The sequence below is a fragment of the Panthera tigris genome, chromosome B1 (genome assembly GCF_018350195.1).
Source record: "Panthera tigris isolate Pti1 chromosome B1, P.tigris_Pti1_mat1.1, whole genome shotgun sequence".
NCBI lineage: Eukaryota > Metazoa > Chordata > Mammalia > Carnivora > Felidae > Panthera > Panthera tigris.
In genome coordinates, this window is record NC_056663.1 from 98,528,708 (window position 1) to 98,817,065 (window position 288,358).

The following is a 288,358-nucleotide window of genomic DNA, read 5'->3' on the forward strand; positions in this document are numbered from 1 at the left end:
TTGCAAATATCTTTCTCCGTTCAGTAGGTTGTCTTTTGGTTTTGTTGACTCCTTCCCTCACTCTGCAGAAAGTTTTTATTTTGATGTAGTCTCAATAGTTTATTTTTGCCTTTATTTCCATTGTCTCAGGAATATATCTAGAAAAATGTTGCTACCTCTGATGTCACAGAGATTCCTGCCTATGTTTTTTTTTCCAATGATTTTTATGGTTTCAGGTCTCATATTTAGGTCTTTAATCTATTTTGAGTTCATTTTTGTGTGTGGTGAAGAAAGTTTCGTTCTTCTGCATGTTGCTGTCCCATTTTCTCAACGCCATTAGTTGAAGAGATTGTCTTTTTCCCACTGAATCGTCATTCTTCCTTTGTTAAAGATTAACTAACTATATAATTGTGGGCTTATTTCTAGGTTTTTTGTTCCATTCTATTGATCTACATGTCTATTTTTATGCAAGTGCCATCCTGTTTTAATTACTACACTTTGTCTATAGTCTAACTTGAAATTTGGAATTGTGATACCTCCAGTTTTGCTTTTCTTTTTCAAGGTTTCTTTGGCTATTCAAGGTGTTTTGTGGTTCCATACAAATTTTAAGAGTATTTGTTTCAATTATGTGAAAAATGCTGTTGATATTTTGATAGGGACTGCATTAAATGTGTAGATTTCTTTGGGTAGTGCAGACATTTAAACAATGTTCTATCATCCATGAGCATGTAATATCTTTCCATTTCTTTGTGTCATCTTGTATTCCTTTCATCAGTGTTTTATAGTTTTCAGAGTACAGGTCTCTTACTTTCTGAGTAACTTTATTCCTGGATATTTTATTGTTTTGGGTCAGTTGTGAATTGTATTGTTTTCTTAATTTCTCTTTATGCTGCTTCATCATTAGTGTATAGAAATGCAGCAGATTTCTTTACACTGATTTTGTGTCCTGCAACTTTATTGAATTCATTTATCTATTCCAGTAGTATTTTGGTGGAGTCTTTGGGGCTTCCTGTATATAGTATTATGTTATTTGCAAAGAGTGAGAGTTTTACTTCTTCCTTGCCAACTTAAATGCCTTTTATTTTTTTATGTTTTCTAATTGCTGTGGCTAGGACTTCCAGTACTATGTTGAATGAGACTGGTGGAAGTGGACATCTTTGTCTTGTTCTTGACCTTGACAGAAAAGCTCTCATTTTTTCCCCATGAGTATGGTATTGGCTGTGGGTTTTTTAATTTAAGGTCCTTATTATGTTGAAATATGCTCCCTCTAGACCTACTTCACAGAGGTTTTGTTTGTTTGTTTGTTTTTTATCATGAATGGATGTTGTACTTTGTCAACATGTATTAAAATGATCGTATGGTTTTTATGCTTTCTCTTGTTGATGTGATGTATCACATTGATTGTTTTGCAAATATTAAAGCACTCTCACATCCCAGGAATAAATCCCACTTGATTGTGGTGTATTACTTTTTAAATGCACTATTGGATTTGGTTTACTAATATTCTATTGGGGATTTTTGCATCCATATTCATGAGAGACATTGGTCCTGTTTTTGTGGTGTCTTTATCTGGCTTTGGTATCAGGATGATACTTACTTTGTAGAATGAATTTGGAAGTTTTACTTCCTCTCGTATTTTTGGAGTAGTTTAAAAATGGGTATTAACTCTTCTTTAGATGTGTAGTAGAACTCACCTGTGAGCTGTCTGGTCCTGGACTTGTTTTTTGAAATATCTCTGACTTTTGGACCAGATATCAATCAAAACTGAATGGGCCTAGAGGAGATTCTTAATAAAATCTGGAAGGGTCTCAGTGAGATTATTGGTGAATTCTGGGAGGACAGAGAGGAATTTGTAGTTGGTGGTTAGAGAAAATGATATCCTTATTATCTAGTGGAAAAACATTGGCAATAATGTGGAAAATAGAAAGGTTATCTACTTAACTTATGGATCTGGCTCTGGAGATTTCCAAGCAAAAGGTAGAAGGTGCCAACTCCTTTATCTTAGATGCCTATGAGGAAATATGAAAGACAGACATAAACTAAAGAAGGATTTTCTCAGCTTTCAAACATAATATACAGAAATATAAAGAAGTAAGAACTTCCTGGGTTGGAATTAGTCTGTTTCTTATCTATATTCTCTTTCAGAAAAAAAAAAAATTCTGAAAGTAAGAAATGGCTTCAGGATAAACATCAAATCCAGCATGAAGATTAAAGATGCTTTGCTAAGGCCACAGAAAAATTTGTGGTGGTGCAACACATACCATTTCAGGTAGTCAAAAATCAAAAAGATTACCTTATTGATCTTGTCTTCTAAGAAATGCTTCTGGGTCTTAAAGACATTGTTTCATAGAACCCTCACACAGTGTCTTTCACAAGATGGAGAAGGGTCTATCTAATCAAGTGGCCTAAGGAAATTTGTTGAAAACCTGTAACATTTTAAAGAGGATTATATCATCAGAAGCAACAATACCTTGGACCGATGGAGACAGAGATAGTACAAAATGAAAAGAGACCTTATGGTCCCCTAGTATTCCAAATGGGAAAAGAGATATATGTGGTTGTAAACATGAACCAAGAAGGATAATTCAGAAGACAAAGAGCTCATGGGATAGAGCTAAGAGCCAGAAAAATTTTTCTTAGGAAGCAGGACTCAATCCTAATCAAGGAACTGATGACACCTTCCAGGCTGATTCAGAGTTTCTATGAAACAGTGACTACTACCTGCCCAAGAATATCCTCTTTTTTTAATGTCATATTAAAAAAAATGCTTATTTATTTATTTTGAGAAAGAGAGAGAGAGAGCAGAGAGGAGGGGCAGATAGAGAGGGAGAGAGAGAATTGCAAGCAGGCTCTGTGCTGTCAGTACATAGCCTAAGGTGAGACTCCATCCCACAAACTGCGAGATCATGACCTGAGCTGAAATCAAGTGTAGGAAGATGCTGGACTGACTGAGCCACCTAAGTACCCCTAATGTCCTCCTTTTTGAGTAGGAATATCTATTGTGGTTATCCTGTCTCAGTCTTACCATTACGTAGTGAGCTTTTTTTGAAAGGAGAGGAGAAGGAGTGTGGATATGTAACAGTGTAGTTCACATAATTTTAGAGAGGGCTCATACTCAAGAGATACCTACGGAGCAGCCTAACACCTGAATCTAACTTAGGTGGTAAGATCCAAAACTTAGAGCTAAAGGGATGAAATTTAATGGTGTTGGAATGGAGAGAATGTGTTATTTAGGGGAAGGCAGCCAGAATATGAATAATATATGACAAAAGGGAGAATGATAGTGGACTAGAAATGGCCAAGCGTTCTCTGAAATTTCCCCCACTAATAGGTGGGGCCTGTTTTCCCTTCCCTTAAGTGAGAGCTCTCTCGCTGCTTTGGCCAACAGAATAAGACAGAAGTGAGGACTGTGCTAAATTTTTGTCTCAGTCCTTAAAACATTGACAGTGTATACTTCCTAACCTTTGAAAGACTTGCTTTTAGATTCTAGTTGCCATGCCAGGATCAGCCAAAGCCACATGGCAATGCTACATGCGGGCACCACAGCAGATATCCCTGAGTTCCCAAATAGCAATCAGAATTAACTGCCAGCTCTGAGTGATACATCTTGGATATCTGAGGGCAGTTTAGCCCTCAGATAATTCCATCCCCTGTCACTAACTGACTATAACTGTGAAAGAGTCCAAGTAAGAGCCAACCATCCGCCCTGAGTCAAAACTCAGTGCCATGAGAAATTATTATAAATTCTAGTTTACGCCACTATGATTTGGGGAGGTATATTACACAGTAATAGACAAATGGAAACATGAATTATTTTATTTTGTTGTTGTCCAACAATTTCTATAATCTCACCAAAACTGTTTGTCATTTTTGCTATAAATAGTTGCAGAGCCACGGGGTATATTTTGCAGAACTTCTTGGATTCAGAAATGTCCATGAGATAATTTTAACAAGTTAAGTGTGAGCAGAAATGAATTACCCTACCTAATCCACAATATTTCTGCTCCAAATTTAATTACTTTTTGGAATAGCTCATTATGATTTTATTTTATTTATTTTTTGCTAAGAAAAACATTCTTTTCTTAGGATAAATTGAAATCTCACCTCCTTCTAGCAGAATCTTTCTCCCACACATGCAGATTCTTATTACCTTTTCTGCCACCTTGGAATCAGTACTTTTTCCTCTGTGCTCCAATCACATTTTAATAGCATTATTTTTTCTTTCCTTATGGTAAGTAGGAGAATAAATCTCCTCACTCATTATTATTCTAGACCACTTGGGCTGCTGTAACAAAATACCACAGACTGGCTGGCTTATAAACAATTGAAATTTATTTTTCGCAGTTGTGAAAGTTGGAAATCCAAGATCAGTATGGTCAGGTGAGGGCCCCAGCCTGTATCCTCACATTGCAGATGAGGTTAAGAAACTCTTTGGAGTCTTTTTTATAAGAGCACTTATCCCATTCACAAGGGTAAGCCTCCCAAAGTCCCCACCTCCTAAAGCATTGCCTTTAGGGGTTAGGATTTCAACATAAAATTTGGGGGAACACAAGCATTCAGATAATAACAAATGTATTAACATTTTGGTATCAAGGAACTAAATTACTAGCACTCAACCCAATGTTAGATGCATAGAAAATATTTTAAACTTGTTGAATAGAAGATAAATGCACTAATTAGCTACAGTGTTTATTTAAATTCCTTAGGATCTAGTAAGTTAAATTTTGAAAGCCAACTTTAAGATACTATATTTTATATCTTTTTTTTTCCAAAATAAGTAAAAACCTTTTAAGGAATATCATGGTAGTTTTTTTTTTTCTATAAAATGAGTTTTAAAATAAATGTGTACATTAATGTTTTGGGTAGAAACAAGTGAAAGAGATTTAAAAAAACATACTGAGACATTTACTTGAAAATAAATTCTTTTCAATGGTCTCCCTCTAAAAAAAAATTCACCAAAGCTGCCAAACATTAAAAATTATACCAAGCCAGTTAATAGATCATTGTATTTGAAGTTATACTGTTATTTCAGTTTTACTGCTATCAGTTTTAGGATTTATTTAATTAAGATTTTAACACTTAACTGTTACCAAAGAGTATTTCCATCTTATTATCACAACTTCTGGCTGAATAAACTTCACTTACTCAGAGCTAGATCTTTCTTTTTATATACTTGGAGAAGGTTAGTGTAGTTTTAGATTAAAAAAAAAAAAGACAGAAAGAAACCTGAAGCTTGAAGTAAATTATTTATTTTATATTTATCACCAAATAATATTCATCCATGGATGTGTAGTAAAGCTTTTATAAAACTTTATAAAAGCATGTGCACTTAAAGTTTTTATAAGACCAAACATACACTAATTCAAAATGTTGTTTCTACCTTAAATTCATGCATAAATAGCCACACATAAATGTTTGGAGAAAACCGGGAGTGTGAAGATAATAAGTTCAAATGAGAGACATAATTTGTTTAGTTTCTTTAGTACTTTATGATACTTTACTATTTCACTATCTCTTGGAATGTGGACATAGATTGTCTTTATTTTGCGGGGAAGCAGACTGCTAGAGTCTCAGACCTTTCCATTTGAACAGGAACCTTGTATCATTTCAAGTCAACACTTGGGACCAACTCAAGGAAGGATGTTGTCAGCACTGTGAACTTGATGTTGGATGAGGGAAAAGTCTCAAAAAACTCTTTTCAATTATTTTTTTCAAAGTTTTAAAACTTTCTTTACATTTCAACATATTTATATTTAGAGAAAACAATGTGACACTCTGACCTGTAAAGGATAAAAAGTCCTCTTTTGACCACCAACAAAGCAATATGTTTTATGTTTGTTTGTTTGTTTGTTTATTTGTTTGCTTTTTAAACAGATACTATTAAAAGAATTATGTGGCATTCTCAAAGATGAAGTGTATGTGAACATATACCTAATATTTTTTCACTGTGATGTGTAAAACGCTTAGGCTCATGAAGTGATTAAATAGTAATATGCTGAGAAGTAGAGTTGACAATTTTATACTTTGGACACTGTCTCTGTCTCTCTCTCTCTCTCTCAAAAATAAACATTAAACTAACAAAAAAAATCCAAATTAACCTCATATATGCTGAGATTTGAAAACTATTAGATTATGCTTCCTCGTCCCCACTATACTTGAGCAGGATGAGTTTGGGCAAATAAGAAGAAAGGAGCTTTAAAAGGAAGCATACTTTATTCTTTGTAAATAAGACTAACAGACAGACATTGAACAGTTGCTTGGTAAAAAAAAAAAAAAAAAAAAAAAAAAAAAAAAAAGTTGATGCTTTATTTATATGCTTAAGTTTGTAGAGCAAATCTATGCAGTTCATATCCATTTATTATCAAGCATGTCTTCTCACTGCTTCACAGAGTTGCCATTTAAAGCACTATTTAATCTTGTTTGCAGTGAGAGGTTATATATCTATATATCTATATATCTATATGTTTATAGACATATAACTTCTTATGAAAGCCTAGATCAGCACTTTACTTGTGTACAGGGCTGAAGAATGTAAACTCACTTCCCTAAACACACTTCCCACAGAACATATTTTCCTTTCTTTTCTTTTTCCTCATGAAGTTTTAATATGTCCTTAATGTGTAATTTTACTCTTCATATTTTTATACATTATTTGTACACATATACATTTATTTCTTTGGGAGTAAAGCAGTAACATTTCTCCTATTGGTTGTAAGATACAATACAATATACAATATATAAAATTATACATATACAATATATAAAAATAAATAAATTATATAAGTAGATAAATATATCTCCAAATGCAATAGATTCAGTCCAATACTTTTCCAAGTGGTTCTACAGTTTACAACCCCACTGGTAATAATGACAAAATTTGGTTACAACAGTCTTTTTAATTGTAGCTACTCTTCTAGGTATGTAATAGTATCCCCTTTGATTCTAAGTGGCATTTCCCTAATTATTAACGAAGTCAAACATCTTATTTCTATATTAATTGTTCAGGTGGACAAATGTGGTGAAAGTCTATTCAAATCCCATGCCCATTTTGTAGTGAAATTTTTCACTTTTTTTTACATTGCTTTGCAGATTATATGAGATTTTTTTGGTAATATATTGTTATATGTGTTGCAATTTTACATTTATATTCTCTTACTGCTTTTGATATACAGGATTCTTTTTATCTTTACTGTTGTCCGTTTTTTCAATCTTTTATTTAACGTTAGTGCATTTTGTATATAGTTTAAGAAATCTTTCCTTACTCAGAGTTGATAAAAATATTCTCCTTTATTAATTATTAGAGGCAATTGTTATGCCATCTGTATTTATATGTATAGTCTAACACAAATGATTTTGAATACAGTATGAAGGATGTTATCAAATATTATTTTTCTTGTCTATATCCATTATTCTGGGAATTAATGAAAAGACTCTTTCCTATAGGGTTTTCAATACCACTTTTGTGGTATATAAATATGAATCGTTCTATTTCTAGACTCTTTATTCTGACCCATTAGTCTATTAATCTCTCATCATGCCAATGCTTCAATATCATAATTCATGTAGCTTATAAAAAGGTGTGACACTCACTAATGTTTTTTTTTTGCATTTTGCAGGTCTTAAAAATAGTCTTCTCTAATTTTAACTCTAAATTTTTGCATGCAATTTAGAATTAGTTTGTGAATTCATTCATGAACTTGTAGAGATTTTAAGGAGATTGCATAGATTCCACACAAAAATTTCTGAAATGCTGATAATTTTATAAGAGTAAGTCTTCTTGTTCTATGAATATGATATATTTCCCTTTATTTTGTTGTTTTAAAGTATTTTCAATAATGTTTACTTAATTTTTGTGTAGATATCTTGTACAAATTTCATTATATTTATTTCTAGTTATTTTGTTTACCATATTCCTATATAGAGTGGCATTTTTAAAATTTCACTTTCAACTACTTGTTAGGATATGAAAATATATATTTTTATATATTTGTCTTCTATTCAGAAATAGTGTTAAGCACATTTATTTATATTATTTGTAGACTGTTTAGTTTCTAATGTTCCCAATCATATCTATAAGTAATGACAATTTTATTTCTTCTTTAACTAGACCCTAAACTTTCATTTCTTAGTTGTACATTTTGCACTAACTAGCAATCTGGCATGCTGTTGAATAACAGAGATATAGAGTGTATTCTTGCCTCATTCCCATTCTTCATTCAGACAGATTTCAGTATGTTATCACTAAATATTATTTTTATGTACATTTTCTTTATAATATTAGGAAAGCTCCTTCTTATTTCTATTTTATCAAAAGCTTTCTTTCTCTATTTAGTTAATAATGAAGGAATGTTGAATTGGATCAATGCTTTCTCAGCAGCTACTGAAAAAGCCCCATGATTTTTTCTCTTTTGTTAATGCAGTGATATACCCAAACTTCTGTATGTATTTCACTTAGGTATGTTTGCATGATATGACAGATTTTCTAGTCATATTTGGTGGAAAACTTAGTATGGAAAACTTAGTCTGGTCCATAAGTGTCAGAAGTAGAATTTCTACATTATACAAATATATAAAATTTTTATATTATTGTTTTGTGCCTATATCTGAAAATGCCCCATCAAGAAATTTACTATAGATGAAAAGCACTGACTAAATTTTAATGTTATCCCCCTAACAAATGAAAGAATGAATTAATAGTTGAAAATAATTATAAAAACAAGAATTAAGTGTTCCATAATTTTAAGATAAAATTACATGCTGTTGATCTGTTGATGTCTGGCTTATTTTTAGAACTTAGTAGTCATCTAATTTTTTTTTTTTTTTTTGATAACAGACTGACTCATTTTCAGAACCAATGTTTGTTTGTTTCAATTCCCTCCTCTTCAGAGTTACAAATTTCTAAGTAGGCATTTAAATTCATGTTTTTAAGTAATAATTTCACAAATATGCACATTCCCTTTACTGATATGCACTGGTAAGATGGCCATATGGCTAATATGCACCATTTATGTATGTATGGTGGCAAGACAAAAAATAAAAATGAGTGAAATCTGACACATACTGGGTATTCAGTAGGTTCAGTATAATCTATTGTGAGAAACGTGCATTTCCTCATACAATTTTAAATAATGCTAAGAATATTTCCATTCAGTTGCAGATAGATAAGAAGAAACAGTCCTCAGAGAATGCAAACTTATGCTGGACCTAATAATACCTAATTTCAGGTGAAAATCTTTCAATGAGTATTATTATGACTGTCTTTTCTGACTACATGAGTTTGATTACCATTGCTATTTCACATTCCAGTCATGTATTTATGTTAGCAATAATGAAAAAATATTCTAAATTATGCCTTTATAAGGGAAACAGAAGGAGAGTGAAAAAGTACCCTTTCTGGAATTATAATTCAATCTAATTTTCTACAAATATTTAAATACTTTTGTTATATACCAGCTTTAAAGGAATTGATAAATTCCCAAGACATTCCAGGATATAAGCATTTTTCCTGTCCACATTTACTCCTAATTCACTTTTTTTTCTTGGTTATATTATATTGTGTTGAAACTATATGAGACAAGAAAAAGGTAGTCTTGTCTCATATAGATCAAAAATAGTTATGTCTTGTGTAGTATCTTAATGCTAATTGCATTCCACTACAACTCTGTACTCAAATGCTGGGTGTATTTTGGTTATTATCTAGAAATACTATTCCTTATTACTCTTGGTGGTGCCATTTCTTCTGTCTTTCTCTGTTTTCTCAATCCATCAGAGTGTTGCATACAGACTCAATATCTTCTTACTGGAAGGACAGTTTCCTGCTCAAACCAGACCTTAAAAGGAAGAATCATTGCTCCTTCAATGATACTCATAAATTTCTTTTCTGCTGATGAAAATAATGAAGCTTGTGGACAACGACTTGAATAACAATTTAGGAGGCAAGAGGACCATGCAATGAACTCAAGGCTGGAATTATATATCATGTACTTGATCTCAACTGATACAAAAAAAAAAAAAAAAAAGGGATATTGCCATGACATTCTATAATTATTTTTTTAATGTGGCTTGAGTAGAAAGATAATACATTCATATGTAGATCACTTCTATCATCTGGTCAGAGCAAAACAATAATATGCATACAGTTGTTGCTTTGGAAACATCTCAATTTTAACATCTTGCTAGAACTGTATAGAACTGTGGAATAATGCCCAGAACCTCAAGAAAACAAAACAAAACAAAACAAAACAAAACAAAACAACACGGACGCGTGCACACACGCACACACACATACATACACACACAACAAGCAACAAGCAACAAAAAACTAACTTCACTTTGAAGATAATTGTTAAATATTGACATTATAATAGTAGTTTGATCAATGATCTAAATTTTTTTTTTGAAAAAAAATCAAGGTGCTTAAAATTTTTAAATATAAAATGAACACAAGGTGTTTATTTGTCTCCTAAGCAAATTGTTAGGGTTTAGTATTTTTAATCATAAGTTGATAAAACTTTACCTAGTTAGAAGCTTCAGTTGAAAAATTGTCAAGTTTTGTTCAACTTTAAAATACACGTGTTCTTTATTGTATACTGAGAGATAATACAGTATGAAACAGTTATTCCCCACAGTATAATGTTGAATCAGCAGGCCTTGATTACTTACTCAGTAGGATGCCTTTGAATTGGTTAAATCAAATAACTGTCATGTTGGACAATTCATAGAGGACTAATGAAGTGGATAGAAATTGGAAAAAAGCCAAAATAGACTTTTGAAAAGGAAAAATGATGACCATGAAAATTATATATCATTCAGTTTAGGTGTAAACATCCATCTGTTTCCATTATGTTATAATAGTTTATTATTCAAATGCAGACTTTAAAGGAAGACTCTCAACTGATAAGCAATTGGTTTAGAATCTAATAAACACCAAAGAAAAGAAGATAAACATTTAGTCTTGCACAAACCATCTGTGTTTGACTAAACTGAAAAATTGGAGTGAAGAGACTTCTAAGAATAAGCTTCTGTTAAAATTTTCCATTTGTAATAAACAGTCACCCGTATCCCAAACAAAAGAGTATTTTACATTTAATTATTTGATACTAGCAATAAACATTAATTAAATGTAAAATTTAAAAATATTTTGGACATTATGAAACTTTTACATGCATGTAATATTGAGGGATGCAAATTTATAGGAAATATTTGTGCTAGTCAAAAAGGAGAATAATTTATTTATGACCAGAAAATCCATTTCTGGATGAAATTAGTGAACTCAATAATTCAATTTAGTTTCAAAATCAAATTAATGGCTTCAATTCAGCTACTATTTCATTTAATATTAATATTAATTATGCTATTTTTATGATTTTATTTTAGTTTTTACTTTTAAAGTTTACATTGAAGTTTAGTGAAATTTTCTGAATGTTCAATGGAGTTTTTGTTGTTAGGCTTTTGATTGTATGCTTTTAATTAAAAAGACATTAATCGTTCTAAGCACTTTTAGTTAAAAAGGACTCAAATTTCAGTAAAGAGGAAAAGTTAACGATGCTTAATGTTTTAAGCTCAGTTACTGAAATTTAAGAAATAAAATAACTTAGATCTTGAATTATTGTCAATTCTTCTTTTAAAATAATTTTCAATTTTTCACTTTTAAACATATTCATTATCACTAGCTCGATGTCATTTCACTAAGTACTTGGGCAGTTGTTATAAATTCTTAATAGGCTCTCTGTTCCTTCAGTGTCCTTCTTTTCCAATACAAATTATTAAATCCTAGGAGGATAAACCTTTAAAAATTTTTGATAGCTATTACCTAGCAGATCAGGGCCAAAGCTTTTAGTCTCATGTTAAAACTATTTCTCAGATTAGTCTCCATCTACATTACTAAATTTATTTTGAATTTGTTTTCTGAACAAACTCTCCATTAGACTTTCTTCAACACCCATATGTAAGTTTCACAGCGTTAAGCTTCTTGTTATCTGTGGCCAATTTTTTCCTGAAGTATTGTAGCAAGTAACATTCCCACCAGCAGTGGAGATGTTTCCGTACATCATTGCCAAAACTACATAATTTTGTGTGTTTTCAGTAATACCATCTTTTAATTATATATTTGCATTATAGTTGTCCTCAGAAACTGCTTAGTTTGCAAGACTGCTAATAGTAGTAAAGTTAAATAATTAAGAATAGATGTAAGATAATATTTGTATAATTTAATGATGCAAGTTCATATTACACAAACGCTATACTAGTTTCTGTATAGTAATGCATTGAATATGCTCAACAATTCTGTTTTATTACTCAAATAAGATAACTAAACTTTAAGAATGTAAGTAATATGTCCAAATTCACCAAACTAGAGGGAGATGTAGGTGCACCTCAACCTTATGCTTTACATAGCATATGACATTGTTGAGAATATAAAATGGTATGATGTAAGTACTGAAATAACCTCATTCATAGTATGCATGAAATGTTCACAAAATAATATCTTATAAATACAAATTCTGAACTGCTTGTGTGCAGAAGCATAACTAATTCATTTTCATACCTGTCACCTCCAAGCAAAAAACTTGGAACATGTAAGTATTCAATAAATATTGCCTTGTTGTAGAACATATATTCTTAAATTTCTCACTTCTCTTTCCCAAACTGAAAGACAGGACATTTATTTTAATAAGAGATATGATTATGTCAACAGTTGTTAAGATCTATTCTATGAAGTTGGACCCATTATCGTTAACATGTGATTTAATAAATATTTGTTGAACGTCTATCATATGCCAGACATTGTTCTAGATGCTGGAGACAGTAGTTAATAAAACAAACAAAAAAAAATCTTAGCCTGATGGAGTTTAGATTCTAATAGAAGACAGACAATAAATGACACGAATAAGCAAAATACATACTGAATAAAGTACTGATAGTGATAAATGCTAACAAGAAAAGCAAAATGTGTGTGTGTGTGTGTGTGTATGTGTATGTAGGTATGGAGGTGTAGGAATATGGAGTTTTAGATTGGGTTGCCAAGGAAGACTTCATGGATATTCTTCTGAGTAAGGATCTGAAGGGTATGAAAGATCCAGTCATGTGGATTTCTTTGGACAGAATATTTCAAGCAAAGGAAAATAAATATGGAGGACTAAGGTGGTGTTTATCTAGAACATTCAAGAAACTTTACAGAGAGGCCTGAACAGTGAAAGTGAGGGAAAGAGGAGTCCAGGTACAAGAGATGAGCAGCTCATGTGGACTCTGGAGTCCATCAGCAGGGCTTTGGCTTGCATTTCCAGTGAGGTGGAAGCTGATGTAAGATTTTGAGGAAAGGACTGAAAACATCGGATGTCTCTACACAGGTTCTCCCTCAATTTTCCCATTCATTGAGAAAATATTTAAGGGGGAAGAATGGTAGATGGGAGACTCATTAATATTTTATTTATAATACTAATGTAGGCAAAAACAGAATGCAGATTAGACTCAGAAAGTAGCATAAGAATTGCATGGAAGGGAATGTTTTCAAGGTAGATTATGTGAGTCACCAGTGTGATACAAGGTATAGGAGAAAAAGGGCAGTTAAGGATGATTTCAAGATATTTGAACTAAACAATTGGAAGAATGGAGTCCTCATTTCCTGAGATGGGAAAGATCAATAAAGGCATACTTAGGAGGGAGGGGTCAGTGGGAGACATATGAGGAGTTAGGTTTGGGCCTTTAGGTTTATAGCAGAAAATCTATTGGAAAACAACTACTTCCCATGCCCTTCTCCAGTAATATGTTAGCTCAGGCCAACATCACCTCTCCATGGATTATTGAAATAATTCCTGATTAATGTTTTCTTTTCTTTCTTTCTTTTTTTTTTTTTCCATTCTTGCCTCCTACAATGAAGTCTCTCAGCTCTCAGTGGCAGTTAGTGTGAAAATTGTATGAAGTGAGTCAGATCATGTCAGTCCTACTGCTCAAGACCCTCTCATGGCTTCTAAACTCATTCACCATGAAAGGTTTTACCCTGGTCTCTTTTGTTTGGCCAACAAAAAACTCTCTGATTTCTCTCCACCCTCTCCACTCATCCCATTCCCCACTCTAAACCCTTCCTGTTCTTCCAACCCTTCAACCACATGTCCAAGGCCTTTGTGTTTGCTATTTCCATTGCTCGCTATGTTCTTCACCAAGCGCCTCAAGGCTTGCTTCCTTAATTTTTTGTCAGGTCTTTGCTCACATGTAACCTTAACAGAGTCAGCTTCCCTGATAGTTTTTTTCATAAAATATCAAGTTTCTCCATCCTTAATTAACCGAATAGTTAATTACTTTAATCTTGCTTATTTTAAAGCATTTAGTAATTTTTTAAAAATTTTATTTAACATACAATTTTACATGGTTATTTGGCACCAGGCACAGTTCTAAGATTTTTATAAATATTCATTCCTTCAATTTTCATAACCCGTCAGTGAGTAGGTTAGTCTCTCCTTTTATAGAGAAGGTAATAGAAGTATAAAGAGCTTATGTAATTTCTCCAAGATGAGATATCTAGAAAATGGTGGAATCAAGGCTGTCTTTATCTCTGTTTATTTATTTACCATATTCCCACCATGCTATTATAATATTTGTTTACTTATTTGTCATATCTCTACCATACTGTCTATTATATCTGTTTACTTATTTATCATCTCTGTTCCCCTATTAAAATGCAAGCTCCTTGAGAGGAGAAATTTTGTTTTTGTCACTGCTGTATCAACAGGGCCTAGAAGAGAGATCCATACATAAAAATATTTATGGAATGAGTAGAAACAGAGACACTTTATCACAAGAGAATGTATGAGTAATAATGATGGTACTTAGACACATGAAAATTGTTCAGAGATATTCACTGCTTCCATTGAGGTTTCCAAGCCTCCACGACTTTGAGTTAGGAACCACTGAACTACACAAATATAAACTGTTTTATTTGCTATGAATATAGTTAGCATAATGTTCAACAGATCAGACTTTGAAGCATTTAGAACAAGTCTGCCTTTGATCTAACCCCAGCTCTGATACCTACTAGCTTTGTGACCTTGGGCAAGTTACCTAATCTCCCTGTACTACCTACAAATTTTAATTGAAGAAAATTGTAATAACTTACCTTACAAGTCACTGAGAGAAACAGTGGGTTTATGCACATAAAGAACTTGGCAAATAATGCCAAGTACCTGGCAAATAAAAAGCATTCAGGAAATGTTGCTGATGAGATTATTTCTACTGTTTGGTTGTTGTTTAAAGAATATAAATTCATTTGCTCAGTAGAGGCTTATCTTACTGAGAAAATAATGGAGATTTCCCTCTTTCTAAATTTGTATATCATAATTAACATTCTTTGACTGAACTATTTCTCATTGCCCACCTCACACAGGCTATTTGTCATTACATAATGTAAATAAAATGGGTGTGCACAAATATTTTCTTTTTTATATATTTAGTTAGCTACAAATCTAAAAATATCTATTGAAATTGATCTTTTGTTCTGTGTGTTCTTTTGAAAAATTTCTCTTATGTGTGAGGAAAGACCAAATTTTTAGGATTGGTGTAAAATCCCTTAACTTTCTTTGTAGTTACATGCTTACATACATAACTATACACATGTGTGTACGTTAAATATGCCTGAAGGACCAGTGGTGTAATCTTATTGTATTTATTCAGTTTGGTACCTGGCCTTCAATATCCTTTATAGATGTCCATATTGGTATATGGGGCGCCTGGGTGGCTCAGTCGGTTAAGCGGACAACTTCGGCTCAGGTCATGATCTCGCAGTTCCTGAGTTTGAGCTCCATGTGAGGTTCTGTGCTGACAGCTTGGAGCCTGGAACCTGCTTCAGATTCTGTGTCTCCCTTTCTCTCTCTGTCCCTCCCCTGCTCACGCTCTGTCTTTCTGTCTCTCAAAAATAACAAATAAACATTAAAATTTTTGTTTAAATTAAAAAAATAAATAAGAAGATGTCAATATTGGTATAAATTTATAGAGTTCTATTTTATATTGACATTTTATGTTGTAAAAAACTTCAGTCTATTACTGATCTCAAATAGTGTAGAACAATATGAACTCATATAACTGCATGTTATTGACATAGAATTAAGAAACAGGAATATACATACGCACATATCCAACTAGAAGATATAATTGGAATTTGGAATCATGTGGTTGGTAAACTGAGATATGTGTATCAGTGGGGGAAAAGAGAGGGAAAATAAGATCAGAGGTAAATGACAGGATTGGTTCATAAAGGTACGTTTCAACTAGAAGTTGAACTCATACTGAAGGCCCTTATAGGTAACTTTGATTTCACAAAGTGGGCAACTTGATCTTAGTTTAGTCAATTATCTCATACAAATAACAGAAATGCTGCCATTTAGGAAAAGATGGCTGGGTTGGTTAAAATACAAAACCCAACTATGTTAAGTGTTTTTAATGTCACATATATATAAAATAACATACATATAAAGGCTAAAAAATAAAGAATGGAAAAAGACATACTGTGAAACACTAAAAAAGGCAACATGTGTAGATATATTAATATAGCTCATGTAATAGACTTATAGGTAAAGCTCATTATTAGAAATACGAGAGATGCTTCATATTGAAAAATAATTCAACAGAAACATAAAACATCCAAATTCGTACACACCTAAAAATATGACTTCAAGCCATGTCGAGTAAAATCTGACAAAATTAGAAGAAAAACAGAAATTTTTACACTTGCAGGAAATTTTGCAATACTTTCAGCAGTAACGGAACAAGTAGAAAAATACAAGTATTAACAGCACACAGTATTGATCAACATGATTGCAAATTTGAACTAATGGATATGTAAAGAATCCTAATCTTCTAAACTGCACTATGCACATTTTTCAAGCTTAATACATAAAACATAAACAAAACAATGACCGTATGCCAGGTGTAAAGCTTGTTTCAATAAATTTCAAAATTGTAGTTCTACAGAAGACTTAATCTGAGAACAATAAAATAAAGCATGAAATCATTAGCTAAAGGTAATTATAAAATTCCATATTTCCTTAAATAAAACAGTAAATTTCTAAGTAATTTAGAATCAAAGAAGAAATTATAATTAACATTGAAAATTATTTATGAACAAATAATAATAGCACACAAAATGCTACGTATCAACACTCCTGCATATTAAGAGAATTGTTGTTTTAAATGCATATATTAGTAGAGAAGAAAACCTAAAAATCAATTCGAAATTTAGAGGGGTGCTTGGGTGGCTCAGTTGGTTAAGGGTCTGACTTGAATTCAGCTCAGGTCATACTGGGTGTGAAGCCTACTTAAAAAAGAAAAAAGAAAAAGAAACAAATAGCTATTTAAATCTTAAAAAGTAGAAGAAAAAAGATAATGAAAGAACAGAAGTTAGTAAAGAGAAAAAAACATATACTAAAATAATCAGCAAAGGCAAAATTGCTTTTTGTGAAAACACTTCAAACTTCTTAACTCTTACGAAACTATTAAAAGAATAAAAGAGAGGCGCCTGGGTGGCTCAGTGGGTTGAGCGTCCGACTTCCGCTCAGGTCATGATCTCCCAGTCCATGAGTTCAAGCCCCATGTTGGGCCCTGTGCTGACAGCTCAGAGCCTGGAGCCTGCTTCGGATTCTGTGTCTCCCTCTCTATCTCTGTCCCTACCATCCTCGTGCTCTGTCTCTCTCTGTCTCAAAGATAAATAAACATTTAAAATATTAAAAAAAAAAAAAAAAAGAAGAAGAAGAAGAAAAGGGAGGGGTGCCCTGGTGGCTCAGTCGGTTAAGCATCAGACTTTTGATCTCAGCTCAGGTCATGATCTCAAGATTCATGAGTTCTAACCCATGCTCTGCTCTGACAGTGGGGAGTCTGCTTGGAATTCTGTCTCTCCCCCTCTCTGCCCATCCTTTATAAGCACGCACATGGTCTCTCTATCTCTCAAAATAAATAAACTTAAAAACAGATAAAAAATAAAAAATAAAAGAATAAAAGAGAAAGGCACAAATAACGGTATCAGTAATGAATGGGAGGGATGACTTCTAAGTCATCCAGACAATAATATTTTATCATGGTAAGTATTATATTATGTATATATGCATTATATGTAATATGTAATAATAACATTAAGGTTAAATTCATGCAAATTAACTTGCAAATTTAAGTGAAATCGAATAATTCTAAAGACAAAAGTAACCAATATTGACAAAATATGAAATGAAAATAGGAGTATTTCTATTGAAATGCAAGTATTTGTAGGCATTATTAAATTTTTTTTTATTAAAAACTTTTCACAAAGGAGACCTGTGCTTAGATTACTTCCCCAGAAATTTCTACTAAAATCTTAAAAAAAATAGATAATGCCATTTTTCCACAAATTTTTCCAGAACATAGAAAAGAACACTCACTATTTTTATGAAGCCAGGCTTTGGAACCCAAACTTGAAATATAATATTTTTTTAAAAATAATCTTTACACAGCAATCTATTCATTAATTAGATGCAAACATTTTAGACTAATATATTAAGTCAAATCTAGTAAATATGTTTAAAGGATGCTATTGTTTTACTATCTTGTGTCTATTTTAGAAATGCAAGTTTACTTTAAGATTTGATAAAAACAATTGATGAAATTCATCACATTTACATAACAGAAGAGAAAGAAAATCGTGCAATCAACAGAAGATATGGCAAAAGAATTTGATAAAATCAACAACTGTTCATGATAAATTACAAAACAACTTATGGACCAGAACTTTCTTATCATGATAAAGGATGTCACAGCATTTTACAAACATCATACTTGATAAGTTAATTTAAAATGGTATGTAGGAAAACACTAAGAATAATGAAGAAGACAATTTTTAGAAAATTGGAAGAACTCACTCTAATTGATTTTTAGACATATAATAAAGTTATGGTAATTATGACATTGCACCATAAAATAAGAATAGACAAATAATTCAACAATATATAAACAGAGAGCCCAGTCACTAATGCACACATACAGGGACAGGATGTAAAATAAATTTGACACTGTACGACAGCTGGGAAAGGGTGGTCTTTTCAATAAATGGTGCTGGGACACTTGGAAATCTGTGTAGAAGAGACGTGACCATTACTTCAGACCATACACAAAAGCAACTTGAGATAAATTATAGATCTAATTGTAATCTTAAAATAAAATATAGTTTTGGGATGCCTGGGTGGCTCAGTCAGTTAAGCATCCAACTTCAGCTCAGGTCATGATCTCGCAGTTGGTGGGTTCGAGCCCACAGCTCTGTGCTGACAGTGTCAGATTCTGTACTTCCCTCTCTCTCTGTCCCTTCCTGTTCACACTCTGTCTCTCTCTCTCAATAAATAAATAAATATTCAAAAGAATAAAAAATCTATAGTTGCCAAATGTACTGTACAAAACTGTCTTCATGTTATTAGAGTAGGTTATTTATTATTTTATTTTATATTTTCATTTAAAGTGTTTTAAATGCAAGAATATTTAGGTCCCACTGAGAAAAGATGTGTTGAGGAGTATCTTCAAAAATGAGGAGGGAGCCAGCAATCGAGAACAAATTTCAATGATGCCCCCAGAGGAAGAATGAGAGTGAAAGTTGACAAAGGAAATAAACCATTGTGGAGAATTTAGGAGGTAGTTTGAAACAAGTTTGATAACTGATTGAAGATGAGAAGGTGAGGCAGAGGTAGGAAGTCGTTAAGAATGATTCCTAGGTCCTGAGTGTATGTCTGGACAGTATTAATTGCTAGAAATATTAATAAATAGATTACTGTTATGTGCTGGCCTGAATGCAGAGAACGAGACACACAAATTCAGTAATCCTATGTTATTTGCAAACTGTTGAAAGTGAGCTTCAGGCTGAAATCATGAGAATAGAATTCCTAAACCAGAAATACCATATAGACTGGACTCCAGTAAACTAAAGGAATGGTATGGTACCATTATTGTAGAAAGACATTCCAATTCAGCTTGCAACGTGGATCTTATCAATAATCAAGTTTCTTTACAGTATAAATAAAAAGAGAACACAAAAAGAGTAAAAATGATTCTTCTGGGAAGCAGTCGTGTTTAATTAGCTCTTTATAAGTGGTGTAATAATTGGCAGCATTCAAATTGCTGACAGCTTCTCTTTCTCACTTCTTTCTTTTACTCCCTTCTTCTTTTCTCTTGCTCCTTTTAAAGGAAGATCAAAGCCTTTATAGCCTTTATAGCTGAGTGAATGCTAATGGTGCATACATTTATTTGAAAAGCTTTAAGCCCTTGAAAATCTGCACATAACATTTTTTATTCCCAAATGTCTGTCTGTAAGTGTATTCGATACTATTAGAGGAATTATCTCTACTTTTTTTTCTCCCCTGTCCTTTTAAAAAGAAAACAAGCCTACTTTAACATCTTGGAAATGTTGATTAAAATGAGAGTTACATAACCTTTTTTGACCCTCCACAAAATAGATACTTTGAACTACAGACTTGCCATAGAGTTAATGAGTCTCTTCCTCATGCATATGTACTTCCTTCCACATTGTACGTGGGATGGGGAGGGGCCTGAGCCTACCACACAAGCTTGGGAAAATGATTCAACCCTCTTGTTGGTGTATATATAACTCTGACAGGTGGGAGGTGTTGCTGCTGCAGTTTGTGAAGCAAGAATGGAATATTTTCAGTTGAACAAAAACATTTCCCGGATTCTTACAAGAACAAAATGCGTTTCCACTTTTCTTGACATAGTAAGAATTATTCATGGCAACTTTGCAAGACTGGCTCAGAGTTCCTTCAGAAAATGGAAGCTGATAAATACTAGTGCTGATAGTATGGTTTTAGAGGAATCAGTTTTCTGAAATATTTATAATGTTTAATTTGGGGTTTATGGATATGGATGTTCCTTATAATGGGATACTCAGTTTTGTTGACTCTTATGCTTAGTCAAATTTCAACGGACACTATGTGTACTTGTATACTTTGTCTGAGACACGCATAGTCTTAAGTTACTAGCTGCTATTGCTGTTATTGTAGTTAATGAAGGAGAAAGGGTGGAGGTGGAGAAAATTGAGAATTTAAAATACCTATAGCACTCTGTGACTTAAGGAAGCTGTACTACCGTTCCTGGTAACATTTCACATTTTTGGTAACCTCACAGAGTGAAGAGTGGCCACATCGCATTAAATGGCACTTCATTAATTACAAACACACAAGCAAATGTTTAGTATGGCTAACCTAAATCTTCCACTTGTTCAAAACCTGGAGAAGCCTTAAAATACCTTGTCCTTGGGGTGCCTGGGTGGCTCAGTTGGTTAAGCATCTGCCTCTTGATTTCAGCTCAAGTCTTGATCTCAGGGTTCTTGAGTTTGAGTCCCGCATGGGGCTCTGCACTGACAGTGAGGAGATTGCTTGGGATGCTCTTTTTCCCTCTCTCTCTGCCTCTCCCCCACTCAATGCACGTGTGTGTGTTAGTTCTCCCTCCCTCCCTCTACCCCCCCCCCCAAAAAAATAAGTAAAACTTAAAACAAACAAGCCTGGTCTTTCTCCTATCTAAGAATATACTGCACAACATACCAGTTTACACAACAGAGTATTAAAAAGGAAAAAGTCTTTCACCTGAGTCCCCACAGTATTGAAAACCAACTTCTCCCAAAATCTAATATGAGACAGATTCAAGAACACCTGTGCAGGGCAAGCAAAGGAAGGGGGCAAACTCCTTTATGGCTCTTGGCTCTTAATGCCTTCACTTTTTAAAACTATAATAGGGGATAAAATAGAAAGGGTGGGACCAATGAAAATTTGGAGGATTTCTTTAGAATAAGATTACCATCATACATCTTAGATTCCCGCCCCCCTCCCCCCCCCCCCCCCCCCCCCCCCCCGCCAAACGCACACACCACAAACACACACGCAAAGCTAGCAGAGACCAGGAGATTTTCCTTTGAAAGGAGTGCAGAATTTTGACAGTTTTACAGTACTGAATATGTTACCATAAAAAAAAAGTATACTATGATTTGAGACCGGTAGGGGGATTAAAGTCACAAAAGGCGTTTTATTATCTGAGAATATCCAGAAAAATCTCTCAATTGTATTCAAAAATAATTAATTCAGAAATTTAAGCAGGAGAGTCTCATCTTCCGTTCTATTCTTGTTGAGCAATGTTTGTTATTTAATATATGAATATTTCTAGGGGTCTCTATGGTAACAAAGAAATGTTTTGGCAGTGATTGGAGTGGTTCAGATGATTGAAAGGGTGATAAGAATTATTATTTTTAAAAATTCCAGGCCCCCTGCCAATATTTTAAAAACCTGTCCCTCTCCAAGCTTAGGATTTTATTTAACCACAAATTTTTAAAAAGGAAGAACTCCCTCGGTGGAGAAGCCTACTTTATAATGAGGACACTTCTGAAGCATTTTGCAATATGTTGGCAAAGAATTAAAGTGTTTATTCTTTGTTAAGTTTAAACTGATAACTGATTAATAAACAGTATAATAATTAATTCTCACTAAGTACTTAAAATGTGTCAAAGCTCAGAACTCAGCTCTTTATATGGGTTGTCTCATAAACTCACAACAACAATGCCCAGTGACTTCCCTTACCGTTATCACCCTCTTCACTTAACTGAGGAAACTCGGGAATAAGAAGTTAGTTAGGTGAATTCCTTAAGGTCATACAGAATTAAAATTTTATTTAATCTAACAGAAGACCCTATGTTTTTTATTATTTTGCTGTCACTCTGTCTCATGTTTCAATGTTCCAAACATAGCCTGGTTGGAGTATCCAGGAATTCTAATAAAATAAATGTGTGCTTGTTCTGTAAATTTGTGCACATGTGGTGTGTATTTGGGTGGAGTGTGTGTATGTGTGTGTGTGTTTCCATAAATCCTACAGTTTTCTACCCATCTGAATTAATCCTTCCTGTCAAGACCCTGTAGGATCACTTTTCTTCTATATGAGTTTATCCAGAGCAAAAGCAGACATCTCAAACACCTATCTCTTAAAGGTGAAATTTGTTACTCATATATAAAAGGATAATTATTACAGAGCACCCCATAGAGCAAGATCAAGTCCCAGTCCGTGCTGTCTCAGAAACCTGTTGGTTTTGTTTGTTTGTTTGTTTGTTTGTTTAGCTCCTTTCTTTTCTTGCCATTGTTGCACGGCTCTTGTCCATTCTCCTGGCCTTTGGAGTCTGCTCGAGTATGCTGCTGAATGGGTCTAATGTCTGTGTGTGGCTGGCCAAGGCCAGGCTGGGTGTGCTATTTGTTTTGAGGCTCCACCTCTCACAGCACATAGGAGGGAGCAGGGGCACCTTCTAATGGCAAATCCAATAATCTAATCTAAAACATGAGTCTTCTGCTCCTTCCAGGTCTACCAGCATCCTGTGAAACACCTATTTACCAGTTAGGAAAAGGTCATCCTTCCTCTGGTAAGCAAAGCCCTGCATCCTGGTATAGCCAGAAGTAGGGAACACAGGTCAGATGCCATCATCGGGGGTGTGTACTTGTGTAGTGAAGACCTCGCTTGAATATATGCAGCAGCTACATATGCAGACTAAAGCAGCTAAAAAAGATGAGAACCTCATGTCTCAGAAGCTTTATATTTCTGGTTACCAACACAATCATCGGTAATACCTCATAGTTAGCGCTAGGTGGAAAATATGAAACCAGGCTGGTTGATGGAAATACTTGGGGAAAAAAATACAATATGCTTCCTTCGATTCCTCCTGCCCATTTCTAGAAAGGGCATTCCATTTTTAGATCTTTTATTCTTCTTCCAGCTTACAGGTTCTCAACTCTGGCTGGGTATCAGAATCACCTGGAGAACTTGGAAAACAACTGATCTTCAGGTTCAACTCCAGAGCAGTTAGATCAGAAACTCGAAGGGTGGGACCTAGGCATGTATAGTTTTGTAAGCGCTTCAGGTGAATCCAAAGAGGAAAGTTGAGAATCACTGTTGATATGAATAAATAATTGAGCCGTGAAGTAGTGTAAGGATAAAACCATGCAATCTGCTCCTTTCCTTCAACCCATACCTCACTGTAATGAGTTTGCATGACTTACATTATTGAAAACATAAAAGGTTCACTTTATTATTTCAAAAATTTTAACTATGGTATTTAACTCAAGTCAATTATTATCTTCCTTCAACAAGATTATCAAAATTGTTAAGTCTAGGATATTGCTAATCAATTGAATAATGTATTTTAGCTAGTATGATTTCTTTTTCTAGAAAGTTCTAGCAAAGTAGCAGCAAATGAGCATTATCTGGGTAACAAGAGCAGCTTTTCACTACATTAAGGTTCCTGACGAAATTATTAGGCCTAGAACAGCCTCTTTTTTTAAGTTTTAATTATAATAATTACTATAAAGAAAAACAAAGGAAGTTTAGCATCAAATCAATAAATAGTTCCCTTTGAGAAATAACTTTTTAATAATTCACAAGTGATGCATCTGCAGAAGATATAATGGTACAAATAACAATGCCATCACTAGGCCTCAGTAGTATCATAGTATATCAGCAAACCACAGTTAACAGAGCAAATATTTTTGGCTATAGAGAGGTAGGCTCTCCAAACACAAATTAATCTCCTTAATGGATTTTCCTTACCTTCATGAAAAATGCATTATGGGCTCTTAAGTCACACTCAACACATTGTTAGGGTTTTATATGATGTGGGGTTGGCACAAAGATGATTTTTCTTTCACACTGTGGGTAAAAAAAACAATGAGCTGGGTGGTTTGGAGCCAGACTATTTAATCACTAGCAAAGGCTGGTTACTAAGAGAAGCTGTATTATTCTTAAGCTCCCTCTTTCTGCAAAAGCCCCTCAAAGTTTGTTGAGAGGTTAAAAGAAAGTGTATTAATGGGCTTAACATTTGTGAAATTTTAAAAGTATCCCAAAACTTGTCCCAGTTGACCTCTTTATTAATTGTTCTAATTTTTTAAAAAGCTGAATAAAGAAAAGTTATCCCAACACAACTGCTTCTGTTCATGCCCAGCCTCTCTTTGAAAATTTTTGTTATTTCTGGGTGCCATTTCCTATGCATGCCTTTACTGGCAGAGATGTGATACGTAGATTCACATTTATTCAGGACTGAATGGCCACATTAACCAGGTCACATGCATTAAGTAACTAAGTTTATCCTGCTTCAGATACATAAAGATGGGCAAGGAAACCTCACTGCCATGCTCCTTAGGGTGTTAATTGGACGCACAGCCACGAGAGTTTGGTAAGAACATTGAAAGGGTAGACGTGCGGCACTCAAAAGCCTAGGGCCACATTTGAGTTTTATGGCGCAATCTGCCTTGTCTTTAGTTTTCTGTTTCAGTGTGTAAAACTGTTTCCAAACTACTGACTTTTATTTTCTTTTAAGAAGAGGTCAACAATCAGCCTTCACATGGTTCAGATTAGTCAACATAGATCAGAGCTGAACTCACGCCCTGGAAGTGAACATAACTTTTCCTGGGAGAAATCACCTGGTGGGCAGAACCTTGAGGTAAGAGCATTGTTACAGCTGTGCAGAACATTCCTCTTTGAAATGGTGTTCAGGAGCACACCGAGAGTGCAGCTCGAGATCTTTCAATAATCATTGCTACTGCCTGATAGTACTGTTTCTAAGGATCTGGATTTAAAAATCATTGACGGCCATGTCAAGGATTCATAGGATCCATGAATTTTAAGCAGTGTGCTTTCCAAATGTATCATACAAAGAAATGACATTACTCAGTTATTTGGGGTTGTCAACCTGTAATATGACCATTTCATCACAAAACAAAGTGAAGAAGAGTTAAGAGGGTCTTTCAATTTTTTTTAATGTTTATTCATTTTTGAGAGACAGAAAGAGAACGTGAGTGAGGGAGGGGGAGAGAGAAGGAGACACAGACTTGGAAGAAGGGGTCAGGCTCTGAGCTGTCAGCACAGAGACTGATGTGGGGCTCGAATCCATGAACCGTGAGATCATGACCTGAGCTGAAGTCAGACACTCTACCAACTGAGCCACCCAGGTACCCCTAGAAGGCCTTTTAAGATTTTATGAGCATCAACTAACAGAATGAGAACAATCATGTTTGGATTAAAAAGGGAATTTTAATGATGGTGAACTGCTAGGACCAGGGTTCTGAGAGTCACTGTTTTAGTGTCATCATGCCGGAACTCATTTTTTCAGTTCACCGTGTGCAGCCACCCACACATTTTCTGAGAGTTTATTGCTGAACTCTTGACTCAAGCAAAGTCTAATGTGCGGTAGGGCCTTAATTTCCCAAATTTCACAGTTAATAACTTTTCCAGTTCAGAGGCTAAACATCTCTGCTCCTTTTTACAGTGAACTAAGTTGGTAAAGTAAAGCATTTTATCTCACAAACACCTGCCTAGTTGTTACTTATTTCATTTTCCAGATGAATATCTGAAAATATAGAAACGAAGTAAGTCTTTATTTTTACTCCTGCTCTGTTCCAATCCGTTGTTCCCCAGAAGAGGTGACATAAATTAGACCATGCAAATTTCTTGCTTGCAAAGAAACAAAAATTCAAGAACTCCTCACGGTGTTAATAATAAACCCAAACTTTATACAGAAGCCTGAACAACTTAGAAGAACTGATCTCTGTCTCACTGTCACCCTCTGCATGTGCCAATGTTCACTCCTCAATCTCAGATCATTGGCTGAATAATGGTCCCCCCAAATGTCATCCACACCCTAATCCCAGGAATTTGTGAGTATATCAGCTGACATGTAAAAGGAAGTTTGAATATGTGATAAAATTAAGGATCTTGAGATAGATGGTTATCCTGGATTATCCAGTGGGGCCCAACATAATCACATATATTTCTAGAAGAGGGAGGCAAGACAACAGAATTGCAGAGAGATGTAAGGACGGAAGCAGATTTCAGCAAGGAGAGAAGATGATGTGATGCTGGCTTTGAAGGCAGAGGACGAGGCCAAAAGCCAAGGATTACAAGATGCCTCCAAAAGCTGTGAAAGGCAAGGAAATGAGTTTTCCCTTAAACACTCTAGAGGGAATTCAGGCCAGCTGACACTTTTTTTTTTTTAATTTTTATTTTTTTAACGTTTATTTATTTTTGAGAGAGATACAGAGACAAAGAGCGAGCAGGGGAGGGGCAGAGAGAGAGGGAGACACAGGATCTGAAGCAGGCTCCAGGCTCTGAGCTATCAGCACAGAGCTTGAGGCAGGGCTCAAACTCACAGACCACAACATCATGACCTAAGCCAAAGTCAGGCGCTTAACTGACTGAGCCACCCAGGTGCCTCAGGCCAGCTGACACCTTGATGCTAGCCCAGAGAAACTGATTTTGGATTTCTGACTTCCAAAAATGGATGCCAATATGCTGAGGGTGTGTTAAGACCCTGCTCGTGTAGTAACTTGTTACAGCAGTAATAGGAAATGAATGCAGCCGTGTTGCCTTCTTTCCTTTGAAACAAACACAAAACCTCCCTGACTCAGAGGTTTGCAGTTTCTCTAGACTCTAAAATATATGGAGGAGAGTTTCTATCTCTTTTTTTACCTTGTCTCCCGAATAAACAAGGCACTGAAGAAATATTTGTTAAATAAATGAGTGATTGGACGAGAATGTCAGAAGGTAAGCGTACGGACTTGGAACTGGTTCTAGTGTGGTTTTTCTTGCTCCACACAGGATTGATTAGAAAAGTGTAAGCAAGCAACTACCAAGTACCCAGAGTATAGGATTCACTAGATGCCTTCTAAGCTCTTATCCTCACTTTGTTTCTGTACAGAATATTCCTTACTCAAGACATATTGAGAGGAAAATGGAAACAATGGGATACGAACCATGCATCTCTCTCCAAAAGTGCTAATTCGGTTCCTGATTACTACAAACACAAGCAACCCACCCACACTACTAACCATGATATCACCAACTGCTGAGTTTCCAGAGGATGCGAGTGGTCAGGTATATCTTTGACAAGGGAAAATGTTACAAGGAGGGATTACTTCATGTTTCTCAGAAACACTGCGAATAGATCCTGATTGGTTTTATGACCCACTGACCAACTTGTGCCAAGGGTCTTCTCTTTTATCTACTCCTACAATTGTATTATATTCGTTAAATAACTTCCTATTGCTCAATTAGTCCCATCAGAAACATATTGGCCTTTCTATTAATTTTTCACACAAAATTCTTTGTACAAAATTTGCTAGCATATACTATCACTATCAGAAGGTGATGAATTTGACCTTGTGTCAGTCTACAAATGATATTTTAACATATCAAGTATGAAAGCCTATATGAAAATGCATATGCTATTCCTTTCTATATATTAGGAAGAGCCAAGCTTTTGGATCTTGAAGATTTCTTTTTTTTTTTTTAAGTTTATTTATTTTGAGAGCAAGAGAGAGGGCGAGAGACCATGGGAGGGGCAGAGACAGAGGGGTTCATGCTGTCAGTGCAGGGCCTAACATGGGGCTGGATCCCATGAACTATGAGATCATAACCTGAGTCAAAATCAAGAGTTGAATGCTCAACTGACTAAGCTACCCAGGCATCCCGTATCTTGAATATTTCTTATTAAATGTCTTGAAATACAACTTTCATTTGCTATTGCTTTTTGAACTACAATGTTAAGATTCATTTATTTTTAAAAAGTGACTTATACTTTATTTGTGCAAAGAAACAGTTTTAATATTTAAATATATTTTTGAAAAATATATGACTCGTGAAGCCACATAATTTTATTTGATGAGTAGTACTTACTCCATACTTAAAAGTGTAGAATTTTGGGGGTGCCTGTGTGGCTCAGTCTGTTGGGCATCCAACTCTTGGTTTTGGCTCAGATCATGATCTCACAGTTTGTGGGATGGAGCCCTGCATCGGACTCTGCACTGACAGTGCAGAGCCTGCTTTGGATTCTCTCACTCTCTCCCCTCTCTGTACTCCTCTTGTGCTCTCTCTCTCTCTCTCTCTCTGTCTCAAAATAAGTAAACTTAAAAAAAAAATTTTAGTGTAGAATTTTTTTCTTTGACAATTACATCATATTTTTTTGAAAACCATGTTTATATCAACTTAAATTTTTATGGAAAAATACTGTTTTTATCTAGCTTGAAATCCTTTTATATTCATATTTATTAAATATATTTATTTTATATGTTTATATTAACTAAAAGTTATACTTTATATTTATTAAAGTTACACTATACTATTTCTTACTAATGAACTAAAAGTTAGGACTCATTTTCTTCAGGATTATTTACGAACACTGTCATAAAATTATTATAAGACTCCAGAACCTCTTTTTGATCTAGTCTTACGAAAATAATATCTTTATAGAGATTCCCCATTTAAAAATAAGATGCTATAGGAATGCCTGGGTGGCTCAGTGGGTTAAACGTCTGACTTTAGCTTAGGTCATGATCTCCAGGTCTGTGAGTTCAAGCCGCACATTGGGCTCTGTGCTGACAGCTCAGAGCCTGGAGCCTGCTTTGGATTCTGTGTCTCCCTCTCTCTCTGCCCCTCCCCCACTCATGCTCTCTCTCTCTCTCTCTCTCTCTCTCTCTCTCTCTCTCTGTCTCACACACACACACACACTCTCTCTCTCTGTGTCTCTCAAAAATAAAATAAAATGTTAAAAAATAAAAAAAATAAAAATAAGATATTGTAATCTTTTTAGATATATTCTATTAAGAGATCGTGGTTATTTCATATTGATTTTTTGGTAAGAGAAAATAAGTATAAAACCACAACACAAAAATAAACAAACAACAAAAAACTGAAATCTAGACTTTTCTACCTAAGGAGGGTAATGATAAAGGACAGTGAACTAGTGTTTTCTTCGAGTAGCTTAATGAGAGTCATAGGAGCACAGAGAACTATTTTACTATTAAAGAAAAAGGTACTCATTCCCCCTAAAATTGTAATGGAAAAACTTGCTGAGCCTTCAAGATTAGCAATGGTTATCCCTGGAATACAAAACATTTAATAGATTTTCATTTCTGTTCTAAATTTTATTTTAAAATTTTTAAATTTTTTAACTTAAAAAAAAAATTTTTAATGTTTATTTTTGAAAGACAGAGAGAGAGAGGGACACAGAGCGCAAGCAGGGGAGGGGAGGTGGGGAGGAAGGGACACAGAATCCAAAGCAGGCTCCAGGCTCTGAGCTGTCAGCACAGAGCCCCACACTGGGCTTGAACTCAGGGACTGTGAGATCATTAACTGAGTGGAAGTCAGATGCTTGACTGACTGAACCTCCCAGGCTCCCCTAGCGACCAACTCTTGATTTGGGCTCAGGTCATGATCCCAGGGTCATGGGCTTGAGCCCTTTGTCAGGCTTCATGCCCAGCATGCTTAAGATTGATTCTTTCTCTCCCCTTCTCTTCTCCTTCTCTCATTCTCTCTAAAATAAAATAAAATAAAATAAAATAAAATAAAATAAAAATTAAAGAAAAAATAGATCAGCAAGTTGTGGATATAACAGATTATATTTGCATTCTGTTCTGCAACACGCTTTTTTTCTTTTTTTTATTGTAGTAAAATACAACATAAAACTTATCATCTTAACCAAAGAGCCTGACGCGGGGCTCAAACTCATGAACTGCGAGATCAACACCTGAGCCAAAGTTAGATGAAGTCAGACACTCAACTGACTGAGGGCCCAGTGCCCGCTAAGTTTTTCTCTATGCTACACCAGTGTTGGGAAAAATGTTATGTTTACTTCACCTTTATTTTCTTTTTCCTTAGAAATTATTGGTACTTTGTAAATTGTTCAGAAGAAGATATTACATCTCTCTACAAGAAGTCCAGTTTTGTTGAAGATACTTGAATCCAAACCTGCAAAGAATGTACTAAATGCACAACCATCCATTAAAAAATTATCCAGTTAAACTATACAACTTCAACTGACTCAAATTCTATCCGTGCCTTGGAAATAAAATAGGAGATTCATTTGCTTCTAAATGAAGGGGGAAGAAAGATTAACTGGCACCAGTATTAAATTGTATCTTTTCTTCCAAGTTTTTAAAAAGTAGGCAGAGAGCAGTTAATCAAAATATTTTGAGGTCACTATTTTTTTTTAATATTTATTTATTTTTGACAGAGAAAGAGACTGCATGAGCTGGGTGGGATGGCAGAGCAGAGAGAGAGCAAGACAGAGGATCCGATCCGAAGCAGGCTCTCAGTGCACAGCTCTGCGCTGAGAGCAGAGACGCAGACATAAGCCTGGAACTCAGGGTGAGATGGTGACCTGAGCTGAAGTCAGACACTTAACTGACTGAGCCACTCAGGCGCCAGGAAGTCACTCTTTTGGAGAAATTTTGTTTTGAGGCTTTTTTTGGTACCTGAATGTCCCTGATCTTTTACATAACAAAATTAATTAGCAAATTTAAATTCTATTTGATTGAAACCACTATTATCTACTATCAGATTTTCTGGAACATTGCTGATTGTTCCACCCTTCAGTGAGAGCCACTGGGGAAATTTATAGCTCAGGACAAGAAAATTATGTAATTTTGATTCTGTTATTGATTAGAAAACTGAGCAATATGAGAATTAGGAGAACACAGAACTGTCTACGGGGAATCGTAAGTCACTTGGTTTGTCTGAATTAACTGTTAACTTCAGAGAGGCATGTTGTTTTGCTTCAGCCTGAGTTTACTTACTAAATTTAGTAGTTTCAAGCATTATTACTGCATATACAACGTAGACAGCTAATTAGCCTCTGTTGAATATTTTAATATGTTCCTCTGTAATACAATTTTTAATGATAGAGAATAAATTAAACTTGTATTGCAGGAAGAAGGAGAATCCACAAACTGGTGCTTCTTAATTGTTACCAAAGGAAAAGTAACAACAACGCATGAATTCAGAGGGAGTATTAATAATTCAATCAACAGATGGTTAAGTGTACCTCTGAAAAACACAGACAAATTAATTCTTACTTGCTCTCATCTATTGGGAGATAGAAGCAGAATTATGACTTTCTATCTTAAAATATTTACATTACTCTATGCCAAAACATTTTAGTGAAATAATCTGATATAAGCAATAAGAGAGTATAAAGGATTTTCTGCAATTTCTGCAACAATTAATATCTTTATTGCCATTTGCTTCCAAGAACATTTGACACTATTAAACTTGAAGTTCAAGGTTACTCAAGTCTTTGTTTCATGAGCTTCTCTGTATTAGTCAGGTTTCAACAGACTCTGCTACGGTAACAAATCACCCCATATTTCAACGGCTTACAACAATAAAGGTTTATTTTTCACTCACATTAGTTAATGTCTGTTGCAGCACTGCTGCACATGCTCACCGTTCCAATACCCACATGGAAGCGGCAGCCTCTATCTCTTATCAGCCGCTTTTTTAAAAAATATGAAATGTATTGTCAAATTGGTTTCCATACAACAGCCAGTGATCATCCCAACAGGTGCCCTCTCCTATGAGCCACTTTTAAAACATTTGCTCAGAGGGGTTCCTGGTGGCTCAGTCAGTTGAGCGTCTGACTTCAGGTCAGGTCATGATCTCATGGTCTGTGGGTTCCAGTCCTGCTCTGAGCTGTCAGCACAGAGCATGGAGCCTGTTTCGAAATCTGTCTCCCTCTCTCTCTGCGCCTCCCCTGCTCACACTCTGTCTCTCTGTCTCTCAAAAATAAATAAACAGGGGCGCCTGGGTGGCGCAGTCGGTTAAGCGTCCGACTTCAGCCAGGTCACGATCTCGCGGTCCGTGAGTTCGAGCCCCGCGTCAGGCTCTGGGCTGATGGCTCGGAGCCTGGAGCCTGTTTCCGATTCTGTGTCTCCCTCTCTCTCTGCCCCTCCCCCGTTCATGCTCTGTCTCTCTCTGTCCCAAAAATAAATAAAAAACGTTGAAAAATAAAATAAAATAAAATCATTATACCACTTTATGGTCCTACAAGCAGTATATAGGGATTTCCATTGACTCTACATCTTTGCCAATATTTAAAAAAAATAAATAAATAAATAAATAAATAAACATAAAAAAAAATTTTTAAAAAGCAAAAAACGCTTGCTCAGAGGGATCACGTATTACACATTCACCTTTAATCGGCAAAAGGATTTACATGGCAAAGCCTGATGCCAGTGAGATTAAAAAATAAAATCTTCCTACCGGGGTAGTCCCTGCAAGAAGACGCAGCAAGAATTTTGTTGCTAATCCTATCAATCCCATAATTATTTTTCTAAAATCAACTTATAAAACTGATTTGTAAATTTATAAAACAGTCCCGAAACCAAGTTCTTAAGACTTGCTGAAAGACTCTGAGTCCACATGACAGGAAAATGAGAAACTCTTACAACTAATTATAAAATATGCTGCAACATATTTACATATTCTTTAATCTGGTTAAAAGTCAGAACATCCTGACATTATCACTCAAATATCTTCATGAAAGGATACGTATTTTTATTAGACTATTCTTCTGCTTATAGGTCTGATCTAAGACTCACATGGCTGGATCAAAAGATTATAAAGAGAATCAGTTCACATTCTATTCTGAAATTTTAATCAGTAACATGGATAAATGCTTTGATAAATACATAAATAAATTTATGTATCATGTATCAATGGGATGGAAAGTCTTGGAAGTAAGGTCAATAATATGGCTGGCCATTATTGCGCAAAAAGAGATAGTGATAAGAAATCTTTACATTAAACCCATATTTTAACCCTGAGAGTGGGCTCCTTTAGAATTACAGGCAATAGTTTCAGAACAGCTCACAGTTTACTAAATACCAAAGCAATGTTAGAGCCTAAAGATAGCACTCCAACTATGAAGTCATCCGTAGTGCTTACCTATTCATCACCCAAAGCAATCAAGCCAAAGAGCTGGGGTTGGACTGATTGTTTCTTAAGTCAGAATATGACCCCAGAAGCTAACTCCCAATGCCTGAGAGAAATGTTTTCTGACTCTGTAAACTCACAAGAAGAAGAATAAAATTTATTAGTGTTTTAACTGATATCACATCATATACAGCAAAATCATTTTAACATCCCAGTAAGTCTTGTTTGCCATATTCTATCCTATCTCCACCTACTTTGTTTCTTGTCTCAGGATCCTAGACCTCAATCATCTCTATTCTCTAGTCAAAAGCAGAAAGGAAGGAAAATACAGTAACTACACCTCAGAATATCTTCTCCTTTCAGGACCACATGTTATGCAAATTGAAAGGTAGAATTTACTAAGAATTGTATGGTACATTTTTGTATTAGTCTCTATTCTTTAAAAAAAAATCAAAACAAAAAGTGTCATTCATTACTTTAAAACATATTCCAATTAGATTTCTTACATTATTCTCTCTTCCATTAAGAAATTATTTATTTAGTCTTCAGAGAGATTTAGAAGAAAGAATGCACACATGAAAGGGTGGAGTGCTAGAAAAAAAGTACCACTGAGGCAGTCCTGAACATATTTGCATTTTACTTTATACTCTACATATGTAGTTTCCTATATTGCATTTAATGAAACTTTTCAATCACTGGTGGGGGGGATTGAAGACACTGTCATTCAGAAAACTTGAACAATAGTGGAAATGTAATTTTTTTAAGTTTATTTATTTGGGAGAGAGGGTGGGGGAGGAGAGAGAGAGGGAAAGAGAGAGAATCCCAAGCAGGCTCTGCACATGAGCATGGAGTCTGATGCAGGGCTCGAACTCACGGAACCGTGAGGTCATGACTTGAGCCAAAACCACGAGTCAGATGCTTAACCGACTGAGCCACCCAGGCACCCTGGAAATGTAATTTTTAAAAGAAGATGTGACATGAGAGCCAAGTTCAAGTTGAAGGTTTTCCCCAAACCCCATCACTTAAGAAGCTGTGTTGGGTACAGTAGGGATTCAGTAGGTGGGGTCCAAAGAGCACACCTCCAGCCTCCCTACACCTCCTGTACTGTTAGGCTCACCCAAGACAGAGCTTCACCAGGAGGAGCTCTGGCATTTTTTGTTAACGTGTTTTGAATGTTGTGCTTCAAATATCACTTGAATCAAGTGTTTTCCTTCTTCTCCATTGGTGGGCTTCTTAGGTGTCGTTGGAACTGACAGTGAAACACCAATGGACTAAACTGTATGCAGGAGGAAATGAGAACAAAATAAATCAACACAAGTTTACACATAATCAAATAAGGGAGAGAGGAATGAGAACTCTGGCACATTTTAATAGCATTATAGACATTATAGAAGATAAATGCTGCTTTGTATTTAGAACCCAACTTCTACTGATGTTAGTCTACGGTGACTTTTTAAATTAGCAGACATTGAGCATAAGTGCACCCAGGATTTCAGAGCAACCCAGTTCCCTAAATAAGTATGCTCTATAATAAATAAAGTTTTGTTTGTTTGTTTGTTTGTTTGTTTCTAGGCCTCAGTATTTTCACTGGAATATCCTTTGTTCTTTGAGAGGAAGGAGACTATATAATGTAATTCATGTAACCCCTAGAAACAGGAAGAAAATTTTATAAACAATAGTAGGGAGCTAATGCTATTTTAGTATTTGATCTCAGCAACCTTGTATAATGTGTCTAATGAAGAAGAGTTACTAATGTGGGCTTCATTCTGTAATTTAACATTACTTAAGTGGGAACTAAGTCAAAACAAGTACTTTTAAACAAAGTATGAAAAATATTTAACTCTTACTGATTTTCTTTTTGTGACTTGCCTGAAAATGCTCCTTATCTTTCTTCAGCACATTTCTATTCCTTAGAACTTATTTGTAAAATCTGGAATGTTGTAAGAAGAAAATCATGTCAGAAAATGAAAATTAACTTTTCTAAGGCATTGTTATTTACCAAATTATTGTAAAGAACTTCAGAAAGACATTTCTGTCTTTCAGCATGCCACTACCTTGTTTTTACATTGTATTCTTACAGCAACATTTATGCAAAATCAGCATTCTTAAGTTTTAAAGGTAAAATTAAAAGCTAAATTTTAAAGTGATGAGCATGTTCACATAAAATACCTCAAGAGAAAGATGAAGCACTATAAATTTATGAGTGATTCATTATTTTATATTTTTTACTGTTTAGAAAAAGCCTTATAAATCATTTGGGACTTCGCATTTCAGAGAAGATTCATTTGTAGGTTTTTGTTTGTTGTACATAGGTATTCTATTATTTCTTTTCCACCCCAATTTTTATCAGATATAATGGACATATAAAACTGTATGAGTTTCAGTTGTACAACATAATGGTTTGATACATGTATATATTGTGAAATGATTATCACAATAAGTTTAGTTAACATCCATCACTTCACATATTTACAAATTTGTTTCCTTGAGTTGAGAACTTTTAAGATCTACTTTCTTAGCAACTTTCAAATATACACAGTATCTATAACCATAGTCTCCATACTGTAAATTATATCCCCAGGACCTATTTACCTTATAACTGGAAGTTTGTGAATTTTGACCCCCTTCGCTCATTTCTCCAACCCCCTGGCCCCTGCCTCTGGCAAATACCACTCTTCTCTGTGTCTCTGAGTTTATTTTTTTTTCAATCCCACATGTAAATGAGGTCATGCAATATTTGTCTTTCTTTTTCTGAGTTATTTCACTTGATGCTTTAAAAGTATGCTGTTATTTTACAGTAATAATTGATGAGCAATAATCTTATATATCCACAGTTCCCTTTCATGAGAGCAATGATTCACCCAGAGACCATATGATGATTTATAACTCCGATATTTGAGAAAGATACTAAATTGGCTGCTCTAGAAATCATTACGTTAACTGAACTGGCGTCTCATTTATGCCTCGACTGCAACTTTCCTGGCTGCAAACTGCAAGGAAAAACCAACTCATTTCATTGTAAAAGAAATTTTTGATTTAGAAAGGTAAAACAATGTACCCACAAGGGCTTTCTGATGAGAATATGCTTTTGACAAGAAATATTTAAAACTTTGAACTAGGGGCACCTAGGTGGCTCAGTCTGTTGAGGTCAGGCTCTTGATTTTGGCTCAGGTCATGATCTCAGGGTCATGGAATCCACCCCCACTTCGGGCTCCATGCTGAGCGTGGAGCTTGCTTAAGATTCTCTCTCTCCCTCCCTCTACCCCTGTCCCCCGCTGGCACGCGCTCTCTCTCTCACTCTAAAAATAAATAAATAAATAAATAAATAAATAAATAAATAAATAAATTTGAATTCATTACCTCAAGTCTAATGAAGAGTACTGACAGTGATATACCATAGTCGCCAATTTTGTATTCTAGATTACAAACCCCTAAGGTTGTCTACAGAGAATCCTGTCCTTGGAGGCTCATAATGATATTAGAAAGGTGTTTCAAATTTGTTTGCCTCTTCTGTGGAGTAAAGACCTTATACTTTCATACCAAGAATATTAAACGATTAGTTTGGTATTTTTTCTATTCACTTGACTAGAGGCCAGATCAGATTCTACTAGTATGACAACGAAAACACCAGCCTCAGGATTAAAATCATTATGGCTGCTTACTCAAAGTTTGAAGAAAAATGATCTGCTTCATCCCCTTTATTGATGGACTTCTGATTATGTGTAGACACTTAATGTTCTAAGCACTTTGTGTAAATGAATCCATTTACTCTTCACATCGTTTCAGGATCAGCATCACAAGCAAAAAGACACAAGGGAAAAGAGACAGATGTATAAGCCATGTTGTAGGAAAACATGGCAAGGACACACCATGTTAAGAACCGTAGGCAAAAGTTAAGGTTTACTGACTAGGGGTGAGCTTTGACTAATGTGCAATTTTTTGGCATATTTAGTAGTCAAGCTGACTTGTAACTCAGAGGAGCCTGGGCTTAAATTCCAGTTTTACTCTCCATCAGTTATATGACTTTGTACAACACCTAGCCCTCAATTTCTGCATGTACAAGTCAGGTAATAAAATTATGGTAGTTGTGAGACAAATGAAATCAACTAATTAAATGAAATAATGTACATTAAGTTGCTTAGCACATTTCAATGAACTTCTATATACATTACTCTTTATTTTTAGCTTGTTGATGTCATATTTTCTTTATTGCTTTTTTAATATTGGTTCCTAATTTCCAGTAACATTAACTACTGCCAGATGCAAATTTCATCATTATTTTTAACATGACAATTCTTGGCTCAATGCTTCTCAGATGACTATAGTTTAATGCCAAAGATGATACTCTGGCATTTCACCCTTTCTGCATCATAATAAACTGGAAGAAAACATTCCAAATGGGGCTAATCAGTCTATTTAGAAAGAAACACTAACTCCACCAGTTATTAACTGTGACTTTGTCTCTTTGTCTCTTTGTCTCCATTTTCCTCTCGGTAAAATGCAACAATCATTCTTAGTCAACCCCACAGGTGTAATATAACATTCAAATTAGCTAACTCATTTGAAGACTCTTTGAAAGCTGGAAAGGCTTATACACATATTAGGGAGTAGGAGGAAAAGAGTGAGCTTTGAAATCCAGTTCAAGTTCAGTTCAAGTCCTAGGACCTTATCTACCTGTGGCGATTAGGGCTTATTTACCCTATTTGATCCTCAGTATTTTTAACTAAATTTGGGAAGAATAATAGCTAATTTCAAAGGACTAAATCTTACTGCCAAATATTTTTTTTTTTGACAGAAGTGTATCTTATCTATAAATCAAATTGTCCCTAGGACTAGGACACTGTTTTGTGACTTCCTCATATGCTCCAGGCTCTGCTACGACCAGCACAAGCCAACACATAGTAAACAAAAAACAGAAACAAACAAAACAAAATAAACATAGGTAGAATTGTGATCACTATTCTCCAACCTTTTTGTCAATATCTACCTTGAGTCTAATAAGTTCCTAATGTTGAAGGAAGGAAGTTCATTGGAGTCTGAAAATCAAAATGAAAGGAAAATTCTTTTGTAGTCCATGACGATTTAATTATGTAGCACAATTATGAAAAATGAAAATGTGTTTACCATGGCACAATTTCACTGCATTGAAGTTGTGTAGAGAATGGATGACAGCAAGGCCTAGTTAGCTGTCATGAGCCCTGATGAAACGGGTGGACTGCCAGCACGGAGGGCTTCAAACGCCGGCTTGGCCATGGGCTTCCGAGAAATAAAAAGAGCTGACAAGCCAGCCTGGTTTGAAGCAGGAAGACATTAGTTCACCACTTTAAACCAAAGGATTCAAAATGATGCTGAATATAAAAGGCAGGGTCACAAATGACGGTAGTAATGACTGTAGTATGACAGATTGAAGAGTAATGGCTTACAATTGCATAGTAGAGAAACATCGAAGGGTAAATTGTGTGAGAGTGTTACTTACATAACTATCACATTGGTGCATCTATTGCAATTATCTGGGAAGAGATTAATCTCAACTGTTAAACAAACTAAGTTACAAAGCAAATTGATATTAAATACAGTTTCTTAGGTATGCTTTAATTTCATGTCTATTAGAAATTTTGCAATGGGAATCGAGTGTTGGATAGTAAGTTCTCATTAAGGCTGTGCGGTTTGATAGTGCTGTCACTTATGTGAATAAAGCACTCAATGAATATTCAGTGAGTCTGTGGAAGAAACATGCTTTCAGTGAGGGTTCCCAGTGCTCATTCCTCAAAACAGATATATGTCAATAGCTGATTCATGAATTGCCTGCTTGTCACGTTTCTTGTAAGCCTAATACCATAAATCTGTATTATCAAAACCTTCCCTGTATCTTCCAATGTTAAAAAAAAAATGTTACTTTGAGCAACTAAAGTTAAAGCTGGGATTAAATGGTCTGTTTTGCCAACATTTAACATAGCTTAGAGAGGGGGTACCTGGGTGGCTCAGTCGGTTAAGTGTCAGACTTCGGCTCAGGTCTCACAGTTTCTGAGTTTGAAGGCTGCATTGGGCTCTGTGCTGACAGCTGGGAGCCTGGAGCCTACTTTGGATTCTGTGTCTCCCTCTATTTCTGCCCCTCCCCTGCTCATTCTCTGTCTCTGTCTCTGTCTCTGTCTCTGTCTGTCTCTCTCTCTCTCTTTCTCTCTCTCTTCCTCTCTGAAAAATAAGTAATAAAAACATTAAAAATTATAAAATAGCTTAGAGAGGAGACCCATGAGCATCACCACAAGCCTTTGTGGTATTGAATGTGGCTTTTCTTCTTTCCTTCTTTGGAGCCCCTCTTGGTCCCTTGCCACAATGCACACACCCTGGCCCTTTTCAGCTCCCAGACATGGGACTTGGCTGATGGCGAGGGCTTTGTTCCTATGCCTGCCTCAGTGAGAGGTAAGTCACTGCTTCAATGGTCACTCTAGAAAGGCCTTCTTCAACCAACCCATCAGTAACTTCCTAGTCACATCATAGCCTTTTGGAACTAAAAGGACATTCAGCATGCTAACTGCAAAGTCATTCTCTTTAAATCTGGATTTATTAGAATATTTCCTCAAGTCTCAGTGATATCAAATTGTCAAAAATACTCAAAAAGACTCAATTTTGAAAAAGGTCACAATTTGCTTCATTTAAGTATGTATAAATTTGTGTTTGTATGTGCTATCAAAGAGTTGTAGTCATCAAAGAGTTGTATCATATTTAGATTGTTAGGTTTACTACTTTTACTTCCTTTTTAAACTAATCTTGTTCATAAACTGATTTTTGTAAAAATTTTTATATTAGGGGAATTATTAAAGTGGTAATCTTAGGTTAATGAACACTGAAGTTAGTATTTTTGTAATTGTCTTTGAATTTGCCTCAAAATTCTCAATTCTCCCAAAAGTTTTACTAGGAAACATTGTAAGAGACAACATTTTAAACACTTTGACTTTTCTTTTTTAGTGTTTGATAAGAGGCAAAATGTTTCTTACTTCAGGTTGCTCTGGGACACCCCATTCATTATTCTGTGTGTTGTCTTTGTTACAGAGTATTATTAATAAGACTATTATTAATTTTATTAATTGATTATTAATCTTGTTAATTATTAATAAGACTATTATTAAGAATAAGAAGACTTTGTTATTGGCCTTTGTTCCTCATTAACAAAATATAGCTAAGATTTCTAGGGCCATAAAACGAAACCAAATTCTCTAATGAATACTTTCAAACTGTAGCAATCAGTTATTACTCTAAAATGTATTTGTGGTAGAATTCAATATTTAAGATTTATTTCATTTGTTTTGTAACATTAATGATAATGGCAACATTTATGCTCTGACAAAATTAAATGCTATTTTTTTGATTATCTCATATGATAATTGAGTCTACGAAAATTTTTGTTAGTTATTAAATGCCACACCTTTTAGGGGATATGAAATTTGCTTCAATGAAAACCTTGAACTATATCATATGAAATAATGAATGCTCTAGAGAAAATTTACAGAAAAAGCAGGGCACATAGAGTTATTTTATGCAGTTTTTTCAGATTACTTAGAAAAAATAATATGGTTTAAAAAACAAAAATGTCAAGAAAAACATGAATCATTTGATTACTCTTTTTTCCTCACAGTTTTGACTGCCTTCTTTCTACAAACATAGCCATAAATGAATCCTATGACAATTTGAAAGGGGCCAGAAAAATTAAAATGGAAAATTGAAAGGATCGGAATTGGAAAGCAAAGGAACTTTGAGATAGCTTGACAAGTTGTCAGAGGTAATTTATTCAGGAATTTTACCTAAATTATACTTCAGTCCTATTTACCACAAACAGAAAAACATGCTACATGTGGATAGCCTCACATATTTTTTACTGGGGATGACACCAAATTTTGTGAAAAAGTACAGTTCTAAAAACAAATGAACTAGCTTAAAAATACATAGATGAAAGAACAAAGTTGATATTAGTTCAGGGCAATAGCTTTCAAATACCAAGTATATCAACTAAGTCTAACCTAAATAGGCAATGTAGGAATTGCTGAAAAATATCGGTAACTTGCCTAAAATTTTCTTTAAAAGTCACTAACCGTATTATTTTGTTACTTTTGAAGATGCAATAGATTGTCAAAGTTCAAGAAGTTATTGATTATACTGGATATCCAGGAGACTGCATGTGGAACATACATGAGTACAAATAGAAATTTCTTTGAAAATACTGACATTATTCTCTGAAAGCAGAGCTATGCAGATTTTTAAGTATTTTGGAAAAAGGACAGTCTAGTCACCAGATACAAGTTTCTTGAAGACAAAAATCACCTTGTTTGCTTAGTTCTTGCCAGTGCTGGATGCACAGAGCTGAGCAAATTAAAAACTGCATGCATCACCAAGACTCACAGGCTAATTTCTAGGGAGTAGTTATGCTTTCAATTTGATGTTCCACAAATATCTATTTATAAGAGCATTAAATGCAGAATGGCCAGGGATTGGGCCTTAATTTGTACAGAAAGCTGCCTATAAATTATAGATAATTGATTTTGCCACTTTAAAATCTGTTGAGCATTTCTTGGACTCATTCCGTTCTTGATCTGAAGCTGTATAAATTAAGAAGATTTCAAATGCAAATGTACTTTTTTTCTATGCCATAATACTGACAGCCCAAACCACCCTCTATCAGAGGGCATTATTACGTACTCACTGTCTAAAAACTTAAAAGAATAACAACTTCTGGTTTTGATTCACACTCCAGATCCAGGTATCCCTGTATGCAGCATCTGCTATCGTAAGCTTTTTGCATGGGTTAGAAGAAATATTTTAAAGACATTAATGGTTTCCTGTTATATAGCACATGACTGACAGCCAAAGTTTCTTGATGGCAGTTTTCCAAAGCAAAAGAGGGCAGGTGAGTTTTTGTTTTGTTTTGTCGTTTTGTTGTTTTTTGTTGTTGTTTTGTTTTCTTTTGTTTTTGTTTTTGTTTTTGTTTTCCATTTTCTATTTATCCAAATTTATTTCCCAAATGTACCAGGTTCCCATGAAGAGTCCATTCCATCATGTGACTTTCCAGCTAGAATTACCCCAGTTTCAGTACATGACAGCTTTGTTTCCTTTAGCCTTACAGCTGTAGAAGAATTAACCCATTTCTGGAGTAGGTTATGCTGCACTCATTGCCTTATTCATATTGCATTTCTAAAGAGATATTTCCCTAGATGTATCACTTTAGACTTCAAAGTCAGGTATATCGATAAAACTCTGTTTTTGGCGGCGCTCTGACCCAAGACCGTGTGAATAATGGAAGAGAAGGGTGACCCGAGTGAACAGATCGCTTGAGCAAATGGAATCTTATTTTGAGCAACGTCTGCACCATACACAATATGGTTTCAATTTGGAATCTGGAACTCAGCGACATTGCCAGAGAACTTAGTGCATTGTTGGTTATTTTATTTGGGCTAAAATGGCACACAGATTAAGATCCTAACTTTCTGCCAGAATACCAGGATGACTGTACTTTATACTTTGCAACCTGATTTGAGGGTTTGGTACATTGATTCATAAACTAATAAAACCACAAGTATCCAAAATGGGCCACCTGGAAATTACCGGCTTTTATGCGTGAATTTTTTTTTTAACTGTGCTTTTTAAATATTCCGGCGGTTTTGTTTTTTTAATTATAGTTCTTCAGATATGGAGATTCTTTCACAAATGATTTCAGTGTATCTATCTTGAACACATCACACACTGCATGAGGGTATGAAGAGTCTGTCATTACTCAACATATTCCATTATTATAGGCAAAGAGTCCTTAGCTTACCTATATGATGTTAGTTACACATTGGTCAGAATCGCCTACATGAATCCTAATGTAATTATGAGTCTGCATATGCACACTGCACAGTACATGAAAAGACTTCATCCAAGAGTTTTTATGGTAAATGGCAAAAGTATGACTTTAAGTCTTAATCCTAGTGCATCACACTTCACTTGAATTTGAAAAAAGTTGTATTAGTGTTGCAAAGATGAAGGCTAACTTCACTTACAACAAAGACTCAGTATGAGACATTTGGACAAGCCTTAGTTAACTTGAATTCAGACACAGATTTATCATTGTGTCTTAGAGATATTTTTTTTGCCATCACACTCCCCACCAATATAAGTCTTGTTTTATTTGAAAAATTTTTCTTGCAAATGAGCCACTTCACAAAAATAGAAGTCAGTTTTTAAAATTAAATTTTCTGTAATTCTAATCAGTAGATATCTCATACTTTGGATATGTTTAAAGTCTCAGCAATAAGGAAGCAGACTGCCTTATTTTCAGACATCTTAACACACTTCCTGTGGATATGCCTACACATTTGGCTTCATCCCTGAGAAGAGCATGAATCAATCAATGTTAGCATAGACATTTATCTCAGTTATACATGTCTCTCCTTTTGTCTTCTGGATCTTAGGCACCAGTGCAGAATGAGGTCATACACACTTTCTCAGGATCTACTTTGCATTTAGAGAGGCTCTTATTTTGCAAGATAATGCACATATACGAAGATTTGGTTCAATGGTAACCTCTCTGGGTAAACTTTCTGGGACTGTTCTCAATTATTATTCTTATTTTTGACCATTCATCCCTAAGATTTTTGTGGTGTAGCCTTTGCTGATGTGTAGACAAACATCTGGCCCTTGACTCTCTGGCTGCTCCTCTAACATGGAATGTTCTCCTATTCTGGGCTTCCCCATGCCATTGCCCCTACCTGCAGCAGCAATATCCATGAGAGTCCATGACTTGCTCTTCTGCCTCATTCAGCTTTCTGCTCAAACGTCATCTTTCCAGAAAGGTTTTCCTTGATCAACCCGACTAAAACAGCCTACACATTCCCAAGTCAGTATCTAGCCCTTTGCCTGCTTCAGTTGACCTTCTAGCACTTGTTTTCACTAGATACCACACTCTATAATTATTGCTGTATTTATGTATTGTCTCTCTCCTTTCCTAGAATGTAAGTTCCGTAGAGGAAGATGCTTTGTCTGTTGTCTTCACTATTTTATCCCATGATTTAGAGGAAGGCCTGGCATGCAAAGGGCACTAATTACTACTTGTGATTAAATAGATTTTCCCAGGGCCCTGACCTTCTGTATCTCAATTAATTTCTCTGTTGAGGGAGAATATTGTACTTCATGGTCTTTAGGCCAGAATATATTTATTTGCAATGATTATCATAGATGCATAGATTATGTTAGGAGAGAATTACTGGTATTTATTCGTACACACCAAAATTTATTGGAACCTAATGCCTTTTCCCTCATTAACAACGAATGAAAATTTTAGGGGTGCCTGGGTGGCTCACTCTGTTAAGCGTCTGCCTCTTTTTTTTTTATTTCTTTTTTAATGTGTAGTTATTTTTTAGAGAGACAGAATGCCAGAGGGGGAGGGTCAGAGAGAGAGGAAGATATAGAATCTGAAGCAGGCTCCAGTTTCTGAGCTCAGCACAGAGCCTGATACAGGGCTCGAACCCACAGACAATGAGATCATGACCTGAGCTGAAGTCGGACACTGAACCGATTGAGCTGCCCAGGAGCCCCAAAGGTGTCTGACTCTTGATTTGGGCTCGGGTCATAAGCTCATGGTTTGTGAGTTTGAGCCCTGCATCAGTCTCTTCACTGACAGCTGCAGAGCCTGCTTAGGAGTCTCTGTCTCTCTCTCTGCCCCCCGTACTCTCTCTCTCTTTCTCAAAATAAATAAATAAACTTAAAAATTTTTAATTAAAAAATAAATGAAAATATTGAACTCATGTATAACACTGGTGTATAACTTTTGGACTGATAACCTGTTAAAACTACTGGCTTGGCTCAGTAGTAGTTACCACATATATTATTAATGATGTGACATTTCACACAAAGTATCTTTAAGGAGTATTTACTAAATTAATTTAGACTTTTTATTTCACACTGAAAGCTCTAATAAATATATGCTAAAATATATTTAGTCTTGTTTTTCCTAGGGGAACGTAAATTCAGTCATCTTGAAATGTTAGTCCTTTTAAAATTAAATCTATAACAGGGGCACCTGGGTGGCTCAGTCGGTTAAGCATCTGACTTTGGCTCAGGTCATGATCTCACGGTTCGTGGGTTCCAGCCCCGCGTTAGGCTCTGTGCTGACAGCTCAGAGCCTGGAGCCTGCTTCAGATTCTGTGTCTCCCTCTCTCTCTGCCCCTTCCCCACACAGGTTCTATCTCTCTCCGTCTCTCAAAACTAAATAAACATTAAAAAAATTTTTTTTAATTAAATCTATAACATAAAATAGGGAAAAAGTGGATTGCTGTGTTGCCGATTCAAAATTTTGAAGTCATTTTCACTTATTGCAGATTAATTTTACTATAATGTTGAATTCAAAAAAAATAATAAAAGCATTTTAGTGAAAATAGTGCTTTATTCTTAGATGGAATGTTAAAATCACATGATGATATATTTTATTTTCCATTGTAAACAAAATATTTAAAAGGGGCATAACTTTCAGTGGTTTAGGCCAGTTATATTTCTCATCAGCCTTGATGTTGGTAAACATTGTGACAATGACATGTAAGATAGAAGTTGTGCTCCAGGCCCTTTTGATCTTTCATTTCCTTAAAATGATTTTAATTGATCTGATAAACTATTGATGATATTAGTCAATTTAGAAATTTCCAGAAACAGCCTTGAAAACAACAGCAACAGCAAGAGCTAAGTGATCAGAGACCTGGGCCGTGTTGCCACTCTTAAACCTATGGGTCTTGCGTGGTCATGTGCTTTTCCTGACATGGTGCTCATGGAGGCATTTTCAGTGTGCATTTCAGCACTGAAAGAAAGTGCTCTTCTCCACAACACAGTTGCAGGAAGAGACCCAAAAACAAAGACTGTATTCCAGGCCATTTAATAAACTATTGCAGGAGCTGAATAAAATTCTGAGGTCATGATTTTTACACGTGAACGTGCAGCTCACTACTCACCGTTAATTTTGGAGGGTGTTTACCTTGTCAGTTTGCCTATAATCCCTCCCCACATTCATCACAGTGCATGTTCTGTCACTTCTGTAGTTCAGTAAAGTAAGTATTAAACTCTATTTCAAGTGAGACTTTCATTCCATTCATTTCTGATTTGTTTTGCTCCAAGTATTGTTCTTGCTTCAATGGAAAAGATTTTTAAGCGGAACCAAAGACTAGAAGTTTTCCTATAAAAATCCTATCTTATTCCAAAATTGGGATTGATTAATCAAAGGGATAATAATTCTCTATCTCACAAAGAACTCTTAGAGAATTAGAATACAGGATCTTGGCATCGTGTTCGGAGGCCTTAACCCTTAGCTATAATGATGGTTATCATTTTTGCTTTTAGCTCTGTTCTCAATTATAGCATTTATATCCTTGAGGACATCTTAAGCTGCTTCAGAGTTTCTTGAGAAAAGAAAAGTATTCTGTTTTGAGTTACTCAAAGCAATCAGCATATTCCCATATTTGGCACATAGTTGGTTCATAATTCTAAAATTCATAAAAAAATACTAAAACATGTTGGCTCATCACAGGTGACAAAAAAAAAGAAAGAAAATTAGATTAGTGCCTTACACTCAGTCTCTAAACTACACTGTAGGAATGTTATAATTTAGATTAAACCCACATTTTATTTCCTATGCTGAAACAAAAAAATAATCTCATCATTATTAAATGACAAAATAATTCTGGCATGTATCTCAATCTGTTGGTATTAATTTAAAAATACTGTACTTACTAAATCGTTTACGTATTTCATGCACTAAAAACTTTTACATATTGTTAAAATTTTCAATACAGCACAGCCAACGTTAGAGGATAATATTCTGAACAAATATTCGCTATGGTGCAGATATTTAATAGCAAAAGTTCTGAGATTGTGAGGCAATTTGCAGAAATCCAATTATTTCAGATGCAACTCTTTGTACACAAATGAATCTTGTTCTGGACTAGTCCCTTCTGAATTGTTTCACTCTTGGTGACTATTTAAAAGTAGAGGTTTGTCTTGGCCAGGATAACATGTAAAAATGTGTTTAGAATTTATGCAGCAGAGTGATCAATAAATTAAACACAGGTATGTGTAGCAGAGATATCAGTGTCATTTTTCCGACCCACCATCCGACCTAGAAAATTTGGGGCTGGGTCCTTGGAGAAAATGAGAGCCAGACATTTTTCCATAATTAGCTTTAATTCATTGCTGTTCCTAAAACTCTAAGCCTGGTCTAAAGCTAGCCTTCAGTGAGCATACTCTGCTGGGGATGTCCAAACATTTATTGCCTGAAGGCTTAAACCAGGTTCATAACAAACTTAATCCCCAAAGACCCAACCTCGTCTAGACTCATTAGGCTCTAGGGAATTTCAAGAACTCTGACAGGTAGGAATGTACTAACATGACCTTAAAATATCTGCTCTGGCAATTATCCATACTCAGGTTTTTTAAAAGAAAATGATGCTTCTCGTTTGTAGTTCAACTTGCAATATCCCTGTTGACAAGTAGAGATTATTCAGGTTGGGGGTAAAGGGGTAAAGAAAGATGAAAATACACTGTGAATGCAAAGTATTTTAAATAAATATTTTAATTCTATTGTTGGCATTTACAAGTAGAAAGCATACAGTATGTTACAAATATCAAAATGTGAAAAATATGAACGTTACATAAGTAACAAATGTAAAAAAAGTATTTTCTTACCTTCCCTGAAAGTAAGAAAACTTTTCAGCATAGGAAAATATCAGTATCAAAAACACAGCTTAGGTGTAAAAAAAAGTTTTTACACTGTATTAAAAAATGATCTACAAAATGACAGAAAGAAAGAAGAGTTGAAATTTGACTTTATATAAATTATAAAAACTGGGTACTTGGGGTAAACTTCAAATGGCTGAAAAGTCCAATCATAGGCTTTCTTTAGGTCGATTCTTTAAAATTTTAAAAGCATAGAACATTTTCAATAAATAACTTCTAAAAGTGTCTCTGAGAAGCGCTGCTGAGAACATCATTCCACGGTAGGAAGGGAGCAGTGTTCTAAGGATAATAAGCAGTCATTTTGTTCCTATTGGAAGCCTGATGAAAGTCAGATGACCATAATTGTTCACAAAAAGAGAGAGAGAGAGAGCGAGAGAGAGAGAGAGATTCGGAAGTTTTAACACAATTTTGTAAGAAACTTCTAAAGTGCTGAACAAAATGACTTAATTTTAGTACCCACTGTCATGTAAAACCTACTCAAATATCAGACATTTCTGAGCAACATCAAATATGGAATCTATAGCTCTGGAAAGTGTTAATACCTAGTCTTTCATTCAAGAAGAGGAAGGCTCTTTCTACACTTTACAAGGATTGGTTAAACCCCAAGGATCTTGCAATGCAAAACATAAGGATGATAACACAATGGAAACAATACACATACCCCACTGTGAAAGCACAAATTCATTTCTGCAATGGCAACGGTATTCATTTCAAAAATCACAAATCAAACATTGGTAAATAAGAAAAAAAACTTTCCGAACGCTGCATGCCACATGACTAGTTACAAAATACGATGCATGCAGGAAAAGAAATTCAACCAAGCATATTTAAATTAAAGACTTGTTTGGAGTCTGTTTCAGCAGCATTGTGGTTATTATTTTTTAAAGTTTCCCTCCAACACCAGTCCATACTGGCCTCTTTCGCAAATGGAATACCCCTTCGTCGGCAACCTTACAACGGTTTGAGTGTTCCTTGTTTTTCTGTTTTTCCAATGCCAGTACATAAAGTTCACACATACTGCTCTGCTTCCCCATCTTTGGGGACGGGCTTAGCTGTCCCATTCTTGCCTTCTTCATTTGCTGCTGCTTTTTCTGGGAGAGATGCCAAATCTTTAAAAACATCTACATAATGGCCAAAGCCGGGGCCCCAGTTCAAAAGGTTGTCCCAGTTGAAATTCCCTGCTTGCTGCCCAAGTTTCAAGGGCAGTGTGTTGTCAGCAACCCCTGGTGCTGCTGCCTGTGTACCCCCAGGTCCTCCCTCAGCCCTTCGGCCATGGTATCTTCTAGGCTTCAATCTGGCTCCATAATTATCTTCGTCATCTGCATCAGATTCATTGACTTGAGATAATTTGGGCATCCTGGAAGTATATACCATTGGCTTTTCCCTGTCATACTCCATCTCTGAGCAAGTGAAAGACTCATGTGAGTCACTATCAGAAGAAGATTCTGGAGCTGGAATGCCATCTGCTGGGTTCCTTGTTCTGGACAATGGCCTTCTGCAATCCTCTTCTGAAGAAGACCTTCCGTGATCTGCACTGCAGATACTTGGGTTTCTAGGGCGAGGGGTGTTTAGCCTCTCCACCTCTTCAATCGAGAGTCCTACCGGAGGGGAAGATTCCAAAGGAATCTGCCCAATTGGCTGCTTTAAGCGACTCCCTGGTCTAGAACCGTGAGAGGTCATGGCCTGAGGACTCTTACTTCTCCTTCCCAGCCTTGTGGCATAGTTGAAAATGCCAGGTTGGCAGGTATCAGCATGCATTTCCAAAGTATTTCCATCTCTTATAGGAAGATGCAATTCCCTGGCGGGGCTGTTCCTATAGAAAGTAGAGGACTTTGAGAAAGGGGCTGGGCTGTGACGAGACAGGGGGTTGGGGGTTGGGCAAGCTGAATGGCTCAGGGAGCTGGTTCTCAAACCCTGACCGTATGAAGGTTGGTAAGTCAAACTGCTTGCTCCTAAGGGCATGGGGGATTGCCTCGCAAAGCCTAGGGGACTATGCCTCTGGATAGAAAATTTAGGTGTGTGGCTGCGGAACTGCTTGTAGTGTTGGATGATGTCCGCGTCTGAAGGGGCGATGCTGCTGGCGTTGTCGATGTCGTAATGCTCTATCTCTTGCTCCGGCGAAGCCAAAGGGGCGCTGGGGATGGTTTCTGAGCTGTGGGGAATATCAGTCTCATCGTAGATGAGGTAGGGGTTTTCCCGCTCAATGATATCTGGCTTAGGGTTCCCCTCGGGCTGCTTCCTCACAGTCATATCGTCCCCGTAGGGGGGGATATTGTCTGGGTCATCAAAAGCAACGTTCTCGCTTCCCTTCTTCTTCTTCTCCTTCGGTTTCTTCTCCTCTTTGGGGTCTTTTGTCTTCTTCCCCCTGCACTGGTTACACAGAATCAGGCTCAGGACCAGGAGGGCCAGGACTGTCGCACAGCTGCCCACGATGGCAGGCACAGCCCACAGAGGCAGGGAGATCTCTTCGGGACCCTGACTCAGAACACAGACATGCCCTCCAGGGCTTCCAGCTTTGCACACTCTCCCCTGAGGACAGAGGACCCCAAGACAAGCCACCACCGTCTCACAGGTCCTCCCTGTGTGGGACTCTGGGCAGCTACATGTGAAGCCAGAGTGCAGGCCCGGCTCGCAGCTGCCCCCATTCTGGCATGGGTGGGAGGCACAGTCTCCAGGGGGAACGCACTTGTAGGCATACCACTGATTAATGCACAGTAAGTCGCCCCAGCAGGGGTTGCTGGCACAGATGTTCGGGCCGCGACAGCCAATCTTCACTGAGGGGTCCGTCTTAGAGATGGAGGCCAAGCTATGCTTCCCACTGAAAGGAAGACTTTCTCCACCATACAGCATAGAGGCAATGCAGCCATCAAAACCTGTAGGGGGGAGAAGGAGCAGTAAGGCATTTTAGAGAAAATGCTGCATTTAAAACACTGCACCATTGAACTATGGTAAAAAGAAGCCTCCCAATCACATCACAAGAGCTAAGAAACCACAGTCTCAGGGCCGTCAGCCAGTCCAAAGTCAATAACTCTGTGTGTCTTACGACATAACTTAGTAAGATATATAAGATTTCCATGACAAAAGTATGAAGAGAATTGCTCAGATACTGCTCTTTCTGAAAATTTATAAATGACTCAGACAGGCTAGATTTTCTTTTACTCCCTCTTTTATTAATTTGATGATCTATTTGTCTTATTTTTATAGTATATATATATCAAATATATATATCAAGAATTGCATACATAGAAATAAAATGTATTTAAAAAAACTTATAAAGAACAAAAAAATAAGTTAATAGCTTTTTTCTCAATTTTTTAAAATTAAAAAATATTTTTAAAGGGAAAGAAAGACAGTGCAAGCAGAGGAGGGGCAGAGGCAGAGAAAGAGAGAGAGAGAGAGAGAGAGAGAGAGAGAATCCTAAATAGGCTCCATGCCCAATGCAGAGCCTGACATGGAGCTCGATCCCATGACCCTGAGATCATGACCTGAGCCAAAATTAAGAGTCAGTTGTTTAACCCACTGAGCCGCCCAGGTGCCCCTAGGCTAATAGTTGTAATCATTAGATCATGCATTCTCAATGGAGGTGATACTGCTCCCAAGGAGTTGAACATAAGTTCTTGAAGAGCAAAGGGAAAATCTTAGGTATTACAATGGTTTGCAGTCATCTAGAGGGCAGCTATAGAGTATAACTGTGGCATGAACGCTTCATGAGGTGGGACAGGCAGAGTTAGAAAAACATATCTTAAATGGCTCTTTAGAGGGTAGTAATTATTATTATTTCTTAAGGTTGAGAAACTCTTTGTTGAACTTGAGTGTGTTAATATTGCTAATGCCCCTGTCCCAGAGCCCAAGAATTGATTTTGACACTAACAAAAGAGTATGATCTACTTCGGCTTGTTTCTTAAAACATCCAAATGAATTATCATCCATATTCTAAAATAAGCTAAGTATATAAGAACAACTTGTGACCTGAACTTATACTTTTGTGCCTTAAGTCCATTACCCTCCCCTGCATTTTCCAATTTTCTTCGTATTTGATATATCCTTCCACCTCAGTGACATTTCCATCCCTGATACACTTTTTCCATAAAGTTCTGTAACATCTGCTTTTGTTCCTACTCTACAGATTGTTTTTCTATGACTTAGTCTCTTTCATGTTTCATTTTCCTCTCATCAACCACTGACTCCTAGAGTTGCTCAAGCTAAGGCTCCAGGCTTTCTTTTTAATCTACCCCTTCATGTTAGGTTATCACATCCATGACCAGTACATCAGTTACTTGCTTGACTCTGCTAACTCTTAATATGTATTTCCAGCTGGTGTCCATTCCTGATTATAGCCCATCTTTCCAAAAGTCTTTCTCAAAGGTGGTGCAAACCCCAGGTGTCCGAAACCACCATTTTGATATTTCCCATAGACAGGCTTCTCTCTCCACTGCTCTGCAGTTTCCTCTTTCAATGGTGCTGCCCTTTTTCTAGGTGACAGGTCAGAAACCGTCTTGAATTTCACCACGATCATCAACAGTTTGATTTACTCTAATTCCTAAAAAAAATTTCTTCCCCATTTACTTCTCTCTAAACTCCTCTGCCACCACACTAGTAAGAACTCACATAATATCTTGCCTAGATCACTGCAGTATCATCCCAGCTAATTTATGCAAGCCCACTCTTGTCTCCACCAATGCATTCTCCATGTTGTAACCTGGAAGATCTTTAATATTGCTACCTGTCTAGTCTTGACACTCCTAACATAAATTTTTTATTGACTTCCCACTGTCCTGAGAGTAAACCCAAAAATGCAACATGGTCTAGGAGGCCCTGCTTCATTCTTCAACTTCCTTCATTACCTGATGACATCAGTCTCCAATGTGCTAATAGGTCAGGTTCTATGATTTTTATCTACTTTTTGTTAAGTTCCTATCAATGTAAATTAATCTTTCATACTCTCCCATCTTCATCTTCACAGTTCATTTTAAGTACCAATAGTCAATTTCCCATGGAAATTTCCCTTTCTCATTTTTTGGAAATCTCTAAGAATTCTATATTCCTTCTTCACATCCTTTTTCATATTTTAAAATAATACATCTAGTTGTATAATGGTTTGATCAATGTTGCCTTCCTTACTTGGCCATGTTTTGTATGAGGAGAGTAGCTATTTATTTAGCCCACCATTGTACTCCCGATGCCAAGTACAGGGCTCAGTAACAGCTGCCATGTGAATGGACACATGAATGAATGGATAAATAAATGTTTGGTGGACAAGGGAAGCATCATGGGATGAATTATGAACTTGGTAGAACAAATGTAAATGACTAAAATAAAGTAAGTGATGACCAATAGTTTATTATAGACTTTTTTTTGTTTATTTATTTTTGAGAGAAAGAGAGAGAGAAGGAGAGAGTGAGCATGGGAGGGACAGAGAGAGAGAGGGAGACACAGAATCTGAATACAGGCTCCAGGCTGTGAGCTGTCAGCATAGAGCCTGACATGGGGCTTGAACTCACAAACTGCGAGATCATGACCTGAGCCAAAGTCAGACACTTAACCGACTGAGCCACCCAGGTGCCCCTATCATAGACTTCTTAAAGATAGTTATGAGAGACTTAGAATAGTCATAATGGAAATTATCAGAATTCCAACTACTTTTATAGGAATAATTTTACCTTTCCTTTGCTCAACGCAAGCATTTTTTACCTGTGTGGGAATCTCGATGAGCTTGATTGGGTGGAATTCCTCCAAGAGATATAGTGAGTACATCGAGGCCACCAAAATCCTGTGTAGGGTGGATGATATCTCTGTTATATATTCTGTCGATGGACAGTACTGTGGCTGTTCCATTTTTTCCAATTAGAAAAGTATGCCAGTGGCCATCTGCAACATAAACTTCAGGAATATTTCTCTCCACTTTCCCAGCAATTCCTGCATCTGATGTAAAATGTACTTTGCCATTTTTAATCTGTAAAATGTATTAAAATAATGTACAATTAAGCTATGATGTGCTTGAGTAAAAATAGAATAGAAATGAAATGAAACTTACAATATTGATCAACTTAAAGCTAACAGGCTAGCTGAAGAGTCTGGCTATATCAGAGTATACTTACCCATACTGCCTCTACAAATTTAGGTGACATATACCTTCATATTTAATAGTTTTAATAGTTTTCAAGTTGTTATTATATTTATACCTAATTTTTTAAGATGCCTAAAATTATTTTCTGGAACACAGCTGAGATAATAATGGAGTGAAAACCCATTTCAAGATAAGTAAAATATACCCTTTTGTAATTACTTATAATTTAATCACAACGGCAAGTATAGAGAATCAATCAGTTTAGTAAATGGTCCACAGTGATCGAAAAATGTTAAAACTACTTGCAAAAAAAGAAGCATCAATGCTTAGGCAAAAATGAAACATAGTTGGAAAAATAGACAAAAAGAAATTCTTTTATATGTTATCTATTATGCACTGGAATTTTAGAAGAAAAAATGCCTGTTGTTTATATCATTTATTCAGATGAAAATTATGAGTGAATTCTTAATAATGAGGTGTCTGGGAAAGTCTTCACTTTGACTGCCTTTTACAATTTATCTAAGGGATATTTGGTTTCTTTGACTTTGCCCAGTAGAACATTGGGTAACAGGATGCTCCTACTCCAGTTTCCAGCTACCAAGTTTCCAGTATTCTGAGGAGACACTTTAGAAAATGAAATAATTTATGAGGCAACATGAACATTTGGTTCAGAGAGCATAATCCCATCATGCTGCCAGACAGAGCTGGTGCCTGGGCTGGGGGATGAAGTGGCACTGTGTATCAAATGACAGCAATGAATGGATGGATCAGTGATTTTGTCACTCGGATCAGATGCTATTTCTACATGCAACAAACACATCTGGTAGAACTAAAAGTCAGTTCATTTTTACTCTGTGGAAAATATGCCTAACACATTTACATACGTTACTCATACTGTAAGATTTTATTTAAAGAGTCTCTCTAGATGGTAATATAATTCAGTACCAAATTCAGATGGGAAAAGAAAAGAGAGTTGTGGTTAAGTGACAATAACATTTCATCAAGTGAGCAATGTCTCATGAAACACACGTTGAAAATAGCAGCCCGTCATTGGTGATACCTAGAGTCCTTTTGGAAAGAAGCCGTGAGAAGAGCCTTCTCCCAGCACTGTGTTTCCCTCCTATCTGATCAAACCCTGGCATCCTTCTATGTGACCAAATCTGATGAGAGTCTTTAGAATACACCATAGAGTAGGGTGAACAAGAACCTAAGTGCCCATTGTACCATTCCTGATGTTCTGCTTCTCCCCACTAATACTCTACTCAGCTCTTGCATCCTTCCTAACTTCAAAACATCACTCACTTTTTATGTTCATTTTTGCTTGGTTTTATTTATCCATAGATTTATTTATTTATTTATTTATTTATTTATTTATTTTTGATCTAGACCTCCGAATCCCTCATCCCAACTCTGTACAATACATCTAGCCCCACTTAAAAATAAACACAAACAACAACAACAAAAAAACCCTACACATCAAGAAAATAGGATTGATTTGGAACAGAAATAGAGTCCATAATCTTACATTATTACAGAACTCTAAATATGGAGATACACAAAATGCCATAAAAGAAGGGAGGTTGGCAGAACACTAAATATACCATCAGCACAGTTAGACATAAGTATGCTTCCTTCTGTTTTTCTATCTAATATTCTCTCCACCTAATGTCTTTTTTATCTGAACAGACTCTATCTATTCTACATATTCTCCTCTCTCTTCACATTGCTATTGCTACTCACTCTTGACACTCCCCCCAAACCATTGGAAATCTCATTTCCCCAACTCTCTTTTCTGTGTTCAAAACGATCATCTTGATTCCTTTGTTTGTGTGTGTGAGAGAGAGAAGAAAGATGGATTGATGCAGAGAATGAAGAACAAAAGAAAGAAAGGAAGAAATAAAGAAAGGAAGGAAGGAAGGAAGGAAGGAACTGTCAGAAAGAAACTGTCAGAAAGTGAGCCAAAAGAAAGAAGGAAAAAAACCAGGGGCCTTACTCACCGATAAACTAAATGAAAAGTAACAGTTCCTTCTGACTAGCTTCCTAGCCTGTGCAAGTAGATCGTATTCCTGTCATCTGAATAATTTGCCTGCTTACTTACAATAGCCATTCTCTTTCCGTCTATTTTGTTCTCTTTATTCACTGTTTTTTTAATCTACTTACTTTACCTGCCAGGCCCCTTAATCTCTGAAAAGCTGCTTTTCAAAATATTCATAGAAAAGAAATGTGCATTTTGGTCTGCATTAGTCATTATTTTTATTCATTAGCATTTACTTTTCCTTCAGGAAAAAAATCTCTTTCTAAGTGCTTGCTACCAATGTAAGAATATCTGGAGAAGTTGAATGCTGCCGTCCTGTTGGAAATCCAAGATTTTATGGTGACAAAAATGGATCCTGACATTCAGCTTCTTCCTTAAGGAAAAAAAAAATATTCTCTCTCTGATTTCTTCAACCACATTGTATTTTGTATCTCTTGGCTTAAAGAGATAATGTACAGAAATATTTCATATGTCATTTAAATGGCACGAGGACTTGGAAGCAGCTTAACAGATAATGCACAGACCTCAATGTCAAAGCCTCTCAACGCATACAAAAAGTGTTTCTTGTAGACTGTGAAGCTTTACTTCTTTCTGTACTTCCACTTTCTTTGGTTCTGATACACTTTCCAATACAAATTATAAACACCAAATAAAATCATAATATAATGACATAGATGCTTTGTTTTGCAGTACCTTTATTAATTTTGAACTGGGCTCCTTGGTTGAATATGGAGGTAAACTTATAATGGGAAGATGTTCTTTTGTACTAGATTAGAGCGGAGTTGTTCAACTTCGGCACTATTGACATTTTGGACTAGATTCCTTCTTTGTTTTGGGGTGCTGCGTTGTGCAATGTAGGATATTTAGTGACATATCTGATCTCTACTTACTAGATGCTGGTAGCACCCCCTCCCCATTGTGACAATAAAAAATGCCTCCAGACATTGTCAAATGTCTCCTGGGGGGAAGAGAGGGTAAAATCATCCACAGTTGGGAATGACTGGACTGTGAGGACTAAGATTTTTAAAAATATTTTTTGTACTACTTCCTAAAGATATGTGCATGCAGCATAACAACCAGAGTTGACTTGGATGGAGAGAAATTTTAAGAATAAAAAGGCTGAAGTTCAGAGGTGAATGTCTGTTTTATTTTTAAATATTATATGTGAATTAAACGGAGTAATTCTCTATGCATATTGCTTTTTTTCTTCATGAACTAAGCTTTTAGTAATTTTCAAAATATTAATTTATAGGTGAAGATAATACAGGATGTCTGAGTTTATTTTCTTCAGAATTTACCAAAATTCATGTAAAAATTATGAGTGGAATTATAATATCAAAATGATATTAATCAAAATCAGTCAAAAGAAACTGATGATTTAAAAGGTGAAGTCTCATTTGTGGGAAAGAAAGCAGACTAATATAATAGTCTTAGAATTAAGAAGCTAAAAGCTGAAGGAAAATGCATATCCTGGGAAATTATTCACTGGGTTAGCATCTCATTTATAGTTTAAAATATTATGTAAAAGCCTAATGATAAATCAATACATTGTTCTCATAAAACAGAATGTTTAAAAACAATGTTTTTAGAAATTATTTGGGGAAGTCAGGGGGAATTTAACTTACAATAATTCTAAAGATACTTAATTTCACAGGGTTTACCTAGATAGTTAATTGACTGTATGCTCCAGAATAAAGCCAGATAACTTAAAAATGTTTTTTTCTTATTCTTGTCCCACCAATTAATGTAAACATATCAGTGTTTGGAATAATTTTTGGAGCTTTTTTTTTTTTTCACTTCAAAAGCACATTATCTTTTTGTTTTACTTTGTTTAAAAGTAGAGAAAGAAAAGCAATATAAATTTTTATTTGACAAAATAGATTGCAACAAATTCTTTCTATGCTGGCCTACCTAGCAGTGGTCTTTACTCTAAACCAAGACAAAAGTGTTTAGAAAGCAAACCATTCAGATCTTTGTTACTCTGGCCAATGCCTGGGGAATAGTTAAGATAGATGATATTGGAATAGTGCCCAGTATTAGTCGGAACTCTAATGGGTTGTAAAGAAAAGGACAGAAATTATGGGCGAAGTGATTTAAATCATGACACAGCAGGCGGTCTAATCAAATGAAGTCACCATTAGCTTTTATCTTACCTTCACAGTAGTGTAATTGCTGCTTTCTTGGATATGGATTAAAATGCCATTCTCGCTTCTTGTTCTGAATTTTATTTCCAGACTGTTCACACCAAAAGGCTCCAACATGGCACCTCGTATGCTCTGTCTTAACAAATATTCCCGCTTCTCATTCTGACTCATGTGGTAATCCAAGCGCCCTTTGCCTTCTAATGATAACGCGGTGTCAGGAGTAATAGCTGAAAGGCAACGAAGAAAGGGAAAAATGAATGCATCCATTTGGCTTCTGAAGAAGTTTTTATAAGTGACAAAAATTATAAAAAAGGACAATAAAATATCAGGTTTTTGGAATCCATATTCCCCAATCCTCCTCTTGGGAAAAGAAAAATTCCATTTGTGAATTACTGTATAAGGTAGTTTCAAATGCTTAAATCAAAATCAGAATCAATCATTTGGGTAATATTCAATAAAATATTTGGTACAGCAGGGGTGCCTGAGTGGCTCAGTTGGTTAAGGGTCCGACTTTGGCTCAGGTCATGATCTCATAGTTCGTGAGTATGAGCCCCGCGACTGGCTCTGGGCAGACAGCTCAGAGCCTAGAGCCCACTTCAGATTCTGTGTCTCCCTTTGCCCCTCTGCTGCTTTCACTCTGTCTCTCTCATTGTCTCAAAAATAAATAAACATTAAAAAAATTAAAAAAAATATTTGGTATAACATATAAGTCATGAATACTTATAGAGATACCACCTGTTAAAAACATGGAGTTGCAAATGTGTTTATAATAAGTGTTACTTTATTTCCAAAATTTATAAATGTGTTCAGAGTTGAGTGATTTGTAATCCTAAGTCTCTAGCATGTTAGAAATTTGGACAAAGAAGTGAACAAATATTTAATTCGTATTAATTTTATTATTAGCAATCATCATATAATCATGTTGAATTTAATTTATCATTATGTGTAACTCTAATGTATATTATAATTTACCATAATTTGGTAAAATGTTCACACTACTGAACTTTAGAAGTTCGTTATCATAACAGTTAATATAGCTAAAGAAAAGACATAAAGCAAATGAGCTCAAAAGGGTTTCAGCATTGAATAGTATACTTTATATAGCTAAAGTTTATAGTATGTGAATTATATCTCAATTAAAAAAAAAAAGAACCTCAGACATCTCTCAAGCCGATGACTCATTTCATGTTCCAGGCATAACTGGATTCCCACTTATAAATACTCATTACTTAATGAAAAAACTATCTGACAACATACTTTTTTGTTGTTTTGATGTTATCCTAATTCAATATGATTATATCTTCTGCTAGTAAGATCTTTTTGACTACAGTATATCCTTAATGTGATCATGAATTTATATTCATTCTTATAATATAATTAGGACTCCTTGGGAAGTGGTCAAATAATTGCAATGATTTGAGTATTAACCATATACTTGAAAACAAGGCAAATTTTCTAGAAGAAACTCCATTAGGGTTAGTTAGTGGGATGTACAGCTTGAAATTAGAGAATGCCATGTTCTAATGATGGCTTGAGTGCCTCTAACGTCTTATTAAAAAACAGTAGTAGGGTTTAAAAAACAAATAATTATACAAAGATTTAAAAAGTAAGACTCAAAACCGATTCTAATAAATGTAAATTAAAATGCAAGTATCACCCTTAATTGTAATAGATTATACTGCCATTGTATGATGGTTTGAACTCAGTGTTTAGTCATTTATTATTTACATTTTTCTACCACATACAAAATATTTACTGGAGAAATATTCCTTAAAGGCAGATAATATTAGACCCAAACCTGAATATAGTCCTTGGCCTTGTATTTGTATAGCAATCTTATAAATTAGCTTTCCTAAATTCATAAATTCATAAAATGGAAATTAACAACTTAGTAAATAATTCTGAAAGAATATCACTCTTCCTCAGGTTAAAAAAAATAAATGTAAAATGTCACTATAGTTTCTAATTGTTACCCATTTATTATTTTCAACATTTAGAATGAAAAAATTTCTTTGAATATAATTACATATTTAAGTGCATATATTTATACTTTTCATGATTACTATAATTTCCAGTGGAAAACAGCTTGCATACATTTTTCACAGTATTTCCCAGTTAGTCCTTCTTTGCAATGACACTGCTGCCATGACCAGTAATCCGTACATGTGCCACCATGTTGGCAGGGGCTGTGAGTACAAGCACCTTCTAGTCTGGGACATCTAAAATGAAATAATAATAAAGACTCATAAGGCACAAAATAAAGTGTGGGGGATTTGTTAAAACTAGATATAAGCTTTTATTAACTTGCTTAGTTTCATGCACTCACTTCTTGGAAACTCAAGTTACAACTATATTTGGGGCATCTAGTCAAACTAGGAGCTGTAACACAGGGCCTGCCTCATTCAAAAAGGAGAAAATTAAACCAAATAACATCTTACATAATACAGAAAAAGAGGTGATAATTTCTTTTTTAAATTAATTCTTATTTGAGTAGGACATCTTTGGTTAATGTAATCTAAGGCCCCCATATTTATTTGCTTATACATTTCCTCCAGACAACTCATCAACTGATGTCTATTAAATGTCTACCATATGCCAATTACAAGCATACTATTCTAAGCATGGCGGTAAAGTGTTGAAAAATCCACATGTCGTGGAGTATTTATTTTTCCTCGTGTAGGAGGCAGTCAAAAAAAACAAAACAAAAATTAGGTAAATATGTAATATGTTAGAACAAAGAAAGTTCTTTGGAAAATTAAGATAGACAAAGGGTATCGAGAGTTTTTTTTTTAGGATGGAGGGTAGATTCATCAGCGAAGGAAGGACATATTTTTGTAAAGACCTAAACAAATTGACAGAATGAAGAATATTTGGTAGAAGATCACTCCAGACAGAGGAAACAGCAAGTAAGAAAGTTAAATTGTACCTAATATGTTTGAGGAACACCGAGGGGCCCAGTATGGTTGGAGCAGAGTGAACAAGAAAAAGAAGCATATGTAAATACAGTGAGAAAATGGAGAAAGAGGCTAGATCATGAAGGCCTTGTAAGTCAGGGTTAGGACGAACATCTGTTTTTAAATGTCATTCTGGTTGTTGGTAGACTGGATGTGAAGTATGTCAGAAAGAGAAGAACCAAAGGAAAGTCTAAAAGTTTTGGCTGAACAATTTTGGCTGATCGACTTATCATTATTTAAGACAGAGAGAACTGTGGAGGAAATAGATTTAGAAGGAATCGGGAAAGAAGGCCACGAATTCAGTTTTAAACTTAAGTGTGAGATATTTGTTAGAAAGACACATAGGATATTGGGTAGTCCGTTGGATAGAAGGGTCTAAAGTGCAGAAGAAAGGCCAAGTTGAAGATAACCATTTAAGAGTCACCAGTTTTAAAGTTAGTACTTAAAACCAAGGGCTATAAAACATGATTTAAAGAATGAATATATATACAAAAGAGAAGGGGTCAACCAGATGAGAAAAAGAATCAGAGTAGAAAACCAGGATTGTACCATATGCTGATAGAGGTATTTTTAGGGAGAGGAAGTAATGAACATTGGAATTCAAAGAAGATGAGAACTGACCATTGATTTTAGCAACACAAAGGTTATTGATCACTTTGACAAAGAACAATTTTTCAAAAAGAGAGAGGATGGTAATTAGAGAGTAAAATGGGATTAATAAAGTTTTTACAAAAATAAAATGGGAGAAATAGCAGCATGGATTTAAATGAGGAAAGACATGCCAAGGAGACAGCTGGACTATTGTTTTTAGAACATTGCAGGGGACTGAGCCTTTTACATAAAAAGGGGTTGGTCTTTATGGGAATAGGAGCAGTTCGTTCATAGTAATAGGATGCAATGTAGACCATGGGATGCACACGTGCATGGGCAAATGTGGAGGAATAAGCTTTTGGAAGTTTTCTTTTGATTGCTTCCATTTTCGAGCAAGGTAGAAAGCAAACTCATTAGCTGGGAAAGATGGTACAGGAGTGATATTTGGGGTCTGTGAAAAGGGGAGGCTGGAAAGTAATTGAGAAAAGTGAGCAAATGATTAAACTGGGGAATAGAATATGTTGCCACGCAAAATCATGGCCGCATTAGAGATTAGTAATCACGAATTTGAAGACAATGAACTCCTCCAGAGCAAGAATCTGCCTTGTTCATTTATTTGTAACTAACCTCAGTCCAAGTGCCTAGTTCAAGACTTAGCTTTGCTACTCACCAGCTTGTTGACTTTGAGAAAGTTTTTAAAACACTGAGTAGCTCAGAAATTAATATTATCTATCTCATAAAATGGTTGTAAAAGTTAAAATAGACTAAAAATATTAAGAATAGTATTAACCACAGGGCTTTTAATATATTAATAAAATTAGAAACAAGTAAAGTGTATAATAATAGTTAAAATAGGGCACATTCATATGATGGAACAGCAGGCAGTCATGAACCTCACAATGAGGTTAAGAGTGTTTGTCTCTGGGTGGTGCATAGGATACTTTATATTTTTCTGAATTTTCCAATTTTCATTATGAATAAGATTAATTTTTAAAATAAAGTGTGTTATTTTCACAATTCCAAAATCATTGCAGGGAACCTTAACCAATAAGCACATAGGAAAATAAAATGTTTTACAATTAATCAAATTATTGCTTGTTAAAGGTGTACTAAGGTATATTTTGAAATATATGTTTGTATGTAAAGCTATTTAATATCAAATGTTTTTTTTGTATACATTATTACTAACATTTATACATCATTATGTGGCAGATACTTTTCTATGTGATTCATCTACTTGTCATTATAATCTTCACAACTGTTTTGAAGCGCATATAGGCGTAAAAGCATAGGTATATTTTTCTTACACTCCAGAAAATAAGAGTTAATTTTCTAAGTAAATATCACATTTTATGCCAAACAGTAAATATTTAAATTTAATAAGTTAATTAATTCAAATAATTTCTGTGTTAACTGTAAAAGTTAGCTGGTGGTAATTAAATTAAATAAGTAATTAAATGAAATGAACATTTAAAATTCAAAACAATGTAAAACATTTGATACTTTTAGAACTGTGGTCACAATAATTTCAGCTTTGGATGCTCAATTATCATGCATTTTGTTCATTTTTATTTAAAATAATAAGAAATAAAATTGTCATACTGATCTAGGATGCCTTGTGCTGCCAGAGCTTGGCTGGGTTCCAGAGGCCTTCCATTGACTGCAAACTCCATTATGCACCCAACAAAATCATGGCTTTCCACGTGTCCTCTCCTCTGAAGGATCGGATCTAGGGATCTGATACCTCCAACTGTGACTCGATTTGGCTGAACGTCAAGAGTCCTACATGAGAAAGCAAAGATAAGTATATTAGCTCCAACATGATAGATTTCAGTAGAATGTTTACCTTTAAAAAGAGTGAATATAACTTTCTGGCATGTGTTATAGCGTGGTAAATTTGAATGGAAAATATTACCTATTGATGCATATTCCCTTACAGATTTCTACAGGATTATTAGGTTTTCAAGGCATGAAAAATAATAAAACTTATGGAAGTGACATTTTCAGTTAGCCAAATGGATGTATAAAACAATGCTGAATTAGCAAGAAGCAGCATAACATCAGAGACAAGATAAAGTGCAGCAGAAATAGTGATTATATTAATGTTAGATTAATTAGTGTTAGATAATATTAATGTTAGATTATACATTTTTCTTCCCCACAAGATGATAATAATGCCAATATGTTAATTAATGTCCTAGATGATATGTCAATATTTATTTTTCTCTGTTGTTATTTCTGTTAACATCACTTAGGTTTTAGATGGCATAATTCTGTGTCTCTTCCTGAGGTGCCATTGAAAAGTATCTGTGGATAATTGTGGTATACAACTTCCAAAGGAGGTAAAGACTGGGATCTTTAGTCTAGCCTTGCAGGACCCAGGTCATAGGCAACAATTTCATGATCTACTCAAAGAGCACAGGCCATGTTAGTCTTTCCTTCCTCTATTTGTCCTCATCTCTCCCATCTCGTGTCACACCCTTTTTACATATTTTTTATACTCATTATTAACTTTTTATTTACAGAGTAAAAATTCCTTTGGAGAGCATAAAATATTGTAAACTCTCATAACACTTAGCATAATAAAATTATTTTTAAATGTAGAATTTCCTTTTTAAGGTCAAGTAATAATAAGATCAAACGAATAATTTTACTTACCAGTCATCAGAAACTGCCACATTACTGACAGTGCAATACCCTGGTTCTTGGTTCTCAGAACAAGAGTCCACAGTTAAGGAAGCTGCCTATAAAGTAGGAGAAGGAAACATTCATCCTGGGTTCTGCTGTCCCTATTGTCCTTTTCGGCCAACACTGCCCAGTACTTGTTTCTACGTGGACATGATTTTGAAGTTGTGATAACATTTTGGCTTAGTATGTTATGACGTAATACACCTATAATATCAAATTTTGAGCACATATTTCTTTTACATGTCTAAAACTGTGACATTATTACATATAAGAAGTGGGAAGTACTTTGAAAAATCTTCACCAGGCCCCTTGTGTATAAGTGAAAAACCGATAGGGCACCTGGGTGGCTCAGTGAATTGACAGTCCAGCGCTTGATTCTGGTCAGGTCACGATCTCACAGTTTGTGAGTTTGAGCCCCGTATCGGACTCCATGCTGACGGTGCAGACCTGCTTGGGATTCTCTCTCATCTAGTTGATATTTTCAACTAGAGAATATCACATAGATATTTATGAATGACTCAACTAGGAAAAAAAACACTTTAGATAGTGGCATAATATTTTGATAAATCTTAACATAATTTTCTGATTTTCTAAAAGCTTCATGATACAGAACGTCTGAGGGGAAGTTTTATTTGAATAACACCCTATGCAATTTAATCGTCAGAGTTAAATGTGCTTTCTTGTACTGTTGAATTTTTCTACCAGTACTGCTGTAAATTGACATGTTTGTATCCTGTCTATTCAGTGATTCAAAGCTGAGAAGTTAATGATTTTGCCAGTTTCTAACAAAATCCCTTTGAACTGTAGAAAATGACAGATTCAAAATCCAGTAGGGGCCTTCTTTTGGGTATTTTCTAAAATAGGAACATACTTTTTTCCTCTGACTGAAGTACTAATGACAAAGGTATTTTTTTCCACATTTGGTATTATTTAAAACTTGATAGCCACATACTACAAATGAACTGAAAGAATTTTTTTTCTATCACTTTTGGCATACACATAGTACCTCTTTTTTTTTTTTTTTTTTGCTTTCCCTCTTGCTCCCAAGTCCTAAATTTAGGTAGAATTAAATGGTCATAAAATTTAAAGGGGCCTTGGAAGTCATCAGATAAAATCACCTATTCTACATAAATGGCTGTTGACAATATCTTAGCAATATAGTTATCTCCCACCTGCTATGCCCCATTAGGATGCTGTCATTATTAGGAAATCATTGTGGCTAATGTAAGCCCCAATATACAATATCGATACCAGACTCCATATGCTTGTTCTAATTCTGTCTGTTTCAATAATGCCAGAGTAAATGGATAATCAGGAATATTGGACTTTTCTAAATTTGTATTCTCCTAAAGGTCTTCCTCTGAGAATACTAGTTTGGTATTAGGCTGGTTTAAAAAAGCTCAGGCAGGAAGGTGCATACTAACTTATTACTAACCTAAAAAATTATTATTGCCAAGATTTGCTTGTTATACCCCTATTAGAATTCACTGAAGTCGGTATGATTTTTTAGGCACTACTCATAATTAAAATTTATTGAGATTAAAACATTTTTTCTAACCTCAAAAGGATGTATGGAGCCATGTTTTTGAAAACTCAGGATGACTAACATTCAACAAGCACTTATTTAATATCAAATATTTAAAAATATATAAATATATAAATTTTTATAAAGAAAACTATACGTAAAATATACAACAATATATAAAATTTTAGATATAATTTATATTAATCCTTGCAATAATACCAAAATGTGGAGATATTATTCCCATTTATAGACCACTTTGATTTTCTGCCCAGCCCCTTTTCAAAACACAACCCATCTTGAATTATTATCAAATACAGTCTCCAAATGAGTATTTTTCAAGTAGATTTTTTTTTTAAATTATTTTTAGAATATCAATGTTTTAAATTACTGTTACTAGGGGCACCTGGGTGGCTCAGTCGGTTAAGCTTTGGACTTCGGCTCAGGACATGATCTGGTGGTTTGTGGGTTCAAGGCCCAGGCTGGACTCCTCACTGACAACTCAGAGCCTGGAGCCTGCTTCAGATTCTCTGCTTCAGATTCTCTGCTTCAGATTCTGTGTCTCCCTCTCTGTCTGCCCCTCCCCCCTTATGCTCTCTCTCAAAAATAAATAAATAAACATTAAAAAAAAAATAAGTTACTGTTACTAAATTTTATCCTCGTTTTGGTCTCATTTTCGGAATATCAGGGGTAATTTTTTAAGTAAACATTTTATAAATTAATATATGTTAGAATAAAGTTATAGTTACAGAATGCTAATACCAAATTCATAAGAAAATGGAAGACAATATATAAAGTAATATAATATATAATTTAAATGATTCATAAATTTTCACTAATACTTTTATTGTTTCCTCACTTATATTTTAATAAATTACAACTACTAGCCTTGTAAGACCCTGAATGTAACACAATGGATATGGAGATATCAGTGGATGAGTATCTGAACATCTAACCTTGATGATGTTGATAAAATCATCTGGTCATCTTTATATCCATCATCATTCCTTTTTTTTTTGTCCTTTGTGTTTCTGTATTTAAAAATTGTTTAAAATCTTCTTTTCTAAGTTATATTAGAGTGGAGGAGAGAAAAGCCATTGTATCTGATGCCATTAAACACACACACACACACACACACACACACACACAAAACAAACAAAACAAAACCCCAAAAAATCCCACATGGATTTAAAGTACTGCTAAAAACAAATGGGGAATTTGATACTTTGATAAAGATTGTTTGTTATTTATGTTTGTCAGAAAAAAAATCAATATAATAAGATTCCTCCTGTCTTATGCCTTTATGAAATTTGTAATTAGGAAGGGCACAAAAGTTTTTCCTTTAAAACTGTGGATCACAGAAAAAATAGCAGAAATAGTTTCTATGTTCTTTCTATAAATTGCTTATATGTAGTCCAACAATATAAAGTGGTCCCAAAATTTAGTGCCCAAAAATTTCTATTGTCAGACAAATATATGATTCATTTGATCAGTTTCAAAACTATATAACTCACTGTATTTTTTATATTTTTCTGGATTGTCACAGAGCTGAGACATAAAACTATAATCATTTAGATCACATTTCTTCATTTAAAAAATGATTTCAGAGCATTTATTTTGTTCTTTTGGCTAATTTTTATTTCAAATATTTATTTATTTTTGAGAGAGAGTGCCTAAGCAGGGAAGGGGCAGAGAGAGAGAGGGAATACAGGATCCAAAGTGGGCTCCCCACTGACAGCAGAGGGGCTCCAACTTATGAACTACGAGATCATGACCTGAGATGAAGTTGGATGCTTAATCTACTGAGTCACCCAGGTTCCCCAAATGTTTATTTTAATACATGACTTCAACCTTTAACTCTATTTCTATGTAGGGTAGAATGTAAATTTTAAAGAGTAGTTATCATTTTAGAAGTTTGATGATAAAATCCAAAAATATTTTAAAATAGTTTTTGTTAGCATTTACTTTTTCAAAAACCCTTGATAGTTGTTGAAAATGGGGGTGGGGGAACCATGAAGAGATAGTTGGTAAGTAAGTAAATATATGCGTGTGTGTGTGTGTGTGTGTGTGTGTGTGCGTGCGTGCGTCTTTCCATTCTAGATGTATTGCTCTGTATCAAATGGTTTCAAACACTTACAGGTAAAATACATCATGCATTTTCCTTTTTAAAGAAAAAAATACTTGTTTAATGAACACAAGTACTAAATAAATACATACCGTCTTACTGTAACATGAGAGCCATATAATTAAGTGGAATATAATATGGAAATCTTGAATATTACTGAGTTTAAAATTCTAAAAATACTTTAGCTAGTCAGCAAACAGAACTTCATTTTATTGCAGTCTCATGTGATAGACCTCACAGATGACAGCGTATTGAGGAGCTAAGTGCAGTAAGGACTACTCACGACTGTTTTGGAATATGTGTTAGCATCATCTTTTATCAGTAATTCATTTACAGAAAAGTTTTTTTCATTTGTTTTTAAATTGTTTCTTCAGTTAGGACAAGGATACTTACAAAAGTGGCCATTTTAAGTACAGTTCTGACATGGCCTTAAACATATATAGGAAATGTATAAAATGGAATATTTATGCACTAGGATGTTTTATTTACTTTGCTTCCTTTTATTATTTTTGAGACAAGTTGTTTTTTGTGACAGGCATAGCTGTCATGAGCAAAAGAAAGATTATTACCTACTTGTGGCTATAGTTCATACCAAAACTGGTTAAATTTGAACCTTAATTCATGCTTTAACTTGAAGGCCTGATTGACTGGATGTACAACAATAAAACAAGTTTTAACGTAAAATGAAATGTCTTACCATTCCTGCTCTCCGGGCAATTACAGTGTGAAAATGTCCATCTGACACTTTCTTCATAGTGGTGAGTTTATATGTACCACTGCCTAAATTATAAGAGAATCTTAATCTTTCTTCAGCAATTTCAAGGGCCAAAAACTCAGCCCGGTCCCCTGTCTGGTTGTCATAGTTGTAAAGCAGTAAAGCATGACTTTTAATAGTTGCAAATTTGACATAAATATAGTTGTTATTGGGGTCCAAGCTGGGAAATTCCATGTATGACAGCTCCTCAAATCCATAACTGTTCAACTCACAGTGCTTTCCAAAGACACCTGTAGATGAAAAAATTGACAAATTGACACATCAAATTCCAGTGAAGTTTTAGTAAATGATTTTGGTTAAAATATTTTTATGTTGCAATAATTAATCAGGTTTTACCAGCCTTATTTTGTATTATTCTCCAAAGAATATTGTCTAAATTAAATTGAAATAGAGCAAATCAATGATCTTTAAGGCATATGAGAGATGATGAACTACTGTACTTGCTTCTCTTTGGCCAACTAAAAACCATACCTAAGTAGGTCCCATTTCTAAAAATTAGAATTAGTGGAATGGAGTATGTCTGAAGTTATTTCTTCCCTGGAAAACTTTCAAAATTAGTTTGTCACCATTTTAAAAGTTCTAATATGCTGTAATTTTCAACTGAGATACTTCCCTTACAATACTTAATTCTTAAAAACAATTTTAATTCAATTGATGGTAAATTTTGTTTTGACCTTCAAAAAGAATTAATCACTACACTCATGATATTTTCGAGAGCCACTAGATTAGGGAACCACTGCTTTTAGGAAAGGAAATAACTGTCTTAAGTTTTTTATCTCTGTCTTGCTTTATACCTTCTTTGGGTATGATTTACAACAGACTACTTTAAAATAGCTTTCTGCTTTTTTTTTTTTTTTTTTGAAATCCAGTATCCCCACTTGTTTGTGCTGGTTCTTTTTCAAACTTGAAAAATGAGTTTTATTGATGTTACAGTGCTACGCCAAAATTCTTTTCCCACAAATATTAGTAGACTGTAGCAAATGATTGGAAAATTAACCCATGCCAATACATCATGATTCTTATTAACTGGCAAAGGTTCCACTCCTTAATTTTGGCTGTATATCTCTTGTAAATGCGTTAAATTTAGTCAGGGAATTGTTAAGCTAGAAGAAACTAATGCCATCATTTTACAGAATATTTAAAACTTGCCTGAGGTCACAAAACCATGGGAGACAGAGCCACAATTTGAGGCCAGATCTACTGATTGTCTAGTTGTTTTGACTACATCACATTTTATATCCAAATGTTCTTTAAATTAAAATGGCCTAGAAGTTGCTGTAAAAGCTTGTGTTGTTTATCTTTTCCTTCTCTGTCAAGGCTGAGATAATAATCATAAATATGTAGGAAATATGCATATGAGTTATTTCTAAACATTAGCTGCATTAAGGAAAAAGCAAACATATAATAGAAATTATATCTATTGTCAATATTTCATACATTTATTTATATATCATAAATATATGATATATATCATATATTATTATATAATTAATAATGTGTATATATATAACATATATACCAAATTTTTAAATTTTATTTATATTAAATGTTCATTTACTATATTACATATATCTTGCTTATATATACAGGAAGAGTAATGAAAGTTAAAAGAACAAGCAAAGATGGAGCATAGAAATGAAATAGACTATTGAGTAAAAAATTGTACTGTGTGTTCTCTTAGGCCCCTTCTAATTAAAAATATGAACACGTGCTTAAAAATTGATTTATGCAAAATGAATATACATACTGGACAGATGTCCTACATTTTTATTCAAATAGGCACTAGATACAAATTGATTCATGAAAATATTTGTTTATGGAATATTTTTCTTAGAGAAAGGTACATTCTTGTTTTTAAAATAAAATAAAATTTAATGAAGATTTTAACACAGCCCTCCAAATGAAATGCTGTGAAATAAATCTACATAAAGATCAGGTGAAATTATTAAAATTACTCTAATAAGGAATATTTTGTGTGTGGATAGTTATACATATATATACATACATAGGAAGTTATAGTTGCACAGGCTTCCTTTATAAAATCGTAAGCACTTTATGCTTTTCTAAAACAAAATCCAAAAAAATAAAAATCTGAAAAAATTTTAAAAATCCAAACAACAAATCTTTCACTGATGAGAAAGTAAACAGTGCAAAATTTTTTCCCAATTTCAAAATTACAGTTAGGATGTTGTTTTATAGGATGCATGTGTAACTACCTCCAGCTATTTGTTTGAGGCATTCCATCTGTCATTTGTATTTGTATGGTTCACCCACATTCAATTTGAAAAGGAAAATACTTTATCCTTTAATTCTCTCTGGTCTCCAGTCATGTATTCTTGTTTTAAGGTTTTCTGTTTTCTTTTCTTTTATAAATCTTCTTTTGCCAACTGACAATGTCAAAGTTTACATAATGTTTGTTTGTTTGTTTGTTTGCCACTGGAAGAAACAGTGGGAGAAATCTGCTGCCAGCTGTATGTGATCTGCCTCTAATTTACATTGTTGTGCTAGTCCGATTTCCCTGGGGAACTCAGGTAGGGTGAAGGCAAGGTCCATTTGGACCCCAAACACTTTTGCCCAATAGACAATGATTGTTGTATCAGCTACCCTGCAGCAAAGACTTGTTTCTATTTGGTATCAATTATCTTAAGTCTTCATATTTGCAACTGAAATGCAATGCAATCTCTAAAAATGTAAAAACCTTTCTTCAGTCACTTGAAAATTCATTTTTTCCACTTTGCATTCCAATCCCCTTATCTTTCATTCCAAATACAAGTTAAACCATGAAACCTGCTTGTGGTTATCTATAGAAAGCAGCACCCTTTAGGATTATAAGAGATTACTGAAAGAAGTTTTTAGAAGATCTAAAGTTGTGGTTATTTTGACCTTAATCTACTTTTCACTGCTTCAGAAGCATTGTTGGTGAGAATCTCAAAAAAAATTTTTAAAAAGCAGGGATCCTGTGTCACTGAACTGAAAATAATATTGTGTTCTAGTTACTATGTCATCTTGGGGTAGTTTTGTTTCATTTTTATTTTTTTGACTTTAGAGAAAGTCCTCAATTTCTGGACCTCAGAACCACTGCTAAATGCATGGCTCACAATTAGATACTTATATTCTGTTTTCCTTTATCATTCTACTGATGTTGTGCTTTGCGAAGATAAAACTAGATAGAGTCATGGAGTCATTTGAAAATGAATTAACACTACATTTTACTTTTACTAGAAATCTCAGATTCTGTTTTAAATTCTATTCTCCAATATATGTTGAGATTCACTTTTCAGAGTCCATACAGCACAATGATATGCTCAAAAGACTACAAAATATCTTTCTCTTCTCTTGTTTATGGAGAGAGATTAGGGTCTTTAATTACTGTAGGACATCTGGGGATGAATACTATATTGTGGGGTAAGGTATCCCTTAAATAAATGGAATAATCACAAAGCGCTGAAACAACCCAGGTTAAAATAAAAGCTTGCTCCAAAGCTGTTTTCATAGTCCTTGGTGGTCTCAGTGCTGGATAACATTTGAGTGAGATCTGAAAGAAATCTTTTAGTTCATTCCAGTATGGTCAATAGATACTAATGTGTTAAAAAAAAATTGTAACAACTTTCTTTTTCAAAAAAGACATTATTAGTCTGAATTTTGATTAGTTATTTGGTAGTATCTACAAAAAGCCTGTCATGAAAATTGCATGTCTAGTTATTAAATCCTTCTATTAGAAGTGAATGAATTAATGTAAAAAAAAGCAAAACAAACAAAAACCAATTCGATTAATTATCCTTAAAGATTTTAAGTAGAGAGTGATGTCATAGAGTGCTTTAAAAGATTTTTTCTTTGATATGTTCCAGGCTAAAAAGAAGTCATCCATAAATATTGAAGGGAAATGTCCTGAGGAGACAACATCAAATTCAATTATCTTGCATCAATTACTTTTCTAGTAATAATCAAAACAATATATTCAAGGGCATTCCATAATTAACTTTTTAAAAATGTATTAAGCCTTTGTACCTTCATTTTGCTAAAACCTCCTGTGTAAAGCAACTAATATTTTCTTAATCACTCATGGCCACAATAAAATAAAATTGCTAAACTGTATGCCAAAATAGATTGATATTTTATATCAATAAGTAAGCTGAACTCACCAAATGGACAATGGCAATAGTATGACTCCACACCACTTTGGCAGGAACCTCCATTAAAACAGGGGTTACATTCACAGTAATTGACTGAAGATTCACACAGTTTCCCTGAAAAGTATCAAATTCATTTTTAAAAATCTTATCCAAACATATTGATACCATTACTGCATCACCATATGTAAAAATCTGTTCTGAGAGATCATATCTTGGAGAAAAGAAATATAAGAACATTTTACTTGCCATGAGAAAATTGGAATACCTCAGAGCTCAAAATCCTATTTACTTGTCTCAGTGTAAAGATGTGCATTAAAATAGTTGGTAAATAATTTATATAATCATCTTGGAAGGAACTACTGTTTTCAGGAAAATCACAAATGTGAACATATTTAAATGTTTTCACTGAACTTATTTTCTCTTGTCAGTGTTGCTTCTTTTTTCAATTTTATAATGAGATTTGAAAGTTCTATAGTATAATTCTCACTGTAGAGATTTCCTTGACTCAGATTTTTGTAAAGGTAAGAATCAATTTTGTTTAGCTTATTTGTCAAACTAAAATATTTTCCCTCTCCGAAATATCCCTTCACTTAAAAATTTCTGTTGTAAAAAAGAATAAGAAATCCAGAAACACATCATATATTTCAAATACTTAAGATTTACTCTTGACTACAAGTTATGGATACCTTGTCTTTTTTCTAAAACATTCACACACAACCAGCACATCATTCAGTATCCAAGAACTCCTCATAGATCTTAAATCCATTAATATTAACTATTACTGGCCATCTTCTAAGATGGGGATATGGCAGTCAAAAAAAAAAAAGCAGATAAGTGTCAGAACATGGCATTTCCATTTTAATGGGGGAGATTAATCCAAACAATAGGAAACTTTTACATTTCACAGATGAAAAAGAAGAGGCTCTTGAAGTCTAATATTTTGCCTAAGAAATTGCAAAACTATGGCACAAGACCAATGTAGGTCTGCTCCCATATCTAGGTTTTGCAAAGCTGTGGGTGAATACTTAGCCACTTGGTAGGCCAAATTTAGAGTTTATGGTCAGTCCTATCTGTTTTTGGTTGTTCCAATGTCACTTTTCTATAATTTTAGAATACTGTAATGACTTATTTGTTAGAATAGCTTCTAGTTTTCCAATTCCCAGAAACAATAAGATGGTATAGAGTTCTTTGTTAATTTCCACTTATTGATATGAGGGTTTAGTTATTTAATTAAATAGAGTTTTTTTCCAGAAAGTTATTTTCTACTTCTTAGTATAAGAACTAGAAATGTTTCTATGAGCATAGATAATCCATTTTATCATGATTACTATGCTTAAAACATAGTCAAAATTTTGTTTAATTTAGTTCTGTTTTTGTGGCTTGATTATGTAGCCACAATTGTTCCAGTTAAAATTATAAGCATGAGTCAGAATGCATGACATTGCTAACTAAACATGTTTCTCTACATCATAGGGTCATAAACAACATTTTTTCTTTATAAATAAAATTGGGAACCTCCTTAAAAGGTAAAACAATAACAATTTTAGAATACCTTTCCATTCTAAAGGGAAATAATGAAAATAAATAAGTTACCAATCTAGAGGCACAGAAATTGGGTTTTAAGCATTATAACAATTAGTTACATTTGAGAAACAGGCAGAAGAACTTTATTATAAGCCTGTACAATATCATAAGAGAGATGCTATGTCATAGAACTCTTTCCTGTGGCGTTTTCCAATTGGATTTCTGACAGATCATTCTAGAGAAGTGAATTTTTTCTTTAATAAAATATTAGTATTGCCCAATAAATAAGGCCTATGGGCTGTACTTTTAATTATTTATTTGCTATCAGGAATGTCATATCCACTACTTGTATTTTTCTCCACTATAAGAACATACATAATTTTCACATGTGCTATGGGACTAAATAAGGTTTCATTTTCTTTTTTTTTTTCTTTTGAAAATTTCTTTTAGAATTATGTTAAAAGTAGCATGTATTGAGTACAGTTGTTCTTGAACAATACAGGGTTTTTAAGGAAGCCAACCCCCCTCAGTTGAAAATCCACATATAACTTTTGACTCCCCCAAGAGTTAATTACTAACAGCCTGCTGTCGATCAGAAGCCTTGCCAATAACATAGTCAATTAACACGTTTTATATATGTATTAATATACTGTATTTTTATAATAAAGTAACCTTGAGAAAATAAAATGTTATTAAGAAAATGAAAAGGAAGGAGAAAATACGTTTATAATACTGTACTATATTTATCAAAATATATATATACATATATATATATATGTAAATATATACATATACATGGACCCTGCACAGTTCAAAAGTGTATTGTTTAAGGGTCATGTGTACATAGATTAACATACTGGACAAATGCAGTCAGTAGAACACTTATATTGTGAAAACAAGTTAGTGGGTTCCAAAATTACAGCTTTACTTTTTGATGACTGGAAACGGGGAGGAAAGAGTAACCAATTTAGGGAGCATGGGCATGAACAATACTCACATATTTGGACTTAAATTTCCTCCAAGAAAAATATCTGTGTATAAAAGCCCAAGTCATTGATACTATAAATCTCAAATACAACCTCTTTAGAATCCTGTTGGGAAAGACTACCTTTTAAACTGGTGGTGTAAACAACAACAACAAAAGAAAATCAGGTGTTTTTTTTTTTTTTTTGTAATTTATATAAATTAGCTATCTTATTTACCTCTCACAAAATTAGAATTTAATATAGACATCTGAATTTAATTTAAATAGACACTATAGGCTATTTCAGTCCAAAATTCAGAATGGAAAAAAAAACCCAAATTAGGTAGACTTACTCATGTATTAAAACATATAGCAACTATGGAAATTGCAGAAGAAACTACAAACTAAGAAAATATTAGTTTGAGAATGAATTTCTTTTAAAAGTTAAAATAAATTCTCAATGGAATCTGATTCTTTGAATATACAACAATTTAAATAGACAGTTGTAAGAGAAAAATTCAGTCTTTCATTTTATGTTTTAATTGAAACCAGAGCTTTATTTTCTTACTTTTCCCTAGTAGATAAATATTTTTAAAAATGTGAAAAGTGACTTTGGTAGGGGTTAAATAAATGGATTTATTGTTGAGTTTGAGAAAAATAAATGTTGGTATTACAGTATGTAAATTATTTACCATTCAAAAATTTAGTTTGAGTACTCCATTTAATGAGGTTTTTTTAATAATTAGTGAATTTCAAAGAAGTTACCATACTAGATTCAAAGACATAATTTAAAAAACTGAATGTTGAAATTTAAATTATTATTAAAAAGACTTGTGTAATGAAGGAAAGATGTCATACTTTTACGTAGAATCAAAAGAAAGCCTTCAGTTGCAAATTTCTTAGGTTTGGAAAGTTCATGCTCTATTATCCAGTTAGAAGTCAGCAGCAAGTTCTGCAAACATCTATCTACTTAAATACTCGTGTTAATGGCATAATGTTTATTAGAGAACGCAGCAGTTTGAATTACTCTAACATAGAAAATAATCTGATGTGTTGGAGAATCCATAGAAAGCTAAATCTTGGGTCATTAACTTAATTAAAGCTGCAAGTCTATTAACAATATTTGCCATAGCCTTGAGGCTTTGAAGTATACTGATAGGGCTTGCACAAAGAAAAGGATCTCAAACTCAAGGATCTGGAACTCAAAAGGCCTTGTTCTATTAAGATATGTTAGTTGTGACAGCAGTTGTTTACAAGCTTAAACTGGTCTAAGTCCTTTGACATCCATCGATTAATTGTGCTGATATAAATTATTTATCATAGATAGAAGGATGTATGCTTCAAGAAGTATAAGCTCTTAGCACCTGGAGAATAGGAATGCTGAAGATAATGCATAATTGGAGGCCAGTGTATCTACAGACTTTCCAAGATTATAGTTTAAACTTACAAAATAGATTTAGCATGTATCTTCACGTTTGGGGCAGAAGTTATGATGAATTCATAAACTGACCGTTCTGTGATCACCTGTGGTCTTTTCAACAAGGATGCATATTCAAGTTTCATTCATTCCAATGGAACATTTCAGTGTTGATTATGTGGAGCGGCACACTTATTCTCATCTGCTAATTTGTCCAGCTATGAGAATATGATTTCTGATATCTGACAGTCCATGTAGGCTTCACTTTAATATCTTAGACTGTACGTAATATATTATATCACAACGAATATTATTTTTGCACCTCTTGTATTTGTACATAGGTAGAAAGGAGACTATGTGAAACTATTAAAGTCCATTTTATATCTAAATTGATTATACTATTAATAAATATAATTCTACAGGAATGCAAGCTGGTGCAGCCACTCTGGAAAACAGTATGGAGGTTCCTCAAAAAACTAAAAATAGAACTACCCTATGACCCAGCAATTGCACTACTAGGCATTTATCCAAGGGATACAGGGGTGCTGTTTCAAAGGGACACATGCACCCCTGTGTTTATAACAGCACTATCAACAATAGCCAAAGTATGGAAAGAGCCCAAATGTCCATCAATGGATGAATGGATGAAGAAGAGGTGGTATATATATACAATGGAGCATTACTCGGCAATCAAAAAGAATGAAATCTTGCCATTTGCAACTACGTGGATGGAACTGGAGGGTATTATGCTAAGTGAAATTAGTCAGTCAGAGAAAGACAAAAATCATATGACTTCACTGATATGAAGAGACAAAACAAAAACACTGATATTTAAGAGACAAAACAGATGAACATAAGGGAAGGAAAACAAAAATAATATGAAAACAGGGAGGGGGACAAAACAGAAGAGACTCGTAAATATGGAGAACAAACTGAGGGTTGCTGGAGGGGATGTGGGAGGGGGAATGGGCTAAATGGGTAAGGGGCACTAAGGAATCTACTCCTGAAATCATTGTTGCATTATATGCTAACTTATTTAGATGTAAATTTAAAAAATAAAGTAAATTAAAAATTAAAAAAATAAATAAATCTAATTCTATGATATATATCTTATTTATTCTGAATATTTATGCTTATAAGCTTTTTTACTATTTTTGCAGAAAGTAGCTTTTATTCACACTATTAAATGTTTCCTATTATTGTGAAAAAAACTATGAAGATAGCTCATCTAAATATCCTAATCAAATAGTATTTTGTTTTATTACATCAAAAGAAAGCAAAAATATCATGTTTAAGAGCTGCTAGAAAGAAAGGCAAAGGGGAAAATATTTTATTTTTGTATTTTAAAACATGTACAAATACAATTTCAATGAGGCTACAGATGATGATGTATAATCACATTCATAACATCCATGACAAGTTTACAAATACATGTTTGTTTTCTGCAGAAATAAGAAGCATTTAAGCTTCTGGAAACCTCTTATTAATGCTTTTGTAAGTTGCAAATCATATTTTAAAGTAAAGTAATCAAAACAAGAAATGAGCCACTCTTCCATATCTCCCAGAAATTTTCATTTCCTATCTATTCGCTACATTTTGTTTATGTTCTATGGTTTTCTTGTCACATGATCATTGACAACATCCATGTATTACTGTTGTGATTTTGAAAGAATGACTCAGTTACAACTCCCATCTTCATGAAAGCAAATATTTGCCAAGTTTTTCAGTAAAATTACTATGCACAACCTGTTTATAACTTTATATATGTCTGGAAAAAAATTCCTATTTATACTGTCAAATGTCATAAAAGTGATGAATGGACATATCTCATCCTCTGAAATATCAGGACTTACTTGAGAGCATAGGAAAACTTCTCCATATGGTAATACACCCTGGCACGACTCCAAATACCACACCTAAAATGCATCCAGATGTGTGAAAGTGGATGGGAAAGGTTAAAGGGGCTATGAACTAATTCTGTTAAGACACCCAGATTTGGGAATAAGCTCCATCTACCTGCTGCATTTTATAACACCATCCATTCCTATGTGAATGACTTAATGCAACATTGTGCTACAAACAACGGAAGCCTAGAGCAGGAAGACAAATGATAAGTGGTTACTGACTCTAATTGTGCTTTCTAATTAGTCTTCTATTAAATGTGAGAAATTTTCTTTTGTATAGGAAAAGAAATACTGGATTTGTAGTTGTTAATTTCCTCTGGAGGAGGAACTGAGGCATGTTATGAACTTCTGAGGTATGAATATATGAAAGATATTCTCTTTTGATTTACTGAGGTATATATCGACAATGATGTAATTTCTGGTATTGTTAAACCTTGCGAAAATCTAGAAATTAATTTTTCACATGTCCTATACTATACTAAATTGATTCATTCTTTCGAATAACCTGTATTATAGTGAATCAAAGTTTCACTTAGTGCTATAAAAAATAAATTATAGAACAGTTTTTTAATAATGAAACATGAAGTGATTGTTACTGAATGTGAAGTCTCACTATTTTTTTTTCAATTTCCTTTTGGTCATTTTTCTAGTAATTAGGAAAAAAAGATCAGAAAGACAAGTTATACAAACAAATTCATTCCCTCTAAATCACTCATTCATTTAAAAAAATCCTTATTTCGTATGTATTATGTGATGCTATGATAACCAACTGGAAATTAAAATTTAAAATATATATATGGTATATACATATATATCAGTACTATACTGGTGGCAATGTGGTAATCACTATATCCCTTCATATCTTTTTATTGTGTTTGTTCCATAATTTTCATTTTTATACTTATACCTCTAGAGGACGTTCACACAAAATCCTTGTTCAGCTAACACTTAATCACCCCCTGTAGGATTCTTAGGATAAAGTCTCTTGGTTTGTGTCAGTGCATAAGCCACTCACTCTTTCAATCTTCAGCACAGTTTCTAACTTCATATGAAATATGCAGTGGTTGTGTGTGTGTGTGTGTGTGTGTGTGTGTGTGTGAGAGACAGAGAGAGAGAGAGAGAGAGAGAGAGAGAGAGATAGAGATGAGGAAATATCTGAGGATTATTTTAAACATAAAGTTTAAGAAAATCTCACAGTTTCAATTTGTAATGCCACAGACTTTAAAAACCGTTAAAGGGGGGGTGCCTGGGTGGCTCAGTTGGTTAAGCATCCTACTTTGGCTCAGGTCATGATCTCACGGTTCGCGAGTTCAAGCCCCACGTTGGGCTCTGTGCAGACAGCTGGGGGCCTGGAGCCTGCTTCAGATTTTGTGTCTCCCTATCTCTCTGCTCCTCCCCTGCTCACACTCTGTCTCTCTCTCAAAAATAAATAAATATTAAAAAAAGTTAAAACCATTAAAGAAATACAGATTAAATTACAAAAACAGTAAACAGAGTAAAAAATATGGGTGATTGGAAATAGTTCTCATGATCTGATATTGAATGTACACAGGCTTTGGAGAAAGCTTTACTAAAGCATTAGTACTTAATTAATATTAACAAAACTAAAGCTGACTGCAATAAATATTTTTAAAAATTCATTCTATGAGGTACACATATGCTTAAGTATCAATCTTGTCTTATGGCTGATTAGCTCTTTAAGATGTTTTGATGCATTTACTCCATCTTCCTTAAGTCAGGTTAGCTGGTAAAGACTACCTGGAAGGAATAACTGAAAATGATCTTTCAGGCATTACCTTTACAAAGAATTAAACAGATGCAGACATTTGAACAATACATTCTTCATTTAGTGTATGGAATAACAATTTGTCACTATGTTTCCTATAAAACAAAACAAAACTAAAACTATCAGACTTGAATGATCTGCTAGTTTTACTGGATGGACTGTGCATGTAGAATTTAAAACAATGAATTACATGAATTCAAAAAATAAAAGATCCATATTAATCATTCGACTTTGTTTTTTTACATCATTCTTGATCAGTTGGATTATCTCCAAGTATGCAAATGAAGACTAAAATGAGCTATGAAGAGGGACAGTATGTAAAATTACATAGTAATTGCAAACTATTTTTGTAACTTCAAATAACTGTCCTTACAGACAGAGGTTATGATCTAATCTTTGGAAGCTTTGGCTCTAGAGTCACCTGAGTGTAGGCTAAGTTTTCTACAACATAAAATAGAAGTAATAATCTTTCTATGCCAGATATTATCTCTTGACACTCAGCATCATTCCTATCCTTCTGAAGTACAGGGCCTGGGAGTCACAAAACTCTCTTTTTTAGACTCCTGTCCAGCAGGGCTCAGGTTTAGATTCTGCCAGGGGGTGAGTTGAATGATATCTGAAGAGTGAAAGCAAAGCAGGGGATGTTTTGGGACTCTTTGCAGACTGCAGGTAGACACGATGATCAGTTGTGGTTTCCTGCAGTACCTGCAATGTTCTTATTGCTGAAGTTAGTGGTGAATTTTCCTGACCTTCATTCTTAGGCAGTTTAACGATATTGTAAGCCATTTCCAAGTACTAAGTACCTTCCTACCTAGAAGTCTGGAAGTAATTTCAGTTCTTGACCAATCTCATTCCAATACACTATCTCATATGCTTTTTGTGAGGATCCAGTAGAAAAACGTACAAAAAGTTCTCAAAAGATATCATGGACTTGCCATAATACTCTATAGCAAATACAAACAAATGTGTGATGAAGAATCACATATAGAAATCACATATAAGAAAAAAATATAAAAATTGTATACATATAAAAAAGTATGTGATGAAGAATCACATACATAAAAAAAATAGAAAGGAGTCAAGTTTATAGTCAAGACTCATTTAGACCATCTTCTGTGCCATGCAAGAGGCAAGTTATTTAATCTCTTTTAACCTATCTGAGACCCAATATCCCAATATTTTTTGCCCTTAAAATAAGAATAATAATAGTGATAATACAGTTTCATTGAATTTTGAGAACTAAATGAATAACTAAGTGAATAATAATGTCTATGATGCAAAGACTTTAAGAAGTGCTTTTTTTTTTTAAGTTTATTTATCTATATTGAGAGAGTAAGAGAGAGCACAAGCTGGGAAGGGACAGAGAGGGAGAGACAGAATCCCAACCAGGCTCTGTGCTATCAGCGGAGAGCCCAATGCAGGGCTTGAACTCATGAACTGAGAGATCATGACCTGAGCCAAGATCAAGAGTGGGATGGTTAATCAACTGAACCACCCAAGCTCCCCTAAAGCAGTGCTTTAAATAGCCACCTAATAAATGATATGCATATTTAATAATGAAAAGAAAGGCATTCCTAAAAGTTTCAACTACTACATTTAGAAAAGTAGGCAATGTACGTTTAAATCTAATGTAATGAATAAAGAAAGAATTAATGTTAAAGAATTAGTTCTATGCCCAATCATGAAGCAACATTTATGCTGCAATCAGCATATGGTGCTTTTGCTCATACCCACGGTACTTTCCCTGTTTCCTATCTACTACCAAATGCCTTCACACATTTTTCATTTTAGGACTAAGTATAAACTCATTTTAAATCTAAATGTGAATGAGCATATTATACTAAAATGGACAAAAATAATCCTTATTGTTGAATTTTCAACAGAGGAAGTAATTTTGGGGGTTGGAGTAGGAAAGATTGAGGAAGATTTTCTAGAAATTCTGAACTGATAACTTAGATGGAGCCAAATTACTCACAATGCTAAGAATACAACTGTAGTAGGATTCACAACTTGTGCATTGAGGCTTCTGTCTTTTTAGAAATTCTGTGCTGCCCCTCTATAACACCACTACTAATACAACTAATTTACATTACTAGTTATTGAATGCTGGACACTCTGGTGGACGTTTTACAAGCATTATCTTTATTCATTACCACAAGCCTGAAAGATAAGTAAATATGATTAATCTCATTTTGCAGATGGAGAAATTGAAGGTCAGCAAGGTTAAATGACTTTCCAAAAGCTATAGTTAAATCAAATACTATCAAATTCCTGATTCTTTTCATTATACATTATTGTTGCACCTTTTCTTCATCTATACTTCAAGGATATTATTTTGTTAATAGGCAAAGCTTGTATGTTAAACCTTGACTCATTCACACTTGCTTTATGTCACTATCAAGCAATTCAATTCTTCAAATATAAAACCATTAGTATATACATGATGGGCACCTATTTGAAAATACAATATGTAAATGTATTTTCTTATAAAAACTTCTTTTGAAATATTATTCTGCAAGATATTTACCAAATTAAAAAAAAAAAAACAAAACTATGTCCTGGTTTTATCTATTTTGCTGGTACTTTAAATTGTGTTTATAAACCCTGCAAAGCAACCCAATGTAATATATATGGACTAACAATGTATAGTGTGCAAATGACAGCAGAGAATTTTTCTCTCCTCAGACTTATTAAAAGCATAATATTTACACACATTGAAGGTGCACCAACCACTGATCAGTTAGTAGATAGATGATAGATGATAGCTAGCTAGCTAGCTAGATAATTAGAGACAGAAACTTATAGAGATATATGTATATTTGTACATCATACCCTGTTAAAATGCCAAAGACTAGTGAAACATATTTGCTGCTGTATGTTTTATTATGCTTCTAAAATGTCAAGGTAAGTTGTGGTTCAGTTCTGTTGTGATTTTCCAGAGAAGTCAGGTATTATGCCTTCTACCTGACTAGTAGAAATACATGGCATTTTAATTTCAGTCTTAACACATTGCTCTTGCTGCCCTCAAATATGGATCAAATTTCAGTAATAATGACAATGATTTTAAAAGATCATAAAAATGATGAAGATACACCAAAAAAAAAAAAGATGACAATAAAATAAAAGAATCAACAACCATTGTTGACATATTTAGGACATCAAATGGTCCAGGCCTTATGCCTTAGACTTGAGAACACTCTTATTTGAAGACATTATATGGTTTTTGCTCTTGTACAAGACATTTAGCAGATTGAGAGCTTAAACTCTGGAAATAACTGTGTAGGCTTACCACCTGACTCTATGACAAATCTGGGTCATCTCAGAAAACTGACTTACCTTCTCTCTCCTTCAGCTTCGCTATCTGTATAAACTGGAAAATATTTATCCCAACCTCATGGGTCTCTTGTGAAAAGTAAGTAAAATAAATACAGGTAAAGTCCTTAGAACAGTGTAGGCCAATAGTAAGTACTTAAAGCATTTGCTATGATTATGGAAAACCATTTAAAAGTGACAAAACACACTGCTTTCTACTATACTTGACATGACTAAAGCCTTAGTGAAAAAGCCAAACATTGTCATACCTGTGTATCCAGTTTTGCAAACACAGTTGAAGCTTCCTGGAACATTTTGGCAGACAGCACCGTTCTTGCAGGGACCAGGCAGGCACTCATTGACATCTCTCTCACAGGCCCTGCCAGTGAAGCCATCTGGGCAGCTGCAGGAAAATCCTCCCACTAAATTGTGACAGGTCCCACCATTGTGGCAAGGGGATGGAAGGCATTCATCTATATCTATTTCACACCAGCTACCAGCATAACCTGGCAGACACTTGCATAAGAAAGGCTGCAGAGGTTCATTTGCCACAATGATGACTGGGAGACTCTCGTGGCTCTTTAATACAGAGCTCACAGCCAGTCTTCTTATACAGCTCCCTCCATTCTGACATGGGCCGTGAACACATGAGTCATGATCCACAGATTCTACCTTTACTCCACTCTGCCGGAGAAGGATCTCTTTGATGCTTTCAAAGAAGGTGGCTACACCACTGGGATTCACATACTGATTATTGTTTCGTTTCACAGCTGCTAAAAGAAACGTTCTATTGTTCTCCTCGTATGCACCATAAAGCTGCACAGCAGTCCCTAAGCCTGTCAGTTGGGAACTGGCAATGCGTAGAAAATGAAGGTAGTGGTTAGTCAAGAAGTCCTTTACTGTTGGAATGCTGAGACGCAGTAGGATGCTGTTATCCACAGTAGCATTAGAAAATCCAGCAAAGAAAACTCGGATATTGCTCGTGACTGTGCTGTGAACTCCATCATTGCTAAGGACAGTGAGATCAAACGTGCCGTCTGTTGACCTTGGCTGTGAATTCAGATCACAAGTACCCCTCGGAATACTGAACAGGCTTGTAACTCCTGAAGTAAGGGAGCAGTGGAAGGTATCTAACACATCCGGATCCTGCGGCTTCACAGAGCCTAATATCCCACCAGGAAATAAATTGCCATAATAATTAACAAATATCTCCACAGTCCGAGACTGTGAAGGATTGTCATTTTGGTCTATAACTGTGATATGCACGGTTCCTGTGGAAGACATTTGAGGAACACCAGAATCCCTAGTGATCACAGACAGGTAGAAGTCTGCAATCTGTTCTCTGTCAATCTCTCTGGTTGTGCTCAGAACTCCAGCAGTGTTCAGACTAAAATAATTGGTGGCAGGACCTGTGCTCAGCAAGTAATAGGTAAAAGGGCCTTGATTTGGAGGGAGATCAGGATCAGTGGACTGAAGGGTCATCACCAGAGTTCCTGGGCGTTTGTTTTCCATAACTTCACCTTCACTGATGGTCAACATAGGTCCATTATCATTTATATCTTCTAGGGTCACTAACAGGGAGGCACTTCCTGTAGCGGAGGGGGTCCCTGAATCAATAGCCAACACCGTGAGATTATAGACAGGTAGGGTTTCTCTGTCTAATTCTGCTGTGACAGTGATCTGTCCCGTCTGTGGATTAATGGAAAAGGCACCATTTTCGTTCCCTGATCCAATGAAGTAAGAAAACCTGCTCCAGCTGGGGACAGAGTCTGAGTCAAAGGCACTGACAAATGTCACATGGGTTCCAGTTGGGACCCCTTCACTGATCTGAACACTGTAGATGTTTAAACTAAAAATGGGTGGGTCATTGGCATCAAGTACAGTGACGTTTACAGTGACCTCGTCTATATCGGCACCTCTAATGCTGCCAGAATTCTTGGCCAGTACCTTCAAAGATACCCTCTCTTCTTTTTCCCTATCGAGAAGGCCAGAAACATAAATCTGCCCAGTCTTCTTATTGATCTGGAAACCCTTCTTCCTACTGTTACCAAAAATCAAATAGTGTACCTCCCCATCGGTGCCCAAATCACGGTCACTGGCAAACACTTCTCCAACAATTGTGCCTTTGGGAGCTGCTTCTGAGATTTCAAAATAGTAAAGTTTGGAAACAAAGCGAGGCACGTACTCATTTGTGCCTTTTAATTGTATATTAACAGTGGCAAAACTGCACCTTTCTTCATCAGGGACATTGAAGGCTTTCACAGTAAGATGGTAGCTCTGCTTGGTTTCAAAATCCAGGAAGCCCTGAGTGGTGATGACTCCTGTGTTAGGATCAATGACAAAGAGGTCGCTGTCAGATGACTGGACGGTGTATGCAATCACAGCATTGGTTCCCGAATCAGCGTCTGTAGCATTTAGGTGGATGACTGTTGTTCCACTTGGGGCATTTTCCAAAACAGTAGGGAAATATTCATCAGGGAAGAATACTGGAGAATTGTCATTCACATCGATCACATTTACAGTCACGCTGCAGTAACCAGTTCTTGCAACCCATCCTCCATCTGTTGCAGTAATAGTCATCTCATGTTTCTGGCATAGCTCATAATCAAGAGCTTTGGCTAGTGTTAATATACCTGTGGAGGAATTGATTGCAAAAATGCCTTCTTCGTTCCCTGAAGAAATACTGTACCTAATTAAGCCATTCATCGCTGCATCTCTGTCTCTTGCAGAAACGGTTCTGACAATGGCCCCGATACTATGGCTTTCAGGGATGGTTGCACTCATGTGACTTTGAGAGAATTCGGGCGTATGGTAGTTTTCCTCAGTGACAATTATTTGAACAGTTGCTTGGGATGAAAGCGGAGGGTTTCCTTTATCTCTTGCGGTGACAGTAATCACAAAGTTTTGATTTAAGTCAGAGATCAGGGAAGATGCTACTGAAATCCACCCTGTACTGTTGTCCAACTTGAATTTTCCGAAATGATTTTCATTAGAAATCAGATACTCCACTTCAGAATTCAGTCCAAAATCTCTATCATCTACTGCTGTAACTTTGATTAACTTCGTACCGACTTTAACATTTTTGGTGACCGGAGTAAAATATTTATCTTTAAGAAACTGTGGTGCATTGTCATTACTGTCCACTGTGTTGATGGTAACTGTTGTCTCACTGAGTAATGAAGGATTACCTCGATCTGAAGATGTCACTATAAAACTGTGTCTGTTGATGTTCACATTACTGGTGCCACTGACATTTTGGTATTTTAAGACCTGTTTATTGAAAATCTCTCCTGTGGTGGCGTTAATCCTGAAATACTCTGACTGAGATTTTATAAAATAAAAAACTTGCCCATTTGATCCCTCATCAGGATCTGTTGCAGATACCTGAGTCACTTTGGAGCCAATTTCAGTAAGTTCAGGACAATCTAAATAGTAAGAGGGTCTGCTAAATCTTGGAGCATTGTCATTGACATCTGTCACAAATATCGTGACATCTGTACTCACAGTCCACCCAGAATCATGTGCGGAAACTCGGATTCTGTAACGGTCCGTATCTTCTCTATTTAAAGGTCTGCTAATTACAATATCCCCTGTGCTGGGATTAATTGTAAATGGAAGACTTGTGTCCGTTATAGAATATCTACTGATTGCATTTACACCAATGTCTTCATCAGAAGTTGTGACACGTGTAACTGTGTATCCTAAAGGGGAATTTTCAGGAACATAGGCACTAAATATTTGAGAGAACCTTGGGGCATTGTCATTTTCATCTAAAATGTTAATGATGACTTTTACTGAGGTACTCTGAGAAGGGGAGCCTTTGTCCGAGGACTTTATGGTGAGCACATACTGCGATATTTTTTCCCTGTCTAACGACCGAATGCTTCTAATTTCGCCAGTGGCGTGATTAATAGTGAAACTATGTTCTTTGTTGCCATTAACAATTTCATAATCTAACTGTCCATTGGGTCCACTATCCTTATCCATTGCTGAAACAGTAAGAATTTTTCGAGGGGAGAGGTTTTCCAATATTTCAGATACAAATGGATCTTCCTTAAAAACTGGGGAGTTATCATTGACATCTAATACTGTTAAGTCAAGTTTCTCATAAGAGGATAGAGGAGGGAAGCCTCCATCTCTGGCCTCTATCCATATAACATATTTTTGTATCTTTTCAAAATCTAGAGGTTGACTAATGGACACTTGCCCTGTTAACTGATCGATTTGGAATGTACTGCCGAGATTCCCACTTGCAATATAATAGGACAAAGGTTCTCCTCTCAAGGAGGACCCAGTAATGGTGGTGACAAGAGTGCCGACTGGCTGGTTTTCAGGGAACATGAAAGTCTGTTCCTTGGCTCTGACTTTAGGGAAATCTGCCTTGTTCACAAACCTAACAGTCACTGTGGTAGAATCTGTCTTTGGAAATGAGCCACCGTCTTTTACATGTACAGAAAATGTCACTTCTGAAGCCCCATTTAGTGGTCCAGCTGCCATAATAGCTCCCCTCAGTGGGTCAATGTGAAATTTTTCAGAGTTTCTGCCCGAAAGAGAATAATGCAGCTCAGAATTGGGTCCAATATCAGCATCTGTGACTGTAACCGCAAAGACGAAGGAACCTATAAAAGATGGAGCGTACAGTTATAATCACATGGAACCCAAACAAAACATTTGATAGTGGATTAATGTATACAAAGTATTATATTGCTCCCTAGTATAACTTAATTTTCTCATGATTACTGGGAAGAACAGTAACTCCTATATTATCTCTGAAGTTCCCAAGTCAAATCTACTTAATGGTAGTCTTTAGGGGCTGACCTGCCATTTTCTAACTAAAACCCATATGGTCTACTAGATTTAATACTTTTCAGTATGCCTTTGAGAAAAGCACAGTGAAGAGCAATGGCTAATCATTCAGAATTATAGTTCCTAGGAGAAAAATTGTACATAAGACAACTTTCAACAAACATGATACTATGTGAGTTCTGCTAAGAGCTACGTTTCTGCCCAATGAAAAAAGATAATTGCTCTCTTAGGTCTTAAAGTATCTTTGAATTACCATACATGTAATCAAGTCAACAATATTTTTAATACATTTTTTAAAATTACTGTGATTCTTTAATTCACCATTTTTTGGCAAAATTCTTTTATCTGTGATCTATTATCACATGGAGACAAAATATATATACATATAAGAATACATATATTCACAAATCAATTAGAACAATTATAAAGTAGTATGAAATAAGGACTGAGGAAGAATGGAGTCAATTTGGATTCCAAAAGTTAGTGCTTGGGATGAATGCCAATGAAACAGATTGTAGCAGAAATACACAGGAAAACTGCCATAAGGACATGTTTTTGATGTACTCATTCAAAAAACCTTTTCCAAACCTGTATTCATACCCTACAGTAAAGTTTGTGACAAAAGCGAAAAGTCTTTTATTAAGGCCAGTGATTCTTATTAATTATAATAAGTCTAATGAGGAAAAGATGCTTAAGCATTACATACTCCCTTTTTATAGGGGATGCTATATTGCATCACCACACATTGGATGTAATTAGAATCATGCCTGCCGGCATCATTTCAGCTACAGGCCTTCATCAGGGATATATGACTTTGATATTGACATTTCCTTTTGATAAAAGATTGGCACAGAAATTTATGCATTTTATACTTTGAATTGGTATCAATCTGACATTCTCAAGTGAATATGAGATCAAACATCACTGAGAGAAGAGATCCTGGATCCATTTGCTTTTCCTTCTAATTAAAAGTATTTTAAAGCAAAGCAGATCAAATTAATTTGGGCCTATATTTGTATATTTTCCTGTTTGGAAACACATCTCAAAGATTACAAATGGCAGATTATTTGTGCGGTTCTTTAGAGAGCTTGCCATTTTTTACAAACAAGCAAATGAAACCAAAGTAAATTTAAATGAAGGAAGATAAATGCATATAGTGTCATATGAAAGTGGTCACTAATGTCTTCATAAACTTACTAACAGAAAATCTTCATCCGTCAAAACTGGAATAAAATATTAATAATAATAATTCATTAGAATTATTCACTCATTAAATATTTTTGAAAACCTACCTATGAAGGATTAAAATAAAATCTTTATTTTCTACCCACAAATATAGTTGAATGCTTTCTGCCTCTCAGATGTTTCAGGAAATTGCATATGGCAAAAAGAAAGGAAGAAAGAAAGAAAGAGAGAAAGAAAGAAAAAGAAACAACGTCTCTCCTCTCAGGGAATTTACAAACAAATTACATCTCTGGGCAGAACCCTTCTTGACTATGAAGTGACTATTTTAATCATTTGAAAATATTCAAATTATATTAAGAAACAGTACCAGGAAAGATGTAGCAACTATAAAATCTTAAACACAATCGGTCTAAAATAAAAAAAAAAAAAAATCATTTATGAAGATTCAACATTCCTTCAGTTTCGTTAGTCAAAACAAGTTGAATTTAGAGGATCTATGAAGCTAAGCTGTATCAGAAATATTCATATAAAAGTAACAAAAATATATTTATAGAAAACGTCCAATGTATAGATTGCATTTATCCATGACACCTCAGAGTTGGCTTGATTACCTGGAGGAGTAGGAGACGGGATGTGTGTGACATATGGGTGATGTTGAAATCTTGGTGGGTTGTCATTGACATCAGTCACAGTGACAAGCACACTGGCAGAACTGGAAAGAGGCTCCGGGGATCCAGCATCACTGGAGACCACAACTAAAGTGTAATTCTCTTTTGTTTCCCTGTCTAGCAATGCACTTGTGATGATTTGTCCTGTGGATGGGTTGATGGTGAACTGAGAGTTTCCACCAATGATTCTATAACTAAAGAGAACAGAGATGGGCATATTTTTTCTGGTGTTCATATTGTAGCATCTATTCACTACGATTTAGAAACTGAGGCAGAAATGTAAAAACAAATCATTAGAAGTACAATCACACAACAATTAAAGAATATGGCTAGAAGATAAATATTTCAAATTTTATGTATCACATTGACAATCTTTACTGTGAGATGTCCAGTGAGCTCAAGCAGGTCCTCACAAGATCTCTGGAATTTTTGGATCATGCAAGTCCCCAAAATATACCCAGAAGACTATTGTGTTATAAATAAGTGAACCTGAAGGCATAAATCAGGGCCTCGCTCTAATATTGCGGTTAGTGGCCAGGATCACAAATGGACATCTGTTAAAAGAATCTAAAAATTACTTTTCTGCTGGGTACCATAATAAACCAGGGAAGATAAGTTGAAGATCTTATTTTTTAAAGACAAAACACTGTATTTGACATCCACCGCCTACCCAGAACAGCTAAAGAACTGATTATTTATACAGAGACATTCCTGCTTACTAATTCTCTCATTTGTCATTCCTCATATGGCTATGTTTTTCTTTCTTGTTGTCAGGAGAGGTATGACATTTTCATGGATATTCTGATGCTAACCAGATTGGTTAGTAGGCAGGAGTTTCCTCTGAGAACACCTTCTCTCTTCTTTATGAAGAGAAAGCTATCTGTATATTCCTCAGAGATCAACTAGAAAAGAAGTAGCTAAGCTTGAAGGTTCAGAAACTGGCTATGGTCCATTGTTTTTAGAGTTGGAGGGTGGCAAGGAAATGGATGTCTTTAAAAGTCTTCTCCTTTAGACTAACAAAGAAATGGCCTTGTTAGAATTAACTGCATGTTTCTATAGTTTGGTTTGTGCCCATGAAAACAAAGCAACAGCAAGTATATCTAACAGTAGAAAAAGGTCTACATTGCAGTAAGTGGAATGGGCATTCCTCCTATTAAGCTCACAGTTTAAAACTAACATTCAGAAATTTTATCCTTTTTAGAGAAATAATGAACTACTCAGGAGCTGATATTTTTAAAAAGTAGAAGTCCTATCAAATGAGAACAAAATAGAAAAAAAAAAGGTACAGGGGGCGTTTGGCTGAGAAATGACTTCAGTATTTACAAAGTACTTGATATCACTCAGACTTTCAATACATTTTGGCATACTCACATGCCAGGATCAGCAGTAAATGAGAATAGCATTTCCTGGACCAGAAGTGACTCTTTATAAAGTATAATTACTGACTTTATACAGTAGATATCTATTCCCTTTATCAAAATAAAAATATCACAGGTTTGTAAATGAATTCTTAAAGTTATAAAATCAGGACTTATGAAATAATCAAATTATTTTACCCTTTCAATAAATTCTGTAAGAACCTGAGTTATGAGAATTGTGTCATCTTATTCTGAGAAACCTTGTGTCTATCAGTAGATGTAGAAACTATCAAACAGGGAAAAAGAGCAATTCGTAACTCATAGCACCACAAACTTTTTTACACCTTTATGACAGCAAAGTTCAGGGATTGATTAAATATTACCTCAATTATTCACAAATACAAATAAAGTTAAAATGATGAAAAATGCATGCAAATTTAGATTTGGATATTTGTCTATGACAAGACTGTGATGTATTAGGAAGAGCAACATGTTGAAAAGCAAATGATGTGAGTTCTGAAGTAGGCTCTAGGCTCTGAGCTATTTGTTAGCACAGAGCATGACGCGGGACTCGAACTCACAAACCACGATTCCATGACCTGAGCTGAAGTCCAATGCTCAACCGACTGAGCCACCCAGGAGCCTCTCTATTTAAAAGTAATTAATATCTTTACTATTTTTAAACATTAAAAAATAAACTGTCACACTAGTATGTGATTTTTTTTCTAGACTTTACCTAATTCTGAAGTGTATCAAAAGTCTATTTAAATTTTTTAATGTTTATTTATTTTTGAGAGAGAGAGAAAGAGACAGAGATTAGGAGGGGCAGAGAAGAGAGGGGACACAGAATCCAAAGCAGGCTCCAGGCTCTGATCTGTCAGCACAGGGCTCGATGCGTGACCTGTGAGATCATGACCCGAGTTGAAGTTGGATGTTTAACTTACTGAGCCACCCAGGAGCCCTCCAAAAAGTCTATTTTACATATGAAATATTCTGAAAATGCCTCATAATATCTACAGTATCAGTTTTATCTGATATATACTTGTAAGTTAAAAAACACACACATATAGAAGGGACACAAGTGGCTCTATAAGTGGATAGACGTTCAAGATAACATGCCCAGGTTTGCCTTTCCTCTATCACTTGAATCCTGGTTTAGTTCTCATCCCTTCATGAAGATCTTTCCTCCTTCTCTGGTCCAAAATTTCTTTTATGGATATTAACTTTATCACATTGGGTTTTGTGCTGTCCTTTCACACCTGAACATCTATGCTGGGGTTTAAAGTTCTGCAGCATCTTACCGTGTCCTTATACTGAGCACAGGCTACAAGGCACTTTATATATGCTCTCGTTTAGGTTCAAAACAATCCTGACATTTTGGTTTTGTTTTGGATTTTTTATAGATAATGAATCTGAATCTAAGAGAGACTAATACACTTGCACAACAATGCACACTATCTGCAACAGGTCAATCTAGACTTTGAATTTGAAAATCTAGTCTTTAGGACTCAACACCCACTTGTTCTATCATACTATAGTATAAAGAAGGTAAAACTCAGCTGGAGTGAAGGCAAGAAATGCTGTACCTGCTTGCTAAGACTAAAAGGAACTAGTGCTCAAGGTGTGTGTCAATGTAGAATTGATTTCCATTGATTTGGTTTGGTGCAAATCAACAAATATTTATTTGCAGAATCAAGAATAAGAAATTACTGTTTCAAATTATGGGCATAGACTGACATCATTGTTACCTAAAATCTAAATCACTTTTGCACTTTTAAAGCTAAAATATCACAATTTGATTTTTTAATCTTTTTTTTTTTTTTTTTTTTGCCTCTTCCTGACATCTACTAGGAGCATAAAGCACTGTGCTGTATGTTGCAAGAATACAATAATTCAGTTTCTGTATTAAATTGTGTGCACTTTGAAACACAATTCACTTGGACATGAATTTTTACCTCACTTCTAACACTTAAATTCATAAAATTCCTTCTTTCTAAGTCTTTTCTCTCCATTTATAAAGTGTCGATCACATATACGTTCCTTTCACTTAGTACTTTGGAGCATTAAATGTAATTTCATATGAAATGCACTTGGTATTGTAATTGGTACATGATGAGAATTAAAAGTCTAGTTTTACACACATAACGGAGTATATACACATATTCAATTATAATATAATACTCTATCATATATAATCTATTATAATCCATCTACATATTTAGTCAAATGTCTAGGTGGACTAATTGATAGACACTTGGAGAAGTAGGTGAAAATCCTGTCCTCAAGCTTACATCCTGAATGGAAGAAAGAGAGAAATACAAAACAAGGCAGTATATTCAAGTAGAAGCATTGCTCTAGTTATCCGAAAGACAAAGAGACCACTTTTGACTGGAATGATTAAAGGAAAGCTTTCTGTGAAGAAGGCTAAAGTTAAGCTGAGCTTTAAAGGAGCTACCCATCTTGCAATAGTGGTGAAAAAGGAGAAAGGTGGTCTAGGTCAGGAGTCAGCAAATTTTTTTCCTTAAAAGGCCAGTGCTAGTCAATATGCCTCTGCAGGCCATAAGAGCTCTGTTGCAATACTCAGCTTGATGTTGCAGGACAAAAGCAGCCGCAGACAATACATACATGAACGGGCATGGCTATATCCCAATACAACTTTACTTACAAATGCAGGTTTAGCCTATAGATTGCCATTTGCAGAACCTGGATCTAGGATACAGAAGAACTCGAACAAAGCCATAAAGCTTGGGAAAGCACAGATCCTTTTCCCAGGGGCAGAAAGTGATCCAGTGAGGCTGAAAGTTTGGCTATATGTTGAGGGTTTGTGCAGAATAAGCTCGGGAAGACGCTGGGGCCATTTATGGAGTGACTGGAATATGGAGCCTGGGCATTATGCCACAGGCAAACTGGAAGTTGAAGGATTTTGAGGAAGGGAGTATCACTGTTAAAGCTGAGCCACTGAATGCCCAAGCTGGTTCATATTACTGCCGTTGCTCTTTCATTCACTGACTCGGGCTTTGCTTCATCCAGACTACTTCCTACAGTACTGAGAGATCAATCATCATAAAACGTAAACTAGTCGTGTGATTGCCCAGCTCGAACAATTCAGTTGTTTCTCCCATTAGACACAGAAAGGTGTGTGACTTTTTTCATATGATATACAAGGCCCATTCCTAATCCACACTGACCATACGGAACCGCTTTGCTTCTCTGATACCATGTTTCTGCAGAGCCCTTTGCCTTTGTGCCTGTTGTTGTCTTTGCCTAGAAGGTCTGTCATCCCTTATTTTGTGATAAGCTACTTCTCAGTCTTTCCAGAAATCATCAAGTACTTGAAGCTTCTACTGATTTCTTCGAACAGCATCGAGTATGCTATTCTTTCCACCCATTCTGTGCGTAAACTATACTTGTTGCAAAGTACTATAATTTCAAGATTACAAAATTATCTCCTATACTGAACTGTTCTCCTTGTGGTGGCTGGAGGTCCTAACTCGTTGGAACTTAAAGTGCCCAGGACATAGTGAGGGCTTCAAAATTATACAGTACAGGGTAGTATAGAGATTAGAAACCAGAGTCAGGGAAGAAAGTTAATTTTTATTATAATAGTCCAGGCATGATGTAATTGTGGATTGAACTAGAATCTTGGCAGGAAAAATGCACAGAAGAGAATGGGTGCCAGAGGCCTTAGTAAAGAAGAAACATGAGAACTTGTCCACTGACTGAGTATAGGGGGAGAGGGTGACCCCTGGCTATCCAACATCGATGAAAAAAGCAAGACAACACCATTAAGAGAAAGCAGAATGCCAAGATGAGAAACAGGAAAGTTAGGAGCTGTGCTCCTGCTGCCAGCAGATCCTCCAGGTAGAGATGTCTCCTATAGAGTTAGAAATACAGGAAGGGGATCTCTGGGATGGAGTCGGAATCGATACCACAGATTTAGAGGCTTCTGCATAGTTTTCTGGGTGGTTGCAGCTGTGAAAATTGAAATATTCTCCCTCTCCTTCTCTCTCTAGCTCACGCTCTCTCACTTTTCTTGCTCTCTCACTCTTTTGCTCTCACACACACACCAAAAAAAGAAAAAAAAAAGGACTGAGAAAAATATTATGGGGAATATCTAAATTACTTTGCAAAGAGAGAAAGAGGAGATTAGAAGGTAAATTAGAAAGTGTGGTCAGAAATGCAGAGTGAGAAATAAGAGTTAACATTTCCATAGACACTGACGAGAAAAAAAAGGTCAAAAAGAAAGGATGATCCGTGGTGCAAATATTGCAAAAGGTAAAGGAAAATAAAGACTCAGAAAAAGTCACTGAACTTGGTAAATTTCAGCAGAATCTTTGGATAGATTATTTTTTTTATAGATCAATGGAGGAGAAAAACCAGTTGGAAGATTTTTGGGAAAAAATGGCTGGAGAAAACTGTGAGATAATGACCCAGTCTCTCAAAAGTGTGATATAAAAAAAAAAAAAGTCAGTGCAAACAGCAGTTCTAAGAATATTGGAATCATTCATTCAATGCATTTATTTAGGTGTCAGTCACGACTAGGGTGCAGATGTTGTGAAAGGAAGACTATATTAGGAATAAAATAGATATAAGAAGATTAACAAGAAAAAAAAAACATTAATTTAATGAGTTTTGGGTCCTGATAATTGTATTAGAGACATTTATGCATATTAACTGATTACATATATACTACTTGGCACATAGTAGGTGATCAATATATATTTAACTCTCACAAATTATAAAATAACAATTCTTATCTCCACTTTTACTGATGAATACACTGAGCCTTAGAGACACAAACATGACTTTTCTAAGTCATGGCAGGTAAATAAAAAAAACAGCATTCAATACCAGATATTCTGAGCATTTCCATAGGGATAAATACATGATTCAGGGAAGAGGGATGATTTGAAGATTCAAGAGAGAAATGCAAAAACTGTTAAATTAAAGATGTGGAGGAAGTTAAATGGGATGGCATTAAGAGCACAGAGTAAGGGACTCACCTTTGAATGTTGACCCTGTCAATACAATTTTGTAAGTTTCCCCACTGCTATGACATAAAATTAGAAATAAGGTTTAAATGGAGATTTGGTCCAGTTGGGATAAAAAGGGATACATTTCCTTAAAAGCTAACTTTGGAATGAGTGTCTGTCTGGGAAGCAAATATGTAAACCAGACAAAGACTAGGAATTAATGCAGTCTAGTTTACTAGAGGGGAAATATTAAAAGTGAAATAAAGGGTATAACTCACCATCCATACAAATCTATAGTTTTATCAAATGGGTAGAAAGAAAAATATAAATAAGTATTAGTTGGGTGATTGCTGTGTGTAAGATTATGGTAGACTATAAGGGAAAAGTAACAATATATGACACATAACAGGTTGTGCTATTAGAGAGCCCACAAGTAGTTGGGTAAATGACTTACACTGTAATATTTAAATAAGCAACATAAAATTAATATAAAATAGCTCTGTTAGCCAGGAGAATGGTTTTGCCCCAGATTCTATGCATAGCAAGGAGCAATTAACACCTAATATAAAAGTGTATTATATTCCATTAAAAAGATATGAAGCCAGAGTAAATAAGGTTTAGGTTGGCATCACTACTTATTTTACCTATGAAAGTATTTTAAATTTAAGCTGTAATAATTGTCTGTCCTAAGTTAATTTAAAAGTGAATTTAGGGGGAGGGAAGGAAGATCGCAGCTTAGGAGGACGCTGGGCTCACCTTGCATCCTGCTGATCACTTAGATTCCACCTACACCTGCCTAAATAACCCAGAAAACCACCAGAAGACTAGCAGAACGGAGTCTCCAGAGCCAAGCGCAGATGAGAGCCCACGGAAGAAGGTAGGAAGGGCAGAGAGGCAGTGCTCGCTGCATGGACTGGTGGGAGGGAGCCAAGGCGGAGGGGCGGCCCGCCGGCCAAGCAGAGCCCCGAGTCTGGCTGGCAAAAGTGGAGGGGCCGGACGGAGTGTGTTACAACAGCAAGCCCGACTTAGCAACTGGGAGGTCATAAGTTAACAGCTCTGCTCAGAAAGCGGGAAGGCTGGAGGACAAAGGGAGGGAGAGTTGCTGAGCCCCCGGACGACAGAGCTCAGTTTGTTGGGGAACAAAGGTGCTCGCCAGCGCCATCTCCCTCACCCATCCCGCAGCCAAAATCCCAAAGGGAACCAGTTCCTGCCAGGGAACTTGCTTGCTCCGCGCAAACACCCAACGCTGTGCTTCTGCGGAGCCAACCCTCCGGCAGCGGGCCTGACTCCCTCCCCCTGCCGCAGGGCCCCTCCTGAAGTGGATCACCTAAGGAGAAGCGAGCTAAGCCTGCCCCTCCTGCCCCCGTGCACCTTGCCTACCCACCCCGGCTAATACGACAGATCCCCAGCACCACAAGCCTGGCAGTATGCAAGTAACCCAGATGGGCCAGGCCACCCCACAGTGAATCCCGCCCCTAGAAGAGGGGAAGAGAAGGCACACACCAGTCTGACTGTGGCCCCAGCGGTGGGCTGGGGGCAGACATCAGGTCGGACTGAGGCTCTGCCCACCAACTCCAGTTATACACCACAGCACAGGGGAAGTGCCCTGCAGGTCCCCACCACTCCAGGGACTATCCAAAATGACCAAATGGAAGAATTCCCCTCAGAAGAATCTCCAGGAAATAACAACAGCCAATGAACTGATCAAAAAGGATTTAAATAATATAACAGAAAGTGAATTTAGAATAATAGTCATAAAATTAATCGCTGGGCTTGAAAACAGTATACAGGACAGCAGAGAATCTCTTGCTACAGAGATCAAGGGACTAAGGAACAGTCAGGAGGAGCTGAAAAACACTTTAAATGAAATGCAAACCAAAATGGAAATGACAGCAGCTTGGATTGAAGAGGCAGAGGAGAGAATAGGTGAACTAGAAGATAAAGTTATGGAAAAAGAGGAAGCTGAGAAAAAGAGAGATAAAAAAATCCAGGAGTATGAAGGGAAAATTAGAGAACTAAGTGATACACTAAAAAGAAATAATATACGCATAATTGGTATCCCAGAGGAGGAAGAGAGAGGGAAAGGTGCTGAAGGGGTACTTGAAGAAATTATAGCTGAGAACTTCCCTGAACTGGGGAAGGAAAAAGGCATTGAAATCCAAGAGGCACAGAGAACTGCCTTCAGACGTAACTTGAATCGATCTTCTGCATGACATATCATAGTCAAACTGGCAAAATACAAGGATAAAGAGAAAATTCTGAAAGCAGCAAGGGATAAACGTGCCCTAACTTATAAAGGGACACCTATAAGACTCCTGACTGATCTCTCTTTTGAAACTTGGCAGGCCAGAAAGGATTGGCACGAGATCTTCAATGTGATGAACAGAAAAAATATGCAGCCGAGAATCCTTTATCCAGCAAGTCTGTCATTTAGAATAGAAGGAGAGATAAAGGTCTTCCCAAACAAACAAAAACTGAAGGAATTTGTCACCACTAAACCAGCCCTACAAGAGATCCTAAGGGGGATCCTGTGAGACAAAGTATCAGAGACATCACTGCAAGCATAAAACATACAGACATCACAATGACTCTAAACCCATATCTTTCTATAATAACACTGAATGTAAATGGATTAAATGCGCCAACCAAAAGACATAGGGTATCAGAATGGATAAAAAAACAGACCCATCTATTTGTTGTCTACAAGAGACTCATTTTAGATCTGAGGACACCTTTAGATTGAGAGTGAGGGGATGGAGAACTATTTATCATGCTCCTGGAAGCCAAAAGAAAGCTGGAGTAGCCATACTTATATCAGACAAACTAGACTTTAAATTAAAGGCTGTAACAAGAGATGAAGAAGGACATTATATAATAATTACAGGGTCTATCCATCAGGAAGAGCTAACAACTATAAATGTCTATGCGCCGAATACCAGAGCCCCCAAATATATAAAACAATTACTCATAAACATAAGCAACCTTATTGATAAGAATGTGGTCATTGCAGGGGACTTTAACACTCCACTTCCAGAAATGGATAGATCATCTAGACACACGGTCAATAAAGAAACAAGGGCCCTGAATGACACATTGGATCAGATGGACTTGACAGATATATTTAGAACTCTGCATCCCAAAGCAACAGAATATACTTTCTTCTCGAGTGCACATGGAACATTTTCCCAGATAGATCATATACTGGGTCACAAAACAGCCCTTCATAAGTTTACAAGAATTGAAATTATACCATGCATACTTTCAGACCACAATGCTATGAAGCTTGAAATCAACCACACGAAAAAGTCTGGAAAACCTCCAAAAGCATGGATTGAAGAACACTGTAGTAAAAAATGAATGGGTCAACCAGGCAATTAGAGAAGAAATTAAAAAATATATGGAAACAAACGAAAATGAAAATACAACAATCCAAACGCTTTGGGACGCAGCGAAGGCAGTCCTGAGAGGAAAATACATTGCAATCCAAGCCTATCTCAAGAAACAAGAAAAATCCCAAATACAAAATCTAACAGCACACCTAAAGGAAATAGAAGCAAAACAGCAAAGGCAGCCTAAACCCAGCAGAAGAAGAGAAATAATAAAGACCAGAGCAGAAATAAACAATATAGAATCTAAAAAAACTGTAGAGCAGATCAACAAAACCAAGAGTTGGTTTTTTGAAAAAATAAACAAAATTGACAAACCTCTAGCCAGGCTTCTCAAAAAGAAAAGGGAGATGACCCAAATAGATAAAATCATGAATGAAAATGGAATTATTGCAACCAATCCCTCAGAGATACAAACAATTATCAGGGAATACTATGAAAAATTATATGCCAACAAATTGGACAACCTGGAAGAAATGGACAAATTCCTAAACACCCACACTCTTCCAAAACTCAATCAGGAGGAAATAGAAAGCTTGAACAGACCCATAACCAGCGAAGAAATTGAATCGGTTATCAAAAATCTCCCAACAAATAAGAGTCCAGGACCAGACGGCTTCCCAGGGGAGTTCTACCAGACGTTTAAAGCAGAGATAATACCTATCCTTCTCAAGCTATTCCAAGAAATAGAAAGGGAAGGAAAACTTCCAGACTCATTCTATGAAGCCAGTATTACTTTGATTCCTAAACCAGACAGAGACCCAGTAAAAAAAGAGAACTACAGGCCAATATCCCTGATGAATATGGATGCAAAAATTCTCAATAAGATACTAGCAAATCGAATTCAACAGCATATAAAAAGAATTATTCACCATGATCAAGTGGGATTCATTCCTGGGATGCAGGGCTGGTTCAACATTCGCAAATCAATCAATGTGATACATCATATTAATAAAAAAAAAAGAGAAGAACCATATGATCCTGTCAATCGATGCAGAAAAGGCCTTTGACAAAATCCAGCACCCTTTCTTAATAAAAACCCTTGAGAAAGTCGGGATAGAAGGAACATACTTAAAGATCATAAAAGCCATTTATGAAAAGCCCACAGCTAACATCATCCTCAATGGGGAAAAACTGAGAGCTTTATCCCTGAGATCAGGAACACGACAGGGATGTCCACTCTCACCGCTGTTGTTTAACATAGTGTTGGAAGTTCTACCATCAGCAATCAGACAACAAAAGGAAATCAAAGGCATCCAAATTGGCAAAGATGAAGTCAAGCTTTCGCTTTTTGCAGATGACATGATATTATACATGGAAAATCTGACAGACTCCACCAAAAGTCTGCTAGAACTGATACATGAATTCAGCAAAGTTGCAGGATACAAAATCAATGTACAGAAATCCGTTGCATTCTTATACACTAACAATGAAGCAACAGAAAGACAAATAAAGAAACTGATCCCATTCACAATTGCACCAAGAAGCATAAAATACCTAGGAATAAATCTAACCAAAGATGTAAAAGATTGTATGCTGAAAATTATAGAAAGCTTATGAAGGTTATTGAAGAAGATATAAAGAAATGGAAAGACATTCCCTACTCATGGATTGGAAGAATAAATATTGTCAAAATGTCAATACTACTCAAAGCTATCTACACATTCAATGCAATCCCAATCAAAATTGCACCAGCATTCTTCTCGAAACTAGAACAAGCAATCCGAAAATTCATATGGAACCACAAAAGGCCCCGAATAGCCAAAGTAATTTTGAAGAAGACCAAAGCAGGAGGCATCACAATCCCAGACTTTAGCCTCTACTACAAAGCTGTCATCATCAAGACAGCATGGTATTGGCACAAAAACAGACACATAGACCAATGGAATAGAATAGAAACCCCAGAACTAGACCCATAAACGCATGGCCAACTAATCTTTTTGACAAAGCAGGAAAGAACATCCAATGGAAAAAAGACAGTCTCTTTAACAAATGGTGCTGGGAGAACTGGACAGCAACATGCAGAAGGTTGAAACTAGACCACTTTCTCACACCATTCACAAAAATAAACTCAAAATGGATAAAGGACCTGAATGTGAGACAGGAAACCATCAAAACCCTAGAGGAGAAAGCAGGAAAAGACCTCTCTGATCTCAGCTGTAGCAATCTCTTACTCGACACATCCCCAAAGGCAAGGGAATTAAAAGCAAAAATGAATTACTGGGACCTTATGAAGATAAAAAGCTTCTGCACAGCAAAGGAAACCACCAACAAAACTAAAAGGCAACCAACGGAATGGGAAAAGATATTTGCAAATGACATATTGGACAAAGGGCTAGTATCCAAAATCTATAAAGAGCTCACCAAACTCCACACCCGAAAAACAAATAACCCAATGAAGAAATGGGCAGAAAACATGAATAGACACTTCTCTAAGGAAGACATCAGGATGGCCAACAGGCACATGAAAAGATGCTCAACGTCGCTGCTTATCAGGGAAATACAAATCAAAACCACACTCAGATATCACCTCATGCCAGTCAGAGTGGCCAAAATGAACAAATCAGGAGACTATAGATGCTGGAGAGGATGTGGAGAAACGGGAACCCTCTTGCACTGTTGGTGGGAATGCAAACTGGTGCAGCCACTCTGAAAAACAGTGTGGAGGTTCCCCAAAAAATTAAAAATAGACCTACCCTATGACCCAGGAATAGCACTGCTAGGAATTTACCCAAGGGATACAGGAGTACTGATGCATAGGGGCACTTGTACCCCAATGTTTATAGCAGCACTCTCAACAATAGCCAAATTATGGAAAGAGCCTAAATGTCCATCAACTGATGAATGGATAAAGAAATTGTGGTTTATATACACAATGGAGTACTACATGGCAATGAGAAAGAACGAAATATGGCCCTTTGTAGCAACATGGATGGAACTGGAGAGTGTGATGCTAAGTGAAATAAGCCATACAGAGAAAGACAGATACCATATGTTTTCACTCTTATGTGGATCCTGAGAAACTTAACAGAAACCCATGGGGGAGGGGAAGGGAAAAAAAAGAAGAGGTTAGAGTGGGAGAGAGCCAAAGCATAAGAGACTGTTAAAAACTGAGAACAAACTGAGGGTTGATGGGGGCTGGGAGGGTGGGGAGGGTGGGTGATGGGTATTGAGGAGGGCACCTTTTGGGATGAGCACTGGGTGTTGTATGGAAACCAATTTGACAATAAATTTCATATATTGAAAAAAAAGTGAATTTAATAATTTTACAAAATAAAAATAGCTTCAATTTTTATATTATCTGACTTATGGCAGTCAATGTAGTCATTTAAAGATTTTTGCATATGCATTTTATAGATTTCAGGGCATGTAAAAGTATAAAGTTAATTCTCTCATATTAAAGGAGGAAAAAAATTCAACCAGTCAACCAAACAACCAAAATCAAAACAATCATTTCAAAGCTACCAATACAACTGTGTAAAACACTCTGGAAATATTGACAGGATTTCCTAGACCAACTTTCCATTGATCACCATTGCCCACAAACGTAAGATCACATGTAGCAGTGAAACTTTGACATACGCTAGAAGAAAACAGCATACCATCATAGCATTTTATTCTAGCACTCATTGATTTTGTAAACACACAGCTTCACAATTGTTGTAGCAATTGAAGCATGTCAGATGGGAATAGTTATGCTACTGATTTGTCATACTCAATATTTTATCTTTAGAGAAGGACTCCTTGGCATGGCAGATAAATATTTATTAGACTATAACACTACAATGGATAGGACATCTCTTCCAAAATTGTCACAAACTTACTGAGCACTAACAGATGGCAAGAAAAGGGAAAAGTGCTTTGCATATATTGGGACAGTATGGGTTGATGGATATTGAGTAATTTTTGTTCTAACATTATTCTAAGCAGTTCAGTTAGAACTGTTAAAGTATTTTATTTGTCCTCACAACAATTCCATAAAGTCACTTTTATTATGTAGTATACCTATTACATTGATAAAAAAAAAAAAAACTGATGCCCAGAAATGTTCAATAAACTGCCCCACAATTAATAGGAGAGTCAGGATTCCATTCTACACAGCTTCATTCTCAAGGCTGTGCTCTTACCACAAAGCTAAAGACTTAGTTCTTAGGGTACAGATTCCATTATTCCTATGCTTTGGTGTAGGACAAATGAAGGAGGTTGTATTTACTGCCTTTTTGAGGTTCATGCCAGGAAGTAGTTAGGTTGTACCTGCCTTTCTCCAAGTGGTACTAAGCACAGTGAGCCAAACATGCATATAACTATGACCTTGGGCAGAAGTTTTCTCCATCTTTAATGATTTGACTTTATAAGCCTCTTAGAATTCAGCTCTTTGCCTGGAATTAGGTCCCAGCTTCTGAAAGAAGTTCATGCATAGCCTTTCCTCTTATAGTGCATGTCAGTGTCCATTCTCTTCTGGATTTCCTTCTGTATATCTCTGGTCAGAACTGCTTAGCTCCCTAGGTGACTCTTCCTTCTAAACGTGCTTTTCAACTGTTAGGAGAATTCCAGAAGACTCATTCCTGCCCCCCTTTTATTTCTCTATTCTCTCTCCTAAAGTGTTCTTATTCAGTGCCTTGGTTTTACATGTGCTGTGAGCACTGATGACTCTCAAATCTGTATCTACAGCCCTGACGCAAACCTAAGCTTCACACTCATAGTTTTAATGTCCCAACTGATATCTCCACGTGAATGACTAGTAGTCACTTCAAATTGGATTCAAGTAAGAACTCCTGGTTTCCCCCATGCCTGTTTCTCCTCCAATGCTACCTATAATGGTACCACCATCTGCCCAGGTGTTCAAGCCAAAAACTTAGTAGATGGCCATTCTGGTTTCTCTCTTTCTTTTAGTTCCACTTACAATCTCAAATGTTTTTCCAAATACATTCAATTTTCATTTTTCCACCTTAGTACAAGGACACTCCATCTTTTGTTTGAATCAGTATATTAATTAACACCTGAAGGGTCTCACTGGTTTCTCTTCTAATAGCTTCTTTCTACAGTCCTGCCTCTAACCCAATCCAAACAGATCAGTTTATTTTGGCCCCTGTTTGAAATACTCCAATAGTTTATCACATAAATGATTTTAAGAATTTCAATAAATAAATAAATTAATTAATTAATATCTCAACTTCTTACCATGACCTAGGAGCCCTTGTATGGGCTACATGATTTGGCCCCTGCCTACCTCTCTGAGCCTGTTCTCACTCTGGTCCACACTCATAAAACTTCCTAGTTAAATTCACCATGCTTACTTACATTCCACAGCCCAGTTCTTCAGCCTAAAGATCACTTCCATAAAGAAGTCACCCATATTAACCATACCTAATAGTCCCTTGTCACTCTCTTGTTATATAAGCCTATTTTATTTTCAAGGCTGCATTCACCATATTAAGTAATCTTCTTTATTTCATATTAAATTGCCTATCTACCTCACAAAGCATGCCAGCTCGAAGAAAGTGGAAACTTTGTCTTGTTACCCATACTAAAAACTCAATGCATGTTTATTAAATGAAAAATAGCTTGAGGTCTTCTATATACCTCAGTTACCTCTGCCAGCAGGAAGAGACTACTTAATAGCAGTTTCCCAAAGTGATTTTATAAATAGGAAATTAGTAACAAACAAAATAAATCACTAACCAAATCATCACAGGATCAACATTCACAGGCCACCTTTTACTGATAACTCCTCAGAACACTCAGATTCTCTTTTCTGACCCATTACACAGCCATCCGACCTACTCTAATTTACCTAATATAAGCCTATAGAGGGTAGGGATGTTGTGTGGGTAAGAAATATTTATGTCTTTGAGACTCTTCTCTGGAAAACTTAGAAATCTTCATTTCTTACTGTTGATAATAGGAAGAAGTGAAGAAGGTGACACACAACTCAATCCACCAAGTGTTACAACACAACCATTTTCACATCTTCTCTGAAAAAGGTACCATATCGTTTTCTCCATTTTAAATGGGTTTCAGTAGATTAACAGAAAGTTTTTAAACTTTGAAAACACAAATATTCTTATTGAGGCTAGTGGCTGGGTTAAAAATGGCCAAAATTCTTTGATATTCCTCTTCAAGTGGTGAGGTGCATTTCTCCTCCCAGTGAATCTAGGCAGGTCATGGTTGCTTTGACAAAGTATTATGGAAGCGATGCTACACCACTTCTAGGACTTTTCCTTAAGAGCACTGGCAGATTTTGCCTGAGGTTCTTGGACCCCAGAGCTACCATGTAGCCCATTTCAGCTACCTGCCAAAGAACCATATTGTGAAGCCCTGAGACCACAAGATCAGAGACAGGGGGCCAGCAGAGCCCAACCTTCCAATCATCCTTGCCGAAGTACCAGACGTTGAGTGAAGACATCTTGAACCTTCAAGACTGCCCAGTTACCAGGTAAATACCATTAAGTGATACCAGTCAATCACATGAAGCAGAAGAATCTCCCGTGAACCCAGCCCTGTAAATGAACTACATGAACTACAAATTCATGAGATAGATAAAAATATAAATAAAATTAAGTAATTAAAATTTTAGAATGACAAGTAAAATCATTGTTTAAATCCTCATTTTAGCCATAGTTAGTTATTCAACAATACATGGACACAATAAGGCTATGGGTTAATATCACAGAATTTCTAGCAAAATTAAGCATTATATTCAGTTAGTCCAAAGACTAATGTTTAATGAAAAAATAATCAAAGTTTACAAAGGAAAATGTACTGACCTGATAACTGCATTTGTTGAGGCATCAGCATCTGAGGCATTTACCAATAAAACATCTGTTCCAGTGGGTGCATCTTCAGGAATTGTTGTGAAATACATTTTACTGGCAAAAGTAGGGACATTGTCATTGACGTCATCTACGATGACATTGATTGTTCCAGTTCCAGTCAGGGCAGGGGATCCTAGAAGGAGAAGAAAATCAAGTTTTTAATGTTTATAAGTAACAAAGATAACAGCAAATTTAACATTAATTAGTTACAGATAACACTACCGGAGACAATTTAGAAAACATCTCAAAGTGAAATTTCTAAATGCTACAAGTGATTGAGTGTTTTTTGATTTTGTTACAAGACTAGTATTTTCATTTATAAACTGGTATTTCAAATCTTTTCTGATGATATTGAACAAAAAGAGTATGTCAACGTCTTATTCTATTTGAAAGGTGCTGATTCGGCAATGAAAAAAAACACAACAATATCATTTAAACACCACAAAAGAGGCACTGCTGGTTTCTCTGAAATTGCATTAAAATAGCTCACTCCAAATTTGGAGAATACCCATGGGCATTGAATATCTGGCCAACTGACAAAGCACGAAAACTAAATTCCTAGCTGTGACTATCAATGTTAATATCAAAAATTTGGGTTTCTGGGTCTTTAAATTCCCTATTCTCAACTAATACTTGTTTGTAAAGGAAAAAAAAAAAAATAAAGCTTCAAGTTACATCTCAAAACCACGATCTTCCACTTGGTGGAAATAACATTATGTGGATGAGCTGACTTGGAATTATTTTTGTTACATTTATTTAATATTTAATATAAATGTGAAACGATTAATTTTTTATTTCCTATTCCAGCTCTGTTATCAGCATATAATGAAAAGCCAACATTGAACAAAACCTTGGCATACACTGTCCGTACTACACAAAGTTAACAGACTCTTTGTGGTGAAGGTCAGAAGCCATATTTGGTTAGATTCTGTGGGGTGTCCCAAAACTAAAAGTCAAATCAACTGTCTTTAGATGCATGTTCAAAATCAGTTTTCAAACTTTAATCTCTCTAAATAGAAACAATAGAGATCTGTTTAACTGTGTTTATCTAAAATAAAATAAAGCCCTGAATACTCTCTTTTTCTGTTTAAGGTATTAAAACTTTCCATAAAATTATTCCCCCTTATATGAAATTTAAATTCTACTTATTTCTAGCACTCAACACTTTTTAATAAAAACCATCCATTCATTCACTCATTCATTTCTCTGTAAAATGTCTATGGTGTTCCCTTTTACTCCTCACAGAATGGTGTTGAGATTCACAACCTTCCAGTATTTTTTTTTCTAGTAATCCTGTGATTTGCTGATATTCCCTTTACTACTATTTAAACCTGTTCTATGTTCTTAGATTGTAACTACTGATGGTCTATAACCAATGAGCTTTTATGCTCAAATATATAGGAACCAAAATCAGACTAGAACAAACAGACTAGAAAATTATGGAATGCAATGGATTTAGTGATGTTATATCTGTGCTCTATACAAGGAAGCTTGAATTCTCCATGAGATGAAAATGCATATGACCAGTTGAGCTAGGCACTGTGATGAAGCATGACTGCTCCCATAAATCTATGCAATTAAATTTAGGCTACATGGTGATAATTATTGCCAAATATATCTTTCTCAGTAAAGTATTTTATATTAAACATTCCATTTCCATTAACATATTTTTAAATTCATGACTCCCAAAGTCTTACCTTTTATTTTTTTTAATTTTTATTTATTTTTGACAGAGAGACAGAGCATGAGTCGGGGAGGGGCAGAGAGAGAGGGAGACACAGAATCCAAAGCAGGCTCCAGGCTCTGAGCTGTCAGCAGAGTCCGACGCAGGGCTCAAACCCACAAATCGCAAGTTCATGACCTGAGCTGAAGTTGGACACTTAACTGACTGAGCCACCCAGGCACCCCAGAGTCTTACCTTTTAGATGTTTGATTTTGTATTAAAGGAAACAAGAATTAGTCTTTACTATTGCTTATATGTATAATTAACTATAAATTACTAAAAGAGTATAATTGCCTTTTCACTAGTCACTTGATGTTAATAATGGTAAAATGATGTCACAAATATTTCATACACAAAATAGATTTGGAAGTATTATAAACACTGGAGAAGCACATCAAAATAAGACTTTAAAGATCTCACTCAACATATTAATAATGATCATATCCTTAGGTAGGCAAGTACTGGTTTAAGAAGTTTACATAGACTACATTGTGTAATCCTCATCAGTTAGTACCCCTGCTATCCCCAATATATGTTTAAATAAGCTGATAATTGGATTAAATGATTTTTCAAGGGCATAGACATAGTGAGAGAGCTGGAATTTAATCCATGGGACTTGGATGTGAAGCTGTTTGCCACTGGCAAAAAGCTGAAAGGTGTTGCTAGCAGCTGAACGGGTGCCACTCAGCGAGATGTGCTGGGACTCTGGACAAGCTGGGCCCAGAGAACAACATAAGGCACAAGTTGGAGAAAATCCCCAAGTCCATAGGTGATAGACCCTAGTTATCTGCCAGTTGAAGTTTGTGGGGCATTTGGAGACAGCACTCCTGTCAGAGACTTTCAATTTCTCATAAGGGTCCTGTTAAAGCTAACTAAATACCTTCACGGGTATCATTGATGATCAATGTTTGGACTAAATCTCTTATATATGTTTAATTATGTACAATTTGGTGAAATGGAAGTTAATTATCTGCAGCATGTTGGTATTTCTTCCACTAGTTACATTTTTAAGAAAAAGGGGTAACTAGAGGATAACTGTGTTTTCATGTGGGCAAAAGAGGATGCCATGGGAAGGACAGTGTGCACACTAGGATGTATTGAGAGAGGGAATAACTAAATCAAGTCCCTAGACGCAAAGGATAGGAGGATATGGAGGGCTCTTTTATATAGTTTACTGACATTGAACTCTACTCACTAAATCTCAGTTTCCTTTTCTGTAAAATGGGAATAATAAGCATAGAACGTACCTCAAAGAGGTACTGAGGGAAATGTAACATGCTAAGGATAGTGACTGGTATATAGTTAAAATGTATTCCTTGTTCTTGTACTTGCTTTAGACACAAGAAAAATGAAAACTTTACATTAGGAAGGTCCATTTTCTTAATATTAAAGATTTCAATTTTATAGTTCTCAGGATTTTTATTCTCCAATGAAACTTTTGACTCAGCTCTATGATAATATTATTCAGGAAGATATTTTGAGTCATCCTTTCTTAATGATTCCCTTGTAGTGTAACAAAATGAGACACTTAGCTCTCAAACCTTTCATAGCTTTTTGGAGGCCATGTTGATTGGAAATTTAAAGATAAAAAATTTGGTACTTTACAGTGAGAGTTTAAAGAAGACCTAAATATTTCTGGTATGCCCATTGCTCTCTAATCAACAATACTTAAACTTGTTAAGAAATATCCCAGTAACTGCCAAGCAAAGGTTTTATCCTTGGTATTCTAAAGTGTCTGATGACACATATATGGAAAACCACATAAAATGATGACTAACTCATTTGGTCAGGAACATGTGATTTCTTTCTTTGTCTCTAAACTACATAAATATGGTTGCTGATGTGTTTTCTGAATTAGTAAGCAAAAAGAGAAAAACATTGTTTACCCAGGAAAATATTCAGCAAGTTCAATCTCAGTGTCTTCATACCAGAGAATACCTAATTTTCCAAAAGATTTTAAAAGCACACCAGTGACAACAAGATGGTCCCAGCTTGAGAAGTAGCCTCATAGGTGATCCCATATCCACATGGGAGCAAAGGGTCCCCTTTGCTTCTCTTAGTAGCTGCCACAGCCCAGTTTATAAGCACTTAGGGTTCTTTTCCTATTTTCTTCAAGAATTGTCAGAATGAACCACAATTCTCCAGTGGCCTCCCCTTCTTGTTGCCCCAAAGGCTGTGCATGCAGGTCTTATCTACTTTTTTCAATTTTATAAGGAAACCTTACAAACACATTGTTCTAAATTTCTAAGTCTTTTACTGAGATTTAATTAACCCTAAATTTGAATTCTGCTTCCAATATGTTTTAACTTTTATTCTTGGGAATGGGACCTAACCGCCAAACAACCAGATCCCATCTCATCCTTGTCCACTAATAGCGTGAGCTCTGGAAGTCACTGCCTCTGAACTTTAGTCAGGAAAGTGAAATCAAAGGAGAAAAATGGAACGCCCCTGATTTCACATAAATCTTATTTCTACATCACTGGTCTCAGATGAAAGACACAAGTTCCCTAGTTGATGGCCCACATAAATTTTAGCACTTCCTCTCATCTGCTAATTGAATGATGAAGCCATGTTTTCATCGTTGCTTTTCTGTGTTTGGTTGTCTTTAAACTCTCTCCCTCTTAACTATGTGAGGAAGTGGTCTAGGATCCTTATGTTCCTGTTTCCTAACAGTTTTTGTTATTTCCCTTGTGAAGTGCAGCACAATGCCTACTGTTACTTTATCTTTAGTCCACACCTCTCTGTTGGCTCTAGGCTGACACATGAGACTATCTGTTGTCTCTGCTTGCAAGTTACCAAAAAGCCTCAATATTAGTATGTGAAAAACTGAAATATTAATTATTCTGTGTAAAGGTAGCCCATATTTTTATCTATAAATTGAAATATAAATGTATATATATACATATATATTTGTATATACATATTGTTGAACACTTACTTGAGATCATGTATATATATATATTTTTATATATGTATTACTCATTTAATATACAGATTCCATAAAATAGGTATTAATTTTTTTTGATAAAGAATTTGAGACTCAAAGAATTTAAGCAATTTATTTATATTCAGCCATAGTGGAAAGAGAGAGCCAATTTTGAACTCAATGCCATTCTTACTATAGATGTTTTACTCTGTATTATTATTACTATCAATGTACTCTGTCATATCCTCTATTAAGTTATAAGCTAATAGAAAGCAGGAGTAATTTTATTTAATTCATCTTTATGTCAACCCATAATGCATACCATTAGACTTTGTTCTCATTCTGCAGTCTTTTCCTTTGATTCTTTATATGGAAATCTGGTCTAGTGACTGGCTGAAAGTTCAAAGAACAGAATACTTCTAGAAATATACATCTGGGAATACAGGCCTTAGCCTAAGGCTGGGGTCAGAGAAGAAAACTGCAGACAAAGGTCAAAGTTTTGGAGGTAGTCTACTACTTATAAACAGAGGGTCCCAATTAATACTGAATCCCGGGAGAAGAATCAGAATACTAGGGACCAATGTTTAGTTTGAATAGGTCTGCTAATGATGAATTATATAGGCAGTGGCGTAATAGAGCAAGATTGTTCAATTTCATCTTGGATTGATTTATGAAAAACAGACACAATCAGAAAGAAGAGGCAGGATGTAGTGACACAGACTCCTGACAGATGACAGTGAGCCAATGATAAAGGTTGAAGGTACAAATAAAATAAAACGTCAAGGCCTCAGAAATTTATAATTATAGAGGCCAGGAGGTGCAGTGGACATTTGAAATATACTTATAAGTTGGAAGATAAGAAGAACTTCAAATTTCATTTTGTATAATTTTATGTATTGTATACATTCATCTGTATACATGTATATATATATACATATATATATATAAGTGCAAAAATAAACATGAGTAAATTGGTAGAAACCTTCTGAAATTTTTAGAGCAAATATCAAACAATGCATATGATTCTGAAAAGCATTTTTAAAAGGTGTGAAAATAAATCACACACACAGAGACTGTTTACAACTTAATCTTCTGATCTTCTGATAATCCATTATACTATGGTAGTTTCATGCTCTGTGTGGGTCATATTTTATATTTTTGAATTTGGAAAATGATTAAGTGGATATTGGCTTTTAACACTGGTGGCTTAATATGCTCAAATATATCAACATAAAGTTCAAGTTAATTTAAAATGAGATTTAAAAAGAAAAAAGTTTTAAGCAACTGCTCTATCAGAAAATATATTTTTAGTAAGTGTAATAAATGAGTCTAAATGAGTAATTAAAGTTCAAACTGTAGGCAGATTACATTTTTTATGTTAACCCTTATAAATTAAACATACTTTCATGAAACATAAAAAACTATTCTGCAGAAATAAAATTTTTGCTTAACTAAAATCTGTTGCTTTGCAACAAAGCCGATTTCATTCTTGACATCAAACATTTGGTGAATAGGTCCTCTGGATGTGTGTTTGTTGTAGTAAAGTATTAGCTTCTTTTTTTTCTTTCCCAAGAAGTAAACACATTTTTCTCACAGTAAACCGTCCGCTGAAAATCTGAAATTTCAGCCGTTCTATATTAACATTAGACCTTGTGTGGTTAGATTTAAATTTGAATTCAGCAAATGTATAAAGCAAATAAGTACGGAACCTTTCGAATATGAACAGAAACTGTGTATTTTAAAAATAACATTTATAATGTAATTTATTACTGCTAATTAGTTTTACAAATATATTTATATAAGTTAGGTATATATACTCTTAGATAACACTTGATTTTTAAATTATCGCTGTAGGAATCTTCACCAAAAACACCATATTTCCTTGATAAATTCTTTTACTAAATAGAAGTGATAAGTAAAAAAGGGAAACTATTTAATAATGTTATGAAAATGACACTGAAAAGTCACACAACTATATGAATGTACTTAATGCTACTGAATTGTGCACTTAAAATAATTAAAATGGTAATTATGTTATATATATATATATATATATAGCCACAATTTAAAATTTTTATAAAGTAATATATAATGTTAACAAAATATTTTATCCCGCACAAAAAGCAGGTCTTGAGGAATTACTTTTTAGAGGACTTTAAAAGAAAATCCTCAATACATGTTGAAACTCTGAAACATTAAAGGCTACCTCAAATGCTAAACACAACTTGCCTCCTGCCTACTTAGTGAAAATATCTAATTATATATTTATGAAATAATGATCAAAACACACTACAAAATGATTATGCTTTATCAGGATAAAATGAAAAGACTTTTTGAAAAGGTAAAAAAAAATTCTCACAGTGAGGTCAGTTTTTACGACATTTAATGTTTATCTTTTAAATCATATAAATATTTTCCTTAATATTGCAAATAGTTTGTATCCATTTCAAAGTTGGGTCCTTTGTCCACTCGTATTTATAGCTTACATGAATAAATAGAATCTACACTGAAATTATTTTATTAAATTTTAATTCTATGCAACATAATGACAATCCTAGCTTTTACTTAACAATTTTAGAAGCTAAATCATTTGTTTTTGTATTTGTATCTAGTGAATATACAAATGAAATTTTATGTAGGAAGAATTTTTCCTACTAAAGAGTACCTGGTTTTAAAAAAAAGTATTTAAATAAATAATTTATAATAATATAATGTCACTAACATATGTGGTACAAAGTCTTACTAGAAATAAGAGGAAGCAAAACAATTGTTATCAACTTTGGAAATAAAATTCTCATCCTAGGACAAGTATTTTGTTAAAGTAAGCATATTTGGCCCAAGATGGACTCATTCATGTTAAGTGTCACATCAGCAAACCAGAACTTAACTAAGTGTCTGTGCTCAGTTCTCCAGAAACAGAGGTCAACCAACCAGTACTTGCCTCTTCAGCACAAATTACCTTAGCTCACTCCAAGTCTTCCTTATGCCTATAAGGAAAGTAACCTCGCTTTAACCAATCAGCAAATGCCCTGTATAATGTCTTCGCTCTTCCCGTTGAAGTACTAACCAGGCCAGACCCTGCTTAGCTTCTGAGATAAGACAAGATCAAGTGTGTTCAGGGCTGTAGAGGGCTTATCTGGTCTACACAAATCTCTTGCCTTGTACAGCTCTGTGAAGGTTCTTTCTGTCTACTAGCTTGGATACTGTTTGATTCATGAATTGCTGAACAAAAGCCTATGAGATCAGTAACTTGTGGAAAAAATGTCTTTCAGCAACTCTGATGGAAATAACCAAGACTGCCTTAGATGCAAATATACAACAAGTTAAATACAATTAATTTTTTTGTAATTGAAGATAATCCTGGCTCTATCTGACTTACGGAACCACTGGTGCCTTGTGGAAAGCTCTCAAGCAATTTTCATTATTAAAAATGTTCATCATAACACACAAGGCAAGCTCTTCTTCAACATTTTCCCACAAATAATGCTGACAAAATGCCATCTTTCTGGAACATTTAAAAAACAACTATCTTCCGATGTAAAATGTCATATTCCACATTTCTGACCTCTCTTTTGATTATAGAGCCATTTGTAATGCAATGACTGTCTCAGCTTAAACAATATGACAGATAGCATTCATTCAAATGTCATCATATCTTCACCAAGAAAATAAAGCATAGTTATTAGCCCTTTTAGCTTTTAGAATCAAATTTTGCAAAAGCATCATGTTTCCCCTCCATTAAAAAGTAATTTTCTATCCCTGCATAAGAATGAAGTTTAGGCCTTCTTTCAGTCATATGATAAATGTCCTTAATTAGAAATGCTAATAACTGAACTTTTCCCCTCAGACCTATTAGTTATGCTAACACATAGATGCTTCATAACTAAACTTTTTGGTCTAATCTATACACAGAATATCTCTATATCCCTTTGTATATTAGACCAAGAACAGATAAAGAATAATGTATTTAATTTGTGAACTGATTAATTTCCCACCTCCAAATTCAATGCCAACATACACACATAGCACAACTGATTCATTGTATGTGTACATATGTGTGTATCACACATATTGTATATTAGAAAAATATCTAACACTCGTTTTACACTTTCTAAAACCCTTGGACATGCATTTCCTGATTTAAGGAGAATATCAATCCTTTGATTTCAAATTTATGAATATTCTTATTTTGCAAGCTGTTTTAATGGCTAAAAACCACTTGGTTTTTAAGGTTTTTTTTTTTAAATATAAAAATAACATTTAATCCAAAGAAAGGAAATTCTTATAAATGTGGTCTATGCAAAACATATCACAGTAGACAAGCTAATATGTGGAAGCAGTGAGTAATGGTTTAGAAATGTTCTCCCTGACAGGGTTACCAGTTTTAAATCCCATTTTCACTGAAAAACAGCTGCATGCTAAGCCAAGTTGCTTATCTTCTCGAATGCTTAGCTTTATTTTTTTTTCTTTTAATTCATAAAATTGGAATAATAGTGTCTAATTTACAGTGCCATTATGAGATTAAATGAGATGATATAGTACAAATTCTGGCACATACAAGCCCTCAGAATTCACGGAATGGAAAGTTTATGACTTTCCACGTTGTATCTACCCCAATGTCTTCTCTAAGAACTAAACTTTCATGTATATCTCCCTGACATCTCCACTGGATATCTCATATCTAAAATGTACCATATCCAAAAATTAGTTCTTGATAATTTATCTTAAAATTCTTCTATCTCCCTGTCTCCAAATTTCTAAGGCAAATATTCTAGGACTCCTGTTCGATTCATCTGTTTTCCTAACTTCCCACGCCTCCTATTCGATCATCGAGTCCCACTAGCTCTATCTTCAAAATGGATAAGATATTTAGCTCGTTACCTCCACACCGTCACCTTATGCCAAATACTATTATCTCCTTCAGGGATTGCTGTCATGGTCTTTTAACCAGCATCTCTATTTCTGCTCTTGCTCTTTACCACCACTACAAAGCCAGATCTCTTCATGAAACCAGATCTTTCCAAAATCTCTCGGCACTCTCTGTCCAAAACCCTAACAGGGCTTCACCTCTTTGTTTGAACAAAATTAAAATTCTTTACCCGCCCTAAAACATTTGTGTGATCTAGCTTCTGCTTCCTCCATCCTCCAAGAGTGTCTTTTTTTCACCCTTGTCCAGCCATCCAGCACCTCTTGCAGTTCTCTGGGCGTGGTCAACTCCATCCTTGCCTCAGGGCTGTTTCATCTGCCAGCAGCACTGTTTCCCTAGATTTCCGCATTTCACTTTCTTGACTATACTATCCTCCAGTTCCTCACTCTGTGCCACTTAACCTGCTTTATTTAACTTCATAACAACACAATATCAAGATGCTTGTTACACATTAATATAGCCTATAGAAGCAGAAGAATCTCATTGACTGTAATCAGAATTCACTTATAAGGTCTATTAAATTAGCTTCATGGGGGCGCTTGGGTGGCTCAGTCAGTTAAGCATCCAACCTTGGCTCAGGTCATGATCTCGTGGTTTGTGAGTTTGAGCCTTGTGCCGGGCTCTGTGCTGACAGTTCAGAGCCTGGAGCCTGCTTCACATTCTGTGTCTCCCTCTCTCTCTCTGCCCCTTCCCCATTCATGCTCTCTCTCTCTCTCTCTCTCTCTCTCTCTCTCTCTCACACACACACACACACACACACAAATAAATACCTTAAAAAATTAGCTTCATGGTTTGATTTTAATAAATGCAAAATGACAGCTGGCGGGGATCATTGATAATATTCTCATCTTCTACCTGGAAATTCTAATGAATTTTTTTGTATCTTCTCCTACCTAGCAATTTAACTTGAACAATGGCTAAATTTAAGCCTATTTTCAAAAGATCAATATTGAAATTACTGATTCTAATTAATTTGGCTTCACGTAAAAATATTTTGAACACTGATTCAATGTATTTGGAAAAATAAAAATAACAGTTAAATGTCTTATTCATTAGAGTACAATGAACAACATATAAGAAGAAGAGCTTTATTAAAATTGCATTTTTGGAAATCTGTGTTATTCAGAGAGTCAGCAGATCCTAATTCATAAATACAGTATACATGAGCAAGAACTCAGTTAACAGGCAGAAATCCTTGATATTGTTCTTGACTCTGTCAGTCTCATTCTTCAAGCTCTGGCAAACTGCCTAATTATTCCAGGCCTCACTTTTCTTATCTCAAATATAAAGAAAATGGTCTGGTTCATCTCCAAGAAGTCCTCTGGCTATAAAATTATTATTTTAAGTCAAATTTTTCTAATTTGAAAGTGTTTCATATGTAGTTCTCTTTCAAAATCCTTCCATATTACACACTGAAATACAACAAACATCCCTCTATTGTCATATCACCTTGTTTTAATGTTTTTTCACACACTAATTCAGTTCCCTGAAAGAGTAGTGGCAGACAGTAATGACTCACAGATTCTAAAATTTCTGGTGAGGGCAGAAAATAATCTTGCATTAAAAGAATGTATGTATATACATATATATATATATCAAACCTGAAAAAATTACTTGTATAAATGTATATCTATTGGAACGGTTTATCTAAACACCAAAATTCCCATGACAAAAGTCAAAACAAGTGAAAGTTTTCATATTACATTTATATGAAGAGTCATAGGCCCTTATTATTAAGCCATGTGAAGCTAAATACCATACGTGTGACATATTTCTATAGCTAAAAAGGTGCTGGGTATTTGAGTGATATGGAAGGCTCACACTTTTTTTTTGTTTTGTTTTGGGAAGCCCATGTATTAAAGAATTGCTAAATGGTAACACTTCAAATGCACATAATTTCTTCTTATGCAGATTTTGAATTAGTGAATTAAATTAAGAAAAGGTAGGGGGCACAGCAGAGAGTAGAACAAGACCTACCTAGAAACATCTAATGGATAACAGAATTGAATGAGATCCAGAAGGTTCAAGGGAAAGTCATGAGAACATAGCTCAACCAATATTTTAAGTATCTGAAACTGAATTAAAGCCATAAAATGCTTCACTGGGTCCTTACATATGACTGCAATTTATCACATCACACTAAACACTCCAGAGCCTTAAACACTTGTGCTGTTTTTTCAAAGCAGAGGTCAATTTGAATGACCACAACCAATGTAGAAAAACTTCTGGAATTTCAGCCATGAGTTTACAAAGATTGGTGCTTTTCCTTTTGGTAGGACCTTTGAAAAATCTGCAAGTGATAAATATACAACAATAAACTAAAAGCCTGGTAAATAAAATATGAAATAACAGTTGCATATTAAAATAACAAAATGGTGATGATTGATTATCATGACTTTTTACCCATTAAATCATTTTATCATTTAACAAATGTTTAGTAAGCACCTGTTATGTCACAGGTTCTGTTCTGGGTGTTTCTGGCAATTAATTTTTTTTTAAGTTTATTCATTTATTTTGAGAAAGGCAGAGACAGCACGAGTGGGAGAGGAGCAGAGAGAGAATCCCAAGCAGGCTTCGCGCTGTCGGTCCAGAGCCTGACATGGGGCTCAAACTCACAAAACTATGAGATCATGACCTGAGCCAAAACCAAGAGTGAGATGCTTAACCTACTGAGCCACACAGGTGCCCCTCTGGCAATTCATTTTTGCACAAGACTTAGGAAGTTACATTCTATTGGAAGGATATCTATTGATAGAGTTTGATTACTCCACACACTCATGTATGATATTAGATTTTCAGATAATAATTGGTTTTAAGACAAAATCACAACAAGGCAAAGTGATAGTAAAACTGGAGAGAGGGGATTACATTAGATTGGTGGTCAGATAAGTCCTTTCTGAGGGGTGCCTGGGTGGCTCAGTCAGTTAGGTGTCCGACTTTGGCTCATATTAAAATCTCACGGTTTGTGAGTTCGAGCCCCACGTTGGGCTTTGTGCTGACAGTTCAGAGCCTGGAACCTGCTTCAGATTCCGTGTCTCCCTCTCTCTCTCTCCCCTTCTCCTGCATGCACTTTGTCTCTCTCTCTCTTTCTTTCTCTCAAAAATAAGTAAACATTAAAAAAAAAAGAAAAAAAAGATAAGTCTTTTATGAGAAGTTGACATCTCACCTAGATATAATGGCAGAATGACTAAAACATGAATGTGTCTGGCCTTAAAAAAGAAAAGAAAAAAGAAAAAGCCAGCTACAGGGTAGAACACTTTAGACAGAGTGAAGTACCTGAACATGGGGGCAAAGGCAGGAGAAGGTTGTCAATTTTTAAAGGCCAGATTATCTGACATTGGCAATTTGCAATAAAAGTGATGGCAACTACTCTCCAGAAGCAAGTCACCTGATTGGTGACATTTACTGGTTTCTGTGTGTCAAATGTTTCCACACTGGCTGATGTCAACCCATCAACACGATGACACTGAATGCAGAGCTGGAGGTGACAGTGGCTGAGCCTGCCCAGTTCGGGAAGGCAGGTGCCTGATAAAGGTGGCAGTGGGTGGGGAAAGACCAAGTCAGAGAGGTGGACAGAGGCCAGGTCACTGAATGCTATGTGTCATGGTGAGAAGTTCAGGCTTTATTCTCAGAAACACTGGAGTGTTTTTAAGCAAGCGATAGGGCATGATGATCTAATTTATAGTTTCAAAGTTCATGAGATGCTTGAAGAATGTACTTTGGGGAGAAAAGTTAGGCAGTTAGGGAGCTATTATATTAGTCCTGGCTTAGACCAAGGTGTTGGTAGTGGAAATGAAGAAAGTGGAAAAATTCAGGATATTTTTCAATATCTTTTTAAGGAAGAAATCTACTTGCCAATGCAGTTGTTGAATGTGGGGATATGGAGAAAAGGGAACGAAGAAGGATAACAGCAATTGGGAAATTGTGGACAAAGAGAAATTTATGGAGGGTAGGGAGTCAAAAAATTTTATCTGGGCTTACTGAGCTTGAGATGTTCAGCAAACAAGCTGACTAATATTAAACCTAAAAGTAAATCATTCTCATATTTATTTCTGCCAGTAAGCTTTTCATGTAGAAATTGGTATATTCATTTTATCAATATGAACATGAGGGTAACTTAACCAAGGTTATGTGGCTAAGAAATGGCAGAGGTGAGATTTGAACTTCAGTTTAGCTACAAAACTATGTATTTACCTCAGGCTATACTTCCATTTTGTAACTTAATTCTCTGAATTAATTTTTTAAGTTATTGCTTTGGGCTCCCTGATAATTCACTGCAACTTACTACATTAAAGTCATATTATTTTATTTATTGCATATATAAGACAATGGTAAGGAAGACTCTTATAAGGAAGGCTACTTGGGAAGAGAATGCTAAATCATGTGAAGGGCATTAACTGCTTTATAGCCAACGCCCCTCTTAAAAGCAACCACATAGTGATAGGTTCTCTGTAGTACCTGTATTACTGTGCCAAGCTGAAGCTTTAGCCTCCTAGGAATTGGTACTTGGTACAAACTATTTCTATTTCTAGAAAAAATAACAGGAATACAGAATTAAGGGGAATATTTATATTTTTAATTATACACAAAATATTATTCTGAGTTATACTTTCAACCCATTACATTACCATTTAATAATTTAAGCCTATAGGAAAAAAATGAGGTCGAATTATCTTACTCTGTTCTGGTTTTGCTATTTAGCAATGTAACATTCAGCACCCCCACACGTGATAGTGTGGTTGTAGCTCATTTTAAGCAGTAGACAGGAGTAGTTAGAGAGTTTCCAGATGTGCTGCTTTATACTCATGCAGTCAGTAAATAAAAATAAAATGAGAGTGCAATGCTAATATTTTCTCTCCCAAAAATATTAAAAGATTTAAAGGTTTGCTGATAAAAACAAAAACAAAAACAAAAACAAAAACAAAACAAAACAAAAACAGCTGATTCAAGTATTGCCATATTGCCAGAGTTGACCTATCTCTGGGCTGCCACAGGTAAGAATTTTTAAAAAGCAATGGGAAAGTAATTTGTGGGCTAGAATAAAACTGTCAAACTTTTTTCTTGTTTAGAATGCTTTGATATTTCCTGGTCCTTAGAACATGGCAAATTTGAGAATAACATGGCATCTGGGATCTAAAGCTGCCATATTTTTCCGAGTTTTCTCATGTCACCTACCAATTTGACTTTTAAATCAAAGAAGTGAATCTGTATTTTAAATCTTGTGTCAGAAACTTCATGGTTGGAATACAAGATTAAACGGCAGATTCTTAAGCCTGATACCTCAAACTCATGTTCTCTCACGAAAATGGTTTATTTGTGATACCCAAAGTATGCAAATGAATGGCATATAAAATCATTGTCACATAGGAGTTTTAATGACTTTAAAATAATTCAGTACAACTTCCCACACAACTTCTGATTGTTTTCTACATGATCCATATTAAGTGATCTTCAGATACCTAACTAAGTACTTTTTGTCTAGGAGCCTCAGACACATGAGCTCATATCAGGGCAACTCAAAAAAAAAAAAAAAAAAAAACCACTCTCATCAAAATCTGTACTTTCGGACAAAGTTTAAGAAATTCTCAGGGTGCCTGGGTAGCTCAGTTGGTTAGGTGCTCAACTTCAGCTCAGGTCATGATCTCAGTTCTGTGAGCTCAAGTACCGCATCGGGCTCTGTGTTGCTAGCTCAGAGCTTGGAGCCTGCCTTGGATTCTGTGTCTCCCTCTCTCTCTGCCCCTTCCCTGCTCACGCTCCTCCGTCTCTCTCATTCTTAAAAATAAATAAACATTGGGGCGCCTGGGTGGCTCAGTCGGTTGAGCGTCAGACTTCAGCTCAGGTCACGATCTCACGGTTCGTGAGTTCGAGCCCCGCGTCGGGCTCTGGGCTGATGGCTCAGAGCCTGGAGCCTGCTTCCGATTCTGTGTCTCCCTCTCTCTCTGCCCCTCCCCCATTCATGCTCTGTCTCTCTCTGTCTCAAAAATAAATAAACATTAAAAAATAAATAAATAAATAAATAAACAAACATAAAAAATTTTTTTTTAAGAAATTCTCTAATTTCCAGGCTGCCAAAATGCTGAATCTCATTTACATCTCCCACCATGCTCTCTAACACCATATTTAAGGCACTAAATGACAAACTTCCAAATACCTTAATTTTACTGATAATCTGAATTTCCATAACTTATTAGTACTCTTATCTCAGTATTTGGCAGGATCAATATATACATGGTCTTTCCATTTCTCATGTAGTGCCAATAATCCTTTCTAGAAATTAGAGTTATACTTCTATTATTTGTCCTGATATTAAGAATTTTAGATCCCCAATTTTCCTCAGACTCAAGGCTGATGGCATCAGTTTGACTCGCTGGAACCAGGGCTTGGTTCTTGCATAGTCTGCACATGTAGATCAATGTTTTATTGAATCTCCTCCTCGTGAAAGTTACTCCTAACAGGCTCATTCACCCACGTCTATTAGAAGAAAACACTTTTAGCTCTATCATTTCAAGGTTTTTGTTTTTTTGTTTTTTATTTTTTGTCTTTGTTTTTGTTTTTGTTTTTTTTCCCCAAATGAAATGTCCCTTCCATATTGTCATTTTGATGGAGAAATAGCACTACAAGTGATGGTTAACTTTGCTGGTCAGTCCACAAAATCCTCTTTAACTGTATTTTGGTTGAACTATAGTTTTAAAAATCTGTGGTCTTCTTGAGTAGTGAAACATTTACTATAAAATACATTCTTTGGAAGTTGAAAAGAAATATCTGCTACAAATTAAAAATTTCTAAAGTAGTAAAGTATAAAATGAAACTTAATGTGAACTACAATTTTTAAAAAATGTTTATGAAACCAATACATCTATACATCTTTTAATAATAATACTTATGTAGTAAGGGACAGGGCAAATATTTCTAAGAATTTTACAGTATTTAAAGTGTATGAAGTACAATTCTTATTAAAATCATTATATACACTATGTTATAGGCATATTTAGCAATTTAACATAGGTTGTATCAATTAAACCTTATAATAAACTACTTTCTAGTTATTATTATCCCAATTGTAATGAAGAAGATACTGAAATTGAGAGAGATAGTACATCTTACCTGAATCACAAAGAAAATTATGACAGAACCAGAATTCAAACTGAGATAGATTCAAAGTAAAAGTTTTTATCATTTTATTATACAGATTAATACTAAGTTTTGGTTTGCAAATAAAATGATTTTGGCAATCAATATTATTTTTTTCAAATTTGACTTTGCCTACACACTAAAAATTCAGTATACTCTGAACTTGCAAGTAAGCAAGTAAGCTATGCTAAGGTCTGAATCATACTCTGCCACACAGCTGTGTGATCCTGAGCAAATTATTTAACCACACTGAGTTTGGGTTTACTGTAAGTAAAATCAAAGTAACATGCAAGGTTTTGAGATGATAAAGAAAAGTGATGTAAAAAAATGGGTTAATGTCTGTAAAACCTGTTATACTGCATGACACAGATGGATATAGATATAGATATAGATATATAGATATAGATATAGATATGGATATATATATATGTAAATTTCCTTCTTCTTCACAATATCCACCACCCCTCGACTACATAGACATACAAAAATAATTTAAATTCTCAGAATCCCCTGGTTGAAAACAAGCACTCTTGTCTACATGGTTACATTCTTTCTCTACCATGATTTTTGACTTAGAATATTCCAAAGTACAAATCCTATGATGGAGAACTTGTGGGCTGTGCCTGCTCATCCCAGATCACCCTGCGCTGCAACCTAACTCTTGCAATCACATCCTGCTTCCCACCCAGGGATGACTTCTCTGTGACACACATTCTGTGCACAGGTTTTATAGTGACTGATGCCTTAGCCAACTAGATTTCTGGTCCTGGTTTCTCCTTCCCCACTTCACTTTTACAAAGGCTATGTTTTCACGCATGCATAGAACTGACCACACATTTCCAGTACTAACTGGAGAAGGAAGCTAAGACTGGGGTGTTTTAGTAATAAAACCTTGGTTGTAAATATCTGACTACCAGTGTCTACTCATTTTTTTTCTCTCTTCTATCCAAGTGACTATTGAAATACTGGATTGATATGAGCAATGTAGTAGTGACTGTATTTCTTACATAAGAATGCTTACCCTTTGTGCCTACTGACCATGAAGCACATTACTGACTATGCACATAATAAAACATGTTTCAGATAAACTTGGTTTAAACTTTACATGGTTACCACACCATATTCTGTTCATTATTCCTCAGGATTTTATAGTTTGCAAAAATATAACATGGTCATTCACACATATTTTCAAAAAGGCAGAGACTGTGGTTTTCTCTGTAGGCAATAGTCTCAGATAATGACAATCCCAAGAGTAAATGGCAAATAATATATAAGAGCCACCTGAATTAATAATCATTGGCACTATCATCTGAATACCGAATATAAATCGATCATGACTTGTAATCTCAAAATCCCCTGCTCTTTTATGAGAAGTGGTGACCTGAAATAATATATTGTATACTCCAAAATTGGTCATATATAACAAAAAGTTAATGCCATGTTCATCAAAAACCTTTCAACAACAGTAAAACGAGGACAGTTGTAAACTCAAAATTGTTCTTCTGTATCAGTATCCACAAATCTACATGAATATATACTGTATTCATGAATACAAAATTATATACGTAGATATAGATATAATTTTAGTCCTTTGAGGTTCCAACAAATCTCTTTGGCTTAAAGCGATTTCAACAAAATTTTAGAAACTATGTCAACATTATCAAATTCTTTAATCCTTAAATAATAAGTCGTGTGGCTATTTTTATAAATGAATGTCACATAAGGCAATGTTTCATGATTCATTAATGCCTCTGGAATTCAATGATCAATTCATTCATTCAATCATTTATTCAACAAATATTTAAGCAATACATACTTTCTTCAAGGCATAACAGTCCTTTGACAAATTTTTAATTATTTCAATTTTGAATTAGAAGTTTCAGTATTTAGAGACTCAATATATGCAAAACAAAATGGTGGTAAATAGTAATATTATTTTTAATAGATTGTATTTTGTACTACCTGCTATACAACTTTACATAACTACTGCTTACAGACATTAAATGCTAGCATATGCTGTTTTTCATTATTTCTATGGTAGTCCACTATGCTGCTAACTCAGTGAGGATGCCAGGTTCTCACTGATACTCCTTTTGGAGCTCTGTGGGCTTCATCAAATGCCTATTATGGCTACTTACAAAACCTAGACGACTAATGAAGAACTCTGGACCCACTTTATTACCCACTATGGCCAGTTAGAACCATTGAATGTTTTAAAGCTGAAAGTGCTTGAAATGCCTCATGGCTCAATTGGTAGAGTATCAAATTACCCTCAAAAGTGATGGCTAAGTGGGCAGGGAAACATTTGGTCTTACAGGAATAGAGCCCTGTTTGTATTGTACTCAAGCCTTTATCGCTTAGATATTTATACACAAATTTCACAAAGTGATATATCTGCTATAAATTATATAGATACAATTGGAGTGCCAAGAATTCATAAATTCTTCAATAAATGTTTAATTTCATGGTAGACAAATATACTTTTATTTATTTATATTGTGAAGAAATTCTTCATAACCAGACAAGGCGTACCTGAATCTGTAGCTGTGATCATCAAGACAAAGTGTTCCTTTGTCTCGCGGTCCAAACTCTGTGTTACTCGAAGTTCTCCGCTAGCTGAGAGAGTAAAAGCATTGTCTTCATTACCACCAAATAGAACATATGAGAGTTTGCTATTAGGACCTTGATCATCATCTCTTGCCACCACCTGTAGAAGAGAATAATACATGCCAGGAATGTGAATAAATCTAACACAATGTCCACCACAAAATAAAATGTATCATTAAAAATAATGGGGTAGAGGCATCTGGGTAGTCAGTTAATCGTCTGACTCTTGATTTTGGCTCAGGTCATGATCTCACAGTAGTGGGATCCGGCCCTTCATCAGGCTCCCCGCTGACAGCTTGGAGCCTGCTTGGGATTCTCCCATTTCCTCTGTCTCTGCCCCTCCCCTGCTCACACACTCCCTCTCTCAAAATAAATAAATAAACTTAAATAAAATGAGATAAAGTCATATGTAGCAATATTAAAAGGTTCCTGAGACACATCTTTAAGTTTCGAGTAAAAAGTAAAAATGGTACAGAGTAGTATGTATTATTTGTGTAAAACTATATATAAAATCAATATAGTATTTTTGGAAAGCTTCACAAAAATTTTTAACAAAATTCCATCTAGGTAAGGAGGCAAGTGAGTAGAATTTTTGTAACCAAGTTTTCAAACATTTACATCATTTTATCTCCTCACTATGTTTAGATATTACTGTTATAGTGAAACAATTCAAAATACACAAATACAAAAAAGTGTGCAACATGAGTATCCACAAAAGAACATAATTGTAATGCGATATTTTAATCTATGAGGAGGAAATCAGTAAGTTCTTGGGTATAGTTTTCATAAACCTTTCCTTTTCGAGATTTCCTGTATCTGCAGGTAAGCATTTATGGAGACAATGAGGAAGAGAGTGGGTGAAGCATGAACACTGTAGGAGAGGGTTGATATTTATTTATTTTTGAAAAAGTTTTCATGTTTATTTATTTTTGAGAGAGAGACAGGGCACCAGCAGGGGAGGAGCAGAGAGAGAGGGAGACACAGAACCCAAAACAGCTGTGCTGTACAGTACAGAGCACTACGTGGGGCTCAAACCCATGAACCAAGAGATCACAACCTGAGCTCAAGCCAGACACTCACCTGACTGAGCCACCCAGGCGCCCCGAGTGTTGACTTTTAAATTAGATGTCTTATAGTGAACATAGTATTTATTTTATTTAAATACACTGACCTGAAGAATTGTTCTGGGCAGTGTCCCTAAATTCTCAGGGACATTTACAGAATATGGAGATAGCTCAAACATGGGAACAAAATCATTAATATCCAGTAGAACAATGCTGACAGTGCAGGTGTCAGTTCTGGGGTTACTTCCCCGATCTGTTGCCTGAACAGTTAGTGAGTAAGTAGGAGTTTTTTCTCTATCCAAAGGCTTAGCCACAGTGATGGCACCTGTGACAGAGTCGATGCGAAATTCCTGATTGGCATTACCATCAACAATGCCATAGCGAACCTGTCCATTTGTACCTTCATCTCCATCTGCTGCGTATACTTGTATTATATCTGTTCCAGTAAGTGTGTTCTCATTAATCTCCACTTTATACAAGGCCTGCACAAAAACAGGGTTGTTGTCATTGATATCAAGCACCATAACTACAACTTCTGTAGATGAAGAGAGAGCTGGTTGACCTTTGTCTGTAGCCACCACTGTTAGAGTGTAATTAGAAACCTCTTCTCTATCCAGTTCTCCAGTGAGCCTTACTTCACCATCAATGGTCCCAATACTGAACTTGTTTCCCAAAGGGTTCAGCAGGGTGTATTCAATATAGCTGTTTGGGCCACTGTCTGGGTCAGTTGCTTGAGCTTTGAAAACAATAGTATCAATAGGTGTGTTTTCTGGAATGTATGTCAATTTAGGGGAAAGAAATGTTGGTGGATTATCGTTTACATCCAACAAAATAATGGAGACATGGGCAGTGCTTGTGAATCTGGAGGCTGGAAGTTGTGGCAGGTCATGTGCTTGAACAACCAGGTTGTAGAAGGACTGACTTTCCCGATCCAAACTTTTAAGAACTTTCAGTACACCATTCTTGTCCACTGTAAACTGACCGAGGCTATCACCTGAAGCAATGCTATAAGCCAATTGGGAGTTGATGCCTGAAATGGAAGGGAAAACATTAAATTTTCTTGAATGTGTGCTGATTACAGACCAAGTTGTACCAAACATTCTGGCATAAAACTTTGCATATTTGATATATGATGCCCCAAACACAACTTTGGATGATTTAGCCACAGTTAATTGTTTTGTAAGTAATGCATACACATAATTCCTTGTCTGTTAACTTTTGTTCTGAAAAGATGTTTACAATCTGGTGAACAAATGATCTATATAATGCCTACAATTTACTACGATGTTGAAATGTTAAATTACAAAATTAGAAAGGAGAAAAATATTCCAGAGAGTGAATATTTTTCTATATACTTTCTTATTTCTATCAAATGGTTCCTGAGGATTCAACATTAACAGTGCCACAGTCTATACTATTAGCCAAACATTTAGAACTTCAGTAATTTATTGAGGTTGACACCAATTTTCAGAGAAGGGTAATAAAATTTTCTGATGTATGGCATTAGTCATGTTTTAAGCCTACTTTTACATTTCTTGTCAGAACCAATAAATACTTTTTAATTCTTATTAAGCATCTGGCTCATGACCTTTGTGAAAATAATTCTCTCTCAGATTTTATTATGTACACTTAATGTGTTTTAAAAGTATTCTTTGAAGGAAATGTTAGCAGTAAAGTTACACATAAAAGGCTGCAAATATAAATGCTCACCCTATATTATTGGGCTATATTTAGATACTATTTTATATATTTTTCTTACAACATGTGTCACTTCTTAATTATAAAAAATAATATATAATTTCCTATTTCAGAAAATGACTGCAGAGAATATTCTCACAAAAATGATGTGGGGAATGGATTGGTCAATTGTTTTTAGTAAATAATTTGAAAGTAAATAACAGAGAAGCAGTGAAAACAAAAAGAAATCAGATTTCTTGCCCCAGATTTATGTTTTCTTCACTTGTGCATAATGCTACACACATTTTTATATCTCTTCCTAAAGATGTTGGGACACTGTTGGATATTCTAAGTATTGTTAAGAAACATTTCATGTATCTAGATAATTCATTCTCAACAAGGATTTTATACTCTCGGATTTTATGCTAGGGAAAATCTGTTGAGTTATGTTAATTGCTGACAAATAGTTCCTATTTTTCTGAAGTTAATTTAAACTGTTTAGGCATCAGGGGTGCTTGGCTGGCTCAGTCACTAGAGCATGTGACTCTTAATCTCAGGGTTGGTTCAAGCCCCATGTTGGGTTTAGAGATTACTTAAAAAAAAAACAAAAAACAAAAAACAAACTATTCAGGTGTCAGAAATGATATCTAGTCTGTCCCAAGAGTCTTCTAAAGCAATTTGATCACTCTTTTTCTCTTTTTTTTTTCTTGAAAAATACTTTCTTAGAAGCCTATTACTACTTGAGTTAGCGCTTTTTTTTTTTAATTTTTTTCAATGTTTATTTATTTTTGAGAGACAGAGACAGAGTCTGAGCAGGGGAGGGGCAGAAAGAGAAAGAGACACAGAATCTGAAGCAGGATCCAGGCTCTGAGCTGTCAGCACAGAGCCCGATGTGGGACTTGAACTCGCAAACCATGAGATCGTGACCTGAGCCAAGGTCAGACCCTTAACCGACTGAGCCACCCAGACGCCCCTACTTAAGTTAGCGTTTACCGTTTTTTGAAACTTGTCATGTTCCTTGTGAAGGCAAGTTTTAGTTGAGTAATGGTATTTTCTTTTCTACCAGCTAAGGATTGCCTGCTCTTTAAAAAAAAAAAAACATGTTAGAATTATTCTTTCCCTGTGATTTTATGGTCTCTATCTAATGTCCTTTGTCTATATGTTGATATAGAGAAGAAATTTTTATGAAAATAACTTTCAGACACTGACTTATTCATAAAAATCTCCAGGATTGAATAGATATTTGAAAAGGTAGATTATCCTCCTCATTGTGAGTTGTGGCTTTTAATATTTATAGTTTATTTAAAACTATTCAGAAGTGAACAACCAGTGTAAAGTTCAGAATAATTAGGACTCTGAAGATCCGGAAAAATATGAATAAATAAAGCTAATGGGAGTCAAAGGTCAATTTACCAGGAGGAGATAAAGAGAATTTTAAGATCTGGATTGAACAAGGTCAACAGTCTACTTCAACCTTTGACTTTAAATTCAAAGGATGGGGGAAGAAAAAGTTCCATCAACTGGTGCAAAAAAATTTCCATCAATTGGTTCAATATATAGAGATTTTATATATATAATATTTTATATATTTCTTATTTCAGAAAATATATACACCTATATATCCCTAAAAAGACATTTAATTTAAAAGATGTATATTATATATTTTTAATATACTTGTAAGTCGTTTTTTACTAAGGAAATTTTCTGCATTTTTTATGGCTAAACCCATCAGTAAATATTGAATTCCTATTCTTTGAGGCACAAATTCAGACACAATTATTACTGAGAAAAAGCTATGAAAACATCTGGATAAAATAATACCAACAAGCAGAGATATAAAATTTAGCTCTGTGAAAGCATATAAAATCTTTCATGCCCAAGATCAAAAGAAATTAGAAAAACTGACAAAATCACACATGGCTACAAAGTGATGGCCTAGCATTTCTACATAAATCAATTGGAATTCAAGCAATTAAATCAAGGATCTGAACACTCTGGTCCACCATGTTTGCCACTTCCTTGAGTAAACAACTACATTTCAGAGGCAAAAAGAGAATGTGATACCAAGACGTTATAGCCTCCTTGTAAACAGCAGAACAGCCTCTTTTTTTTAAGGAAAAAAAGTATGGTGAGGCAGTTGGGTGGGGTAAGTAGTAAGTATTAAACTTTAACAAGAATTACAAAAAAAGAAAAATTTGATTTTATATTCAGGTTCATAATGACAAATATTGATATTAGATAATAACATTAAGAGGAACTCATGATAACAATCATCTCTGAGAAAATAAACATAAAAATACAACAACCTTTGCACAAAATACTGCACCACCATCTGAAAAACAGCTCTCATCTCAGGAACTTCATGAATCCTTCCTGTTGCAATTACAGGCCTCAAGAGCCACCCATATATTACCTTACTATAAAGAAAAGGACTTTTCCTTTCTGACAATTCTAAATGACTTTGGGCATGTGCTCTACAGCTAGAAAATAGATGTGGATAGAGAGAAGCTCAAAATTCTCCCTAACGATTTGTAGTTTCCTAAAAAAAATACAGAGCTCATATCATTTGTCTCTCTCTGTCCTTTGCATCAAATACTCGAATCACGAAACAGTACATACATTATTTTAAAATTCTGTAATTTACCCATAAGCAATGGGACTTGAGTTTAGTGGGATTTTATAGCCCACCAGGTCTTTAAACTTAAAACTGTTCATATTTCTAGCCATTTGTGTTCAATGTTCTGAAAGTGGTTTAGGCTCATGGTTCTTTCTGGCAGTTTTATTGTGCATGTGTGGTTGCAATGAGTCTTTGTTTCTGTTTTTGTTTTTTTCAGTCTCGAGAATTATTTAGTTCCAGAAAATATAGCACGTAACATAGGTATATAGTTCTGTTATGAAATGTGTGTATTTATTCACAATCCCTAAACATGATTTAATTAGGCTACAATGAACTAGCATTTGTCAACTTGTCATACAGCTGTAAGGCACAGAACTGTTTCAGATAGCATTCAGCTTTATGAAGCGATTTCAAAAAAGGTCATCAAGTCAATGGAATATGAAACTTCTTTAATTTGAATGCCTGCAATTGTACCAAGCATATACAGGTGAACTTATTCAGCAATAATTACCATTGCTCTATTCTCAAAATAGTCTATGACTCCCAATATTTTGAAAAGCATATGCATTTATTTCTAGAATAACATAATAACTACCAAAGCCAGTTTATTTGCATTAAGTTCGGTTTATAACATTTTGCCTCAATACAATACTTTTTAAACTATACACAGGGAAGCCTTGAGATTAATACATATACTATTTGTATTGTAAAAATAGTAAAATATTTGACCTATTTTTACTAAATAATTCTGTAACCTAAAATTTTAGGTGAAACTCTGGAGAATCAGAAAATATTAACTTTATTTTTATATAAAATTTCCTCAAATGACAATACTCTCCCATCAGGAACATTTTGATCACAGATTTAGATGAATTTGTTTTGTATTTTATTTTATTTTATTTTATTTTATTTTATTTTATTTTATTTGTTTTATTTTATTTTATTTTATTTTATTTTATTTTATTTTATTTTATTTTAAAGTTTATTTATTTTGGGAAGAGAGAGAGAACAAGTGGAGGAGAGGCAAGGAGAGAGACAGAGGGAGAGAGAGAATCCCAAGAAGGCTCCACGCTCAGCATGGAGCCTCAGGTGGGCTTGAACTCACAAACAGCAAGACCATCACCTGAGCTAAATTCAGATGCTTAACTGAGTCACCAAGGTACCCCGAATTTGTTATTTTTTTAAAAAATGTCTAAATAATACTGCCTGTGAAATACTTTGAGAACTATTTAGTGTGATTGAGTTGGTAATTTTAAACAAAGAAGGTTACCCTGGTTCAGTCTTATCATTATCCTTGAAATTCAGAAAGAATAGGAACCATGTCCTATATTTTAGGCCAAAGTACAGGAAATTACAGTGATAAAAACATTCAAAACTAAAACAATGGAAAAATGTAGCTTGAAACTTTTACTCAACACAATTAAAGGAAAAGAAATGCATGAAGAGTAAGTTGAAGTCAATGGTTAATATATGGCTGTGAATAATATATTGCTTTAGGAATATTCCAACAGGCTTTCACAAAGAAAGTTTCTTATTTGCTATTGTTCAGTTCTCTGTATTTGAAGGTATGAGGAAAAATAAAATTTAATCCAGAGGAACACACAGTCCTGTGAAGCAACGGTCACTCTCTAGTGCATAATAAATACATCACAAAGAAACATAGCAAAAAAATTCTTCACTACAGAAAAGTCAGGACCAGTCGTAAGGACAAATAAGATATTGATATGCAGAGAGCAGGTAAACTAATGAAAGTTATAATACCGACATCAACTTCCAAAATTGGGATTAAGCTCAATTGTATATAAATGCCAGTTGGAGCCAATCACAGAGCTGGGCTGGTGTAAATGAAATAGAGTGAGCAATGTTCTTAGGCCAAGACTAGTTACATGCTAAATATGCCATGAATATTGGTTATTATTAGCTATAGTAGTAGTACTAGAATTACAGATACTTCTTTTTTAGATATACACCTGCGACCAATATTAACTGTGCTTGTATATAAAAGGGGAAAACTTCAAAATGCACTTAATGAAATCTAAAGAAAGTATTTCCAATTTTGTGAATTGAAACAGATATAAAATAATGTGCTTTTTGCCTGTCATATCTTTCTCAGTGACACTTCTAGACAATTCTGAAAGGAAACTAAGTATAGAGGAGAATGTTGAGATACAATGGTATTCCGAAATTACATTAATCATCCAAGTCAGTAAGAACCAGGAAATTCTAAATTAAGGTTGATATGCCTATGTTGTTAGGCATATCCTCAGGCTCGAGACCTATTTCCTCTTGAAAATTCTGTCCCTTGTTTTCTCAAGAGATAGGACATCTAACTCATCCAATAAAAGGGGAAACAAGGTATTAACTTTCCAAACATATCAGTTAAAGACTGATAATATGCACAATGTTGTCTCTAGTGCTATATTATATAATATGTGTATTTACAAAACAGGTTTTAGAATAAAGGCCAGGAGAGTTATATTTTAAAAGAAAGTTTGCCAAATGATTTTGCAATAAATAAAATCAAACACATGTAAAGTCTAGAGTTAAGGTGAAATCTCAACTTGATTATATAGCATAAGTTAAAGAGATCTGGAATCATCTTTTCAGTCAAAGCATGAAAGCTTGCTAAAATATTATTAGAAGCTTTCTGTTGGAAATATACAACTAATTATGCATTCTTAAGTATTTTTTTAAATGTTGGTTTTCCTTTTGCTTCCAAATTTTATCCTTTATATGTTAAAGTTATAAATGTAGACAAATATTTTTACTAATTTGACAGAAGCCTAGTAAAAAACTGTTTTAGGACTTCTACATTATTAAACTGCAATACTGTAAAAAAGGAAGATAAAGAGTTTTTTTTTCATGTTTATTTATTTTTGAGAGTGAGAGAGAGAGAGACAGAGCGTGAGCAAGGGAGGGGCAGAGAGGGAAGGAAACACAGAATCCGAAGCAGGCTCCAAGCTCCGAGCTGTCAGCACAGAGCCCAATGTGGAGTTCGAACTCACAAACTGCCAGATCATGACCTGAGCCTAAGTCGGATGCTTAACCAACCAAGCCACCCAGGTGCCCCAGAAGACAAAGTTTTTGAAATGATAACAATGCATGCTGTGTAACTGTTACAAGAATTTAACTTATAAAGTACTCAGATTTTTAATCCTCTATAATTAAATCATAAATCTATTCCTTTTTGGACCTATATTAAAAAAATTGTGACAGCTGAACACAGTAAATAAATATAATATAAATCTGAGGTCATATTTAGTAAAATTTTAAGTGTATAAAATAAAGTACATACCATCATCTGCGTCGGTAACATTAAACACAAGAACAGTAGATCCTAGAGGTAGATTCTCCATTAAAGATGTGCTATATGAATTTAAGCTGAAAATAGGTGGGTTATCATTTACGTCTAGTACATTAAAATACACCCTAATGGTAGTAAATTGTCCCCCACCATCTTCAGCTCGAACAGTGAGGATATAATATTGCTGTGCTTCATAATCTAATGCTCGAGTCAAATTAAAGACTCCAGTAACTGGATTCAGGAAAAATATGCCATCTTCATCATCTTCATTCACAATATACGTAATTTCTCCATTCACACCAGAGTCATCATCTGTAGCTAAAATAGCTGCTACCAATGAACCTATCAAAAAATAAATTAATGGTCTAAAATTAATGAGATAAGGTATTACTCAGAGACTATATGCAGACACCAACAAATTTTATGATTACAGTAACACATTTTAACCAGAGAATCACTATGAAAATAGAGTGACCTCAACATTCTGCAGATTTCTACATTAATACTGATACCAACCTTCCCGAATATTAATGAAATATATAGCATATTAAATACTCAGGAAATTCTATGTTGCAGTGTAAATGTTCTGGAGAAATAATACTACTTCTGGCATTATTTTTCTGCTTGGCACTAACAATTCATGAACATATCGGTGACTGCAATGACTTCTATTGGGGCCCATTGCTAGTATCAGGAAGGTGTGGGTCCCAAGCAATAATTCAGACTTATGCTCAGGGGATATCACTTGATAGCTCATGTGGTCATTGCTGTAATTAAGGCAGAAATAAACGTGATGGTAATTTCATGAAGGACGTGCACAACTCATGTTGGGGAGGGAAGAGAAAACTGTAGTGAGAAGTAGTCTATAAATATTTAATTTCTTTGTCAAATGAGTTTCTGTAACATAGGCCTTATTACGCAAAATCATTCCAAATGTAATTCAGAACAAAATTTCAATTTTAGATAAGAATTTCCAATAATTGAAATGAAGTGTACACACACTGAAAATATGGATATTTAGTACTCAAACTCAACAATCACAACATAATATGTTCAAAGAGGCAAGGCGACAATTCAGGATTGAGATTCCACTAACACTGATTGAGTACCTGCGATTTCCCAAGCCCCGTGTTAGCACACTATGATATATTCTCCAAATTAACCTTTACTCTAATTCCAACAGGAATTATTATTTCCATTTTATGGAACTTGAAATTAAGGCTAAGAGATATGAATTAACTTTCCCTGGGTCACACAGGTTTTAAGTGTTAGAGGCAGTAGTCACAGGTTTTCATGTGTTTTTCTTTGTGCTTTGTACACATAGCACTATAAGTATATTAGGCACTTTTACAGTATCCATTTATTTTAATTTTTGTAATCAATTTAAAATATGTTAAAAATAATGATGCAGTCCTGTCCTGCAAATGCATTTCTAAAGTACATTAATTCAGAATGGATGCAGGGGTAGCAAAATACAACATATTAAATGACCAGTTTCTTAGAGGTCAGCGTTTAGAAACAATATTAACACATAAAATGTTTAAGTGGGATGTAAAATATCACAGAGTATAAAGTGGAAAAATAGTACCAAAACGGTCATTGACAGAAAATTAACAACTCATCACAAATACTTTCAGAAACAGAAATATTTGTAATTAGTAATTAGGTGAATTGCTAACTTCATTTGTTCTCCAAAGTCTAGGAATTCACTTGGGAACTATATCAAAGAAGGTTAATTAAAAGACTAAAATATCTAGCACATATATTTTTATACCTAGTAGTATACAATAAAAACTAGTTACTTAAGAGCAGTCATTACATATCCCATAATTTTAGTCAAAAGTGACGTTGGCAAAAACGTGTGCCGCTTACCTGGGGTTGTGTCTTCTGGGATGTCAAAAGAGTACACAGGTCTGGAGAACTTAGGTGTGTGGTCATTCACATCACTGACAGTGATGTTAATTCTCATATCTGAGGACTGAAGGCCATCATCTGCCCGAACCAGCAAGGAATATTTGGAACGGCGTTCCCTGTCCAACCGCTTGGTTGCTATCAGATCTCCAGATTCGGGGTCAATGCGGAAACTGTCATCAGCTCCACTAATGATAGTGTACGTGACCAGAGCATTCGCACCCTAAGGAAAAGACCCATATCTGAACGTGTTAGAAGTAGAAAAGTAAGAGCACCATTCTTTATGTTGAATATGTCTTTGACAAAGTGAGGCTTTGGGCTTTCCTTTATAAGACATTAAAAGATTTCAAAAGATAACCACCCAAAGTAGTATATTACATAGTCTTTCAACACCTATCCATTAAATAACAGAAAATATCAGCCATCAGTATAAGATATATATCTTTTAACTCATAAAATATACACATAGAAAAAAGTCAAGTTGTCGCTACAGAAAATACAAATGACACTACTACTAATCGCATGACCAGAGGATTTGCTAAAGGCTTGCTCTGTGCCAGGCACTGTGACAGCATTATGTACGCATTATCTCACTTCAGTTCACGACTCCATGAGGTGCCATTTCACAAATGAAGACAGTGGGTTCTGAGATGCTAGGTAACTTACAGAGTCACACTGCATCAGTTAGCATGGATTTCAAATCCAACTCTGCCTGACTCTGAGCTCATGATCATTCTGATTCAGTATGAGAAGGTAATTAAATGAGGCAAGTACTAAATGGGGGAGGCTTTAAATAACCACTGTAAGAACAAGTTGATTTCTTTAAGGAAGATAATAATGGAGAATGTATATGGACTGAACTGGGGTTTGTAGAACGGCTTCCTTTTTTTTTTTTTTTTTTTTTTTTTTGTAAAGCAAAGACTAAGGGAATATTTGAGTTTAAGCAAAAGTGCAGAAGAAAGGAAAATGATGTGTTTGGCTTACTCATTGTTAAACAGTTTGTCAGAAGAAAGAGTTTAAATGAAGAATAGAAGAAGGTCAGACCAAACTCTTGGTTTGGTTATGGGTATATTTTGGAGAATCTCAACTGCAACACAAATTGGTTTGAATTTTATGGCCAAGAAAACACTAATCTTGGCTTAATTGGAAGCAATCTTTCAAGGCTGTTGATAATGTAAGAGGGACTAGAGTGCGAAGAGGCCAGAGAAGGGAAAGAGTGAGGAGAGTTTGGGCCCAAAGGACTGGGACTTCATTTCCTCAAGGTGAAACCTTCTACAATCTATATGGTTTGAAGTTCCAAGTCCATGTTCTGTAAAATGAGAGCGGGTGATTTCTTGTGTTCTCTTAGACCTTTGAGCTGTGACCCTCAAAACATGAAATCTAAACTAGAAAGTTAGTAGGGGACATGAAAAGGTTGAGAAAAACGGTACATTCATTCAGTGTTCACTAAGTGCTAAACACTGCCCTAAGCACATCACTTGATGGGCACTCACTGAGTTTAAAGGGCAGGTTTCAAGAAAGATTAGATATTAGCAAAGTCAAAAATAAAGAAGTTTAGAAGAATTAAAATTAAAGAACCCATGTGGACTTGATGATGGGGAATGCCGACCTCCTAGTATTTTAAAATATATTCTACATATATTATTTCAAAACATATTTGGTAATATAGTATTTTCAAACATATATTAAATATAAACTTGACAGTACAATGTTGAAATTATAAGCAGTTTGATTTAGATATTTCTTAATTATATTATAATTAAAATACTACATTGAATATTATATACTGCACTGGATGAGATTTGATGTTTTTGGTGTTGAATCTCTGCTCCACCTTGGTCCTTATACTTAACCCCAATGAGCCGATGTTTCTTTACTTGGACAATCAGAATAATAACATTACCTGCCCCATAGGGCTACTGTGAAGATTAAATGAGTTAATACATGTAAAACACCTAGAATGATCCTTCAGAAAGCATATAACAGTGATAGCTGTTATCTTTATTCCTGTTTTTATATAATGGATTAAGTTCATTTGATGACTGAGATTCCTGTAAATGAATACTTTAAATGAAAATACAACTGAGTTGCTATATATTGCAGGGAAAAAATATGTTTTCTCATTTCCTATAATACATATATGTTAAGTGTTGACACTGACTTATAGTGTCGGAATTGTTGACTTCAAACAATTACTTTTTTACTTAAATATACTTAACATAAAATAAATATGTTTTTTACAATTATTAAGCTCTAGAAATTTATTTATCAAAATATCCGGGATAAGAACTCCCAAGAAGGATATCGGGAAAACCTGAAATTTAGGATTTGTAGACTAGAAGTCTGGCATGCTGGGAGACCACAGCACCCACGGTTTCCATACATCTTTTCCTCCACAGATTAGATGTGTTTTATCCTTCATTACCAAACACCTAAGGGTATGATTTCTATAAGTCAAAGACAAAAATACTCTTTCAAAATACATGTTCAGTGGGATTGGCTATATTTTTCTACTGCATTCTTCAAGCCAATCTTAAAATTTAGTAAAGTGAATGCCTCAAAGCACGTTTTAATTTGGTAACGGAATAGCTGAGTTTAACACAAAACCACATGTATCTTGTATATTCAGGTGTACATGGAGTATCTAATGTATTTATTATAATTATATGGTTTAACAAAAACATTCAAATAAGAATTTTAGACTTCTAATCTGACCACATTCTGTACTATTTATTCTGTTTCACTAAGAGTTCCATTATTCTAGTAAAGCAATCCAGGTATGAAAACAGCCACATTCAATTCTTACCTATTAAAATGGTAAGTGTTTGGAAATTAGGGGAAAGCAAAGAAAAAAAAAACAACTTAAAGCTATTACACAAATGGTTTGAAATTTAGATATGTCCTGTCTATATAGTGACAGTCATAATTAATACTCCTAAAGTTAAGATAATTCTTATGAACAGAAACAAAGGCATCAAAATATGTTGATACAACAATCTTTTTATATTCAAAATCAGCTGATGCAGTGAATTAATAGCTCTAGTGAATGTCTGAAAATGTCTGGCCAAGAGTAATGACTTAATTAGGTCTTTTGAAAAGTCTATTTATTTAATATCTAAAATATGCGGTATCAGCAATACCACAAGAAACAAATATCGTATTTCAGTTGCTGTGCAGTGGAAATAATGCTGGTTGAAAACATGCTACTCTCCTGAGGAACCACAGAGACAAAAGCACGTGGAAGGAATTCTAAACGTAAATAGCTATAAATTGCAAATGCATTTTACAACCTTAAGTAGTATTTTCAAAAACAAGTATGGTACTCTGAAACAAAGCTTGAGTATCCTGGCCCATTACAAGCATAATAATTCTGTTTATAAAAGGAAACAAGAGACTGACAAAGTCATGTGCTTCTGAAAGATGTGTATCTTGGTCCAACATATGTTTCAAATGATATTTAAATTAAGTTCAACATGTACATGTTGCTTCCTAAAACTGATTCCTTTACCCAGGCATTATTCTCCAGTGCCCGACTAGAGTTTCTCTAACATACTAATACTTAGATGTTTGATTTAGTCATTAAGGAATTGTGTATAAATAATAATTTATTGACACATAGTTTGCTAATAACTTACATAATATTAGTGTTTTAAATAATTCTATTGATCTTTTAAAACCAATTCACTGGATAATTGTGCAATAATTTAATGCTGACTGCAAAGCTAACTAAAAGAAATCCCTTGCATTAAATATTGAATTCTATTCATACTAGAGGAAGAAAAAAACAGCCATGATTTGGTGAGAGAAAACACTTCAAATATGTATATATATATATTTTTTTTTCAAATTCAACTAAGAGGTAAAAAGCTGAGGATAGAGTAGAAAATAGAATGAAGGTTTATCTAAAAGCATTAATATTAATTTTTTGCAAGCCACTCAAAAAAGGAAACAACCAGATCCTGAATGCCATAGAAAGCTGAGGTATCCATTCCAGCTGGCATAGGGCCAAAGAAATGTTGATTCCTCATGTCATGAGTTGACAGAGTCAGCAATCATTTAAAGGCTCCTAAAAATTTTTAAGAAAAAACATATTCAAGAAGGAAAGCAACCTCATGAGCTTAATCCTTAAAAACATAAAAGTCCAAGAGCAGTTTTACAGAAATATCTTCCTTTCTTTTAAAGTTGTAGGTAAACCTCCTTCCTCCCTCCCATCTTCTCCTGCCTTTCCCTCCCCCCGCCCCCATCAAGAGATTTGATTACAAAGTACTTGGTGATTTTTATGCCTTCAGGCATAAAACTCAACCTCCATTTCCCTTTTCTGTACAACCTTACACTTTCCTGTCCCTTTAACTCCACACCTTGCCTCACCCCAAATGCACTTCTTACTTATCCTAGATATCATCATTTTACATTTCAGTAGCTTTTAATACTAGGATGTCTAAGTGATAACACCTACATAGTTACTTACATTTTTTTTTACTTAAAAAATAAGCTCAATAGAATAAAACAAAGTGCATTAAAATAATTTTGACATAAATACCTAAAGACATAAGGACCTTCCCAGCTTTCCTCAGATCTCACTGTAAATATAAACATCTCAAAAGATAAACTTGAAGGCAAGTATGCATGCACGTGCACACACAGCAAAGCTAGATGGAGAAAAATAAACAGGCAGGCAGCACTTTATTTGTAGTAAACCTTATTTGTCATAACTTGAAAAAACAGAGGGGCATATAAAATTATAATACTATGAACATCATAGTATTGTTGTCTCTTTCAAATAATCAGTTCTTAAGAGAATAGCATATCCCATTAGAATATTTTTTATCATAATTAACATGATTATTGCTTCACTCTTTGAATAAACCACTTAAAATATAGGAAGTTTATCTCATTCCTATTGAAAGAATAACCAATAAGAGTCATTGCAGTTACAATTATTTAATGTGAATTGTCTTAAAAAATTTATTAATGTTTATTCACTTTTGAGAGAGAGAGACAGAGTGCGAGTCAGGGAGAGAGAGGGAGACATAGAATCTGAAGCAGGCTCCAGGCTCTGAACTGTCAGCACAGAGCAAGACGCAGAGCTCAAACCCACGAACCATGAGATCATGACCTGAGCCGAGGTCTGACATTTAACCTACTGAGACGACAGGCACCCCACGGGTGCTTTTTTTTTTTAATGTTTTTCTTTTTCTTTTTTATTTTGTTTGATTCTTCACATATTTTTTTTTTTTGGTTTTTATTTAAATTCCAGTTAGTTAACATACAGTGTAATATTAGTTTCAGGTGTACAATTCAGTGATTCAACACCTCCACAGAATACCCAGTGCTAATCACAATACGTGCCTCCTAAATTCCCATCACCTGTTTAACCCATCCTCCCACCTACCTCCCCTCTGGTAGCCATCAGTTTGTTCTCTATAGTTAAGAGTCTGTTTCTTGGTTTTCCTTGCTCTTGTTTTTCCCTATGATTATTTTTTGTTTGTTTCTTAATTCCACATATAACTGAAATCATATGGTGTTCGTCTTTCTCTGACTGACTTATTTTGCTTAGTATAATACTCTCTTGCTCTACCTATGTCATTGCAAATGGCAAGGTTTCATTCTTTTTATGGCTGGGTAATATTCCATTGTGTATGTATGTATACACACACACACATCTTCTTTGTCCATTCATCAGTTGATGGACATTTGGGGTCTTTCCATAATTTGACTATTGTTGATAATGCTGCTATAAACATTGGGGGGCATGTATCCCTTTGAATTAGTCTTTTTGTATTCTTTGGGTAAATAGCTACTAGTGCAATTGCTGGATCATAGGTTTACTACTTTTCTAACTAAAAGTTAATCAAATTTTATGAATTGAGCTAGCCAAATATATATTATCAATGAAGAGTTTTAAGAAAATGAAGTATTTACTAAATAATAGCTGATATATCATAGCTATAAATAATAATATAGTCACATAACTTTTAAGGTAGCTGGAATTAGGAAAGAAAAATTCTTAATTGTTAAAAAGGATATAGCAGGCCCAAAATAGAGTCCCTTGTGCTAAGCCCTATGTTAACAAACCAAGACTTAATACTTAATCTATTTGCAGTTTCAACTCCTTGAGGAATTTAACTTTTAACCAGTCAACATGGAATTACCTGGTCAGGGCTAGTGAGATAATCCACACAATAGACCCTTTCTGCTCCCCTCAGGAAGGTGACCTTGCCTAAAACAATACATTTGCTAATAATTTCCTGGCCTTCTCTTGGCCAGTCTGCAGTAACATCTGATTGCTGCTGGCATGTTAGGAGGCACATGTTTGTCTTGTTTTGTGTAGATAAAAATTATTGTTAACAGGGATCTCAGAGGCCAAAAAGCTGCAAAAATTGGTGGGCATGGGTCAAGCACTTAAAAGCTATTTATTGTATATGCTTACCACCTAAATCAAAGACTCGTCTGTTAGAATAAGTTGGTCATGGAATGAGTTAGAAGGACACTAAGCCATCTGCTAATCTCAAGCAAATTTCCATGCAATGAGGTACACTGTAAAACACTGCACAGTCACCAACCCAGAACCACATCCCTTTTAGGTATTAGTTTGGCTCCGAGAGACCCAAAAGCTTAGCTGAAAAAAGTAATTATAATAATGTGGGATGTCTAAAATCTAAAGAGTTTCTGCTACTTTCCGGCACACCTGTTTATTTTATGTCTAAGAACTATGATCCTGGAAGAAATAACCATCTACAAAAATAGCAAAATCCTCTTAAGCTTGTTTTGTGTTCTGAGAACTTGGCTTGGTATCTGTCACTCTGGGAGCCCCAAGATATGGTGGGGCAGATAAGTGGGTCACACCCAATTAGCCAGCTAGATATGGCTGGACAAAAAAATGTGGGTTAAACCCCCTTTGCAGCTAGGGTCCCGGCAAACTGCTGCCAGCCCTCAAAGTAATTATAACCTAGAATTACAGTGGCCATTATGAGGAATGTTCCAATTAGGTAAGATCATTTAAGAAGTGTGTTTAAAAGCTAAGACTCCCAAATCAAAGAAACAGAATGGAATACCTATTTAACTGGCATACAAAAAACCTCCAAAAGTCTCCAAATTCCAAAATAGCTTCATTAAAAGATTTGTTGCAAAAGGTTAATGAAAAATTCAAGATACAAAAGGTACCTAAAAACAAAACAAAGCGACAACAACAAAAATAAGGTTGATGTAAGTCTCACTGCTTCCCTCTATTCTCCTTTATTTGAGTATTCATTCTAGTAATCCTGTGTCTGAATTCCCTCAAGCAAAAGCAAAAGTATGCCAAGTTAATGACCCTAAAGACACCACATGTCCACTCTTGAAGGAGGGCTCTTTGCTAATGGGGATCTCCCAAAGTTGATGGAACTCTGAGGGATTTTCTGGTAAACTGCTGTTTTTCTCTTAAACAGCCAAGGGAAAACCTAAATTAAAATAATGAAAAACCTTGCCAAATTCTGGTAAAATGCTACAGATGGATCCTGGAAAAACTGGCGGAAGCCAGCTAAGGGTAAGAATTCTTGCCAGAGTCAGCTCTCCCAGATCTCTGTCTGTAGTGCCCAGTATAAGGAGGAAAACAAAATATCTTATGCATCCTCTTCAGGGATGCCTCTTCATTCCCAGGGGTTATTCAATACTGCCAGAAATATTTACTGTTTGTTCCAGCTAAAAACTACAAAGTAGTTCTGTGGTCAGAAATTGGCCAAATTGTAGGGCCTGAAAGAACTTTTTTTAGGCCTTCTCCCCTACACTAAAATAAAACTATGAATCCAGAAGGAAAGAAAACCCTTCTAAAGCCCTTGTAAAAGAATTTATGGGTAAATCAACCTATGATGTCATTTAAGTTGCAATCCAATTCTTTGAAGAATTGAGAGCAACTGTCCTTATCTCACAAATCTTTGCAGAACTAAAAATGTAGCTCTAGAGACAGTTGAAGGTTCACTTACTCTTTTTTACCCATCCCAAAGAATCCCCTATTTATCTTAAACTCTCATTTTCACTGTGCCTTTGACATGTAAGTGTTAATGTATAAACTTTGGGGAGGTAATTCTTATCAGAATAAAAAAGGGGGAGAAGGTCATTTAGATTTTGAACTAATGGGAAATTTTAAGTATATAGAAGCTATAATGTGTCTTTTTCTCTATATTTATGTGAGTATATATGTATAATATATATTAAACTTAATTTTAATAATACCATCTGGGAGTAGAGAATTCCACCACCTTTACCTCCAGAGAGTATTATTAAAATTAGTTTGTGAACAAAGCTATATTTCTTTGACTTAAGCAAATATGTGCTTATACAAATTTAATATTCATAAAGAATTCAAAAATACAATGAAAACTGACTCAAATGCTTTTCAAATCCATGTGATCTAGGAAAATATTCAGTAATAAAGCTAATTCAAGTTTGTTGGTTAATTAAAATATACAGGTCCTTAGACTTTTCAACATTGAATATAATACAGTCATGCAAATTTTATTTTACTTGGATTTATTAATCAAATAAGGTCATGTTATCTGCCTTATAAAATTTGTCAGCAATAAAAATAACTTGTCATGATGAAATTTTCATCAGTAATCTAAATGTAATTGTTAAGAAACGGTAAATAAAATAGATATAAGTAGTATAAAAAGTTTTAGGTAATTTTTTTAGTTTCCTCAAATCGTTTTGGTAACCTGAAACCTTAAAGTTTTACTTGGTTAAGTTAAATGATGAGTCAAGTTATATTCGTTGAATATCCAGATCATTTCCAAATAAGGCAAAATACTAAAACATTAGTTATTGAACATGAGCTTATCCACTTTCAGCTTCCTTTTACAGAGAAACTAAAGATAATTAGGTCTATTAGTGAACATGTTTATGCTGTGTTGAGAAATTTTCTGAGGAAGTACATGTTTCTAGAAATTATAAAAAGTGTAAATCTGCTAAACCATAGAATGCTAATCTAAAAGACAGTTTATAATTGCTTACTTCTTAGTTTTCATTAGAAATCAAAGACTTCTAAGCATTATAAATTCTAATATATGTAACTAAAACTACTAAAAACAAGAGAAAGGAATTTCATGTGTGATCAACACTGGTTAAGATTGGAATGAATTTAATTAAGCAACTGAGTTCTAATATCAAAAGTAAGCTGGTGCAAAATTAGAATTTTGTTTTCTGGGGGCACCTGGGTGACTCAGTTCGTTAAGCATCTAATTCTTGGTTTCAGCTCAGGTCATGATCTCACAGTTTCATGAGTTCAAGCTCCCTGTTGGGCTCACTGACAGTGAGGAGACTGCTTAGGATTCTCTATCTCCCTCTCTCTCTGCCCCATCCCCCACTTGTGCTGTATCTCTCAAAATAAATAAATAAACTTTAAAAAAAAGAATTTTGTTTCCTGTCTGTTAAAAAGACAAAATTTTCTTGGTCCAGTGGTCTATTCTTGATAAGTGATTATAAAAAGAATTTTCCTTACTGTTCAAAGTAACATGCCTAAAAAAAACAAGAATTCTATGTTTTGTCAAAATAATTTCCCATGTTGTTTTTATCAAGTTTTTGGTTACTGAAACCTAGGACTCTCAATATTAAAAGAATTAAATTTTTTTCAGAACCATGAGGTCTTCTATATTTGCTTATGAAGTCTTCAATTGTCACTGGTTAAATAAATAACTGAATATTATTTCATAGTGACACATAGTCTTAATTGCCCAAGTATCTTAAAACCTTTTTGTTATTTTTTGACAAACTTCCCCGAAATAAAATTCTAAACAAAGTCTTTTTGACCTTGAATTACTTTGGGATTTTCAAGAGGGTCCCTGAAATATCTCAAAAGATACGATCTCTCTCCTTATAAAAATATATTAAAGTAATTAAGTTTAATTGATATGTTAAATTATTGTCAAATAAGAAATAATACTAAAGAATTTTTAATGCTATATTTGTATAGATATATGTTATAAGTGTTCCAGAAATAATATAAAATTCCTGGAAATATAATATGTCTTGGAATGTTTTCAGTCATAATGCTAGTTATTATATTAAAATTACATTTAATATTTTACACATAGAAATAAGCATATTTCTTTGTGAATTACATTGTAGTGACCTCTCACCAGATTTTAATCACAGCCATTTTTAAGTCTTTTGTGATTTATAGACAGTTATTTCATTCTGATGCTTTGGCAAAAGTGTTTAATTTTTAAGAAGACTTGTGGAAAGTATTCTAAAATACTGATTTCTGATAAATTTAAAATAAAAAAAAAATGGGTAAGAATTTCCAGAGCTAATGAAAAAAAAAAAACTGGATTCAATTAGAACAAGTATTAATTACATGGAACTGAATGAACTAAGGAGGATGATCATAATTCTTCATGACTTTTGTTTAAAACATTGCCAGTTCTTTAGTGTTTTGTTTTAATAGATATAAGAAAACTTTTTTCTTTTCTTTAATTTTCTTATTTTGCTTTTCTTTTTTACTATGGCCTAGAGCAGATTGGTAAAGTATACCTTTGTAAATAAAGATGAAACGTCTGCTTTTTCTCCCTACCTGATCTCTCCAGAATTCAGAAACTATTTTTCTGGCAATATAATTGTTTCATGCAATATTGTTATTTGTTTGCATAAATTCAATGAGGATCCATTCTCTTTTAACAGGACATAATTGGAAATAGTCATAATAGGAAATAGTTTAGTCAAGGCTTTTACTAGAATGTCATATTTGAGAGAGATGTGTGTAGATTCAGATATGATCAGTTTTAAGGAACTAGGTTGACTTTATGGAGTCAAGATATCCCCTTGGAAAATTATCTTTGTACCTTGCTTCCAAGGTTTCAGCAAATTAATCTTAAAAAAGATCTTAAATGGTCAGAGCACCTGTGTGGCTCAGTTGGTTAAGTATCTGACTCTTGATTTTGGCTTGGGTCATGATCTCATGGTTTGTGAGTTTGAGCCCTGCATTGGGCTCTGCGTTGACCTGCTTGGGATTATTTCTCTCTCTCTCTCTCTCTCTCTCTCTGCCCCTCCCCAACTGGTGTGCACTCTCTCTCTCTCTCTCTCTCAAAATAAATAAATAAATTTTAAAAAGAATAGCTTATATGGGCAACCGCTATTTTGGTTGCACTTATGTAAATAATCATAAATAATGCACTTATGTAAATATGCAAACAAATTAGTTTTACTTCAATTATCTTTTAAAAATGGGAGTAACTGTAGAAAGAAAAATATGTTTGCATTTTTGTAGATATTGGATTCTAGATTCTATTGGATTAGATTCTAGACTATTAATTGTGTTTGAGGTTTTGTTATACACATGTAAATACTAGATCTTGCATTGTAGCTTCCTCAAATATCTGGCTACAATTTACCAAAGTAACATTTCCAATTCTCTCTCATCCTTCTGATTTAGACTTGTTAAGAAATGAGCAAACTCCTTGGGAAAGACTGTATCAGGTCCTTCTCACTACCCAGATGGCAGCCACACTCCAGGGACTTGCAGATAAATAACTCACATTAAAGAAAACTCCACTTGACAACTGGTCTTGCGCAAATGCAGGAGACCTCCAAAGTCAAATTGACTAGGAAGAGAAATAGCCAACATCAAGGTAGATGGCTTCTTCCCAAGATGCCAGATCAAGACTTCACATTCCAACTAAACATAAAACTCTCTCTTTTTTTCTTTCTTTCATTTAATCTGACATTAGCCTAGAAAAATAATGCCATCATCAGTATTTCACAGGCCATTGCTAAGGAAGGGAGACTTTGCCTCTTAGGCTGCTGGATTTGTCATTAAAAGCTCCTCTGTGTCCATTATTGTCCATTAACAGTGTCACCTTATCAAGAATGGTTTATGCCCCTATAATATCTGTCTTTTCTCTATGGTGGTTATCATTCTCCTTGGACCTATGAATGCCTAAGTAGCTGGTGCATAGCCAGGCAATGACTCTTAGGTTATCTAACTGTGTTCCTAACTATCCACAAAGACACTTCACTGGTCAGCTCCCCTAGATTTATACTGTTGAGCTGGAAAGGAACTACCAGAAAGAATTAATGATTCAGGATTCACTTCTTTTTGCAGGGCCATACTTCCCTGGTTGGGAGCAAATATAAATGAGGCTGTGATTAGAAACCTTTCCCTGACTCTTGAAAGTACTATACAGTCTGCAAAGACAATAGCTGCCCAACAAAAGTCCTTAGACTCTCTGAACAAAGTTGGTCCCTTGAATATTTTTTAGCTGAGCAAAGTCTGTGCTGTGGCTAATATCATCTGCTGCACACTTTTGGAGAAATGGAAACTCAGTTACATAAAATCACTGAGCAAGACACTTGCCTCTTAGAAAGGTGACTCCTTCAGCAGGGTCTTTCTTTTACTTATTTAATTTTGATTGGCTTGGTTTTGGGGACCAAGCTATGAAGTAATTTCTAAACATTAGAAATTATCTTGCATGTAATAATCATAGTAATCTCCCTGGCACATTGTATTCTCTGAAGAGTTTTAAATGCATGTTTGGCACTGCTAGTAACGAAGCAAATGATCTCTCTAAGTAAGACTGGAACATCAGAAAAGGAATGAAGAGAATGAACAACTTAAAATTATAACCTGAAGTCATGGGCTTCACAGAGATTAAGCAAAAAAAAAAAAAAAAGAAAGAAAAGAAAAGAAAAAAAAGTGTCATGACCTATGAATGCCACACAGAGGACTGACAAAAGCTGTAGGAACAACTGAGTGGGATCTGTGAGTGGTGCCGATGCCTTAAATTTTGATCATATTTTGCAGTTAATTGAAAGTCGAATCAAAAGAAAGGAATTGGTAGAAAGGAGACAGCTGTCCCAAAATGGAGTTGCTTATGCTAAATCTCATGGCAATGAACTGAGACTGTAATACTTAATCTAACTGCAGTTTCAACTTCCCTAGAAATGTAACTTTTACCAAGTCCAAATGGAATTACCTAGTCATTCTCCTTGGACCTCACTGGTGAGGTAATAGGAGCAATAGATCCCTCTGTTCCCTTTAGGAAGGTGACCTTGCTCAAAACAATGCATCCATTGCTAAGAATTTCATTTTTCCACCCCATTCAGCCTTTAAAAACTTTTTCTTTTCTACAGCTTGTTGGAGTTCCTTTCTCTTGCTAGATGAGACACTGCCTGATTCATGAATCATTGAATGAAGCCAATTTAATTCTAATTTTACTTGTTGAGTTTTTGTTGTTTAACATTTTATAAAATTGAGTAGAATATACTGAACTTAAAACACCGAATCTTTTTAAATAGAAAACTACAATTATCTAAATATTTATGCTTTTTTTTTTGCTTACTTTTCCTTAGATTTTGGCAAAATTTATAAAGAAACTACATCATTACATTTCTCTATTAGCTGTTAAATTAGTCTCTTTTTTATTTATTAACCTTTTAAAGTTAAAGAAATAAATTTATGGAGATCTTACTCTTAGATCAAAAATCAAGTTTGAAGATACTTCTGAAGTTTAATTGAGGGCAAAAAAAAATTGAATACTCTGGTTTGTGTTGGGGTTAGCTCAAGGTGAAAGGTGATACTGGTGTCTGGGAAGGTTATCTCTCTTTCCACAACACCATCACATTAATCAATTTCTTTACCTAGCAAGAAGGAGAAAGCAAGCAATGGGCTTTTTTCACAGGAAAAAGATAAATTACAAATTTTATAAGTTGTTATGCCATTTGGAGCATGGTAATTAACTAGCTAAACTTGAAATATAAATATAGAAGACAGTAATCTAAATTGTGTTCCCAAATTTTACATTTACTACTAGATAAGAAATTTCTGTTTATTAACAGATTTGAAAAATCGTTAGCTTGCCTAGATAATTTCTTTAAAATGTATAAGGCTATTATTAAATCGTATATTTTGTTTTATAGATATATGCAAATTAAGTGAAACACTACATAATAGTGTTTTTTAAATGTTTTAATTTTAAATAATCAGCTTTTTGCCAAATACAAATAAAAGTTCAATCCTTAGCTGCTAGGATAGCAAATTGGAATGATAAAGGCATAAAAAATATGGCTCTTTGTAGAGATTTTTACTATTTGTGAAATTAAAATAATTTGGCTAAGAAATCTAAAGTGCAACCAGCAACTAACTGAAAAATGAATTACTGATGAAAGGAAAATCACCTCCTGGTAGTCTCTATCTTAGCCTTCTTATATCACATTTCAACAATTAATATTCTTTGAAAAAGAGCACACGATGCTTAACCTTAATTATTAGGTATTAAAAGTAGTCAATAGGGGCGCCTGGGTGGCTCAGTCGGTTAAGTATCCATCCTCGGCTCAGGTCATGATCTCACAGGTCGTGAGTTCGAGCTCCGTGTTGGACTCTGTGCTGACAGCTCTCTGCCCCTCCTCTGCTCACGCTCTGTCTCTCTCTCTCAAAAATAAATAAACATTAAAAAAAACTTTTTAAAAAAGTGGTCCATATATGGTAGAAACTTGGTAGGTCACTGGGATACTAGATTTCAAAATGAATTCAGGCTCTGAGTTACCTCATCAGCATCCATGGCTGTCAGTTGCATAATCTTAGAGCCGTCTCCGATGTTCTCCTCCACAGTAAGGTCCAGCATGTCTGTTGGAAATACTGGTGGATTATCATTAATATCTTGAAGCGTTATTTCAACCTACAAGGAGAGAAATAAATAGCGCATGAAAGCCCCACATGTCTGCAAGGTGCTAATTAAAATGTATACTAAGAGCCCACTAGCTAGGTAGGCCTTCCAAAAAGAACAGAATTTTTATATAGAACATCCAAACAACGAAAATACCCTAGAGAAAGCTATGAAATCCTTATAAAAAAATATAAAATCCAAGTGAAACTCATTTCAAAGGGTTGCCTTGGAGTTTATACTAGAAAAGGCCCACTGATCAACTGCTGATTTAATCCCGATTTGTGCACCACTGAAGAACTGCCCAGACTTTGGACCGTCTGCCATTCAACCATGAAATGTCGCCTGACACAAATGAGGTGTAGAATTTCTTCCTGAAATGTTTATATATTGGCAATGTCTGGGGGAAACAAAGAAGTTCACATTTTGTTTTAAGAAACCCTCAGCACTTTCCCCTTTAAAATCAACTCCCAACCTGTGGGGAAGAAAAATACACTCATCTTCTTTTCTTTCCCTTTCCACTACTGCCAGCACTTTTTAATATGACTAAAGCTAAATAATCATTCCTTTCTGATGTCGTGTTTATGTAGATGGCAAATATTAACAGCTTTGTTTGAAAGATCCTAGTCAGAGTTATTTGTTTCCCTCTCTAGGAAAAAATTGTTTAGAAGCAAAGACTTGTGAAGTCTAAATAATAGCTTCAAACCATGTGTTTTCTCTTTTGAGCTAGGTGCTAAAAGCTGAATATCTGATAAGTAAGGGAAGACAGCTGCTAATAAAACTGCAAGTTTCCCCAGTTGGGTCACAAAATTAAGTCATGGAGAAAAATCCATCCATCCATTTAGCTCGGATATAACCAAGGCATTTTTCTCATGGGATGAAATGTCATCTTTTATAGTTCCACGGTAAAAACTCCATCAGATCTAAGAGTGATGGAGACGAATATGAAGAGAGAGAAGAGAGCAAAAGAATTTTGATTTTTTTTTTCTGGGAAGAGGTAGAGATGGGGTAGACGGAGACTGTCCTTATTCTCCGAAAAGGAATGAATGGGAAATAGAGCAGAGCTAGATGAATAAATGGATGAGCAAATGATAAAAATAACTCCCTCCCCAAGAAACAATATACAAATTAAGTAGTAGAGAATTATTATGCCTCTAGTCGCACCTTTTAATAGGAGAGTTTTGATCATAACAAATGGCTCAAATTAGTCCAGGGTATTGTTGAAACAGGCAGTCTCAGTGGTTAGAAATGTGGCACTTCTACTTTGGGCTCACATCATTCTCTATACCACTTCCTTTAAAGAAAAGGTCCACAGTATGTACAACTGCAGCCAAGGTCCAACTGCCTTGCACATTTGTAAATAACCTGGATTTTCAAATTAGAAAAACTGAAATTCAGATTCAGGCTCCCCAACTTATTAGTTAGTTGGATAAACCTGAGTGCTTAATTTATCTGGGTCTCAGTCTCCTCATCTTAAAACTGAGATAATACTATATGCCTTAGAGCATTTTATGATGACTAGACTTCAATGAGGCCAGCAAAATGCTTAGGCCAGAGGGAAGTGGTTAATAAGAAATTAATCTTGGGGCACCTGGGTGGCTCAGCTGGTTAAGCAAACAACTCACAGTTTCAGTTCAGGTCATGATCTCACAGTTCATGAGTTTGAGTCCTGCATCCAGCTCCACACCAGCACCGTGGAGCCTGCTTAGGATTCTCTCCTCCACCTCTCTGCCCCTCCCCTGATGCAATGTGCTCTCTCTCTCTCTCTCAAAATAAATATATCAAGCTTAAAAATATTTTTGAAAAAGTTATTCTTGGTTTTCAAGTTGTGACCACAGACCTCAGAGTTCTGTAGAGCTAGGGAGAGACTTTGAGAAATTGACTTAATAAATCAGAATTTTAGGTCCTAAAAGCCAAATTCAAAAAATACAAGTTACTGTTCATCTCTGAAACATATTGAATATGTACAAAGTTTTCATGTAGGAAGAGCTTTGACATACATATGCATATATGTATTTCAAAAGCCTGAAAATGTGAATTTAAGAATAAATGACCCAATGGTCATCCAAAAACATAATCATCAATGTTCTTTAGAAATTAATAATTATCTTCACATTATATGTGTGCACAGTACTCAAAATACGGTAGGAAAATAAACGAAGAATAAGAGGTAACTAACCAAAATACCTCATAACTTAACTCTGACTTTTTAGCTTAATAGAATTTTTTTCAACTCTGAATTGTCTTTCATCTATAATTTTATGACTGAATCTAATTGTAAACCAAGATGCCAACCTTGTGTATGATTGTGTGTGTATGTGTGTGTGAGAGAGAGAGGGAGAGAGAGAGAAAGAGGGAGAGGGAGAAAGAGAGAGAGTTTTCTAAGTGTATTTGTGCGAGAATGTGCATATATGAGTGTATGTTTATGTAAGTGTATATGAGTGTGTGTGTGTGTGTGTGTGTGTGTGTGTGTGTGTGTTTAGGGAAGAACACTAAACTGAGAGTAAGGATAATCCATATTGGCACCAATTAAATATGACATCAAAGATGCATCAGGAAACAGTACCATGCACTAGAAGCATGTTGGGTATTCCAGAAAGGTACCTTACTCATTACACTCATTATAAATGGTGAGTGCATAAATTGAACACCTTTCTATATTTGAATAGTTATTACAAAATAACTAACATATGTGCAAGACATAGTTTTAGATTATACATGTATACACACACACACACACATTTTTAAAAATCTTCGAAAGAGCCTTTGAGGAAAATACTACTATCTTCTCATTAGAGAAATTAGAGTTAAAGAGGTTAACTAATTACCCAATGACACAGAGCTAGCACATAAGTTTTCTCTACTGTTAGACAAACCTGTCTCTCTCATGTGTAGGTGTGTATGTTCAGTAAACACAATGAATCATATTTGAAAAGTATGTCACAGCTATACAAATACATTTTCATAAATGTGCATATTATTTATATCTGGAATCTGAATCATTTACATATGAACTAACTAGCCATATAATCTTGGGTCAGCCAACAAATCTCTCTCTGTCAAATTTTAAGAAGAAATAAGACTGTACTACTGATCCCTATATACAGCTCTAGAAGTCTTTGATCATGCATGCTCTATGAAATTTTGTCCAACTCAATCATTTCAGGTAAAGAAAGACCTATCGCTTCTCGGCCTTTTGGCTAAGATCAAGTGCAGGTAAAGAAAGACCTTTCCCATTTTACTAGAAAGAATAAATTTAGTTCAATATTAATGAGTTCAAAATTAAACATTTCTGAATATATCTATAATCAGCCAATTATAAAAACAGATCTAGAACATTTCATCATTGTATTCTGATATATGCAATGGTTATTTTTTGGATATCACATAGCACCCATTTAATAAGTCAGGCTATCGTTTTTCCTAAAATCAGTGTCAGCTTGCCAACCAAAAAGGTAAGACCTCCATATTTCTTTCTCAGGCTGGGGGGTGGAAATATGGATATTTCTCTTAATTGTCCAGTATCTCTTTGCTATTCCACAATACCTTAGATATTCCTAAAAAGCTTTTGGCATGGTTTTTCTAAGCTCTCTCAATAGCCTGGGGTAATGATTTATGTAGAAAGAGAGGTATGAACTCCTTAGCTCAGGTAGGTCTTTTCCTGCAATCCATTCACTTTTCCTGATCCCTTGTAGCATGTTTCTACCAACCAAGAATTTCAGGACTATGAACCCTGCTTGCCTATGAGATTGTCACTGATTCCAGTATTTATCCATTCTATATTTTGAAACCTATCACATAACAGACATATGTTAGTCACTAGAAATACAGAAGAAAACAAGACAGATCACATCTCTTGCAGGGAAGAAGTAGAGTTTGATAATAGAAATATGTACAAATAGAAACATTTATAGTTATCCCTGGGAAAACACACTGTTGGTATCTTGATTCCAAAAGGTTTATCTCCCGCACCTAGGATAATTCTTTGAGCTGTCTGCCATCTTGCCCTTGGCAGTTACCATCCTTCTGATGACTCCAAACTCTAACACGTGCTTGGCTCACTCTTGGGTCTGCCACCAACCTAAGAGTCTTGCCTTCTTTGGACTAAGATTCAATAAAATTTGTTTTGAAATGTTATTATACAAACCACAGGAATCAAAAATTAAAAGTTTACAGAAGATATTGGGAAACAAGATTGAAGACTTTATAATTTTTAAAAACTTCTTTCTGTGCAAACCAGATCACTTTAATAGTAGACAGTGACTATTAGTGGTTTATTTTATTTTAAAATTCTGAGATTTTAAAATATCGTTCCTAAGCTAAAAAACATGCTTATATCTTTTTTCCCCAAAGTTTATTGTTTTGTTTTGAGAGAGAGAACACAGACAGAGAGGGACAGAGAGAGAGAGTGAGAGAGAGAATCCCAAGCAGGCTCTGAGCTGTCACTGCAGAGCTCCAGCCAGGGCTTAATCTCATGAACTGTGAGATCAGGACCTGAGCTGAAATCAAGATCTGGTCACTTGATGCGCCTGGGTGGCTCAGTCAGTTAAGTGTCCAACTTTGGCTCAGGTCATGATCTTGCTGCTCATGGGTTTGAGCCCCACATCAGGCTTTGTGCTGACAGCTCGGAGCCTGGAGCCTGCTTCAGATTCTGTCTCTCCCTCTCTCTCTGTCCCTCCCCCACTCACTCTCTGTCTCTCTATTTCAAAAATAAATCAACACTAAAAAAATTAAATAAAAAAAAAGAGTTGGTCGCTTAGCCATCTGAGCCACCCAGGCACCCCAAAAACATGTGTATGTTAAAAAATACATTCCATTCTCTTAAAAGACAAACCAAGAACTACTGCACAGAAGCTAGTATTTGCCCTTTTAGTGTTTACGTTTATCCTTACATTTGTTTAAACCTGAAACAATCAAAATAATTGCATTAAATATTCATTTTGAAAAATAAAATGAAGGAAAATAAAATAAAATAATAAAGTAAAATAAAATAAAATAAAATAAAATAAGACCACATTTTGAACTCATAAAATTCCCTTCACAGGTAACTATATTTAAAATAAAAACAAAACAAAAACTTGTAACAGCTTCGATAATTTAAGTCCAGGCGGTATGTTCAAGGTATGTATTCTGAAAGTTTGTGAAAATTTATCCTTAATGATTAAAGAAACATTACACCAGGAAGATAAGGCACTTGCATATTTTATGCCTGCCTATCAAATGCTGACCTTTGTGCTTAGATAGCTGGTGTTTCAGAAACATATGTGGTTTCACCTGCTACAATTACAAGGGCAGTTGTAACTTTATGGTTGACTTCTTCATAACAAAACATCAGCTGCAGCTAATGGTTGAACCATAGGTATTGTCTTCTGACACCACCTCTGTTCAACCATTTAAAGTCCTTCAGAATAGTGACTTTCTTGGTTGAGACACCTGATCCCTAGGAGCGAAACCCTGGTAAATGGATGATTATATTCAGAAACAAAAACATGACTGAGATTAAGGGGGCTAATGACCAATTAATTTAAAAATAACCTGCCTTTTGGTGGCTTAATAAAGTTAAAAGTTATATAAAAATATGGCTTTAAGTATTGTCACCAAACTTCTTTATGCTAAAGGAAGAGTCCTTGATAATTCAGCTTGCTGAATAAATAGGTACTTAAAAACAAACAAAAAAAAACCTTACTGTGTAAAGAGCTGCTATGAAATGAGTACAATGGTTTCCTCTAATTTTATTTTCTGTAGTATGCAGGCTATAATTTTATTGTACAGTGCATCAAGAATAATATTATATCTTGGGGATTCATTTTTAAGTTTTTAAGTGAATAAATCAGCATACAACTACATAATCAACGAGCAATCATTAATTAGCAATATCAATTATCAAATCATTTCATATGTGGGGATATAACTACAAAACATGGCATTTCACTGATTCAAAATGATATTATGAAGATAATATGTTACGGTCAAGGCTAAGGAATTGATTAAAATAGCAAGGTCCTTTATGAACTGATTCTCCAGTTAAATCAATAATTTCACTGAGGTCACTATATCAACAACAATTAAAAATTTTTTTCTTCAATTCATAACTTCTTGCAAGCTAAATAAAGTGGTTATTAATGAATCAGGATGAAAACATAAAACATTTTTTAATTCAAAACCTTCCTTCAACTTACATAAAACGGTTCTTCGTAAATAAGAATGAAAAACAATCTTTTTTTTTTTCCTTTTGGGAAGTTGTAGAGTTCATAGTTCACTAAAAGTTCAGAAATCCACTTATTTGCAAGTAGATGTGTTAAAATTTTAGGAGGAATATTAAATATCATCATGGCTCTCTCCTTTATTTTATAGAGAATCAAAAGTAAGGCATTGAAATAGTAACTCATTTATCTAAGCAAAACAAGGTCAGCCTCCTAATTCTAGCCCAGTGATTCTTCCAGAGACCTGTGGAGAGAGCCAGAATCAGAATGCAGACTGAATATGCCTTAGACCAAAGCTTCTAATCTGTGCATGAAGACAGTGATCTTTCAAACAAAATATGCATTTGACAAATATAAGAAAATGACTTTGAAGAAATTAATACATGATTATCTACAAGTACTATTTAATCCACATTTTTTTTAATTTTTAAGTTTCTTCATATTTACAGTAAGGGAAAATATTCTGGCAAGGTTTGTTTTATCAATGCCACTGAAACTATTGATCATTGAGCAGAAAGATGGTGGGTATATATTACAAGTAAAGAAACTAGCTAAATTCTCTATAGATAATCAGCAAAAATTACTGTTGTTAAAATGTCTACAAAGAATTTGTTTCTTTTTCTTAAAAGATGCAATCATAAATATTCATTTCCAGAAATGACTAAAATCTAAATTGTTAGTGAGATGGACACTATAAAGTACACAAAACTATAAAATAGTAAAAGAAGATGTATCAAGGAAAATAGTACTTGATTAGTTGTTTTTTAGTGGCAAAATATTGACATTATTGTCTTTTAATCTGTGTGGGACTGACACCCCAAAATTAAACTCCTCAAGTAATACTGCTACCTAGATAGCATAAACCCTGACAAAGCATTGCACCAAAAATAATACTTAGAGTTCACATATAAGACTTCCAAAGATATTATGATAATACCATAAAGACTGCATTTCAATACACCTTTTAATTAACAGTTCTGCCAAAAACTATTATTTTAATAATCATACTTTGTTGCTCTGATTTCTTTAATAAATGTGTGTATTAAAGAAATTGGTCATTGAAAAATCTCTTCATGTTACCAAAGATCATTTATATTGCTCAGATTAGTGTCTTTTAAACTGAGCTTTTGGGAGCAAGAATTATCTTGCTCATTTTCCATTCTTACACCTTACCCATGCCTAACAATTATCTAAGTTTTTTTTACATTTTTATTAGAGTACTAAGTTCAGCATATTTAATGAAATAGGTATACTACTGGTATATGAAAGTGTATTGATCAAAGTTGTCTTCTATCTCAGTGATTTTTGGAACCAATCCAATCCTATTGATTTCCTTGTTCATTAACATTTTTTTTAATGTTTATTCATCTTTGAGAGAAAGAAACAGAGTATGAGCAGGGGAGGGACAGAGAGAGAGGGAGACAAAGGATCCGAAGCAGGCTCCAGACTCTGAGCTGTCAGCACAGAACCTGACACGGGGCTTGAACACACACACCATGAGATCATGACCTGAGCCGAAGTCGGAGGCTTCACCAACTGAGCCACCTGAGCATCCCCCAATTGATTTCCTAGTTCTTTTATGACTGTCATGCCATTATGTGTAAATTTTATGATATGAAATCCTATGGCATGATAATTCAATAACTTCACATTCAGTATGATAAAATTAAAAGAGCCTCAGACAGACATCTTATGTATGTTTTGTTCAGAAAATCTCCCAGCTGGGAGGCTGGAATGTAATATTTAATCCATGTTCATCACTACTTTAGAAATGCTACACTGAACGCCACACAAGTCATAAGTAAACATGAAAGAGTAACTAAAAGCTCATTCAAATGTGCATTACCCTTAATAGGTTATTATAATGTCACTCAAATAACACTTCACTAAATGATGTCCTAGTTTATATTATGTAGGTGCTACCTAAATTCACTGGGGAAAGAAGTCTAATCTTACACTCCAAACAATTTTTATTTCATCAGAGTGAAACAAGATGCTGAGACCTACCACTTAATTTTCTGTAGGCTCAAGTGAGGAGTTGAAATTGAAAGCAAATTAACCAAGCTGAAATCCACACCGCGACCAGTACAGCCATCACGCCTGGCCTGTCACTTCCTTTGACCCTGAAAAGGAAAACTCCACCTTTCCTGCCTGAGATGAGGCTGTGTGTGGAGTAGGAGTTTGCTCTCTGTGCAGTGACAGGCTCGGTGCTGAGGGACAACTTGCTGTCACCGCATCAGGGTGGTGTGTGGAAAGGAATATTCTGGGACTTGATATTAAACATGGGACTTGAGCACAGCATTCATTAGAGGAAAAACATCAGGATAAAAATATCAAAACCATGGCTCAAGTCAATAATCAAATATGTATTTTAAATGTTTGGCAGTAGTTTCACATGTTCTGTCTTCAGTTGAAACCAAATACTACATGATTCATTTAATTCAATGGGATTGACACATTTTGCATGCTGCACAGGCTTCGAATAACAAAGTTTTATTTAGTAAATTTATGACAAAGTCTATACTGAGATTATATAGCAGAAGTTCTAATTAAATTGCAGCAGAAAGTTTGACATTCTACATTCATTTTCTTGCTGAACTAACCACATAATTTCATTTGGTAGAACATATACCTACGCCTTTTTATTTTTTTCAATCTATTTATTTTGTGTGCCCGCGCACATGCACGAGCCGGGGAGGGACAGAGAGAGAATCCCAAGATGACTTTGCACTATCAGCGCAGGGCCCAACCTGGGACCTGCCCTCATGAACCATGAGATCATGACCTGAGCTGAAATTAAAAGTCAGACAGATTAACCAACTGAGCTACCCAGATGCCCCTATCTACGCCTACTTAAAATTTCAAGTTCAGAGCAAAACTCAGTAATCAGGAAAGAGAAAACTCAACATGCACTTGTAACTATCACTCATGGGGTTAAACTCTAAGTACTTTCATTTCTTAACAACAATAAAAAGCTGTATTGCCATGAAAGGATGGTGCCAGGTTTGTTGAGTTCCTTCAGTTTGATTCTTCATTTCTTTCCCTATTTTGGGGTGACCACTGGGAATTCTGCTGCCATGAGCCTGGGTGAAAATGTCTCACTACATGCAGAACACTTCATCATGTTGCAGAGCCAAACTCTATTATGGTTTGCAACTGACTCATATTTTAGTTATGAGAAGGCCCTAGCAAAGAACAGTTTACATTTAAAAGTCCTAAATGTCCGGAATGTAATGTTTGGACTATGTAGGTATGCAAGGTCTAATCATATTCTGTGAACAATGTTTTTAGGTAGTTATTTATTTATAACGCATAATCGACCAAATTCAAAACAGTCTGTGGGAGCTGTAACAATAGCATACTCTCTCATCTTGATGGTATTTCTGAACTTTGGAAACTGAAATCTGCAAGGAAAAGGGAGAAATCAAAGTTTGGAGAAAAGACCTATGATTCCCTGCCATGAAAGATTGGCAGGGGCTAGGTGTGACCTTTTAGGGAAACCTGGCAAAGCCACCTCCCTCAGCATGTACAAGTGAACCACAAACTCTTGAGGACACAGGTCTGTTGCAGCCCCAAACTCTACTGAAGTTTCAGAAACCATCAGAAAGTAAATCTATGTATTTATGTATAGTTTCTCTTTAGAATGACAAAAAATTGAAAAAACTATTGCATTTACTAGAAGATAAAAACCCTCATGTTACCTAATACATACTAAATACTTTTTTACTATGTTGTTTTACAGAAAACACTTTAGTAAAACAAACGTGATGTAACGACAATATTTGAGGAAATGACACTTAATGTGGGAATTAAAAGACTCTTCTTGTTGGAATTGTAGGCCAGCAAATATTTTGTCATTTTAAACTTTATCCCTTAAATTTAAATTATGTGTATATTTAGATACTTGTGTGTTTATTTCACACAAATTAGTACTGTTTCTATTCCATGTTTTCTGGAATATGAGGAAAGAAGGAAGCATGCACATTTTAGATTCTTTTTAGTTTACTTTTAAAAGCAAAGTAAAAATAAACATAATGAGTTTTAAAACAAAGCATATTTCTCATATAAGCTACATGTATGTAACTGTGACCAATTATATTTCTCAAACAAAAGCAATTACATTAATCTCTCATCGCTAAAACTCTTCTAGCAGTCAGCAGCATATGTTCCTGGGATTTCAATGCATTTCTAACTAGGAAAGAAATCTGTATGAGTAACAGGCAGGCTTGGAGAGTAGCCAGAAATGACAAGAATGGCTAGAAGTGCGGACAAGACATAGTTAACTCCATTCTTGAAACAAAATGCTTTCCATAACTCTATAAATGTGTGGTGACATAATAGAAAGCTAGTTTTGTTGTGCTTTCAATATTGTTCAAATTAGAACCAAATAAGGATTTCTTTTAAGGCAGAGGCAATCATGTGTAACCACTTCAACTTTTCCTGAAATCAATACCGCATAATTTCAGAATTTTAACAGATTCTTAAGAACGCCCAAAAGTAAATGCAGAATAAAAGATCAAGTTAAAATATGTGCGGTTGCATCTGAAACTTATGGAAATTTTTATACTATCCTTCAAAACAAACACCCTGCAAAAGCATCCTGTAGTACACTTTTCAATAGATGTGACTCTAAATGTGGTAGACATACATCAAAAGGGAAATGTCATATAAAACAAATAAAAATATTCCACTATTTTTTTCTTAACTTTTGTTTTTGTCCCCAGTAGATAGATATCAGATCTTATAAAATATAAATCACGTCTGTTCAGACTGCTGAAAAACAGAAAAGTAGTTTGATTTATATTAATGATACAAGCCATGGTAGATTGAGTCACTGATCCTGATTCTTCACCCCTCCCTATAAGCGACTTCACAGCCCCTTCCATTAAAGGTGGGCTTTCTCTCCCTGCTTCTTGGTTTTGAGATCATCCACGATGATCAATTGTTTTGGTCAATGGAATATTTAAAATTTGAAACATGTTTGCTCTCTTGTACCTCTGTCATGGTCACTAGAAAACAATATGTCCCTGCTAGTCCATGAATACCAGAAGGAAAACAACATACATTGGGTTGAGAAGTCTCAGCTGAGACACTTGGAGAGTCTGAAGCAGAGCTTCCCAGCCGAGCCCAGCCTAGATCAGCCCAACTGTACCCAACCTTCAGGTGCACAAGAATAAATGTGTATTGCTGTAAGCCTTTGAGATTTTGTGGCTTCTTATTATGCAGCATTATTGTGTCAAAAGTTAACAAATACCTAAGTCAAAACCATGAATTCATTGGAGCGCCTGGGTGGCTCAGTTGGTTATGCATCCAACTCTTGATTTGGGCTCAGATAATGATCTTGTGGTCTGTGAGATCAAGCCCTGAGTCATGTCAGGCTCTGCACTAACAGCACAGAGCCTACTTGATATTCTCTCTCCCTCTCTCTCTCTCTGCCTCTCCCCAACCTGAACATGTACATGTTCTATCTCTCTCACTCTCAAAATAAATAAATAAACATGAAAAAGCCCAATGTATTTATTAATTTAATATTTTATTTAATCTTCATGCTATAAATAATGGATTACTGTTTAAAAGGCAAAAAAAGAAAAAATAGATTATATACACTAATAACTGTCTGTGATATACCTTATATTATGAGATAATTTTTATTGATACGAACCTATTAATAATTTTTCTTATCCTGTAAAACTTCTCATTCTCACTTCACATGTCATACCCTCATCTTTTAGAAGGGCAACTTAGGGGTGCCTGGGTGGCTCAGTCGGTTAAGCATCTGACTTCAGCTCAGGTCATGATTTCACACCTCACAGGTTTAAGCCCCACATCAGGCTCTGTGCGGACAGCTCAGAGCCTGGAGCCTGCATTGGATTCTGTGTCTCCCTCTCTCTCTGCCCCTCCCCTGCTTGTGCTCTCTCTCTCTCTCTCAAAAGTAAATACACATTAAAAAAAATTTTAGAAGGGCAACTCAAAACAAGATGTGACCTTCAAGTCTCCCCCACCTCCCAACCAAACCAAGGATTGGAGGAAAAGGTAGGAATACCTGAACCAAGAGGAGAAAATTATGACTGGGTTGAGTCAATCAGATTGCCTTTCTTAAGAGTAGAAAATTATCGGGGCGCCTGGATGGCTCAGTCGGCTAAGCGTCCCGACTTCGGCTCAGGTCATGATCTCGCAGTCCGCGAGTTCAAGCCCTGCGTCGGGCTCTGTGCTGACAGCTCAGAGCCTGGAGCCTGCTTCAGATTCTGTGTCTCCCTCTCTCTCTGACCCTCCCCCGTTCATGCTCTGTCTCTCTCTGTCTCAGAAATAAATAAAACGTTAAAAAAAATTAAAAAAAAAAGAGTAGAAAATTATCAAAAAATGGAAATACTATAGAGAACAATAATAGTAGAATTACAATACGAGAATGCAACCCCCATGAATATATACACTCCATCTTTAGTGTCTTTCTAATACCCACAGGAGACTTGACTACACTTTTTTTTTTAATGGAATTACTGTAATGTCAAAATAATCCCTCTGTGCCATTTCGCCTTTGCACATTACTCTTCACCCTGGAAGAAATTTCTATTACTTGACATAAATGACATAAAGTTTGGACTTATAGCCAATCTATTTTATTTTAGTTGCTTTTGAGTATATTTGTTATACTTCCTTACATATTTTAAACAGCTATTTCAAAGTATAAGATTAAAATCTCATTTTAGAGTTTTGTGTTCTTTTTACTTCAACACAATAACAAGTTTAATTTATTTGAAGCAGCATTAGCTCATCAAAAATAGGGATGAATATAGTTTTTGTTTGATAGGAAATGTGACACATGTTTTCTGAAGATATTGAACTCACTGTCAAAATAAAAAAAAGTTTACAGTGCACTGTGCTTTAATTATATTTAAAAATCCTATTTCAATAAACTCAGAATAAAGATCACTTCTCTTCTAAGTTTCGATGGAGTGTTTAGTTTCCACCATAGTATGTGTCATACAGGAGGCACTTAATATATGTTTATTCAATGACTTAAAAGCCAATATGCTCATTACCCTGACATCAAAACCAGATAAAGACACTGCTAAAAAAGAGAATCACAGGCCAATATCCCTAATGAACATAGATGCAAAACTCCTCAACAAAATCCAACAATACATTAAAAAAATCACCACAATCAAATGAGATTTATTCCTGGCCTACAAGTGTGGTTCAATATTTTCAAATCCATCAACATGATACATCACATCAATAAGAGAAAGGATAAGAACCATATGATCATTTCAACACATTCAGAAAAAGCATTTGGCAAAGTACAATATCAATCCATGATAAAAACCCTCAACAAAGTTGATTTGGAGGGAACATGCTTCAACATAATAAAGGCTATATATGAAAACCCCACAGCCAACATCATCTTTAATGGGAAAAAGCGGGGGGGCTTTCCTCCAAAGGTCAGGAATAAGACAAGGATGTGTACTCTCTTCACTTTTATTCAACATAATACTAGAAGTCCTAGCCACAGCACTCAGACAACAAAATTAAATAAATGGGATCCAAATCAGTAAGGAAAAAGTAAAACGTTCACTATTTGCAGATGATATGATACTATATATAGAAAACCTGAAAGACTCCACCCAAAAATTGCTAGAAGTGATAAACGAATTCAGCCAAGTTACAGGATACAAAATCAATGTACAAAAATCCATTGCATTTCTATACGCCAATAATGAAGCAGTAGAAAAAGAAATTTAAAAAAAATCCCATTTACAAGTGCACCCAAAATAAGATACCTCAGAATATACCTAACCAAAGAGGTAAAAGACCTGTACTTTAAAAACTATAATACACTGATGAAAGAAATTTAGGATAACACAAAGAAGTGGAAAAACAGCCCACGTTCATGGATTGGAAGAACAAATATTGTTAAAATGTCTATACTACCCAAAGCAATCTACACATTTAATGCATTCCCTATGAAAATACCAACAGCAACTTTTACAGAACTAGAACAATCTTAAAATTGTATGAAACCACAAAAGACCCAAATATCCAAGCAATCTTGAAAAAGAAAAGCCAAGCTGGAGGCATCACAATTCTGAATGGAATTCAGAACGGAATATATACTCTAGTATATATAAATGATGGAATATTATTTGGTTGTAAAAAAATAATGAAATCTTGCCATTTGCGATGCATGGGTGGAGCTGGAGAGTATAATGCTAAATGAAATAAGTCAGTCAGAGAAAGACAAATACCATATGATTTCACTCATATATGGAACTTAAGAAACAAAGCAAATGATCATAGGGGGAAAAGAGAGAGAGAGAGAAATCAAGAAACACTCTTAATTATAGAGAACAAAGGGATGGTTACCAAAGGGGAGGGGTAGAGAGATGGATTAAACAGGTGATGAGGATTAAGGAGTGCACTTGTCATGATGATCACTAGGTAGTGTATATGTGCTGAATCACTATATTATACACCTGACATTAATATAACACTGTGTGTTAACCAATTGCAATTTAAATAAAAACTTGAAAAAAAATTTTGAAATGTAAAAAAAAAAATAGCCAATATACTCATTGCAGAAGCATATTTTATTGTTACATACACACAAATGAAGAGAATGGTGCTTTATAAGCAAAATTAAGAACAGAGGACATGAGCAGGGATGAACCATCAACTATTACAATAATATCAAGTAATGAAAGTCTAAGAATTATCTCCTTACAATATTATCAAAATAATAACTAATTAGAAGGAAAACTTATTAAATGTCAAGAAAAAAATAAATGACAAATGAAAAAGATGTTTCAGTACGGAAGGCTATTTGTCTTCTATTTTTCGTTGTCAAAGCCAAGTTCCCAAAGATTTTTAGCAAAACAGCAATATCAGAAGGAGCTTAGTAAGCTTTAAAAAATATTTCACTTTCAAGAAATCTTTAAGTTGCTGCAGAAACGTATTCTTCCAATAGAAAGAAAAATCATGCAAAATACAAGAAAATGTCTGTTTACTTATGCAAGATATAAGACTCAAGGGTAATGAAAAAGACATGCTAATTACGAATACAAACTGACTACAACTATCTCCATGAAATACGTTTGATTATTTTGTTAGTACACTCTCACTCCTCAATTCATGACAATACAACACTGAATAGGATGGCATCAATAAATGTTTTGAGTTTATTTTTCAAACCAAAGTATATTCTCTTCACTGGAAAGAAAGGAAGGAAGGAAGCAAGGAAGGAAGGAAGGAAGGGAGGAAGGAAGAAACATATTTTGTGTGATCTCCTACCACTAATTAGTTTTCTCTGAACTATTATTTAAAAAACTAATCACTTTGTCAAAGATTAGTTGACCATATAGTTGTGAGTCCATTTCTGGGTTTTCTATTCTGTTCCATTGATCTATGTGTCTGTTTTTGTGCCAGTACCATACTGTCTTGATGATTACAGCTTCAAATTTAAATAAAAACTTGAAACCTTAAAACAAAAGACTAATTGCATTTTTTAAACACCTGGTAAGTACTCAATTGCATTTTTTAAATACCTGGTAAGTACTCAAAAATTAAACTATATCTGAGTAGGGGATTCACGGAAACCTGGTGGTACAGAATTGCAAGCATTTCAGAACTGTGAAAATAAGGAAGACAAAAGAAACATTGCATTTCTCTTGTTTAGACTAATAGAATTCTCACAATCTACTTATGTTAATAAAAGTTACATGAGATCTAGCCCTTTCCTCTAGTGATTGCATTTATGTATTAGAATCTGTTATTATTTGCTCAATCAGAGGCTAGTTTGTTCTTAAGTTTATTTATTTACTTGGAGAGAGAGTGTGTGTGTGAGCAATCATTTTTAATACTCTATGTATTATATGTGAAAAAGCATTGTGCAAATTTTCACATAAAATCCCCCTTAAACTACCAAAAACATCTGTGCATTACATCGTATAGGTCTTTCTTTTCAAAAGTATTTTCTTACAAAACCTCAATATAGACTATTGTGACAAAAATGACCTGGGTTTTGCAGGTTAATAGTGTTACTTTAAATTGTTTACTCAAATTGTTTAAATTGTTTACTTAAATTATTTAATTTTTTAACTGTTACTTTAAACTGTCTCAGTAGTGTTTCAGCCAAAGTAGATCTCTTCCATTTATAGATTTTAATAACCATCTTCATCACCTAACTTCCCTAAGAATAAATTCCATAAAAACATGGGAATTACAAGTTAGAAATTTGGTTATCTGATATATGAAATAAGTTCAAAATTTAAAGAGAAAGATTAAATACATCTAAGTTATTTACTAGAAAATATCAACATTTCTTTTAGAGCTCTACAATCTATCACTTTGTTTTCCAAAAGTTAGTTTAGCATATGAATATATTCTATTCTCTTTAACAACATGTTTTTAATCATGCAAATAAAAGAAATATTGTTCCCTATTTTCAAAAAGTGTGTTCTTTGTCAAAACTAAGGCACAAGCATTATGCTTCCAAATAACTGCAAATGCAAAGAAATTATAATGAGCTTCTAAACATTTTTTATACTTCATTTAATCCAAGATTTTTGGTGATGATTTTGGTAGATACATTCCTTATTCATAAGATTTTTTTTTTTTTTTGGTACAGAATGAGAATAAACTCTCAATACAACCAATGGAGTTCAAATCAAGCCATTTTGATGAGCATCTTATAATAGAGGATATAATTCCATAGCCAATGAAACTATCCCTTAGAAAAACTTAATCTTTTCTGTTCAGTTTGCTTCCTACATTTAAAGGTTTCATAATAGCAATTAAGAAACTAATTTAAGTTACATTACAATGGTAAATATGGAGCATGGAAATTTTCTTAGTTTTTTGGATAGTGCTTTGAATGTTGTTAAATTTAGAGGACTTGCTCATATTTTATTGAGAAATTCCACTACATATTTGGGCGAGCAGGAATGACAATACATATGTATTTAGTCATACAAGAAAATAAATTTGCAAAACTGAAAATTAGAAGATACGTATAAGACTCCTAGAGGCAAGAATTGATAATATCACAAAATATTATTTTGTTAAAAATAATGGTTCAATTAATGATGGTCCAGTTTGGGACCTAATCTGAAATGTTTATGAAATTTGAATTAGTATTATGATTCATCTGTGGCACAGAAAAATGTTTCTGACCCACTACCCATCTCAGCAGATAATATTAAATGACAGCTTGTTTTTATATTAAAAATGGCTGATGTCAGGTATTGTTACCTTTCTGAGCAACAACTGTAATTATATTTCATTAATTTATCCAATAAAGACTTATTTAGGGCCTACTATGTACCGCTGACCTCCTATCCCTTTCTTTTATTTATTTTTAAAAATTGTTTTAAATGTTTATTTATTTTGGAGAGAAAGAGAAAGAGAGAAAGAATGAGCGGGGGAGGGGCAGAGAGAGAGAGAGACACAGAATTGGAAGCAGGCTCCAGGCTCTGAGCTAAAGGCACAGGGCCCGACGTGGGGGTCCAAACTCAGGAACTGTGAGATCATAACCTGAGCCGAAGTAGGGTGCTCAACTGACTGAGCCACCCAGGTGCTCCTCCTATCCTTTACTTTCTAATGACATTCTGAAACCTATCCTTTATATTGGGCTCTCAAAATTACGTTTTTCTGCGAAGAGTTTAGATTTTGTGAGACTATTCCTAAATCTATTCCTCTATATGTCCAATTCAATACAATACATGCAACCAGTAATGGTCTATTAGTGTGGGGTAGAGCTGGTATACTTCTTATCTGACAACAGCTTATTCTCATGTTTATGATTTTTTTAAATTGTGTTTGGTACAGGAGTGTCTTGCTGTGCAGGCATTGATAAGCTCTTCCAACCCAGTGTATGCCTGCAATATTCTTTTAGGTTTCATATAATTTACACTTACTGGCCTAATAGAGTAGCTGTATGAATAAATGAACAAGGTTTTCTCTACTTTAAAACATCTAACTTATTTTTTATTTGCTAAGGTAATATGAAAATCAACTAAAATGTCCTAAGTTTGCTCTGGTTTGTGAAGGCTTGCCAACATTTTTTAGTCTGTTTATTCATGATTAGAGTAACTTTTTAGTTCTTTGAAATCCAGTGCTCTGGAAAAGCAAGTTATCTACAAAAATCTGAAATTTAAAAAGTTTAATTGGGTTAATACCTCATCTTTTCGAATGTGCACGATTACTCAAAACTATGTAACAGAAGAATAAATTACCACTCAAGTATGTATTCATCACTACTCATAAATAACATATTTAAGAATTTCTAGAGGCTTCTATTTAAGCGAATCTTAGCAAAACCAAAATTAATTTGTTTGGGTCTACTTTCAGAAATAATATTGGTAGTAAGGTAAGAAAACATAACGGTAGGAAAGAGCAACATAGCCTGGAGTGGAAACAATACATACTTAAATATGTAAAGGTACAAACTTGGTAAAAATAAAAAAACAAAAAAACAAACAAACAAAAACTTTGTAAATGTATAGTTCTTGGACAAATGAGAGGCCAATAAAATCGGCAAATTAAATGCATACCCAATAGAATTCAAATTAATAGCAATAACGGATTATGACAGGTGTTGTTTTGCTGAAAATAAGTTCTTCACATCACTGTGATATTTGGCACAATCGCCTGTACATTACTTGGGTCCTATCTAGTCTTGGCACCATTATCCCAACACGTCACCTTTTCTAAGCCTCAGCTTCCTCATATATTTAATGGGGCTCCCAAATGCAAAAATAATAATAATAATAATAAATTTTTACATGATGTCAGGCAAAATATAAGGTAGTCATAATAATAGTTTTGCTCAGATGACTATAAATCTAAATAATTACTTACTAAAGTGAAAAGCTTAGACAATTATCTCACATTAAAAATTTTTTAGGGGCGTCTGAGTGACTCAGTCATTTAAAAGTCTGACTTCAGCTCAGGTCATGATCTCACAGTTTGTGGGTTCGAGCCCCACATCGGGCTCTGTGCTATCAGCACGGAGTCTGCTTTGGATTCTCCGTCCCCCTCTCTCTCTGCCCCTCCCTGCCTGCACTTCTCTCTGTCTCTCTCAAAAATAAATAAAAAAATAAACTTTAAAAAAAAAACAAAAAAACTTTTTTTATAACATTTTTTGAGCAGTTAAAAGTAGGAATTAAACACTTCCTTAAAATGCTTGTATGGACAGCATCAAAAGTCAAGAAAATCTTTTGAGCCAAGTTATAAAAGACAGCTACTGGATAATGAAAACTACTAAACCCAGAGCAGAAACCTAAAAGATCTTACTTACTTTGAGAGCAGTGGTTTTTAACTAGGTTTATAAATTAGACTCATCAGACAGAGCTTTCAAAATACACATTTCCAGGCCTACACCTCAGGGAACCCCACTCATTAGGGCACCTAAGTAGGTTGCCAAGGCCAGAGCAAGTATATAAAGAATGGTCATTCAGTGAAATGAACACATACACAATGCTCATTGGAACTACAGGTGAAAAAGGGTACTAAATAAAATCTTCAGTTTTTTTGTCATCTCTGTAGTAATAACTACCTCAACCAAGCTTATGCATGAGCAATAATTAGTTGCTTTCCTAAATGTGTTATACCACTAAATTTTAAGACAAAAGAGATTGCCAGGGAAAACATTTTTGCTATAGTTTCAATTTAGAATCACCAAGAAGGAACCTAAAATAATGATCAAATTTTCTTCTCATCAGTTTTATGAGTTGCTAAATCACTAAGGCCCATGGGAAAATTTCAGACATTGCCACTCAATGTTATGATGCTGTCTTCCTCAAGGAATAATCTTCTTTAAAAAAAATCCAAAATGTTAATTCATTTTTCTCTGAAGATGCCAAGATGTGTCCATGAATTTAAGTCCTTCATAAAAGTACTCAAGATGTATAATGGACAAATGTCATCCTTGACAACAACTACATTGTTTTTCTAGGTGCTAATATTACAAGTAAACAGGTCCTCTTAATCATTTATTGGCATGCTTCTGGGGATCTATATCTTAATACATGATCATTCCTTGTGTTTTTACAAGTGATTTCATCTGGGTTTAGCTAGGATTATCTGGCTCTTTCTGCTATACCCCTGTAGTCATTAAGTGGTTTATGCAGCAAATATTGATAGAATGCCAGCACCTCACACTTTCTTGGGATAGATGCTCTTGACAAGCAAGAGAAAATAAGGAACAATACGGACAGTTCTGTGAATATACTAAAACCCACTCAATTGTACCCTTTAAAAGGATGATCTTTATGGTATATGAATTATATCTTGCTAGAGCTCTTAACAATAGGCAAGAGGACTTCTGAAATCAGTAAGTCTAAAGAATAAGGACGTGATGCTTATATCATATAAATTATCTTGAAGCCAAGAAAGATCCTTATAGATAGCACCTACTTTTGTGAGTTTTTCCATAGACTAATTTTGGTAATCTATTATGGAATATTGTCAAATTACAGATTTACACCGATGTTTCATTGTTTTAAAAACAGGAGATTGTCACCAAACTCCTGGAATGCTACAAGAACTTCAAAGATAACAAAATGTGACTAAAGATTTACATTTTTTTCATTATGCCCAGTTTTACTTTCACAAGTAGGATGCAAGAAAAACATGGGGAGAAAGCTGAAGCCATGACTACTCTTTACAACTCACAAACCATCAAGTGATAACATGAAAGGTGACAACAAAATTTTACAATTGGCAAAGAATTTAGAGATGACCTCCTCTGATTCCTGTGAATAAAGAATCTGTAGCCAAAGAGTTAAAAAGATATCCCAAATTTCAGGGTTAGTAGAGGTCTGTGACTAGGATGGAGGTTTTTCCTTAACATGTCACCCTATAACAAATATGCCATTTATTCTAATTTATTATAAGTGGAAATAGTCTAAAACTGAATGTATACAGTCCCCATTATTTTCTAACACATTTGTTATATTTTCATCTAGATGCTGTTTGAAATTAGATGTTAAACAAGGGTTGTTTCCTGCTCTCAATTAATTTCTAGAAGAAGAGATATGTACAATACTCCTATTGGTGGGTTTAAATCCTGGCATTGTCTCGCTCACGCTCTGTATCTCAAAAATAAATAAACATTCAAAAAAAGTTTTTAAAGGGGACACCTGGGTGGCTCAGTAGGTTAAGTGACCAACTTCGCCCAAGGTCATGATTTCACAATTCATGTATTTGAGCTCCACATTAAGCTCTGAGCTGACAGCTCAGAGCCTGGATCCTGCTTCAGATTCTATGTCTCTGTCTCTCTTGGCCCCCCACCTGCTTGCACTCTCTCTCTCTCTCTCAATAATAAATAAACATTAAAAATGTTTTAATTAAAAAAATAAATCCTGGCTTTGTCATTTTCACCTGCATGACATTAGAAAATGATTTAACCTTCATGTGTCCCTGTTTCTTCATTAGTAACCTTGATAATAATAAAAATACCTTGTTCACAGAGTTGTTGTGGTGATTAAATGAGATAAAGGGTGTAAAGTACATGGAATACTGTATGGCACAAAGTGCTCACGAAAAGAGAACTGATATTAATACTAGTATTACTGAATTGTGTATTGCTGAAGTGTTTTTGTAAGCAACAGAACACAAATATTCAACATACACACCTAAAGATTCTAGTTACAGAAATAAAGCCTCATTTATCAGAAGGAACATTTTTTAGGCACAGAATAATAAATGCCAAACTTTTTTTTTTTAACTTATGACCCTTATTCTTACCTCTACACCTCTTTTCGGAAAAAACATATTTTTGTTAGAACAATTAAGATAAAATCAAGATAGGGACGCCTGGGTGGCTCAGTCAGTTAAGCTCCAACTCTTGATTTCGACTGAGGTTGTGATCTCACGGTTCGTGGGATCGAGCCCCACGTTGGGCTGCGCTGACAGTGTGGAGCCTGCTTGGGATTCTGACTCCCTTTCTCTCTGCCACTTCCCTGCTCATGCTTGCTCTTTCTCAAAACTAAATAAATAAACATAAAAGAAAGATAAAATCAAGATAAAAAGGAAAGTAAAGGGAAATATTCTTATGCTGATTTGCTTCATATATGTGAAACTGCATCCATGGCAATTCTGATTCAAACAATTCATTAAATTATCATCATTTCATGGGAATGCAAGCTGGTGCAGCCACTTTGGAAAACAGTATGGAGGCTCCTCAAAAACCTAAAACTAGAACTACCCTGTGACCCAGCAATTGCACTGCTAGGCATTTATCCAATTGATATAGGTGTGCTATTTCGAAGGGACACATGCACCCCCATGTTTATAGCAGCACTATCAACAATAGCCAAAGTATGGAAAGAGTCCAAATGTCCATCAACGGATGAGAGATAAAGAAAATGTGGTATGTATATATATATATATATATATATATATATATACACACACATATATATATATGTATATATGTATATATATATATATATATATATATATATATATATATATATAATGGAGTATTACTCGGCAATCAAAAAGAATGAAATCTTGCCATTTGCAACTATGTGGATGGAACTGGAGAGTATCATGCTAGGTGAAATTAGTCAGTCAGAGAAAGACAAAAATCATATGACTTCACTCATATGAGGACTTTAAGATACAAAACAGATGAACATAAAGGGAGGGAAACAAAAATAATATAAAAACAGGGAGGGGGGACAAAACAGAAGAGACTCATAAATATGGAGAACAAACTGAGGGTTGCTGGAGGGGTTGTGGGAGGGGGGATGGGCTAAATGGGTAAGGGGCATTAAAGAATCTACTCCTGAAATCATTGTTGCACTATATGCTAACTAATTTGGATGTAAATTTTAAAAAATAAAAAATAAAATTAAAAAAAATATCATTTTATTATAATAAAACTAAATAATAGGTTTAAATCCAGTCATTTTCAAGCTTCTACCCAAATTTAGTAACACATTTCATACATAATTTTTTAAGAAAAAAGAAGTTCAATTATTCATACCAGATTATTAATGATGATCATTTTTGTTTTTTCTTTTGTGTATTTTCTAAATCTGTTCCAATAAAAAGCTAACATTTCATAAAAAGGAAAAAACAACATATATTATTTTTAAAAATAAAGATATTAGGTTTAGAACTTTTTAAGAAATATTTTGACCACATAAAGAAATCCACAAGAACATAAATTCCTATATGAAACGCTTGAGTTTTCCACCTGCTATAGTACATGACATTGATCAAGACAACTTTTTTCAACTTCTCTTTCTGTGCCTATAAACACAAATATGATAATGTTGTCTTTCTCACTGGACCACTGTAAGCATACAAACATATATCAAAACACTTTGAAGTCAATCTACTTACTATTATGTAAATGAATGTGATTTGCATCTTATAAAATCTCCAAACTCAACCTAACAACACGATTAATCATGAATCATTGTGTCATATATGTAGGATGAGGACTGTTTGAGAAGCCCTGTTTCCCTTTTTAAACGTCAGCTCCTCCCTTCACTAGCTGCATAATCTAAGTATCTCAAACTCATCAACTCGTCCTACTGCCTCAGGTAGTTCTAAAGACAAAATAAAATGATTTCTATTGAATTATTTTTAAAAGGACTTACACTTATAAAGCATCATCGCACTGTATTTTAATATCAGCGTCATCACTATATCACTTTTGTTAAGCCATCATTCTTTTTTTTCCCCCTTAATACAGTATTTATTTGTCTTCCCTCTGTCACATCCTGACCAATCACTCTCCGTAGCCTACCTGGAGAGGTGTGGAAAAGGATATGTGGGGCAGATGAGATATGGGAGGTGGAGGGAGCTCCTTCACATGGTAAAGACCTGTTTCCACTTCACTCTTCTTACATTCAACAGATATTTAGTGAATGCCTATCAAGTGCCAGGCTCTGGGCTAGGCACTGCAGATATACTAGCCAACATGGAAAACATGGTCCTCGCCCTCCTGGAGCAGTCAGTTGAAAGGTTGTCATTTCAGATGCCTCAATCTCAGAGAGGCATTCCCTAAATGGCCCTATCCAAATGGTATTCTCCATATACCTCCATCATGCCCCATTGCATCACTACGTTTAGTTTTATTCATAAAATATTTCACTATCAAAATTTTCCAACTTATATATTTGTCCAATTATCTTCCATCTCTCCCTAGAGATGATCTTCCCAAAAGAAATACATTATTCACCTTATTTAGTCTTACCTTCTCAGCCCCCCCTTTTCAGGATCATATAATGTAATGCACACAACAGTAAAAGATGGAAGCAACTCAAGTGCCCATTGGACAAATGAATAGATAAATAAAATGTATATATGCATACAGTGAAGTATTACCCTTAAAAAGAAAGGAAATTCTGACACAGCTTTCATACACATGAACCTTAAAGACACTATGTTAAGTGAAATAATCCAGTCACTAAAGACAAAAATTGTACGATTCTGTTTATTTTTTTTAATGTTTTTCAATGTTTACTTATTTTTGAGAGATACAGAGCATGAGCAGAGGAGAGGAAGAGAGAGAGAGGGAGACACAGAATCTGAAGCAGGTTCCAGGCTCTGAGCTATCAGCACAGAGCCCAAGGCAGGGATCGAACTCCTGAACCACAAGATCATGACCTGAGCCAAAGTCAGATGCTTAACCAACTGAGCCACCTAAGTGCTCCTGTACGATTCTGTTTATGTAAGACACCTAGAGTAATCAAATTCATAGAGACAGAAATCAGAATGGTGGATGTCAGGAGCTAGAGGTTGGGGGAAATGGAGACTTTGTGTTCCATGGGTACAGAGTTTCAGTGTGGGAAGATGAACAGTTCTGGAAGTGAATGGTGGCAAAAGACCTAAGCACTTAAAAATGGTTACATGGTAAATTTTATGTTATGTATAATTTATCAGAATTTTTAAAAACCCAATGCTATGGGCACATCTGTACCATCTATATTAAACAATAGAACGAATTAATTAATACAAAGGAGAGTGATAGTAATCTTCCAAATTGTTGCTGGAAAGGCAGTTTTCTTCTTGGCCATTTCTGACTATCGACAGTTGTCCCCTCTCCCTTAAAAGCTATGTTGATAGGATTTAAAACTTTCAGTTCAGATGAGAGTTCTGCTGATTTTACATTATTTACCTGAAATCATATCTGACTTCTGCCCTCCAACCATTGCATCTGCATATCAGGTATCTGGTGTCAATTTATTTTAATGGGAAAGCAAAAGGGTGATACAGATTTGTCTAACATAAGGAGACATACATATAATACATGAACAATATAACTCAAGCTAAAAAATATAACTCTCTTCTGGCATATTTATTCTCAAAGTCTCTAAGATTGTGTAGTGCCAAACACAATATATTTTTTTTGTCACCTCGCCAAAGTGAAACTTGGCCACTGAAGTCTAAAGGATGTACAACAACAAGGCACAAATTGATGAGACTTTAAATTCACTCAAGTAACATTTGGGGCCATGCAAGCATGGAGAACATGATTACCTTAAAAAGTACACTTTCCAGAAATTCTCATAAGAATTCCTCAGCAGGCATTTGGCTAGAATCCAACTTTCTCTTTTTCTCAAAAAAAAAAAAGGGGGGGGTTGGATATTTTCCTATCTTGACATTTTAGAGAGGTCTAAGGCATTGCCAAGTGTCATGTATGCACTGGTATTTTTTTAATCATACTCAAAAAAACCTTAATTTGCATTCAGTTTTGAGTTTCAGAATCAGGAAAGTCTCCAATTCAATGGAAAGAGTTAACATTTTTTATCCAATACCATATATATATATATATATATATATATATATATATATATATATATCCTAACTAGAGAAATATCACAGACTTCCTGGCTTCCCTCCAAAGACTCTACCAGTCAGGCTTATTGGCTCAATTCCCATTCTACTCTAAAACGTCTTTTTAGTTTGCTTTTCTTTGTCTTTTTCATATTTCAGCTGCATAAATTGTTTACTACAAAATGCTATGGAGCTTCCCTCCAAGCAATTCCTATAAAACACACAACTATTTAATAATCACTAAGTCACACTGGAAAAACCAGCTTTCTCAATCATACACGTTATTTCCACAAACCCACACCACTCTCTACAAATCTGGATTTGCACTTGAATCTGCACAAGCTCATCTGCCACAGTGAAAGGCCATTTCAAGATTCTCTGTATTCTTTGCCAAGGTTTCTGTCTATAAATACTTAACACTTCATACTGGCTTCAGAAAAATAATTTCCAAACTAGTAACAAATACTAAATTGACTATTTAGAAAGTCCCATAAAACCTAAAACGGAATAGAAAAAGAACTGGACTGGCATATTTAGAGAGTTCCACACCATCAGGTAGGAAATTGCCTTTTTCCCTTTTGTTCATAGTATCTACCTACCTGAGACAGGGTGGGATTTACAAACACACACACGCATGCCCACACGCACCCTTTACCCTTATTTTAAAACTATGGTAGATATGCTGGCAAAATCACCGAACCGATTTTTGCATATACTAGCTTACGTGCTACTTAAGGAAAGGCGAATGTTGTGTATGTCTGAGTATAAATGATAAGGGCCACTCTTAAATTTCAACCAACTCTCATTGAACTCAATTCACTTTGAACAACTGGATAACTTCTTGTTTTTATTTAAAAAATGTTTATTTGTTTATTTTGAGAGAAAGTGTGCACGTGCACATGGAGGAGGGGAGAGAGAGAGGGGGAGAGAGAATCCCAAGAAGGTTCCACACTGTTAGTGAAGAGCCTGGTGCAGAGCTTGAACTCACAAACCAAACCTTGAGATCATGACCTGAGCGCTTATCAAGAAGCAGACTCTTAACTGACCGAGCCACCCAAGTGCCGCATGAACAACTAAATAGCTTCTTAACTTTCTATCATATGTGGCTCAAAACTAATTAGAGTATGTTCTTTTATACCCCAACCTGTTATTTAAGCTGTGAGTATGTATTGATTTGTGTATGTATGGGTTTTTATTTCAGTTTTACTGAGGTATAATAAACATACAAAATTTTAAGATATGTTCAAAGTGTACATTGTGGAATTTGATATATGTGTACGTTGTGAAAGGAGTCTCCCCATCTAGTTAATTAACACGTCTATCACCTCACATATTTATTTTTCTCTTTCTTTCTTTTTTTGGTGAGAACATTTACGTTCTACTCTCTTAGCAAATTTCAGTTGTACAATACCATGTTACCAACTATAGTCACCATGTTTTTACATTAGATCCTCAGACCTTATTCATCTTACAGTTGAGAGTTTGTACTATTTCACCAATTTTTTCCTACTTCCCCCATTACCAGTGGTCCCCCGGCACCACTTTTCTGCTTTCTGTTCCTATGAGTTTTTAAATATTACATGTATTTTAATGGATATTTAATGGATATTTTAAATATCATGTGCATTTAAATGTTAAGTCATGCATTTCTCATATACCCCATTGTTCTCCACACATTAATAAGTGCTTAAAACGTATGCAATCCCCTATTTTCCTGGATACAAATATAGTCTCTGGAAACAGAACATCTAGATTCAAATCTGTTTTTGTTGAAAACTTATGATCTAGGGATACATACACCATAACATTTCTGTTCTTCAATTTCCTTATTTGTTAGATGTAATAAAATGTGTTCCATAGAATTTTTATCAATATTAAATGATTTAATATATACGAAATATTTGGAAAAAAGTGTCTGTGAAATACTTATTGCAAGTTATATTAAAATTTATTCCAAATCAATTTACCTGAATTATTATTGCTAGATAAGGCTTTGTAGAGGGGTGGGATAAGATACATTGATATTCTTTGATGCATATTCATTATGTAAAAAATGAAGGGGAAAAATGTTCTAGTATGCACATATGCGGAGGTATTTATAATGTCCTCTCCCCAGCTACTAGTTTTAATTAAATATTCATTTTCCATTCCCTCTTTCCATATCCTATATATCTTAATCCATCCATTTTCCTCTTTCCCCATAGCTAATACCCTTGTTCAAATAACAGTCATAATTTTCCTAGTTTACTGTAATAGTCTGTTAATCTCCTGACAACCAGTCTTGCTACCTTTAAATATGTAATAGTTCTGGTGATAAATAACAAGAACCTAATTAGACCACTAGAAATAGAAATGGCAGTATGAACAAGAAATAAAATAGATAGAGACCCAAACTGGTAAGACTCAACAATGGTTTACACATAGGGAACAAGAAAGAGGAACAAGGAGTCAAAGCATAAAGTTGAAGTTTTGAGTTTGCCGTGATGTTGTTTAGTATCAAAAGAGAGCCCACTCTCCTTCGGATGACACATCTGCTCTCATGGTTCCTTTTACGAATACTAAACTCCAGATTTAAATTTTAACCTAGACTGCTCATGTGGAACTCCAGATGCAAATATCCTCCACATGCCTGATATTGCCACTGGATGTCTCAGAATAACCTCACATTTAACAGATTACATTCATCACCTTCCTGTTATTGTCTGTCCTCCAGTGCTCCCTAACTCACCATTCATTTAGCTGTTCAAGGCAGAAACCTATCATCTTGCCACTTTCATCATCTTCCACATGTACGTCCAATTCATCACTAAGAACCAACCACTCAGCACCACCTCATCAACACATCTCAAATCAATGCCTGTATCTCTAACCTCACTGCCACCTCCTAATCAAGGACCCCATGTTCTCTATGTTCAACCGCTAAAGTCTGTCATGGCCCCAACCTCTAACTAGTCTGGTTCCATTCAGCTAGAAGTCTTTTTATCAAACACAAGTATGGTCAAATCAAGAATTTGATGAAAACTCTTCAATGGCTTCTCCATTTGGCATGAGGAATACCAAGCTTTTAACCTGATTCTGGACATCTTCACACTCCTACCCAGACTCACTCTTACTACTCACCTGCCACTTCTTTCTTTCCAGCACTCCATGTGCCAGCTTGGTAGACTCCTCGTTTTCCAGTTTCTCAGAGTTGTATACTTTCCCACCTCAGGGCATTTAGGCATGCTATTCTTTCTTCTTGGAACACTGCCTCCTGACCATTGAACTTTGCTTAATTAATTTCAAGTGATCCTTCAAGCCACAGTGTAAATATCATTTCTATAGTGACTCCTTTAGTGAACCACCAGCACATTCGTAAGGTGCCCAGTTTTTCTGTCATATACTCATCGTAATGTATTGAAATACTTTCTAACAATTGTTTTTCTCAACAGAGTAAACTTGATGAAGGTTGAGGGTTGAATTTCCAGGTAGAAATTTCCAGCAAATAGTCAGAATGTGATGCTCTTGATGTAAAGTGAAAGAGATAAAAAGTGGTCACCATAAATGTGACTGTTGATACTATGGGGATTGCTAAGGAGAAAAGAGAGAGAGAAGATGAGAAGCCCAAGGAAAGATCTTTGAGAGAAAGTCCATTTAATCTCTAACAAGAGGAAGATTAAGAAAGAAGAGGATAGAGGGAGAAGGAGAAAGAGATTATAAATGAAAACCCGCAGAGAAGTAACCAAAGAAGAAGCGAGTTTCAATTTGATTATATAAAGTGATATGATGACCCTAAAACTGAAGTGTAATTTTAGGATCCCACTCCTACCACATAACTCTAAAATAAGAACAAGCAAGATATTATAGTCGAATGTGAATATTACAAAAGTGTTTAGATATGTGCTTCTATTTTATTCTCTTGAACCAGAGAGAGAGGGGAATTTCCTAACAACCTGGTATCAGAAAACTGCAAATGTCCTTCAGTGAGAAAGTCTGATCCCAAAGTTCACCCATGGTTAGTCAGGAATAAGATAGAATGTAAAATTTCAAATAAACCGGGCAACATGCCACCCAGGCAGCTGAAGTTTGATTTGAACAATAATCCTTTTCTCCCACTGTGTTACATGGGCAACTAAAGCCCATGACCATGAGTCTGAGACTTGCACGTGAGGAGAAATGAATGGAGCTTCTGACTAATGTAGGACATAGATGGATGGAGCATTGGCAGTAATTACAGGGGAGAAAATGATCACTTTTCTTGCTTCCTATGACATCTCTCCTACTTCATTTCCCTCTTCTATGTCTCAAAACTCAGGTTAGATGTGACGTCCTTGTCAGATCCTGTTCTACCAACTGAGTGAGTAGCCTCTTCTCTATGTGGTTCACAATATCTCAAAGTTTGCAAAGGGGAGGGGCGGGGGGGGGGGCACAGAATCCGAAGCAGGCTCCAGGCTCTGACCCATCAGCACAGAGCCCGACGCGGGGCTGGAACCCACGGAGTGTGAGATCATGACCCGAGCTGAAGTCAGACGCTCAACCGACTGAGCCACCCAGGGGCCCCTGCAAATATCACAACTTTAAAATAAATTGTTTGGCTGCCTGCCCTCCCTATTCGGGCAAATTTATGTCTTCTTTTATCATCTAACATAGTCCCTGTTCAAGGTAGCAAGTTTCAAATGAACATTTGTGAGCTCACCTGTCAGCATTACTGCCTGCACACCATCCTAGATTTAAAACAAATAGAATGACGCTATTTCCCGAACCTTTCACGGGCATGTGGGTCCCTGCTTCCATCACTATCAGAAATGCATCATCTTTTGTTTACCATGTCAAGTGCTATCTCCCTCATGATTCCTTCCAGACTGCCACCACCTGATGGGTCACATTTGCTTTATTCCCATTGCAACTTGTTAGGTTTCTTTCCTTGTACATGTTAGACTGAATCTCTTCATATGTATAACTGCTCTATATGCTTTGCTAATAATTGACCCAAATCCCAAAGAACAGAGACACTTTTTTTTTTTTTACATTTGAATTCGTTCCAACATCTATCACAGTACCTCTCTGAGAGAATTAAGATCTAATACATATTCATGGAAGCTAATTAAATTGAACTTTGCCCCACAGGGAAAAATGCAATATTTAGCCATAAAGTAACTAGCAATTTGACACTGAATTCAACGAAGAGTACTTGAAACAATATGCATTAGTGTACTCATGTCCATAAATATTTATCCCAGAATTAAGTAAAACCATATTTTATATGTTTATGATTTTTACTTTAGTCAATTAAAACTTTAATGAAGTAAAGATGTCTATGCTTCCCATATTATGTCTGTAATCCATCCTCCTCCTTAAAGGTATGTTAAATTTTATAAGAAAATTCAAGGGGACAGCTACAATTAAGTGCATACGTATTGAAGTTAAATGGAAATCGTATAGGTACATTACAATTATCCCTGATCTGTTCAGCTTCCCCTACCAGACTGTGAGCTCCTTGAGGACAGTACCTGTTTACTTGGGTCCTGGGACATAATAGGCTTGATTAAATAGTTCCTGAATTATTTAATTATGTAAGAAATATGACTTAACAGTGGGGTTGTACTGTGGGAGCAATAATAATAATAATAATAATAGCTAATATGAAATCCAGCACCCGGCTCTCTGCTAAGAACTTTGCATTATTACATAATTTTACCTTCCCTACAAGCCTAAGTGGGGAACGTTGTTATCCATGAAGAAGAAACGGAAGCTTAATGAAATTAACTGACTTGCTAAGTTAACTCACAAAGCCAGTAAACTATAAACACAGGATGTGAATCCAGACATTATGACTCCAGACCTCTTTGCCGTTTTTGGAAAGAGGAAGGAGGGAATAATTCCCAGGGTGGCGGGAATGTTAGCGCTACAAATGTGTGAGGAAGCAACACTGTGGAGGAACATGGGTGCTTCAGAATGTCAATGGTTTAACAGAGAATAAAAGATGAGCTGAGTTAGAGTGAAGAAACTGAGGGAAAGGTAATGACTGGAGGGGGAAAAGAGAGGAGTTTAAGATACTTCAACTTGGGTTAATGTTTTCCAAGAACCATCTATCTAGGGAATGCAGGTGAGTGGACTCCAGTGGAGAGTCAGTAAGTAGTGTTTTTAGAGTAAGGTTAAGGAGGGTAAACTTTGGAATTATTTCTATCCAGAGATCCAGACTATAGCCTGTAAGTAAAATAAAGATAAACAGGCAAAAAACTAAACATACAAATAAAATAAAAACTAAAAACAAAACACACACAAAAACAGGCAAAGCATAAGGGCATTCATATTAAATGCCGGTATTGGAGTATTGCTTCAGTGTTAATTTATATGCATGTATGATTTTCCTCTGGTGGCTCCTTTCCACTATTTCAGTTTTCTCTTCGAAGCTTCTATTTTCTTTTGAGTTACTAAACTCATACCAAGAAGAAGGTATATGTTTTTGGTTTAAAGGAAAATTAGACAGTAATAGGATTATAAATAATGATCTTCTCAATAATTATGTTTTCAAGAATGATAAATCTTATCCTACTAATCATTAGTCAATTTATTGAATGGCAGTATGCAAGCCACCATGAAATAAATTATCTGCATTTGAATATATAAGCAGTGTGTTGTCTAACAATATCCCATTTGGCAAAGATGTATGAGCATAGTGTATTTGAGGGATATATTGTCATGTTCAGCATGTACAGCCAGTTTAGCATGCACATATAGTTAACTCACTTACTAGGAAAACAATAAGAGCCCCCAAATCAAAGATATTTAACAAATAACCTAATTCCCTACAGTAGGAAGATTTTTTCATTTGGCCTTAATGACCTTGGGTGAATTACCTCCACCTATCAATGACACTTTTCTCGTGGAGAGAGTAGCGGTCCCTACCTCAGAGGACAGTTAGGGACATTAAATATGCACCTATATTGCGTCAACATGCCAGGGCAAAACCTGGCAAATGCTACGTAGCTGTTCGTGCTGCTGCTTCTTTCATTTGTTGAACACTTAGCTACTAAGCCTGATCATAAATTTAATAAAGGCAAATCAACAATGGTAATTATGACTCATGCACAGTTAACTACTTTCTAAATCAGCCATGGTAAAATACTCAATCATGCTTCATCTAGCAAACAAGATTCTATAATTTACACCTAGAATGTGGGTTCTAAAGAAAGTACAATGTAAATGGCTGTGCTTTCCACTTCCAGTTTCATTCTTTCTTCTAACAGATATAATTTTTGGCTTCTAAATATATTGCCCCATACCAAATCCTCACAAAAGACTGAAAGTGTGGACATAAATGGTAATAAAAAATCATTTCATCTCACAACATAACAGGAACTTTGTTCATAATAAGTCCCAATTATTTCAAAAATAGAGACTTAAAATTAAACATGATTATTTTAAAGAAAAAATGGCTAATATCCATCACTGAAATTCCATTTAGTTTTTTTTTCTAACTATACAGTCATAATAATAGTGCTCCCCCCCACCCCCGCCCCTTGCTGGCTTCCTTAAAGGAACTCCAGTTGGATGTATGTATTTAAAGATTAAATAACTACAAAAGAAACTAATACCAAAGGGCAAAAGGAAATAATCTTCTAGCTCTATGAATTAGTTAGCTATTCCTTTCATAAGTGAAGGGGAAGGGATATATGGCCCAGTTCATTCATCTATAGGATTTGACAACGTTGAGAGGTTCTCAGAGGCTGTTCCCCACAGTGCAAAAGAGTGTCTATGGCAAATGACAGCCCCCTAGGAAGAAGGTCTGAGCCCTTGATAAAAGCCCTTGATTCAAACATCCTTAGAGCACATGCCAGCAGTGTTCAACAATTTATGCCCTAGTTGTTACACTTTAAATCTGAGCTGCAGTGAGGAGAGAAAATATTTTGTTTCCCCTTGGTGAAAGGAGTAAAATCCACAAGAATGACCAGTAAAATAAAATTTCCTGTGTCTTTGTGTGAAAATCTAATACTACCAAATATAGATGGAATACTGAATATATTTTGTTCAGTTAATACTAGTGGGCATAGTAGTAAAATAATTTCTATTAAAATTACATTTGACTCATCTCTTTTGTTATTATTATTTAAATGTCTGGGTTAAAATATAAATATATCCTGGATCTTGTTTTATAGGTCTTTTTTGCTCTAAAGAATCTGCATCAATTTAACTAAGCAAGTAACAATGTTTATTACAGATGGAGAGACTGCATACTGGCCTAAATTCATCATAAAAACTGGAATCAAGAGTCTCTTATCCAGACATGTATCCACTAGAAATAAATTAAGCATTTTACTCTAAGATCACTTGTGACACCTGAGAAGTTTTAATGTTTCTTTTTATTTACAGATGCTTAGAAACACAGACTTTTACAATTGAACTTGCTGATGATCAATTATTCTATCTACTTGAATGTAGCTTCTTATTGCATTTTATATAACACATAGGATATATTCACTTTTTATTTTATTCATTCATCATTACTGCCAGGCGCTTTGTATGATAGCGGGCAATGGGACATATTGGGGTAGGGGTGGTGGTGAGATTATAAAAGAGAAGAAATGCAAAGACATAGTGACACCCTCAGGGGATTTAACTTCCATAGTTTTAGATTCATGACTATTCAACATAGGACTACTGGAGGTTTAATGCAATGTCCCATCATCTATCTATTGATGAATGACTTTCATTTCTATGTGCATTGTACAAAACATTCTCTAACTCAACTATTCATCTGGTCTTTTCACTTGTATTATATAGTCATTTTTGAAAATAATTCTCTTATAGGACATTTCCAAATATGTAAATATGGCTCGTGAGTTATAAAATGGCAAAGAGTTAGACCTACAATTTTAGGGTAGAATATTATTAGTATAATAATCTCCTGCATGTATAGAAGACTTCTTTTCATATTTCCTTCATCAAATAAAAAAAACCCTCCAGATTGCATATATAAACACCAATCTGTTACATATTAGTTCAAGTATTTGTATAAAATAAATATTGATTCAGACATGCAATAAATCCACAAACAGCACTTCTCCACATTTACTTTGAAGACAAATTACCCAGGGAGGTAAAGATGTCATTCCCTTTATCACAGATCCAATTTTAAGACATGTCAAGGAATAAAAATGTATGACTCTTCGGCGACTTTGCTCGAGCTGAGGAATGCAAGCCAGGGTGTACTATTATTGTTAGACTACAAAGATAAGACCACCCTGAGTGGCTCGTGTGAACACTGTCACAGCTGCTTCTTTTCTCTTTGAAATCATTCAAAGTGATGCCTGAAGACGAGGCTGCTTTTATCGCCCTCCCACTCGGGGTCTGTTTAGCCCACTGAAGAAAATACTTGTGATACACTGCTGACAGAAAACAAAACATGATCCAAACAGCAGGGCTGCAACTCACAGGATATTATTATGTCAATCAAGGGATGCAGCTGTGATAGAGAAAATCTTCTAACACAAACATATTAGGGGGAGGGGGAGGAAGAGACTATTTGTGCTTCTATATGTCAGTGTTGGGCAAATTGGCAATGGCCCTGGAGCAGGATGATCTGTTGAAAAGAAAAAAAGAAAAGAAAAGAAAAAAGAAAAGAAAAGGAAAGAAAAGGAAAGGAAAAGAAAGGAAAGGAAAGAAAAGGAAAAGAAAAGAAAAGAAAAGAAAAGAAAAGAAAAGAAAAGAAAAGAAAAGGAAAAGAAAAGAAAAGAAAAGAAAGGAAAGGATCCTAAAAATCACTTTCATCATCATTACCATTATTATCACAAAATTTTCTCTCCCCCACGAAACACCACCCATCTCAATTCACTTGGGTCCATTGATGAATGGAGAACAAAACAAAAAGACTGAACCACCATCTCCACATCACTAGAAACAAATGAGATAAAGATGTAAGATACTTTACCTGTAATAACATACAAGGCATTGTTATGTGTGCAATACACAAACTACATTCTTTAATATTTATAAAGCCCTAAACGTAGGTATTTTCCCCATTTCACAGATAAGAAAATCAAACTTCACACAAGTTAAGTAACTTGACAAGAACAGAAAACTGTAAAAAGAGTTGAGATTCAAACCACATCTCTGATCATTTTTCCATCATATCACTACAACACTAGGATCATTTTTTTTTTCTTTCCATTTACCTAAGTGTATTTGGAATCAGATCAGGACTTTATCCTTTAATGGATAGATTAATAAAATAATTTATTTTTGTTATATTTTGTTATATTAATATATGTAGAGGCTATTGATTTACTAGGAGTACCCTTTCAATATTCTGTTATAGCTAGTCAACTCTAATAGATATCTTAGAACCTATTTAATTTCACTGTAGAGAATTAAGTATATTTTAGGTTTAAAGAAAATTAATACATGTATTAATAAATCATTTGCTTGGAAATAAATGTTTTTCTGAAAAGGTCTTTAACTCTCTTGTCAGTACTGATATAGCATATGAAAGTCCTCTAAAGGGGCGCCTGGGTGGCTCAGTTGGTTAGGCGACCGACTTCGGCTCAGGTCATGATCTCGCGGTCCGTGAGTTTGAGCCCCGCGTGGGGCTCTGTGCTGACAGCTCAGAGCCTGGACCCCGTTTCAGATTCTGTGTCTCCTTCTCTCTGACCCTCCCCCATTCATGCTCTATCTCTCTCTGTCTCAAAAATAAATAAACATTAAAAAAAAAAGTCCTCTAAAACTAAATGGGCTAAAAATATAAATCATTAATAATATGCAAGAATTTTTTTAGAAAAGCAAAGTATCAAAATTATTAGTAACTAGAGACTATACTAAATTTCTTTATATGCATATCTGAATGCAAAAATATGTGGGTCATGGGAAAGGCCACCATGATATAAATTTACAGCGCTAAACTATTATGATTTTTCTCCAACATTCTTGAACCCCCAAAAGTTACAAAGTCTCAGAAACAACTCTAAGAATACTTCTTTGAACAGTTCTTTTAGGATATCAAGTTTGGTCCAAGATTCTGATCAAGTTAAAAACTAAACTCTGGATTTATTTTCTCTCATATTCAATAGTTCAACTTCTTTCATTGAAGTCTTCATGGATAGTTCACTACTCGACCATCTACTAATCATTCTTTAATTTCTATTTTTCTGTTAGATTTGAGGCTTGACATTTATCCCAGTTAGAGCTTATGACCCTCTCAACTGTAGTTTAAATTTCTCTTCCTGAACTGGCTTCTTGGGACTAAGAAGGGTAAACTTCATCACTGTTTAAATTGGCCTGAGACTCTCTGTTCTTACTTAACATACACTGTTTACATATGGTGGATAAGAAAAGGGAGGGATCATTTGTTCAACATTCTACCAGCAAAGACATAATAAAAAATTCACTGATAGATGGCCATAATAAAAAGAGCCTATGTGTAGAATTTTGAAAGTTGAGTCTATCTACATGCTACCCGAAAGTATCTTAGTTCTTTTTTTTCTCTGCATTTGGATCAGAAACTCTATGGAAAGCAAATAAAATATACATTGAAGTTTACAAATAGAAATGTTCACTCAATTTAAAAAATCCTTTATGAATAAAAAGTTTCCATTAATTTTAGCAACACCTGATTTGAGACTTTAATTTATTTTTTTGCTAGGTAATCTATGAAAAAACTGGGCAAAATCTTTCAAAACCACCTTAGTGGTTTGTAGAATTTTTCTAAAATATTGTAAAATGCAATGTCGTTTCTGACCTTTGTTTTGAAATAGACATAACCTTCTGTTTTTTTGATGTAGCATATTTTCAATATTTACTTTGTACTTTATAAATTATGCTCACTTTGGAAATATGTGTTTAATAACAGCATATATATCTATCTTTCTATGATGATTAAAATGTAGTTCAGTATGCAGAAAGGATGGTTGATTATATAACATTTCTGAGACCTTTAGATCAATTCTATAATGATGACTTTGCAAATTCTCACATACCACAGCATTCAACCAAAGCATATTTTACTTAGTGTTCACTTGGAATTTTTTAGCCATTGAATATTTTACTTTAAGAATAAAAATTTGTACCAAATGTTCATTTAAAAGTAAAGTTGTGTGTAAGTAAGTCATATCACAAACCAGTAGACCTGTTTTATAACACAATACCATTACTGAAACTTTTTGCTTAGAGATATATATAATTTGACCCATGGTCCTTCCAAATCTATGTGACCACAAGCTTTGCTACAGCACTATTTTATTCTAAATATAAATATTAATATATGTTTTTAAAGATAATTTCAAGTCTTAGACAAACTAATAGATTGACATAGAATAGTAAACATATTATGAAAATTGTTTACTTTAAAAAAATATTTATCTCACTTTGGGCCAACTCCAGTGGGTCAAAAGACAATTTTAAAGTAAAAAGAAAACAATGAAAATTTTAATTTACATCATATTCTTAAACAATATAAAAATGGACAAGTCAATAGTGGACAGATGTTGAGATGATGCCCAACAGGCAATGAATAGTTCCTTTGTTTGTGATGAAGTAATGTTTTGGTGAAATTTGTGTGGACTATCATCACTAAATACTGGCTGGTTTTCATTTTCAAATTATTGTAAAACTGCTTGAATAAAGAAGTCTTTCTAACTGAATGCCAAACTTCCTATGGAGCCGAACATTTCTTGAAAAATAAGATCTGGTTTGGGTCATTTAAAATCTTTATTAGTTGTTAAGAATGCACCTTTTGTATCTTCTAAAATTTCAGAAAGATTTGAAAACATCTTCAAGTTAGAGTAGAGTTATATTTTAACATTACCATACAGAAGAAGAAGAATTATAATTAGAAACATATTCATCAAGGACCTATTACATGCAAAGTGCTCTGCTGGGGACAGAGGAATGTGGAAATGCATCATTTTCTAATATTACCACTGCATCCAATAGAATTTAGTATAGTCTTGTGGCCTATTCAGTTGATGCTAGCTTTTTGTCCCTCTAAGGCCAAGATTGTAGTGTGCTGGAGAAGCATAGGAAAGCCACTGTTTCATTTCATCAAAGGACAACTTTTATGTGTTGAACTTGCAAAGGAGAAGACTGGCAGCATTCATTGAGGAAAGTGTCCCTATCATCAGTTACCCAGATGGGGAAGCGGTCTGAAGAACCACACTTTGAAATCAGGAACCTCAAAGTCCCACTATAAAAATACCCTTACTCTAGGGGCACCTGAGTGGCTCAGTCAGTTAAGCATCTGACTACATCTCAGGTCATGATCTCCCAGTTCATGGGTTCGAGCCCTGCATTGGGCTCTGAGCCGACATCTTGGGGCCTGGAGCCGGCTTCAGATTCTGTGTCTCCCTCTCTCTCTGCCCCTTCCTCCACTTGTGGTCTCTCTCTCTGTCTTAAAAATAAATAAATAGGCATTAAAGAAAATATCCATATTCTAGGGGTGCCTGGGCAGCACAGTATTTTAAGTGTCCAACTCTTGATCTCTGCTCAGGTCATAGTCTCACAGTTAGTGAGTTCAAGCCCTACATTGGGCTCTGTGATAATGGTGCCGAGCCTGCTTGGGATTCTGTCTCTCCTCTCTCTGACCCTCCCCCAGGTCTCTCAGAATAAATAAACAAACATAAAAATAATAATCCTTACTCTAACATGTACAGTGTACTTGAAAATATTGACAGGCTCAAAAAGTAGCAATTAAAAAATAACTAAGAGGAATAGTCAAGCATAGGAGATATTTCCCAAATCTGTTGGCAATCTACATGGCTGGTATGTTTTCAAAAAAAAAATGAAAAAGAAAAAAGAAAAGACTTAGTAATTACCTATTCTACTCAAACTTTTTTTTTTAGTCTTGAAAAATTAATTGTTATATTAAAAGTAAATGTTAGGTGGAAAAAACACATTTAAAATAGTTAAACTTGGAACTACTCTGCTTGAAATATGGAAAAGGGGGAGAAATACTGGTGACAGTTTCTCCTGGCCCTTGAGGCCTCTTCAACCCTCATTTGAAAAATCACTATATTAGGTGATCAAAAACCTTCCAGAATATTTTAATTGCCCTTCATATAATCACTTAGAATTACACTGTATTTAAGCACTTCACTTCAATGCTTAATATTCACAATATCTATTTTATATGTTGCAAAAATGATAAAAATTAAAATAACAATGATTTGCAACAACCTCAATTACTTTATAAAAATGTGTTTGTTGGGGCGCCTGGGTGGCTCAGTCGGTTGAGCGGCCGACTTGGGCTCAGGTCATGATCTCGCGGTCCGTGAGTTCGAGCCCCCCGTGGGGCTCTGTGCTGACAGCTCAGAGCCTGGAGCCCGTTTCAGATTCTGTGTCTCCCTCTCTCTGACCCTCCCTTGTTCATGCTCTGTCTCCCTGTGTCAAAAATAAATTTAGAAAAACGTTAAAAAAATTAAAAAAAAAAATAAAAATGTGTTTGTTAAAGAAAATAAGAGTTATACTATAATAAAGCTAAAAGCTTAATGTATCTACTTGTCTGTTGAAATTTCAGTATCAAATGCTTCAGTAGGGGGTATCTCTCTTTCTGAAGTGACTTGAATCACTTCACCAAGTCCTGTGCCTCAAGTAGGGTATCCCTCATAAGCAAGTTCAACCTGAGTTAGGAAGAGTCTAGAATTCTGTAGGAAATGGGGGAATTCTGAAGAATTCATTTTTCTCAGAATGAAGCTTATCTCATGGTAGGAAGAATTGTGAATACAAAAACTTAGTCACAGGTCCTGATCAGGAAGAGACTTGTAGAAATATTTGTAATGTTCATTGACAATTTTGAAAAGTTTTAACAAAATCCTGCTCCCTAGCTCATTATGCATTTATTTCCTAACTTTGTACGTAGTTTAGTTCCATACATCAGGCCAATAAATTTACCATCTGAAACAGCCAAAAAGCTGTGGTATGAACAGGAACTCTTGTGTAGACAATGAAATTGAATTTATTCTGATAAAAAAAAGAGAAATGATATGATTCACAGTATTGTAGATAAGCTGATACAAATAATATGATCATAAAAAATAGTTTCTTATAAGACAGCAGAGGAAAACAAAAGAAAAGGTATCATGTTATTCATGGTTTCTCAAAAATGTGAAACTCTGTTTTGCTCATTCATTTATGACTAATACTGCTGGAATTAAAATTGTAAAACTAAATTAAAAAAAAAAGTGCATTGACCAAAATCAACATGAATATGAAATTTGTCAAATGCTTCAAAGTCATCACTGTATCAGCAAAGGCTCTTGTGTTTTGTCTTTATTTTTTAATTCCAAATTGGCTGCACCAAACTTAAGTTCATAAATACTTTAGTCCTAAAATTAGAAATTCATATGATTCATTGCCTTTGAATGTAAGTTCATTAAATAAAGATGAAATAAAACAGAACTACAAGAACAAAAAAACAAACTTTAGTCCAATCTGACCAGTCAAGTGCATCATATGACCATATGCAAGTCCACTAAGTGCTGGCTCTGGTTGAGGGCTGAGTGGTGCAAGGCCAGGAATCAGTAACCTTCTACTGAGAAACCTCAGTCACCATCCCCATGCCTCTAATCTGATAGTAAAAATAATAATTTAAGAGACTTTTCATGACCAATTGCCAGAATGGGAAATAGGATGAACCACCCTGCTTTAAAGTGTCAGGCATTCTTCTTCAAATTTAATGGACTGCCTGACTGGGAAAAATGAATAGATACCTCAGAAATCTTTCTGCCTAGTGTCTGTCCCTAGTAACATTAAATGGCTTACTGCAGTGCAGGAGGGGCAAGAACTTTCAAGGAAATCAGCAGGAGTTCTATAAACTAGTTCTGTTTTCCTATGGATGACAGCCAGTACCCATTTCTCCAAACTTGCAAGGATCCAAGCCTTCCTGGAGGCCAGCCCTGGGGACAAAGGTGCTTCTCCAAAGCTGTTACAGATAGGGACATTTGGGCTGAATGCGAAGCACAGTAAACAAAAGCAAAAACTACTAACTTGAAACACTGGCTATACAACTCATACTTCCTTCCTAGTCTTTCACTCCTTACAAAGACCCAACTGGATTCTTTCTGTGGCATTCAAAAAACTAAGTAATTGAAACTGATTTTTTAAAAAAATAATCAACGTTAAGGAACAGGGCTTTGGAAGATCATCTAAATAAAGTAGGATGAGGTTTGACTTTTGTACTTGGAAAATAGTGATAAAATTACAGCAAATATAGGGAAAGCCCCCAAATGCATGATTTTTCTCAATTTCTTTGAATTTACATGGCCCAAGTAGAGAGAAAGTTTCAAATCTCTCTACTTGTTTGGAATAAAGAAAGAAAACACTGACTGTGACCAAAGATAAACACAATCAAGTTACTTCCACATTCAACTGTCTGTAAAGTGCGTGAATTGCTGGAATCAGAATTTACTGTACCTTTGTGTTCCTTCAAGAAGCTGTCCTACCCAAGAGAAATCAATGTAAATTATTCAGTCATTATGTGAAACGTGCATTTTTGTGAAGTACTAAATAACCAAGCTTTACTGGAGAGAAATTTACTGAATACAAATTTAATTGAAAGTAATGGATCCACACATGAAAACCTGACCACAGTTACAAAATAAATTTAATAGAATCAAAATTGTAAATTCGATATGCATGTCTGAAATTTCTCACTGAGGTTAGGGGCCTATGAAATCACTCTGAATTGTATTAAACCAGATTTTAATCAGTTTGTATTGTCCTTCACCTTTGTAAAAGTTAATCACAGTTATTTTTTTTTTTATTTCAGTAAGGCTTTGTGCATCTTTACATAATTTGAAACTAGTTTGTGACATCTGAGTGTCAAGCAAAGTGACAATATTATAAATAAATTAATTACTATATTTAAAAATGTACTGCTGGTATATTTAAAAGTTTAAAAGTAGGCATTACATTAAATCACGCCATGGTATCTATTACATATATAAATCTACATGTGTTATTTGCCTGTGTCAAATAACAAAGAATAATAATAAGTCAAATAACAAATAATAAGTCCCTGTAAATCTTTCTAGGTATGACCTTTAACCTGAAATGCAAAAATTTCAATGCATTAGATCCAATATTCCCTCTCAGACTATGGAAGCCCAGGGCCATCTGTGGAAGGGTGTGAAAAGCATTCACAAATTAATTTAAATGTCTTGTAAACTTTCAACCCACTTCATCTCTTGTGATATTGGTATAATTCAATCCGTAACACATGTGTTAATATAATATGTATAATAGAACACTGGATATTACATTATTTTCCCAAATACATCTCTTTCAAGCTACAAATGTTAGCCATTATCTTTAATATACTGGGAAATTCTGAAAATATGCCAGTTTCAGCAATATTTATATTACTTTATAAGTTTCAACAAAAAACGCCTTCTTCATTTTCTCCCCTATACTCGGGAGCCCTAATTTTTAAAATTTTTATTATGCTTTTCTAAACCTCTCTGGATAATTTATGTCCTCTTTTTACTTTCATTCTCAATTGCAACAACCAAAACTATATACAATATTCCTAGCACATAGATTATTTCTTATTTATTTATTTATTTGTTATTTTTAAGTAGGCTCCACACCCAGCATGGAGCTCACTGCTGGGCTGGAACTCATGACCCAAAGATCAAGACCTGAGCTAAGATCAAGAGTCAGAAGCTCAACCGACTGAGCCACTCAGGTGTCTCTATTTTAGTTTTTAGTCTTCTTCCCAGATGTGATGTGGCTGGCATTTTGGAAAATAACTATAGTTTTCCAAGAATTATCTACACAGAATTTCCAGATTCTTCCATATTCCTCAGCATCATAAGATATGTCTACAATTTTCTCTCCGATATGATAATTTTAATATAAGCTATCCTTAATTTTATAATAAAATTAGCACCCTGTCTTAGGGAAAGAAATGCCTTGTTTCAATCATAAGTAAAATATAGCGTTGTCAACATCATTTTTTGCTGAGATTATCCAGGTAGCTTGCACTATATGGCTCCAGGTTTTAATATTTGCTTGGATTACTTATATGTGCTCTCCAGGATTATTACTTTATGTATTCATAGAGTTAAAAAGCCCCTCTAGTGTGCAATGTAGGTTAAGTATAGTTTTCACATTAATTAATTTTCACCCAATCTAATCCTGTGGTGTTTATTCACTTTATCGAGAAATAATTATTGGTTAAACTTCAGCTGTCAGACATTTGGTTCAACGCAGGAGATACAATGATGAATAGCACAAATGAGGACAGGAAGAATACCTCAGCTTTCCAAAGTGTACACCCAGACATAATGTTCTATTCTATTATAGATGTGAGCACTCTGATATTTTGTTGTGATGTTCTTTGGCCTTTGAAGTTCTTTTTATTGGACCATCTTATAATATCAAAGGATATGCTCAAGTTTATGTGATAAACAATTATCTCCTTAAGCATGTTCCTTACAATAAGGAAACTACTATATTAGATGTGCTGCTGTATTAACTAATTAGGATGCACAGTAACTGAATAAGGTAGGTACTGACATAATAATTTTAGGATCAAAAAAAACAGGGCCAGAAATATTCAATAAGTTTCTCAGTATCACAGAGCTAGTTCAGGGGCTAAGTGATGCAAAATTTGAACCCTGAGCCCCCTGACTCCAAAATTTATTATCTTTCTAGCTCTTTTTATATTATTGTGTTGTAATTCTTGTCAACTCTAAAACTCCCAAGTGTAGATGCAAAGGTTTTTATGTATTAGTATGATTATTATGATAAAATTGTTAACTCTTAGCAACTGGTATATCCCATTTAAAAGAGCTAAGTGAATTGGTTATATATCCAAATCCAAAAGTCAATTAATTTTCTGTCATGCATCTCTCAGGTCTAATGAGTATAAAGTCTTAGGGCTTTTCAAAATGTTAAGAAATATATATTAACATTTTAAGTAAGCTATATTAATTTTTAAAAATAAATTTGATTATCTGGACGCTGGGTCGCTCAGTTGGTTAAGTGTCTGACTCTTGATTTAGGCTCCAGTCATGATCTCAAGGTTTGTAAGATCGAGCCCTAAGTGGGGCTTCCTGCCGACAGTGCAGAGTCTTCGTGGGATTCTCTCTCTCCCTCTCTGCTCCTCATCCACTAAAAATTTCTCTCAAAATAAATAAATAAGTCTATTTTTAAATAAATAAATAAATAAATAAATAAATAAATAAATAAATTTGATTATTATTTTAATGTGGCAAATAGTGGATTCAGACCCCAATGGAAATATAACAAAGTGAGAATTCTTACAAATTCTAATTAGTAGTTATTTATTACCTATTAATGTTATAGATTTTACACATATGTTCAAATTATATATCAAATGTACATCCAAACCTACACATTAATTTTTCTTTTCCAAAATGAATGTTTTTGGTTACGTGTTAGCAGTCACCTTTTTAAATATCAACAAAATGAAGAGTTCCTGTTAAAAGAGAGTAGTTGTGGAGAACTATTTTTCCACTGGAAGTATAATTAAAATTTGCTTTTATTTCTAAAAATATCTTTAAATGTTACTCTACTGTATTTATTTACCTTTCTTCTTTTATTTTTATTGTATCATTTTTAGTTACTACTACTAATGGGCTGGTCTTTCTACCTATGTGTTTTTATCTCTACATATAAAATAAGTCATATAATTGAAATATATGTAGAGAGAGATAATATATATTATGTGTATTATGAATGTACATGATATAAACTATGTATTACATGCATAATTGGTAATATGTATTTACGATTCATTTCTGTTTATTAAAGCTATAGGAAATTAAAGCATTTTTACCAGTTATTTTCATAAAATATCAATTCAAAGAAAGCCTTTGCCCTTTTATTCATTTTCAGAAGACTGCTTCATTACAAATCAATATTAATTTTCATCATTGCACAATACACGTTATTACTCATTAAAAATGCAAAAAAGCTTTACATTTACTGTTAGCCACTAGTTTCTCCTTTACCTTGTCATAATTTATTGATGTTCTCACTTGTTAAACACAAGCATTTATTAAGTTCCTTGTGAATGAATGAATGTCATTGGTATTAGATTCTGCCCATACCCTAACATTTCTGTTGAGTTTCCATAAAACAAATTCATATAAAATATCCATGGATCAAGTAATTAAATATAAAAACATACCTTGTAAAAGTCACTGTCACTAATTAAATGATGAGCTATATTTCCTATATTATTGAATACATAACACAAATATTTAAATTTATTAATTTGAGATTTAAAAATACAAAAAAAAAATTCAATGCTACTAATTCATTTGATTTAGAAAAATGGACCTCTTAGTATTAATATGTTTATATATGTTTTGACTAGCACTGAGCCTACATCTCAGGCTCATGCTTTTTTATGGTATTTGCAAATTAATTGCTCCCACCTTATTTCTTTAAAGAGTGTATGTAAGTGCTTACACTCCTGAGAGACACTGGATTATAACGTAAACATTTTTCTTAGCACAGTCTAGACCTTATTTAGAGAAGGGTAACACTTTCACGAAGCATTACAGAGAAAAGTCAGTCAGCTTCAAGACACAAGGACTACTGTTTCTATTCACAGCTTTGTTTTAAATCTTCCCTTGTTTTTTCTCAACAAACCATGGCACAATGCTACTGCATGTTCCCCTCCCAAACTGTGGCTGTCAATACCAGGTTGTTAGGCCCCTGAATATGCGAGCAGGCTAGAGTCGGTCTTCCCATGAAAATCAAGTCAATGACCTGCCTCCTTGGCTTCTTGTGAACTAAAAGACAACCATAATTTTTCATCCTCTCCATTCTCACGTGTTGTAAATGTTCACTCAAGTCCACAATCCAATACAAAATGCATTAATTCCTCCAAAGTGAGTTCACCATGCATGATTTAATTATAGCCAATGGATATACTTTTCCTTTACTTTTTTGAAAAAAATCATTCAGGGATCTATCTCTAAGAAAATTTATATTCGATAGCTTTGCATTGCCCTTATCTAATCATGTGGAAGAATATGAGGTCTTGTCCTATTGGTTTATCAAAATATATATAAATATATATATGGATAGCCTTAGAACTTTATCCACAATTTTTTTCTCCTCAAAGACTCAAGTTTGGCCAAGTGACACCTTTTTTATTTCCCACCACTTACTGTACCCCAACTTGAAAAACAAGAAAGAAGGAACACTGCTGCTGTTTTTATTCTAATCCCTCACATTTTGCAGTCAGCACTGGAGTCAGATACACAAAATTACACAGTTTTCCAAGATTTGCATTTAAAAGATTGTACACAAGCTTCAATACAGGTTGCTTTTCCGTGACCATAGAAACATCAGAAAAGTTGGAAAATTCAGTCCACTGAACTTCAAATGACTTTATTAAAGTGTCACTAATCAGAGTTAAAAGACACAAAGTTTTAGTGTTTGGGCTAACAAAGTGAATAACTCTCAAAGTCTAATGACCTACTAAGAGCATTACTTAAAATTAAAAAAAAAAAAAAGTCTAGTTGAAAGCAAATTAAATAAGAAAACTTTCATTGCCTTCTCCAAAAGATTGATCCTATGTGGATAAGGGCAGCTCAGCCTAACTGTGATAATAAATATTGTGCTCTGGCTGGCCAGCTGGGAAAATCTGCCTGTTAACATTTAAAGCACTATTTACACTATTTATGTATAGATATACTTGAAATAAAAATGTTATATATATATATAATTTATATACATAATATATATATATAATTTATATACATTATATATATATATATATATATATACTACCAACTATAAAATATAAATACAAGATATATATGTAAACTACAACCCTCTGGAACTGAGTGTACTCTAATTTAATTACAAGCCAATGAGAAATTCCAATGTGCAAAGGCAAATCAAAGTTCATTAATAATGCATACTGGACAATATTTAGGAGAAAGAAAAATCATTAAGTGCTACTAAAAAATCTATACAATTGCTATAGGTTTGAGAGATAAGATGTTTTCTTTTTTAATTATGCTTCTGTTACTAATAGGAAAGTGAAGGAAAAATAACACATAATTTAAGTATCATTTTTGTGATATTAAAGGCAGTCTCTAAGATTAGCTATATTTAAATCTGTATAATCACAATACGAAAAAAAATGCCAGAGAAAAAATTAAAGGAAAATCATTTACTAAAAGGAAATTTTTATTTATTTGTTTGTTTGTTTATGAGAGAGCACATATTTATGTGGGAGGGGCAGAGAGAGGCAGGCAGAGGATCCCAAGCAAGCTCTTTGCTGACAAGTTGACATTAGCTAGCTTGACACGGGGCTTGAACTCACGAACCACGAGATCATAACCTCAGCTGAAGTTGGATGCTCAACCAACTGGGCCACCCAGCTGCCCCTAAAATATTATATATTATTAGTACCCCTTTTCCCTTTCTTTTCCAGTGGTTCTTAAGAGATCCTTAGACATTTCTCTTTGCCTTAAGCAGAAGGTTAATAGTAGAAGAAACCTGAAGTTTACTGATACCACTTCAAACTCAGAATCTCCAAGTCAAAAACACAGAAAAGGCAGAGTTAGCACCTTCACTGTCCAATATTCCTCTTTTACATTTTTTTTTTCACTGCTTACTCCAATGTAAAAAATACACAGTGTGATTAGGCAGGACAATGACCTGCTCCATTCACTGTTTCCTCCAGGAGACATCTGGACATTCACCTTGTTCAACAAGCTCACAAACTTTTCAATCACCCATAATGTGTACAAGAGCGGCAACTCTAGGACATTGATTAGATCATGATGTTTGTTTCTTTTAGCAATTCAAATATGACCTGATCCTAAAGGTACCTCCTAAGGGAGGTAAAATCATCTGAAAGCAACAGCTACGATAGCACCAAAGAAGCTAAACCAGGTTATTCATACAATTCATTTCAATGAATTCATTTTTTTCAACTTTTGTTGATCATTAATGCGCCAGGCACCACAATAGACACTGAAAATGTGCTGTTCAAAATCCACACTCAATGTCTCTTGGATATGCTCTGGTAAAAGTTACAGCACTGGCTCATCATCCACCAGGAATTTTCTTTTACTGAATTATAATTGACATACAGTGTTATATTAGTTTCAGGTGTACAACATATCGATTCAACAATTCCACATATTACCTAATGTTCACCATGAGAAGTGTTGTCACCATCTGTCACCATACATTATTACAATATTACTGCTTATATTCCCAATGCTGTACTTTTCACCTTTGTGACTATCTTATAACTAGAAGTTCATACCTCTTAATCCCTTCACCTATTTCACCCACATCCCCACCCAGGAGCCAGTTTATTCTTTGCATTTAAGAATCCATTTTTGTTTGTTCGTTTGTTTAGATTCCACATATATATGAATTCAAATGGAAAGATATACCATGCTAATTTGTTAAAATGTCCATATTACCCAAAACAATCTACAGATTCAACGCAATCCTTATCAAAATACCAACAATATTTTTCAAAGAACTAGAACAAACAATCCTAAAATTTGCATGGAACTACAAAAGACCTCGGATAGCCAAAGCAATTTTGAAAAAGAAGAACAAATCTGGAGGCATAACAATCCCAGATTTCAGTATATACTACAAAGCTGTAGTATAATTAAAATACTCTGGTACCGGCATAAAAAAAGACATAGGTCAATGGAACAAGAACAAAAGCCCAGAAATAAACTCACTCATATATAGTCAACTAATCTGTGACAGAGGAACCAAGAATATACAATGAGGAAAAGATAGTCTTTTCAATAAATGGTGTTAGGAAAACTGGATAGTTACATGCAAAAGAATAATCACTTTTTTACACCATGCACAAAAATAAACTCAAAAAGAATAAAGACCTAAATGTGAGACATGAGGAACTTTTTTCATTGTACTAATTGAGTTATGAGAGGTCCCTGCAATTTAAAAATATATGTAATTGCTTAATAGGTCAAGAAAATCTCTCTGTCCTAATGCACATCTCCAGCTCACATCCTGCAGCTCCCATCAAAACCCAAATCTGTATCAGTTCATCTATTAAAACACAACATGGTCTTGTGACCAGCTCACAAACTGTTCCTGATACTCATTTTACACAATCCTGGGTTGAAGTTGCCTTTGGAAGATGCCTGGTGTTGTCTCCCTCCCCCCTATATTTAGCAATTCACATAAGTCCAAGATCAAACTTCTCATCAGGAAGCACTTTCAAATTAACATACCTAATAATGTTAACTGATTGACTTTGTCTACTCTCACAAAGCTTTTGCTACATTTTTTTTTTTCTAGAGTGTGGCTTCTCAAATTTTCTATCAGAGAAGGGCCAATATTTCTTTTTTAATTTAATTCCTAAGCAGTGAAGGTCTTCCTATACTAGGTAGTCGCTATGCAAACTCAGATTTTTTTTTAAATATGTTCAGAAGTCTGAGGTAAAATCATTAAGAACTGCTATTCATACTATATTAAGAAATAAAATTAAAGTTTCATCATTTTTTAACCAAATGGAATTCTAAATTAGGTCAAAGTTCTTGTTTGATTTAGGGGGTCCGTTAGAAAAGCAAGTGCATGGTAACACGTACTGGTGTAAAAGTGGGAGGAGTCTGGTCCTGTGGCTGTGGATTCCAGCCCTGAAGCTGAAAAGCAATCAGCCCCATGAACTGAAGCTGCTTCGTTCATCATTGTTTTTAAACCAATGAAGATATAGTGCAACATTCCTGGAATTAAACACTGACTTGTTTCTGAAATATCTATACTGACTGAAGGACAGTAAACTATCAGTATGCAGAAGAGTAACTGTAGAGAATTTAAATATATACCTTAGCTTTTACAGGAAAATATAGAGCCCTTAATACAAGAAACACAGGTGTTTTTCAAAGGACTCACTGGATTGGATTTAAAACTGCAAAATGAGGGGTACCTGGGTGGCTTAGTCAGTTAAGTGTCCGACTTCAGCTCAAGTCATGATCTCAAGGCTCTTGAGTTCCAGTCCCACCTCGTACTCTGTGATGACAGCTCAGAGCCTGGAGCTTGTTTTGGGTTCTGTGTCTCCCTCTCTCTCTGCCCCTCTCTCGCTCATGCTCTCTCTCAAAAATAAGTAAACATTAAAATTTATTTTTAAACCTGCAAAATAATCAATTCCTTTAAAAGCTTAAATAGCTTCTACAGGAAATTATGTTAAAATGCACCAGAACATTTACTATCTAGGAACTAAAGTACTCCTACAATTAATATTAGCCAATGTAGTTCATTATAACCCAATGAATAACAGTTTTGAAATGATATAGCATTTATTTATTTGCTTTAGGTATTTATTCAAGAGAATTGTACATGGGTGAAACATTCTCTCTTTCAAAACTCTGATTTAATATAATAACTAAGAAATTAAAAAAGCAGTGAAGTGAATGAACAAAGTTTTACACAGCGGAATTTTTTATTTCATTTTAATTTTCTTAGCTAGGAGTAATATAACATTTTCTCTCTTCAACCAGTTGTTTTTATTATAAAGAATAAAATTATATGCTTATGATGACATTTACAAAATATTTAAGTACTAGCCATAATCACATTAAATTGTGACAAATACACTATTTTAGGAATTTTTAATATTTAAAAGTATATTCATAGTAAATAAGAAAATAAGAGAGAAAAATCTTTAAAAATTATCTTTCTAACTCAGAAGGCTAAATTAAAATAAAATGCAATGGCAAACACATGATTATTTGGTTTATAATATGAGCTATGAACATAGAACTCACCAATATTTTTCAGATTAATGGATATATATGTATATGTATACATATATGTTATGAAACATAACAATATAGCTATTAAACTATATATAAAACAGTTATGAAACAATTTGACTAACAAATCTTGGCCACTGACCTTGTTCTTTGTAGTGGCAGCCTAAATAAATTTCTTAAGAAAAGAAATATTTTGCAAGTGTATTAAGATGATTTATAATACAGATTGAAATGTACTGCCTGGTACAGAAAGTAGAAATCCAAAGAATATGGCCATCATTCAGTAATGATAATCTAAACAGTGAGACTGAGCAGACTGAGCAGTCAGGAATATAAAAGGAGCCCTAAAAAGTAAAAATATAAATATCTGAATTTTTAAATATAAAAACAAACTAGGAGAAACCTTTTGCACATTAAATAAAAAGCCATATGTTAAAAAAATACTCTTTTAAATACATATAACATATCTCAAGCTCTCAATTTTAAAAATTCTATTTTTAGTTTGTTTTTTAAATATGAAATTCAACGTACGCTATAAAATTAAGTAAAATACATCATATAATAATTTAATAAATTGCCAAATATTATTTTGATTAGAAGTCTACCCTTAGAATACATTTACATTAGGTAAGAAACAAAATGCTATAAAAGTATATTTTAATTATTTACTTTAAAAATAATTTAGTTATTAATTTTTCTAAGTCAATGTATTCCTCATGCAAACACATAGTGAAAGAGATAACTCAGCTGTTCTCACATAACCTTGTTTTAGAATGATAAATCAAGTAACTATAAAATTTCAAATCACTACAATTATACTTATTGGCAAACTTAATGAATCTCTTTCGTAGGATAAATTAGTTATTAATAATTTCAGATACTGTAAGACAGGCTTATGTACACAAAATTAGACACTTTTATGTGTTTTTTTTTATTCATAAAAATAAATGTCTGTAAGTGAAACAGTTCTGACCAGTCAATAAAGAGCTAATCGATTAAATTTATTCATGTTCAAGTGAGTTTTCAGGTTTTCCCTCATGGTCCTAAAATTTGTTTTCCTATTTTTGTTGGTATAATGCTTTGCCCTACCCTGTATATATGTAAATATATAAAAAAAACATTTAATTTACTTGATTATGAAGATTTGTGTGTGTCCTGAACAAGAAACAACAAAAATCCATCTCTTTGGTAACCACCCCACACGAACATCTTATATAAAATTGTCCACTGAAGAAGGAACTCGGATTCTTATTTTAACTGTAAATAATAAATATGTAACTTCAGTTACAGGATCTCAATAAAAATTAAAAATAATATTCAAATTAGAATGCCAAAAGCTACCATAACTACAGCAATTTCAATTTCATATTTTATAAAATAAAAGCTATTTGTTTAATACTTGAACTATAAGATTTAGAATTGAGTTTAATAAAAATTTTAGTCTCAAAAACATCTTTTTATACAGTATTTCATATTGGTACCATCTACGTGGTGCTTTATCAACATCAATTACCATGTTGAAAATTTAGAAGTTTATAGATGATAAGTTAGGATGATTTTATAGTACTATTTAATGTGCTTCATATAAAACACTCATATGTAATATTAAGATAATCATGTCTTTACTCCATTCATTCATTCAACCACAGTTTAATAATGCCAAGATCATTATTTACTTCAAAAAAATCATACTTTGTTACCATTTGATGAACTTTTTAAACAAAATACTTCGGAATATTTCCTGTCACCTTTGTTCACAGAACCTCAAAGATTTCATTTTGCTTAACTTTATGTATTCATTTTATAAAACGAAAGAATGAAAGGACATTTAGGAAATCATTAATCTTTTATATATGAGGGAAAGCCACACATAGTCTCAATAAATCAATGTCTTTGGAAGACACAAAAGATTTCTGGTTTAATTCAAAATCCTTTATTTAAAATGCCAAATGTCTCTATATTATGCAGAAGTGTTCCAGATGGCTAGGCACGTGTTTCAATTAAGCTAAATTATAATTTTTTCAACTGTTCTCTTACTCTGTTATGTATAGAATGTGACATGTATAGCTACTGATTGTATCTTGGTTGCTGCAGGTAAAAATTCTTATTTGTGAATATAAATGCTTTTTAGATAAGGGTGAATATACATAAATTTAAAAACATTACACAACATATAAGTCGAAACTTTAAAAAGATCTTGAAGGAATGATGGATCTTACTTGAGTACCTGATGGATCCTATTTTTTTTAACAGTTCTATTAATGATTAATCAATTTTCTCATACCTGGACATTTCTATAGTTCCCATGATTTCACTTCTCAGAAAATTTCAGAAATAGGAAACACTTTAAGACTCCACACTGATAGCAAATGTATAACCATTGCACTATAATATGAAAACTAAGAGGTCTTCCTCAGATAAGTCAGTAAAGTCTGTAATACATCATTTACTATTAGATCTAAGTAATGTAACTGCTTGTATAAAACCTAACCTAGTAAAGAATAACGGTATCTTATAATGAGGTCTGTGGCCATTTGCATCAGAATCACTTGCGGGACTTGTTAAAATGACAGGTTCCAAGGATCTTTCTTGAATCTTATGAAAAACAATCTACATTTCAAATAATTATCTACATAAGGGATTCTGATGTGCATTAAGTTTTGAAAAGTCATCAAACTAAAAGATATCACTGTGTGAAAATTAAGTATTTTAAAAAGTTTAAATTTTGCTTCAGTCGAATATTTCCAAGTAGAAAAAATAAAAGCTCTGAAAAACTATGTTGAAGAAAATGCTCTTTTTGTACATTCCCATATTTTGTATGAGTCAGTGACACCAGTGATATTTAAAAAAATATTTTCCAGATTATTTGCTTAAAGTCCTGCATCAACATTTGGACAATTTTTTAGATTTATGACTCATTCCAAAAAAAAAGACTTAAAGTGTTAGCTTAAAAAGCATCTATGCAATTATATACATATGTATGTATGTAATTTACAAATAATATGCCATTACAATGAAAATATTAATGACTTTTTTTAAAAGTTCCCAAACTGATAAATTTGTTAACAACTTCAGCTGAATTGTACTATTGGCTCGGATGAGTTCTGCAGTTCATGCCTGGGTTCCAGTCCCTGCTCTTTTTCTTTCTAATTGTATGACTAAAAGTGATCAAATTTGTCCTTCCTAAGCCTAAGATTTCTCATCTGTAAAATGCTAATAGCAGCATCTATTTCATAGAATTATTTTGAGATTTGAATTAAAAAGCATAGGTAGCCATCAGTTCTCAAGAAATAGTTCATATTGTTTAAGGCGCAGTTGCTATTATTGTTTAATAATAATTATTTAATAACCATGGTGTTATTGTTTAATAGCTATTAGCAGGGATGGAAATAATGTTGAAGACAGATGAATGAACATAGTTCCTGAGCAAGATGTACAAATATGTCATCAAATGTCGTCATGTGCCGAGGCATTTAGGGCAAAGATGGATCTTACGGGCAGAGATGGGAGCAGCACACAATGGACCTGTGTCCTGCTGTAAGGAAGGAGCACACATGAGGACTGAGAAGCAGCCTTACATCAGCTACACTACAGTATCACTGGGATGAGGCCAATAGTGGGCATACCTTAAATCAAACTCCGTTCACTTACATAGGGATTTATAGACGTTTTCTCAGAATATGGACCATGAAAATAATTTTACTTCAAGTAGTTCAAATTATGCAGACAGCCTTAGAAAGGCAGTCACTGAACGCTTACGTAGGATAAATAATCTCAATTGTGTAAAAGCAGATGCTACAATTAACTGGTAAAACTTTTTTCATCATAGCAGCCTTTATGTTTTCGGATAATGGTTTAGGTGATCTTTGTCTTCCTACGATGCTGTTGTCTCTTGAAAGTGTGCATCTGGAAAATGCAAATGTCAATCTCTAGTACTGAACAGTATGCCTGGCATATTGAATACTGGAATGGAAGTTGAGAATGGGAAGGCAATACAAAGGCAAATACATTGTTTAAAATAAAAAAATAAGAACAAGGTCATAACCAAAAAAAAACAAACTTATGATTGCCGGGGGGGGGGGGGGAATGGGTGAAACAGGTGACAGGGACTAAGGGGTGCACTTGTTGTGATGAGCACCCAGTATTGAATGAAAGTGTTGAATCACTATATTGTAAACCTGAAACTAATATTATACTGTATGTTTACTAATTGGAATTTCAATACAAATTTTAAAAAATCATAACAATGTCCTAATTTAGAAGTCCTTGGTTATCACCTAAGCGGCAATGTGCAGAAACAAGATTTAGCAAGGTGAACATAGACATTTGGGCAAATGGCCAGGAAAAAGACTAATATCTCTTCATCCTATGTCTATCTTTCATCTTAGAAGAAAACTGGCAATCCTAAGTAGGTTGAATTCTCTACTGGGAAAAACTGCAAGAAAGCTCTCAAATTTGTTCTCATTTGAAGGCAGGAAGAAAAAGATGAGGTATCATTTATGCAGTTCTTAATGTTACATCTTTGAGATATCTTTGATATCTCACCTGATCAAAGACAAAATTACCATCTATCTAAATGAAAAGGTGACCTAATACTTTGGGGGAATATCCTGTGTACATTTATTCATTTTATCTCTCTAAGCAGCTCTGTGAAATAGGTATCAAAGCATCAGTGTCCTTTTTTGTGAATCTGTGTCAGAAAGTTGTTTTGAGATGCTCCAAATATTGAGAAAATGACTTTAATATTTTAAACTCTTATCAGAACACAGTGTATAAATTGTATAATGCTCATCTGGCTCTGTATTATATTAAAACTTTAAGAAGAATCCTGCAATTTACTTAAATCGTAGGCAAACTTGAGATTTTGAAAACTATATCACTTCCCTGTCATAGTTAATAATCTTTATTTCCTTAGTTATATATTTCAGCTCAGTAATCACTGTTACTAAAAATTATTTTTCAACCTGATATATTATAATGAAGAAAATTACCACAGAGGTAATTTTTTTTTAATTTTTTTTCAACGTTTTTTATTTATTTTTGGGACAGAGAGAGACAGAGCATGAACGGGGAGGGGCAGAGAGAGAGGGAGACACAGAATCGGAAACAGGCTCCAGGCTCCGAGCCATCAGCCCAGAGCCTGACGCGGGGCTCGAACTCACAGACCACAGGATCGTGACCTGGCTGAAGTCGGACGCTTAACCGACTGCACCACCCAGGCGCCCCCACAGAGGTAATTTTTAATGCGCTTCCTTTAATATTTTTCCTAAAACTAGGAAATAGAACGTATAAGTTTGGTTTTGTTTCCTGTCTGCATGGTATCATTAGAAATGTCATCACAATTCTCCTATAAACAGTAGCTATTTACATACCAGTAGCTGTTTACATTTTTTTTTTTTTTAATCATTGCCTTCTGGACCACACAAGGAGCAACTGAACGCAGCATCAATAAAAGTAAACCAAACAGTCTTAGGAAAGTCTGCACTGCTATGTGTACTGGATATTTTTGTCCCAACCCTTAATAAGTAAAGTGGTTAGAATTCCCTTCCTTTAGCAGATGAAGGCGCTGTAGCTCAGAGGAGTTTAGCGTCTGCTTCAAGGTCACACAGCATGAAAGGGTAAAGCCAAGATTTGATCAAAATTATTCTGACTCCTAAATTTATGTTTATTTTTGTGTTTAACCATGCATGCACAACTGCACTCAATATTAAGAATAACACGGGACTCCCTCAGAAAGTAAAGTACATGTTAAATTCTTTAATCAAATTAGAAGAAAAATAAATTTAGAAAAAATTAAGTTACTAAAATAAAATTTAAATCATATTTTTACTTCTTCAAATGTTTGCCTTGTGATTAAAACTTATACTGTTTACTAATATAATACATTTACTTAGGCCATTTCTTTCAAATACTATGTGAGGTAGAAGGTAGAGACAAGCTAAGAAGTAAAATGTACAATGTGATTTATTTAAATTTAGATAATGTGTAACAAACACTTCTCTCCCAGAAGATCTCCTGGAAATACTGTTCAATAGCAATACTGCTCCACTATATAATATTTACCACATCATTTTTAAAAACAAAAATGGATTTTTTGAATGTATTTTCTCTTAGTTGCTGAGCAACAAAATATTCTTCATCTCAGTATAAACACACTGATACACAAAAAAAAAGTGCTGAGAAGAAATTACAATCATAGACACCTCTATCAGCTCCAGCCATCTGTGTTCAGTTTGACCCAAATTTTTGGCAAGCTTATGTTGTCCCTCCCATCCCAAACCACCTTGTCCTATAAAGAAAATTTTTACTCCTACTTCCTTCATTTTCCAGCAAGTCAGAGGTCAAGTGGTGTTCTAAATCTGCCAGGCTCAGACTTCAAATACTAAGGATTCATTGTAATTAACTTACTTGTAATTAATTACAACCTCAGTGGATAAACAAATAACTTTCCCTATTTTATTATGCAGGGTAATAAAATACTAAGTTGCCATTACAATACGAGCAGTTGTGCCCTACTTAGTCATACACATGAAATAGTATTTTAATCTTCTTAGTGAAGAATGTAAGGTAGCATCTTAAAAACTAGCCTATGAATTAACTCTTTGCAGCAATTAAAGAACATAGGCTCTTGCTAATGAAAAATGCTACAATATAGCAATACAGTCAATTCAAGTAACATTTAGTAACTGAATCTGTTTCTTAGAAATGATCTAAGACACAGATTGCTAGATATGTGGTAAGTGTTTTAAAGAATTGCCTTAAATTTACCAATTATGCCTTTAAAAATACAAGTCTCCTCATACATTAAGCTAAAACTATACTGAAAACCACTGTAAGTCAGATTTTCCCTGTGATGTGCTGCAGATATGTTAATGTGAAAACCCCAACAGGAATGCTCTTTGTTTGACTATAAAATATTAACCTACCACATGAAATAAAGCCAAACATAAGCACTTTACCAATAGGGAATCTCTTCTGACCCAGACATAAATAATTTGTCAAGATCACACTTTTACAATTTGCCATAAACCCACAGTGAAAGACATTGCAATAAAGAGATGTTGAAAATCTGTCATTGTACTAGTGAGAGTACCACTGACAAAGAAAATAAGATCTCTTTTTAAGAATCTGGGAGACAAATTCCCCTTAGGTCCTGAGGTTTAGAAAAATCTATATACATTTTGTTTGTTAGTTTAAATCTATATATTTTTTTGTTAACACTTATGCATGTATGTGTTTGTTTAGTCTTACAACACTATGACTTACATACTTCATCTCATTTCTTTGATTTGGCCTTTAGAAAGCAAACATAAACTCAGTGGGCTACCTAAGCCATACATTTCTGTACACTAATCATATACTCCAGGATTCTTTAGCGATCGCTTATTTTTACTTCCTAAAGATTCATTAAATTATTTTTCTTTTATTGTAATCTGTTTCATGTCCTTTGTAGAATGAAGTGAATGTATATATAAATGTAAACTCTAATTATTTTGACTAAAGCTCAAAGAGTTATATGCTATAGAACACTACCCCAAGCAAGAGGGAAGGTCATTGTCTCTGGGTATATGCTTATTTTGAAATTTTCAGTTAAGTAACAGAACAGTTTTCTTTTCAGGGAAATGTTTTAACTATGAATTAGATAACTCTCACTTAAGAAATTGCCAGAATTTTTGTGTTTGTAAAAATCAAGGTAATTTTGAGAAAAGATAATTCTATCTTTGTTTGATGAAGACAATTGGACTTCCATTAAGAGAACTGCATTAAGTAGTTGACAAAAAATATTTTCAAAATAAGTTCATGAATAAACACGCAATTTCATGTTAGTTGATATTTCACTACCATTACTGAAAACTGGAGAGATGAAAATGCCCCATCTAAATCAAAGACAAGGCTTCAAAACGATATGGACAATGTCTCATAAGCATCTAAGCTTCTAAACAAAGTTTCTGGATCAATAAATTGCTCCACTTAAGGGACTATAACTATTATTGAATTATGTCAAAAACAATAAAATGGCACATGGATAAATAGCATTAATTTAACCACAGATTGGACAATGTGGTTACATGTCAAAAACATTGACCAAAGGTCAGAAAGACCCAGATGTGGTCTAGATTTGTGACCACACGCAAAATCATAAAATTCTCTGTGCCTTGTCTTTAAAATGAAGAGAACACCTGACTTACCTCCTTACAGACCTGTTAAGGAAGTCAAGGGGAAAGGAGGATAGCACTCCACAACACTTTAGAAATAGAAAGTATTCTTTAATGTTAATAGTTCTGTGCATATCTGTATTTTGGAAAAAAGAGGAGGAATTTACAAATTTTACTGAGTACCTCTTTTTCTCCCTTTGCATTAAGCTATGAAATGGGTATTGTAATTCAAATTTTATACAGGAGGACATGAGAGTAGCTGTGACAACCTTTGAATTGAGATTTTTCCAAATCAAAAGCATACATTCTGCCCACTATACCTCAGTCACAATGAATTACTAAGCAACATATTCTCTGCTGTATTTTATTAATCAGATTTACTAACATTATTGATGTGAAATGTTGATCAAGGATAGTAAATTCGAAAAAAAAAGAATGGCAATACCTAAATTTACTAATATTGAAAGTACTAACTTAAAAAAAAAAAAACAGTCTATGTATTCATCTTTCTGCTCAAGAGCTACATGATTTACCGTAAGTTAAGATTTGCTCTCTAAAGCAAAACTAGGTAAGTTCCAAGAAAATGAGAAGAACTGCTCATAGTGTAGCTACGTTGCAATATATATTTTAAAATGTTCCACTTCATCAAAATATCTATAAAATAAGAGTTAGTGATCTCACTGTACTTCAGACACTAATGATTTCTGGACTTTGGGTTACAAGGCTTTTTTTTTTTTTTTTGTAGCCAGTCTAGTTTTACAGCCTCTGTCATTGTATCCAGGAAAATCAATCCATGCCAATTAGCTAGCTTCACTAATTTCAGAAGAAGCTCCATAGCTTGGCTTGAGATATGAAAAATGACTCCTTTACTCCAGCATGCATCTCTGACTTGAGCTCCTGGCATTTAAGCAGCATATTAGCCATGTGCTCAACAGTAATTCCTTAGTTTATCAAAGATTTACTGAATGTCTGAATAGGGCCAGCCCTATTGTAGGTGCTGGGAATTCAACAGTAATAAACAGATGAAAATTTTCCCCGTATGGAACATATATTTTGGAGAGAAGACATGTCATAAACAAAATAAAGAAGTAACATATGTGTTATGGTGGGTGATGATAGAGTCTAAGGAGAAACAAAAAGAAGAAAATAGAAAAAGGAAGGTTGAGGGAAGGAGAACTTTGAGGTGACTTTGAGAAAAGATGTGAGATAAATTCAAGGCAAGCAGTCCAAGCAGAGGGCACAGCTAGCACTAAGGCTGGAGCACCGGAGGCTGGGGCCTGGAGCCCTCACTGTGGTTGCTGAGCAAGCTCAGTAAGAACAGCCAGGAGAAAAAAAAGCCAGAAAAGTAAACAACAAGAGCTGGTCACATAGGGCCTTATGAATTACTGTAAGGATTTGACTTTCATTATGAGTGAAATGGAAAGTCATGGGCTTTTGAGCAAATGAGTGAAATAATCTGACCTGTAACTTATTTTTTTTTTATTTTTTAAAGTTTGTTTATTTATTTATTTGTTTATTTATTTATTTAGAGAGAAAGCATGGAATGCATGAGTGGGAGAGGGGCAGAAAGAGGGAGATAGAGAGTCCCAAGTGGGAATCTGATCTCATGAACAGTGAGATCATGACCTAAACCAAAATCAGGAGTCAGATGCTCAACTGACTGAGCCACCAAAACACCCCTGATCTACATTTGAAGGATCATTCTAACTGGAACACTCAATTAAAGTGTCAAGGACAGAAGTAGGAAGCTCATTTAATTCATTCATTCATTCACCCATTCATGTATTCATTCATTCATTCATTCTACAAAAACTTATGTGCCTACTATGCTCCAAGTAATTTTCTAGTCTCTTGAGGTACATCAGTAAACATAGCAGATAAATATACCTGTCCTTGTGCGACTTCATTCTAGTGGGAAAAAGACATAATCAAAATTATAGATCAGTAACTTATATCACACACACACTTAAGCATGTAGATAGATATATGGATGGATGGATAGATAGATAGATAGATAGATAATTGAAAGTAATGAGATGGAGTGACTTCTCATTGGAATAGTATAGATTAGAAAGGGAAACATTTCAAGAACTGATTCCAGGGGCATTCCAACATTTAGCATTTGGGAGATAAGAAGAAGTGGTGAGGGTAAATCCTATAGGGGAAGAATGTGAAAAACTACAGTGGAGAAGGCAGGATGAGGAGGTGGCTACAGTGATGTTAGTAAAGGAAGATTAATTCTCAGTTATAATGTGAGATATAAGCAAATACTGGAAGAGAGGAAATTATCCAAATAGATATCTAGAGGAAAGAATGTTCTATGTGGAAGGAAGGGCCAGGAGCAAAGGCTCCAAGGCAGATGTGTACCTAGAAAGTCCTGTGTGGGACACCAGGGTCCCACCAGTGTGGGTAAAGCAGATAAGCTTTACCCAGATAAGACACCAGTTTTACCCAGATAAGACACCAGTGTGGGTAAGGCAGATAAGCAAGGGAAGGGAATAGTAGGAAAGGATTTTGGAAATTAATGAGAAAATGTCTTCAATAATCTAATAAAAGGATGATAGGGTCTTAGACCAAGGTAGTAAATGGTAGAAGTGCTGAGAAATGATCCAGTTTCTGGACATATTTTTAAAAGATCCAAGATTAGTTAAACAGATGGTATGTAAGGTGGTGAGGAGTCAAAGATGATTCCAAGATTTTTGACCTGAACAATTAGAAGATTGCAATTGCCATTAATTGAGAAGGAGATGGCTAAGAGTAAAGCAGATTTTTATTGGGGAAGATATCAGGAGGTCAGATTTGGAAATCTTAATTTAAAATATCTAATAAGAAACCAATCAAACATGATGAATAAGTGGTTGGTTATATAAAAAAATGGGATTCAGGAGAAATACATAAGGTAGAAACAAAATTTCGGAGTCATCAATGTATATATGTTATTTGAAACCATAAGACTGATTGAGATCCTCAAGGAAATAAGTGTACATTGAAATGAGAAGAGTTTCAAGAACTGATTCCAGGGATATTACAACATTTAGAATTTAAGAACATAGAGAGAAGCTGGTAAAGAAAATTGAGAAGAAATTGGTCAAAGAAATAGGATTAAAAATCCACAGTATGATTTTTAGAAGTATGTATACAATAAGCACTGGGAACTGACTATTGGTTGTAGAAATGTGGCTATCATGGTGGCCTTGGTAAGAACAATTTTCATTGGAGTGGCAGCAGGGAAGCCTGATGAGGTGAATTTAGAGATAGTAAGAAGAGAGAAGGCAGGTATAGGCAACTTTTTGAAATTTTGCTGAAAAGGGAAGAAAATAATAAATGAGGCAGTAACTGGAAGAATGGGAAATCAAAATGAAGAACGTACAGATTATAGGTCCATTTGTTCAAGCCTAACTGAAATAAAGATTAATAGGGAGCTAAAGTAATCCTACCACTAGATCATTACTTAAATTTAAATTTACCCTGTATTTCTTCAGCCACTGGTATGAAGAAATATCAAAATATAAAAACAACTTTTTACACAGTAAATATTGTATGCAGATGAGACTACAGAAAGTATCAACCACTCTTACAATACATAGTGTTCGTCAGTGCTGTGGAGTCAGAATGCTGGGCTCAAATCCTGCTTCCAGTGTAAACCAGATCCATAAACTTAACCTCCACTAGCCTCAGGATTGTCATTTGTCAAGTGATGGGACGTTGTCATATGAGTCTCCAACAGTATTGTGAAGGCAAGACAATGCCCAGTGCTTACCACTGTCTGACATGTTAAAATCTATAAATGACAAAACACTTCAGAAAAATATCAAATAATCTGAAACAAATAATCAGTAATAACCCCATTGGTTCCCAACTGCCAGTTGTCAAACAGGGTTTGTAAATGTTCCTCAATTAGTGTTCTTTAATTGTTCCTTAAAGTCTAATTTTTACTCCCTGATTGTTTCTTACATATGGATATCTGTCTGGAAATTGAAAAAGACTGTGTGCCTATAGTCAATTCTTGATTACCACATATTTATTATCTGCCAATTAGATTATATTTCTTCCTTATGACTTTATTGTCCCATTTTGTCTCAGGATCTTAACACAAGGGAAAATCCAACAGTCTTTGCATAATGGTTGCATACATACTCACGTATATTATATATGGTAATATATAATATATTACATGTGTGTACTTTATAAAGAGTATTTGTCTAATAGAATTTTTTCATTTGTCTCCATTCCTTATACTCTCTCCTTCTTATTTAATCTACTAAAACAGGCCACTGGTGTCACAGACTGCTTAAAGCCTGAAAGCATTAGAAGGTATTTACCATAGTTTATATCGAGGACACTTTAAGGGACTTTTAAACTCATCTTGGCCCAAATCATTTGCCAGTTATTTTTTTTTCCTATATCTACTCACAAGCTCCTAATTCTAAATACTACCTACTTTCATGGTTATTATAAAAAGCTGAACTTTAGATTTATTAATTCTTGGAATAGAGGACCCACCTTGGGGCCTGTGGAATCCTTTATAGTCACTAATTCAACAGTCCCTCACAGCTAATGAGGCTCCTAGGTAGTTTTTCATTGTAATGATGACAAAGTGCAAGCTGTAGACAATACAATGAAAAATTGATTCCACAAAACGCTAAGTACATAAATACTTTTCCAAAATATTCTTAGACAAGTCGTCTCAAAATCTATTGGAACAAAAATGATTAGGGTTTTAATAAAGGCACAAAAAAAGACATTATAAATTAATCAGAAGATAAATTATGTCTATGGAAATCTATTACCAAAACAGAGAGACCAAATCAAGCTTCCTGAAGCCATGTATAAATATGGAGCATGAGCTTAATTGGCCATCAGTACTCCTGTTTGTAATACACATTTGCCCATGTCTTGAAAATTTAATCACGATATCTTGTTTAAAAACATATCAATAAGAAAAAAATAAAATCGGAAAAAATCACAGGTTGTTTTTTTAAAAGAACACTCTGGAGATCAAAAGCAGAAAAAGCAATAAAATGTTTTCTTCCTTTTAATATAGGCTTCACAGTCCATCCATTCCAACGTCATCATATTCCGTGGAGTGTAAGATTTGTCCTCTGTTAATCCAAAAATGGATTCTCCACCTTAGTAAATCACAGCAACTACTTCCAAACTGTACAGTACTGTGGATTAGGAGAGGTACTGCCAATATCTGTGCCCTTCATTTGTCTCCAGGTCCCCTCTCCTGTTCTGACCCTTCCTGCCTGCTCCAGAGGCACCTCCACATGTCCCGATTTGGGCTTGCTACCACCACTAACTGACCCATAAAGATGTAAGAGTCTGCTGATGGCCATGACTAAAGCAGGTGAAAACCAGGTTTCCCTTAGTTCAGACAATATATAATACTACTTTTCAAAGACTGTTTAATAATAAATAAGGGCATGAAAACAAGATTACTAAAAACATTATATATATATATATATATATATATATATATATATATATACACACACACACACATACAATCAAATCTACAGAGTAAAGCGCCGTTCTTTTAACTAAACCCACAGATTGCCCTGGCTTTACAGAATAGTAGGTGTGCATACAAATAATGGACTATGGACTTGGCAAGTCCGGGTGTGATTTTCCTTTCTATCTATCTGAATTAAAGCAAATTATTTAACTTTTCTGAGACTGTTTCCACAGCTGTGAAGTGGGAATGATATTACCAGTGTTACGAGGCTCAAATAATACATTCTCAAAGCACTTAGCACAATGACTGAACATAGCAATACTCAATACATGTTATTATAATTGTTACTATTGTTATTACTTTAATATTATTATTTACCCAGTTCTGTTGCTTACATTTTCCCTGTAAGGGATGATACAAAAGATACACAGACATTTAATCTAAGGGCCACTAACTCTGTTTCTAAAGCCTCTAGAAGACAACCAGTTATTTTTTTATTTTTTAAGCTTATTTATTTACTTTAAGAGACAGTGAGAGAGCGAGATCGTGAGCAGGGGCAGTGCTGTCTCTACAGAAGGAGAGAGAGAGAATCCCAAGCAGGGTTCTCACTATCAGCATGGAGCCTGACGTGGGGCTGGATCTCACAAACCAGAAGATCATGACCTGAGCCAAAATAGAGTCAGACACTTAACCGACGGAGCCACCCCTGTGACCCGAAGACAATCATTTCTAAACTTGGGTCTTCAGCACTAATCTTACATATGTCCCATCATTCCTTTTAGAAATCTCGATGGTGTTCATTATGAAAATAAATTAATGTATCCAATAATAAATAAATTAAATAAAAAATTAATTAAGTATCCAGTTGCTGCAACTCATTTCTAGTTGGTAATGTCATAATCCGTTCACCTAATATCCTAAACACGCTCTTAATAGACTATTTCTGGTGGCCTTTGTTAAACGGAAATGTAAAAATCTCATTACCTAGGCCAATGGTTCTCCCTTGGTGCAAATGGGGCTTAAGGCATACCAGAAACCCATTAGAGAGGCCTGGGAAGTCAAAACTGTCTTTGTAATAATGCCAAACAGTGCTCGCCTTTTTCTCTGTATTGACATGTATACTAGAGATGCAAAAGCAATGATGGGTAAAACCACTGGTGCCTTGGCGCAAATTAAAGCAGTAGCTCTAGAGTATTCCAGCAGCGATTGTATTCTTCTCTGTGAGGCACTGACAGAAAAAATGCAGTGCCAGTTTTACCTAGAAACCGAAGAAAAATTTTTGAAGAAGTATCAAAATTATTAAATGTATTAAATCTAGGCCCTCAAAACTCCATGTTTTCAACATTTTGTATGACAAATAGGAGAATGTGCACAAAGAATCATGAATCTGTACCTCAGTACTGGAGTTGTCTCAAAGAAAAGCAGGTGTCTGATGCACTGCAAGCTAAGAGAGCTGCTTTATTTATGGAATACAGTTTTCACTTAAGAGAACAAATGACAGGGAAACTATACATTTTTAGACCTGGATATGTGTGGCAGACTTTTGTTCATTAGCGGATGAACGAAGGGAACCCAACACCTCATGGAAAACAAGAATATAAGTTGCTGATAAAGAAAATTTGAGCTTTCAAGTAAAAATTCAAATTCTGAAAAACTTCTAAGCATTGTCAGGATGTTGAGAGTCCATATATAAAGATCTTTTTGATAAGATTCTTACAGGTTATGCCAATATTTTCCAAATGATCAATTCCTGATATTTCTAAATCATACATAGGTAAAAAAGATCCATTCAAAATGCAAGGTCAGACAAGGTATTTTTATGTAACAAAGTATGAAAAGTTCACTAAGAGGGTTTCAGATTCCATGCTGTAAGTTTTAGGAAGCTGCCACTTGTGGACTTCTGGTGTAGTATCAAAAGAAAATTGACAATCATCTGAAAATAACATATGTCTCCCTTATCCAACTTCACAGACCTGAGTGAGATGGAGTCTTTTCATATACTTTAATCAGAACAATGTAATACAATAGAATGAATGAGAAGATTTGAGAATCCAGTTGTGTTCTCTTAAGCCAGATATTAAAGGGATTTCTGAAAATGTAAAACAAAAAAATAATGTCTCTTTTTCCATTATCTTTTAAGTTTGGGGAAGCATTTTCAATAAAATAAGACTATGTGTTTAACATGATTTTTAAACAAACTAATAAATATTAAAAAATTTTCTCAGTCTTAATGTTCAAAATGACAAAGATCAATAGATAAGACACACCTAAACAAAAGCCCTATGGAGTCCTTGACAATTACTAAGAGCATAAAGGGGTCTTGAGACTAACAAATTTGATAGCTTTGAGCTGGACACACACACAGTATCTCCTTCCATTTAAACCCTTATTCCATGTGACACCACCCACCTCAGCTTCCCTTTCCTCTTTGAGTGTTCTGACAATTCTCAATACGCCAGTAGAACAGAGATGATTGGCACATCCTTATGTTCTCAGTTCAATTCATTGTCAAGATGGAGTTTACTAACTTCCTCCATTTCCCCAGCTTCTCTCTGTCAAGTTATTCTTGAGGCAAAAGAAAACATATTCTGGTCTTAATTCTTCTATAATCTCATTTAACAACCATGTACTGAGCACCTATTACACCTCAGGTATATACTACACTCTGAGATAATAAAGATCAATGAAACAAAACCTCTGACATGGTTGAGGTCCAACCAAGTCCCTAAGTTCTATGTTTCCATACAATATGTATTTAAAAAGAAATGTTCATTGAAGTACTACATCCCTATTTTTTGTTGAACCTAGAAAAACAATACAACCTTTATATCAGTTGTTCTAACATAATCAAGATTTTCTAAGAATACTAAGACCCAAAAGTATAATAAACCTTGTATCTGCGACTCAGAAGCCAGTCTTTAAAGACTCCTATTTATATCAAAGTTTTAGATGTGCAAAGTAGAGTAAGTGAAGGTTTACAACTGGACAGAAATCTGGAATGAACAAGATCAGAGCCAGAGTCCCCTGCCTCTCTCCACAAGTGTCAGAGATTAAAAAAAAGAATGCAGATTAAATCATTTCTCTTTTACCCACTGACCCTCTGCTTGCCAATGGAATGTGATCAGCCATGACTCTAGCCAGAAACCTGAGTAAGCAACCCAGGCTCCTATCAGTGCACATGAATCTTTTTTTTTTTTTTTTTAATGTATTAGAGCAAAGTTTGCACTTGAGAACAACTGAAAAATCATCTCTGACAACCAGAGGTAACTTATAACTTATTTCTGCACAATCATGGTAAATTAATTGAGCAGAAGGGAAAAAGAACTTTATTATATATACTTGAATGATACAACCAACAATAATATGAAACTCTAGCTTCCAACTACTGCTTTCAATATTCTTTGGAGAAACACATTTGCTTTTAATTATAGGAGTGGTTGGAGCTTTGGAAACTCAAACTTGGTTTACAATTTCAGCACTTTAGTTCACAGAAAATACCCTGAAAGGTTTTTTTTTTTCTTCTAAAAAATGACCATAATGAGTTACCTCAGATTTTTAAATAAATAGGGTGCAGCTAATATGAACAACTTTTTATATTGGTGTTATTTGATATTAAAAAAGTAACAGACATACTATTCCCTATTACTAGCAAAATGACTTATAATTATTACTTTTTAATTCTCATACCTATTGCAGAGACAGTACTATTTAATAAACTTAAGCTAAGTCATTCTTTGCATATTTAATGAATAAATAACAAGACAAAATAAATCTAATGATACCAGTGAGCATTTAGTCTCATTCTCCATGTTGTTCTAATAAACTGTAATGCATTGAACCAAACAACAACAGCCAGTAACATAATTTGTTTTACAGTTTAATAAATTCATCTAAAGTCTAAAATGACTTAATTGCCCATCTTGAATAAATATTTCAGTTTTCAAACTACTTAAATCTCCTTACCTAGTAAATAATCCCTGAGAAGGAAGGTGGAAATAGAGGGTCAGTTAATGTGAGGGATGACCTGAAATTAATATAAAATTACATGTAAATCATGGGCTAAGTTACATCAAATAGTTCACCATATAAGACATGTGTTAAGATCTTTAAAAAGCTAATTAGGTAAAAGAGGACATTTGGGTTACAAGTCCCTTCAGGGCTATGTATGTAAGATAAAACTGAATTGCACTTAGAATTATATCTCTAAGAATTATATCTCTATTAAGAATTATATCTCTAATTATATCTCTAATATCCTCTAGGACATGAAGATGCTGCTCTATGTGCAGAATAGATACAGCTAGCTATTACAAAAAAAAAAAAATCACAAGGGATTAAAAAGATAGTAATAACAAAAGAACATTTTAAATGAAGAAAACCCCTCACCTCTTCCCCGCCCCCCGAAGAAAGAAAGCAAGAAAACAAATACGTAAGCCTCAATTTTACTAGTATATTGTGTCTGGGTTACTGCCAAGTATCACAAACCACACTTGATATTTTGTGTTTTTGGCTGAGTGACACTAGAATGTCTTTGAGGGGAGTGGAGGAAAAGAAGAAACTTAGAAAACAGCGAACAAGGGCTTTCCAGAGGATAGCTGTGTGATTTCTAGTTGATTATCAAAACAACTTTGGAAGTAATTTAATTAAAACACAAATCAGTAATACATAGAGGTAGTAGCCTAAAATACACCCCAGGGAAGACCAGGCTTCGAATTCTCTTGGCATAGGCCAGAAACCCTAACTTCTTACCTATCAGCAGACAGAACAACATGTGCCTATAGCATAGTGCTGAACACATATTTGTATCAAGAAGCACCTTCTAATCTCTGATAATTCACAGCACATTACACGCTTTCATTCAAGAGGGAAGAGAAAGGATTACCCTAAGTCAGAAGATAGTGCCTCCAGTGTAAAAGCAGATGAAATCAGGAATCTCCCCCAAACTTGGCTCAGCACATTAAAATTAGTCACTGTCTATAAAGAAGCTGCCAAGACTGCTGAGGATGTGAAAGTTAATACTGTCCTGATGTAAACTGCCAGTCTGTACTGTGTTTGCGTTACACCCCTCCCAAAAAACTATGCTTATAATGCTGATTTCTACCAAACTTCTTCAGTTTGGAATAGAAATTTAAGCCTGAAATTGCCCATTCTCTACTAGACTTCCTTACTGAGAGGTGTCTAATTAGTGCACTGATTTAATTTAGATACATGTTTTTTGTTTTGTTTTTTTTGCTTGTTTGTTTGTTTTGCACTTATGAAATGGCTAGATTTCTCCTTGGCCTTATACATATGATTGCAATGAGGTGAAGTATAAGATAAAAACTGTTCACTGTTTGGTTTTGACCAGGATTAAAGCTAAATTTTATGTGATTCTTGTTAGTTTTTGTAACAGAACACTTTATATGCTCCTGCCAGTATTATTAACAGTAAACATTGAAGGTAAATAATTGTAGAAAGCAAACAGAAAGAGAACAATCTTTCTAAAAAGCACATCAATAAATAGTTCATAAATGACTACAAAATCATTACCTCTGCTCTCTGTGTTCTGGGAAAAGCAGTTGACTTTTCTATGGCATAAACATCCACCAGGTAAAGACATGCTCCTTGCTCCCGGTCCAGAATGGCTGCAGTCTGAATTATGCCAGTTTGTCGTCCAATAGTAAAGAGACGTCCAACGGTTTTTTCTTCACAACGAACTGAAACAATATAATACTCCACTGGGGCTTCAGATCCTCTAGGGCTAGCTGCTTCTATTGATATTACATTGGTACCAATGGGCTCACCTTCCTTCAAAATAGTTATATATTTGGGTTGAGTAAAAACAGGTCCATCAAGGCCTTGAAGAATGATGGTCAATTCAGTGGTTGATTTCCTCCTTTCAGGGCCAAGGTCTGTTGCTGAAACTATGAGGTTATAGATCAGCTGTGAAGGCACCAGTGCTGAAGCCACTCTCAAGTCTCCACTGTAACGATCCACAATGAAGGTGTCTGTGTCCCCATTGATGATCTCATACTCCACTTCTCCATTAGCCCCTTCATCTGGGTCCGCAGCCATTATTGTTGTCAGGACAGAACCAATCACAGCTGAAGGGTCTGCAGCAAGGGCATTTTGTGATATAAACATTGGAACGTTGTCATTGAGGTCTGTGACCAAAATGGTCACGTTTTTCAAAGCATACCGTCTAGTTTCTATAGGCACAGCTTGATCATTGGCTTTTACAGTTAACTCAAAGAGATTAGCAAATTCCCGATCTATTTCAGCATTAGTATATATAGTGCCTTTGACTTCATCTATGCCAAAGTGGTTGCCCCTGGGCATCTGTTGAATGATCGTATAGGATAGTTGCCCATTAATGTCTGCATCAGGGTCATGTGCAGTCACTGAAATGACAGACGTTCCAATGGGAATGTTCTCAACAATAGACTTGAAAATATCCCCAGGAGGAAAGCTAGGAGGATTGTCATTAAAGTCCCTCACATGTATAACCACTGACATTGTAGATGAACGAGGAGGCCTTCCTTGGTCTTTTGCTGTTATATTTAATTTGTACAAAGACTGTGTTTCAAAGTCCAATTTTTTGGCAAGAAAAATACTGCCAGTGTTTGGGCTTATGCTAAAAGTTCCGTGGTTGTTAGTTCCAGTAATACTATAATGTAAATCAGCATTGTCACCTGAATCTGAGTCAGTTGCAGTAACAGAAGACACGAGTTCACCAATTCTCATGTTTTCCAAAACATCGACAAACAGCGTTGATTTAGGGAAAGAAGGGGTATTGTCATTTTCATCTAAAATATCAATATTTAAGGTACAGGTTGAATTGAGGGAGATTGCACCTGAATCCACTGCTTGAATTACAAGGGAATAGGCAGGTGTTGCTTCATAGTCTAATTTGCCAATTAGCGTCACCTGACCAGAGGTACTGTCTATAGCAAATTGTCTTTCTTCATTTCCTTTCATTACAGAGTAATGAATAAGTCCATTATTACCTTCATCAACGTCTGAGGCAGATACTCTTAAAACTTGTGTCAGGTTGGCTGCTGACTCTGATATTGTAGCTTGGTAAAAGTCTTTTAAAAACTTGGGAGCATTATCATTTATATCCTTCATGTAAACATGTACTGTAGCCTGATCCTTGAGAGGCTGAGGGAGCCCCTGATCTGTTGCAATGACTGTAAAGCTGAACACTGCAGTCCCTCTCTGCCTCATGAGAGACTCCCTGTCAAACTGACGAGTATTAGTAATTTCCCCACTAATAGCATGCAACTCAAAATCTGGCTGCACCATTTCAAAAGAATACCTTACTTCTCCATTTGGACCAAAGTCTTTATCTATAGCATTTACTTTGCCCACAAATGACCCAGCTCTCTGTTCCTCTTCAAAGTAAAATGTGTAATTCGTACTGTTAAAAAGAGGTCTGTTATCATTTACATCTTCTAAAATTACAGTAACATTCACAGTAGCACTAAGGGGTTCCACTGCTCTGTCAGAAGCAACAACCAGTAAAACATATCTGTCTTGAAGTTCACGGTCCAGTTCACTCTTTATATACAATTGACCATCTGGGAATATGCCAAAAGCATCCCCTGTATTTCCTTCAGCAATGCTGTAGGCAATTTCACCATTCGCTCCTGAATCCTTATCAAAAGCTTGCACTTTAAAGAATCGAGAATTCACAGGTTCTGACTCAGAAAGGGTGACCTCATAAGAGAGTTGGTCAAACACGGGTGGGTTGTCATTTACATCATGAACATAAACTGTTAAGATGAAACTAGAGGAGAGCTGTGGAACACCCATATCAGATGCCACGATCTCTATTTGGTAGGAACCAGCATGAACATCCAGGGGACCTAGCAGACTAATATTACCATTCTTTTCATTGATAGTAAACAGGTTCTTGGGGTTCTGCTTCAGGCTATAGAGTACCATGCCATTGACACCTTCATCAGGGTCCACGGCTTTGGCTTGGAAAATGCTGTGACCTGCCTGCCAATTCTCCACCACGTTTACACTCTCTACTGCCTGGAGGAAATGGGGAGAGTTGTCATTCAAATCCTTAACTGTTATATTAACCATAGTGTCTCCAGTCACTGTGCCCCCACTGGCCACTACTTTCAGCTGATAAAAGGATTGCTCTTCTCTGTCAATCACACTTGCCGTGGTAAGCTGCCCAGTGACCTGGTTGATAGCAAACATACCTTTCTGATCCCCAGTAGTAATGAGATAACTGATGTTGGAATTGAGATCCATGGTAGATGCAGACACACTACCCACATGATATCCCAGAGCCACATTCTCAAAGACCACGAAGCTGTAGGCAGCCTGGCTGAATACAGGTGGGTTGTCTTGAGTGTCCAGTACAGTGATGGTTACTATTGCCTGGTTGGGAGACTGTAAATTGCCACCATCAGTAGCCACTATTTGCAACTGGTAAGCTGTTTTTTCTTCTCTGTCTAGGGCCATTCTTGTAGAAATAACCCCACTCTGAGCATTGACTTGAAACCGAGACCTGTCCCCGGCTGATATACTATATTTGACAGTTCCATTGAGACCCAAGTCTGGGTCAGTGGCAGACACTGTAGTGATGTAACTTCCTCCAGGCTCATTCTCCTGGATATGAGCAAAGTACTGGACTGGGTAAAACACAGGGCTGTTGTCATTCATATCCAGGAGACTCACGTTTATTCGAGCCATTGAGGACTGGGGAGGGGAGCCCAGATCCGTGGCCAGGACCAATAGGGAGTAGAAAGCTTGCTCCTCTCTGTCCAAGGAGGCGACAGTGCTCAACCTCCCAGACACAGGATCCAGGCGGAAGGATCTCTGGTCAGTCTCGGCCTCTTGCAGGGAGAAGCGCACTGTCCCGTTGTCACCCAGGTCCCTATCAGTTGCCCTGAGCACCAGTAGCTCTGTCCCTGTTGGGGCATTCTCAACCACAGACACATCATACCCTTCTGGCTGGCTAAATACTGGCTTTTCATCATTCACATCCAGGAGAGTCACTACAAGTTGGGCATAGGAAAACTTGGGGTGAACCCCCTGGTCCCGAGCACTGATATTCAGTACAATCTGGGAAGCGAGTTCACGGTCCAAGCCCCCAGCAACCCCAGTGGTCACCAGGCCACTATGTTCACTGATATGGAACCAACCTAGTCCATTGCCAGAGACGATGCTGTAACGCAGATTAGCATTGAGACCAGAGTCGCCATCAGTGGCAGATACTCCACTCACATAGCTTCCCGGGGGCGCCTCCTCGCTCAGGTTCACTCTGTACACCTGCTGCGCAAAGACAGGAGGGTGGTCATTGATGTCATTTACGAAAATCACCAGGCTTGCCACAGAAGAACGCGCCTGGACCGCTGCGCCAGGGGGCGCCCCGTAGTTATCTGAGACCGAAACTGTCAGGTTGTAAGAAGGAATGCGCTCTCGGTCTAGGGCGCTGGCCACTTTGATGAGGCTCAGGTTCGGCACTTTGCTGCTCTGCACCTCAAAGTGGCGCTGCTCATTGCCCCCTAGAATCTGCACGGAAATGTTCCCGTTGGCCGCGGGCGAGTCTGCGTCCGTCACGGTGAGCAGAGCCACCACAGTGCCCACTTGAGCGTTCTCATCTACCGAGGCGTAGCGCGAGGTGGCGGGGAAGTAGCGGAATTTCACCACCGGGTCATTGTCGTTGACATCCAGCAGCTGAATGAGCGCCTCGGCACGCCCAGTGAGGGAAGGCACGCCTCGGTCCATAGCTTGCACGGTAAGCGAGTACTGGCGCCTGGCCTCGAAGTCCAGGGGCTCCCGCACCGTGATAAGCCCCGTTTCGGGGTCCATTTGGAAGGGAGTTCCCTCGTCCTGCAGCCGATAGCGGATGTCCGCATTGGTGCCCTCGTCCGCGTCCGCCGCCGCCACCTGGAGGACGCTGGAGCCCACGGCCGCGTCCTCAGGCACCCCCGCCTGGTAGTGGGAACTGCCAAAAACTGGGGGGTTGTCATTTATGTCTTGCACAGTCACGTTTACCTGGAGGTAGCCCCGCCGCTTCGGCTCGCCCTTGTCCTCCACTTCCACCAATAGCTGGTACTGCGGTGTGACCTCGCGGTCCAGCCCGCCCTTGGACACGAGATGCAGAAACGCACCCTCGCCGCTCGGGTTCAGGGTGATGTCCAGGCGGAAGCGCCCCGCCTCGTTGCCCTGGATGATGCGGTAAGAGCGATGGTCCACACCGTTGGAGCCGATGTCCGAGTCGGTGGCCGTATCCAAGATGACTTGGCGCCCGCTGCTACTGTCCTCCTTGAAAGTGACCACGATGGAGGGGTCGGGGAAGACGGGGGCGTTGTCGTTGAGGTCCCGCACCAGCACTCGCACTTCGGTGGGGTATGTGGGAGAGCTGGAAAGGACCACCAGGTTGATCACGTCGCTGGGCAAGCTCTCGCGGTCGATGGTGGCGGTGGTGTAGAGGGCCCCGGTGCTACTGTTTATGGCAAACAGGGCGTGGCTTTCGCTGAGCCGGTAGGTGAAGCCGGGGCGCGTCTGGATGGTGCCCACCAGCGTGCCGGGAGGCTGTTCCTCCAGCACTTGGAACACCTGGCGCTGCTCGGCCCCGCTGACCCGGGCCGGCCCGGGGAGCTGTGAGAGCAGCCAAAAGACCCGGAGGAGCTGAAATACCGACAGAGTGGGCAGCTGGAGCCACGGGCGTCCAGGAGCCCCGTCTGCTGCCAAGTCCATGGTCCTGGCTCCCTGGAACGGTGTGATGAAGAGAAGGAAGAAACGAAGCGAAAAGAATAAGAGCAGGGATTAGGTAGCCCCAGCAAATACTGAGGCCGATAGCTCTGCGAGCTCTATTTCAAAGACCCTCCAGCCCAGCAAAAGCAAATCGCGTCAGAGAAAGGCTCCAGGTAGCCATCTGGACTTGTAGGACGAGAGAGATGCCCTGACGAAAAAGCGTCCAGGCATTCCGCGGGACACTCCAGTGCGCTGATGAATTCCCAGAAAAGTTTCTCAACCCCCCTACATTCTTCCCCGCCTTTCACTTTGTTTTAGAATCCAGACAGTCTGACCGTTTTCGCCCGGGTATGGACGTGGATCGGGAGAGGTTGCTTGTATTCAAGGTATATGAGGAATCATTGCAAACAATTGTCTTCAGAAACTTTAGAACTTACCCGGGGCGACGAAACCGAAGAGGCAAGGAAGAACAAACGTCGGTAGCGGTAGCGACGTGTGGAAAGAACAATTGCGCACGGGGGAGGGGGCGGTGGGGCACCAGGAGATTATCGAATTCCTTTCCCCAAAGCTGGAGACGAGGGGTTTCCTCGAGTCCCCACTCTTCAACAGCAGGGCTGCAAGGCCCCTCCAACAGGGCTGCACAAGTGGCCGCTGCGAGCCCCGGCGCCGGCGTCGGCGCTCCTGCAGCCGGAGATTGCGTTCGGAGCGCTGGCGTTGGAGCTAGGGCTCCGGTACCCGGGAGCGCTCAGCTCCGTCCCTTCGCCTCCAGCCGCCGCCGCCGCCGCCCCTGCTGCGGCTTCGAGCCGGTGGTCGCGCGCAGGCAACATCCACTGCTCCCCACCATTTTTTTTTTTTTTTTTTTTTTTTACCTCTGCCGAGGTGCCTGCCGACTCATTATTTGTACATCCAAATCGAGTGCAGGTTCGTCCCCCTTTCTTCTGGGCCTCGCAGGGGTCGGGCAGGAGCAGCGCGCGGCCCCCGGGTCCCCTCCCCTCACCATGCCAGGGGGATCGGTTCTCCGGCGGCCCGGGTCAGACGCCCACTCTAGCGCGCCTCGACCCTGCCCGCGTTATCTTTGCTTTTATTGTCCCGTGTCAGTTTCACTTTGTAATCCACGAGTCTTTTTGTTTGGGGCGGGGGGGAGGGGGGTGGCTGGTCCCTCTTTCTCCTTCACCGCTGGCGGTGGAGGCGGGGAAGTCGGCGCTGGGCTGTGGCGGCGCCCGTGGCAGCTCCGGACGGCGCCTGTCAGCGCTCTCCTTCTCGCCCGCCCGGGATGAAGGTGGAACCGCTGTGGAGCTGGAGCTCAGCGAGCCGCTCGCCACCTCCGGCTGGTCCCTCACGCTCTCCCCGCCTCTTCCCCGCTGCGCGCACACAACCGCGCGCGCACACACACACACACACACGCACGCAGCGACCGTCGCTGAAACACAAACAGAGGGGGAGGGCAGACCGCGAGCTGGAGCAGCACTCCGAAACTTTGCTCGCCGCTCATTGATCCCCGCACTTTAGTTCGCCCTGACTCCCCCTAGCTCCGGGTCCTGTCACCTACTGCCCCTCCCTCACCCCAGCCCCATTGGGCCGGAGCTCAGGCAGCCCCGCCTGGCACTCCTACCGCGAGCGCTCGCCGGCTCTTTGGGCCTCCGACTGGCTTCTCAGGATGCTAATCACTCAAGCCTCCCGGAGGACTGTAGGCGGTCGGGGGTGGGAGCCCGGCGAGTCGGAGGCGCTGAGAAGGGGGATGATTTTTTTTTCCCTTTTTTTTTTTTCTTCCTTTCTTTTTGGTCAAATCTTGGCCGGCGTCAGAGCAATAACAGCAAAAAGCTGCCGCAGGATAGATGGGGGTGGGGTCAGGTTTGCAGATAAATAACTTTAGTGGCGGGGTCTGAGGGAAGACCGTTAGGTTGTTATGCTAGTAATAACTCAGGGGTAAGGGGGTCGAGAGAAATAAAAGAAAGGCGGGGGGTGAGGGTCTGTTAGAGCGGGGAGGAAGGATTAAGCAAAGCCTGTCTGGGAATGCACAGTGCAGATTTGCTTTAACCATTTCCTGCCTCCTCTCTTTCGATGGGAGGGGAGAGAGCTGCTGTGCAACGTGACCCTACAGAAGCCAAACCAAGTCGTCCCCGTTTTTCCTCTGTCTACAGAACGAACTCCCTGAAGTCCAGGGCTAGCCAGACCCTAACCCTGCACCCACTGGCCCCCTCCCCTCCCTTCCAGGTGACGAGGGGCATCGAGGCCTTAGTACCAATGGCACTTTGGACTTCCTATAGGAAAAGCCAAGGGAACTCAGTGTTTGTTTTGTTTCCCTTCCCAAATGGATCCCAGGTGCCAGTAGCTAAACCTTAGTTTCAACAATAACAATGATAGCCCTTTGGAAAGATGGAGATCTTTTCCTGTTGCAAAGTTTGGAATTTTGATCTCTGTTGGAGTATTTCCCCCTTGACATTTTGTAACCAAAGGAATCCTGATGAAGTTTTGTTTCCTTTCGTGTTTTTTTTTTTTTTCTTTTTGTCTGGGGAAAGGATAGATATGAGAAAAATAGAAATCAATAGAATGAAATCAAACTTTAAGAATGCCCATGTGCCACGTACTGCACTCCAATTAATTCCTGTGCTATCTACTGTGGCTAATTTTTGTAGTGGCATGAATTGCTTCATTAAAAAAGAAAAGTGACTGTTCATCAGGTGAGTATTCTTTCCCCTTTAAGGGAAACCATATAAAAAATACGAATTTAAGCCAAGGAATGCAAATATAGGGCATATGTCATACATTTCTGCCACAGTGACCCCACCAATTTAAAACTTTTCTGAGCCCTGACATGATTCAGCTATGAGTAAATACTGCCCTCTGCTGTTCTCTGTCAGCCTGACATCCTTAGTCTCCTGGTTTCTTGCTGAAAATTAAATGCAGAGGCTAGAGAGATCTGGTTACAAGGCTAATTCCTCCTTCTTGCCTAGGGATAGTGGCAAAGAAAAAAAGACCTTTAGGAATCTCCTAATGCCTTTCCTTATTTAAGGGGAAAAATAAGGTTAAGAGCAATAGAGCAGACAGAAAATTCAGGTCTTCTGATGTAGACAGAAGAAAACTGTAAGCCTAATGGAAATCTGAATACTAACAATGCTTTGAGCAATTCCTTTGTTTAGGTTAGAACATTCACTTTTGCATATACGTATATGTATAATGACATATACAGAGTATATAACGAGTGAATTGGAAACAAAGTTAAATTTCAACATTTCTGTATTTTTAGGACTTGAAAACTTTTAAAAACTTTTTAAAACATTGGAAGGTTTTATTTTATTTTATTTTATTTTATTTTATTTTATTTTATTTTATTTTATTTTATTTTATTTTACTTTTTAAGTTTATTTATTTTGAGAGAGAGAGAGAGAGCACGCATGTGTGTAGGCGCTTAAGGGGCAGAGAAAGAGAGGAAGTGAGAGAATTTCAAGAAGGCTTTGTGCTGTCAGCATAAAGCCAGACACTGGGCTCCTTCTCACAAACCATGAAATCATGACCTGAGCTGAAACTAAGAGTCAAGAGTCAGATACTTAACTGACTGAGCAACCCAAGTACCCCGGAAAGCTTTTATTTTGAAAAAGAGACATTTTTAAGTCTTTTCTCAAACTCATAACTCTGCCAATAAGTTACAATCTTAATAACATTATTTTGGTGTAATTTGGCCAACAAACATTTATAAATTAACTGCAGTGGAACTAAAACTTTTTTATCCTTTTTTTAAGTTTAAGTATAATTAACATACAGTGTTATATTAGTTTCAGGTATACAATAAAATGCTTCAACAGTTCTGTACATTACTCAGTGCTCATCATGATAAGTGTACTCTTAATCCCCTTCACCTATTTCATCCGTCCTTCACTCACCTGCCTTCTGGTAACCATCAGTTTGTTCTCTATAGTTAAGAGCCTATTTCATTGTTTGTCTCTTTTTTTCTTTGTGAAACCAAAACATTTGACAAACCATGGCTATGGTGTATGATTTTAAATAATATGAGGGGTTTTTATTTGTTGTTTTCGCTCATGCACAGTTCAGTAACTCAGATAGGCATGAATGGAAACATTTAGATATTTGTTGTAAGAGATCAGGTACTTTGTTTGTTTGTTTGTTTGTTTGTTTGTTTAGAGAACCCGGGGAGTAATCTTCATATTCCATCTCTGTAGTATTAAATTTGTATCATTTATAAATGGATTTTATTTGGGAGAACAGGTGAAAATCATTCATTTTGTGGGATGAGGTGTTCATTTTGTATAATATATATTGTTTTTAATTTTTAAAAAATGAGATATGGTAAAATTAAGTAATACACAAAATGTGTATATATTCAGTACATAAAATAACTTTTTGAGCAATTTTGAAAGAGGATTATTTAAAATGATTTATACTATGGTAGGGTTATTTGAATAGCTTTCCATGATAATTACTTTCAAGTAACACATTCATTTATAGACAACCACTATGCATAAAATTAAAATCTATGTATACATAATTTAAGATATGATATAAAGAAAGGTTTTACAAAAAGACAAGGGATAAAACCTTTATTATATTTTATTTTTTCTCTTGGGCTTCAAAATTGTGATAATACAATAAAATGTGATTTTCAAAATTGTGATAAAATGTAAGGATTCCCCCTTAAAAGTTAAGTAAAAGAAAATAAAGACATATAGAGATTATACGCCTAAAAAAACAAAGTTTACTTTATCTCTGCTGTTGCACCAAAAGCTTAATTATTTTAAGAAAAGGATTACTTAATGAAAGCTTTCAAGAAATATGAAAATAGATGCTCCTAAGAGAGAAAATATTTATCATTTTTTAAAAAATGTTTATTTATTTTTGAGAGAGAGAGAGAGAGCAGGGAAGGGGCAGAGAGAGGGGAACAGAGGATCTGAAACAGGATCTCTCCACGCTGAGAGCAGAAAATCCTATGCAGGGCTTGAACTCACAAACTGTGAGAACATGACCTGAGCTGAAGTCAGACACTTAACCAACTGAGTCACTCAGGTATATGTTCATTACTTTTAATAGACTGTAGGGGAAATTGCATGTTTATGTCCAGGCATGAAAAAAACTAGAGAATACAGCTCATTTGAGCTTTGGACTGTACATTAAAACAAATAGCTTAAGGGGCACCTGGGTGGTTCAGTCAATTAAGCATCTCACTTCAGCTCAGGTCATGATCTCACGGTTCATGGTTCGAGCCCCGCATTGGGCTCTGTGCTGACAGCTCAGAGCCTGGAGCCTGCTTTGGATTCTGTGTCTTCCTCTCTTTCTGCCCCTCTCTTGCTCACATTCTGTCTCTCTTTCTCTCTCTAAAAAAAAAAAAATGAATAAACATTAAAAAAATAGCTTTGTAAAAATTTGTTACTCTGATCTGTACACATTTGCCATCATTACTTCATTAAGTGTCTGAAGTTATTTGTTTTTTCATGTTTTAGACCCCAGTTTAAGAAGCTAAGGTTAATCATACCCTGTCCAGAAAAGGATTCTCCTTCCTACTTCATTTTCTTCCCTCTTCTCCCCTCTCTCCCTCACTCTTCTCTCCCTATTTTTCTCTTTCCCTTTCTTTCCCTCTCTTCCTTCTGCTCCTCTCCTTTCTTGTCTTTTCTCTTCCCTTCCAATTCCCTCTCCTCTCTTCCTGTCTCTCCTCTAGGTTTTCTGTTCTCCCCTCCTCTCCCTTCCTATCCCTTTTGCTTCCCTCCCTTTACTCTCCAACTATACTTGGCTCACTTTACTCTATTCTACCTTACTCTCGTCTCCGTATCATTTTTCACTACCATTACAGGACTCAGAGGCAAGCATTCTCATGAGTGGAATGTGTATCTTTTTGTTTCCATGTTTTTGTGAGATATGTATTATATAGTTTTCCTGTATTTTTAACTGAAATAAATGCTTTGGGTTATATTGTGTATGTGTCTCATCCTATTTATTATCTTTTTGTTTTTTTTTTTTCTTTACCAAGCACTATGTTTTAAAGACTTATACGTGTTGCTATGTGTACATCTAGAGTATTGTTTCTAACTTTTGCCTTTTACTGTAAGGAATGTATCCATTATTCTTAACCCATATCTACTTACACAGTTGTAGACATCCAGTTTGCTTCCAACTCCCCGACATCACAAATTAGTATGCAATGAATACCCTTGTAATTGTCCCCATATGGAAATGAATGTCTTTGGGATATATAATGTCAAAGGAAGAGGTTTCGACTCCATACCTGAAATGAACAGCTGATTGCTTGCTAAACAAGAAAGACCTGTGTTTATAGGACACAGTATTTCTGAGCAAAGAAGAGAACTGATCTTAGGTTTGGGGAAGCATGGCCGTCAGAGATGGCAAACTTTCAGAAATGTGAGGAGTTAGAGACTGGTTAACTTTTAGCTGTGGAATTGAATCTGCTAGACTGTAGTTTTTGCAGATAGGCTGAATTTCAGATATGTGGGTACTGTTGCGAATTTAACATTAATCTGGGATAGGTTTAACACTGGGTCTTATAAACAGGTTCTTGATACATTGAAACAAGTGGATAGAATTTTTGTCCTTACCTATGTTATTTCTCACTCATTTCTTTGTTTGGCTCTGTTGTCTTCCAACTTTTTGCGCTAAATATTTAATTCAGTATTTTAGATTTTTTATTTCCTAGAAAAAATAGTTAAAGCTATAAACTTCCTCAAAGTACTAGATTAGCCTTACTCCACACAAAAAAGTTTAATTATAAAATATTATGTGTAGTGATTTCATTATCTTTCACCTTTAAATATTCAGTAATTTATTTTATGGCTTCCTCTGTAGCACAAGATTATTTATTATTTATAATTTATAAATTATATAAGTATATATAAATTATATTTATAAATTATTTATAATTTAAAAATATGTGAAAACTAATCAAGAGGTCTCTCCTTCAGCAAACACTGCTGCTTTTCACCATCTTCTGTGGTACACAGAATCTATATTCGTTTGTTATTATTTAGTCACTGTGTTATATTCAAAGACAATAAACTGTGATAGAAAGAAATATTTAGTTTCTCTCCTCTCATCTTTTCTTAACCTACTCCAAAGCAATCTACTGAAATGTTTCATATCAGGGTAGCAGTTGAATGGCACCTCTTTCTCCCTTATTAACTTGTCTCATCTGCCTTCCAGAACTCCATTTCTGCCTCATGGACCACTACTTTTCAGACTCAGATATTTTACTAGTTAGCACCCCAGAATTGAAGAAACCAATTGAAGAAACCTTCTCTTTCTTACATTCTCAATTCCTTGGTAATTTCATCCTGTCTCAAAACTTCAAATAAGCTGATAACACTCGGAAAAGATTGTGAATTCTATGGTTCTTGGGTGCAGGGTTCTATCCACGACCATTTAGTTTATTAATTATGCTATTCAAATCTTATTTACCATTACTGATTTTCTTTTGGTTTCATGTATTGATACTAAAAAAGGCATATTAAATCTGCTTTATGATTGCTGATTTAAATCTCTTTATGGTTACACAGGCATTCTTATTTTGTATTTCAAGACATTATATAAATATGCATAACTTATAGATATATATCATATTATACAGCATTTTAGAAATTTTATATAATTTTTATACGTTTTTCATCAATTCAATGTTGTCTAATTAAGATGTGACTCTCTTTATTCCAAATAATGTACTTTCCTTTAAAGTCAAGTTTTGTCTAATATATGCACAGGTAACCAGTATTCTTTGGTATTATCATGGTAAATTATGTTCTATTCTTTCACCTCCTATTCTGTACTCTAATGTTTTAAAAGTGTCTTTTGACACAGCATTATTTTTGAAAATGTGTTCATTGTTTGTTTAAAACAACATTCTACTTATTGTCTCTTAACTGGAGCTTTTTGACTAGTTATACTTAATGCAATTGCTCTCATATTTCTATCTTCTTATTTTGTGTTTTGCTTTTTTTTTTCTCTAGTTTTACGGTTTTGTTTATTTCTATGTTTCTTACCTGCTTTAATTTGTTAGATATTTCTTTCACTTTCTCCTACTCCTTTAGATGAAATATGCTCTGTTTGGGCCATTTTAGTTTTATCTCTAGAAATTACAAAATGTGTTCTTCTCAAAGTTTATAATAATTTAATACCTTAAGGAAAAAAGAGGCTTCTTCTTGAACAATGCATTTTATATACATTCATTTACTTTCCAACTTACATCTTAATTTGGTGTTGTTTTTTAATTCTTTATTTTATTTTAAGCTTGCACATATTTTTGTTTTTAATTTTTGCTTTTAAAAAGTCAATAATGTATTTCACAGCTTTTTTTTTTTTTTTTTGCTTTTCAGTCTGTCTTCTAACACAAGCATTCTATCCTGAATTACTTGCATGTCTGCTTGAAATATATTTTTTTGAATTTCCTTTACAATAACAGCTGCTGGTAGAAATACTTTGTAGTGTCCCTGTTCCTGAAAGATTTTTTCTTTAAAAACTAAAATTCAAAATTCAAAATTCAAAATTATTTTAGAGTCACTTTGACATAGACTTTTTGTCATATGCCATTTTAGTGCAAATATGAATAAAACAATAAAGAGTATTTCTAATACTTCATATTGATAGTTCATTTCACATGAATCTTTTTTTCTCAAAATCATCATTACTCATATATATCAGCACAGTTTAGTTACACAAAAGTTTGACTTTCATTTTGCTGTCAATCTAGTTCTAATTTCCTTTTATCTCTTGCATCAGAGATACTTTACACAGACTATTGTTAAAATACCTCTTTATTTTTGATATTCTGCAGTTTTATTTTGGTATATGTATAGATGTAAAGGTGATTTGTAATTCTGCTTAGAAATTGAAGTCTTCATGATATAAATTATTCTTTCATCATTTCTGGGAACTTGCATTATTTCTGCCATTATATTTGCAGATACTACTCTTTCACCTTGCTTTTCCTCCTTTAACTGTAATTAGCTATATATTAGTAATTCTCATATCTTCTATGTCTTGTAATATCACTTCAATATTTTTCTTTCATTTTCTCTATGCTTAATTGAAAAATTTTTCTGACTTGTCTTCTAGTTCACTAATTCTCTTTTCAGCTGTGTCTAACCTACTTCTAAACTCATCCATTTATTTTTCAGTGTAATTACTGAATTCTCATACCTTCATATCCTACTGTGTTTTGTAGTCAACTATATCCCACAGATATTTTCCAGCTTATTTTCTATTTATTTAAACAGGTTAAACATAGTTTTGGTATTGTTTTGAATGTGTGCCTGACAATTCTAATATCTGAAATATGTAATCATCTGTTTCTGCCTTCCATTGTTATTGGTAGTTTTTGTTCATAGTAAATTGTTTCTTTGTTTAACTAGTTAAGTTTAAAACTTAACTGTTAATTTTAATTAGCAAATTATTTGTGATGTTCTATGAGGCTTAGGATGGGTGTTCTTCTGTGAAGATCTTATTATGCATCAGTTAGGTATATGTAGGTTACATAGTCTGCAACCACTAGTGTTTTCACTGAAGCTAAAGTGCAAAGAATAAAACATTAAAAACAATAAAAAGCAATAGTATTTTATAAATCACTAAGTAATGTTGCAGAGTAAACCACAAAAAATGCTTTCTCATAACTAGATTTTTATTTAAAGACTTCTTTTAAACTAATTTAGATTGTTGTTATGTGTCATTCTTTTGTATGTATAAAAAGGAAGCTATAAGCCAGATAAATTGGACAAAGTACACTTAAGATTTTTTTTCACATTGAAAATCCAGCTCAAAGTGGTATAGTATTTATTGGAGAAGTGCTCCATCACCCTGTATTTTATTTTATTTTTTCCTAACATACTGCATATTTGATGTTCATGTACAGTCAATGATAATTAAGTCACAATTGCTGCTGGGCCTTTAGCAAATATAATACATATCCTGACTGCTGCATGTTAAATGAGAACCCCCTCCTCAAAGAAAAAGTGAATCTTGGAACAAAGAAACATGGTTAATTCACAACTTGAGCTTTGTTTTGTTGGTTTGTTGGTTTGTTTGGTTGGTTGGTTGGTTGGTTTTTGTCCTACACTACCTCACTAACATGATTTTGAGAGCTGCCTTGTGGCTTCAACTTCTTAGGGATGGGTTCGCCTTTCTCCATTGATAGTCTAATCAGTGCCAAGGTAACTTTATTTTCAGTGTTTTGGAGAAAGCAGGATGACTAGGTATATATACGGTTATCTTAACCGAGAACTTGTGATTTGGGGCCTAAATCTTTAATAGGAGAGGTTATCAATTAGTCTCCACCCTCTCAGAGAAGTCTGAGCTTTTTCTTAGTTTTCACACCCTACCATACCTTAAAAGTCAAAATTTGTATTTATAAATTTTTGCAAACGTCCTCATGACAAGAGCTACTTTAATTTTGAAATTAGCTCTGTGGGTTTTCATCTTTTTCTAAACTGTATATGGTAATTCCTGACTATCCTATAATGTCAGTGTTTTAAAATTTGATAATTTTAGTAGTTTTTAGTCGTAAATAATAGCCTGGCATATTACTAGAATTAAAAAAAAAAACTCCTTTATTTTTTGAAATATTTTTCTCTTTCTAGTTTTTTTTTTTTTCCTCCTTTGGGAAATCTTATTTTTTGGTACTTATCTGTAAGCCTGTTATCTTTAGCTTTTCTTGCTGTCTTCTGGGAAATTCCTTAATCTGACGTTCCAACTCACTAATTCACTGTTCAAATATATCCATCTAATCTACCATTGATTAACCTTTTGTTCTCTTTATATCAACTCATACTTTTTCATACCTAATATGTCAACTTCATTTTAAATACATTTTTATTCTTGTCTTATATTGACAATATCTACTATCCATCAACGAACTTTCTATCTTTAACATACTTATTTTAGATTCTTGCTCCATCTGTCAAAATTCTCTCCTTATTATGACCCATTGTCCAGTTTGACTTTCTCTGAGGTACTGCTTTTCTTATGTGTTTAGTTATTTCGGCTTAGGAGCTCTTGCTCTGGTGGGTGTTGACTGTGCTGGAAATATGTAATGTGTGCCAAGAAGGCATCAAAAGCCAGACGTCAGTCTGTAAGTTAAGAGCAGGGGTTGGCAAAAGTTTTCTAAAGGCAAGATAGTTAATATTTCAGGTGTTGAGGGCCAGACAGTTTCTGTCACACCACTTATTAACCTTGCCCTTGTAATGTAAAAGCAGCTGTAGATAATATAGAAAGTATTGGGTATGGCTGTGTTCCAATAAAACTTTATTTACAAAAACAAGAGGCAGGCCCAATTTGCCCTGCAGGCTCTCATTTGCTGACCACTGTTTTAGAGCATGGAACATTAGAATTGCACTGAAAACTCTACTAGATGACAGCTGTTGATTGTTCCCATTTGTAATCTTTTTTTACACATATATGTGTGTGTATGTATGTGTGTATATATATATATAGTCAATATTTTAAATATGATTCAAAATTTCTGTCTGTTTTATATCAACTGCACTTTTTTCTCTTTACCTTCTGACCTTTTGTAGTCTTGAATTTTAAGCTGTGAGGTGTAGTATGATTGGGAAGAGACAATCTGCCTAAACTATAATCCACAGCACTGTGGATTTTTAGAGAGAGGAGAGGATATTCAGTGCCTACAGGCAAGTGGTCAATCTGTACTTATTTCATGAGGACCCTGATGCCTAGGCTGTTGCTGCCAATTTCTGTAGAGAAATAGGCAGTAATTGTCTCTAGGCAACACAGGGTAAAGACAAAAGTTATTTTTTTCCTAAACATTTATCCTCTTTAGTCTTTTATAAAACTTTTTTGGCCCGTATTATTTGGTACTTAGGTTTCTTTTTCCATTACCTGTATGTCGTTAATTTACACGCACGTGTGCGCACACACACACACATTTATATAATATATATGTTTGTTCATCATTTTTTTTTATTCTGGCCAGTGTTCAATTTCCAAAGATTATGTGGAACCACCGTGTATGTAAATAAATCTGAAACTACATGATGGAAACTAAAATCATATTTTTTAACATCACACTTATGGGAGAAACAAAATGAAGGGTTAGCTTTAAAATCCTTCATAATATAGTACATGTGAGTTTGTGAGCAAACCCGCTGGAATGGAAATTGCTTATACTAAATGTGAGACCAGGTTTCTCAATATTGTGGCATTTGCCACAAACTAGTAATTACATACCATAATTTGGAGAAACTGCTCAGTCCAACAACTGCTTGTGACAATTTACCCTTCTGTTGAAATATATAATATGTCAAGTGTTGGTTATATTTTACCTTCACAGGTATAAATATCAATTTATCTCAAACTAAAAATACATGAATATGGATAATAATCAAAACATTGTATCAATACTTAAATGAATCTGGCATTGAATTTCATGCTAGAATATAATGAGAATAAAGAGAATGGATGTCTTTAACTTATATATAATTTATATATTTGTCATGCCAAAGAAATGTTAAGTGGAATGATATGATAATCACTCTAGGTCTCCTAGATTTTTAACGTATGAAATATTTTGAAAATACTAAACAACACTGAATTAACAGGTGAATGGAGAATTAGGAGAGTCCCTTCAGAGGAGTGGGTTCTTTTTTTTTTTTAATGTTTTAATTGTTTTTATATATTAATTTTGAGAGAGAGGAAGAGACAGAGCATGAGCTGGGGAGGGGCAGAGAGAGAGGGAGACATAGAGTCCGCAGCAGGCTCCGGGCTCTGAGCTGTCAGCAGGTTGCCCGACGCAGGGCCCAAACCCACAAACCACAAGATCATGACTTGAGTCGAAGTCCCACGCTCAACCGATTCAGCCACCCAAGCACCCCCGGAAGACCTGATTCTAAGAACACAAGTAACCTTGAACCACAGCTAACATATTAGCATATTTTCTATTTTAAATTGATTTGTGGGGTGCCTGGGGGGCTCAGCCATTAAGCACAGGACTCTTGATACCAACTCAGGTTATGATCTCGTGGTTTGTGTGATTGAGCTCTGGGTAGGGCTCGGTGCTAACAGTGCGGAACCTGCTGGGGATTCTTTCTCTCCCTCTCTCTGCCCCTCTCCCACTTGTGCTCAAGCTCTCTCTCTCTCTCTCAAAATAAATAAATAAATTTAAAAAATTATTTGAGAAAATGAAATGTCGACTACTATAAGACTACTTTATTTTATATGATTGCTTGATGAGCATTCCCTTGCCATTATAATAATTTTATATACATATTATTTTATTGGATGAATAACATTTTGCCATATGAATAGGCCAGAAATTATTAGTTGTTCCTTTAATATTGATATTCAGGATTTTTTAGGTTATTTTGCTATTAAAATTTATGCTTTGATAATTGTCATTCATTCATCCAGAAAAATTTATTGAAAAATAACTGTATGTCAAATACTTCATGAGCTATAGAGAATGCAGAGGTGAGTAAAATAGATACAACCTCTACCAAATTAAAGAAATTTTAAAAGAATCTAAACTTATTACTTATTGCCAAGTTGCTTTCCAAAAATGATGTACCAGTTTATAATCAAAACCAAAGTATATCAGAATTCTCCTTCCACCAAACAAGAAACAAATACATTTGAATATAACACACCTTAAATCCTGACCCATTTAAGGGGTAAAAAGGGGTGTTTTCCTTTAACATGTATTTTATTACATTTTATTTTATTATTATTTTTTAAATGCTTTAATGTTTATTTATTTTTGAGAGAGAGACAGACAGAGTGCAAGCAGGAGAGGGGCAGAGACAGAGACACAGAATCTGAAGCAGGTTCCAGGCTCTGAACCGTCAGCATAGAGCCCAACGTGGGGCTCAATCCCACGGACCTGAACTAAAGTTGGACGCTTAACCAACTGAGCCACCCAGGCACTGCTATTAAATTTTAAATTTTAGCTATTTGTTTCCCTTTTGTTGAAATTATTCATGTTTGTTGCATTAATCAACAGGGTCTCATATTTTTTTGGTTGTTACTGCTATAGTTGTTTAATCTATTTGTTTTTCTTTATAAACACCTACCTTTCTTTTAAATTTGTAATTCTTTCTTTTAAGCAGAGACTAAATAAGTGCTCATAAAACTTTAATTCTAGTTTCTTCTTTCTGCTCTTCCTTCTACATCTGTGTCTTAATTATGTTGTATCAATTGGAATAATACCGAAGGGCCAGGAAAAATAAATAATTTTGTTTTCTCTGAATCTAGCATGATGCCTAGAATTCATATAGTATCCAACGAATGTCTGTTCTGCTAACTTCCATCCCATGTAGGATGCCTAAAAGTTAAAATAAATAAAATTTCAGAAAGCAATAATAAATTGTCTTAATGTTACAGTCTAAAATGTTGTTTTCTAAAATGTGGTAAAGGGTGGTATTCACAGATAAACCCAGGGGTCTCAGAAGAGGATATTGAACAGTATGACAAATAAGAAAAAACAAAAACTCAAAACTCTATGATGGGTGTTATAACTTGACATGCACCTTCCATTCAAACTGTCCAGCCTACCTTTAGTATGCATTTCCAGAAGCCTTTTTTCAGATACTGTCTTACCCATGGCTCTTCACACAGTGTTCCTCTATTTAAATACATACACATGGAATTTGTTAGGTAAACATATACAACAGCCATCTTCATTTTGCTTTAGCTCTTTCTTTGCCAGCCAGCACAGCCATGGATGCATATCCACACTGGTATGCCAGTGTCTAATTTGTGTGTATTGAGAAGCAACACTCATATCATTTGTAGCTGCCACTAATTCCTAACCCCTGAATCACATGTACTTTGGTGTTCTGGTGAAGTTAATTGTTCCACATGGCCAGCTACTTTTCCACCTTGCTAATTCATGTGGCAGAAGTCATAATGCCTATGGTGGGACATTTCTGTTTCTATCACCATCACAATAATTCTGAAAGGAACTCATTCTTTAAATGTCTTTCTTGAAACAGCTAGACTGCTTAACAGTTCCTCCAACTGGGACTTGACTGATACAATCACAGGTGATGATAACTATTTCACTCTCATTTCTTTTCAAAATAAAAGAAAAATGCTATGGTATCAGAATATTTACCTCCTATTTAACATCACATATCTTCCTTTTGAATGAAGAGTGGTCTACGTGAATAGTTGTAACTAAAGACAAGCATAACTAATTCATCAAGATTTGATTAACATGATATTGTTTAAACACAACAAAGATTCTCTTTAATAAAGAAGATTCAAATCTCATGAGTCAGAAGTAGTGAACACAATACACATTGGAATAGAGAAAAAACTCAGAACTTGGCATAAACTAGAAGACAAAAGAAGCATAATGCAGTAATACTTAAGCATTTTGATATTTTATGGTACTCAAAGCTCTTATTAAAAGAAACAGTGCATTATCTGTACTATTGAGTTGGAATATTCCAGATGTCTCTAGTCTTTATAAACATATCACAACATCTTAATTCTTTGTTTATTTGAACTGCTCCTTAGTCATGTCTCCTTTTCATTCCATTCTTAATCACTGAGTCTGTGATTAAAAATGGCAAACATGTGTTTTGAGAAGAAACTAAGCTATGATTTTGATTGTGGGTAGTAATTTTGGAGTGGAAGAACATATTAACCTCTTCCTTTCCACCCCACCCGTGAACTCACAAGACACAAGGAAACAGTAAATACAAAGTAAGCAAAGCATGGAAAGTAAACTACTTCTCAGTTCTAATACTTACATATGGTTATACTAAGGAAAGGTTTCTGAAAAAGCAAACAAAGAAAAAGTGAGAGTTTAATATTTATAAAACAATGTTAAGCCAAAATGATATAAATAATCACAAATAAGATATTGTTGTAGCTAAGACTCTGAACTTTTGCTCTTAAGTAAAGGTGAATTTTAAGAATCTCACAATCTTTGGACCTAATCTTGACTCTGCTTCCTACTGTCTATAGGGCCAAGTGTCAGTCATTTAAATGTTCCACAACTGACTTCTTTACTTTTAAAATAACAGAAATCAGCTCATGTGGTAACTGTAAGTTGATCACCATCTGCCCAGAGTATGAGATATACTTCAATTTAATTAGAAAAGCTTCTAGATAAAAATTAAATACTGTTAAACCTTCCTATAAAAGGGAAAAGTTGAAAATATAATTCCAATTTTTATAGAATGGGGAACAGTTTCATTCATTTAAAAACAGCACCACATATTTTCATAAGTAGAATTTCAAAATTTAAATTTCCATAAAAATTGGAGTAAAACAAGAAAAAATAATATAAAATAAATACATTGAAATATTTACAGGTAAATAAATTCAAACACCATAATATGGTTGTGTGAAATGAAATATTAATGACATATCTTTTTAAATAAATTTGAATAAATCCCAATGAGGTAGATTCAGACAGGATAACATATTAATAAAATTTAGTTCAAAGGAAACAATAAACCATGTAAAGTTGAACAGAAGCTTATGTATGTAGTCATAGCAAAGCATAAGCAAATATTCGGAAAAATTAAAAGTTTTATTGTCTCCAAATAAAAAAAAATACATTTGAAGAAATTCTAACGTTAACACTTTCAGTAAAAGCAAATAAGTCACTGAATATTAATATATTGCAAGCAACCAAATAAAACTCTACAGTTTTATCACCAGGTTCTTTTGGTAATCTATATATTAAATATGAATAATATTCTATGAAAATGTTTTGTTGCCTTTTAGTCTAGAGATAGATAGCAATAAGTTTGTATCAAATATATTAAAGGGATGGTCCAAACTCTCTGATCCACAGTATGTCTGTGATGTGTTGATTTTTTCTTTCTTTTTTAAAGGATTCTCCTAAAAGAACACTATGATTTGAAATAAGTATCTTTGCTTCAATAACTTGTGCTTCACCTTTTCCTCTTGCTGGATGCATTATTACCTTATTGTAGACTAAGTCATGCAAATGGTAAAATCTGTCTCTTTGTTTTTCATCCCTTTTTGTTGATTACACTTATCATATAATTTCATAATTGAAGATATCAAATTGATGCTATTAAGAAGGCTAAATGAGGGGCACCTGGGTGGCTCAGTTAGTTAAGCATCTGACTTTGGCTCAGGTCTTGATCTCGCGGTTGGTGGGTTTGAACTCTGTGTTGCGCTCTGTGCTGACAGACCAGAGCCTGGAGCCTTCTTCGGATTCTATGTCTCCCTCTCTCGCTGCCTCTCGCCCATTCGCGCTCTGTCTCTCTCCCTCTCAAAAATGAATAAACGTTAAAAAAAAATAATAAAAATAAAAAGAACATAAAACTCAGTGTGTTATTTATCTACTGCTGTTTAATAATAGTGCTGAAAACTTAGTGGCTTAAAATAGCACACATGTATTACTTCACAGTTTCTCTGGATCCGGAGTCTGAGCACAACTTAGCTTAGGGTCTCACAAAGCTACAGTCGAAGTGTCAGCCAGTGGTGATCTCATCTGAGGCTCGACTGTGAGAGGACCAACTTCTAACTTACAGTATCGTTGGTAGAATTCAGTCCCTTCTAGTTTGCCAGATGGGGGCCAGAGGCCACATTCAGCTTCTTGCCACGTGTCCTCCACATGGCAGCTCACAGTATGGTTGCTTGCTCCAAATGCAGCAAGAGAGAATCTCCTAGTAAAATGGGTTAGAGTATTTGTAATATATACACCCAGTCTAGTAAGTACGTCATGTCACCTTTGCCATATTCTATTAATTAAAAACAATTCAAAAGTCCCACCCACACTAGAGGGAAACGTATCAGACAAAACACCAGGGATCATGGATAATGGGGGCCACCCTAGAATCTGCCAACAACATTCTATAAGAACAAAACTTACAAAGCAGTAGCTGTATTTCATTGTTTAAACTCATGAATATCTTTTTTCTCTACTTTTTGCAATGAGGAGTATTTTTTTTCTAATTAAAACATTTGAGAAAAAAAAAGCTCTGTTGTAAGTTTTTTAAGTACTAAAGCATTGGAAGGGGATAATATCCTGGGTTTGCATGGCACTTTAGAGTTAACGGTACAGTAATATTTATGAGTATTATTATTTCAGGCTAGAAAGCAGAGAGTAGAAGTAATATCAATTTCAATATTGTAACACAGTCTTTAGGCTCCAAGTAAAGACTTAATTACAACATCCTGCTGCATATTTGTTGATGAATTCAATACGTCCTTCCCTCAACTTTGTTCATTTTTTAAAATAATTTTGTTAATTAAAAGTAATTCATATCAAATGGGATGGCAGTAGAAAGTGGGTAGAAACCAAGCCTGCCCCGCAGCCAAACAAGCTGTTAGGCCAGGATAGTCCAGTGCCAACATCTCTGTATTAAAGGCATCAAGATGAGGTGTACCATAGGTCAACTGGAAAAACGGATTCTAAGGATGAATGAAATTGGTGACACAGATCATTTAATTTCTTTGTTGGAAATACATGTTTTGAACTATTTTCTGGAGCTTGTCTACAAGTTCTGTGTGCAAATGATCTGGCAGTCAAGAGAATATTGTAACAGAGGACATGAAAACCAGAACTCCACACACAGCTCCAAAAATAGAGCTGCCCTCTATTCTCAAAATGGTTTGCCTTGTAACGAAGACTGCATCTTTGCTCTAGCAGTAAACAAATGTCACACATACTTCTTACAGACACTTCTATCTGGAATACTCTCTTTTTGCAGAGACGTTACCTGGCATCTATGTGTAGCCATTTTGTAGCTCTTCTTTAATGTGGTTTGGAATAACATTCATATGGACTTTATCAAAATGGCACATTTCAGTTTACATGTAGAGTGATAATTACCCATCTGGGATAATGTTCATGATGGGGTTTGATATTTCTGTCTTTCACCAACAATTGGTTGATCTCAACTCAGGTCAACTAGGTATGTATAGAGCATTTGCAAAATGCAGATGGAACCATAAACATACTTGTTAAGTATTTATTTATCCATGGAGAGTTGAAACAGCACAGCTCCTAAACCTAGAGGCTACAGTACTATATGAAAAGATATTCAGCTTTTTGAAATTAAAATGCTTCACAGTAGTGGGATGTGCACGCTCGTTTGTTTGACAAACTTAAATTAGAAGACCCTATGCAGTTAGCTTTTCTCCATGGAAACCTTCTATATGTGATAAACTCATAGAGAAGATGCTGTCTAGTAAAAAGAAGAGTGGTGAGCACCATAGTAAATGCATTGCTGCTACAGAATTCCAGTGTAAACTCCAATGTATAAAGAGCTTGTAAGTTGTCAGTCCTGTGACTACAAGAAAAGGGAGAACAGACTGAAAATCAATGACTTTTATCGGATGCATCGGAGACTAAGATTACAAGGAGACTTGTCCTGAAATCTGGAGACTGGCAAATCTAAAGCCGCATCCAAATTCTGCTTACCTGGAGCAGAAGCTGCAGAAGCCTTAAACTAATAAGGATGCTTAACTGGTAATAATGAAGAATCGCTTGAGGCTGAGTGAGGACCAGTGCGAGAGTAAGAAGCTCTGGGAGGCTGCAGTCTTAGATGACCTCCGTATTTTCACAGGTTTTATTTCCAGGTTCTTGCAGGGAACATATAAGATCTCTGACCTTGTGACTTTGGCTAGAAGGGGGGAAGAGAAATTACTGTGCAATCTTCCTAGATTATTCTCCATAACAAAGGCCTGCTTTTCAAGAGGAAAAGGTTTTACCCAAAACCTTATTCCAGATAGAGGAAGGGAATTTTTCCAACTCCAGCAAACTCTTGCCTTCCTGTCTAAACTAAGGGGATGGGGGGATGCTAAACAACTATATAAAAACCATTAAGGTCTTATCCCAGAGTTAGAGGCTCACTAAAAGATCAAAATTTAATCATAAGATGATAAGATCGTTCCCCTGTCCCACATCTTATCACCACACACCAGATTCCAGTATAATGACAGCAGAATATAGTTGAAAGAGCTATAAGATGCAGAGGTAACCTAAAGAAGGAGTAGTTAGGAAAGCCCAAAGTGAAGAAGGGGGGCAAAAATAATAACATCAGAGGAATTTAAAGCCACTGGCACCTATAGCCGCAGCAGACATTAATCACTTCCCAACTTCTACCCAGATTAGCATACATGCTCACACTAAAGACCTATTTAACTCAGTTTCTATTCCCCAATACAAGATGACTCACATTCAACACAAAACTACAAGGCATGCCAAAAGTCAAGAAAAAAATACAAAGAGATGAAGCAAGCATCAATACCAGACTCAGATATGACACAAATTTTGGAATTATCAGAAAGAGAATATAAGGTAACTATGAACTACACACTAAGTGATCAAATTGAAAAATATGTCCATATTAAAGAAGAGATAATTAAAGTAAACAGACAGGTGGAAATTCTAAGAAAGTTCAAAAGTAAATGCCAGAAATAAAAAACATTGTAACACAAATGAAGAATATCTTTAAAGCTCTCATCAGTATGGACACAATTTGAGGAGAATTCAGTGAGCTTAAAGATAGGTCAATAGAAACCTCCCAAACTTAAATGCAAAGCATAAAAAGAAAAAAAAAAAAAAAAGAACAGAAACTCCAAGAACTTGGCACATTCTAAAAATTAATATGTATGTATTAGGAATACCAGCATAAGAGAGACAATATGGAATAGAAGAAATAATTTGAAGTAATAATGGACAAAACATCTTCAAAATTAATACCAGACACCAGACTACAGATCCAGGAATCTCAGAGAATAACACAGGATAAACACAAAACAAACAAATCAACAAACTAAAACCATACCTACACATATATTCACACTATAGAAAACCAGAGAAAAGGAAGCAAATCTTTAAAGAAGCCAAAGGGAGGAATGAGAAATAACTCACTTATTAAGGGGGGAAAAAAAATAATTACTATGGACTTCACATCAGAAATCACAAAAACAAGAGGAGGAGAGTGAAGTACTAAAATTATTTAAAGAAAGAAAGAAAGAAGGAAAGAAAGAAAGAAAGAAAGAAAGAAAGAAGCATATAGAATTCTATACCCAGTGAAATTATTCTTCAGAAGGATATCTTTAAAAAGAGCATAAAGACTTTCCATTTCTCTGTCTCTCTTATGTATATACACCACACACACACACACACACACACACACACACCCCACAACTGAAGAAATTCACCCCCAGCAGGCCTGCCCTGCAGGAAATATTAAAAGAAGTTCTTTAAGGAGAGAGAAAATAATGTAAATCAGGAACACAGATCTACATAGAGAAAAATGCTGGAGAAGGAAAGAGTGAATGAAAATAAAACATTTTATTTTTCTTATTTAATAGATCTAAATATAACTGTTTATAGTAATAATACTAACAATTTATTTGGTGATTATAGCGTATAGATAATGAAATGAGTGACAGAAATGTCACAAGGGAAGGAGGGAGAAATTGTGAACACCCATGTTACACATAGAGTGGTATAGTATTACTTGGAAGTACTTAGATTAATTTAAAATATATATTTCAAGGGGCGCCTGGGTGGCTCAGTCGGTTAGGCGGCCGACTTCAGCTCAGGTCATGATCTCGCGGTCCGTGAGGGTTGTGAGTTCGAGCCCCGCGTCGGGCTCTGTGCTGACAGCTCAGAGCCTGGAGCCTGTTTCAGATTCTGTGTCTCCCTCTCTCTGACCCTCCCCTGTTCATGCTCTGTCTCTCTCTGTCTCAAAAATAAATAAATGTTAAAAAAAATTAAAAAATATATATATATATATTTCAAACTCTAAGGAAATTTAAACATGTTTCAAAATGGTACAGTCAATATGCTAAGAAAGGAGAGAAAACTCAAGTAATTAACATATTCAATAAAATCCAGGGAAAGCAGAAAAAAGAGGGGGGAAATAAACAAAGAACAAATGTAAGGAATATTAAAAAGTTACACACCTGGTAGATATTACTCCAACTATGTCAGTTATCACTTTAAGTGATAATGGTCTAAATGTGCCAATTAAGAGACATAGGTTGTCACAGTGAATAAAATGATATGCTGTGTACAGGAAACCCATTCTAAATATAAAAACTCAGAAGGATTAAAGTTAAAGGATGGAGAAAAAGTATATACTATGTTAACACTGATTATAAGAAAACCAGAATACCTATATTATTCCAGAAAGAGCAGACCTCAGAACAAGGAAGATTAGTAGGGATGATGACAAGCACAACCCAAGGAGATATCACAGTCTTAAACATGTGTGTACTTACCAACAAAGCATCAAACTCTGTGAAGCAACAACTAACATAACTGAAGGGGACAACAGACGAACAAATATTGTGGTTGGCGTCTTCACCACTCCTCTCTGAGTGATTGGTAGATCCCAGAAGCATAAAAACATGAATGACGTAGTTTACCTGGACAGCATTAGCAGTCAATGTCATCAAATTGACATTTACAGAATCCTCCATCCAATGACAGTTGAAAAACCTCAAGCTCACATGGCATTTGCTAAAGTAAATGACTCTTGGTCATAAAGCACCTCTTAACAAATTTAAAAGGATAGAAGTCATACAAAATATGCTATCAGACCACAGTGCAATTAAATGAGAAATCAAAAACCAAAAGGTTGCTAGAAAACCGTCAAATATTTGGAATTAAACAACGCACTTTGAAATAAAACATTGGTCAAAGAAATGTCTCGAGAAAATTTTAAAATATTTTGATATGAGGTGCCTGGGTGGCTCAGTCGGTTAAGCATCTGATGTTGGCTCAGGTCATGATCATATGGTTCATGAACTCCAGCCCCACTTTGGGTGAGCCCACTTCTCTCTCTCTCTCTCTCTCTCGCTCTCCCTCCCAATCTATCTACCCCTCATGAGATTCTCTCTCTCTTTTTCCCTCTCTCTCTCACTGCCCCTTGTTCATTTGTGCCCTAAATAAATAAATAAATAAATAAATAAAATATTTTGATATTAATGTAAGTGAAAATATAATATCAAAATATGTGGAACTCAATACAATCAGTGCTTAGAGGAAAATTTATATTGTGTTATATAACAAATAATTTAACATTAAATTCATGTACTAGAAAAGAATACACAAAGTCAATAACCTAAATTTCCACTTTAAGAAGAAACTAGGGAAAGAATAACAGTTGAAGACTAAAAGAGACAGAAGAAAAATAATAAAATTTGATACAGACATCAGTCAACCTGAAAAGAAAAAGACAGTAGACAATATCAACATAACCAAAAGCTGTTTCTCTGAAAAAAATTAATGAAATTGATAAATATTCAGCCAGGCTGAAGCAATTACCAATATAAGAAATGAAATAGGAGTTATCTATCACTACTGGTTTTGTGAAATGCCAAAAAAATAATGAAAGAATACAATAAGTTTATGTCCGTTAATTTATTAGCTAGATACAATGGACCAACTCATTGTATCTTTCATAGACAGAAAGATACAAATTACCAGAATTCATACAGAGAAATAATCTAAATTGGTCTATATCTATGAAAGAAATGGAATCAATAATTAATAACCTTCCATAAAAGAAAACCCCAGAGCCCTATGTTTTCACTAGTAAATTCTGTCAAATATTTAAGGAAGAAATGATACTAATTCTACAAAGTGTCTTCCAAAAATAAAAGCAGATGGAACACTTTCTAGCACATCCTAGGAGGACAGCATTACCCTAACAGCTATCCAGTAAAGAGTTAACTCAGCAGGCCAAGGTCGCTCAAACCCTGCATATTCCAAAAAAGGCTTGTCTCCAGGAGGACTGGTTGTTGCCCAGCTACTGGGAGATAACCTCTGAGAGCTTATGATACCCTATCTGATAATAGTGATTCTGTATGCTTGAAGTCTTGGACCACACTGTATCAGTTTGATCAGATAGTTTATGCTAACAATGCGATTTATATTGAGAGCCTGTTTTTGCATGCCTGAAGTCATGGGTCATGCTCTATCAGGTTGCCCTCCAGGGGACGGCAGACTAACTAAGTTAGTTATGCAGGTGTTTCATGCCGGCTTGACTTACCTCCCAATAAAATCCTTGGACATCAAGGATCAGGTGAGCTTCCCCAATTGACAATATTTCACACATGTTGTCACACATCATTCCTGGGAGAATTCAATATTGACTTCATCGGGAGGGGATACATGGAAGCTTGTACCTGGTTTCTCCCGGACTTCATTTATGCACATTGTTCCTTTGCTGATTTTAATCTTTATTTTTTTATTTTTTTTATGGAAGTTTGGAAGTCTGAGCTAAAGATTCTTGCCTTGTCAGCTCCTAATGACAGCTACCTTCTATGTCTACACATGGCCTATTTTTGGTGTGTGTATACACACACACACACACACACACACACACATAGACAGAGTGCACTTTTACTCTTAAGGCACCAATTCTGTTAGATGAGACTCTATCCTTATGACCCCATTTAACCTTAATTACTTTCTAAAATCCCATTGGGGATTATAGCTTCAACATAGGAATTTGGGGGGAGGGACAAAATTCAGTTCATAACATTGTCCCTGGCCTTCTAAAATTCATGTCTTTATCACATATAAAGTATATTCATTCCATTTCAGCAGCCCGGAAAGTCTTAGCTCATTCCAGCATCAACAACAGAGACTAAACTCCAATGTCTCATGCCATCTAGTCTAAATATCATCTAAATCAGGCATGGCTGAGACTTGAGGTATAATTTATCCTGAATCTATGTTTTCAAAATACAATAGTAGGACAGGCACAGGGTAGACATTCCCACCCAAAAGAGAGAAAAATGGGGCTCCTGGATGACTCAGTCCATTAAGCACCCAACTCTTGGTTTCAGCTCAGGTCATAATCTCATGATACATGGGTTTGAACCTTACATTGGACTCTCCATTGACAGCACAGAACATGTTTGGGATTTTCTCTCTCTCTCCCCCTTTCTTCACCTCCCGTGCACATGCTCTCTCTCTCTCAAAATAAATGAATAAACATTTTTTAAAAGGGGAGAAATATGAATTAAAGGGGTGACTGGTACCAAGCAACTTTAACACCTAGCAAGACAAATTTCATTAGATATTAAGGATTGAAAATGATCCTCTTTGGTTTGATGCTCTGCACTTCAGGCCCACTGGGATGGCAGTATTATCCTCATGGCTTTAAGAGACAGTTCTGCCCCTGCAGCTCTGCCAGGCCATCCTGACCCCAAGACTCCAGGCAATTCCATCACCATGTTTCTTCCAGGCAGTCGCACCCCCAAGTACCTGTAGAGTGGTCCCATTACCAAAGTTTCAGGTGGAGGCCATCTGGCTTTTTGAAATCAAGGTGGTTTTCCTGATGATCTTTCCTGGTGATCCTGATTCTTTCAGGGTCCTCTTCCTTCTTCTTGAAGAATAGAGAGCACTTTCTCAACCAAATAATCCTATCATACGATCCTTTCAAATCTAAGAAGTTTAACAGGTTTGCTTCATTTTGTCCTGTCTCCATCTCCTTCAGTTCAAACTGGCAGTACTTCTGTGGTATAACACCATTCTTTACAGAATGATAGTCCAGCCATACTCTTGGTGTTCTCTTCAAAACATGCTTTTTAATTTTTTTGCAATATAAGTAGACTGTGAAGTTTCCAAATCTTCAAGTTCTCATTCCTTTTTGCCTTCCATTTTCTTTTTTAAGTTCCCTCTTTCTTCTTCCATTTTACTATAAATAGTCATGAGGAACCAAGTCACCCCTTCAACACTTAGACTTGCCCTCAGCTAAATATCCAATTTCATTGCTCGCAAATTCTACCTGTTACAAAATGCTAGGACCAGAACATAAATCAGCCAAGTTCTTTGTCACTCAACAAGAATCACCTTTCCTTTCCTCAGTTTCCAATAACATGTTCTTCATTTTTGTCTGACACCTCATAATGACCTTTTATATCCATATTGTCACCAACATTCTATTATAGTTATCATAGAATAAGAATATGTAAGCTTTCTCTCCAGCTCTCCTCTTTTCTTTCTGAGCCCTTACTGGAATCTCTCAGTGTCTATATTTGTAGCATATGCTTCAAAACTCTTCCAGCCTTCATTCATTACCCTGTTCCAGAGCCACCTCCACATATTAGGTATTTGTTACAGCAGCACCCCACTTCTTGGTACTAAAAGCTATCTTAATCTGCTCAGGCTACCAAAACAAAATACCATATACTGGGTGGCTTAAGTAACAGAAATTTATTTCTCTTAGTTCTAGAGGCTGAGAAACCCAAGATCAGGGTGCAGGCTGATTTGGTTCCTGGTGAGAATTCTTTTTCTTTTTCTGTTTTAATTTTTTAATTTTATTTTTGAGAGAGACAGAGCCTGAGTAGGGGAGTAGCAGAGAGAGAGAGAGGAAGACACAGAATCTGAAGCAGTCTCCTGGCTCCAAGCTGTGAGCTGTCAGCACAGAGCCCGAGGTGGAGCTCGAACCCACGAGCTGTGAGATCATGACCTGAGCCAAAGTCTGCTGCTTAACCAACTAAGCCACCAGCCACCCAGAGAGTTCTTTTTCTATCTTGCAAATGGCTGTCTTTTGTTGTCTTCCCATGTCCGTTCCTTGGTGCATGCACATGGAGAGAGAGCTCTCTCTTTCCTCCTCTACTCATAAAACCAACAATCCTATGGAATTAGAACCCATCTTAGTCTGTTAAGAGTGCTACAACAAAAATACCATAGTTTGGAAGGCTTCTAAACAGAAATTTATTTCTCACAGTCTGGAGGTTGGGAAGTTCAAGATGTGTGTGTTCACATGGCAGAAGGTGGAAAGGAGCTCCCTGGGGCCTCTTTTATAAGGGCATTAATCTCATTGATGAGGACTCCATCCTCATGCTCTAATCACCTCCCAAAAGCCCTACCTCTAAGTCCCCCAAATGGGGATTAGGTTTCCATGTATGAATTTTGGGAGGATACAAGTATTCAGCATATAGTAGGACCTAACCCATAGGACCTCATTTAACCTCATTGCCTTCTAAAAGTCTTATCTCCAAATATAATGACATTGGAGATTAGGGCTTCAACATATGAATTTTAGGAGAACCCCATTAAATCCGTTGCAGATAGTTAGGGCTGGAGTTGAGTATGTCCATATTCCTGTTAAGTTAGGCTATGAAAAAAACACAGTGGTTAGGCTCTGGTAAAATAGTTTATCTTGAGGGCAGGCCTTGTTAAGAGGAACCAAATGCTCTGGTGTATTTTAAAAAATGGTTACTTTTCCACTCTCCCGGCCAAAACAGAAAAGAGATTTTTCTCCAGTATTCACTGTGAGAACCAGGTCAAGCCCTGAAGGTAAAATTCATAAGTGGGTGGGGACCTCCCTATGACGGGGAATCCCTGGAGTTTTTAACTCTCAAACTTGTCCACACTAAGCCTCTGGCAATTCCTCAATTAGTTTAGGTATTTTTATCCTGGCACTGGCTCCCATGGAAATTTCTGCTCCTTAGTGTCTGCCCAGGTAAGGTCTGATTCTCTGTATCTGCAAGCCTTTCTGTCTCTCCAATTTTGAGTACACTTATTTGCTCCATGGCCTCAAATCTCTGATGGATCTAAGCGGAGTTGTTGCCTTTTCAGTTTGTTCAGCTTCTTTTTGTTGTTACGATGAAGTGACAACTTCCAAGCTCCTTACATGCTTAGACTAAACCAGGAGTCTCAAGTTACTGCCTGTATAGAGACGAGGCCACTTGTCTTTTGTGATTTTTCTGATGTGTTTATTGTCATATTGATGTTGTTAGCCATTTCTCTATGTCTTTATTTTACCTACACTGGAAATAGGTTAAATGTTTCATTAATTTCAGATTGTTTCATCATATCGCATCACGGTAGGAGGCACATAATATCTGGTATTTCTCAGTATTAGTCATGCTAAATTTGGTTACTTAGTTAAGGTGTTGACCACCAGATTCCTCCTTCTAAAGTTTAGTTACAAAAACAAGTTAATTGTCCTTTTGAATTAGCATGTAATCTTTGAAGTAATATTTTGGAAATATTTCAGCATCCATAGATGATCCTTGCCTAAATTGATTATTTCACTGAGTGCTGGTAGAAGTGATTTTTTTTCTAAATCTATTGCTCCTTTCACATTTATTATTGAGAATACTTCTAGAAGAAACACTTTCCTTCACCAACTTGATATGTGCTACATTTTCTCCAAAAGGCAGAATAAGTGTTAGTCTTTAATCATTAATTAAGAATTTTTATATTAAGGTATTATAATAGTCCCTTTAGGTGGTGGAAAAATAGATTTCTTTTTCCTCCCCTCCCCTCCTCTTCTCTCCTCTTCTTTCCTATCCTCTCCCACTTTCTCCTATGTCTACAAGTATCATTATGAACATATGCATTTAATTAGTAGAATATTTTACTATCAAATACACTTACTATTCTTTTCTATGCTTAAAATGTCCCAAATTTGGTCAGGGGGAGCCCATTAAACTGGTTTCTTTGTCCTTTTGACATTCTTCCTTTAGTGCTTTCTTAGTGTCTGGCACAGAATGTCAAGGCTCACCTTAAACTCTCCCTGCTGATGCCCCAAATCAGCTATTTCCCCATTGACCTCTGGATCCCTTTAATGTGATAGTGTATTTAGAAATTAAGGTCTCCATGTACATATGCTCATTGTTTCTGAGTGTTACTGTCTCTAGGCTCTTTCCAAGGTCAGATTCAGGGTCTGTATTTTAAAAAATAAAATGAATCAAATTTTTTTTCTCAAACACAAAGAACTTTGTTTGTAAGCAAAAGTAGGAAACCGTATATATATTATCAAATTTTAAATAAAATTTTTAGTAAATTTAAGTTAATGTTAAAGAGTTCAATTTTGGACATTATCTTCAATCTTACAGAGATTTCAATTCTGCTCTTACTCTACATAAAATGAGTAAATGTTAGAATTATTGTGTTCAATTTTAGCTTGCAGAATACATTTTGCATAATTGTTAACTGAAGTTTTAAAGCATACACAAAAATATAGATAATATTACCTGATGCTCAGCTTAAAAAATCATCAAAATTTTGCTAATCTTATTTAAACTATCTCTCTTCAAAAAAATTTTGTTAGATTTTGTCAGGTAGAAGTGTCAAGTATATCATTTCACCCATAAGATTCAATACTCAAACATCTCTGCTCTTTTTTTTTCAAAGTTTATTTATTTATTTTTGAGAGAGACAGAGGGTACTCGCGTGTGAGTGGTGGAAGGGCAAAGAGAAAGGGAGAGAAAATCCCAAGCAGGCTCCACCCTGATAGCGTGGCTCAATCTCATGACCCTGGGATCTTGACCTGAGCTGAAATCAAGAGTAGGATGCTTAACCAACTGAGCCACCCCGGGAACCCCAACATCTCTAACTCTTAAAGGCTAATTGAATTTCACATATCCAGGATGTCATCACCACACCCAACAAAACTATAAATCATTCTTTAATATCTTCAAATACCCAATACCCAATAATGACCTAATACTATTTCTGCACTTACTTTATGCGGGACAGTATATTGATCACTTTACATAGATCATGCCACTTAATCCTTACTTAAGATTTATGGAATACTGTTATTTTCTTCATTTATTGGTGAGAATACCAAGAGAGTAGTCAGAGAGATTAAGTAGCCTTTATATACTTAATATGGCTCATAGGTTTGTTTGCTTCTAAAATCCATGTTCTTATTAATTCTCCTGTGTTCTTCGGCTACTTATCTCTAGACTGTGAAGTCCTTAAGGGCAAGAGTCACCTAGCTATATTGAGTAGATATTCTATAAATATTATTTTGATGAATATTCAATGGTATAGACAGAGACAAAGTGTTTCTTCATATTATTGCTAAATACCTCTGAAAATAAATGTTAGAGATAAAAAAATAGTAGAGTTTATGTTGTTCAATTCTGTGCTCTCCACAACACTATACATGGACTACCTTTATCAGAATCACTTGGAATTCTTTGTTAAAATACAAATTTCTATACCTGATGGAAACAAGAACTCAGAAGTTAGAAGTCCAAATCTTCACCTTTAACAAGTGCACATAAAATATTTAACTTTCTAATTCTTTCTGGCTTAATGCTCTTCTCTCAAATTCTTGTATGACTCACTCTTTCTTAACATTTAAGCCCCTAACTAGGTACTCCTTACTCAGAAATCCCTATATAATTTCTATAATTAATGTTACCTTCCAACAGGCACTCACTATTAGTGCTGGCTTAGTTATTCTTTAATGCACTCGTCACTACCTGAAGTTATGTTATTTTTTTTTTATTTGTTGGCCATCTGTCTGCCCCACTAGAATGTAAATTTCATGTGGATCAGAACCTTGACAAAATGAAGTTCTCTCCCTAGTACTTAGAATTCTCAATACCATCAGAAAGTCAATATTTAGCAAACATATGTCAAATGAATAAATACAAAGTATATTATTATTAGTTCTATGTTCTCCACCTGAATTGTGGAAAGATTCCATTACCTGCAATGTAAGCACCTCTCAAGATCGCTTTCCATGATGGTTGTAGACAGGTATAGAAGATTGTAGTATAAATTGAATACTACAACGATGGATCTTTTAATACAACAAAGTGCAACAACAATGGATCTTTTAATATAAAAAAGTGAGGGTAGTTGATGGCTCTAGTGTCGAATCAACTTAAATCCTGAGTATAACAAATATAACAGCATCGTACATTAAGTTTTAGAGCACAGGCTTAAAAATGTGAAAGATCAAATCAGAACATAAAGTCTCAAATTTGGTGATTATTTGTTGTGACTTATAAAAACAAAGTACTCAAATTCCCCAGAAGGAAGAGAAGAAAACAAAGGAAAAGCATTTGAAATAGTACATTATCTTTTCTTTGACTGTTCCTTTACCTAAATCATGCAATAATTGAAATGATTTTAAAATAAAAACAAAGCACATATAATTAGATCTTGTAGAAATAGAATTTTCAATTACGTGATTCTATGAAATGTAAGGAACCATTGTGGTTCATGGGTTAGATAATTCTCAGGATAAGAAATAGGCAACGGCATCTTATAAAATTTATTCTGAGGTCCAAAATATAAATCTTAACAATTAGCAACAATCCTTAATTAAGGTAGATCACTGTAGATTTCTATTATATCAAATTATTGAAATTGCATACTGAAAAGAATTTCTTACTTTAGTAGGAAGTTCACAAAACAAGCATAGTATATGTATTTATCAATACCACGCTCATATGGTATATGGGTGTTATGTTACTGGCTTTGTTGTGGTTTTAGCATAATGTGAAAAAAACTTTGATACTAATTCTTTTTTAAAATATTTATTTATTATTTTTTGGAAGAGTGCAAATGGGGAGGGGCAGAGAGGAGGACAGACGATCTGAAGCGGGCTCTGTGCTGACAGGCTGACAGCTGCAAGCCTGATGTGGGGCTCCAACTCATACACCGCGAGGTCACGACATGAGCCTAAGTCAGAAGCTCAACCTACCGAGCCGTCCAGGTGCCCCAATACTAATCCTTAATAAGATGATAATATTTGTCCTCCCACTATTAATACTATACCATTCTAAAAATAGTACTTCTACTAATTTTATGTCAACCTAGTAAGAAAGTAAAGCTTAGATATTTTGGTTATTTGACAAGTATATTTAATATACTAAAAAAATGCCTAGAAACTTAAAGACATGGAGAGGAAAAAAGGTTAGGCCCTGATATATCTAGTTCCAGTGTGACACAGAAGTGAGTTAAAGTCCAGTTCTGCCATGCAGTAGTCATGTGATGCTACAGATAACAGTTTGTTGACATTAGAAAGCAAGTTGGCATCTAAAGATCCCTGTCTAGGAACTGTCAGTACTTGATGAGGGATGCAGGAAATATGACTGGCAAACCACAGACGAGTCATAGGTATTACCTCAAAAGCTGAATAGCAAGCAATAAATCATGCTTTGCACAGTAATAATGTTATCACAAACAGGTTCTCTACATGTATTAAATTAGGTTAACAATGATGGAAGCTCACAATGTATGTTGCACATTGGAACATGTGCTGTCTTCCCTTCCAAACCTAAATATGTGAAGAAAAAGAACTTCTAAAAATGTTTTCCAAAGTAGCCACATGGTGGCAGACTTTAACCAGAAAGGGACTGTTTCTAAAAAGCCATTTGCAATACCATCTTTTCCTTTAGATGATTTGTAAAAGCCAGAAGTTTATAAAATTAAATCCAGAACAGGCACTATATCTTTAATCATATTTATAGTTTAGAACCGGGAAAAGTGAATTTCAGGTATTAAGGAGAATTCTGTTTTGGTATCATATGGGGTGCGAAAGGGGGTTCTTTCTCATGTCTCAGAGATGTTGCTCTGTAGGGTAGAAGATGTGCATTTCTTTTCACTGTATAGTTTTTCTCCTCCAAACCTTTTTTTTTTTTTCACCAGGTAGAGATGAGTTCTGTCTAATAGAAAAAAAAATTGTATTAGAAGAGTTTAAGAGCATGAATATTGGAATCAAAATCACAAAAGTTAGTAAGTCTTTATTCTGGCTTCACTCGGTACATTTTCCAGTGACCTCCCGCAAGTTTTTTAATGTTCCTTGCCTCAATTTTCTTATCTGTAAAATGGGAGTAATAAAGACAATTGCCTCAAAGGTTTGTTGTGAGAGCTGACTGCATGTGGAGCACTGGGAAGAGGACTTGCACAAAGCAAACGCACCATGCATGCTGTTAATAACATTAATATTAGTTATCATTTACAAAAGGAAGGAAAGGAATGAGGGGCTATTAAGCTCATCATCCAACTGAAAATTAGAAAAATGTCACAGAGTGAATTTGATTTGCAGAATTGTGGAATAGCTCAATGTCTGGAAACCTTACACCAGCACATATTCCCTTTTCCTTCCCTAGTATCCTTCTGCTTTTCTATTCCAGGTTCATGCCACCCTCCACCCCCAACCCCGGCAGTGACTCTCCCCAGGGACGCGCAGACAGGCATGCGCACACACACCAGCTTAAAGAAGAGTGGTGCAAGGTATTACATCTGGAAACATCAAAGAATGAGAATGCTGTGGTAAGAATTTAAAAACAAAGGCAGTTGTCGCAAAAGTGATACTGAATAAAAGAGGGTTGAAAAAATGCCACTAGAGCAAATCCCCTTTTCTCAACTTTTACTCAGTGCTCAGCGCGAGGGAGAGACATAGAGGAATATGTAAATATGGAACTAAGAATTTTCTGTTTTTCTTAGAATTCACTCTATCTGGTAAAATAAGATCGTTGTTGGGCCCAGAAGTTATGGTAAGAAAAACCACAAAAAGAATGGCCATTAAGGAACAGAGAGAATGCCGATTGAAATTATAAATTGTTTTCGATATTTCTTATCCTTCTTGAGAAGGACATGAACAAAGTTCCAAGAATTTAAATGAGAATGGCCTTTAGCTTATGGAGAGAGTTAAATACAAAAAATATTGTTCATTTCTTCCTTTCTTCATTCATTTACTCATCCATCTGGTTATACAAAAACATTTGCGAGACCCTGTCATGACTTAGAAGGTAGTTGGTGCTCTGAGTGTACGTCTGTGTGCATCGTTTGAGTAAACGTGAACGTGATGGTTTAGTGACGGGAAAGCTACCGGAAAAGATGGGAAAACTGAAAGCCGGGATAGGATGAGAGTTAACTAAGCACAATGCATATGTCAATTACAAACCAATAAAACAAAATTTAGAAATTCCTATAATGGAAACAATTTTATAAAATAAGAAAACATTTTCTACCATGGAAAACTTACAAACTGATTATGTGGCACAAGTATTAAGTTGCATTTATGAGGACCATAGCATTCTCTATGGTTCCAGCATTTAATAAGTGATCACAAAAAAACTAGAAAAAATTCTCCAGAGTATAAAATATTTACCTTCTTTCCCTTAATGCATTTTATTAAAAACTCACTGTTATCTATTTAAAAATGTCTTCTTTTTATTAAATTTTTCTTCAAATGCTCAACTCACATGACTCTGTCATCACAATATATTAGTAATCTACCACTAGTCTAGATTTTACCTTTTTCTGCATCAGAGTAATTTTCCCTACTGTTGATTCTTCCTTTCATATGTATCCTCCTTTTAGAGCACATAAATCAAGTTCTCCCTCTGGCTTAGCCTAAGGTTAGTGGAGAGGGTTGTGTACTGGCAAAGGCACGACAAATGAGCTTTTCAAAATACAACTTCTGGGAGTGCCCGGGTGGCTCATTTGGTTGAGTGTCTGACTCTTGGTTTTGACTCAGGTGGTAATCCCAGGTTCATGGGATCGAGCCCCATATCAGGCTCCACACTCAGTTTAAGATTCTCTCTCTTTCTCCCTTTGCCCCTCTCCCTTGCTCATGCTCTCTCTTAAAAAGAAGAAGAAGAAGAAGAAGAAGAAGAAGAAGAAGAAGAAGAAAATCAACTTCAGATCTTCAAATCTAGTTTTACTCTTCTCTTCTGTAGGCTGGATATGGGTGATAGGCTGATGCTGACAGAAATAAATGCACAATGTTCTGAGTAGGTGGTCTATTACCTCACTTTAGAATATGAAGGTTTTTGAGAGTTTATTATATTGACCTCATCATTTGGAACTTTTGCACAACTACAATACAATGGAAATTTCATATTTAAATCTTATGCTATACATATTTGGATTTTATTAAACTGAAAAGGTGTGCAATAAAAATTTTTTAGACAGCATTTAGTAGTTAACATAGGAGCTTGATAGTCAGTTTAGGTTTGAATGCAAGGTGAGATTATTATTAGCTGTGTAGACTTGGGCAAGTTTCTTACTTCAGAGTCTCATTCTCTTTATGTTTAAGAGGGAATAATAAAAAAAATTGTTATTGTATTGAATTAAATGATATAATGCATAAAAATGCTTAACAGTTTCTATCATATGAAACTCATTTAATAAATGGTAGGTTTTAAGGGGCGCCTGGGTGGCTCAGTTGGTTAAGCGTCCAACTTCAGCTCAGGTCATGATTTCACGGTTTGTGAGTTCGAGTGCCACATCAGGCTCTGTGCTGACAGCTCAGAGCCTGGAGCCTGCTTTGGATCCTGTGTCTCCTTCTCTCTCTAACCCTTCCCTGTTTGCGCGCTCTCTCTCTCTGTCTCTCTCTGTCTCTCTCTCTCTAAAAAATAAAATAAACATTTCAAAAAAATTTTAATAAATAAATGGTAGCTTTTAAGACATCTCCATTTCATTGTTCTTCTGCAACCATGCTTTCACTCCTCAAATTGCTCCTGTACACTACTATCAAATTGATGTTCTAAATATCCCACATCCATCACATGCCTAATTAACTCACGGATGAACAACGCTTCCTTGGCTGAAATCAAATGTAAATGTTTTAACCTGACACTCAATCCTGTCTGACCTCTTCACCAAACCCTCTGTGGAGTCATATCTTTACTCCCAATTTTCTCTCTACCTTACTCTGTTTATAATGTTCCATGTGAATTCTTTACTTTCCTACTTTGTTTATAGTGTTTTCCCTGTCAGAACATTCCCCCTTTTTAAAAATTACCAAATTTTGCCCATTCCAAAGCCTACAAGTTTTCCCTGACCTTTCAAGCCTGTTCTATTCTCAAACTTATTTCATAAATTTCCTTTTTCTTTCTCTTAATTGGCATACGATCCAATCTGAGTTGCTCTTTCTTGCAGAGGGGGTTGACATCTAGGGGCTTGGGATACTGGGAACTGAGCAGACTTTCAGGGACCCCATTATGGAAGCCAGAAATGTGAGGCGTTGGCTCCCCGTGGAGTAAACCTTCACTGGACCCCTCTGAGAGTAATCCCCCCTCAGTCATTGTGTAAACATGGCTGCCAGTGACCTGCTATATCTCAGAGTTTATCTTAAAGAAGTAGCCAGTACTGTCATATCTCTTATCACACATATAGCATTTCATCTTTCTGAGCCTTGTTCTGTTTTCTTCCCTTATTTTCCCATCATCCTAGTCTGACTTTATATTTCTCAGATAAAGGGTTAATACTTAATCTAAAAATCAGGGTCTGTTCTCTAAAGGACCTAGGCCATGACAACTGTGAGAAGTCCTTTTCTCAATGCCTAAAATTATGTATCTATGATATACATTGAGCACTTAATAATTTTCTCTTCTGTAATTTCATATGCATTATTTCCTTTTTTTTATGCTACCATCAACCAGCCAGATTATGCCTTCTTTATGAGAAGAGTTCATACTGTTTTATTTTCCTTTAGCACACTGTTCAGTAACTTTATGTCCCCCAAAGAAGCTTGCTATCTATTTTTATAAGAAATATGTTACTAGTAGAAGCTATTTATAGCTACTCAGTTATACCAATTACACCAGTATTTTCTATTAGAAATAGAAATTTTTATAGAAAATTCACTGCACTGAAAAGGATTTATTTCTATGTGTTTATAGACCCAAAATATTTACAGATTTTTAAAGTTAAAATATTTTTAAAGACAAAGGCAAACCATCTTCATTTAAACCACACTTTGTAGTTCTCTAATTCTTACTTAACTTCAGACCCCCAAATGAACCAATATTTTAAAAGCAATATTTAGCAGGTAGTGATAGTAAACCAGGAATAGAGTGCAGAGGATTTGTCTATAATAAAATGGAAAAGTGAGACTCTTCACAAGACAAATAAAGACAAACAGACAAGCCAAGGAAGAAAATTGCTCCATTAAAAAGCATTTTAAAAGTTTCTCTGGCATTGTTTCTACATTGCCTTAGGCCAAATTTGTTAATTCTGGAATGTTACAGGAGACAAAAAAAAATGACTTTTGTAAGAACTTCGGGATAATTAAACCTAGTGAATATGCATCATTATGTTGGGTTGATGGTATATTGACATAGTTCGAAGATTAGTATCTAGAAATGTCAATTCTCTTGAACTGGAATAGCTGAGCATTAGCATTGAGAAGAACTTTGGAAATAACCTATTCCAATCCAACACATGAAGGACCTCAGACAGAAGAAGGTAAAATGATGCACCTGAACTATACAGCTAGGAAATGGAAGAACAAGTTTTAGAATTCATGCATCCTGAGGGTTGGTACAGTGTCCGTAAAGTAAATTGTTATTTCTCAGTTGTTTAATTAAAATAAAATAAGTCAAAGTGTTCTATTGTGACTATTATATCATTCAAAACTAGAGCTATCTTTAAAAAGCATATAACCGAACCTTGGAGTTGGTGATGTAAAATCTTAGAAATGAGACCTGGAAAACTTAAACAAAAACCTCCTTGGAGGTTGTTTTAAAGAAATAAGAAGATCTAAGTGGTGCCTCGGTGGCTCAGTTGGTTAAACATCAGACTTTGGCTCAGGTCATGATCTCGTAGTTTGTGGGTTCAAGCCCTGCGTCAGGCTCTGTACTGACAACTCAGAGCCTGGAGCCTACTTCAGAGTCTGTCTCCATCTCTTTCTGTGCTTCCCCTTCCAACTCTGTCTGTCTGTCTGTCTGTCTCTCTCTCTCTCTCTCAAAAATAAATAAGCATTAAAAAAAATAAGAGCTTTGGATAACTGCATTGTACTAGTGAAAATTTATTTTTAAATCTAATATTTTAAAATGTAGTTTGTAAGGTAAGGCTATCACAATATAGAATACATGTGGGTATTAACTTATAATTCAGTATCAAGCAATGGAACTAGTGATCACATTTTATATATCAGTGTCTTATAAACTCAATAAATAGTTAATAAATATCGACTGTTTAAATTACTAGGCTATATACAACATCGATTAAAAAAATTGGAAAAAAAGTATGGAGAAAATTGATTGATTCTATATATAAGACTCCTATCAATATTCTAAAAGGCTATATCAGAGGCTTAGAATGAATTCTAGTTTCCTGGAATGGGAAATGAAGAAATGAAAATAAAAGAACCAATAGGGAATAATTTTTAGAGCAGAGTCACTATTTGAATCTAAAATAAAGATACTTCTGTTGATGACTTCCTAGTAGTCTCTCTCTCTCTCTCAATGAATAAAAAGAGAAGTTTTAGGTTGCCAACAAAATTGAGAGGAAAGTGCAGAGATATACCTTCCACCTCCATATGAGTGCAACCTCCCTCATAATCAACATTCCACACCGCAGTGGTATATTTGTTACAATTGATGAACCTACATTGATAAATCCTAATCACTCAAAGTCTGTAGTTTGCATTAAGGTTTACTATTGGTTTTATACACTTTATGGGCTTGGGCAAATATATAATGACATGCATCTATCATTGTAGTGTCATACACAATAGTTTGGTCACCTGTGCTCTGCCTATTCATCTCCCCCTCCCTCATAACTAACCCCTGGCAATCATAGGTCTTTTTACTGTCTCTATAATTTTGTCTTTTCCAGAATGCCATATAGTTAGAATCATACACTATGTAGCCTTTCTGGATTGGCTTCTTTCACTTAGTAATATGTTTTTAAGATACTTCATGTCTTTCCATGGCTTGATAGCTCATTTCTTTTAATGCTGAATAATATTCCATTGTCTGGATGTACTACAGTTTCTTTATCCACTTGCCTACTGAAGGACCTCTTGGTTGCTTCTAAGTTTTGTCAATTATGAATAAAACTGCTATCAACAGCTGTGAAAAGAATTTTGGGTGGACATAAGTTTTCCAATTGTTTAGGTAAATTATACCAAGAAGTGCAAATCCTGAATCACATAGTAAAAATATGTTAAGCTTTGTAAGAAACTGCCAAACTGTCTACCAAAATGCATGTATCATTTCATATTTCCAACAGCAATGATTAAGAGTTTCTGTTACTCTCTATCTTTGCCAGCATTTAGTATTATCAGTATTTTGGATTTTGTCCATTCTTTTTTTTTTTTTTTTAAGTTTATTTATTTTTGAGACAGAGAGAGACAGAGCATGAACAGGGGAGGGTCAGAGAGAGAGGGAGACACAGAATCGGAAGCAGGCTCCAGGCTCTGAGCCATCAGCCCAGAGCCCAACGCGGGGCTCGAACTCACGGACCGCAAGATAGTGACCTGAGCCGAAGTCGGACGTTTAACCGACTGAGCCACCCAGGCGCCCCTGGATTTTGTCCATTCTAATAGGTATATAGTGGTATCTTATTGTTGTTTTAATTTGTAATTTCCTAGTGAGATAAGATGATGAACATCTTTTTATATGCTTACTCACTATCTTTATATCTTCTTTGGGAAAATGTCTGTGCAGGTCTTTGGCCCATTTTTTAATTAAGTATTCATTTTCTTATTATCAGATTTAAAATATTTCTATATTTAATTACAGTCATTTAGCAAACATGTCTTTTGCAAATATTTTTCCCAGTCTGTGGTTTGTCTTCTCACTCTTTTGACATTGTCTTTCACAGAACAGAAGCTTTTCATTTTAACAAGGTGTAGCTTATCAACTATTTCTTTCATTGACCATAACTTTGGTGTTGTATCTAAAAAGTAACTACCATATTCAAGATCATTTGGGTGTTCTCCTACATTATCTGCAAGAGTTTTATAATTTAGCATTTACTTTTAGGTATATGATCCATTTTGAGTTAGTTTTTGTGAAGAGTATAAGATCTGTGTCTAGATTCATTTTTCCCCCCATGTGGATATCTAGTTTTTTCAGCACTATTTTTTGAAAAGACTATCTTTGTTCCATTGTATTTCCTTATTTTGTTGTTAAAAATCAGTTGATTATATTTGGATGGGTGTATTTCTAGATTCTTTATTCTGTTCTATTGACCAATTTGTCTATTTATTTATTGTTATACCACCCTCTCTTGATTACTTTTAGTAAATCATCTTTTACTGAATCATCTAGCTGGGGAGTGTTAGTCCTGCAACTTGGTTTTTATCCTTCAACAATGAGTTGGATGTTCTGGGTCTTTTTCCTCTCCATATAAACTTTAGAGTAAGTATTACATCTTCCTACTCATACACATGGAATTATCTCTCCATTCATTTGGTTCTTCGTTGATATCTGTCATCAGGGTTTTGTAGTTTTCCTCATTTTGTTAGTTTTATATAAAAATATTTCATTTTTGTGGGGCTATTGTAAATTGTAATGTGTTTCAAATTCCAGTGTTTATTAATGTTATATAGGAAGCCATTGGCGTTTGTATATTAACCTTGTATCCTACAACCTTGCTATAATCACTTATTAGTTCTAAGATTTTTGTTGCTGTTGATTCTTTTGGATTTCCTACTTAGATTATTATGTCATCTGTAAGCAAAGGTAATTTTATTTCTTCCTTCCCAATCAGGATGCCATTTGTTTCTTTTTCTTGTTTTATTGCATTGGCTGGAACTTCCATTATGAAATTGAAAAGCAGAGGTGAGAGGGAAAAATTCTTACCTTGTTCCTTGTTTGAAGCAGGAAAGCTTCAAGTTTGTCACCATTAAGTATGATATTAGTTATAAGTATTTTTTTTTGTAGATTCTTCTTATCATGTTGAGGAAGTCTTCTTAGTTCTGAGAGTTGTTATCATGAAAAGGTGTTGGCTTTTATTAAATATTTTTCTTCATCTATTAATATAATCATTTGATATTTCTTCTTTAGACTATGTGTAGGATTACATTAATTAGTTTCATACAATAACATTTTCATTATTGTTCTTAAGTTTCTATATTGTTGAAATGTCTGTCATTTGTTGTACACAATTTTGTACATAGCTTCTTATGTAGCACACATCTGCCACATGGAGGAGTCATTCTTTTATTCAATATTTGTTGAACATCTACTTGGTGTCAATCATCATTCTCATGACTAGGCTTATAGCAATAAAGAAAACAGAATAGGTCTAGGTAGCTATAAATATTGTGTATTGCCACTCCTCCACTAAAATTTATGTATCTATCTAATATTTATTTTATATGTAAGCACATAGTATATAGAGTATATTATATGCTGATAAAGATTGAGGAGAAAAAAAAAGCAGCAAATGTAGGGGTTACAATTAGATCAGTTTTTGGTTAGTCTCTTGGAATATTAAATAGAAGAATCAGGGAGGGCCTTATTATAAAAGTGGTATTTGAATAAAAACCTGAAGATATTGAGAGAGTTTCTCCTGTAAGCATCTAGTAGACAATCAGATACCGGATCCATGAATACCTGGTGGAGGTGGTCCTGAAGCAATATTATGTCTGGCATATTCAAGGAACGAGAAAGCCAACGCGGCTGTAGTGAAACAATTGAGAAAAAAAGAGAGACAGAGAGCTAACAGGGTGGTAGGGGATGAATCATGTAGGGACTTTGAATTTAATCTTCATTTTAATATTTTGCATTGATTTTTTTCAAATGAAATTAATTAAATAATATATTACATTTCTTGAGATAAACAGAACCAGAATGTATGTGTGTGTGTGTGTATATATGTATATATGTGCACATATGTATATAATGTATAATTATATGTATATATTATATGTATATATATTAAAAGGAATTGGCTTAGGCAGTTATGCAGGCTGGCAAGTCCAAAGATTTTCTACTGGCAAACTGGAGACCCAGAAGACCAGATTTATCAGTTTAAATGCAAAAGCAGGAAAAGCCAAGTCAGGCTCTAAGATAGTCAGGCAAAAGTAATTCACTTTTACTCAGTCTTTTGTTCTCCATTGGATGAGGTCTACCTAAATTAGGGTAGACATTCTGCTTTATTCGGTCCACTGATTCATATGTTATCCTCATTCAGAAAAACCCTCAAAGACACACCCAGAATAATATTTGACCTAATGACCTAATGTATGGCCCAGTCAAGTCAACACACAAAATTCATCATCACGAGTGTTATTCCTTATGAATATTTCTATAACTAAATTACTATTTAGAAGAAATTAGGTACTGGTTTTGCCACTTCATAAGTGACTTCTGGATAAAGGCATTCTATTGTCCATGTATATTATTAACAATAATATGTCAATTATCTTGAAAATTTTACCAGGATTCCAAAATTCATGACTCTTCCTATACCATTTTTAAGATTCAAGCAATTATCCCTTTAAGTAGTCCACACGACAGTCAACATTTCTTTTCTTCCCTAACCTTCTCATTCACTGTCTAAATGGAGCCTTTAAATGTTCATTATGGAGAAACTAGGTGACATTCTTCAGAGCTTTATAAGCAATAGCCTAAGAAGGCAGAGGTTTGAAACCTGCTCTTCAAATGATATGGTGTCCATGTGCTCACTCCTTAATACTGTGACTCAATGTGCATTGTATTACCTCAAAAAAACCCACTTCTTATGGGTGCCTGGGTGACTCGGTTGAGTGTCCAACTTTGACTCACGCCCTGATTTCATGGATCGTGGGTTCCAGCATTGCATTGGGCTCTCTGCTGTCAGCACAGAGCCCACTTCAGATCCTCTGTCTCCCTTTCTCTGTCCCTTCCCTGCTTATGTATATTCTCTCTCTCTCTCTCTCTCTCAACAATAAATAAACATTAAAAAATTTAAAAATAACCCACTTCTTAAAACTACTTAACATAGGTAATTATGTTGACTTTTCAAATAGATGCAATTATATTCAATAATTATAGCTACTTATTTGTCTTCAAAAAACTCTGGTCTAAAAATTATATTTGTATATTAAAAATGCAATGAACTTAATTAGAATAATCTTGCTTGTATTTGTTTGCTTTGTTTTACTCATATTTTTATTTTTTCTTTAATGAAAACATCTAAAACATTTTAGCTCAGACATTTATATTTCTATTTTAAAATTAACTTTATCATCTTGGGGTTATTGAATTATCCTCCCAAGGACACCAGAGCCAGCTTGCACTGAGTTTTAAGAGCAATTATAGGCTCTTACGGAAGATGGCGGTATAGGAGGACGCTGGGCTCACCGCATCCTGCGGATCACTTAGATTCCATCCACACCTGCCTAAATAACCCAGAAAACCGCCAGAAGACTAACAGAATGGATTCTCCAGAGCCAAGCATAGACAAGAGGACCATGGAGGAGGGTAGGAAGGGCGAAGAGGCAGTGTGCACTACACGGACTGGCAGGAGGGAGCCCAGGGCAGAAGGGCAGCCCACGGGCAAAGCAAAGCAGAGCCCCCAAGTCTGGCTTGCAAAAGCGGAGGGGCCGGACGGAGTGTGTTCTGACAGCAAGCGGGACTTAACATCTGGAAGGTTATAAGTTAACAGCTCTGCTCGGAGAGCAGGAGAGCTGGAGGACAATGGGAGGGAGAGTATTTGAGCCCCGTCACCAGCGCCATCTCCCTCGCCCATCCCCCAGCCAAATTCCTAAAGGGAACCAGTTCCTGTCAGGGAAATTGCTCGCACCGTGCAATCACCCAACACTGTGCTTCTGCGGATCCATCCCTCCAGGGGCAGGTCTGACTCCCTCCCAGTGCCGCAGGGCACCTCCCAAAGCAGATATCCAAAGGAAAAGCGAGCTGAGCCTGCCCCTTCCGCCCCTGTGCACCTTGCCCATCCACACCAGCTAATTCGCCAGATCCCCAGCACCACAAGCCTGGCAGTGTGCAAGTAGCCCAGACGGGCCACACCACCCCACAGTGAATACTGCCCCTAGGAGAGGGGAAGAGAAGGTACACACCAGTCTGACTGTGGCCCCAGTGGTGGGCTGGGGGCAGACATCAGGTCTGACTGCGGCTCCGCCCACCAACTCCAGTTATACACCACAGCACAGAGGAAGTGCCCTGCAGGTCCACACCACTCCAGGGACTATCCAAAATGACCAAAAGGAAGAATTCCCCTCAAAAAAACCTCCAGGAAATAATGATAGCTAACAAACTGATCAAAAACGATTTAAACAATATAACAGAAAGCGAATTTAAAATAATAGTCATAAAATTAATCACTGGGCTTGAAAACAGTATAAAGGACAGCAGAGAATCTATTGCTACAGAGATCAAGGGACTAAGGAACAGCCAGGAGGAGCTAAAAAATGCTATTAATGAGCTGCAAAATAAAATGGAGACGACCACAGCTCGGATTGAGGAGGCAGAGGACAGAATAGTTGAACTAGAAGATAAAATTATGGAAAAAGAAGAAGCTGAGAAAAAGAGAGATAAAAAAATCCAGGAGTATGAGGGGAAAATTAGAGAACTAAGTGATGCACTAAAGGGAAATAATCTACACATAATTGGTATTCCAGAGGAGGAAGAGAGGGAAAGGTGCTGAAGGGGTACTTGAAGAAATCATACCTGAGAACTTCCCTGATCTGGAGAAGGAAAAACGCATGAAATCCAAGAGGCACAAAGAACTCCCTTCAGACGTAACTTGAATCAATCTTCTGCACAGCGTATCATAGTGAAACTGGCAAAATACAAGGATAAAGAGAAAATTCTGAAAGCAACTAGGCATAAACGTGCTGTAACATATAAAGGGAGACCAATAAGAATTGTGACAGATCTCTCTACTGAAACTTGGCAGGCCAGAAAGGAATGGCAGGAAATCTTCAATGTGATTAACAGAAAAAATATGCAGCTGAGAACCCTTTATCCAGCAAATCTGTCATTTAGAAAAGAAGGAGAGATAAAGGTCTTCCCAAACAAACAAAAACTGAAGGAATTCATCACCACTAAACCAGCCCTACAAGAGATCCTAAGGGGGATGCTGTGAGAGAAAGTACGAGACATCTCTACAAGCATGAAACCTACAGACATCACAATGACTCTAAACCAATATCTTTCTATGATAACACTGAATGTAAAGGGACTAAATGCACCAACCAAAAGACATAGGGTATCAGAATAGATAAAAAAAACAAGACCCATATATTTGCTGTCTGTAAGAGACTCATTTTAGACCTGAGGACACCTTCGGATTGAAAGTGAGGGGATGGAGAACTATTTATCATGCTACTGGAAGTCAAAAGAAAGCTGGAGTAGCCATACTTATATCAGACAAACTAGACTTTAAATTAAAGGTTGTAACAAGACATGAATAAGGACATTATATAATCATTACAGAGTCTATCCATCAAGAAGAAATAACAATTATAAATGTCTAAACGCCGAATACAGGAGCCCCCAAATTTATAAAACAATTACTCACAAACATAAGCAACCTTACTGACAAGAATGTGGTAATTGCAGGGGACTTTAATAGCCCACTTACAGAAATGGATAGATCATCTAGACACACGGTCAATAGAGAAACAAGGGCCCTGAATGACACATTGGATCAGATGGACTTGACAGATATATTTAGAACTCTGCATCCCAAAGCAAAAGAATATACTTTCTTCTCAAGTGCACATGGAACATTCTCCCAGATAGATCATATACTGGGTCACAAAACAGCCCTTCATAAGTATACAAGAATTGAGATCATACCATGCACACTTTTGGACCACAATGCTATGAAGCTTGAAATCAACCACAGGAAAAAGTCTGGTAACCTCCAAAAGCATGGAGGTTAAACAACACCCTACTAAAGAATGAATGGGTCAACCAGGCAATTAGAGAAGAAATTAAAAAAATATAAGGAAACAAACGAAAATGAAAATACAACAATCCAAATGCTTTGGGATGCAGCGAAGGAAGTCCTGAGAGGAAAATACATTGCAATCCAGGCCTATCTCAAGAAACAAGAAAAATCCCAAATACAAAATCTAACAGCACACCTAAAGGAAATAGAGGCAGAACAGCAAAGGCAGCCTAAACCCAGCAGAAGAAGAGAAATAATAAAGATCAGAGCAGAAATAAACAATATAGAATCTAAAAAAACTGGGTCAACGAAACCAAGAGTTGTTTTTTTTTTTGAAAAAATAAACAAAATTGATAAACCTCTAGCCAGGCTTCTCAAAAAGAAAAGGGAGATGACCCAAATAGATAAAATCATGAATGAAAATGGAATTATTACAACCAATCCCTCAGAGATACAAGCAGTTATCAGGGAATACTATGAAAAATTATAGGCCAACAAACTGGACAACCTGGAAGAAATGGACAAATTCCTAAACACCCACACACTTCCAAAACTCAATCAGGAGGAAATAGAAAGCTTGAAGAGACCCATAACCAGTGAAGAAATTGAATAAGTTATCAAAAATCTCCCAACAAATAAGAGTCTAGGACCAGATGGCTTCCCTGGGGAATTCTACCAGTCATTTAAAGCAGAGATAATACCTATCCTTCTCAAGCTATTCCAAAAAATAGAAAGGAAAGGAAAACTTCCAGACTCATTCTATGAAGTCAGTATTACTTTGATTCCTAAACCAGACAGAGACCCAGTAAAAAAAGAGAACTACAGGCCAATATCCCCGATGAACATGGATGTAAAAATTCTCAATAAGATACTAGCAAATCGAATTCAACAGCATATAAAAAGAATTATTCACCATGATCAAGTGGGATTCATTCCTGGGATGCAGGGCTGGTTCAACATTCGCAAATCAATCAATGTGATACACCACATTAATAAAAGAAAATATAAGAACCATATGATCCTGTCAATCGATGCAGAAAAAGCAATTGACAAAACTCAGCATCCTTCCTTAATAAAAACCCTCGAGAAAGTCAGGATAGAAGGAACATACTTAAACATCATAAAAGCCATTTATGAAAAGCCCACAGCTAACATCATCCTCAATGAGGAAAAACTGAGAGTTTTTTCCTTGAGATCAGGAACATGACAGGGATGTCCACTCTCACCGCTGTTGTTTAACATAGTGTTGGAAGTTCTAGCATTAGCAATAAGACAACAAAAGGAAATCAAAGGCATCAAAATTGGCAAAGATGAAGTCAATCTTTCACTTTTTGCAGATGACATGATATTATACATGGAAAATCCGACAGACTCCACCACAAGTCTGCTAGAACTGATACATGAATTCAGCAAAGTTGCAGGATACAAAATCAATGTACAGAAATCAGTTGCATTCTTATACACTAACAATGAAGCAACAGAAAGACAAATAAAGAAACTGATCCCATTCACAACTGCGCCAAGAAGCATAAAATACCTATGAATAAATCTAACCAAAGATGTAAAAGATCTGTATGCTGAAAACTATAGAAAGCTTATGAAGGAAATTGAAGAAGATATAAAGAAATGGAAAAACATTCCGTGCTCATGGATTGGAAGAATAAATATTGTTAAAATGTCAACACTACCCAAAGCTATCTACACCTTCAATGCAATCCCAATCAAAATTGCACCAGCATTCTTCTCGAAGCTAGAACAAGCGATCCTAAAATTCATATAGAACCACAAAAGGCCCCGAATAGCCAAAGTAATTTTGAAGAAGACTAAAGCAGGAGGCATCACAATCCCAGACTTTAGCCTCTATTACAAAGCTGTCATCATCAAGACAGCATGGTATTGGCACAAAAACAGACACACAGACGAGTGGAATAGAATAGAAACCCCAGAACTAGACCCACGGAAGTATGGCCAACTAATCTTTGACAAAGCAGGAAAGAATAACCAATGGAAAAAAGACAGTCTCTTTAACAAATGGTGCTGGGAGGACTGGACGGCAACATGCAGAAGGTTGAAACTAGACCACTTTCTTACACCATTCACAAAAATAAACTCAAAATAGATAAAGGACCTGAATGTGAGACAGGAAACCATCAAAAGCCTAGAGGAGAAAGCAGGAAAAGACCTCTCTGACCTCAGCCGTAGCAATTTCTTACTTGACACATCCCCAAAGGCAAGGGAATTAAAAGCAAAAATGAACTTGGGACCTCATGAAGATAAAAAGCTTCTGCACAGCAAAGGAAACAATCAATAAAAATAAAAGGCAACCAACAGAATGGGGAAAGATATTTGCAAATGACATATCAGACAAACGGCTAGTATCCCAAATCTATAAAGAACTCACCAAACTCCACACCTGAAAAACAATCCAGTGAAGAAATGGGCAGAAAACATGAATAGACACTTCTCTAAGGAAGACATCCAGATGGCCAACAGGCACATGAAAAGATGTTCAACGTCGCTGCTTATCAGGGAAATACAAATCAAAACCACACTCAGATATCACCTCACGCCAGTCAGAGTGGCTAAAATGAACAAATCAGGAGAGTATAGATGCTGGAGAGGATGTGGAGAAACGGGTACCCTCTTGCACTGTTGGTGGGAATGCAAACTGGTGCAGCCGCTCTGGAAAGCAGTGTGGAGGTTCCTCAGAAAATTAAAAATAGACCTACCCTATGACCAGCAATAGCACTGCTAGGAATTTACCCAAGGGATACAGGAGTACTGATGCATAGGGGCACTTGTACCCCAATGTTTATAGCAGCATTCTCAACAATAGCCAAATTATGGAAAGAGCCTAAATGTCCATCAACTGATGAATGGATAAAGAAATTGTGGTTTATATACACAATGGAGTACTACGTGGCAATGAGAAAGAATGAAATACGGCCCTTTGTAGCAACGTGGATGGAACTGGAGAGTGTGATGCTAAGTGAAATAAGCCATACAGAGAAAGACAGATACCATATGTTTTCACTCTTATGTGGATCCTGAGAAACTTATCAGAAACTCATGGGGGAGGGGAAGGAAAAAAAAAAAGAGGTTACAGTGGGAGAGAGCCAAAGCATAAGAGACTCATAATAAATGTAAATAATATTACCTATTCCAAATAATTTTTTTAAATATTGAATAATTATGCAAATGCTTATTTCAATATCTGCCATATATTAAGTGCTTAATATATGTTTTTGCTAATACTAGCAGGATTAGAAATAATTACATTTATAATAAAAGAATATTATGCAACTGTCTCCTCCCCCCATGCACCCCATCCCCATATATTCCAACTGATCAAAGAAAATTCATGGAGTTGCATGTGAAGACATTGATTTGTATGTATAAACAATATCAGAATTTACACTAGAATAGCATGAACTTCTAGTCATCTCTTACATAAACTTACATGCAAACACACATCCTATGCACACAAATATAAATGTACTTATTTTTAATGGGATTATGCCATGCTTTTACATTTTTTATTATGTTTTATTATCGTTTAAATGTTTGCTTTATTTTTGAGAGACAGAGAGAAAGAGAGAAAGATAGAGAGCAGGAGCAGGGAGGGGAAGAAAGAGAGAGGGACAGAGGATCCAAAGCAGGCTCTGTGCTGACAGCAGTGAGCCCGATGTGGGGTTTGAACTTACTAACCGTGAGATCACGACTTGAGCCGAAGTCAGCCACTCTACCGACTGAGCCACCCAGGTACCCCTTAAAATGTTTTGAAAACCTAATATAACATGGAATATTTCCAGACTAGTGCATTGATGTAACTTAGCATATATTTATAAGTCCATACTCCCTTACTGCAAACCCTTGGGTCTAGGTGTGTTTTGAAATACAGTTTGATTGTTTTTTAATTTTGGAAAGGTAATAGGACATGCATACTGTATGCTATTATAGCACTTCCAGTTATGTCTTGAATGGCACCCCATAATCATACACATTAATATTTCTGTAGGGACCTGAATACATAGTCACACTAAATAGGATAAATAAAGATTAGGAATAACTTCATGTCTAGTCAGGTTAGGTTTTATCTCCAAAAAGGTCATTCTAGGTTTACAGAAGAGATTATGGATCTTTATAATTCTCTGCCTTTTCAAAAAGATTGTTAGTAAGCAATATATCTTTAAAAATGCACTGAGAAATGATGGTCTGGATGAAGCACAGGGGAAGTCAGTTCAAAAGGCCAGAGAGTTCTCTGGAACCCCTGTGTTCTCAGAAGCGGCAGGATGCTCCAGACAAGTAAAAGATCTGCAGAATGATGGTTTCGCCCAATGTCTTTTCTGACCATAAAATACAAACCAGGCACAGAGCCATATTCAGCTTCTTGATCAAATCCTGACACGTGTGCTCCACAGGCACGTGCTCTGTACAGTCTGGGAAGGGTTCTGGTGTGCAGAGAGCTTTACTCATGAGCTGAAAGCTTACTGAGCTATCTGAAGAAAACCAGCGTGGGGAAATTTTATCTGGCCAAGAAGCAGGAAGGAAGAACTGGTTAATGAATATGCTGCAGTGTGTTCCCACAGGCAGAAACAGGCAGTCATATCTGCTGCTCACACACTTTCAGGAATATTATGAAATAGGGAAATGTTTCATCCTTGGATTGATTTTGACCTCTTTGAATGAATTCAAAGAAGTGATTATGATTAATGTGTATTAGTCATGAAATAAAGCAATATTTTTTGTAATTTCATGCTGCATACAATAAAATATATTCTCATTGAAAAATCAAATCCATCTACTTCTGTCCACATTATCACTGAATACTACGTGGGCAGACCACTACCCAAGGCATCATGTTCTGCTCTGGAGGGCTCTGCCATTGTTTTTGATTTCCAGTGAAAACGGTTGTAAGTGAAAAAAAAAAAAAATGAGAAAGCATAATCACAGTCATACATTTGTCTATTATCTATTTATACATTATAATGTAATTTTAGCTGTTTCACATTCGTTGTTCACTCTCAGTTGACTAGTCTATTTAGTGTTCAACATGGTTTTATGTTTTTTACAATACTTTTTAGCCACAGCACAAAAAAATCCAAGTGAATTAGATAAGGGGTCATCAGTTAAAATTGACATGATGAAATAGAGATATTGATTTAAAACCAGAAAACTTGATTTTATTCCTGATTCTGCCACATTTGAGCCTTATTCCCTTTTAAAAGCTGCTTAACTTCTTTGAAATGATACCGCCCTTATCAAAGAATTATATTTATTGTTGGATGCTATGTCTTGTACAACGACTGTGAAAATATTTTTATAGAAATTTAAAGCACTATTGTTTTGTATTCATGCATTTACCACATATTTCTTGAGTCTGTTAAAGGCCGGCATTGCTAACTCCTGGAATATATAAGATGTAAAACAGGCATTGTGAGAAGGCAGAGAGTGAAGGAAAGGTGGGGTACAAAGTAGAGTATGTAGCACACATATTGTACTTCACAGTCTGTAGCAAGATGTGCGTGAAACAGGGAGAAGATTTTAGTGTAGAGAAATAAATGTGGGATTACTAGCTCCAAACTAGAGGAGGTTAAAATGCTCACAGAGGTAAAACATTGAGGAAGCAAAAAGGGAACATCAAAAGTTTAAGTGTACTTGGAAGAAGACTAATCTCCAATGAAACTGAAATAAAAAGGAGAGAAGTATGAGGGAAAAGAGAAAAACAGATTAATATGTGTTATTATTAAGTTTACAGTTGACTGACAATAGCATCAAAAGAATGGTAATCCAGGAAATAAAAATAAATGAAGTGAGGTAACAATTAGATGTTGGAAATGATTAGAAGAAAGTTCTTTGTAACATAATTACAACAAGTGACCTTTTATGCTTTACACCTCCTGAGTCACCTCTTTGAAATTGTCTGCTGGGTATCAGGATTATTTATGAAATTTTGTGAATATAAATCCTAGTATAGCAGATTCACCATGGGAAATATCAGTATAGAAATTAAGGTAGAGATCACTTGGAACACTCAGGAAATTGATCTACAGACTGGCAGAAGGATCTCCATGGTTGGAAGGAGACAGTGTGACAGGAGTGAGACTTATTTTAACAAACAAATCAAAGCACACCTATTTAAAGTTCTAAACACTCCCCACTGCACACAAGGAGGAGCTCTGCAGAGCACTGACCAGTGGGAAAGAGCAGCCAAAATGTAACAGGAGAGTGAATACAGCATATGCTAGAAACACTTCCTTAAGTGCCAGGTTATGGACAGTGTAGGACCCTTTTTTAATACAGCATTACTCTCAGGTGCAGTAAACATAGCAAGCTTTCAAAATATGCAAAAACAGAAACATAGACAAAATGGAAAAATAGAAGAATTCTCCCCAAAAGAAGGGTCAAGAAGAAATTACAGCCAGGGACATGCTCAAAATAGATATAAGCAATATATCTGAACAAGAATTTAGAACAACAGTCAAAAGACTACTATCTGGGCTTTGAAAAAAGCATAGAAGACACCAGAGAAACCCTTGCTGCAAAGACAGAAGATTTAAAAAGTATAAAAATATTTTTAATGCTATAACTAAGATGTAAAACCAACTGAATACAGTCACAATGAAGATTGAGGAAACAAAGTAGAGAATAGTTGATATAGAAGATAAAATTATGGAAAACAATGAAGCTGAAAGGAAGAGGGAAAGAAAACTATTAGATCACGAGGGGAGATTTTGGGAACTCAATGATTTCATAAAGCAAAACCATCCGTATCATAGCACACCCAGAAAACGAAGAGCAGGAAAAAGAGGAAGAAGGTTTATTTGAATAAATTTTAGCTGAGAGCTTTCCTAATCTTCCCTAATCTGGCATTCAAGTCCAAGAAGCACAGAGAACTCCCTGAAAACCAACAAAAGCAGGTCAACACCATGACATTAACATAGTGAAACTTGCACAATATAAAGATAAAGAAAGAATTTTTACAGTGGCTAGGTACAAAAGGCCCTTAACCTACAAGGGTAGACACATAAGGTTAGCAGCAGACCTGTCTGCAGAAACTTGTCAGGGCAGAAGGGAGTGGCATAAAATATTCAACATGCTGAATAGGAATAATATGCAGCCAAGAATTCTTTACCCAGCAAGGCTGTTATTTGGAGAGATTAAGAGTTTCCCAGACAAACAAAACCTAAAGGAGTTCATGACCACTAAACCAGTCCTGCAAGAAATTTTAAGGGTACTGTTTGAGTGGAGAAAAACAAAAACAAAAACAAAAAAAACAAAAAACAAAAAACAAAGCAACAAAGATTAGAAAGAACAAGAGAACATCACCGAAAACAACTACTCTAAAGGTAACACAATGGTACTAATTTCATATCTTTCAATAATCACTCTGAATGTAAGTGGACAAAATGCTTTACTCAAAAGATATAGGGTATCTGAATGAATGAACAAACAATCCATCTATATGCAGCCTACAAGAGACTCATTTTAGACCTAGAGACAGATGCAGATTGACAGTGAGGAAATGGAGAACTATCTATCATGCTAATGAACATCAATAGAAAGCCATAGTGGCCATATTTATATCAAACACACTAGGTTGTTTTTTTTTAATTTTTTTATGTTTATTTATTTTTAAGAGCGAGAGAGACAGAGCATGAGCAGGGGAGGGGCAGAGAGAGAGAGGGAGACACAGAATCCAAAGCGGGCTCCAAGGTCTGAGCTGTCAGCACGGACCCTGAAGTGGGGCTCAAACTCACAGAATGTGAGATCATGACCTGAGTCGAAGTCAGAAACCTAACTGACTGAGCCACCCAGGAACCCCTAGACAAACTAGATTTTAAAACAAACACTGTAACAAGATATGAAGTAGGGCATTGTATCATAATTAAAGGGTCTATCCACTAAGAAGATCTAACAATTATAAATACTTATGCCCCCAACTTGAAATAACCAAACATATAAATCAATTAATAACAAACATAAAGAAACTCATTGATAATAATACAATAATAGTGAGGGTTTTAACACCCCACCATTAGCAATGAACAGATCATCTAAGCAGAAAATCAACAAGGAAACGATGGCTTTGAACGACACACTGGACCAGATGGACTTAACAGATATATTCAGAACATTTCATCCTAAAGCAGGAGAATATTCTTCTCAAGTGCACATGGAATGTTTTCCAGAATAGATCACATACTGGGTCACAAATCAAATATCAGTCCTCAACATATACAAAAAGATTGAGATCATGCCATACATATTTTTGGATCACAATGCTACAAAACTTAAAGTTGACCACAAGAAAAAAATTGGAAATCCCTCAAATACATGGAGATTAATGAACATTCTACTAAAGAATGAATGAGTTAACCAGGAACTTAAAGAAGAAATAAAAAAAAAAATACATGAAAGCAAATGAAAATGAAAACACAATAGTCCAGGTACACCTGGGAGGCTCAGTCAGTTAAGTATCTGACTTTGGCTCAGGTCATGATCTCATGGTCATTCGTTTGAGCCTCACATCTGTGCTGTCAGCAGAGAGCCTGCTTCAGATCCTCTGTACCCCCCCCTTCCCTCCCTCCCCTGTTCAGGCTCGCTCTCTCTCTCTCTTTCTCTCCAAAAAATAAATAAACACCAAAAATTTTTTAAAAAGGAAAGGAAAGGAAAGGAAAGAAAGGAAAGAGAAAAGAAGCGAAAAGAAAAGAAGCGAAAAGAAAAGAAAAGTGAAAAGAAAAGAAAAGAAAAGAAAAGAAAAGAAAAGAAAAGAAAAGAAGAGAAAAGAAAAGAAAAGAAAAGATGGTAGTCCAAATCCTTTGGGATGCAGCAAAGACAGTCCCAGGGGGAAAGTATATTGGAATCCGGACCTATCTCAAGAACCAGGAAAGATCCCAAATATACAATCTAACCTTACACCTAAAAAAGCTAGAAAAGGAACAGCAAATAAAGCCTAAAGCCAGAATAAGAAGAGAAATAATAAAGATTAGAGCAGAAACAAACAAACAAAATCCAAAAGAACAGATCAACAAAAGTAATAGCTGGTTCTTTGAAAGACTAAACAAAATTGATAAACCCCTAGCCAGACTGATAAAAAAGAAAAGAGAGAGGAAAACCAAATAGATAAAATCATGAATGAAAGAGCAGAGATAATAACCAACACCACAGAAATACAAACAATTGTAAAGAGAATACTATGAAAAATTGTATGCCAACAAACTGGGAAATCTGGAAGAAATGGACAAATTCCTAGAGACTCATAAACTACCAAAACTGAAATAGGAAGAAATAGAAAATATGAACAGGCCCATAACCAGCAAAGAAATCGAATCAGTGATCAAAAATCTCTCAGATGGCTTCCCAGAGGAATTTAATCAGATGTTTAAAGAAGAGTTAATACCTGTGCTTCTCAAACTTTTCCAAAAAATAAAAATGGAAGGAAAACTTCCGAACTCATTCTACAAGGCTAGCATTACCATAATTCCAAAGCCAGACAAAGACCCCGCTAAAAAGGAGAATCACAGGCCACCATCCCTGATGAACATGGATGCAAAACTCTCAACAAAATACTGGCAAGTCGAATTCAACAGTACATTAAAGGATTATCCACTATAACCAAGTGAAATTTATTCCTGGGCTGCAGGGCTGGCTCAATATTACCAAATCAATCAACATGATACATCATTTTAATTAAAAAAAGGGTAAGAATCATATGATCTTGTCAATAGATGCAGAAAAAGTATTTGACAAAACACAGCATCCATTCCTGATCAAAATCCTCCCCAAAGTAGGGATAGATGGAATATACCTCAACATAAGAAATTAAGGTGGTCTATGTAGTTACCAAAGTTAGTCTAAATATTTTTCTGGTGAAACCATGAGAAATAGAAACATATTAACCCATATGTTTTTAAAATTTTGAGTTACATTATTTCTGAAAGCAATTTAGAATTTAAGAAGTGAATCTTCTGTCATCCAGTAATTTCACTTCTAGAAATCTGGTTTATAAAAACAAAAGTTCCAGTCTTTTTTTGCATAGGTTAGAGGATATTTATTGCAACATTCTTTATACAGAACTACAAACCATTAACTAAAACCCTTGGGGCCAGATGTGTTTAAGAATTCTGATGTTTTGGTATTCTTAAAACAATAATATTAAGCATACCCCATATATTATTAATACCACTAGGGGGCCTGGGCAGCACCACATAATCAAACACATTCACATATCTGCAGCAAAATGTATGAGTATTCAAATTAAGTACGTTAAATAAAGATTATACATAACCTCACACAGCTTCAGGTCAGTATTTCCATTTGAATTAGAAAAAAAATTTAATTTTGAAATTGCAAATAAGATATTACAGACCTGTAATTAAATTATTTTTTAAAAAGGAATAATCAGAATGTCCACAGAAAATGTTATACTTCCATTTAAAATATTAGGTTAGCTTTATAAATGTTGACCTGGAAGAATGACTGTGATAAGTTGGGAAATGGGAAAAAATAATACTTCAGATTAGGGTGGATGATGTAATATATTTCTATAAAAAATACACATCTCTGTTTTTACTTGTATTTTCTTATAGGCATGAGGAAAAGTATTGAATTATATTTGCACAGAAAATGACTATGCAGTGTACTTTTTAAACGAAACAATATACTAGAAAAACTAAAACACAAAGCAGGACCTACTGAGTGTATCATAAAATGACCTCACATTCTTGGCTTATAGCAATTTGGTTATTTATAGTTTGCAGCGATATGTATAAATAGTGTTGCTTTAAATTGTCTGGTAAGGTAAATAAATAAATAGATTAATTAATTAATTAATTAATAAAATCTGGTGAGGCAAGCAAATCACCAATGTCTGGTTAACATCAAGATGCAAAAATGTACTAACTCAATTAACATTGCAAAGAAAGCAATTAAAATGTACAAGAAATATGCATCTATTTTTCCTGACAAGATCAGTTCTCTTAACTAATTAGGGAAATGATATTTAGATCAAGGAAATTGTAGCCTATAAAGAATCAATCCTCCTCTAAAATCATTAAAATCACAGTGTATAGTAGTGTATTAAAATTATCAAATACTAATTATATATAATATATAATAGCATAGAGTGGAATAAATTAAACTAAATACATTATTTAGTATAGGACCCCAATTGTGTTAAGTGACTGATGAATTTTAAAAATTAGTAATTTTGAGGGGTGCCTGGGTGGCTCAGTTAAGCGACCGACTCTTGGTTTCAGCTCAGATCATGATCTCACAGTTCATGAGTTCGAGTCCTGCCTTGGGGCTCTGTCCTGACATCGTGGAGCCTGCTTGGGATTTTCCTTCTCTCGCTCTCTCTCTGTTCCTCCCCACTCACATGGTTTCTGTCTCTCTCAACATAAATAAATAAGCTTAAAAATGTCAGTAATTTTGAAAAGCGCCTGGGCGGCTCAGTCAGTTAAACATTTCACTAGTGATTTCAGTTCATGTCATGATTTCACATTTCCTGAGATTGAGCCCCGCATCGGGCTCTGTGCTGAGGGTGGAGTCTACTTGGGATTCTCTTTCTCCCTCTCCCTCTGCCCCTCCCCTGCTTGCTCTTCTTTTCTTTCTAAACTTAAAAAACATTAGTAATTTTGCTAAATGCCTTGCTTTTGAGTTATGAATTTATTTTTTTAGCATTTACTAGCATGTAAACTTCTAGAGATTATAAAATTGTTTTGGAAGCTCAATTTTATGCAATTGACTGAAGTTGACTATACTTTAATAAATATTATAGAATAGGAGCTCCAACCTCTTTTGTTTAGGAGTTCATACATTGTACATATCCCTATTCAGCCTAGTAGGGCTGGTGTTCACTTTATTTGTATGGGCAGGCTCTATTAGGTAATTGACTGGTGACTCTTAACAGTTGGTAAGACTCTGACTTACTCATCCTTAAATATTTTGAGTATTCTTTCACCAAGGATTTTGAAAAATAATATCCTTTCCAAGGAGTTATTAGAATTAAAGTGAATTATATAAAGTTTAAATTATTGTAGTAGTTTTCATATTCATCTTTCTGGTTATATCACTGTCCTAAAGTAAGTTTTTCTCAAAGTTATTCTGTTAAAAGAGAAGTCAAATAATGACTTTCTTTGGCTCAAAACCCTCCAATGGTTTACTATAAAAATGAAAGGATTCTCAATAACCCTATGTGACCTGGCTCTCATCTAATTCACTAGTCTCATTTCCTCATGTTCCCACTTCTCTAGTCATACTGACTTCCTTGCTGTTTCAGGATCATATATGGCCCACTCTTGACTCAGAATGTTTGCACTAAGTATTTCTTCCAACTGGAACTTCTTTTTCCTATAAAGTTACATGCTCCAATCTTTCACATCCTTCAAGTCTTTACTAAGTTGTTACCTTCTTGGTGAAGATTTCCATGGTATCTGATTTCAAATTTCAAATTGTACCCATAGCACACTTTCTCTCCCACCCTTGTTAACTTTTCAACATACTACTGGTAACATTATAAAATACTATATAGTTTGCAATTTTATTTTGTTTATTGTCTGACTTTTTCAACTAGTACGTATGCTCTATGAGACAAGGATTTTTGGTCTACTTTGTTCACTGTTGTAGCTCCAGCACATAGAAGAATATTTAGCACTATAGAATCCATACAATACACATTTTTTAAATAAGAAAAATGCAGAGAGGAGTCAAAGATGACTTTAAAATTTTGTTGACTGAGCAACACGAAGGAGTGAGTTGATTTTAAATGAAATGGGATAGGCTAAAAAAGGAGTAGATCTTGAAGGTGAGAGGCATCAGCAGATAAATTTTTGATGTTACAAATGAGACACCTAACCAAGTGAAGATACTGACTAAGCAATTGTATACATGAGCCTGGAGTTCAGGGCACCATTACACTTAGAAGATACAGGGTTGGAGTTGGGAGCCATTATATTAGAAAACAGGATGAGATTGCGAAGGAGTTGAGTGTAGATAGTAGAGAGAAGAGACCTAAGATGGAGGCATGAACAATTTCAACACTAACAGGTAAGAGAGAGAAGTTATTCATTGAAGAGAATAAACACAGCCAGAGATGAAAGGAAATTCATGAGGGGGTCATGTCCTGGAAACGAAGAGAGGAAAGTGTTTCAAAGGAGATAGTGACCAACTCTGTTTAATCCTGCTGACAGATCAAGGAAGATAAGGGTGAGAACTGACAGGTGGATTGGCAGTGTGAAGGGTTACTCAAGGCTTTCACGTAAGACAAGTAATAGTAAAAGTCTGGCTCACGTGTTTCAAGAAGAAGGGAGGTGAAGAATTGGAAATGATGAACATAGACAATGGTTTCAAATAATTTTATGAAAAGCAATGAGAGAATTGAAGCGGTATTTGAAGAGGGAAAGGAAGTTAAGGGGATATGTTTTTGTGTTGTTTAGTTTTCTCCTTTTAAAGATAGAAGGAATTGGGGCGCCTGGGTGGCTCGGTCGGTTAAGTGTCTGACTTCGGCTCAGGTCATGATTTCACGGTCCGTGAGTTCGAACCCCGCGTCGGGCTCTGTGCTGACAGCTCAGAGCCTGGAGCCTGTTTCAGATTCTGTGTCTCCCTCTCTCTCTGCCCCTCCCCTGTTCATGCTCTGTCTCTCTCTGTCTCAAAAATAAATAAACGTTAAAAAAAATTTAAAAAAAAATAAAAAAAAAGATAGAAGGAATTATGACATATTATGGAGAGATTCAAGAGAGAAGGAAAATCTCATAATGTAAGAGAAAGTGTGATTTTCAGAATCAATGTCCTTGAATGGTGAGAGCTAATGGAACAGAATTTACATGAGAAGGTTTTGCTATAAACTGGAACATCAGTAGACAATATACAGCAACAAGAGAAATGGCAAGTGTATGTGGCTGGGTGTAGGTAGGTGAAAAGAGTGGATGATTGTAGTTCTCTTCTGAGGATTCGGATAGTTTCAACAAAACCAAAGTCATTTGGTGAAAATGAGATATGGGGAATAAATATGAAATTCTTGTTTAGGGGAGCAGAAAAGTAAGTTTATTTGGAAAACTTAATTTGATTACCATATTATTAGGAAACAATCTGAGTTAGTGATCATAAATTTGAAGTGGGACTGGTCAGCATATTTGTGTTTCCTTTATCCCATACACCACAGGCATAGGTATGGAGTAAACTGAGCATGAATTTGGGGTATATCTAAGATAGTGGTTGTAATGCCTGATCATGAGCCTTAAATTGGGGAAAGGAGTACATAAGAACATGAAAAGGAAGAGAAACAGGGAAAGATGGCCCTGTCAAAGCCCCAGGGGGGCTAAAAATTATTGGAATCAGGAGACCATGGAAAATGAGCTGAAGTTTGGGTTGAAGTTTAGGATACTTGAAATTGTGGCTATGGAGAGGTTCCAGCTACTAAAAATGACACAATCTAGGTCATAACTAAGGGTGTATGTGACTGAGATGGGAGAGCAAGATCGTTAGTGGACAAAAGACGGTAACTCAGAGATCAAGCATTGAGGGATTACCCACCTGGATTACGAGTGTGGAATGTAGAAGGAAACAAAACATTAAATCTCTAAGGAAAGAGGGAGAATGGACCAGGAGTTGGTAGATGACTACAAAGAGAAAGGACATTGTATTCATTGTTACACTAATCCTATATCATAAAATTCTCAGGTGATTGTTCTCAGGGGAGAATAAAAGAGAAGGGTCTGGAAGCATCAATGAGAACCAAGAAGGATGCCTTCAACACCATACCAGTGGAAAGGTATGGATGGGATTAAAATAACCCTTACATGCAAAGACTTTAGTGGAAATACATACTCAAGGGAGAGCCTGGTTGCAATTAGATCAAGAAGAGGAAAGGCATATTCAGAGAAAGTAACATACATTGGCTAAACCAGAAGGTATTGAGGGAGGGTTGAGAGTTTGGGAGGCTTGGGA

The 288,358-nt window shown here is 35.4% G+C and overlaps 1 protein-coding gene across 1 annotated transcript; it reads right to left on the reverse strand.

Moving 5' to 3' along the window:
• Nucleotides 1-48,283: 48,283 nt before the first annotated feature.
• On the reverse strand, nucleotides 48,284-228,647 carry FAT4 (FAT atypical cadherin 4). The gene is made up of 17 exons (XM_007087581.3): nucleotides 222,967-228,647; nucleotides 151,998-152,129; nucleotides 137,446-137,707; nucleotides 135,565-135,915; nucleotides 128,083-129,005; nucleotides 126,837-127,011; nucleotides 107,550-107,730; nucleotides 91,009-91,259; nucleotides 84,676-89,025; nucleotides 73,509-73,613; nucleotides 69,289-69,596; nucleotides 64,915-65,000; nucleotides 63,859-64,038; nucleotides 60,806-60,930; nucleotides 58,721-58,938; nucleotides 54,157-54,418; nucleotides 48,284-51,338 (listed from the first exon to the last, which is right to left on the reverse strand). The coding sequence occupies exons 1-17, from the start codon at nucleotides 228,139-228,141 to the stop codon at nucleotides 49,474-49,476; spliced, it is 14,949 nt and encodes a 4,982-aa protein (XP_007087643.2). The 5' UTR covers nucleotides 228,142-228,647; the 3' UTR covers nucleotides 48,284-49,473.
• Between the last annotated feature and the right edge of the window lie 59,711 nt (nucleotides 228,648-288,358).

What these genes read in the sequence shown, in the direction of transcription:
- FAT4 (XM_007087581.3), bottom strand. Translation starts at nt 228,141, where the DNA reads ATGGACTTGGCAGCAGACGGGGCTCCTGGACGCCCGTGGCTCCAGCTG. An exon ending in CTATTGCCATTGTCCATTTG is followed by an intron (nt 69,597 to 73,508) that starts GTGAGTTCAGCT and finishes TTTCATCTACAG; the next exon opens with GTGTCTTTGGAAAGCACTGT. An exon ending in TTGCCCGGAGAGCAGGAATG is followed by an intron (nt 65,001 to 69,288) that starts GTAAGACATTTC and finishes CCTACTTTATAG; the next exon opens with GCAGCTTCCTTAACTGTGGA.